The sequence below is a fragment of the Scomber scombrus genome, chromosome 4 (genome assembly GCF_963691925.1).
Source record: "Scomber scombrus chromosome 4, fScoSco1.1, whole genome shotgun sequence".
NCBI classification, from domain to species: Eukaryota; Metazoa; Chordata; class Actinopteri; order Scombriformes; family Scombridae; genus Scomber; species Scomber scombrus.
In genome coordinates this window covers 10,089,790-10,368,846 of record NC_084973.1, presented here as the reverse complement: position 1 = coordinate 10,368,846, position 279,057 = coordinate 10,089,790, and the positions used below count along the sequence as shown (strand labels likewise).

General features: G+C 40.4%; 22 protein-coding genes across 33 annotated transcripts; 10 read left to right on the top strand and 12 right to left on the bottom strand.

Moving 5' to 3' along the window:
• Positions 1 to 51,576: 51,576 nt before the first annotated feature.
• Positions 51,577 to 75,181, top strand: rorb (RAR-related orphan receptor B). The gene is made up of 10 exons (XM_062418140.1): positions 51,577 to 51,847; positions 66,887 to 66,972; positions 67,108 to 67,249; positions 67,527 to 67,958; positions 68,489 to 68,610; positions 69,053 to 69,185; positions 69,328 to 69,435; positions 69,659 to 69,769; positions 70,072 to 70,184; positions 70,386 to 75,181. Exons 1-10 carry the CDS (start codon positions 51,841 to 51,843, stop codon positions 70,548 to 70,550), a joined length of 1,419 nt encoding a protein of 472 aa, XP_062274124.1. The 5' UTR covers positions 51,577 to 51,840; the 3' UTR covers positions 70,551 to 75,181.
• A 489-nt stretch (positions 75,182 to 75,670) lies between these two features.
• trpm6 (transient receptor potential cation channel, subfamily M, member 6) lies at positions 75,671 to 94,730 on the bottom strand. Its single transcript, XM_062418139.1, has 40 exons — positions 94,521 to 94,730; positions 94,322 to 94,401; positions 94,042 to 94,080; positions 93,093 to 93,282; positions 92,712 to 92,925; positions 91,808 to 91,932; positions 91,495 to 91,666; positions 91,182 to 91,356; positions 90,923 to 91,046; positions 90,768 to 90,840; positions 90,465 to 90,565; positions 90,216 to 90,350; positions 89,429 to 89,482; positions 89,102 to 89,236; positions 88,863 to 88,988; positions 88,397 to 88,668; positions 87,877 to 88,105; positions 87,363 to 87,515; positions 87,077 to 87,232; positions 86,733 to 86,861; positions 85,859 to 86,110; positions 85,602 to 85,776; positions 84,644 to 84,758; positions 84,350 to 84,546; positions 84,112 to 84,244; positions 82,179 to 82,617; positions 81,295 to 81,952; positions 80,942 to 81,039; positions 80,666 to 80,768; positions 80,415 to 80,461; positions 80,255 to 80,319; positions 80,131 to 80,156; positions 79,964 to 80,014; positions 79,703 to 79,768; positions 79,269 to 79,567; positions 78,456 to 78,538; positions 78,167 to 78,372; positions 77,148 to 77,199; positions 76,517 to 76,626; positions 75,671 to 75,804 (listed from the first exon to the last, which is right to left on the bottom strand). Exons 1-40 carry the CDS (start codon positions 94,536 to 94,538, stop codon positions 75,722 to 75,724), a joined length of 5,958 nt encoding a protein of 1,985 aa, XP_062274123.1. The 5' UTR covers positions 94,539 to 94,730; the 3' UTR covers positions 75,671 to 75,721.
• A 5,304-nt stretch (positions 94,731 to 100,034) lies between these two features.
• On the bottom strand, positions 100,035 to 101,685 carry wu:fa19b12 (uncharacterized protein LOC560551 homolog). The gene is made up of 3 exons (XM_062418138.1): positions 101,632 to 101,685; positions 101,147 to 101,492; positions 100,035 to 100,899 (listed from the first exon to the last, which is right to left on the bottom strand). The coding sequence occupies exons 2-3, from the start codon at positions 101,462 to 101,464 to the stop codon at positions 100,735 to 100,737; spliced, it is 483 nt and encodes a 160-aa protein (XP_062274122.1). The 5' UTR covers positions 101,465 to 101,492; positions 101,632 to 101,685; the 3' UTR covers positions 100,035 to 100,734.
• Positions 101,686 to 102,348: 663 nt separating this feature from the next.
• carnmt1 (carnosine N-methyltransferase 1) lies at positions 102,349 to 106,506 on the bottom strand. Of its 2 annotated transcripts, none has more exons than XM_062418136.1 (8): positions 106,228 to 106,506; positions 105,558 to 105,753; positions 105,281 to 105,447; positions 104,913 to 105,053; positions 104,465 to 104,643; positions 104,056 to 104,169; positions 103,378 to 103,481; positions 102,349 to 103,278 (listed from the first exon to the last, which is right to left on the bottom strand). In XM_062418136.1, exons 1-8 carry the CDS (start codon positions 106,494 to 106,496, stop codon positions 103,084 to 103,086), a joined length of 1,365 nt encoding a protein of 454 aa, XP_062274120.1. In that variant the 5' UTR covers positions 106,497 to 106,506; the 3' UTR covers positions 102,349 to 103,083. The 2 variants fall into 2 exon arrangements, with proteins under 2 accessions (XP_062274120.1, XP_062274121.1); XM_062418137.1 differs by having other exon boundaries at positions 104,465 to 104,592.
• A 1,818-nt stretch (positions 106,507 to 108,324) lies between these two features.
• LOC133979588 (alpha-1-antitrypsin-like protein GS55-MS) lies at positions 108,325 to 110,079 on the bottom strand. The gene is given in 5 exon segments (XM_062418135.1): positions 108,325 to 108,583; positions 108,672 to 108,819; positions 108,944 to 109,137; positions 109,248 to 109,318; positions 109,447 to 110,079. Coding segments are annotated over 5 exon segments (1,236 nt in total). The 5' UTR covers positions 110,075 to 110,079; the 3' UTR covers positions 108,325 to 108,388.
• A 6,974-nt stretch (positions 110,080 to 117,053) lies between these two features.
• LOC133978498 (serpin A3-5-like) lies at positions 117,054 to 120,013 on the bottom strand. Its single transcript, XM_062416752.1, has 6 exons — positions 119,862 to 120,013; positions 118,193 to 118,844; positions 117,994 to 118,064; positions 117,666 to 117,859; positions 117,401 to 117,548; positions 117,054 to 117,312 (listed from the first exon to the last, which is right to left on the bottom strand). Exons 1-6 carry the CDS (start codon positions 119,868 to 119,870, stop codon positions 117,118 to 117,120), a joined length of 1,269 nt encoding a protein of 422 aa, XP_062272736.1. The 5' UTR covers positions 119,871 to 120,013; the 3' UTR covers positions 117,054 to 117,117.
• Positions 120,014 to 120,386: 373 nt separating this feature from the next.
• LOC133978500 (dual specificity protein phosphatase 26-like) lies at positions 120,387 to 122,258 on the bottom strand. The gene is made up of 3 exons (XM_062416753.1): positions 121,636 to 122,258; positions 120,940 to 121,151; positions 120,387 to 120,776 (listed from the first exon to the last, which is right to left on the bottom strand). Exons 1-3 carry the CDS (start codon positions 121,812 to 121,814, stop codon positions 120,580 to 120,582), a joined length of 588 nt encoding a protein of 195 aa, XP_062272737.1. The 5' UTR covers positions 121,815 to 122,258; the 3' UTR covers positions 120,387 to 120,579.
• A 317-nt stretch (positions 122,259 to 122,575) lies between these two features.
• bag4 (BCL2 associated athanogene 4) lies at positions 122,576 to 128,113 on the bottom strand. 2 transcript variants are annotated; one of them, XM_062416751.1, is made up of 7 exons: positions 127,869 to 128,113; positions 127,054 to 127,173; positions 126,622 to 126,852; positions 126,197 to 126,469; positions 125,214 to 125,845; positions 123,920 to 124,051; positions 122,576 to 122,732 (listed from the first exon to the last, which is right to left on the bottom strand). In XM_062416751.1, exons 1-5 carry the CDS (start codon positions 127,959 to 127,961, stop codon positions 125,387 to 125,389), a joined length of 1,176 nt encoding a protein of 391 aa, XP_062272735.1. In that variant the 5' UTR covers positions 127,962 to 128,113; the 3' UTR covers positions 122,576 to 122,732; positions 123,920 to 124,051; positions 125,214 to 125,386. The 2 variants fall into 2 exon arrangements, with proteins under 2 accessions (XP_062272735.1, XP_062272734.1); XM_062416750.1 differs by having other exon boundaries at positions 123,920 to 125,845.
• Positions 128,114 to 128,645: 532 nt separating this feature from the next.
• On the top strand, positions 128,646 to 132,661 carry lsm1 (LSM1, U6 small nuclear RNA associated). Its single transcript, XM_062417679.1, has 4 exons — positions 128,646 to 128,798; positions 128,936 to 129,004; positions 130,083 to 130,198; positions 131,282 to 132,661. Exons 1-4 carry the CDS (start codon positions 128,753 to 128,755, stop codon positions 131,450 to 131,452), a joined length of 402 nt encoding a protein of 133 aa, XP_062273663.1. The 5' UTR covers positions 128,646 to 128,752; the 3' UTR covers positions 131,453 to 132,661.
• A 1,228-nt stretch (positions 132,662 to 133,889) lies between these two features.
• grk5l (G protein-coupled receptor kinase 5 like) lies at positions 133,890 to 158,048 on the top strand. 2 transcript variants are annotated; one of them, XM_062417237.1, is made up of 17 exons: positions 133,890 to 134,342; positions 148,244 to 148,339; positions 148,476 to 148,588; positions 151,119 to 151,160; positions 151,489 to 151,566; positions 151,970 to 152,067; positions 152,234 to 152,326; positions 153,597 to 153,660; positions 153,755 to 153,895; positions 153,982 to 154,172; positions 154,341 to 154,378; positions 154,581 to 154,670; positions 154,777 to 154,985; positions 155,075 to 155,212; positions 155,439 to 155,576; positions 155,728 to 155,859; positions 155,955 to 158,048. In XM_062417237.1, the coding sequence occupies exons 1-17, from the start codon at positions 134,291 to 134,293 to the stop codon at positions 156,036 to 156,038; spliced, it is 1,797 nt and encodes a 598-aa protein (XP_062273221.1). In that variant the 5' UTR covers positions 133,890 to 134,290; the 3' UTR covers positions 156,039 to 158,048. The 2 variants fall into 2 exon arrangements, with proteins under 2 accessions (XP_062273221.1, XP_062273222.1); XM_062417238.1 differs by lacking the exon at positions 151,119 to 151,160.
• A 3,383-nt stretch (positions 158,049 to 161,431) lies between these two features.
• On the top strand, positions 161,432 to 163,274 carry star (steroidogenic acute regulatory protein). The gene is made up of 7 exons (XM_062417483.1): positions 161,432 to 161,495; positions 161,694 to 161,801; positions 162,014 to 162,144; positions 162,277 to 162,435; positions 162,581 to 162,765; positions 162,897 to 162,990; positions 163,155 to 163,274. The coding sequence occupies exons 1-7, from the start codon at positions 161,432 to 161,434 to the stop codon at positions 163,272 to 163,274; spliced, it is 861 nt and encodes a 286-aa protein (XP_062273467.1).
• A 2,003-nt stretch (positions 163,275 to 165,277) lies between these two features.
• elmod3 (ELMO/CED-12 domain containing 3) lies at positions 165,278 to 174,802 on the top strand. Its single transcript, XM_062416832.1, has 13 exons — positions 165,278 to 165,349; positions 166,413 to 167,219; positions 168,720 to 168,791; positions 168,912 to 168,986; positions 169,079 to 169,148; positions 169,501 to 169,563; positions 169,682 to 169,770; positions 170,466 to 170,589; positions 170,707 to 170,829; positions 171,081 to 171,211; positions 171,640 to 171,716; positions 171,825 to 171,952; positions 172,107 to 174,802. Exons 2-13 carry the CDS (start codon positions 167,184 to 167,186, stop codon positions 172,355 to 172,357), a joined length of 1,239 nt encoding a protein of 412 aa, XP_062272816.1. The 5' UTR covers positions 165,278 to 165,349; positions 166,413 to 167,183; the 3' UTR covers positions 172,358 to 174,802.
• A 7,959-nt stretch (positions 174,803 to 182,761) lies between these two features.
• aebp1b (AE binding protein 1b) lies at positions 182,762 to 194,105 on the top strand. 2 transcript variants are annotated; one of them, XM_062416830.1, is made up of 22 exons: positions 182,762 to 183,186; positions 184,039 to 184,212; positions 184,307 to 184,369; positions 185,095 to 185,451; positions 186,153 to 186,227; positions 186,769 to 186,834; positions 187,198 to 187,281; positions 188,448 to 188,519; positions 188,627 to 188,736; positions 188,956 to 189,095; positions 189,177 to 189,261; positions 189,388 to 189,532; positions 189,616 to 189,704; positions 190,075 to 190,198; positions 190,513 to 190,709; positions 190,852 to 191,028; positions 191,242 to 191,399; positions 191,531 to 192,024; positions 192,149 to 192,288; positions 192,950 to 193,049; positions 193,136 to 193,302; positions 193,392 to 194,105. In XM_062416830.1, the coding sequence occupies exons 1-22, from the start codon at positions 182,934 to 182,936 to the stop codon at positions 193,746 to 193,748; spliced, it is 3,627 nt and encodes a 1,208-aa protein (XP_062272814.1). In that variant the 5' UTR covers positions 182,762 to 182,933; the 3' UTR covers positions 193,749 to 194,105. The 2 variants fall into 2 exon arrangements, with proteins under 2 accessions (XP_062272814.1, XP_062272813.1); XM_062416829.1 differs by having other exon boundaries at positions 184,033 to 184,212.
• Positions 194,049 to 197,468, bottom strand: pold2 (polymerase (DNA directed), delta 2, regulatory subunit). The gene is made up of 11 exons (XM_062416831.1): positions 197,348 to 197,468; positions 196,990 to 197,219; positions 196,767 to 196,888; positions 196,485 to 196,608; positions 196,262 to 196,376; positions 195,991 to 196,189; positions 195,775 to 195,855; positions 195,209 to 195,366; positions 194,995 to 195,122; positions 194,798 to 194,899; positions 194,049 to 194,694 (listed from the first exon to the last, which is right to left on the bottom strand). The coding sequence occupies exons 2-11, from the start codon at positions 197,210 to 197,212 to the stop codon at positions 194,534 to 194,536; spliced, it is 1,413 nt and encodes a 470-aa protein (XP_062272815.1). The 5' UTR covers positions 197,213 to 197,219; positions 197,348 to 197,468; the 3' UTR covers positions 194,049 to 194,533.
• A 1,426-nt stretch (positions 197,469 to 198,894) lies between these two features.
• Positions 198,895 to 200,791, top strand: nono (non-POU domain containing, octamer-binding). The gene has a single exon (XM_062417535.1). It carries the CDS (start codon positions 198,997 to 198,999, stop codon positions 200,329 to 200,331), a length of 1,335 nt encoding a protein of 444 aa, XP_062273519.1. The 5' UTR covers positions 198,895 to 198,996; the 3' UTR covers positions 200,332 to 200,791.
• Positions 200,792 to 205,380: 4,589 nt separating this feature from the next.
• Positions 205,381 to 216,910, top strand: npc1l1 (NPC1-like 1). Its single transcript, XM_062417631.1, has 21 exons — positions 205,381 to 205,559; positions 207,225 to 207,386; positions 207,563 to 208,471; positions 208,787 to 209,080; positions 209,177 to 209,400; positions 209,524 to 209,624; positions 209,713 to 209,885; positions 210,257 to 210,385; positions 211,146 to 211,328; positions 211,428 to 211,542; positions 211,702 to 211,967; positions 212,112 to 212,201; positions 212,315 to 212,505; positions 213,595 to 213,722; positions 213,839 to 213,968; positions 214,061 to 214,116; positions 214,334 to 214,484; positions 214,652 to 214,883; positions 215,587 to 215,700; positions 215,831 to 215,993; positions 216,102 to 216,910. Exons 1-21 carry the CDS (start codon positions 205,518 to 205,520, stop codon positions 216,338 to 216,340), a joined length of 4,092 nt encoding a protein of 1,363 aa, XP_062273615.1. The 5' UTR covers positions 205,381 to 205,517; the 3' UTR covers positions 216,341 to 216,910.
• A 584-nt stretch (positions 216,911 to 217,494) lies between these two features.
• LOC133979163 (rapamycin-insensitive companion of mTOR-like) lies at positions 217,495 to 237,407 on the bottom strand. 2 transcript variants are annotated; one of them, XM_062417629.1, is made up of 37 exons: positions 237,359 to 237,407; positions 237,197 to 237,244; positions 235,625 to 235,722; positions 232,795 to 232,859; positions 232,311 to 232,442; positions 232,076 to 232,139; positions 231,372 to 231,498; positions 231,027 to 231,196; positions 230,564 to 230,631; positions 230,012 to 230,079; positions 229,798 to 229,880; positions 229,208 to 229,295; positions 228,865 to 228,955; positions 228,663 to 228,729; positions 228,358 to 228,438; positions 227,980 to 228,080; positions 227,649 to 227,814; positions 226,839 to 226,940; positions 226,677 to 226,723; positions 226,450 to 226,585; positions 226,140 to 226,339; positions 225,907 to 226,033; positions 225,579 to 225,743; positions 225,263 to 225,339; positions 225,050 to 225,128; positions 224,854 to 224,963; positions 224,676 to 224,763; positions 224,441 to 224,533; positions 224,239 to 224,345; positions 223,522 to 223,751; positions 222,290 to 223,394; positions 220,767 to 221,074; positions 220,418 to 220,624; positions 220,151 to 220,303; positions 219,624 to 219,747; positions 219,390 to 219,528; positions 217,495 to 219,296 (listed from the first exon to the last, which is right to left on the bottom strand). In XM_062417629.1, the coding sequence occupies exons 1-37, from the start codon at positions 237,405 to 237,407 to the stop codon at positions 219,216 to 219,218; spliced, it is 5,244 nt and encodes a 1,747-aa protein (XP_062273613.1). In that variant the 3' UTR covers positions 217,495 to 219,215. The 2 variants fall into 2 exon arrangements, with proteins under 2 accessions (XP_062273613.1, XP_062273614.1); XM_062417630.1 differs by having other exon boundaries at positions 220,767 to 221,026.
• Positions 237,408 to 243,680: 6,273 nt separating this feature from the next.
• Positions 243,681 to 247,411, bottom strand: c4h5orf34 (chromosome 4 C5orf34 homolog). The gene is made up of 11 exons (XM_062417184.1): positions 247,178 to 247,411; positions 246,407 to 246,496; positions 245,987 to 246,319; positions 245,656 to 245,915; positions 245,457 to 245,555; positions 244,661 to 244,781; positions 244,465 to 244,556; positions 244,313 to 244,382; positions 244,147 to 244,223; positions 243,994 to 244,040; positions 243,681 to 243,862 (listed from the first exon to the last, which is right to left on the bottom strand). The coding sequence occupies exons 1-11, from the start codon at positions 247,379 to 247,381 to the stop codon at positions 243,681 to 243,683; spliced, it is 1,575 nt and encodes a 524-aa protein (XP_062273168.1). The 5' UTR covers positions 247,382 to 247,411.
• Positions 247,412 to 248,697: 1,286 nt separating this feature from the next.
• On the top strand, positions 248,698 to 255,360 carry rnf34a (ring finger protein 34a). 2 transcript variants are annotated; one of them, XM_062417636.1, is made up of 8 exons: positions 248,698 to 248,853; positions 249,425 to 249,643; positions 250,461 to 250,847; positions 251,606 to 251,668; positions 251,972 to 252,173; positions 252,365 to 252,394; positions 252,624 to 252,665; positions 253,335 to 255,360. In XM_062417636.1, the coding sequence occupies exons 1-8, from the start codon at positions 248,848 to 248,850 to the stop codon at positions 253,520 to 253,522; spliced, it is 1,137 nt and encodes a 378-aa protein (XP_062273620.1). In that variant the 5' UTR covers positions 248,698 to 248,847; the 3' UTR covers positions 253,523 to 255,360. The 2 variants fall into 2 exon arrangements, with proteins under 2 accessions (XP_062273620.1, XP_062273621.1); XM_062417637.1 differs by lacking the exon at positions 252,624 to 252,665.
• Positions 255,361 to 256,189: 829 nt separating this feature from the next.
• On the bottom strand, positions 256,190 to 267,110 carry kdm2ba (lysine (K)-specific demethylase 2Ba). 4 transcript variants are annotated; one of them, XM_062417635.1, is made up of 10 exons: positions 267,000 to 267,110; positions 263,177 to 263,401; positions 262,944 to 263,087; positions 262,045 to 262,131; positions 261,361 to 261,648; positions 260,406 to 261,223; positions 260,121 to 260,284; positions 259,846 to 260,007; positions 259,267 to 259,541; positions 256,190 to 257,556 (listed from the first exon to the last, which is right to left on the bottom strand). In XM_062417635.1, exons 1-10 carry the CDS (start codon positions 267,051 to 267,053, stop codon positions 257,467 to 257,469), a joined length of 2,307 nt encoding a protein of 768 aa, XP_062273619.1. In that variant the 5' UTR covers positions 267,054 to 267,110; the 3' UTR covers positions 256,190 to 257,466. The 4 variants fall into 4 exon arrangements, with proteins under 4 accessions (XP_062273619.1, XP_062273616.1, XP_062273618.1 ...); XM_062417632.1 differs by having other exon boundaries at positions 259,323 to 259,541; XM_062417634.1 differs by having other exon boundaries at positions 259,323 to 259,541; positions 261,361 to 261,639.
• A 2,309-nt stretch (positions 267,111 to 269,419) lies between these two features.
• LOC133979169 (calcium release-activated calcium channel protein 1-like) lies at positions 269,420 to 276,330 on the top strand. 3 transcript variants are annotated; one of them, XR_009925050.1, is made up of 3 exons: positions 269,609 to 269,788; positions 272,584 to 273,558; positions 273,678 to 276,330. XR_009925050.1 is itself a non-coding variant. In XM_062417639.1 (2 exons), exon 2 carries the CDS (start codon positions 272,590 to 272,592, stop codon positions 273,127 to 273,129), a length of 540 nt encoding a protein of 179 aa, XP_062273623.1. In that variant the 5' UTR covers positions 269,420 to 269,436; positions 272,584 to 272,589; the 3' UTR covers positions 273,130 to 276,330. The 3 variants fall into 3 exon arrangements, 2 of the variants coding, with proteins under 2 accessions (XP_062273623.1, XP_062273622.1); XM_062417639.1 differs by lacking the exon at positions 269,609 to 269,788 and adding an exon at positions 269,420 to 269,436 and having other exon boundaries at positions 272,584 to 276,330; XM_062417638.1 differs by having other exon boundaries at positions 272,584 to 276,330.
• A 216-nt stretch (positions 276,331 to 276,546) lies between these two features.
• LOC133979521 (rho-related GTP-binding protein RhoF-like) lies at positions 276,547 to 277,991 on the bottom strand. The gene is made up of 5 exons (XM_062418054.1): positions 277,857 to 277,991; positions 277,596 to 277,683; positions 277,187 to 277,296; positions 276,944 to 277,078; positions 276,547 to 276,717 (listed from the first exon to the last, which is right to left on the bottom strand). The coding sequence occupies exons 1-5, from the start codon at positions 277,989 to 277,991 to the stop codon at positions 276,547 to 276,549; spliced, it is 639 nt and encodes a 212-aa protein (XP_062274038.1).
• Between the last annotated feature and the right edge of the window lie 1,066 nt (positions 277,992 to 279,057).

Genomic DNA, 279,057 nt, shown 5'->3' with positions numbered 1-279,057 from the left:
AGACATTTTAAGCAACAGAATTTCCTATAAAAATATCTGGTATATATTTGATCATCATCGTGATACTTTCAAAGTATTACTCAGGATCAACTACAGTTCCCAAAGCACGCCATGAGTGTTTTTTAAATTTTTTTTGCTCTTGACTTCACTCAGAGAGCTTGGCTCCAGCTCACATACAACTGTGATGCCAAAAAATGGCACCAGAACCCACAATCTCCCACCCCCTCCCATGCGCTCCGCCCAGACCTCCCAGTCGCCCTCCCCTGGATCGGGCATCCGCGGAGGGTTAGGCCAGGTCGACTATGTGGTGATGAAAGAACCACGAGACACAAGTTCAACGACCGTATTGAAGAGGGGGGGGGGGGGGGGGGGGGGGGGGTGATGGAAGAGATGAAGAGGAGGAGGAGATAGAGGGGGGAAATGGAGGAAGGGACTTCAAAAACAACAACAACGGCAAGAAAACAAACAACAGGGAAAAAAACAAGTGAGAGAAAAGAGAGGGGAGCAGAAGAAGCTCAGAGGCACCCAAGGTCCTCGAACTAATTAAGATGATTTGCATTTATTTATGAGGTTTAATGAGCAGCTTTTCAATAGTTTGTTTTCCCCTAATATGAATATTTCCTTTTCATTATGTTACATAGATGGAGAATCTCATTCTTTCCAATAATCACATCCTGGCTTTTCTGTTTCTGCAGATACTGTAGATGTTAATGGGTGTGTTTTCCAGTTTGTTTGTTTGTTCGCTGCAGATGAACTTCCACTAGGTTACATGTTTCCGTACAGAGCAACAATTTCTACATTCTCCTTTGAAACATTTTCATCAAGCCTTACAAAGCGAACAAAACTTACGAGGTGTCATCAAACCAACCAACAAACTAACTAACCAAAGACTGGCCTAGAAAAGGACAAGACAGCAGCGTGACGGTCAAACAGACATTTTTCTCCTCGAGTGAAGTATGATGTGTGTAACAGTAGATAACCTATTAAATTAGACTGATCTAAGCAAAGTGTGAGGCAACTAAAAAGTATCATCCCAAAGGAGAGAGAGGAGATTTTTAAAAATTTTTAAAAAATGGAACAAATTCATTTAGTGTACGAAGTGTACAGTTTGGAAGGTGGAGTGAGGAACTTTGAGGACAAATGATCACTGATCAGAAATCAGCAATATATTTAAAGGATAATATCATTGATTGTGTGTGTCTATTTAATGCAAATCAAGATTCCTTACATGACATTTCTGCTGACTATGTTGCTAACATTACTGCAAACTTTTGAATGCATTTCTTCTACCTTACAAGCAGCCCTGCATTTCTGTTCAGTGTGAGTGTTGAACAAGTGAATGTGATCACTTACTTTAATTATTTCTAACTAACAACTCCAAAACCTTCAAACCCACACGTCACATCTGTGTGATTTTACATTTGAAGTCAACAGCTAGCTAGTTAGCTTAACGTTAGCACACAGAGCTACTGCTGCGTTCATATCATATCAGAGTCACCTTAATTATGAGTTCCCAACTTACAAATACCATTTTCAAATTGAGGAAAAGGTATTTGAGGTAATGCAGTGCAGCCATTTCGAATCAATCTGGATGTTATGTAATTTGTATTAATATGTAAAAAAAATAATGAAAATCCATAAAAAATGCAGACTTGGAGTTTTTGGAGCTTATTACACAACTCAAGAAAGAGTTTGAAGAGTCTGCTAGATGGGGCCTTCAACAAATAGCTATAGACCTTTTTTACAGCAGAGATATTGAGCAGGAAAAGCACAGTTGTTATTAATAACATTAATGATGGCTCTGCTCCATTTAAGTGTCCCAGTAAAACATGTCAGTGAGTCAGCATGCACAACACGAGGGCCCTCAAACCACGATTTGATATTGCTTGCACCTGTGTTTTTCCTGCTATGACATGTTAAAATGTCTCCTGTGAAAACTAATGGGTGCTTGAAAAGTACTGATAAGTACTTGCAAAAACGTGAATTTTTCTTGGAACAACTTGTGCGCTGCTGAGAATCATGTACCTCCCCTAAATCCTTTTTTTTCTACAGTTTTTTGGTTCACATGTGGAAAATAAGGTCCACATATCTGTCTGACTCTTTACGTCAGCACAGGACAGATTGATTGTTTCCAGCAACATTATAATCACCACAAAAAGAGGAGACAAAATCAATGAGTAATTCCCAACAGATGTTAATCAGAATCCTGTTTACCTCCTGCTGTATGGAGGAACAGTTTTCTGATCGTCATTAACAAAGGCCATATTATCCCGCCATACTGGTCTGCACGCCGGATTTCACTGGGAGGCCCTGTGGCTGCACACAGGAATATGAATCAATGAATGAGAGGATGAATCCACAGCAACACTATTGAATGTTTATTCTGCAGCATGTGTATGTGTGTGTGCGTGCGTGTTTTCCTGTGAGCTGAACCCTGTCGGCCTGGCCAACAGTCCCCATGGCCATATGGTTGAGTGTAATTATACATAATGTACTTCTCTGTCAGGTTAGGATTCGTTCATGTACTGTTTGTTAGTAAGTGTGTGCTCATGCTGTGTGTATCTTTGTCTGTCAGCGTGTATGGTCATTTATATCTGTGTACTCGTGTTTTTCTCCTATGTATATACAGTGTGTTTGTGTGGGCATGTGCTTAATGCAGCCAGATGGAGATTCAAGTGGTAACAGAATAACAGAACATCATATAAAATCATATGTGTGTTTGACTCATTTGCTTTATTAGTATTTATTTAAAAAGATAGTAAAGTTTGATTTTTTTGCAGGGTCTGTCATGGTCAATCAAATATTGTGTTGCTTTAAAACTAAATAACAATTACTGTGACCAGAACTCACAGTAACTGGATAATGGTAAAATATACTGTTGGAGCAGCACAGAAGAATCATCAAATCAGTGAGCTCAGACCATAAGATACTGGTCATATCAGACCAAGTAATACATTGGAATAGAATAGTCTTTATTGTCATTATACAATGTATAACGAAATTTACGAATGTATCTCTGCAGTACATTTAAAAAAAGGAAAGAATAAAAGAATAAATAGCATATAAAAGAATGAAGACTAAATAAATAACAGCAATTCAATGGAAAACAAACCAGTGCAATGAGGTAGTCCCGGAGCGTCGACGATACAGAGGCTGCAGCGGCAAAATTCCTTGAGTGTGTTGAATTGAGCAAGGGTGAGTTTTCTTATTTATGAATTCAGCTTTTAATGTGTTGGGAAGTGGGAAGAATGTGTTATTTCATTTTTCAAAATGTGCACAGTCTTGCTTTAACTGTTGTAATTAACATGTTTTGAGAAGTAAGAGTATATTTAGATATTCAGAGCCTGGTTAAGAAGCTGGCATCAGAAGACCTGAGGAAAGCTTTATAGAAAGAAGACATTTTCGCCTGTCAAAGCAGGAAAAGCACAGGTGGAATTAATAACATTAATGATGGCTTCATTCCAAATAGGTGAGCCAGCTCTCTGGCTGGGGTATTGTGCTCACTCACTGACATAAATAACTGGGACAATTAATAGAACAGAGCCATTGTTAATGTTATCGTTTACACCTGTGCTTTTCCTGCTTGGACAAGTCAAAATGTCTGCTGAGAAAATGGTCTATTTAAAGGCATTAGTTCATTTGCTTCCATTAACTTGTCAGGTTCAAAATGGTATTATTAGCTGTAATATTTTGAGGAGGGTTTTCATTGCTCAGCTCAGTGCAAACATCAGTCTGTAAAAGGGTGTTTTAATAAGACTTTTTGTCACATTTTAACATGTCATAGCAGGAAAAAAAAACATGAATCATGGCTTCAGGGCCCTTGTGAAGTGCATGTTTGCTCATTGACTGGACTGTGACACTTAAAATGGAACAAAGTCATTGTTAATGTTCATAATAGCTCTGTTTTTCCTCCAATGACACGTCAAAATGTCTGGTGTGTTTTCAGTTAGTTGTCATGTGTCTTCACTTGATATCACAGGCTTCTTTCTTCTTCTTGAAAATAATTAAATCACAGGAAGGAAAAACACTATTACAGTAATTTTCACAATGAACATCTAGTAAATACAAGAATTAATGTAGACATTGATTGATTTTATTTACATATTTTGGGCCATAATTCCTGTCAGCTCTGCTATGGAAGATGTTTCACTTCCAGCTAATTTTATTTGTTTACAACCTCGTCTGAAAGTCTGACTGCTTATTGGGCTCCTAGCGATGTTCCCACATCCCCAGAGCTTAGCAATTACTGTAAATCTGTGAGAAAAATGTTTATTTGGAGGTAAACCCAATATGTTGGTAGTAATCCCTCATTGCAAAGGAAAAATAAATGAGTGTTGACACACATACAGTCTGTCACCAGTCCTCATCCTTCAGGATTCACCTGGGCTGGACATCGGCTACCTGATATGAGAGGATGGACACAGCGTATAAATGGAAAAGAACAGAGGAGCAAGAGGCTGATGAGGGTGAAGAGGACAACTGGATGGTGAAAATTAATATGATAACCACTCTGCCTCCTGAAACACACCCTACACCCCACCTCACACCGGCTCCCCTGTGTGTTTTATCATCATATTTGTGTGTCTGTGTTATGTATGAGTGCATATATTTTATACGACTGAGTGTGCGTGTGTCCATAATGTGTCTTTGATGTGATTTATTCTGTAGCCTTTTCTGTCTTTCTGTGTATGTATGTGTGCGTGTGTGTGAGGGTGATGAGTTGTGACAGGTGTTGTGGCCGCTAGTGCTGTAGGAGAAGGCGGAGGAGGAAGAGGGGAGGAAGAGGGGAGGGAGTAAATGAGAGCAACACAGATGATTATTTAATTACTGTCTAATACTGTGTAACCCCTCTACCCTCCTCCCTGTTTCTCTTTCTCTCTCACTCTCTTTGCCCCCTGCGCGCACACACACACACACACACACACACACACAAAACCTCCACCTCTCTCCCCCGTTTTCATCCTTTCTTTATTAATGAACAATCCGGGCTTTCTACAAATCCGCCAGGGCTTACTGTAACCCCCAGATACTATGTGTGTGTGTGTGTGTGTGTGTGTGTGTGTGTGTGTGTGTGTGTGTGTGTGTGTGTGTGTGAGAGAAGGGGGGGTCTAGTTGGCTTCTCCCTTAGGAGGACCCCCCAAACACACACACACACACATGCATATACACATTTCCAGACTAATCAGTGCACTCAGTCTTTCTGTCTTACTCTTTCTGTCTTATATTTATGTATGTGTGTGTGTGTGTGTGTGTGTGTGTGTGTGTGTGTGTGTGTGTGTGTGTGTGTGAGTGTGTGTGTGTGTGTGTGTGTATGTTTGTGTTTTTTGTTTGAAATTTCATTTCATGAATACATTTACCTGCATGTATAGTACGGTTGTGTGCATACATCTGCACATATAAATTCATACACCTCTGCTTGTTACGAGACACACTGCAGGTGTGTGTGTGTGTGTGTGTGTGTGTGTGTGTGTGTGTGTGTGTGTGTGTGTGTGTGTGTGTGTGTGTGTGTGTGTGCGTGTGTGTGTTCTGTGTGTGTGCTGTACATACTCAGGTAACTGTCTCTGTGTAATGATGTCGCTGACACTGACGGTGTGTTGCGTCACTCTAACCCAGTTCTACCCTTATCACAGCACTTAGCAGAAGAGTACAATAGTCTGGTAAGTGTGTGACGTGATTCTGCCAGTTTACCACAATGACAATTGAGATGTGATCACTCTGATACTGTACAGTGAAAGGTAGTTGGAAAGTGAAGAGACATGTATCATCTTTCAGCACTGTAGATGATGTACACTCTACTGCAATATAGAGAAGAGCTGATCATGGTCAATCATGTTAACTTGCCTACTGACAATTCTTACTGAGGATAATTTGAATGTTCTTTTATTTGTATCAAAATCTCTCTGGAAAGTAATATTTTGTTGTAACTTTTGACATAAACAAACGCTTCTGAGCAATGCTGCCTTTTTGTCCCACTGATTGCATGAAACATGTTTCCATTCTTTACATCACTGGTTTCTGGAAATCTGAGCTACACTACTGCTGCTTTTCACTAAACTACACTTACTTCTATGCATCATGAACAACTTATTCTAACACACAGGATAACTGACAAACAGATCAAGTGGCTGTAACACTTTATTTGAACTCTCACCACCTCACTAAGCAGAAATAAGGACATTTAAGTGTTTGTAAGTAAGAACTAATAAACATCTTTAGCTGGTGTATAAGGAGTTAATGACTGGCATTTTATGTCATTACAATACAAACTGTATGATTTTAATATGAATGATGAATTCACTCATTTAACAATTTATCAAGGGAATGCTTATTTATTTTATGTAAACATATTTACATATACTTTTTCTTCAGTCTCCAGGACAACCTAGCAAAGTGTACACACTGAAGAAGGCCATGAAATACTAAAAGCTTGAGGAAATCTATCAAGTGGACCTTGAGCAGCTACAATTTCTGAGGCCAGAGATAAATGTACAACACCAATATGTCCTCATTTACATTTATAAAGGGTTTTAAACTCGACTATGAATGATGTGTATGAACCGTTAAAACATACAAAAACATGCAGTAACATATGGTCACATAGATAATATAATATCTGTTATCAATCTATGGATGCTTCATAGTAGTTCAAGTTATAATTGTGGAGAAATAATAATACAAACTTGAATATCATTTTAGTGCTGCAAACAACTTAAGTACTTATATACTGTTTATAAAGTACAGTGTTATCCGAGTGCTGAAATTACCTGAATGATTATTTGAGTGTTATAAAGGCAGTTACAAACACACATTCTCACACTAATACACACGCACACTGATTTCATTCATGTTTTGAGAATCGATGATATTTTTAAAACATTTTCTAAATGTCTGTTTTCTTTTTAATTTTTATCAGCTGTGGCAAACTATTTAAGCCAGAGCTGTCCTTTCTAATAAAGCAAAGCTATAGAAACACAACAGCAGTGACTGATTATTACCAACTAAAGCTTTAAGGGTTTGTATTACGGTAGAAACTACTGTGAACCTCCTCACTGGCCAGTTTTCTTCATTTGCCTCCTCTCACCCCCTCCATTTCTCTCCCACCCCACCTCGCTCTTCTCACCTACTTTTTCTGACCCTCTTATTCCTCACCTCTCCACCACATCTCCACACCTCTCCTCCTCACTGCTGCACTCCAAGCTCCCCTCTCACTTCTCCTCCCCCTCCTGCACCTCCTCTCACCCCTCATCCCCTTCCTCCACTCCTCTCTATCTTTCCATCGCCTTCTTCCTCCCTTATCTCTCTTGTTAATAATTCAACAGCAGTGCACACATGAGTGGTCATCGCAGAGCTTCACATGGGGGATCTGGAGGACAAATGAACCATAAGGGTGGAGGAATTAAAAACTTCCCCACGGCTCCACTACAGGGCCAGAGGAATCTGCCTGGCTGAAGCCCGTCTGTGCGTCCTTTCCCTCTCTTTCCCCGCCGCTAAATGTTAGCACGACTTTTTTCAGGGTGGTGGGCTTAGGAGAGGGGGGGCTTTAAATGCTAAGTATGCCCTGAGTGGGGAGGTGGCTGAGTGGAGACCGCCTGGTGACATTTTGTCTCTTCACACAGCTTGTTCTCCCATTAGAGAGCTGCAGAGACACTCTTTGTGTCAGGACGCACTCGTTCGTGGATCTCAAAAGACAATGGGACACAAACACAAAATGTTAATTAAAGATACTAATACATTCCACGACATTTACTCCTGTGAATACAGCAGCTAATGAATAAAGCCTCCATTAAAATGAACTGGCTGTACACACGATATATCCATTCTGTCTTCACCTTAAAATCCACAGTGAACTTCTGAATTAATGATTACATTTCTAGTTATTTCTAGTTTGGGTATTATTTTTAATTTATCTTTACTGTTATTAATATATTTTGAATATAAGTGCATTTTTTGGGAGCATCAAATCAGTGTACGGGTGCCTCTTCTACAATTACAACATATAATCAAATAATTGATCATACATAATAGTGAATAATGTAATGATAAATATAACGTTCAAAATTGAACTTCCAACATACATGACAACTGTGCAGCCTCCACCTGCTGATGAAGATCATGTTTTATACTAAAAAGTTCCAGACCAGCCTCTGAATGGACCTTGAGGTGAAACCGTTTTGTCAACTGCTATTTCCAAGAGTAAAGTAGAATATAGTAGTATAAAATGAAATGAAATAAATCTCAGGATGAAGTGAATGATTTTTTGCTCAACTGTGACACTATTTTGAATCATTTCAAATATATTTTTCTTATTATTATTTTAAAAACATAATTTGACTGGATACCTTTAAAACAATCTTACATTTTGTTCATCATCTGCTGCAGGGCTTGTACTTCTATGATATGAAAATGTTCAGTCACTGATGACAAATATTTTGCCTTTATCAGCTGCAGCATAGATGTGTATCTGACCATGTGAGCTCTTTATCTATGCAGATAAAACAACATTTAGACCCTGAAACCAAAGGTCAAAGAAACATGCTATTCTTCACTTTACTTGTATCCAAACAATTTCTCTCCAAGCTTCTATACACAAACAGTCTTGACCGAAGTAATTTTTTAATACTGGAAGCCCACAAACACCTTCAGTGAAGCTTTATGACACTTATACAACAGTTTACTTTCTGGTTCAGTTCAACATTCTCAGCCAGTGAATGTTGAATGTTTATGTGTAGGAGTCACAGACTGGACACCAAAGATACCAAGCACAGACATGCCCATCACAGCTCCGCTGGATGAATCGATGCTCTCATCTCCAAGGTTACAGCAACTGCAGCAGGTTCACATCATGTCCTGAGAAGCATTTTCTTCAGAAATATGTATCTATTACCAACATCTATCAATATCTAATAGATGTCTACATAATACATTTCACAGAGTTCAGCTGGTTGGATTGCACACTGTTGTCTGTTAAGCAGAAACAAGTTTGTTTTGTTGTTTCTTGAAGAGAAGAAACTGACTCAACTGTGAACACTTTCTGGGATGAATGGAGACTGCTCTGGTGTTGTTTAATTACGGAGGTCTGACTCTAGTTTGGCACACAACAACATCCCCTCCTGATCACTTGGGGAGGGGTGGGGGGGGTCTGCAGCTTGCAGTCAGTGGTGAACACATGCACTCAAACAAATAGACATGTATGTTTGTGGAGGAGAAGGAAAAGTAATAAAAGGCATTCACTACTTCTTGTTTTCTCCTTCACCTGAAATCTATTTATTATTATCTGCTGTTGGGAGTCCATCACGCAGGGGATCATCATTTATTTGACTAAAGCTTATTGCACATAAACAGAAAAAGGAGGAAGAGATGAGCGACAGGCAGGCAGACTGTCACTCATAGGAAGGAAGAGGAAGAGGTGCGATTTGTTCCAACATCCTTTGGATTTCACCACGGCAACGGCCCTGTCAGTCAGGGAGCCAAGTAGAGGGCATATGTCACTGAATAGTCACTATGGCAATGACAAGCACACTGATGACTCAATGTGACACAAGGAAATACAACAAACAGACTCCCGGCCTACACACAGACACACACATACACACACAGACACACACACACAAACGACTGAGTGGATGAGGCACTGTGTGTGACACTGCGAGACAAGATCACATTGGACAACACAAACAAAAACAACACTGTGACATATGCACAATAACAGGCACACACACACACACACACACACACACACACACACACACACACACACACACACACACACACACACACACACACACAGGCACACAACATCACAGTATGCACCAAGGCAGGTATGTTGGACACACAAACAATAACAACAACAACACATAGTAACAAATAATCTAAAGGTCAGTGATGGTTTCAGCTGATGAGGGGAATAGTCCGTACAGATCACAGAACAAACTGAGCCTCAAACTGGGGACATCACAGGGGCGGAGAGAGCCAATGACTTCATACTGTAGTCCATCGAATAATTCATAACTTAATTTAACACCTGGAGCAAACACACAACTGCACCTGCACCTTTATACAAACTTAGACACGCACACATGCTCTAAAAGCATTTTCGATCCATACAACTGTGTCGCTCTGTCTGAAATAATGACAGTAGTAATTAACAATGTAATTTATTAAACACAGTGTATCAGATACACTTCAGTGTATTAACAATCTGCAATGAACGAGCCTGAGGAAGCAACAATGCAAAACGTGTTGTCACAGATATGTGATCACGTACGACTAAACTAATAAATGAACACAATCCAGACATCCCATCCATGACTGTTTTTTCTGCTCTAGTTCAACACCCTTGTAAATGAACGAACAAATAGCTAATTTTAAACTTTTTTTTAATGTGACATCATGCTTTGAGTTGCCTAAACATATCCATAAAAGCATTAGAAATAATCTGGGGAAATATGCTTAGTCATTTTCTAGCCGGACCACAATTGTAACTACTTGCTAAGTATGAAGCTACATCCGTGAAACAGTTTGATTAAAGGCTAGTTTTGTGGGGGTTTTTGTGTAAATATATACATTTTTGTGACATCATGCTTTGAGTTGCCTCAGTCACAAAACTGTCATCTGTTTGAACCGAAAGCGTGCAACAACAAATCATTGCAATGTCTGTTCTGGTAGAGCAGCCAATCACAATTGATTTTGTGGTTGAGCAACTAAGCTACTGAGCATGAGTGGAGCAAGACTGTCAGACATCGTTGTCCATTGGAGCATCCCCCAACCCCACCCATAACAACCCTGCCCAAGTCCAGCACATAACAACATGACACTAGCACCAGAAGAAAGGAGGACCAAGAGGGTCCATCCTGTAAGACCTGAGGGTTACCACTGCTTCAGCCCTGAATGGTTTGGGCCAATTGCGAGCCCTGCAAATTTCTGCTCCTCAAAACTGGTATTTAATGTAACAGAGCGGAACTTAACCTGGAACGACAGGGGAAGGGGGAGAAATATGGTGCTGCACATAACAAGACACATGCAGGCTATGACTGTATTACAGGCAGTGAAGTTACTGTTTACAATGAGTAGAGCGGGCTCCAGTGTTTCAGGCTTTCATCCACATTTCAGCACAGAGACTGGTCCATAATCAAAACTGCAGATAACACAAATACCTAAAACTGTGTGGCTTCAATTAACAGAGAGACACACACAGAGCTCTCCACAATCAAACCAACAATGAGCTTTGCTTCCTTTACTTCTGTAGTATTTCACTATCTATCTATAACATAATCTACTGAAATGTCTGTCAGAATAGGCTACAGCTAATAATGGGATTCAGGCAGTTGATTCAGTTAGATTAATGTCTGAATTTTACATTAATATTATTCAGGTTTCACTGAATGTAATCAATGGTGCAGAAACATCAGTACTGATGTTCTACTTGTTGCCCACACCTGGATGTGTGTCAGATTCTTCCCTTTGACTTTATAAAATAATCTGAAGCATCGGACATAAGCAGAAATGATAAGTGTATTTAAATTGAGAGTGTGATGTGTGTATTTACACGTGTGGCACAGCAGCAGTAACTACATTAACACCAGGTCAGGTCAGGGTCTGATAGTAATTAATGCTCTGTATTCTGCTACACATCTACACCATTGACTGAATAGGTCAGCTGTTACACAAAGATTTCAGGTTTATAAGTGGGAGGACTTTTTTGTTTTAAATAGTTAAAAGTCAAAAATAAGCCTAAAACACCATACCAGGTTTCCCTGCACCCTGTAAAACCACAGCCTTTGGACAGCCAGGTCAACTGTTTCCTGCTTCTAATCTTCATGCTAAGCTAAGCTAACAGCTGGCTGTAGCAGTTACCATACAGCCATGGGACTGGTATTAACCAACTCATTTAACTATCTGCAAGAAAGCTATTGAGTGATTTTACAGAATTTACTACTACTAACTACCCATCGTGTTTCCAACAAAGTGTTTTTGCTAATTATTTGTATATAAACATAATTTTTCATGGTTGAACAGTGATCACAGAGTGTTTCTCAATAGGAAATATGAACACAAGTCTGATAGAGGTCCTCTTTGTCCCCATGAATACATTGGACCAGATGCAAGAATATGTTCGTATTTTTCTTCTTAAATCTGTCGTACTTTTTTCGTGAGGTGGAATTTACGAGTGAGCCACGTCGGATTCACCAAACACTCGTATCACCAGGAAACAGTCGTAAATGACCTTCGTAAACATGATGAATCCCACCTGTTCTAAATGAACGCGCATTCCCGAGAATAGTAAATTAACATGAATGACGCCCCCAAAATACCATATATGGTCAGACGACCGGCAGGTTGTGGAGAAGCTCCATTCATGAAAATGGCACTAAAGACTAAGAATAAGAACTTTACGAGCTCTCAGACTGAGGTCCCGCTCTCAGAAATAGATCAACAGAAACACATATTATTATTTAGTGTGTAAGTGTTGGAATTAAAGGTCCTGAGAAAGACAAAGAATGAGGAAAAATGAGCCGTGCTGTGAACGCTGTATCAGCTGTTGCGCGCAGCATCACAGAAATAAAAACAAAAGTGACTGAACATGAATTATGCCAGAGGATGTCATCAGCCAGGGAGTTAAACTATTACTTCGATAAGCAATATTTCAATTAAATGAATAACAGTTATTAATAAATAGTCAGTTTATATTGTGGAAAAGAAGCTGTGGACAAGTCGCGTTGTAGTTTCTGCCGCTAGTATTTATATTGTACGCTTGCATTATATCATAGTTTCAATTGTCAATTTAAATGACTGATATATCTACCTAAATTGTTAAATAAACTACTTCTTAATACTAAATAGCCTAATTATTTTACAAACAGAGTAATATCATCATGATTATGGATTCAGAAGTGCAATTTAATGAACGGGACATAGTATATACTTGCTCATTGCCTACATCCCCTGTAGTTCACACCCATTACTCAGGGGTCTCTAAAATACTGACAGTATATACGCTCAGCCTGCGGATCGACATTATTCATTTCTCTGTTAAGTGGTAGTCAGCATACAGTGATGTTAAAAAGAAAATCCAAGTCAGTTGACTCTGAAGCTCAACTGCTGATGTTACACGTGCTGCCGGACTGCTGTCAGCACAGACCTTCTAACACCCGGGATGACAACGCAGGGCAAGAGGGCAGAAGAAGTTGGAGATGAGGGTAACAGTTCAGCAGCTCGACCTCTCTGTGTGTTTGTGCTGATAAACTACAGTAGGTTACATCACTCTGTAGAGTATAGAGTATAGCTACCGTATCGTGCTTGGCTAGATTGTATTATACAGTGTTGTTTGGTCTTGATACCCGTGTGGAGGTGTTATGTGTTTATCATAAGTGATTATCATATCTTGCTTATAGTATATGAAATCATCACCCCCCCCCCCCCCCCCCCCCCGGAGAAATTTGAGTTCCCCCAAAAGACATGATATCGTTGGCACGCTGCCATTAGACAATTAGACAGTAACAGTCATGTTTTATTGCTTCGGAGGACTGCAGGTTGGTTGTGCGTGACAGGTACGACAGGTCTGCACCACTCATAAATTTTGTTCATACCTAAGAGAAAATCCATAATACGAGGAAATTGGTGAATGCGGCAAATCCTCGTAAATCACTCGTACGCATGGTTTAAGAACGAATCTGTGCGTACGAGTGGTTCTTGCATCTGGCCCAATGTGTCTAACTGCTATGCCAGTGTAGCTGAAAGTGTATGGATACACTTTTTTCTCTATTGGCATCAGCAGCAGCAGGTTCGACATTAATCTCAGGGGTAATCTAAGACAAGACACCTGCCCTATTGTGTCTGAGGTGTTGAAGAGCAAAATCACTTCTACTTCCCACCACTTCCAAAAACCTGCCAGAGTGGAAGTATACAAGAAAAGGCACTTTATTGTCCATTTGGATGGAAAACAACGCCTTTGTAATCTTTTCCCAGAAAGAAAAGATACCAACCACACAAACAAGTCAGCCAAGAATAAGCATTGAAGAGTTTTTAGCATTGGGTGCCGAGCAGCTGTTTTTAGAGTTTGATTCAAATATATACTTAGTTTTTGCATCCAGCAGTTTCTGTGTGTGTGTGTGTGTGTGTGTGTGTGTGTGTGTGTGTGTGTGTGTGTGTGTGTGTGTGTGTGTGTGGTCTGTCTGGCAAAGAAGCCCAGCTGTAGAGAAGCTAGACACTATTTAAGCGTTGCCTTCAGCCCCGAGGCTACAGAGCGCAGTCTAAAATGAGCAGCCAGACTAAAGGAGAAGAGAAGGATAAACGACGAAGGGAGAGGAAGGAGGAAACAACAATCAATAAAATATATCATATACATCTTTTCAAATGAACAAATTCAGATTGTATTTCACCATAATTTTCACATTGAGCAGAAATACTTCCTGTGGTTTCAAGAGAGGCCTCATTCAAATTTTATGATATCTAAGTACAGTAGGACCTACTGTACGGTTTGGAGAGAGAGGTGGGGGAGAAGTGAGTGAATGACTAAGAGCATACGAATGAGCTTCACATGTAGGTTTGTCTAGACACTCAGATGGAGCACTTTACAAGAAAGACCCATCTTCAAGTCTCTTCCTGCTATAGTATATCTGCCTCTAAAACCCCACTTCTTTCCTTCCCTCACTCTCCATCCACACACGCACACACACACACATGCACACACACATTTCTCTTACCAAAACACAGATCTTCATCACCATGATCTCTCTGTTTTGGATTGTCTCCTCAGGGAACAGGGGGAGGGGAGGCAGAAGAAACAGCTGCAGCAAACATTCCTTTACTAAGATGCTTCTTAGTGGCTCTTCAGCTTTAACATAATTTGTTTGTCATTCCCGACGTCAGACATAAACTGTGTCAGTAGTAGTTGATGTGACCTTCATTTACGGTTGCTGTTATTTAAGTTTGGTTCAAATATCCACACTCTCAGTATTGCTGTGGATGAACTCAAGTATGGTAAATTCTCAAATAATGGCCTGTGTCCATGCATACATTTGTGAACTCAAATGGATCCGAGTTTTCAGATTTAAAAAAAAAAAAAAAAAAAATGTTCATGTGAGAAGGAGAGCTGTAAACTGTTAAGTGCAGGAAAAATGACAAGCATTGCTACTCTACTCTACAGTGAGTGCTCATGATTCGGTGGCGCCATAGTTAGCCATGGGCCACATTTTATATCTGGTGGCATTATTTTAGGTCTTCTTGGGGTCAGACTAATTATCTTTAGGTCTTTCTGTCTTTATTATATCGGCATTAGTAGATAGCTGACCAGAATTGAGCAAGTAAAGAGATGAGGAATGAGGTCCCCAGCCAGATAGGAACCAGGGACATTGCGGTTCATTGTCAATGCCTGAAATGAGACCAATTTTGCTTTTCTTTATTTTCAGTCATATATATAATGTTGTTGGATGTTCATATTAAATGTGGCCAAAGTGTCAAATAATAAAGTAAATGTATTTAGAAGTCATTCCTATGAGCAAAAAGTGCAGGCTTTAGACTACTCTGAATGCTCAGTTACCAACGTTTTTTTCGACTTCCAACCCGAGCCGATGTCAGCTTGTGACAGATTTCTTTGAATGGTCACCTGCCCCAAGCACACGTGAATTCACTGCTCTGCTCCACTAACATTATGGTGTTTTTCTATTGTTTTGGAGGTAGTCACACCAGGCTAGAGTTCGAGTCGTCTGTAGCTCTTCATCAAACGTCATCATCAGTGTGGCTGTTTCTGCTTGTACTAAGTATGTTCCATCAACCTGCCCAGGGACTACGGGTGGAAAATTGCAACTTGCTAAAACCCAATGCTATGCATCTCTCCTTGTTTTACACAGGGTTAATGTTTTATTGCGCACTGTCCCTGTTCAAATAAAAATAAAAAATGAAAAATTAAATGAAGATACTATTCCTCCCTGCATTAATTCTAACTGATCAGCTGAACAAAGTGCTTCAAATATCTCCATATGATGTCCATATGTTTCATTTCCTGCAAACTCTTCACAAGAAAGTTCACCCATTATTTAGTTATTTAAAAGCGTTTAATATGAAGCAGTAAAACAGGAAATGTTGGCTACCCCTCGGCTGACTTCTGGAAAGCTGGCCAGTCAGAACAGAGTGGGCTCATCAGGATGGAGGCCTTAAAAGAGACAAAAGCTAGAAATACCTGTTAGAGACAGAGACTGAACTGAGGGGCTGCATGAAGGGCGAACTGTGAATCATGCAAACTTACTCTAGTGGAGTCCCAGAATAAAATCATAGAGTGGAAATGAGCATAACAAGGCCCCTTAACCCCTGGGCTAACAGTGTTTTATTTATTCATATTGGGTTCAGGTAGGTTTTCCACAACTCTGTTTCGGAGTGCAGCAGATTGAAACGTGAGGCATGACTGTTGTTGCTTTGATGAAAATGTACATTATCCTGAACATATCAAGTGAATCATTACAGCACAAGTAACTGATTGAGACTGTCCTCTCAAGAAAACTGGTAGCATCAGTTGTTTCAGCAAATTATGACTAGTCCATTGGGAGCAAATGAAATAATAACGTTACATTGTGATAGAGCGACAAAGCCTGCAAAGGCAGGAGGTTGAGGTGGGGGGATAGGTCAGCATAACATTGGACTTTGACCAGGAAGTCTCTGGTTCATGTCCTGTTTTCTACTTTGACAGTCTAACCTTACCATAACCAAGTATTTATTATTTTCATTATGATGACCTTAACAAAGTAGTAATTTAAACCCAAACCTTTATGTTTTCCTACCCTTAAACAAGTTGTTTTAGTGTATAAATAGCTAGTTTTAACCATACTGTAGCTGTGTCACATTAGAAAATGGTTTTATTTTTTACAGCTGTGATTTGGAAAACACTGTCAAATTATCTCGTCCTGCCAAAAGGAGCAACAGATTAGAAAACACTTAAACATGTCTTTCTGGATGGCAGTTATGAATCATTTATTTTGTCATTTACTTTTGAGGACTTCAATGTTTTTATTGGTGACAAACCTTTATTTGTTCCTGTTTGACAAGAACGGCTATTACTGTAATTTGAGATTGTGCCATTATTTGTGTATCTTCCCTTATTTAAGAATTTATAGCACTTCAGGCTGCAGAGCTCAATTAGTACATTTAAAAAGAATAATCCATTTTTATAAATATTTTCTCACTTAGCAACCAAAGGAGGTGAATCACGGTGTGCTGATATGTTTTACGTTGGGGGGGAAGACTGATTTAACTGCAGGTTTAAATTACAGATTGTGTCATAATTGTTTGTGCATGTTGGGGTGTGCTCATGAATGCCTGTGTGTTTGTGCGTGTGCGCTTGCAGTGCTATGATTGGAGTTATCCATTATTGATGATGTCCTGATGAGATCAATCAAGCCGGATTTTTCTCGTCTTTTGGCTGCTGAAGCTGATAATGCCGTTATGACATACTAATCGTCATGTCATGAATATTTAAATCACAAGGAATACACATTCCATATTCATGACCTCTGTGTTTTTGTTTTGATTTTTTTTTTTTTTTTTGGTCTCCTGTCTGGAGTCACCCCCCATCATGCTTTTGTCACTTTACTTCTTCATTTTAGGCTGTATTTATAACATAGTTACTGTCTCTATCTCAATCTAAGCTCCACTACTTGAAATCCTATATACAGAATACAAAAGATCCGTATTTTCACGCCTGCGCTCTCCCCCTCAGCTGTGACCAGGAGTCCACAGAGAACCAAACAACATCTCAGTTGCATCTCCATCTCTTCTGTTCTGCTGCTCCATTATTGTTTTATTTACCTCAGAGACAAACACCATATTTATTCATGACTCCACACAAAGTGCTGGTAAAATAAACATTTGTTTCCTCCTAATGAAAGCATGTTTCTGAAATGAGTTGTTTTGTTACATGCTCGACCCCAAACAACTCGCTCTCAATAAAACAACTATATATGAAAATAAAAGGGCAATAATGCGATTGGTTACAGTGTAAATGCATTTGTTCCAGCAACTATTCTGTGGAGGCAGGAGGATCAGTAATAATTCATAAACAAAAGAGCTAACTGTGTTCATAATTCATAAGAAGAGAAACATATACACTCAGTCATTGTTGTGGTCTACTGGGCCAGCATGCAGCAGAACAGAAGACGCAAGGACACTGTGCTAAATGAAGGTTTGAAGAGCAGCATCGACATTTTTCAAAATCAAGTCCACATAAACCTGATTTCAAAACAGATGTATTAGTGGCAAAAAATCTTCTCTGAATCTCTTTGGTGAAAAAAAAAAAAAAAAAAAAAAAGGTTGGACGAAATGTAGTCATTGTGCAGGTTTTTAGCCATCAATATTTCTACCAATCATAGTGCACAGGTGTGTATGTGCATGTGTGTGTCTCAGTCTGTGCTGGCTGGCATGAATGTTTCAGTGCTTAAATGGAGGCAGACATATTGAATCTTTACTTCTCCTTGGGAGAGGCCTGTGGCACACACCACACACACACACACACACACACACACACACACACACACACACACACACACACACACACACACACACACACACACACACACACACACACACACACACACACACACCAAGGCTAGGAAATGCTGTGTGGGAATATTCACACAGCATTAAAAAATAATGGATTGAGAAATTCCAAATATGGCATATGTGCACGAATGTGTGCATCTCTCCCTTTTTTGAAATAAAGCACTAAATATAAGTTCTCACCTCAGTATGGTAAAGGACAACCAAGTTCATGATATAATTAACTTTTGAAAGATAAGTTATCTACTTTTAAATGTTTTGTGCTTGTTTGACTACCCTTTCTTGTTTAGCTTTTCATATTGAAATATAATGAATAGTTTTATACTCATCCACAGAATGCACTGTATGACTACTGAAACAGGGTTCAAACATCCAGGATTAGGGCCTACATAATATTTAGTATGAATATATGAATTGTTTTATCTTTATTTTACTGCAACATATTTGTTTATTCTACATGGATTATATTGTAATGGAAACAAAAAAGCATGTTTCTCTTTTAAGCTCTCACAGTAAGAAGGCACTTTGTTGCCAAAACATCATCTCATGGAACAAAGTATATCTGCTTCCTTTTCAAGTGATTATACTTGTGGTTCAACCTCTGACTCTGTAGCAAACTAGTGCCAGAGCAGCAAAAACAATCACCTAGCAGCCAAGCAATCAGCAGACATGAGCCATATTACTTCCTGTCTGTTTTGTTCCTGGTTCAGTGTGCAGGCTGCATCTACAGTAGCAAAGCATGGCTGCACTCCTTTGTTTAAATGTGTTTTGTATGAGCACTGACAGTAAGTGTGTGTCTAAAAGTGAAGTATAGGTTCCTCTCTGAGGCGGCGGGTGGGGGTAGGTTGGGGATCTAAAAGTGGCGTTCTCTTAGCGGTACTGTCTAGACCTCTTGGGATCTCGCAGAACATTACAAGTGGCTTTTATTCAGACATACACGTTAACGCAGAGACACACACTCTCGTTCTCTGGCTTTAATACCCATGCTGTGTTTGTGTAAGATGTAGAAGTTGCCTCAGGCACCGAGGCTTTATGCTGGATCCCACAGACAGAGAGTTTGGATGGAAGGATTGTTGGATGGATGGATGGATAGATGGATGGATGGATGGATGGATGGATGGATGGATGGATGGAGGGATGGAGAAGCATTACATTACTTGCTGACTGACCTCAGAGGTGGAGATGGAAGCCTCAGGCCCAAAAGCTGTCTCTCTCTCTGTCCGACTCTCTGTGTCCATTTTCTCACATATTCCAACCCCCCCACTTCTTTTTTTTCATTTTGATAAACTATTTTCCTTTTTTCGCTCTTGCTCATTTGAATGCCTTCAGTATTTGATGAGTTTTCTCTGTTTCGTCTTTCCTTCTGCCAACAGTTCCTTTCTTACTTACAGCTCTGGTTCTGCAGCATCTCTGTCTCACAACGACCACCATCTCACACACACACACACACACACACACACACACACACACACACACACACACACACACACACACACACACACACACACGCACACACGCAGACACATTCACACACACATACACTCACACACATACACATACACGTACACACACACACACACACACACCCACTCTCCCTCTCTCTCCCTCACACCATCACCCCCTACTCTTGATAGGCCAGAGGGGGTTCCATTAGCCCCTACCACCTGCTGCACACACACACTTACATACGTACACACTTACATACATACACACATACACACTTACATACATACATACACTACACACACACATACACTACACTACGACACACATACATACACACACTACACTACACACACTAGCAAAACATACTGCCCTTACTGACTCACTGTTACTGTGTTTCTTATGTACCTGTTCAGTGTATCTGAACAATGATTTTGTTGTTGAGGGTTGAAGATATATTTTATTTGCTCCTGGTCAGACTACTGCACATATTTATGGGTAATTTAAACTCTAACGATAAATTGTACTTTAAGATTATTGAGTGCTGTGCATGAAAAATACCTTGTTTTGCAACAAAAACAAAAAAATCTGAATCACATTATTTTTACTTTACTTTTTGATCTCTAACAATTATAACCATATATCCCTCTCTTTCATCATTCTTCCCTCTTTCTCCCTCCCTCTCCATTTCATCTTCCCTCATTCCACTTCTTCCTCATCCCCCTTTGTATCCCACCCCTCCCGCTTTCTCTCTCTCTCTCCCATGCCCCTCCTCAGCTCAGTAGCCGTGGCGAAGACGGGGTGATGCGCTGCAATTACCCTAATTGGTTCTGACTTCTTCATTTACATGACAAGTGCGCGGCAGTCCTGGGAACCAACGGCCTGCTTTCTGCACCCTGCTGCAGCTCTGCTCTGGTCAGCCCAGGCCTGTGGTCCTGTGAGTTTGAGGGGGCGATGGGTGCACTGTAAGGAAGCAGTGGAGGGAGACAAAGAGGGTCTGGCATCGGATGGTTCGAGGGTCCCCTGTGGGTTTAGGGGTCTGGAGGTCCCAGACCATGGGAGTGGGTGGCAATAGAGGGGAGTTGCATGGTGATTGGAAGGAGGAGTTTCAGATGAAGCATTACGAGAGGTGGGGTGGAGCACAGAGCAGTGATGGAGTTCATAAAAGTCATGGAGCCACAGGACAGAGCTGACAGTTGCACAAAAAATGTTCAGAGTTTAAATTAGTTTAAAAAAATAATAATAATACAGAGATCCTGCTGTGTCTAACTGATGAGACCTTGGGAGATTTTTTTGTGTGGGGAGTGACATCTTCTGGGGGTGAAGGGTGGTGGGAGTGTCGGATGGACGCTACAGAACAATATTGTCTGCTTCTCGGCATTCCTCCTGTTCATGACGCTGCCTCCGTGGCTGACACCCCTAACAGGGCAGCAATCTCAAACAGTGAAACTACTCATTAGCGTGGCTGTTGTGTGTGCGTGCATATGTGTGTGTGTGTGTGTGTGTGTGTGTGTGTGTGTGTGTGTGTGTGTGTTCTGCACTGTTAGTTTAAGCATTATGAGTGTACTCAGCTGAGCCATTCTTATGGTAATTCAGGAGTTAGGTATTCATTCGGGTGGGCGGCTCTAATGTTTGCTTTGCAGATAAAAAGGGGTTTTTATTACCAGCTGAAGTTCACTTGTCAAGACTAATCTCATTTAAACAGCCATTCTCCAAGGCGCAGGAGGCAAGAGGCAGCGGACACATACTCCACATTATTCAACCAGCTAGTGGTATGGAGATATGGTACTGTGTGTATACAGTATATGGAGCACGGGATTATTGCCTTACATGTAGAAAGAAACATCTCTCTGCCAAGAATATGAAGATATGTGAGGACTTGTTTGAGAACATGAAACTGCCAAAGCTGTGAAATAATTCAATAAATTACCTAAGATTTACATTTACATTTAGCAGTGGGCAGGTGCTTTTATCCAAAGCGACTTACAAGCAAGGCAAGACAATCAAGCATTAGAAGACAGTGACTCAGAAAAGTTAAAGTAAGAAACAACTGGAAGAAGACAAATGCAAAAGAAATACTCATGTCTCTCCAAATACATTTTTGTTTTCCTGCTCTATATCATCAATTGATAATACTGTATATAATGCAGACAACACATCCAATGAAAGTTAAATCATTTTATTGTTGAAGTGCAGGCGAGGCAAAAGAAGCTTAAATAAATGTATAAACCTTGTACAACCATAACAGCACTCCCTATTTTTTCTACCACTGAAAACTGCAGGAAATTAAAGTATCCACCCAAATGCTTTACGTAGATGTAACCAAACTTGCTAGTGCACAGTTGAGCAAGCAAAAGTCACTATCTAATAAATGGTGTAAGTATTGAGAAAATGTATAAGGAGATTCACTTGTAAAAAGAGGAGGTGAGTCTCACTCCCACTCATGATTTTCATTAATTAAGGCTTCAACTTCAAAATAAGCTTTAAAATCCACCGTTGATGCAGCTGCTGAGACAGCTGACATGATTACTTTCCAATGCACTGCTGTTTTCCAGCAGCAGCACCACTTCCACTCATGCACCAAGTGTCAAATATTGCATTAGCATTGCGCTTCTTTCCATAAAGAACAACCATCAATTATGTAAAAGACACGTATATGTGAATGACAAAAGGCTACTGCTTTAACAGATAAATAATGTAATGTTGTGTTGCATTTATAAGTTATCAGTTCAGTAGTTTGGATACTCTACATTTGTGTTAAACCCCACATGTTTTCTCCAATCTGATGATTGGCAGTGAGGCTGACCTGACGTAAGGTCAATGATGTCAGTCTTGACCTCAGTGAACCCTGTGATGACCCTTGACCACTGACAGTTCAACCATGAAAACTTTCAATTGGGGGTCAAAAAGAAGAGAACAAATGCTGGATTTCCCTTCTTTTTTTTTTTTTAAACCACTGTGGTTAGCAAGTGATCCAGTGTGTTTTCAGACATCACCACTCAGTTTACTGTTAAGGTTACGAAGATAGGGAGGGAGGGGGGCAGGGAGACACGAAATTAGTGATTTTTTTTTCTGCAGAGAAGAAGGAAAAGAGAAAGAGGTGGTGATGGGGTGAGGAGGGTGAAGGAATGTTACCTGCATGAAAGAAAGCGCTCTTTAGCATGTGATCACATCGTACCTCCCTGTGTGATGAATATCTAATTAGACTTTTTTCAATATACATCTTGAAATCCAATTAGTCCACACAAAAACGGAACATTACTCTCCCAAGGTGACAATAGATTAAAATAGATTGGCAATTTCAACTGATCCTTTAAAAGATGCTTCATCTTACTTTTTCTCATTACTCTATCGCTGTCAAATCAAGCACTCTAATTCCAGGCGTAAAAAAAAAAAAAACCCACTATCACCACCATCAATACTACTCCAAATTAACCACTTCCTGCTTTGTTAGGAGGGAAACTCTGAGTTTTCCACCAAAATACAACCAAGGCCCAAACTGAACAGAAAATCGAAAAAAAATGTCAACACAACTACGGTCCTGTGTATTTGTTATATCTGTAGTCAACAAGAAGAAACAATTAACTGATGTATCACAACGCTGACTGTACAAGTATGCTGCACAAGGAATTTTGAAGTAGAACTCCTTTCATGACTTTGTGTTTGAAAATCAAAAAAACTTGCATTTCAACTAACAGTATTTATTAAAGGACAAGGCTGGTGATTTTCTATATTTTTCTTCTTTTCAACAACCTCATGTGCAGAGACAAACCAACAATGAATTATATATGTACCTCTGTTATTGACCAGAAGCTATCAAAAACATATCAATGAGCCACATTGTTGCATCGGGTGAAAGGTTCCTTGACCTAGAAGAGTTTGGGTGCGTTAGTTTGTTCTGTTTGGTAGCCAATTGAAACCAGACAGTGATGGATGTGCAGAAAACAAGCTTGAAGACTGCAGTGTAAGACTGGATTAGCAGCTCCTGAGGCAGGTTGTACTTCCTGAGCTGGTGAACACAGTGCCACAGCCAACACAGTGCTATTGAAGATGATGGTGACGGAGGACAGTAATGAGGGGCTATTCCTGAAGTCCACTGTCATCTCCACAGTTTTTAGCACATTCAGCTCCAGGCTGTTGTGACCACACCACAGGCACAGCTGTTTGACCTCCTGTCTGTATGCAGAGTAATCTCTGTCTCAAATACAGCAATGACTGTTGTGTTGTCTGCAAATTTCAGGAGTTGAACATGCAGGTCTTCTGAGGTGCAGTCATTGGTGTAGAGGGAGAAGAGCAGCAAGGAGAACATACACCCATATGGGGCGCCAGTCCTGACTGTTTAAGTGCTGGATGTGATTTTTCCCAGCCTCACCTGCTGTTTACTGTCCGTCAAACAGTTTGTGATCCACTGACATAGTGGCATAGTGAACCGGGTGAGTTTTAGTGAGGAGTGACTTCTGGGATGACGGTGTTGAACGCTGGGCCTATGTCTACGAACAGGATCCTTATGTATGACCCTGGGGCACTGATGTTTTGCTGGATGTTGTGCACTATAATGTCAAGAGGTTGTGATATGTAGAAAATAAAGCTAGCAAAGCACTGTCAACAGAACCATGTTCCAACGCATGCTCAGTGTTGTCTGTCCTACACAGAGCTACTCTTCTCAGAATGAAAATGTAATCACTGTTATACGTCTTTGTAGTCATTTCTAAACAAACTGTGCCCATAATCTTTTTAATGAAGGGTTACCCAGGGCAACAGTGTTTTGGACATCAGAGGTCAATGGCACAGAAGAATATGACATAAAAGGCTCTGGATACACATAGAATACTTGTAATTTGGATGAGTTCATTGTTGGTTTGGTTCTATACATGAGATTTGTTACCAGCCTTATCCTTTAACTTGAGTCTTGTTGGTTTGTGCTTGTGGATGACATAATATGATGAGTACAGTACAAGTACATACAGTTTTATCATTTTACTGTTGTTGTCAGAGTGAGAATCATCTTTATTGGCCAATAATCTCTACACATACAGGGAATTTAATGTTTTTCTTTAATTTTAGTGGCAGTAAGTGCATTATGAATTTAGTTTGCAATCAATTAAGTGGAATAAAAAACTCATGGATGCAAAAGGCTTTAGGACTTGCTATCACTTAGTGCCAATATAGGATGCTTGTTAGAGAAAATGATGGACAAAACATATATGCCAAGTAGGGATGCAACTAACGATTATTTTCATTATCAGTTTGGTTGTGGATTATTTTCTCCATTAGTCCTTTACTTTGTGAAATTTTGGAAAAGAATGAAAAAAAAATCCTATAACCCAAGTGACTTATTCACATAAAAAACAGCAAATCTCTCTCCAAAAGTCAGCAGGATTTATTGTCTGGAAACTGTAGATGTGTGTACACAATTTTGTGCCAATTTATGGAGTAAATATTGAGACATTTCAGTCTGGACCAAAGACTGACATTGCCATCCTTACAGCCACTGTCATGGCTAAAATGTTAATAGAATAATCTGTTGTGTTAATTGTAGAAAGTTTGTCTGATTTAGATTATTTTTGGTGTTTTGTTCATTATCATAATTTAAATTCTTTGATATGAGTGTCATAAGCTGCAAGAAAACACTTCTAATCCATCTGGTCAGTCCATGCCTGTTTGTACATGCACTGTAGCAACTTCAATGCGGTAATCAGCAGAGGTTTCATGGCCCAGATCACCTTTGTTGGTTGTTATCTGCGTGTGACTGTGACCTGCTTACAAGGAGTTTGGAGCAGCAGAGTTGCTTTGAGGTTGCATCACTCAGACCTGCAACTGTGTTTGCCTGGCTTCCTCACTTTGAGCTAATGCAAAGATGCACGCCTGAGAAACACGCTTGTGAGCTCGTTTGTGAATTCAATCAAACAGTCGGTCGAGCACGCCTTCAATCTTATCTGTAGAGATAGTATGCTAGGTGTGATCTCTGAGAAAATTGTGTGTGTGTGTGTGTGTGTGTGTGTGTGTGTGTGTGTGTATGTGTGAGCTTTCTCAGTGATGCTTTTGTTGTTGACTGTGTGAAATAGACACTTTTAAAATTTCCTTTTGAAGTTGCAGATCCTCAGAGAGTGAAAAGCAGTGAGAGAGAGAGAGAGAACTCAGAGATTGTGACAAAGCAAAAGGTATGGGGTTTGTAACAGGACAGGACACACAGACATGTGATCACTGACGCACACACACACACACACACACACACACACACACACACACACACACACACACACACATACACACAAAATCACACACACGCTCACAGCAGGCTGCCAGATTCCCTGCTGAACAAGCCAAGGATGAAACCCAAAGCTAACGTGTGTGTTGTCTCCCTGACCACAGCTGCTCCACTCTCACGCTCCCTGAGGTGTGTCTCTCGCACACGCACGCACGCACACACACTCACGCGCACACACACACACACACTAATGTTATTATATATGACTAAAACTTTAAACTAAAACTAGGTGTAAAAAAACAAACACTTTAGTTAACTGAAATAAAGTAATCAGACAGAAACGTAAACAAAAAAAGGAAAACTAACTGAAACCATATTGTGTACTTTTAAAACTAACTAAAAGAAAATAAATATATACAGAAAATGTCTTCAGTTTTAGTCTTTGTCAGTTTGGTTAAATATGTCAACACAACAAGCATGAGGTTTATTGAGACTGGGATGTCAAAATGACTGTGAGTCAGTTGTTGTAATACCTGTTATGAATTTCTTAAATCTCGGCCCTGACACACGGCCCCATATTATAATGGAAAAAAAAAACTGAACTAAAACTTAACCTTAACCTAAGTGAAACTAACTGAATTTGAATTTAACAAATAAAATAAAATAATTAATAAAATTAATAAAAATAAACTAAAAACGAAATGAAATCTACAAAACTATCTCTGACACACACACACACACACACACACACACACACACACACACACACACACACACACACACACACACACACACACACACACACACAAATACTACAGGGACAAGAAAATGACTAAAGATACAGAAACAATCAGAAATTCATAAACGGAGGGATATATAGATTTTTTTTTCTTCTGTCCTTCTGCCCGTCTTGTCTCCACTCTCAACATCGCATCACTCAGAGCCAGGTCATGACCAAAGAGGCATGAGCGATGAACTCCCAGAGATGCTCCAGAGGAAGAGAGAGAAAAAAAGGGGGAGAGGTCATGACCACAGTGGCACAGAAATGAACCCTTGACTGCCACCGGGAGATTGAGCGAGTGAGAGAGAGAGAGAGAGAGAGAGAGAGAGAGAGAGAGAGAGAGAGAGAGAGAGAGAGAGAGAGAGAGAGAGAGAGAGAGAGAGAGAGAGAGAGAGAGAGCGGTGTAGGACGGTATATTGCTAACAAATTAGTTTTGGCTCGTCTTTAGAGATTGGCCATTTTGATTGGCTCCCCAGGTCTCCTTGGCACACAGCAATTAGGAACCACACAACCCCTGCTCTCCACAGAGACAAAAGCTGGAGACGCCGCCCTTGCTCTGGCATGCTGACTGAACCCTGGCTGGCTTCTGGCGGGAGGATATTCAAAGGAATGAGGATGGAGAGAAAGTCAAGTAAATATACATTCTCATCGTTTGTAGCTAGAAACAAATGGAGGGAATGTAAGGATCTTTTTGTTATTTTGGGCCTGTTGGTTATATTGTATGTTAAATGATCGTTAATTCAAAAACAAAATCATCCATGTGGCCCTGGTATTCCGTGTCCTCCAGTGAACCTTTGCAAACACTTTCTTACATCCACAAAAAGCCAGCTACATCTAAGAATGCAGTGAAAACTATGTCCATGTGTTTTCAGGTTATTACAAGAATATCTTTGTCCACACTAGAATGCCTAAACAATATGAAAACACCAATATCTCTTTATGTTCCTCCTCCTTTTATGAGCAGAAACCAAAACTGTGCATTGCAGCCAGTATCTAGTCAGCAGTGCTTCACACAAATCATAATTTGTATTTGGTTTGGTTGTTGGAAAAAGAAAAGAAATGCAACCTGTTACCTGCTCCCTTCTGTGCCATTAAGTGAAACATCAGTCACAAAACTGTTAAAAGATTGCAAGTCGTCTGACAAAAACAGCATGAAGGTATGTTAATGATGGCCGCTATTGGCTATATTGATACTTGATGTTTGATCACGGTGAAGTACAGGCAACAAAATGTTATCCCTGACTATACCTTATCATTGGTCAACAAAAAAAGTTCTTCTCATCCACACTAAACACGAGGCAGGCATTTTCCAATTCATCAGCCCTTGTGGTTGTTTTTGGTTTAGACAAACATTGGCTTTTTAATTACTTCTACCTGCTTCCTTAGTTTAACCTGATTATGTGATTATTATTACCCACACTGTCAGACAGTGTAAGTTTAGGACAGGGCCCCATTTTAACCGTAAGATCACAAAGACCACCACTGAGTATCAAGTGCCACTGCAGGTTATGACTATGGTACCACTGTACCATTGAACCAAAGTAGAGACAGTCATGATTTTGACTCAATTGTTCATTTAAAAAATCAAAAATGCAATGCCATTTTAGCCAAACTGGTTGAAAAAAAAGACAATACCACACAATGCCCTCTCGTCTCAGCCATGTCTCCTCCCACTTGTACAAACGCTACACCAGAACACAAAATTACCACGTTCATATCCCAACAGTATCAGCCTAAACAACTCTAAATCACTTACACTTTTCCCTGCTTCATTGCTTCACTGTTGGAAAGGCGTAGATCTGTCTGTGTATATTTCCTAAATATATATGTACAAATTATTTAATATTTGTGGAATGCGGAAATATTTGGGTTAGATAAGAGGAGCTGATGATACTTTTTTTTTTTTTTTAATTATTGCTTTTAGTATAACCACAGTCCTGTGGAGGAAAGAAAGGTAATCTGAAAGACAAACATAGATTTAAAAAAGGAAAGGTCAAACAAAGACCAAGTTAAAGTAGCCTACTAATACAAATCATTTTTTAAAGTGTTGCAGATAATAGCGAGCAGATACACTGAACTGAGACTTAAGGCATCTTAAACTAAATGTTGGCTGGTGTGAGCTCTTTGTTTTCTTTTTTTTCCCTCCAATGTGAAACATATGCTGTGCTGTTTTGAAGGTGACTGCATTCTATACAGGCGTCTTTGTGTGTGTGTGTGTTTGTGTGTGTGTGCGTGCGTGTGCGTGCGCACTCTTGCTCATTTCCAGTCAGAGCACCCGTAGGGCATCACTGTGTGGTCACTGTAGGGTGTCCTCCTGTCCTCCCCTCACTTCAACCACAACCACTCTAATCCAATATGACATATTCACTGTCCAGCTCTCATGGATATAATGTAATGTGTACGGTGTGTGTGTGTGTGTGTGTGTGTGTGTGTGTGGGGGGGGGGTTGTGATTACCATTTTTCATAATTTTTCTCGCATTTTGTAGGCCATACAATTAGCTGATAAACAATAAAATAATCTATAATATTTTAAAAATTGAATTAAAATAATCATTACATTCTCTGTTTAACTGTAGTTTAAATGTGACTATTTTCTCCACAAGTGCTAAAGTTAACATCATTAAACCTGCTGTCAGTAACACAAGCAGTTTCCCGCTTTTTTCTTTTTTTTTTTACCATAATGTGATTTGAATACTGAGCTCATTTGAAACTTTGATCAAACTTTAGTTTTTGCCCTGAAGAGAAAGAAAGAGTGAAAGAGGGATAGTTCCTCAATATGCTGCTGTCTGAAGAGGTTTCAAGGTTGCACACACACACACACACACACACACACACACACACACACACACATACACAAACATAGAGCTCATTTCAAAGTAAATAAAAATAACCGGACGCTGACCGATATGGATTGGAAACAATTTATTTTAATTAACTTAGCCTGAGAATCATAATTTTTCATGATAGCATCATTTCAGTCTCTTTACGCCGAATTCTCCTCTCTGCTTCCTCTCGCTGCTCTCTTCCTCTCCACACACACAAGGAAAGTTACAGAGGAAGTTCGCTCAACTCCTGTGGCTTGGGTGGCTTTTTAAGTGTTCTTTATTCATGTGTTATTTGTTTATGTGGATTAATTATTAAAAATTTGGTGCATTTTACAAAGGTTCAAGTCTGCAGATAATGATTCCTCTCCATTCTCTCCCAGTGGGTTGTGTTTGTAATTTTCTTGAATATAAAAGTTGCATAATTCATGTGTATCGTCGGGCCACATCTATTAATTATGTCAGTCTTTTAGGTGTTCGCGTCTTTATCACGTCTTCTTTTCCCTTTATTCTCTCTCTCACTCTCTCTCTCTCTTTTCTTTCATGAATCACAGCAAAAATAAAGACTTCCTCTGCAGCTTTTCTCCTCTCTGTTCATCTGTCTTATTACTCAGTTCATGAGGGTCAAATGGACCGTGTCCAAGTTTAAACTAGAAAAAGATGAAAGGAAACAGTGGAGAAAAGGAAAAAGTTTGCAGTGGTGCTGTGATGTAAATGCCCTTATTTAGTAATTTATAGAAGAGGGAATTGAGCGCAACTCTGTGGAGATTCATAAACTATTGATGTGTCTAATCTTTCAGATCCTGCCAACATGATGATCATGATCTGTGTTAGCATGAGATGCTTCAAACCCCCCCCCCCCCTTTTTCTTCCTCTCCTCTCCTCCCCCACAACTCTTGTTTCTGTCACTTTCCCCCCTGTTCTCTCTCCACCATCACTTTCACTCAAATTTCAACACTTTGCTTCTTCATCATGAAAATCTTGATCAGTCCGTAATGTCTTATCGCATTCTTTGCTACTTTGCTACTTTACCCCAGTGTGAAATTTTGGCTGGAGTTAATATGAGAAGGTCTTGCGGTCGTATCAGTCGAGGCTGCCAATAGAAACATATGTTTAGGGTTTTTTTCTATCCAATGAAATAAGGGATTAAAATCAGTCACTTATTATGCTGCACATGCTGTTCAAAGAGTGAGGCAAGAAAAAAAAAACATCCTCTGCACTAAATACAGCAAATAAATGAAAAAGCACTTTTCCTGTTAAAAGCAACTTAATCGTGCTGCTTTTTAATCATCTCCCTGTCCTCTTCTGACCTCTCACCTCACAGATCTGAGAATCTGTGACCAGTAAACAGTAGACCTCGCTTTTTCTTTGTGCAAAAGACAGGAAAAAAATGAAAGAGAGGAAGGAACCTTTTCTGTGCGAATGTTTAAAAGATAGTGATACTGTAATGTGTGTTTCTTCCTTGAATGGGCTCGCTGACCTCTGATATTCAATTCAACACCTGCAGCCTTATCTCACCCTAAATTCAGCTCAAACTCATTCTGCTAATTTACAAAAAAACTAAATCATTGCTACAGGAGAAATAAATACTTTGAGACATACCTTATCCAGATGCTCACCTTGAATATTTGTTTTATTCTGCATGTTAACAAAACACTAAACTGGAAAAAAAAGTAACTCAGCCTCATGAATTTAGTTTAATAGTTTTGAACTTGATGAAAATGTTCTCCATGTCAATCCAATTCAGAGTATGTGATAAATGAAATGATGAAATAAACATATTGCAGGCTATCTAAAAACCTCAAATCTAAACGTACAGCACAAGTTTTCAGAATATTTTATGTTGTACAAAAATCTACAAAAAGCAAACACAGAGGAGTCGAACAACAAAAAGAACGTTGTTTTTTTTTTACATGTGTGTGCATCTCAATAAACTTCACTCCTTGCATAATAAACTCTCTTCTACCCATCAGTGGAAATAATGCACGGCATAATCAGAAACAGCAACAGAAGCAACAGCAGGAATAGGGAAGGAAATCTATGCACATCTAAATAAAACAACCATCAGTATATGCCAAATCTCCGAGGCTACAATCTCCCCCCTAAGGGTGCATGCCTGGAGCTGATTTGTATACAAAACAAATCTAATGTATGCTTTCAACACATATTTAACATATGCCACTCACTGATAAATTATTCAGGAAAAAGGGGTTTAAATTTTTAATCGTCAGTGTTTCTACTTCCCTATAAGTAATGAGGAAATGGGAAGACAATGGGTCCGAGGAGAGAAGTGAAAATATTTTGTTGACGTTAATTGAATGTAATAATGACGTTAACCTAATGTAATGTGCGCAGAGCAGAGCTTCACTGTATTTTTCCTCTGTCTCTGGGCCTAATGAATCGCGACAGCTTTACTTATTACTCTACGTTCTGACCCTTTTTCTGTTTCTCTCTTTGCAATCCTGATGTTGCAGAAAATTAACAAAGTATAGTAAACATGTAGATACTTGAGAGAAAGAGTCACAGCAACTAATTCTACTTCTCTTATTTACAGTACATACAGTGGATATTGTAACACCCCTCCCCCCTACACAAACACACGAGTGGGGGTCAGTCTGAGTCAGTAGCCCACATCCATGCATTGACTAACACATGAACTCACCCAGAAGTTGAACCATGAAGGTTAGATGTGTTCACGAGGTGATTTGTAACACACATGTGAGTCATAATGCAGCCATGCAAACTGTTGTTCAACATAATAAGTATTCGGATGCATGGCAGAAAATAAACATAGGCGGGCAGACTTGGAACCAATAGGACTCACAGATATGTGTATTTAAATTTCTATGCATACAGAGTACACACACAAACAACATTAACCCATACACACGTGTGGAAACACACCTGCACCCTCTCTGCAAGTCTTTCGTTCATATATTAACTGTGTGATTTTCTCAATGCTCTTTTCTTTGCCATTCTTTTACTCACACATACACACTCAATAAAACGTTCACACACAAATGAGCACAGAAATGTCATATGCACACTGATGGACACACACATGTATATCCTTGTGTGTCTTCGCCCGGAGCATGTTTGGCATTTTTTGTGCTATTGATGGGATTAAGGACAAAAGGTGATCATGCCTGACATTATGCCTGTCACAAGAACAAGGATCACTGATAATTTATCTCAAACTATCAAAAAGATTCATCCTCAATAAATCTGAATAAAGCACTCTGTTGTGTGGAGTGTTGGGGAAGTAACAGCCTGCTCCTGAATGTGGTCAAGACAAAGGGAATGGTGTGGATTTCAGAAGGAAGAGGTTAACAACAAACTCCCATATCCATTCTGGAGAGGAGGTGGAGGTATTGAAGGGAAATCTCAGAGTTCAACTGAACAACAGGCTGGAACTGAACACACTGGAAGTCTAACACTGAGGCTGTCTGTGGGAAGGGACAGAGCCAATGACACTAACAAACTTAACGCACTGATCAGGAGGGCAGGCTGTGTGCTGGAGACTTTGGAGTTGGTTGTGGAGAGAAAGTGCACCGCTAGCATTGCATTGCAGGGTAGCTGCAGCACATTAAACAGCATGTAAACATATTGCACTTCAGTCCACTTAAACACTCATGCTTACTCTTCAGTGCCACTGCTAATAACATGACATACTGCAAGTTTGTTTATTTTGTTAATGTATCTGCATCGTGCGCCATCACTTAGCCTGCCAGCTGCTGTCAATCAAACACAGACACCTTCACACTCCTTCAGCTGAGTGAGCCAAAAGGGAGCATGTATTTCATTCTGTCATTTAATATTATAAAACTAATACATTCAAAAAAACAAAAAAACACCTTCTCTATCTGTCTTGCATTTGTTAGCATGCTTACACACTAAATTTAGACCGTTACCATGCTAAATGTTGTACCTGCTTAGCATCAGCACGTTAGCATCGTCACTGTAAGCAAGTTAGCATGTTGACATCACTGTGAATCCTCACAGCTGCTAGCATGGCTGTAGACCTTTGCTCTTTTAAACCGTGACCATAATCTTTCCCTAATCTTAAAGTTAAAGATAGTTTAGTTAGTTAGTTTTGGTTGCCTAAACTTAAAGGAATGGTTTGACAGTTTGAGAAATACATTGATTCACCTTTTAATCGATTCAAATCTTTATGCTAAGCTAACCTAATTGCCTCGTGGCTGCAGCTTCATGCTTATTAGACTGACAAGAGACGGAAAGAAAACGAATCTGAATTTTCGAAAATGTCACATTTTTACCAAACCTTTAGAGGCTGATCATGATAAATATTTTTTGTATAACATATGTTTTTAAAGAGCTTGGAAGGCACTGACAAAAGGGTTGAGGGTTAAGGTTGGAGGACTTTTTGGGTTATGAACAACACATTCATGGCCCAAATGCCCCAGAGCCAACAAGTCACAAAAGTCAGAGAGAGATCTGTTGTTGACACATTGCAGCAGGAGCAGATCAACATGACACAAAAAGTAAGCACAGAGTAGGTAGGACAAAAGGAGGAATAATGACCCTTTCTTCACTGTAACCTTTCCTCCTGCCTTTGTTCTTATTACCCTTACTCCCTCCATCCCTTCCTAATTTTCTCTTTTACTAAATGTTTGTCAGGGCTCTCAATCCTTCCCTTGCTTTTCTTTCCCTCTCTGTTACTCTCTTTGTCTCTCTCCCTCCTCTCTCTGGGTAAGAATAAGGAGCAGTGCTATTCAGACTAGTAATTATATTTCTGTCCTTTGCTGAAGCGGAGTGTTATTTTCCATTAATGGTTGGACATATTATATAAGAGAGTCTTTATGGGAGTGATAATGGTTGGGGACAGAGGAGATGGCGAGCTGGAGAGTGTATCAGTGTTGCTCTTTTTCACAGAGGGGGCACAGTGGAGCTTTCATTAATCCTTAAAGAGTACACACCTAACCCTGCTGACACTGAACACACACGCATACAGCTAGACAAAAGAGGAAAACCACACACACAGGCCACAGATACACTCACACGTATACATATATGATTACCCCCCACACATGCATGGTTCACATTCACATCAGCCCCACTCACCATTCAGAAAAGCAGAGAAATAGGCCACGGTGATATGCTGATGCAGAGGTTATGCCCACTTTCATGGTATAATTTATTCATCTGTTGTTTGCAAAATGCTGTATGAAATATAGATGGTCTGAGTTTGGCTTTAATGTTTCATATGACCATGGCTGTGGGAGCAGGAAGACTGGGAAACATGGCCTCTGCCACGCATTAAATCACACTGGATAGATGGATGGATGGATGGAAAGATGAAAGTCAAGTTGACTAAAAAAGTTAAAGATTACATGTCATGCACATATCCAGGTCTATATTTATATTCTTGGGCTCTACTGGAATATCTTTGCATGATATATAGTTTAAAAAACTGTATACAGGTGCATCTCAATAAATTACAATATTGTGGAAAAGTTAATTGATTTCAGTAAATCAATTTAAAAAGTGAAACTCATATATTATATAAATTCATTACACAAAGTGAAATATTTCAAGCCTTTATTTGTTTTAATCTTGATGATTATAGCTTACAGCTAATAACAACCCAAAATTCAGTATCTCAGAAAATTAGAATATTTTGAAAAAGTTCAATAATGTAGACTCACAGTGTCAGACTCTATTCAGCTAATTAGCTCGAAACACCTGCAAAGGTTTCCTGAGCCTTTAAATGGTCTCTCAGTCTGGTTCTGTTGGCTTCACAATCATGGGGAAGACTGCTGACTTGACAGTTGTCCAGAAGACAGTCACTGGCAACCTCCACAAGGAGGGTAAGCCTCAAAAAGTCATTGCTAAAGAAGATGGATGTTCACAGAGTGCTGTATCCAAGCATATTCATAGAAAGTTGGGTGGAAGGAAAAAGTGTGGTAGGAAAAGGTGCACAAGCAACAGGGATAACCGCAGTCTTGAGAGGATTGTCAAGCAAAGGCCATTCAAATTGGGGGAGCTTCACAAGGAGTGGACTGAGGCTGGAGTCAGTGCATCAAGAGCCACCACATACAGACGTATCCAGGACATGGGCTACAACTGTCGCATTCCTCGTGTCAAGCCACTCCTGAACCAGAGACAACGTCCGAAGCATCTTACCTGGGCTAAGGAGAAAAAGAACTGGTCTGTTGCTCAGTGGTACAACGTCCTCTTTTCAGATTAAAATAAATGTTGCATTTCATTTGGAAATCAAGGTCCCAGAGTCTCGAGGAAGACAGAAGAGGCACAGAATCCAAGTTGCTTAAAGTCCAGTGTGAAGTTTCCACAGTCAGTGATTATTTGGGGAGCCATGTCATCTGCTGGTGTTGGTCCATTTTGTTTTATCAAGTCCAAAGTCAACGCAGCCGTCTACCAGTAAATTTTAGAGCACATCAATGTTCCTTCTGCTGAGAAGCTTTCTGGGGATGCTGATTTCATTTTCCAGCAGGATTTGGCACCTGCCCACACTACCAAAAGTACCAATTCCTGGTTTAATGAACATGGAATTACTATGCTTGATTGGTCAGCAAACTCATCTGACTTGTGTCAAGAGGAGGATGAAAAACACAAGAGCAAACAATGCAGACGAGCTGAAGGCCACTATTGAAGCAACTTGGGCTTCAATAACACCTCAGCAGTGCCACAGGCTGATAGCCTCCATGCCACGCCGCATTGATGCAGTAATTCTTGCAAAAGGAGCCCCAACCAAGTACTGATGCCATATACTGTACATGAACATACTTTTCAGAAGGGGGACATTTCTGTATTCTCGATTCCATCCAACTACTGGCCAATAACCTGCGTCTGCACAACATGGAGGCTCCTGTCAGGCATCATAGCAGCTAAGATGAATAGGCACATGAGCTGGGCCCAGAAAGGAATTGGTAGCATTACCAGGGGAGCCAAGCAGGTATAGGAGTCAGTGCGGCATATACCAAGGTGATGCACTTACCCCACTGCTGTTTTGCATAGGCCTGAACCCCCTCAGCCAGATCATCACAAAGAGTGGCTAAGGATACTGGTCCTGAAGTGGAGCAATCATCAGCCACCTACTTTACATGGATGACATCAAGCTGTATGCCAGTAATGAGCGAGACATGGACTAAATGATCCACCTCACCAGGAACTACAGCAACGACATCGGAATGTCATTTGGACTAGACAAGTGTGGTCAGATGGTATCAAAGAGAGGGAAGATGATCAGAACTGAGGGGGTTGAACTACCAGAAGGCAGCATTGCAGATGTACAGGACAGCTACAAATACCTTGGGATCCCGCAGGCAAATGGGAACCACAGAGCCACATGATCTGGCATAGTGTACAGGAACATCTGCAATGAGTATGGGCTGGAAGTCCTGAGGTCAGAATGGAAGACACCTCCTAAGGTGGCTGAAAAGAACCGAGCTAAGATCCTGTGGGACTTCCCGATCCACACTGGCAAACTGGTGATGGCTAACCAACCGGACATCCTGTTGATGGACAAACAACAGAAGAAGGCAGTGGTGATAGACGTAGTGATCCCGAGTGACAACAGCATCAGGAAGAAGGAACAAGAGAAGCTCGGAAAATACCAAGGGCTGAAAGAGGAGCTAGAGAAGATGTGGGGAGTAGAGGTAACTGTGGTGCCAGAGGTAATTGGAGCACTGGGAGCTGTGACCCACAAACAGGGAGAGTGGCTCCAGCAGATTCAAGGTACATCTGAGGTCTCTGTCTAGAAAAGCGCAGTCATAGGAACAGCTAAGATACTGCACAGAACCCTCAAACTCCTAGCCCTTTGGTAGAGGACCTGAGTTTGAGGAAGACACCATGGGGTGAGAGGGGGATTATGTATGTATGTATGTATGTATGTATGTATGTATGTATGTATGTATGTATGTATGTATGTATGTATGTATGTATGTATGTATGCATATATGTATGTATAAGTTGTATATGTTACAGTATGTGTGTGTTTCTTAAATTTTTGTTTCAACATGCATTAAAGTACAAAGTCTTTCCTGTGATTACTTGGTGTGTGTTTGCATTTACGTAGTTTGATGGATGATGGGAGACCAGATACAAAGGTGATTTTAGCATTTTATTTCAGTTCGATGCACAGTATGTGTATTCTTCTGTAATGGATATGAATATAGTTGAATAATTTGGTGGACTGATGAGAGAAATCACTGATTTGCGGTTTTTGCTTCAATGGTATTCTCAGTATATCTGCTCTGCTGAATGGATGAATAGCTGGGATGTATGGTTGGCTTGTAAATTGACCATCTCTTCAGCATGTCTGCAGCTGTGGTTCTCCCACGAGGACTGTACATGAAGAGATCAATGTGCTTTGGTAAAAGGTAAAACGTAGAGCTGCCACTGTATTCTGTGATGTGGATTACACACAGACCAGTTCACAATATCATTTGGTTATTACATGATGACGAGAAAAAAAAGTAATGTAAAAAAGCAATGCTTTTAAATGATGATAATGTACTCTGCCAGAGACACTTTACAATAAAGTGCAAAATAGAATTCAAAATAAACAATGATAATGAAAGACTCGCAGCCTTGTCCAGGCAGGACAAACGTACACAGCAATGCACTACACTTTTGTTGCTTGAGCAAGGCATGATGGGAAGTGACATTGGTGCCTGGGGCAACATGGGAGACAGAGATGGAAAAGGGGAAGGGAAGTGGAGGATGGGGTGAGCTGTACTGTTACATCAGTGTATGTACTGTAGCAGTATATACACATATAAGTTCATCTTACTACGGTGAATGAGGTTTGAAGGGTAGCGGATCAATTTGCTGGATCCTCTGTTCTGATTTGAGTTAGAGATGAAGATGGAGCGGTGAAAAACATTGGGAAAGATCACACAGGTGGTTTTGTTGGTTTTAGCTCACTAACTACAACTGTGGGCCAACAGTTTCAGTTCATTCCGTAATACCTTGTAGGGTAGAGAAGCCTTACAACTCTGTTGAGGTAGTTAATATGTACTGAAAGCATTATGTTTTCACTCTTTTTTATGTTTTTTATGCAGAAACATTTTCTGTACAACTATTCTTATTGAAGCATTCAAGAAAACTTGGGCTTCTAAGACTTGATGGTGCCCAACAGCAAGAAATCAAACAGTCAAAAAATCTACCAAATTCTCATTTTCCTTTTCATATTGACTCAGTTTGTTGTTTTTTCATTTAGATTGAATGTCCTAACAGCATGGCTCATGAATGCAGTGCACATTTCTTGAATTTTTAAGTTTCTGCAAATCAGTTTTAATACTCACAAAAACTGAAACCCGTGACTGTCTGGCCTGTAGGAATTCAATCCAACACTTCGTTCTTCTCTAAATTGTCAGCAGGGCTACAACTAATGTTTATCTTCATTGTCAATCAATCTGTGCTCTAGTAAAGAAATAGATGGATATATACACAACAACAATCTAAAACGGTTGAGGGATGATATACTGGAAAATGTGCATGACTTCCTGGAGTGTCCACTTCAAACTTGGCAACTTCACAATGATGATGAGGAGGAGTCAGGAGTCAAAGCTTTCGAACACATGACTTCCTGTAAAAGTAAAATTTCTTCACATTCTAGTTCTTATGTTTTTTGTGTATGGCTTAAACAATAAAGATACTTAATTAGTAAGATTTTAAAATGCTTGTAGGAGTATTTTTTTCAACTTTGGACAGCTATTTCCCCTTGTTTCCAGTCTTTGTGCTAGACTAAGACTAAACTAATCATTTCTTATGGCATCATATTCTTGTTGCTTCATATTAAGCATACACATATGAGAGTGGTATCAGTCTTCTAACTAATCTAAGTTCATATTTAATTCTTACCTAACAAAAAATAAATATGAGGATTTTCCAAAATGTTAAACTATTCATTTAACTGATCAACCACAGCCCAAGATTACATTTTCAAATTGGTAATTTCATCCCAACAACAGTCCACTAGGATAAATTTACAAGGATAAAAACAGAAAAGCAGTGAATTATAACATTTGATAAATTGAAACGAGCAAATGTTTGGTATAGTAGCCTAATAAGCCATAAGTGATTTCCTGTCAATTGACTATTCAATTAAATGATTTGTTTCAGTCTTATTCTAAAATACATAATTTGTTGTGAGTGGAGTAAAATACGCAACACATGTTCCTGTAAGACTTAACAGCTCAGGTACAAACAACACACACTCCTCATAAATCAGTGACCTTCCAGCCTGGGCTCTTATTACACACATTAACACTTCAGTACAAACAAAAATAACAGCTGCATATTATACTGTGAAAGTCAAGTTGTCTGTTCTTGTATCAAGAGGATGCATGTGATTGATTACAACTAACACAGTGTCCTTCAGCTCCATCATATTACATGTGCCAGCAAAGGTAACATTGCAGAGTAATCATAACAACATCTCTGCCTCATAATGCCCTGTAATGAGATTTTGGGCAACACATCCATTCATTTCAGCCTATCTGTACCCTCTCAAACAGAAAGAGACTGAAATTGGTTCTAGCACCAAGAGGTACTCAAAAAGAGTCAAAGATGACGCATCCAGGTAGGCCACTGGTTAAGATGCATACCACACAACTGCAATGTCTGCAGTTCGAATCTGACTGCATGCCATTCCCTGTCTCTCTCCCCCCCTTGTATCTTGTCATCTCTCAACTTTCACTATCCAACAAAGGCATAAAATGCCCGCCCCCCCAAAAAAAGAGTTAAAGACAGGGACAAGAGAATGAAAGCAAAGATGGACAGCTGTTGTTCTGAAGACGGTGTTTTTAAGGTGATGAAGGATCATTGCAGGATGGTAGAACGAGGTCTGTTTGAGGTGTATGTGTGTGTTTCCCAAACCATTTTTAACATTTGCATATGCATGGAGGACAAATGCATAGCCAGCCATGCATGTGTGTATGACTGTGCATGCATGCAGGTGTTTACACTGTGTGACAAAGTGTGTAAATCCATAGTTGAATGATTTCATATTCTTTGAGAGAGGATGTTAATCTGCATGATCCAAAGACCTATAATTAGGTGTACTTTGTTAAATACAATGAATTACTGTTAAAACGGCTCTGATGACAGAAACCAATTTGTACGTGATGTGGGTATACGTGTGTGTGTGTGTGTGTGTGTGTATATATGTGTTCCTGTATACATGCATGTCTCCCTGTATTTGTCATGTTAGGCGAGAGTTGAAGTTGCCAGCAGGTTTTCTCATTAGTGAAAAAAGAAAGCTCTTTCATGCTTTTAACCCACGAGACTCTAAAGATAAAGGGAGAAAGACAGGATGACAGACAGCGGCTGGGAGGGGGATTATAGAGAAAGAGACTGTGATTGAATCACTGGGTGACTTAAGTTTTCAGTGTATATGAGAGAAAGAAGGAAAACTGGAGTAAACGCAGAAGGAAAAAAAAAAAGCAACAAAGCTAGAGAGGTCGAGGCAGATGAGGGCAGACAGTAGACATAATATTATTTATGGGCTGGGAGCAAGGTAACATGAAGCTACCTCACAGATTGGATTTGTCCTGTAAAAAGCCATGCAAAGACTCACTTTTCTCCAACTCCATCTCTCTTACACACTTACACACACATGCAGTAGTAGCGCACTTACGCACCTCTAATCCCATTCATCTATCAATATTTCAGCAGAGTGGGGATGCCACTGTTACTGGGCAGACAAAGAAACAATGATTTACTAATCATAATCATCATTAACAAATGATATGAAGGGTTGAAAAAGGAGTAATGCGTGTGTTGAACAGGACGCGCACACACACTATTCGGAACTGAAGCTAACAGCCGGTGATTCATTGGTTGGGTCATGATTATTTCTAGATAGATGGATAGATAGATAGATAGATAGATAGATAGATAGATAGATAGATAGATAGATAGATAGATAGATAGATAGATAGATAGATAGATAGATCATGTACACTAAATGCAGGTCATTGCTACTACTGCAATATTTAGAGGTACAGTATGTGGTTATTTGAGGCTCTGTATGCTACATCTAACTAACATGCACCATCCACATGTTCCCCCTGCACCCATCACCTCATTGGTCTGGCTGGGGAGACAGGGGGCTGGCAGGCTGGGTGGAGGGACTGAATCAGTATCCAGGGAGAAAGAGGGGGGATCACATCTGGACCACAGACTGAGCGAGAGGGAGAATAGGGGGGAGGAGGAGGGGTGGAAAATAGACTCACTTGAATGAATCATTGCCCTAACACACATACATACATACACACACACACACGCACATACACACCGTCACCCCATCTACCCTTCCCCACAGCATGTTGCACCCTGCAGCACCCACTGCCATACAGCTGCCAACCCCCCCCCTCCCACTTTTAAAGCACTCCAACGCAGACGTAGTTACAGTGCGTTCAATTCACACAGACAGCCACACACGTTGTATCCAATTTAATTTCCATTTTATATCCAAGTCAACAATGGAAACTTGAGGCCACATTAACGCTCCTTCCATTAGAACTGAATTTGCATTTGTGCATGCATGAAAATTCCAGATCAATCTAAAGGAGCACCCTGCAGTCATGTTTGTCCTGTTGTAAATATCAACTCCCAACTCATGGCATTTACGCTGACATTTCTACCACTCTGTTTTTCATCACAGATGGCGTTAATGTTTTTGGTAATGCCCGGCATTCTGCGAAACCTCCTTAGAAGAACTTTGCCCCTCAGCTTTTTTTGTTTCAGTGCGCCTTTGTGTGTGTTCTACCCTACAGACACGGACACACGCACACACACACGCAGACACAGCAGTCAATGGAGCGCCAGTGTGGTACGGTGATTGTGCTGGTCAATGTGCTCCGCTGTGTGACTGCATGCCCCCAAGACTGAGGCTGAGTCTAGACACGAGTCAGCCAAGCCGCCCTGCTGACCTATATCCTACAGTTACACTAAGTGAGAGACATAGAGAAACAGGGAGAGAGAGGGAGAGAGAGGAGAGAGGGGAAGAGCAAGGGAATAGGGATAGAGGGATGGGATGGGATGGGGGGGGGGGGGGGGGGGGGGGTGGCAGCAGCGGCAGAGACACGAAGAGTGGATGCAGAGAGTGAAAGGCTGCCGTAAAGTAAGAGAGTAAATTGAGAGAAGGGGAAGAGACGGAACAAGAGAGACCGAGCGAACACGCAGACAGGAAAGATGGGGGGATGGAGGGGAAAAAGAGGGAACGCGAGGAAGCAATGCTGCTATGGATAATTCAGAGTGAGTTAAAAGGGGGAAGGGATAGCAGGAGAGGAGAGATTGGAAGTGGCAGCCACTAAAGCAAAGAGAGAGCGATGGTCGAGTACAGTATGTAATGTAAAAAAAAAAAAGAATAGAGGAGAGAGTAGTGAAAAAATCCCAGGAGGATGATGGCAGGAATGTTACATTATCACTATAATATAACAGACTGGCACTGAGAGGATGCATCTAAATCTCAGGATACTATCATCCAACCCTCTTTCATATGATTGTCTTTGCCGTAAGATATTTATAGTACTTTTTAAGTAAATGACACTTTGGAAGTTGTGATTCAATTTTAAGTTGATTTCCATCGCTAGTAAGGAGGGCAGTCATCAATAAAGCATATATGAACTTTCAAACTCTGCAGCTTGTGTGCAAAAGCTGCTTTTCTATTGTTTACCAGTCATTAAATTGTGCATAAATTGACATACTAATAATCTATTGTTGCTGAACTTTTGTTAATTTGCAGAACTCGTCATGACCATTAACAGTTTGGTTTTAATTCAGACACAGCAGATACAGTATGTGACACAAAATGCTGTATGTAAAAAGAAATTGTAGTTGTCAGGAAAACACAAATGTAACATTAAAATTAATACCATACTGACAAAAAATGATCTGCATCAATTACTCGATGAATCAGTCAGTCAATCGACAGAAAATTCTTCTGCAATTAGGTTGAGCGGTTCGTTTATTGTCATTCAAAACATGCTTTCACATGAACAGAACAAAATTTGCACTCAGGTCCCAGCAGCATAATAAAGTGACAGTGATAAATAAAAATAACAATAGTCATAATAATACATAGTCATGATTGATTCATAATTTTGACTGATTTTTTTTATAAGAAAAAATGCCAAAAAGCTCTGGTTCCAGCTTCTTAAAATTGAATATTTTCAGGTTTCTTTCATCTTGTATGATAGAAAACTGAATATCTTGGAGTTGTAGACTGTTAGTTGGGACAAAAAAGACATTTGAGGCTTCATGTTGGGCTTTGGGAAACAGTGATTGACTTTTTTTTAACCATTTGATAGACCAAACAACTAATCAATGAATCAAGAAATCAATCAATAGATTAATCAATAATGATAACTGTACATCTGTCTTTTAACATTTGAAACTCGCTGTCATCCTTTACTGCAGTGTGAAAAACGTATATTCCTCAGCATTGAAATCAGTTACGTTTCTTACCAAAGTTTGCAAGTTTTACTATGTCTGGTGGCATCGTCACTTAGAAAATACATGATCAGCGATTTGGTGAATACACAATCCTGTTATTTTAGACACATTAGCCATCCTTTTGTTAAGATTCACACACAACCAGGAAAACCACTCTGAGGTAACTTAGTGTTGACCACCTCAACCATAAACCTCAATGGACAAATCATCATCTATGTCTTTCCAATTTTTTCTTTCTCTTTTCCCCATTACTCTTCCTCCCATCTATGGGAGAATGAATAGACCCAGACAGAAGAGGACAAAGACTTAACATGTTTTTCTCTCTTTTCTTCTGTGCATTGAGAGGATGAGCTGGACTGTACTAATAGTCTTTGTGTGTGTGAATGGGACAGAGGGCTTTTTGTGTGTGTGTTCCAGACAGCAGCGCATAAGGCAGGACTTAAGTAGATGTTCGCCAAAGCGTATGTAATGCCAGGGAAATATCAACTAATCCCTACACTCTTCTACCCAATACCCCTCCCTCACCATCCATTCTTTCCTCCTCCTACACATCATCAGCACCATCAGCATCTTCACCACCACCACCACCATGAGCATCCTACCATGTTGTTGGAGTAAACCCTCAATGTAATATTTCTCAATAGCTCTCTTAATTTGACAGTTAATGTGAAGTTAAGGGAGTGAGTCAAAATCAAAATTCAGAGATGCACACTCACATTTTGACAGTATGGCATATGCACTCTCTCTCTCTCTCTCTCTCTCTCTCTCTCTCTCTCTCTCTCTCTCTCTCTCTCTCTCTCTCTCTCTCTCTCTCTCACACACACACACACACACAAACACAAACTCACACACTCCATGGGGGATTGTTGTTGTTTCTTAATCCTGGTGGATTAACAGACTAACAGACTCATTCTACCTCAGCCCAAACAAAGAGAGATGTCAAATCATCAACCCAATGCTAAAGGTGATGATCGCATTAACATGATGAGGCTGTATGTGAATGTGTGTATGTCTGTGGGGGGCAGGGAATGGCATTGGGGAGTTATCTGGCACCCACTCCATGAAAAAAAGGAAAAGGCTGATATTCATAGCACCTGTTGTGAAAGACACGCATAATATCAGTCGGACATACACTCTCTCCTCTGCGCTAAAACACCCAGCAGAATGTGTTCATACATTCATATAAAGTTTCAGACCTCACTATCGCCAGCGCTCTGATTGCATAGGATGTCATTAACCAATGTGCTAACTCCAATATTCTCACAGAGCTGTGAATGTAAACTGCTTAAAGACGTAATCTTATATGCACTGTAGGAAACACAGCGTTTTGTCAAACAGTGGTGCTGCAGAGTGTCCACTAATCCACATGCTAGACTCCAGATTAACGAGAGGGGATGGGGATGTGGGCAAGGGAGGGGTTAAAAACATGCCGCCCAAACCCACCCCTACACCATCATCATCATCATCACACACACACATGCACACACAATTCCTCCCCCTCCCTTCAGATTATGGTGCTTAGTGCTGCCCCTGTGCGACAGACAGTAAGAGGATCTCTGGGTGGCGTCCCCCAGGGCTCCGTTATTGGTCTTCTAGAAAAGCCCCCCCCCCCGATCCAACACCTACAGATAGGGTAGGGGTCAGAGGTCAAGGGTTAAGGGTAAGAGGGGTAAGAGATGAGGTGGTTATAAAAAATACATCTGTTTGTTTTGATGGGAGGGATTACTGCAAAACAACACAGTGGTGCCTCAAGAGAATAAGGTAGAAAATGGCTTAAAATCCACTAAAGCGTAACATTTTACGGGGAAAGGAGATTCAAATCTGATTATAACTACATATTACAGTCCAGGATGTGACATAACCGAAACCCAAAATGTGTATGAAATCACAAAATGATTTCTAATTATTCTTAAAAAGGCTAAGGATGCTCGCTAAAAATCAGACACATGCACTGGCCCTGTTCAATAACGACTAATGTCAAGAAGTGTTTCTCCTCAGGGCGACCCGTCTTTCACAAACCATCAGTGAATATTAAATGAAGACGCTGATTTGCAGAGCTGTTGCTGTATTCTCCGTTGGTTTATATCATTACGAACCGCTTCAGTAAAATCAACATAACTATCAAGTAGCCCTGAACATGAAAGCCTCACACAGTCCCAGTTTGCAATTTCCTCCCCATTTCAACGTCAACGTTTATTAAGCTCTCCCAAAGAAATCAACGAAGACTAAATTATTTTGAGAGGGAGCCTCGGGCTACAGAGGCATACCGAAAAAGGGGAGAAAAAAAAGAATATATATATATATTCATATATTAAAAGGAACAAGGAGAGAGGAGAGAAGGGGAAAATGACTGACTCAAAGTAAAACTAGATTTAATATCTTAATGGCTTTGTGTGAAAAAAAAAACAGATAATAGAGAAATCCAATTAAAATCTGATGATTGGCACTGTGAGGTAGAGACATGAAACTGTTTGTCTGAACCACTGGCTCTATATAAAGCTTTGATTAGATGATGCTAGTAATAGTAGCAGCCAGACTAATAGGTTGTATATTTTTAACTCTGATATACCACGGGCTCTAAGCACTTAACACAGATGTATAACAGTGTAGCATCGAAAAAAGGGTTCTGACAAAGTGTCTGAATACAAATAATAAAGTGACTCATTACAGGAGGAACATAGATTTGCATGAATGCATAAAATGGTACTGAGCCATATTCAGAGTGTATGTGTGTTTCTACAGATGTGTGTGTGTGTGTGTGTGTGTGTGTGTGTGTGTGTGTGTGTGTATGTGTGTGTGTGTGTGTGTGTGTGTGTGTGTGTGTGTGTGTGTGTGTGTGTGTGTGTGTGTGTGTGTGTGTGTGGTGGGTAAGCGTTTCCCCTAATGCCTCTCAAGGTGACTTGGCCTTCCTCCTTCAGGGCTTTCCTTTCAATTCTTTTTGGGATTGAAATTATGATGAAGTAATTTTTCTACAGAAATTGCCTATGTCACTTGTGGTATCTCTCGGAAAATTTCTCAAGTGTATTTTCAATCTCTCCCCCCCCTCTCTCTCCCTCTCCTCTCTCTCTCTCTCTCTCTCTCTCTCTCTCTCTCTCTCTCTCTCTCTCTCTCTCTCACATATCTCCGTCTTTGGCTTTCTTTCTCTTTCCTCTGAGCTCTCACTTGACATGTCAATGTGTCAATGTCATATTACACGGAGGTAATATACATGAAACAATTTGGCACATAATAGAAAAAAAAACAGCAAGCTCTTTATTTGACACCAGCAAAACAGCCTGTCTTTTGAAATGCGAGCTACACGGTCACACTCGCATGTAAGAATGCATAAAAAGACACGTGCGCAGACACATAAACACACCGACAAAGTCACAAACTCAAGTAGTCGCACTCGCACACACACACACACACACACACATACACACACACACACTCACATAGTTTCACAGTGAAAAATCACCTGCTTGTTTCAGGGGAAAATAAGAGGCAGTGTGGAACATGTCGTCAGATTGGAGAGGGAGATTCCTCAGAGACCTGTGGCCTAATTTCTTATTTTCAAGAGGAAACTTATCTAATTATATATAAGTTAACTTCCTAGTGGTCGATTCAAGGGCAGCACTGACTGGTATGAATGAGCAGCCTTAAAAGAAAGAGGGCTACCACATTCAGCTCTCTTCAAGCTTGTTGTTTTCACTCTCATCTTACAAAACACAATCATATCTCTACACTGGTGTCCTCTTCACACACAATAGTAGCTTGGCCATCGTGTTTTGTGTGTGTATGTGTGTGTGTGTGTGTGTGTGTGTGTGTGTGTGTGTGAGAGAGAGAGAGCGAGGGAGAGGGTATACTTGGAAGCTCCCAATCAGAAGACATTATTGTGGTTTGGGCCCTTTATGCACTGTGCACATTACATCCAAACTCAAAGATGAACAAAACAAAATTCTCTGGGATGCAATCATTTTTCGTGGAATATAACATTTAATTTTCAAAATACACTAAGAAGTACTACATTTATCCTTGTAACATGCAGATTAATCCAGCAAGGTGATTTAAAGCTCAATCACATGGTCCACTCTGTAGGGGGTAACTAGTAGTGGAAGTATGAATCACTGTAATACCATTTAGCTGAAGTTGGTAGGATGAAAACAACATATTTTGGAGCACACTTGGCTATAAAAGTTAAGGGCTCACCAAAGTAAATCGATTTATGCTGAGCGGAACATGAATTTATGTAATTCCATGGTAATTCATCCAATAGTTATTGAGATATTTCACAACAAAACACAAAGATGGCACCAAAGGAACGGTCAGGGGATCACCAAAGTCAGTAGGTTTCATCCCCTGGCGACTATTAATATCTGTTTAAAATTTCATGGCAATCCATTCAACTGACCGACTGACCGACCAGTAGCTAGCTAGCATGGCTTAAACAGAGGGAAGACGGAAAAAAGTAACTGCATGCATGCATAAAAACAATAACGACAGACATGATGGACAGACAATCAGCCAAGCATTTAGTATAGACTTGATGACCTTAATGGCAAGAGGACTGTGATCCAGCCAGGTAGACAGAAAATCAGACAGACAGAGACGCAGGCAGCCAGTAGAAACAGACAGTGGAACATAAAGGCAGAAGGACCTGAGATCCCATCTCTGTGCAGAGTGCCGCTCTCTCCCTCTCCAAGTTCAGCCCTTAGGCATGGCCCGGTCTGCTTCTCCTGCTCCCATCCTCCCTCTTACCACCATATGGACAGAGCTTCCTACAGTGCAGTATATCTCATCAAATACAACACACAAATCAAATTCCCATCCACACTGCACATATTTGGTCATGTTTAAAGTCATTTCTCTGCTATCTCTGTGGCTTTGGGAGAACAGTGAATAGTTGGCAATGATGGGTAATCCTTCTTAATGGAGTCCCCAGCCCTCAGATGGATTGAGGTCCACGCAGCCCACAGATCATACAAGGACACAATTTATTGCTTTGACAAAATGGGAAAGAACCTTTATTGTATTTTGAAGAGCTAACTACCCCCCCCCCCCTCCCCCCCCCATCATCTCACCCCCTCCCTGTCTGTCTTTCACTGTCTCTTCTTTTCTATTTCTCTTTCTTCTGTCTGCCTGTCTTCAAGAGAGTTTCATCCTAACCAGTCTGGGATTTTATCACGCTTGCTTTGGTCATTACATCACAATTATGGAGCTGTTGGTACAGGAGATATAAAAGATGAAAAAAAAGGAAGAGTGGAAAAAAGCGACAGATAAAATGTAGGTCAGTGGAGATGTGCTCGGGGCAGTTTCTCTCTCTGTTTCTCTGTGTGTGTGTCTCTCTCTCCCTCCTTGGGCCAAAGCTAAAGAGGCTAAGAGACCCGGGATGAAAGTGCCTCTCACACACACCTGCCTCTCTCCTACCTCGCGCAGACTGACAGAAGCTACGACAGTGTTATCTCTTAGAAAAGCACTCTAATGACAGACGCTGAATGCTGGCCGTGATGCTAACCATGTGTGACAGGAATGTCTCTTTTCAGCACCGAGAGGACAGACATTCATTTCTGCGCATTCATGACATGATCAGTTTTTACATTTTGTTAAGATTTCACTGAGCGTATTACTATAGGTCGCCAGGAGTCGGTCCGAGGTCAAGGAAGACCTGGTGGGGTTTCCTGTTTGGATCAGTCAGTCGGGGTTCACCCATGTAGTCGCCACGGCATGCAGAAATCTAAAATCTGCTGGTTCAATTTAATGATAAAATTAAAAAATGAAATGTTTGAAGGGTTGAAGATTCTTACAAAAAAGGCAAAAACAACACAACGTTAGTCCATAAAACACTTTTGGTTCATGCACTGCACACCAAACGACACCACACCAAACAAACACAGCCAAATTTGAAGATATGGTCAAATAAAATACACTTTTAAAATTCATTTAAAAAATCAATTCATGATTTGAACTTAAGTACAGTATAGGTTGAAGTTTGCATTTTGATAACCTGCAGCCTACATTGGGTCATTCATTGTACATACATTGTCTAACATGGACATGCTTTTTCATTTTCCAGGTCAGTATTTTAGTGTTTCTCAGAGGACGGAGAGGGACCCCACCCTGAAAGTCATCCTAAGGACACCTGAGACAAGTCATGTCACCTGAGCCGCTCTTCTTTCTGTGACATCAGATCTATTAACCTATAACCTATAAGCTCTACAGGACAAATGTTGAGTTTTTATGACGTTTTATCTTCTATACATCTTGTTGATGTAAAGAGGATAATCAAGTATTGTGATGGCAAAGTATTCAGTTTTATTGCAATAATTCAGGCATATATTTACTGCATGTCTCACTGTTTTCATGTTAAAAATTACTATGTGACAACCCAGGCATGCCGTACTTATATGCTGCAAAGTGTTACACCAAGTAAATATCACTTTTTTTTAGTATTTTAATGACATTTTGACAAGGACTAAATATATACACCTTGAGTGATCTAATAAATATAATTTACTATCTATTTTTTTTCAATTTTACTATTTTGTACTTGTATTATAGGGTCTGCGATGCTCGATACTGACTTTTCGTACTTTCACCTCCAGTGCTATATAACTGTCAGTATCACTCTGAAGTCTTTGCAGTCAGTAGTTCAGCTCTTTTATCAACATTTTTATAATTTATCATCTTTTTTTTGTTTAAATGAAGCATTAGAACCACCCTTTGCACACACCACCTAAAATCACCTGAACTTAGAAAAACAAATGCAGCCCTGTTTTAAAAGCTTGTCTTCTCTCTGTCTCTTATCTATTTCATTGTTGTTTGGTTTACAGTGTTGATTCAAGTTTCATTTTCTCATTGGTGAACTGATCATTTTTGTCCTTTTATAAAAAAATATATATATTTCCAAATTTTTTTAGAAATTGTCTTTAAAATATTGGGATAAGGAGGAATGGATAATCTCTTCCCACTGTAAGCAGACTGTTACATTTGAATAGTTTCCTGGATATGAGAGCTCAATAAAGTTCAAATTTCTCTTGTGCATGCATGGAAATAATCGAAATTGCAAGGGCTTGATTAAATGTGGAAGGTGACAGTAAAAACTTTGCGCTGTCTGTGTACTGTAGCGGCAGAGCGCGCTCAGGCTGTGTGTATGTGTATGTGTGTGTGTGTGTGCAGGCTCCAGGCTGGAGGCTGAGCAGGAGAGAGTGGGAGGAGCGGAAAGTGCTCCAGTCCAATCCGGGCCGCCGGGTAAAGCCTCTCCTATACGCTCTTCCCTCCCTCAGCCCCGCAGAAAACAGTGAAACCCTCCCATTGAGGTGAGAGCGCAGATGTCATGAGAAAAGCGACCACACGACCAGAGCGCAACGACCGACTCACCGACCGACCTCAGCCCGCCTCCATGCGCCCAGGTCTGGGATGCTTTTAGCGCAGAGACGACTCCACTCAGGGCAGCCAGTGGACGTCGACGCAGATCATCAACACTCTTTGCGTTGTTATTTTTAACCGAGGATCTTGCCCCAACGACGCCCCCCCCCTTTTTTTAAGTGTTTATGTTTGTTTCTTCATGACTGCTGCTTTGGGAAGCGAGCCTCAGCACCAGCTCCAGCAACGCCAACACCATGCGAGGTAAGACCATCCCACTGCTCCAAACACCACCGCACTTTCCCCAAGCTCCATCCCGCTAAACACACACACACACACACACACACACACACACACACACACACACACACACACACACACACACATAACACGTCAGATTTTTATCCCAGATTTGGCCTTGCAAATTTATTCTGGGAGATTTCTTATTAGCTGCAAAGCTGTTTTTGTCACTTTATCACCGCCAGCCTGAGGGTTTATGGTTGGATTATTCGCTGCCTTATTTGCCACCTTATACTATAGGCTTAAATGTATGAAAAGTTTATTTTGATCTCTCAATGTGTGTGTGTGTGTGTGTGTGTGTGTGTGTGTGTGTGTGTGTGTGTGTGTGTGTGTGTGTGCGTGTGTGTGTGTGTGTGTGTGTGTGTGTGTGTGTTTTGAGTCTGAGTGTGCGTTTGTGTGTGTGGAATAGGCCCTACAGTAATCTACAGTTCTGCAAATTCATGCGTAAAGCCAGTGGAGTCAGTGAAATTAAAAGTGGCGCATGATATTTTCTAATTAAGATTTTAACCATTTGAGCGTCACTCCACACACCAACTTAAATTGTAGATAGGCTGTCAGCAGATGGGATGATGTGCAAAAATCAAACTTTATCAATATTGTTTTGGGTTTTGGGAGATAAAACTTTATTGAATGTTTCAGAGCTACTTTTCACGTGCTCTACTAACCCATTTCCTCCACGCTCTGCACCGCGCCGGGGATGTTGAAATTCAACGTCAATGTCGTCCTGAACACACACACACACACACACACACACACACACACACACACAGGTTAACACAGCTCATTCCACTCTCACTAAGCCTGTCCTTGTAGTTTTGTGTAAATTCAATTAAAGTCTAATTTAGGCTATGCGTTTTTTTTCGTTTGTCTTTAGTATTTGCAGTTTATAAGTGGAACATTAATATTTTCATATGTGCACTCTGATCGTTGGCAGTTGTGTTTTGGGATTTGTTTTATTTACCGTTCTTGACGTTGTGCAATTACCGCTGACGCAAAGTTGCAACATGGATGATCTTGAACTTATTTATAAATTAATCTGTTTTTAACCGAGTGAACCTCTGCTGTCCCGGTTTGACACAAGAAAGGGTCAACCTAATTCACAGAGATGTCTAAATGTCAGTTAGTTGCAAGTTGGAAGAAAAAGAAAGAAGAGACTGTAGAAAAATGTTGTCCCACATGTAATATCCAGACAAAACTTCACATAAACAATTGAAATGCGCAGCACTATAAATGTGTGGAAAATTAATATTTTTAAAATCAAGATGCAGCTTGCATTTAAAATTAAATTAATAAAACACACGTTTACTGACTTATTAAACCGGACTTTGGCCATATTGTAATCAAATGCATAGTTTTATAGAAGTAATACTGAGTTCAGATTGTGTGTAAACATAAATGATGGGTCATTATTATTATTTAGAAAACGTTGTTATTAACCTGATTATTAATTATAATGATATATAATTATAATGATATCCAGAAATTCTGTTTTGATGGGTTAGTGACTTAATTTTCATTAAATTATCTGTTTTCTGTAATGTTTTTTGTGTTTGAATGTCATATAAAGCTTTCTGCTACCTCAGCTTCAGGCCACCAAACCTTGGGCAAGAAAAACCATGAGAAGGCCAAACTCCCCCTACCTCTCTCTCTCTTGCTCTATGTTATACCATAGAAAACTCTTCTGTCATGCACCTTGTATTTTATCCACATTTTAATGGGCCTCGCGACCACTCTCGTGCATGGGAGGCTTTGGGGGGTATCCAGAAAGCTCCAGCTTCCACTTTATAGCCGCTGTTGGCAGAAGAGGCCCCTGAAGCGTCTCTCTCACCCCTCTTTCTCCATGTCTCTCTCTCTCTCTTTCTCCCTCTCTCCATCTTCCTCTCTCCCTTTGCACGCCCCAAAGGGTTTTGTCAGATAGAATTAAATCAGTGTGGGCCGCACGGCCCCCACTCTCAACCTGTGTGTGTGTGTGTGTGTGTGTGTGTGGAGTCTCGGCTGCCCTTACAGAGAAATGTGCTCACAACCACAAGGTTATAAAAAATAGAGGCCCCTCATGAGCTGTGGTAATTATCATTTAACAATAGCCACAACTCCTGAAGCCCTGACCGAAGATGATGTCACCCCATCAGCCGGCGAGGACAAGCCAGAGAAATCACAGATAGAATAATATCATCAGGTCCTTTTCTGCAACTCAGAAAATGGAGCATTGTGTTGTTGTTTTTCCCCTAATATGGCTGTGTAGGATGTTCTAAACATGATAATTATTTCTGTATTTTCAACAGCGACATGAGCAGGATTATGAATGAGTGTTCTTCAATAAATCGAACAAAAAAGTTGCATAATAAAATAAATCTTTATCGCGGTAGAGCGTTTTAGCGTTGGCGAAGTTTTACTGTCACTAAATAGCCCCTCAAAATAAACAGCTCAGCAAAAGGGAACCAAAATATTACAAAATGACAACATGATATGAATCTAGTTTAGTCATATTATCAACAATATTAATCACAGTAACTGAATATCATAAATGAGCCCTAATAAAATATACTACAATGCAAACAAAGAATGAAGCTTAGACCATCCAAAACATTATCTCCCTCCTAGCAAATGTTGCATTTAGTGCTAATCAATATGAGTTCAGTGCCTCTACTGAGATGATGACAACCAAATGTGTTGACACACAAACAAACACATGCATCCATTATAACACAAATATAAGGCAGCTATGTATTTTTTATGTCAGTAGTTTCCTATTTTCAGAGGGATGCTTATACTCATTCCCATTAGCCTGTATGATTTGTATTACTAGTAAGCCGAATGGATGCAGCCAGCTCAGACAGGTCAAAGAGTTCAGAGATGGAGGGAGGAACGGAGGAGGAGGGGGCTCAGAGCGCCATTTGATCCTCTGTTAGCGATATATGTCAATCACATTCCCCCACACTCTTTCACCATGGGAAAAGATAGGGTGAAAGAAAGAGAGAGCAATAAACTAGTGAGGTGATGACAAGCTGTGTCAAAAGAGCCATAAACCAAACAGTCCATGAAACTGTGGTGATGGTGACAACCACTAGTGTCAAAAACTTTATTCACCTACAGTTGTTCGTATGCTCGCTCTCCTGTGCTCACATAGAAACGCTGAGAGCTTTACTGACAACGCACACACTCACACACGCACACGCGCACACACACACACACACACACACATACACACACACACACACACACACACACACACACACACACACACACACACACACACACAGAAACAGCTCCAATACTACGCATGACGGCCTCATGCCAATAGAATTAGTCCCATCCTGCTTTGCTTTGGAGGCTTGTGTGAGCATTGATTTGTCTGATCCTAAAGCATCCCGGGATCAATTTTTAGTCAAAGCCAGCGGAAGCAGTCTGTTTACATAGCTAAATCTATGGCACATAACTCGGATGGCGTTACTTTACCTATAATGCTAAATGTCAGTCACCTTTCAGAAAGAGCTCTAAAGGCAGACATTTTACATGTTTTCAAGTTAATGTACTATAAGCATGTTTTGCTGATGTAATACATGCTCCAAAATGTTCCTGTTTTCTTTCTTTTCTTTTTTTTGGATTATTTTTATATTAAAAGTGCAAAAAGCATTACAATTTTGTCCAGATAGATGGAGAAAAACATGAAAAGGAAGTCTGTACAGTATATTGCATAACCAAAAGCTGGCTGAAAGCACCCAACAATGAACAACTACACCAGAGTATGAAGTGATATATTTCATACTGATTAATAAAGGAGCCTAACTGGGGGCCAGCAGCACCTTCTGACAGTCAGAAACAGCAGGTTAGTGCTCAGCTTTTGTCACCAAATCACTCTTCTCCATCGTAACCATAGCATTATTTTTTGCTCACAATAGCGGGCACCTGGACCCAGTGCATCTGTGGTTTGCAGCGTTATCATGGCATGTGTTGGAGCCTTGGTGTTGTTGATTGTGTTGTTTATTGTGTGTTTGTGCTGACTAATGGCCCAGTGTTATGTAAGAAGAGAGGAGAGATTACCCCAAGCCTATGCAGGCCACACTGTTAATCCCTCAACACAGCCCTACTGACTGAGGTACCGCTAGAGTGGTGTTGCAACAGACACACACACACACACACACACACACACACACACACACACACATTCAGGACTCACTTCCCACTGTCTGTACACCTGTCTGACAGATACCCGCAGTTTCCTCCTCACCTCGTTTGTCTGCCTGACCTTTTTTTAAGGCGTCTACAAAAAACATCCCGCCATGCTGTGTGTGTTCATGTGTGTGTGTGTGTGGCCCGCATGGCAGTCCTGTGGTCGCACTGAGCTGCTATCATAGCCCATGTTTGTTTAGCATGTGCTCAGCGTGCACTCCATGTTGGTTTTATCCCTCTGCGGCTGTCTGGGGGAGTCGAGGCGAACACATTTTTTTTTTCTTCAGTCAATTCTCTCCCTCTCTTTCTCTTTTTTAATCTTTATACACACAAAGCGTGGGCTATACGGCACGCTTTGGTTTGTGTCTCCACTTTATCTTAGCCGGGAGGGATTTCAGCCTGAACCACTCCTAAATTCTAAATCTGCCTTGAAGTCATAGAGTCCTCTGACAGCTCCTTCTGTTTTGTCAGTTTTACTCATCCATGAAGGCAGCATGTCTCAATGGAGGTACAATGATATTCAATATTCACATTTTCCTCCGATTTACATTGAAGTAAAAGCCGGGGGAAGAGGCTGACTGCGCTCATTAAACGCAGAAACTAACATATGAACAGAGATAGCACGCTCATATCCTGACCCACAGATGCTTCGCATGCACAGGCACAGATGCGGAATTTTGTAGAGAGAGATATATAAAGTGCACTGTTTGATAGAGATCATGTTCACCTGCTCCTCTCAACTCTGGTTTCAACTAAGTACTGGCCAAGTAGAAGAGTTGCTATGGAACTAATGCAGGAGATACAGTAATAACACGTTGGACAGTTAATCCGATTCTTTCAGAAGCAAAACAAAACAAAAAGGTGATGTGACATTTATTTGTATTAGGTTCTTTCTTTCAAAGAATATTGTTTTCTCCTTCATTTCAGTCGCCTCGGGAGTGAAATCATCTCCTTTTCCTTTTTCTGGACTTTCTTTTGTATCTACTTGGGGGTGGAGAACTGATTTGAGAATCTGTGAGGTGAATAAATCACAAATGCAAGTTAAAGAGCAGGAGATAAACAGAAAAAGGGTAGAAGGGAGAATGGGAGTGAATGAATGAAGGAAGAGAGAGAGAGAGACTTAAGAGTTATATAATAGTGCAATTGTGCATGTGTGAACGTGTTTGAGCAGAGAGTGTGTGTGTTTGTGCAAAAGGAAGAGGCCAGAAAAGAGGATAAAACAGTAAATTGCAGTGACATATCTGTACACTCACCCAAACAATAGATGATCATACAACTATCCTGTCTTCCGATTACATTTGCATACTGTAGCTGCCCTTAGCAATGAATAACGCCGGTGTCTGTTACAGTAGTATCCAAAGTCCATACTTGCAAACCACCAAGTAGACTTTAGCTAACACTCAAAGCAGATTAGTCCATATAATGTTAGTGTGTGTCAGTGTACCATTCTTGCCTTTACTTTATACATATACATAGTGAAAATCCCTCATCTGCAAATTTGAATTATCTAAAAAAAAAGAAGAAAAAAGTCACATATAACTAGGTTGCATGAGTCAGCAGCATTTGTCTTCCCATAGCTAAAATACATGTGCAAAACAGGCACTTCATTTATATTAGCTACCTTATTCTAAGAGCATGTTGCTAAATGCTTTTTCTCTGTGAAGGTGTTCGGTGTTGGCAAGTGCGTAGCACGTACTAGTAACAATAAGCCTATAATATGCCTTAGCCTTCTGCATCTTTTCTTAATGACAAAGATTAGCCTGTTTTAGTACTTGTAATCCCATTGAAGAGACTCTTATTAGGTCTGTTTCTTTCTCTCCACACTCCTCTCTCTCTCTCTCTCTTTCACTCTGCGTCCAAACCTGAGTTACCTCTTTAAACCCGTGAGTGTGTGCGTGTGCTGACGTGTGTGTGCTGACGTGTGTATGTGTGTGTGTGTGTCCTAAAGCCGCGGCTGTTGACATGAGGTCTCCTGTCACTCACAAAGAGAATGCAATTATGAAACCAAGGTGGCTGCTGCTTTTGCTCTCTCGACTCAGATTTAATGTTCATAACGCATTCTGTTAAATCATCCCACTAGAGAGGCGGAGAGAGAGGGGGAGAGAGAGAGAGAGAGAGAGAGAGAGAGAGAGAGAGAGAGAGAGAGAGAGAGAGAGCAGGTGAAGAGCAGAGCTGGCTGGGCCGAGCCGAGCTGTGTGGTAGTCTTTGTGATCAATTTGCCTCTGTGAGAGATGCCCCTGGGGCCACTTTGGGGAGAACCTTGTTAGGCTGAGTTAAATTGTTGCCCGAGGCGAGCTATTAGCTGCCATCCCTGGGAGAGGACACACATACACTCGCACACATGCATGCATGCTCACACACTCGCTTAATCAGACAGACACAAATACATTCGAACCGTTTAAAACACACATCGACTCGGAAACGGGAACGCATTCATGTGCTCGCGTTCACTCTCAAGCAGATAGCCTCTTTCTCTCAAAGTAATGTATAAACCCACAAACCAGTGGTGGAAGAACTCAAGTAGCAGTATTACCACAGTGTAAAAATACTACATTATAATTAAAGGATAGATGTATCACTATAACATCTACTTCTGAAAGAATAGGAAATTAGTATTATACTTTTTTGTAGGCTTAAATGGCTGGCAGTAAGGTGAGGCGTAAGCAGTTATTTGCCATAACATGCATAATTATCAATGAAAGTAAGTAAGTAAAGTGCATAGGTATTATCAGCAAAATGTAATTCAGGTTAAATATAAAAGCACTCATTATGCGGACGCCCCCGTCAAACATATATTATATTATTAGAAATACATGACCATTGATGCCAATAAGACCATACATGAATGTGCGGTCCAAGTGGTACCAATTTTAACTGCTTTATAGTAGTTTAATCTTTTGTTTTGTGTGTACAATATCTGCAAAGTAACCTTAATTGTACTATAGCTTTCATATAAATGTAGTGGAGTCAATAAAACATAATAATAAATAGTAATAAAGTACAATATTTGACTGAAATGTAGTAGAGTAGAAATATAAAGTAGTGCAAAATGGAAATATTTTAGTAAAGAGCCTCAAAATTGTGCATAAGTAGAGGACTTGATTAAATGTACTCAGTCACTTTTTATCACTCCCCAAAACTGCATTTTCATGCAGGCACACACAAATCTGTACATCAGACTCAAAGGCAATTCGTTTTTGTTTTTTTTGTTAGCGTTTGAAACAAGCATTCACACAGACACTGTTTCCATCCCTCTCTCAGTGATTTAATTGTCAGCTATTCACACTAAGTGCTGCTCTCTTCATTAATGCTTTAAAGTCCACTCAGCCTCACTTATGTTGATGCTCCTGTTTCCTGATTTTATCTGACTGCCCACCGACAGTCACTATCAATGATGTGACTCTTAACAAAACCGAGGGCACATTTCTCCACACCTTATGTAAGAACTGAAAGCAGTTTTCAGTCTCTTCATGGATGTCTCTCTCTTTCTATTTCTCTCTCTACACTCTGTATGCCTCGCTGGGATAGCCACCTTTCCTCTCCCTTCCCCCTCAAAGACGCACACACACACACAAACACACACACACACTGTCATCTACAATTAGGCTCAAGTGAAACACCATAGGAGGAGGAGCGTACGGTTAAGGGAGGATGTGGACATAGCCAACGCCAACAAAACGTTATTTTCTCACCTCGGGAAGGAAACGACAGGATCTCTGTGTGTGTGTGTGTGTGTGTGTGTAAACATATTCTTATGTGCACTGATTCCCTTCACACAAACAAAATATGAATGTCATAGTGTTTATTTTAACAGCTCAGTGTGCACACATGCATCTCTGCTAACATGAGATTAAAGGTGTGAGAGTGGGAATGAGACATTTAAGAGGGAGCTGTGTGTGTGTGTGTGTGTGTGTGTGTGTGTGTGTGTGTGTGTGTGTGTGTGTGTGTGTGTGTGTAAGTATGTGTGTGTATGTGTGGGTGCTTGCTTTCTCATGGCTGATTTCAGGACGGTAATGACCAGATGCAGACCTCTCACACTTGGACTCTTTCCTTCCACTCTGATGAACTCTCTCAGTCCTTAAAGAAAGGTCAAAGGCCGCCAGGGTCCTACAGGTCACCCAGGGGGTTGGAGCGTGAGTGTACGCCTATGTGTACGTGTGTGTGTGTGTACAGTGACCATGAGAGGCAGATCTGAGGAGGCAGATGGGCAGACTGTGTGTGTGTGTGTGTGTTCACGTAGGGGTTGGGTTTACCCTGTGGATTTTTTCCCACGCCTCCTTCTTCTCTTATCCATCTGAGGACACATGCTGCACTGGGTGGGAGACTGTGTGTGTATATGTGTGTGTGTGCTTTTGTGTGTCAGGGGATAAGGGGGCAAGCATAGAAATCATACTGTTAAGTCTGCTTTTTCAAAAAGCAGTTTGCAGTAATGTATGCATTCAGGCATGTCTGAACGTGTCGCATATGTGTGCGTATGTGTGTGTGTGTGTGTGTGTGCGCCTGTGCATGTGAATCGATGCACTGGATGACAGCCAGCGGCCCCCTTCTGTTCCCTCTCCGTGGTGTCCAATCATGCCGCAGCACAATATTCGAAGAGCAAACCGCAGCTGATCCCAGACCTGCTATCTGAGCAATTACCCAGAATGCTTTGGGGCCGCATGGCAAGCTGGACAAGCTCATGCCCTCTGACATACAGCATGGGGGGAGGGCAAAAGAGACTGTTTTTCTGACTGTTTGTATGTATGTGTGTGTGGCGTGAGGAAGAGAGGACAGTAGCGTTGGTAAAGTGTGGGAGGGGGGTCGATGATGATGGACTGATGGGAAAAGTGGAGGTTGGGGGTAGTAACATGTATGCTTATGCAGCAACAGTGTGACTATCTATATTACAGAGTGGACAAAGACATGCTTGGCGGCGAGGGATGGAGATGGGGGAGGGGAGATGGGCCAGTTGCATGGCATTATGATTATTATTATTACACACAGCACAGCACACTGTACAAACAAACAAAGACAGAATCACTACAGGACTGTGTCACGTTATATTACAGAAGAGGGGTCTTATTAGTATGTCAGTGTCAGTGTTATTAAGAAAGTCAGACCTGGATGTTTTAGTCAGGGATGATGACTGCTGGCTTTCAGTTCACTGCTGTTTAAACTGATACTAAATACACAGCAGAAGAGAAACTGATTGAACAGCAGTGACGTTATCAATCAAAACATGTCAAACAAAGTATCACGTTTATGCATAAGAATTTATAAGAAGCAAATCCAATGTACTGCACATTCATATAGGGCCTGGTATCAAATGTTAATATTGTTTGGTAGTGTCAGGTTCCGAAAGTTGGCATTGAATGCAATGAGTACTTGCCATATATTTATATATACATATATATATATATATATATATACATAATTACCAAATTTGGTGTTGGCTCGAGAATTAAAAATGTGCGAAACTTATACAGTTATAGATGCATAGCCGTCAATTGTATTGATGATAATGTAATCTATGGTAAATATTGAGACGTATGAATCACAAAGAGAAGTGAAGAAGACGTACAGTATGGAAAGCAGATGAAAGTGAATGAAGTGCTCTTTATTTATTTTAAGGAGAGCAGATAGTCCACCAGTCTTCAAAGTTTTTTATAGATGTTTCAGACAGTAAAAACAGATAGGAAATACAGAAAAGTAAGACAGCACATAGCACAAGTCCGTTTGAATCCATATGCAGTGGCAGCGCTTCATTGATTTTAATGGGACAGTATGATGTGAAAACATGACAGGAGACACAGGGGAGATAACCCAAGCAGCACCGCTGTACGCTATTCCCAGCTGTGTGTGTTAATCCACTCAGCGATCACACCACTAAAAGTTTTCTCAGTGTTTTTCATCATTGGCAGGGGGAAGAAAAAAAAAAAAAGACTTGTTTCTCCTCTAAGCTCTATGAGACAAGGAAGACAGAGGTACGCTGAGAGATGGAAATAGATCATGAAATACAGAAACTGAAATGATTTCCGAGTCACACAGCCACTTACAGCGCGGAGGAACACTCAGAGACAAATGAAAAAAAAGTCTGAAGTGGAGTGAATGGCGAACAGTGATAGCATAATTCACAGTGTATAGACATCTAAGACCGGTGCCAGCGTTGTTCAAATTTAACAAGGAGGGTGGGGGGTAAAGTGCTGATCTCCTTCATTTTCCCAGAAGATATCTAGTTAACTGGGAAGAAGCTGTGCATATTTTTAATGAAGCGGAGAAACCACCCACATCCATCCCCAACAAATCAACCCATGGGAATACAGTAGGAGCCGTGTTTGCATTTCTGAAGTGCCTTACATTGGCAAAAGTTATGATAGAAAGTGATTTCAAATGTTCCATAAGCTGTGACTCCACAGCACCACCCTCTACTGTACACAGAAAATGTTATTCTTACTGCATGACATTTTTATGTGTATATGTGTGTGTAGTGTGTGCGTGTGTTGCTTTGGGTCTTTTTTTCTCTTGCAGCCCCATCCCGCAGGCTGAATAAATGAAACATGCATGTCCAGTCTGCCCCTTTTGGAAAGATACATGCATAGGCTACACACACACACAGAGAGAGAGAGAGAGAGAGAGAGAGAGAGAGAGAGAGAGAGAGAGAGAGAGAGAGAGAGAGAGAGAGAGAGAGAGAGAGAGAGAGAGAGAGAGAGAGAGAGAGAGAAACTAATAATGTATAGCAACACCTAGTGGAGTTAATTTGCTGCTACATTACCAGTATAAGGAAAATGCCCTTTTAAATGGTCATGTCGATCTGTGAGTGTGTGTGTGTATGCATGTATGTTCATAACTCTTAACCCTGAGTATGAGCTACTTATGTGCTTTAGACAAAGTATTGCTAAGATATCGGTGCTAGGCTGCTGCTTTTTTTCTGCAGTGCAATGTAGATAATTAGGACTCTATTTAGAGAGAAGGCCAGCCCAGGAAATACACAGGAGATCCTCACTTCATTAAAAATCAATTATCATAACACACGTGCCAGCGCAATACAGCCCTCATGGCCACAATCAGCCACACACACGTGCACATGTGCAAATGTTCACTGTAGAGTGCACTACAACAGCTATCTTCGCCTTGTTCTTCCTGAGATCCCTTTCTAGTTCTCTTTATCTATCTTTTTCTCTCTCTCAAGAGATTGTGTACGGGCCTGATCCTCCTCTTAGCTGAGGAATCGCCAGCGTTGCACTCCCGCTCTTACATAACAACCTCAGGATAACACTCACGCTCCCGCTGGCTGAGGACGCTGTCAGTCACTCAGCTCGGACTGGGTCACATCAGGTTGGAGAGAAGTCCCGCCCACCTCTGTGAAAGGCATGTAGCTGGAAGCAAAGTACTCTCCCAATAAAACAGAAATGGCTGGCTTTTTTTTTTTTTTAAATGGATGCCTATGAAGAGAATATCTGCATTTGCTCTGCAGTTTTACTCTATCTTAGACATTCACTTTCACTGCAACTTTGAGACTATAAGTTTTCTTTTGCAATTTGAAACCATGAAATGAAATACCCAAAGTGCATTATAATACATCCTGACTTTGAAAATAATAAGAACACAGACTCCTCTATACATCCAACACATAAAACGTCATAATTCTACCATAATCCACCACTGCTGCTAAAATGTAACAAGGCAGCAGCAAGCATGTATTGTTGACTGGATGTGGAAGTGGGAGTCCTTTGGTGAACAATTCACAAAGCCTCCGCTGGTGAGAGAGCACGACAGGACAAACAGCAATGATACACCGATGACATCACTTCCCTTAAGAGTGTGACAGCCTAGCACATCATCGCTGTGACAGCCAGACGAGTACAGAGAGTGGGTGGTCACCCTGGCAACGGCAATGCTGTCATGACCGTCTCCCTATATCCTACCTGACAGTCCCCGCTGGCTATGAGCGCAAACGCACACACGCACACTCAACAATGCACACACCCACATTCACAAACACACATAGACATGTACACATCCATAAATTTCTTTATTTGTGAAACACTCGCTCAAACCCTCTCTGCAACACAAACACACACTGAAACAATGCACATGCCCACACGCCCATGCTCCTTTGGGCATAATTATGCGATACAAAGAAGAGTACAATCTCCCATGGGGTATAAAAGAAATGCTGAGAAGATACACTGTAATCACTGGAGAGAAACAGTAAACACTCAATCCTCTGAGGTAGAAAAACTGCAAAGAACCTTTTCTAAAAATCTACAAAAATAATAAGTATGTATATCCACATTGCAGAGGCAAGTGTGGGCTGAACACAAAGTATGTGATAAACAGTAACAACAGCAAAAAGTAAGAGGATTGTTAAGAGCAAAGAATGAAGCAGATAAGACTCATTGCTGATGCACTGTTGTCCTGTCTTCTGTTTACTGCTCAAATGTGGTCTGTTGATAACAGCCGCGTCCCGGCCGCAACTGACCTGTTTTATAGACTATAAATAGCATGTTTTGGGCCACGTTCATTGACAGCTCTGTGTACTGTATGTGTCGTCTGTGTGTGTCGTCCCAGTCCAGTGCTCTGCTCTGACCCAGTTTGGAGCCAGTTGGGTGGGAATGAGTGGAAATGGGTCAGCATCTTGAGCCATCTTGAACCAAAACTCACAGCGAGAGCTATTCTACCTTTAGCACGCAGTCAAACGGTGTGTGTCACAACGGCACCCCACCCATAGGTCACTCATTCACAGACAATCAACTGTGACGGGACACAATGATCTATTGTTGGGTTTGAGGGACTGTATGTAAATTATCACATGACAAGAGACAAATAAAGGGACTGTTCACATTGACTGACAACCATAAAGATAACATTGCATTAAATCATAGGCATGGTCACACAGTACATAGTCCAGCAGTATGGACTGGTAGTCTGTGACATTTTGATGCCTCCTGTTGGCCACTAGGGGGCAGATAGCCAAGTGAATGAATGGAAGGAAGAACAAATCAATGGCTATGTGAGGGAGTTATTTCATGGCTCTATAATATCCATTGTTTTTTATAACCATTTCATCATTATTTCTATATTCCCCCTTCCCCTCCTCAGTATAGACAACCTGTGCTGTCCAACAGTGTCCATGTAATGAGAATACAGCACAGTACATTCATGTGAATCAGTTAGTGTGAATCAGCTTCAGAGACCAGTATCTGTGTGTGCTTTAGCAGATATTTAAACATATTTTAAGCATGAAGCAGTTTAAGCCCCTAAGGTGCAGGTGGAGTATACAGTGTATTGACAACAGTCACTGGCTGTACCTGCTCAGTCGCTTACACAGACAGAACTGTCTCCATTGATCCTCATATAGGATTATCCAATTATACATACTGCACACTCATTCCTCCACAGACATTTACTTTATGAACATATATATGTATATTTACAATGTATATATATGTATATTTACAATTCATATGCACACCCACATATAACTATCTAACTATTGTCTGCACATGCATACATACAGTTGCACAAATGCACAAAAAAACTCCACAGTCAAATACACTTCAGTGTGCACACACATACACACAAGAAATATTCAGACATGCATACAGGAACACACGCAAACACAATTTAGGCATAATTACTCTCTGCAAATACAAACAATGAAGAACAACCTGCAGTTGCGCAGTGCAAGTTCTATGTAAGTTCTTTATGGGGATCGATGCAAATGTGCAATATGCAACTGAAAAACTTGTATTATCTGGCTGTTTACTTTGTCTATTTAAGAACTTATTTGAAAGTTAATAAAACTTGCAGAACTTCCTAATGGCGGGACCATGCAAGAAGATTAATGTTGAATGGCTATTTCAGCTGTGGCTAAGCCACTGCTCAGCAGAACCAGCTCGTCGGGAAATAATTTAGGATTAGATGGGCTGTCTAATCTCTTTATGGAGTGTGCCATCTCAGCAGACATACCTGCCTACCTCTACATCGATCCCATATCTCTTATCAGGAACTGCGGCTTTCTCTTTCAATATACTATAGATAATATGTTCAAAGAAACCAGCGACAGGTGCTTCTGTGCGTTACATTGAGTTAGTTTCTGTTTCTCATATTTCGTGCCTTTGGTTGTGACTGTTCATGGAGCTGCCTATACACAGTGAGTAACATTTTAAAGTAAATGAAAAGTAGTTAAATTAGTAAATTTGTGGATTAACAAAAAACTAAATAGTGAAAGCACCACTAGAAAGGTTGTGTGTGTGTGTGTGTGTGTGTGAGTGAGAGAGAGAGAGAGAGAGAGAGAGAGAGAGAGAGAGAGAGAGAGAGAGAGAGAGAGAGAGAGAGAGAGAGAGAGAGAGAGAAAGATAGTCAAAGGGCATGTGTGGTCCTTCAGTGATGTAACCTCTTTTCTCATTATGGGGAACCTTTCAAACCTGCAGGGGTCTCTCCTTCAGAAACACACAAACACAATTAATGCTGTCCTGTCACCTATGTGTGTATGTGTGTGCACGTATGCAGTCCTCGACGTCCCAGTCATTAGAAAAACTCCTAAAAAAGACATACAGAAAGTCCAGATGTCACGGTGCCCTTGTGAAGTTGTTCTCTGAGATTTCACACATACTTTGCCTGCACACAGATACACACACTGTAACCTGAATCAGATGCTGCAGCCAACCAGGTTATGTGTTTTTTTAACCTCAAATTAGCCCACCAACTGAGGTCTAAAAATTGGTAAGGTGAGGTAACTGAATCAGCTTTTCAACCCTAGGAAACAAAACTCAGTGTCCTGTCAAATGTGTTTTTCTTCACCTCACTTTTCTAACACACATCTTTTCTTTCTTCTATTTTTGCTTGCAGCCCAAATCGAAGTTATACCATGCAAAATCTGCGGAGACAAATCATCAGGTATCCACTATGGAGTCATAACATGTGAGGGATGTAAGGTGAGACTTCGTAAACTGTTTGATCTTAATATAATATAAAAGCCTGTTTGGTTTGTTTTGCTCAGAAATTGTGCACTCGTGCACATTCTGATACCTGTAAGTCTGTATTCACCCTCTCTTTTGACATGTAACCAGGGTTTCTTCAGACGGAGTCAGCAGAACAATGCAGCCTACTCCTGCCCCCGCCAGAGGAACTGCCTCATCGACAGAACAAATCGCAACCGCTGCCAACACTGCCGCCTGCAGAAATGTCTTGCCCTAGGAATGTCCAGAGATGGTGAGGCACAGAATATTGATACCTACTGTATTTCTATATCGGTAAAGAAAAAATAATCATCATTCACATGTTTTATCAAGTGTGGTGCATGAGTGTACACATAAGTACATGCAGATCCTATAAGTATGCATACATATGGGAGAACTATAGTATCACATTCACTGTTTGTCTGACTTGAACATGCTGATTTTTATACTAAAGCCTTGTTGAATATTCTCCAAAAAGAAAGGATAGTTTGATGTTGTTTTAAAAATGTTGTCTCCCATTATTTTCCCAGCGGTAAAATTTGGCCGCATGTCCAAGAAGCAACGTGACAGTCTGTACGCAGAGGTCCAGAAGCACCAGGCACGACTGCAGGAGCAGCGGCAGCAGCAGACAGGTGAAGCAGAAGCTCTGGCACGTGTTTACTCATCCAGCTTGACCAACGGACTGTCCACCCTTAACCATGAGATTGGGGGCACCTACGCCAATGGGCATGTCATTGAGCTACCAAAGGGTGGCCATGGCAATGGAGCTGGAGTCCCAGGAGGATATTATGGGATGGATTCCACCCAGCCGTCTCCAGACCAGTCGGGTTTGGACATGTCAGGCATGAAGCACATTAAGCAGGAGCCGGTGTATGACCTGACGCCAGTTCCCAACCTGTTCAGCTACGGAGGCTACCAGGACAGTCAACTGGGACCCAATAACGTCAGCATGGGAGAGCTCGGTAAAGGCTGCATGATATTTTGCTCCATTTGAAAGAACACTGGTTCATCATTCAAAGTCTGCATGAAACACGTACATAGAAAATGAACGGTTACCCACAAAGTTATCCTGGTAGAGACCGTGAGTCAGAGTGCTAATCTCAGTGCAGAAGAGGTCAGACAGGCTTACACAGCTAGCTGATGAGGTGTCATATTACTGTATGTACAGCTCAGGCACAAGTTACAATTAAGAACTTAGCACAAATCCGAGGATATGCCAACTTAAGCGTTAGATGCATAGCAAAGAATAAATGCTTGAAGGTGCTCTTTTTCTCCTTTTAAATATACTTTTGAATGCATAGGGTCCATAGTATCTACAGTATAATGTGCAGATTACATGTACATTTTTGGTTGGTATGCTGCTGCAGCCCTGCTTGCCCTACATTTATACGTACCATACACCACTGTATCAAATGTATAAATGAAGTGAGAAATGTATGAACACACTGTATGATAAGGAATAAATAAATAAAGAAACAATTCCTTCTTCCAGACCGTATTGCTCAGAATATCATCAAGTCCCACCTGGAGACATGTCAGTACACGACAGAGGAGCTGCAGCAGCTAGCCTGGCAGACACACTCCTATGAAGAGGTCAAGATGTACCAGAGCAAGGTGAGGTTTTATGTTGTGACACCATCCCCATGTGTGGGATGTGAAAACATTGGATGTTTACAATGTCCTGTGTAGTTTTCAGTGGTATTCATTGTTACTCACAGTATACTTCTGTTTAATATATTATTGGCCATTAATGTGCAATGCTATGAGGTGATTTTTCATCACAGCTTGCACAATTACAAATGATGGAACAGACAAACACCATTTGTGAACATACTTAGGAAAATGGCTTTCTCACCAGTGGAAATTGCAATCCAATTCAACTTATCTCTTCCCTCCTTTCTTTAACACAGGTAGTTGGAGTCATAGCAATAACAATTGTAAAATACATTTGTTAAAAAAGGACGTCAAGATATTTAATTTAATTTATGTACACGAATATAAGTATGTGTGCATATGTAAGTGCATATAACTATAAACTGAATGTATTTGGTTTCAGCCCCGGGACGTGCTGTGGCAGCAGTGTGCCATTCAGATCACCCATGCAATCCAGTACGTGGTGGAGTTCGCCAAGCGCATCTCAGGGTTCATGGAACTGTGCCAGAATGACCAGATCCTCCTGCTCAAGTCAGGTGAGTCAACTGGACTGTCCAGGATGAAAATGTAGTTCAGAGAGAAAACAGTCATGTGGTTTCATATTCTACTATTTGCCTGTTTTTCAATATATCAAAATCACTGTCAAGCTCAAACAGTCTCTCTTTCCGGTTCTTCCAGGTTGTTTGGAGGTAGTCTTGGTAAGGATGTGTAGGGCTTTCAACCCTCTCAACAACACTGTGCTCTTTGAAGGAAAATACGGAGGCATGCAGATGTTCAAAGCTCTAGGTAAGACATTACTACCTCTGCATTTCATCTTGGTATAATTTAGGAAGAAAGGCCAATCGAAATTGAAAAATATGGGGGGAAAATGCAAAAACTGAAATGAAAAAAATCCTCTACCCTTTGAGGTGTTTTTGCTTCTCTGCACATACATGACCAGAATAAGTATAATGAAAATCTCTTTTTTGTCTGCCCTTCCCTGTCTTCTCTTCTTCTATTTCCCTCCAAGGTTGTGATGACTTAGTGAGTGCAGTGTTTGACTTTGCCAAGAGTTTGTGTTCACTGCAGCTGACAGAAGAGGAGATCGCTCTGTTCTCCGCAGCTGTACTAATTTCCACAGGTCAGTGAACATCACCTAATTTTCCTATAATAAAAAAAGCAATGTATGTACTTAGTTGCTAGCAAAACAAGATAGTCACTCTGTTTACATTTGTCTGTAATACGTAGCCTCATTATCTTCATCTTCATCTCATCATCTTAATTTAGCTCTGCCAATATCAAAATCAACACAGTCCAACTTATTAAGTCTATACAAACCAGAAATCTAACCAGCCTCTGAGCCAAAGCTCCAAACAACATGTGTCAACTCAAAATTTTTAACATTAAAAAATAAACACTTCTCTTTGATTATTTCCTTCCCAGATCGGCCATGGCTAATGGAGCCCCGGAAAGTCCAGAAGCTCCAGGAGAAGATCTACTTTGCTCTGCAGCACATTATGCAGAAGAACCACATGGACGAAGATGCATTGGCTAAGGTAGGCCGAGGCTTTGTAGTGAGATAAGTCACACCAAGACCACCTCTGAGGCACTTTCTTCTTACATGAATCCTTAGACAAGTCAGATGCAGATGGCAGCCTCTGGTTTCAAGGAGATGTGGAGAAATGAAACATCACAAGCTCAGCCCTTCAATAAACGTATCTAATCTTTTCCTTTTGTCTTTTCCTCTTGTCTGGCAGTTGATCAGCCGTATCCCAACTTTGTCAGCCCTGTGTACGCTCCACACCGAGGAGCTCCAGGCCTTCCAGCAGCTCCACCCAGAAACAGTCAACGTCCTCTTCCCTCCACTCTACAAAGAACTCTTCAATCCCGACCCCAACTCTGCCATGGCCATGCCCAAGTGACTGCCTGTGGTCCCACTGCAACAAACAGAGTCAGTGGAAGACCAAGAAAATAAGACAACCGCGGCGTCTGACAGGACGACAGCGGTGGTGTCGACTATGTCATGGCAACCACATACTCCAGACCTACCCCAGTCTCATTTCAGGCTGGGGGGTGAGGAGTCATCTGCCAGAAACTTACAGTTACCGCCAACAATACTAGGAATGTCCAGCACTTATCCCATCCTGTTCACCGATACAGTCTGAAGAATGTATATATAAATGAAACGCGCCCCAAGCCACAACCTGAGCGGGGCTTCCTCCTGTCTCCTGAACTGAACTAACTGACCAGAAATGTACAGACTTTAAAAAAAAAACCTAGAAACAATTTTAAGCCGTCAATCTTTAAAAAACAAAAATGGGTAAGTTAATTTGTTTTAACTTTGAAAAAAATCTTTTTTTTTTTTCTTTTTTTTTCACATGATGAAGTTGTGAAGTTGAAGAGGCTGGATGGGGGAGGGAACTGTGGATTTAGCGAAGCTATTGTAGAAATTCTTCTAGTGCAGAGCGGATTCCAGTATTACTTCTTGTTCTGTTAAAATAAGTTAGTCCTAATTTAAATATACATCAGTCCACTGCGGCTGACTATACCTTGTCTATGTGTTTTTATTTTATTTGATAGTTTCTTGTGTACAGAATTTGTAAAGTTGAGACTTGTAAAAGACTATTGGGTAAAAACGGGAGTCGATTCGGGTTTGTTGATAATATAGAAGCCTTGTCTGGATTTTGTTCATATGTAAAGAAGGTACTGCATCCTTCTGATGAGAACTTATAGAAATGTAAAGAGAGCATATGAAGGATTTTAAAAGAAAATAATGGCTACTACTTTTCAAGGTGAAGATGTATACATAAATATTCTATTTTGCAAGAAAAAGAATTGGGCAGATTTTCCGTCCTATTAATCTTTTTTTTGTCGCTGCAATAATGATGTCCAATAAAAGCTGGACCGCTTTTGAACAATCAACCAGAAACAACAATCAGAAACTAGGACCTCACAATAAACCTAACCCCTTCCCAAATTCCCCTCACCTTGCCCCTTATCTCCTTATGTACTTGGGCCTTGAGATTTTGGCAGACATAAGTGAATAGAAATTCCACTAAAAAGATCAAATCAAAAAATTGAAAACAAACTTGAATTTAACTTACAACTTTCCAACTTGACCTGTATGAGTGCTCTATGCCCTCATCCCTCCCATCACTATTTGCACAATCCAGTCCATGGATGTCAATCACTCCAGGCTGTGAATATGAAGGACCCTTTTTCTCTAGAGAGCAATAACTTTCATACTGCCTTTCCGATCTTAATCCTCTCCTTTCCTATTTTTCAGCTGTTCAAAACAGGGTAGCAATTTTAACTAGAATGCACTAATTGAATAATCTCTGCTAATCATCTCTACAGATGGCACTCATTCCGTGTTTCTTATATGACACGATATGATCTGGGGTTAGGACATACACAGAGCACTGAAAAAAACCATAGATTAGCCTCTGATGATCTATAACAACATGTAAAAACTGCAATATTACATTAACAATTCATACAGGAAAACTGTGATAGACAATCAATTTTTTTGTTTTTTGTTAGTCATTTCATATTTATTAGCACTTACAGAGAGAATTTGAAATGTTTTTTCTACCTTTATGTTACACTGATTAGCATTTGGCCACTGTGTAAAATCATACCGCTTCTACTGGGCATTTATTTCATCAATTTATGTCACAATCTGCATTATTTTTGTAAAGAGTTCTATGATTTGAGTTTTAGGTTTTTAAGTCTTAAAGTACAACTGAAGAGCTTCCTTTAAAAATGAGCTATTTACCAAAATAACACCTTACACACTAGGAAAAAACACAACATTAATCAGGCTGTTACCTTATTTCTTGACAAAAATTATAATTTTACTGAGTGGATTTGGTTTAAGCCTAACATCACGCATTAACACACACAACATTAAATATATGTGAGCATGTGTGATCTTATAGTTTACTGCAGAGGGACAGCACTTACTTTTACCTCAGATTTAACTATTATGATTATATTGGTGAACTTCAGTTTTATTTATGCACAAAAACTGAAGACATTACACGGTGGCCAAATCTTCAACTTGCCATATGCATAGACACAGACTACTTATGCATTTATTAACATTAAAAACACTTTTCAGTTTACACTTTCATCTTAACGTACATGTTTTCTCCATGTGGTGAACAAAACTATGTTGATAGCACAGGAATGAGCATCAGATCTATCAAATTAGTGCTCTGCTCTACATCCAAGTCTGTTCACTGCTACCTCTCAGTGATCAACTCACAGGTTCCTCCAAAGCCCGGGATCCTTGTTTCAACCCCTGATCCTACCCCAGATCGGAGGCCAGTGACTCTTTAAGACAATCACTTGCTCATTAAGGCTTGATGCACTACACAGCATCTCTCAGGGAGCAGCTCTTTTTCTGACTTTGCATTTAATATTTTTGCAAATTTACAAAAATGTAATTATAAAAGAATTACTTTTTGAGATAAAAAAAATGGCATACGCTGCCAACGTATGCTGGCAATGGAATCTGCCCAGACAAGGCTTTGATAAGTGTGTGTCTGTGTGTATGTATGTGTGTATAGAGCATGAATTCACTGTCCAAATCTCTTTAGTGCCCAGACTATATGACAAGCATTATTACGTAGCACAAGAAGAAACAAAAAACTAAAAAAAAAATATATTCTCTATATCAGTGTGCTCTTGTCACCACTGTACACTCATGTTTACGACTTATTTTGCTGCTTTCGGGACAGTGTGGGAAGTCCACTAGTAAGCTGTGAATCAAGCGCCATCACAACACCCCTGGGACAGTGAATTCCAACTCTGAAAATGAAGTTTTTGTGTGTGATGTTTTTATTTTCCCTTGTTAGACTGTGAAACAGAGGGGAGGGATGGGGTTGTGAGAGGGGATGTGCTGGCAAGAGCGAGTGGCAACGCAACACTGTAAGTAAGATACTGTAGCAATAAGAACTGGAGGCATTTACTACTGTCATGTTTGCATTGTAAGATTATTTTTTATTTTATTACTATTTACTATTATTATTGTTCTTATTATGACTACTATTCTTCTATTACTATTAGCCTATTGTTGTTCTGTTCTATTTGCATGACGTTTCATTGCAATGAAACATTTGGGGCTTATTTGTGTTTTCTCTTCTCATGATATTGTGGGTTTCGCGGGTGGGATTATTGGCAGGGTGGACGATGGGGTTAGGGCAAATTCCACATCAATTCAGTCAATTCAAAGCTAATTTTTTTCACAATCTGAAAGACTTTTTAAATAAAATGTTCTTATTTATACACAATCAATTTATATAGTCAAATATGTTGATCAAATTGAAATTCTGTCAGATTTTTTGCTTTGAATGTGTGAATTGGTTAAACCAGTCAGTGAACGGCCCTTTCTGAACTGGCCTTATTGAACCGGATCAGAGACCCTTAACCTGCAGCGGGAGGGAGGGAACGATGTGGGGAGGGTAATCTATTCTGAATGTTATGGAGTAGCCTGTTCAGTGTGAGGGGCTGAACGCATCATGCGCCTTTACCACTCCATCAACACAGACTGACACCGCAGCGCGCACAATAAAAAGCAGTCGTCATTCTATGTGACGGCTCTGACAAATCTGCGCATACATTTTTAATACACTTGGTTTGAAATGCATTTCCTACACTTAGTCAGATACACTCCACCCCAAACCTCCTTCTCCCTTTCCTGAGAAAACCTGTACGAGCATGTGTGTGTGTGTGTGTGTGTGTGTGTGTGTGTGTGAGAGGGAGAGAGACAGAGAAACAATGAGAGTGAGATGATGTTTGCTCTACCAATGCTTTGTAAACTTTCTTGATGCATTACACATGCGTGCAATTGAAGTAGTGTTGACAATTGTTAATTTATTGTTTAGAATGTCTTTGCGTCCCAGCAAGAGCAAATAAAACAAAATGTAGCAATCTGTAACCGAAAATCTAAAAGGTACTCGGGCTACAGAACCTCTTTTACACAGGACTAACAAAACAAAAAAAATACAAGAAAAAAAAAAGAAAAAGATGGAAACTTTTTTTTGTTTTCAAAGTGCCATAGCTAGTGAGGAGAGGAAGGATTGGCAGAGTGGGGCGTAGATGCTTTACTGTGTGAGTTTACTTGAGAAACCAATCAAAAAGGGGAACTCCAAGGAACATGTGTATTTGATTACACTGACAAACCGTTTTTACATTTTATGCTTTTTTCATTTTGGTGAGAGGGGACTCTGCCGGACTCTGAACTCTGACTCTACTATCATTTCATGAGCCGTACTATGCGAACGGTTTTCATTTTCACATGAGAATGAAAGTGTGTGGGTCTGTGTGCATGCTTGCATTTGCACTGAAGAAAGCCACAAACACCCACATGTGATGGATCAGAATGGGTTGAAGTTCAGAGCTATGCAGGGCCTTTACCGAGTCCTCCTTTGAGATGTATATACCATGTGAAGGTCTGAAGTGATTTTTGTTAAATTCTATATTTTATCGCTTTTGTAGACATTTTGTTGTGGGAAGAAAACAAAATAAAAGACATTTTATGGGTGCATTTCTTGCCTCGTTTGTCTGTCTCACACATACACAGTGATAGATTTGAATGTTTTTTTTATTTTAGCCAAACATGGAACAATTTTATCCTTGGTAAATGAAATCATAATGTTAACCTATATTATCACAGTAATTGTCACACTGTCAATATAAAAATGTTTACAAATAGCCATTTACATGTTAAGTCTGAAAAAGAAATATGTTATTATTTTCCATTATTATTCATAAAATACAGTATTATATTTGCTTAGTATATTGAAAGAATACGTTAGCATCTCTGAATGATGTTAAAGTAAATCTCTGGTGTCCAGTCACAAACAGTCTCACTGTTTCCACAGCAAAGCATAGTATCAGGGCTGGGCAGGACACCAAGACAGTATTTTGTGAGAACATACTGTATGTGTGTGTGTGTGTGTGTGTGTGTGTGTGTGTGTGTGTGTGTGTGTGTGTGTGTTAAGGCAGACAAGTTTCAATATATATGCTGGTAAAGGTGTATGTGTCTATTTTCCCTACTTCCTGGGTCAAAGGTTACATCCTGGTTTCAATCGTCCTCTTGTTCTTCTTCCCCTGATGTCTGCTCGGCCTCACCGCTGTTCTCGCAGCTGTCCGGGCGCCTCCTTAAATCTGAACAACAGAAACATCAGTAAGCGACATGTCGCTCCAATAACACAGTCATTAACACAAGAAAGAGAATACTGACAGGCCTGGGAGGAAGTCCACGCATCTAGCATGAATAATTTGGTTTGATTTGTTGGAAAAATCTTGGAGAGGACACAAGAAGAGGAAGAGGAAACACAACGCACCTTTGAAATATCAAAACAACTGTGTCTGAATGTTTGTGTTTGTGTTTGTTTGCCGGGCTTGTTTGTTTTTGAGCACAGTTTCTTTCCGAGCAGTTATCCTCTAGATGCCGGTATCGTGTCTACCAAGAGATGTTAATTAATAGCTAATCAAAGCTAATGTCTCAGCAGCACATCGCCAGCACAAAGACATGATTAATACGTAATCAAAGGCCGTGCAGCACAACGCACAAAGCAGGGCCCACCCCCATGCCTCAAACACTACTGTTGTTATAGAAATAAACGAACACTCGCGGCTTAATTAGTTGGCTGTTGGTGTGTGTTGTTTTCATTTGAAGTTGTCGGGGATTTATCTCAGAGCCAACGTTGGCCTCCTGAGTGACGACACAGAGGTGACATACGAATACATGCATATACACGCTGACAAAAAGTCCTTTACACTAACGTACAAAAATACAGTATTCTCCAGTATTATAATGCTAACATGCATACTTTCTCTTCCTCTCTAACACACACTGATAACGTAGTTTTCTGACCTGCTAGGCCCAGTCTGCGGCAGCAGGCACTGCATGTGTGTTTTTGCAGGAAACCATTAATGGCAGTCACTCCCAGGTTATCAGGACCAAAAAGCATCTCATTCCTGCTGCTACTGCACAAGGTGAGAGAGAGCATTAGAGTCAAGATTGAAAAATGTGTCTCATCTTTTGTTTTAACAAAGACATAATGTGTGAAAATCCCATAACATGTTTTTAGGTCAACAACAATTTAAAAGAAGGAAAAAAGCAGAGTGTCCACACTGGATTGTGGCTCCCAAAGTGTTAGTCTTTATATATTCTTTGCTCTTTGTCTTAAGACCTGATGATGTTGAAATACTTCCTTTTTCAGTCAGTAATAAAAAGACTTGGGGCTATATTTTTGGAGGCACAATGACCAGCACAAGTAGCACTCCAACAGTTTGGTATTTTTCTGACCTTAAAACTTGCTTTGTCCGTCTGTGTGGTATTTTGGTGACCAGCGCAGAGTGGACAGGTGGGAGGAGAGGCACAGACAGCTGGGAGGTTCAAACTTTGCTTTTTTCCCATATCTTTTTATAACATTACATAAGTGAAAGATTACTCAAACTAGATATCATTAATAACCTTGATGTTGATCCAACAGTTACTTTACCTTTCGACATCTGCCATGATGACAGTTGGATCAGTCAGCTGCTCGCCTACACCTGGTGGAAACAGAAGAAATATATAAAGAAATAAATAGTATATATTTGTATAGTGAACAAATAGACAGATTAGACAGTGACAGATTAGCAAATCACATGTGACAGTGGATGAGAACATGCCATTTGTCACCATTTTCACCATTAATGCCATAGCTTATTGTTGTTAATTGTTTAGCCCCAGGTCAATTAATAATCTGTGACTTGCACACAGATTCAAACCCAGGTTTGTTAGTGGTTTGCATTATGTTTGATTAAGACACCACATACCACATTCACATACCAGCAACCTTTTTGGTTAAATTAAAACCCAAACAAGTATTAAGTTTAGTTGTTTATTAGTTTAGTTCTGTGTTCAGTAAATTAAATACTTTTCTTCCTGTGCAATTTAGCATACCTGTCTGTGTTCCACAGACAAAAGGAGGAGGCACTCAACCACATCCAAGTATGGGGGGATTTTTTTTTACTCAGTTAAATGTTTGGTTTAGTATCTATATGATTTATACTTGTTTTGGTTTGTGATGAGGATTATGTTATGGATGATGTGTGTTGTAAATAATGTTGACTAACAGAAGTAGCATTGTTATATTCAAGTGGGTAAAAGGGAAAGGAAATCCCTGCAATAAATGTGGTTCTGCCTAGTGGATTGGAGGGTCTATTCAAGAGGAGAGATGGAGGAGAGAGGAGTTTAGGGGGGAGAAAAATTAGAGGATGACAGTGTAGCTGTATGCACATGATCATGCCTTTGTCTTCTTTATCCTGAGTTAAGCCAGTTCAATTTGATTGTTTGTATTCATTTCATTTTTTCTGTTTTGTTAGACTGGACTGAATACATTTTTTTTTTTACTAATTCAACAATGGTCTGGGTCTGCCTCCCACGACCTTCCTAGCCATTATGGTCAGGCTTCCTCACAACATATGCATACATAAACAGGCATGTCGCAATCACACATACGTTAATGGGACTCACCTTGTATATCGAGCACAAGCAGCTCTCTGTTAGAGTACTCATAGGTCCAATGGGAGAATGCCAGGAGCATTTCTTCCAGAGAACAGAGGGGGGTGATCTCTTCTCCTGTGTTGTTGTTGTACTTCCTGAAGTGACCAGACATGTTCCTCTCAATAGTCAGCCACTGGCCATTCGAATGCCAGAGGACCAGGGACACATCTAGAAATCTGGTGGAGAGAAAAAAACAATTACTAAATGCACTGAAGACACTGTCAGAAATATAAGAGAAAAAACACACACATACACACACCTTGGTGAGTGGTGCATGTCACCAGGTTTGACCCGATTGAACACCTGCATCATCTTCTGGGCTGCTCTCTGCTGCTGGATCTCCTTTGGGAATGTCCGACAGATGATCATAAAGTTAAAGCTATGGGACTGTGGAGTGCTTTGATAGCTGAGTGGTTACCTTGCATTGCACGTAATCGCAACATCCCTGGTTCAACTCTGACAAGGGACTTTTGTTGCTTGTCAATCCCCCCCTCTCACTCTCTCTCTCCCTCTCTCTCTCTTGCCGTCTCCATGTTTCCTGTCAGCCTCTATGCCATCTACTCTAAAATAAAGGCAAAAATGCCCCAAAACATAATTTTTAAAAAATCCATGAAACTGTAAAGCGACAGGAAATTTAAATGTGTGAATTTGTAATCAAACAGGTGCAGTTGTGTTGATTGGTATTATTAATATCATTAACAACAAGTCAGTTTTTCACTGCTGTTTCTGGTTTAAATGCTCAGTTGAAAATAGTACTTCTCTTGGGCACTACTTTTTATAGTGTGACTGACATTAATTAGCAAGAAAATTACTTACATCAATTAATTAGGCTGGTTATTTAGTTAATCTGGCTAATTAATTAGTCTTATTATTGAACGAAAAACATATTGCGTTGTCTACGACAGACTAGCGGCATGTATGTTAATCATTAATAATAAAATCAAAAATATTGATAAATGGCATCTGTGTAACAAGCCAAACTGGATTTCCACCCACTTTCAAAACAACCAGCTGGTGGTTGCAGTTAAAAACTTTAAAATCTCTGCACTTTACAAATGTTTGGTGAAGTTACCCTCAAACAAAGCTGCAGTGCTGTGCTCCCATGGAAGCACTTCTGCCAGGCACGAACCACCTCCGGCCTGAAGGCTTTAACCACGTATACCAGACCAGGTCTCAGCACGTCCCCCTCTGCCCAGGTACACAGCACCCTGCAACCCCGCCGAAGACCCCCATCCAGAGAGCCCTCTTCACTGGCAAGGCGCTGCAGCATAGCAGACAGGCCTCTTGACGACCAGGAGGACACTGTGTTGGATTCAGGGTCAGCATCAGAGTGTGCTTCCTCCAAAGAGTAAATGCTCACCTGTTCACCTCCTGCAGAGAATTAGGAAAAACAGAGTCAATGAGTTGCATGGAAAGAAAAGCAGGAGTTTATATTTTATTTTTTGTAAAGTAAAATAATGAATTAACAAGAACTGAGTTGATGGTGATACCAAACAATAAAAGTACCCAGAATGGAAACAGGAGTGAAGGGGATGGTTTGAGCCAGTCTCATCAGATTGTTTCTCTCCATGGCTGTTAACACACAAACACAACACAATCTAAAACTACAATCGGGAACGGTACACAGGTATAATAACTCATGGAATAACAAACAATGCGTGTGCACAGCAGATGAAACCAGATGAGACAAAAAGCATTTGGGGTGTATTCCATCAGAAATGATGACAGCTGAGTTAATCAATTATATTCTTGATAATATGTTAATACCTGAATAATGTGGATACAGATTATCAGTGGACTGGAAAGAGGCGCTCTTGGCTGCAACAAACATAATCCAGAAAAATAAATTACAAAAATAGTAAATTTGTTAATAATGAATAAAAAATCTATATAAAAATATTTCACACTAAAATGATCTGTATGTTCGGAAATACCTTCAGAGGCAATGCCACTCTGTAAACTGCAGAAAGGACAAATAAGAAAATTCGATATAATTAATGCAACCCTTAAATATTTTTGAGATTTATGCACATTCATGCAAAAGAAAGGCAGACTTACGAAGACCTGCGGCTCATAGGTCTGGCCCAGCTGTTCCATGTTGAATGAGTGGGGCTCCACACATCCTGAAGGCCAATGCAAAGATAATTAGAAAAATATTTTATAAATCTTTCAAGTGTTCACAGAATTACTACACTGACACAATTTACCACAGATTTACCTGGTGTGAAAACACTTGCTTCTGCAACAAATCCATGGGTTCAAAGTCTGAAACAATATTGATATGACCAATATTAGAATCATTAAAACATTAAAATGTAAAAACAAATCTATTGATTTTTTTGTATTACAAATTTGTTATCATCTCATTCTCTACCCTTGTGATGATGTATGCATAGATGCAAAGGAATAACACATGCTCAGCTCTAATTACTGATATATACTGAATCTAAAAGGGCTGTAGGTCCTTACTGAGCTGACTGAGGCTGGTTGAAGCTGACCAACATGTAGGTTCTCCTTTCAACCATCGGCGCCTTCTCCAGCAGGCATCAGACAAATGAGAATGCATGGTTTCCTATTTTCCATTAGAAATAACAAGATGGAAGGAAATTTAGGTGAAAAGAAACAGGCTAATTGTTTTGTAAAACGAAAACTGACGTGTCGATTTTTAATTGTATAATCAGTTGATTATTGAGCCATCATGGAGAAATATAAAATTTCAATAATGCTCCGGAGAACACATCTTACAGTGTCTGGGTTGCTCTCTTGTATCTTGACTGTCTTCCTGTTCTGACAGCTTCTTTTGCTGTCTTGGTCTTGAGTGAAGTCCGAGGACTTTGACCACTCTGTAGAAACAAAGACACACATGATCTGTGGCTGCACAGACAAGTCAAGTCCAGCCAGGAGCTGTCAAAGTACGGCAGAACTGCACTCCAGAACAGATTAGTCATATTAATACACATGTAGATTAATTGTAGTACACTCAAATACAACAGGAAGACACAACATAAATAGAAAAATATACACACATAGAGACCTAAAGAAGACATTTTGATTATAAACCATAAAATTCTATGACAAAAATTCTACTACGACAGTACCTCTGCTCCTGCTGCATTGTAGTGATGTCTCATCCCTAAAGGTCTGGCCACCTTTGTTTACTGGGTCATTAAGGGAAGGAAAAGATCCCCTCACTGGACTGCGGGGTACCCCAGGGAAAGTCATATTCTCCATGCTGGATGACAGAGACCTGCAGTAGCCATAGGGGCGGTCCCTTGACAGGAACGCCCCCCTGGGGTATTTCACTTGTTTTCCACATGTGTTTGAACTTTGTTGGCAATCATCTTCACAAAAGGCAGGATTTACTAAACCCTCAGAGAAGTCTTGAGGGTGAGAAAGAAGGACGACATTGCTTGAGGTTCTGGATATTTGTGCCATCTCCTCCTTTTGCTTTGCCTCTTCTTTGCCTTCTTCTCCTTCTTCCTCCTCTTCCATGGAGGTCTCCTCCTGGCTGGGGTACAGGTGCGGGTCACAGGACCAGAGTTTATAATGTGATGACTCCAGTCCTCTGTCAACAAACCTGGAAGAAAGAGGAGACCCACAGCGGGAAGGTCCACAGGACTCAAAGGGGGTCTGATCCCTGAAACCACTGAGATGAACTCCACCTCCATGAAGGTGCGAAAAGGAAGCATGGGATGCAGATCGAGAGACTCCAAGCCACATGTCACTGGGATGGTGAACACCAGCAACCTGTGCCTCCTGCATAGAAGAAAGATCACATGTAAAAATGTTTTCTTACATTACAAAATGACGTAGTTGTTAATTTTTATAAAGCTGAGACGCAATTGCTAGGCACCAAAATATGTGATACGTGATATAAGGTTCTAGCCAGCTTTTAAACATCCCTCATTTTCTTTAACTTCCTACAGCTATTATTAACAATTCATGCCATTAAAAGAACCTAAAATATCTTTGAACACTATACCTCCTTTGCTCCTTCCTCTCCCTCCTCTCTGTGTCCTTGTCTTCCTCCCCTGCTCCCCTTGACTCCCACATGGCATTCCTGTGATGCCAGTCTACTCCCTATCAGAGTATAGCCCTTCAGCAATGAAGGCGGAGTACTTTTACACGGTTTGGCCATCAGTCGCCGCATATTAAGCACATCACAGTCTGCTCCACCTCTGTGCGGGAGGGTCCAGCTGTGGGGGAGGACATGCTGGGACACTGTGATGGGTCGGCATTGAGCCAGGCGAGCCTCTTCCTGATGTAAGCTGTCAGAAGCAGACAGCAGCGTTAGGGTGTCCACAGCAAGCGCCGACAGGTCCTGGAGTTGACCCAGCTGACAGTCCAACTCCGACAGGCTGTCCTGAATGAAGTTGACCTTCTCTGAGACCTCTCCCATCATCATGAACATCTCCTCGGCTCTAGTGGGACACAAATTTTAAAAAGATACTTGGATTTCCTCAGTTTTTATGATGATGATTGATTATATTACATGTTTGCTTTTCTGGAAGTATGCTCATAAAAACAGTCACAGTGTTACAATGTGTTGGACTCAGATGACCACATTTTTAAAGCCATTTTACTTACAATGTAAAATAAGTGACTATGTAGCAAACATGCAGAGTAGAATAAAGACTGTGACAGAAAAAGAGGAATGCATTGGTCGACCGATACCGATTTTAAATGGCCGATACCGATTTTTTTGATGGCCGATATGTGCTGCCGATTTTTTTGAGCCGATATTGCTTTCTCTCCCTCCAGACGAGAGAGAGAGACAAACACTCACACCGCTGTGATGGCTGCTCCGTCCCACTCTCAGTCAGAGTGAGAGAAAGAGAGACAGACACACACACACACTGATGTGATGCTGCTCCGTCCCGCTCTCAGTCGGAGTGAGAGAGAGAGACAAACAAACACACACACACACCGCTGTGACGCTGCTCCGTCCCGCTCTCAGTCAGAGTGAAAACTTACCGTTCTCTCTCTGCCGTGAAAATCGCGTCAATGCACGAGTTGAACATTTTGAACCTTTGCAGCTACATCGCGTGACACCGTGCCGCGACAGCCTATCAGCGTTGAGATTCTCCCGATGTCACTGACGTCACTGACGTATAGCCCCTGTTAGCATAGCTGAAATTTTGAAGAAGAAAAAAATAGCTGGCTATCCCGGCATAAAGTTACTGGTTTACTAGATTCAACTGTTAATTTACGTGTGTTTTTGTCAGTTGATGTGTGTCGCAGGAAATGGAAGAGCCTCAGGGACACATATGAGAGAAAAGAGTGAGTGATCTCAGTCATGGTTGATGATTGAAGAAGCAATGTTGTTGTTATCTAGTGAAAATGGGCGGGCTCACTAGACGCGCGATGACGCAAATTTTACATTATGGTCACAAAATGGTCACGCGTCGAAACTTGAGCGATAGCGCGACAGATTCTCGTTTTGTCGCGTGACAAATTCACGTTCATCACGTTTGCTCTGAACGCCCCTATCTTAGGCCAGAACATTTTTTTACATACATATATATATATATAAAAATTTCTGTATATTTTTTCTATATATATATATATATATATATATATATATATATATATATATAAATATCGGCCCGATATACCGGCCGGCCAATGTATCGGTCTACCCTTAGAATGCATACTACCTAAATTGTGGAACATCTAAATCAAATCTATTTCTGCTTACCAATCATTGGAGAAGACATTTGCAGTGAGACAATTTCCTTTAAAAAAAATCACTTTACTGGACACAGATGTTTTACCCTCCTTCAACTGGCATGGGACAACAGAGCACACATATGGATTCAGTTTTTAAGATACTCTTCTTTGCAACATCATATGGAGTCAGTATTTCATGCTTATAACGACTAGTTCATACACATCAGTAACAACATCAATCCAACCTTTTAGCTGTGGTTCTGATCCTATTAACCTGACTGCTGTGGAGACCTTCACTCTTCTCGTGGAAGTAAACCTGTACACATTTCTCTTCAAACTCGTGGAGCTTCTTTCGATCTTCATGGCCCAAGAAGAGCTCTGATGAAGAGAGGAAAGACGAGACGTGACAGACTAGTTAGACATGTATAGATAACTGCTGAGCAAGTTTTGTATCCACACACACACATACATTACGGTACTCACTAAGTCCAGAGCATCTCTCTTCCTGCTCAGTATCTCCGCTAAATGTCCTGTAGATGGCTCTCAAGCCTTGGGCCATGTGACTAAAAATGATAAGGGGCGGAGGGAGCCATGGTCTCTCCTGGTAAGTCATTATGTAGCGATAGCGGTTATACTTCCACAGCTTATTGGATGTTGATGCCATGTCAAAGTAGATATTGCTGTTAATGTAAAGACATGATTCAGTTAAGTGATCTTTACTCTGATGATTCATTGCCAAAGCTAAAATTGAAAATGTCTTTTTAGAAAGGTCCTTACTTAAAAAATGCAATGAGAATGTTCACCATGATGATATACTGGAAGAACAAATAGACAGCCTGCAGGAACGGTGTGATAAAGGAAGCAGGAGGACATGACTGACCATCATCACATGCTGTTAACACACACAAACAAGCACACATGTTACATTGGTGGCATACAATAACTTCAGTAAGAGTGTAAGTTCATTGTGAAATGTCAAGGGTCTTTACCATTGTGTAAATTCTAATATATGAGTGAGTGTTTCTTCAAGGGTAAACCAAAAGAAGGATCCTCATGGAATAGCTTTAGTTGTGTATACCAAAAGTCTTACTTTACAGTCCCTTGGCATCTACAGTACATATTTCATTGTTACTATAGTCCTGAAACAATGTAGATACCCACCCTTTCACCTTCAGCCAGCAATTAGTAATGGGGCGTTCAGACCAAAAGCGTCTGACGCGAATTGAGCAGCAAGTCTACATAGAAAATCAATGTGAATGGCGCGATAACACGCAATTTCATATAAGGAGGCGCCAATGAAGCATCTGAAGCGAATGAATGAATGAATCAAGCGGCGCGAATAAAGTTGGAAAAATTGAACTTTTCAGGCGGCATTGCGCCGCAACATCCAATCAGCGGCGAGTTTCTCCCGACGTCACAAGCGCGTATGAAGCGAATGAAGCGATGATCCAAAAAATGATATTTATGATAAGAAGCGATTCAAGCGATTTTTTCGTGTCAGACGCTTTTGGTCTGAACGCCCCTTAACACATACTGCAATATGAAGGTGAATCAAACACGTATCCCTTGACATGGTACGAGACTGATTCAGATCACCTGATTTATATGTTTGTCTTTTTATGTAGCAAAGTGACTTTGAGACAATTGGATGCTAAGCAACTCAAGGCGTTACCAGAGTCATCAAAGTTCAATTCTACTGTTAATTTACTCTAAAGTACTACTTTTAAGTACTAACGGTTTATCTCAGATGCATAGACTTCTCCATAGATCATCCAGTAGGGCTGGAAGACTACGTCTCGAGCTAGGCTCCAAGACGGCTCTTCGTTTGGCGACAAGATGGCCTTCCTGGACACCCCAAAACTAAGCAGAACGATTGCCATCATCACCACAATGAAGAACATGTTACTGGTCTGGGAAGTAACAGAAACAAAGGAAGAAGATGAGTAATTACAAAAAAACTTTTCCAAAAAGTGGTGCGCAGTCCTCACATACCATCTTGGTGATCATAGTGAGGTAAGGGCCAGCATGCTGATTGACAGCCAGCAGATCCATCACCCTGACAAACCAGAAGATGATGTCCAGGCAGTAGCAGATGCGCCCGGCCGTTCGGTACGGGTCCTCATGCCAACGCATCACCAATCCAGCCAGGAATAGGAGGATGGCAATGAAGTCAGATATGTTCCAGTACTCTGAGAACCAAATCTTCAGCTTCTGCTTCAGCTTTCTCGGCTCTGACATTAGAACCTAATTAGGAGGTCATTTTTTGATAGGGAGAATAAAAGCTCATGTATTATTTACTTGTAACTTTTACTGTCTCTTCAATACCACACCTTTATTGTTAAAAATATATATTTTACTGAATTAGTTCAAGAACACTGTTAAAGATAAAAAGCCAGTACAATGAATAGTAACCTGAATATTATATGCAGTCCTGTCGAGAAGGATTTTGTGACGCAATGATCTCCTGTGCAAATATATTTATATGTTTATGTCTGTAACCTCTAGTGTACTGTTCTTGTGTTGTGTTTTTGTTGTCTGTATTTGGTCTTATGTTGTATTCATAAAATGCAAATGAACCGAATAAAAAATATTTTATTGTATGGCATTGTTTCCTGTGGAAAACGTATCACCAATGCACATAAACTGTTAAATAATGACAATGTACAGAAAAGAAATAAAGAAGAAAATGAGACAGAATAAAGGAGAGTATTTTGACTCTCCATGAGTAAGGTTTGAATTGCCTATGAATTTAAACTGGATACATTTTTACTTATAATAGGCCTATTGATCAAGCATTACTCTGTTTACATTGTTTTTCTCTTCAAACCAACAACAATTTCCCTCCTAACCCTGCAGGCCCTCTCACCTCTCTGGTTTTCTCCACTGCAGTGGACAAGATGTACGCTATGACCAGCCACTCCTGAACACTTGGCTGATCACCCATCTTCACTAAGATGGTGTAGGAGAATAACATCAGAAAGGCTAAGTAGGACATCTACAGTGGAGGCAGAGATGTAGAGATAGAGGAAGAAAGGCAAGATGAAGTTTTCTCAAACAAAAATATACTTTAATATACATTAAATACTTTATATGCTGCAGGAAAGACAAGGAAGGTATCTATACTCTTACTGTAGTCAATCCATTGAACGCATTTTCAGAAACACAAATATTTTACAATTTATTACATATAACAACAAGGACATCACGTACTGTGTGGAACCAAAACTTGACAACAGGAGCTGTGTAAAATTCGTAGAGTTTTCTGATCCAAGACAGACACTGCACGCTCATAGAGGAAACCGTTTCTGACACTGGACCGAGACATATGTCTTGGAACGACCGACCACGCTCAGCATCCTGACTGCCCTATGAGAAGAGAGGAGAGGAGAAGAGAGTCATAATATTAAGGCTATTAAGATTCCAGATTGCAATGAATCATCATAATAATGATCATCAATCATAATAATGATGTGTACGTGTACTACTGGCACTTTACCACCGGATCCACTTTCTCATGGGTTGCTTCAGACTTCATGGAGTCACGTCCAAACAGCATTGCCTCATGAGACTGTGGTACATGGCACATTTCAGCTTTGCTTTTAAACTCCAGAAGAAAGATGGCAGGCGGCAGAAGAAGGCTCAGAATGATCTGACAGAAAGGGATGACAAGCTAAGGACCAAAACACTTTTGTCCAACTATCCAGAAACCAAACCTTGAAACATGAATTTAATTAAGCAGTATTTTTTAAGTTAACATTCAATTAAATAGATTGATGACATATCACTTCTGTGTTTAGTTTGTTTTGAATTTATTTATATTCTGAGCTCTTCCTGTCTGACAGCAGTCAAAACATCACTTAAATAGTTTTTTCTCTTTATAGCGATACAAATACATCATATACTAAAACAAGATTATTAATACACTTCCAATCAGAGATGACTTTGCACCTGTAAATATGTAAAGCCTGGAAACTCTGGAAACTTTTTACCAACTTTTTGACAAATTGTACCTTCAGAAAGGAGTTTTTTCTCATGTTAAGTGGACCAGTCCAGAGATCGGTGAGGAGGGTCTGTGTGCAGGAATGTGACACGAATGGTCTGTGACAAGAGGAGACAGCCATTTGCAGGCAGGTGAAGTGGCTCCACGCCTCCATCTCAGAAGTCAGCAGCTTCATGGCCATCTGCTCATTCTGACGAAATGCACAGTCTAATGCATCCACTGCCAGCTGACCAAACTCACTGAGACACAAAGACAGGACAGACACACAAACATGTGCAGGTACGCACCCACCACACCACCACAAACAATTAAAAACACAGAACTTAAAACCACTGCTACACCCAAACTGATTAAAGGATATTTTAATGTACAGAGTTGCATTAGACATAAATAGACTAGATTGTAATTCCAATTAACAAAAATTACTGATAGGGCCTTTTATAATGTTAGTATAAATCTATCATTAGAGTGCAACTGTCCTTCAATTTGAGCTACTGACAACACATACACACTGGTACATGTACACTCACAGTGAATACGCTTTGAATCGTTCCGAGATGTTATCATCAATGTTGCTTTGCCGTGCTTCAGTTGCCATGGAGCGATAAAGCTTACAGGCCACCGTGGCACGTGCAAGTGCTTCTTCACCATGGTGCCACAGGAACAGTGCCATCTGCTGCCGCTGCTGAAGGACGGCCCACACAAACAGGTCGTTGAAGTTGAAGGGAACCAGTAACGGAGCATCATCACAGCCAGGGCTCAACACTATCTCTCGACTTGTCGCAGGTGACACTTTTTGGTCCTAGATTTAAAGATATGGACAGAGGGAAGGACGTGGATAAAGACATTTTTAAAAAGGGAGAGGCCACAAAGAAAAAACGGAGGTAAAAGGGTAACAAAGGGGAACCGGCAAGTATTGTGAGATACCACAAAAAGGAAAAAGGGAAAGGGAAAATCTGTTTCCAGTCCTTTCAAGAGAGATTTAAAAAATCCCACCTTGCGTTTGTAGGGCTGTGCAGTCCTAAAGAAATGCAGGTCTTGGGAACTCCTGACCCTCAAAGAGTTTGGTATCAATCCCCGTCTCTGTTTTGACAAGGAGGAAGAACTGTTGCGTCTGCCCTCCTATACACACCATAACAAGAATGAGGGGGGTGCATTATATATGAGTAAACACCAAAGTGAAAATAACAAAACAAAGCGGGCTAAAAAAATACTAACTAACTAATAATGCTCACCTTGTCCTGCAAGCGGCTGTAGGCAGCTCGGAAGTGTTTTCGTGTGTAGATGCTGCGGTACGCTCCTCCTATGAGGTACTCTATCACAAGGCCCACATCAATGAGAGAAATGCGGTAACCTAGGGGCAGAGAGGTCTACTCACACAAACACACACATATAAAGTAAATACACATTATATATTTGACTATTATGTACACAAATGCAGCTCAACATAGTATCCAGTGTAAGTGCCAATAATATCTTATTAAACAGGGATGTGATGAGTATCTGTAGTGTGACTAACTGTGTACAGTACATTATTATCCTCATCCTGTTACTGTACTTACTTGTTTTACATCTTCAATGAGGTGATGGAGAAAACGGTCAGTCTGCCCCTGTGGCTGAGGAGAGAAATTATATTATTATGCATATAAACAAGTAAACACATAAACACATAATACCAACTTCATAATCACTGAGAAAAAAACTGGTTACTTTTGAGAGGCAGAGAGAGAGAGAGAGAGAGAGAGAGAGAGAGAGAGAGAGAGAGAGAGAGAGAGAGAGAGAGAGAGAGAGAGAGAGAGAGAGAGAGAGAGAGAGAGAGAGAGAGAGAGAGAGAGAGAGGCAAAAAAGACAAATTTGTAAAAGACAAAACAATCACACTTACAGTAGCAGCTCTGGCTCTAGCATGTTTCTTAGGGGGCTTATTATCCCAGAGTAATGAATAAGTAAACAGGCTTTAATAAACAAAAAAATAAAGACAGCGTGGAGAAAGCCAAACATGAGTGTAAAGATGACAAAGACTTCTGTGATCTCAAAAAGAACAACTGGGAAAATACTGTGAAAGCAATTGACCAGGAGACGCAGAGAAACTCAATGCAAAACACTTACTGTGCATTATTGTGATTTCAGTCAAACCATAGTTTTGTCATTTGTGCTTCAAGAACCACAAACAAAAGAATTGAATTTCTTCTGTTTGTATAGCAAAGTGAGAGCCAAGGGGGAAACAAAAGAGGAAATAGCATAGTGAGCCAAACAAAAGCACTGAGGGGTGAAAGTATTCTCTGAAAAAAAGAGTGCGACAGATGGTGTGTCACAACAATACAAGTGGATCGTTTAATATATAATAATAACCGTGTTATAGAGCTCCTCCAGGCGATCCACAGTGAGGAAGCGACTCATAGTCATGCCGTTGTCAATCAGCAGTTTGACAAAACTGACACGGTCCATCACCAGAGCATCCAGCATGGCTTGCTCCAGGGAACCCACCTACATAACAGCACACAAAAGATTTACAATCATGAATATTTTAAGAATGTACAACATTCTTCATCAGAAACAATAGCACATAATTACACTGTAGCCTGTAGTAGTAAGTATCACCTGCCAGTGTTGTCCATACACCAGGATGTGTTTCTGTGCAATGTCAGCTCTGTCCCAGGCTAGGGCCATGCTCAACTGCTCTGCAGGACTGGCCTTCGTGCCTGATCATCATACAGAACAAAAACAAACAACATAGTATATATCTCTGCATTGGTAGTGAGCAGTATGTCATAGCGGGAAAGGCAAAGTGTAAAATGTACGATTGTTCAGCTATTATCAATATTCTAAACTATGCTACAATATGTCAAAATGTCTGCAGTGAAAAAGGCCTATTATCACAACCAAGAAGAAGCAGATAAGTACCCTTAAGTGTAGTGGTCAAAATGGCTGCATCTGGTGCCATCTGGTCCTCTGATTCTGAGTCAAAGATGCTTATCTGTTGTTTAAACACACATGATGTAAGAAGTCTGTGTGTCCAATCATAACACAGATACATTCATAAATGCTATTTCACCTACAGACTGTCTGTGATCCATACACTGCAGGAGGAGAGTGTAGAGGCTAGAGGCTTCTGGCCTCTCGACTCCAAACACATCTCCAATCATGACAAGGAAGTCCTCTTTAATGTCTGCATCCAACTGCCTACAAGACCAACACATACTGTAAATTGTCTTTGGGACAGGTGTGTTCATTTTACATGTGATGCACAAAATACTGAGCCAATATTCCACCAAAATATATACTAAAATAAGTGTAAGTAAAAATAGGTAGACATACCTGTCACCAGCTGTCTGCTTGTGTAAGAAGGCAAGCAGGTCAGCAGCCCTGCCCGATCCTTCAAACACAAACACCGGCACAGGGGGCACATTGCTAACGTAGTCCAACACTGTGGACACAATGGCAGGGCCTCCCTCCACCACCACACACACCACAGGCACTCCTTGGTTCAGTCCTTCAAAGAAAGGATAAGAGGGACAGTGACATACATGTCAGTGACATCATTCCCCTGTGCTTTTCTCATTTCCTATATGTGTCTCACAAAACACACACACACACACACACACACACACACACACACACACTGACTCACGAGGGTGTATCTTTTGCATTTGGATGTGTTTCTCCATTTTCCTCCTAAGGCCTTGCTGACAGCCATGTTTTCCCAGCGTTCCATCATCCACCAGCAGAAAGTGGGAGTGGAAACCATTAAGACAGGCTCTCTTACTCAGAGGGTTTCCCAGTGGCTGGTAAGGCCTGAACACCTGAATCATGTTGAGCAGAAGGCACATGGAGAGCCAAGAGTCAAAATATGCTCAATGAAATGAAAACTTTCATTGTAGTCAGTGTCCAATTGGTGAGACGGTGTGATCTCATTCAACAATAATCAAAATCTCAGCACTTACATCTCTGCCTATAAGGTCCGTAAGGTTGTCAATCACTCCCCATGGTGTGATCCCAACAGTGTTTCTCTTCCTCAAGTCGTGGCCCCCAAATGTTTTCACTGCTTCGCCTACATACTTAGACACACCTAGAGTAGATGTAGAGGGCAGGTGAATGCACAGCAAACACACTATTCAACTGTACAAACTGACCTGAAATCAAACACAATTCTGCTTTGTGCAACTGCAAATAAATCTGCAAAAACACAGGTGTGGCTGGACAAATAACATCATGTTTAAATGACAAGTGATGCCGAATCAAAGCCCCCGGAGGCAAATTTGTGATTTGTGATACTGAGGTATACAAATACAATGTACTTAACTTGACTTGATCCCTTTATAATGTATACAGTGTATACACCTGTAGAGTTTAATTTAACCACATTAAAATTATGCAATAGAATTCTATCTAAGATCAATGTAAATCAAAGTAGTGTTTTAGAGTACAGCTGCAACTAACAATTATTTGTATTATTTAATATTAATCAATGAATCTTTTGGTCTTTAAAATGTCCGAAAATGGTGAAAAATGTTGACCGAACACTGTTCCTCAAATGTCTTCTTTTGTCCAAAAACAGCAATCCATAACTCAAAGATATTTAGTTTACAATCATAGATGACTAAATAAACCAGAAAATATTCCCATTAGAGGAGCTGGAATCAGAGAATTTGGACTTTTTTTAATGATTCGATACAATTAATCAATTATCAAAATAGTTGCCTGGCTTGACTCTGTCCAAAGTTAACAAAATCCACTAACTAGCAACTCTAAAGCTCACTAATTAACATGTTATATCTTGTTTGTTTAATCTGGACAACACCTGTAAGTGTAAAGTTGTGGTTATGAGTTATTTCATCTAACATGTACCAGTATTAATGCCATCAGTGAGTATCCATGCCCCTGTGCTGCGGGCAGCAGTCATCAGTCCTTTGCTGAAGGCCTGTTGGACTTTAGGAGGAAGGGTGAAGTTCTCTGAGCCTCCCTGGACTGTCAGTAGAAGCTTGGGTCTCTCCATCTGCCACTCCCTCAGCATCAGTTGGAGTAAAATCTCTGGCTTTGAGTCCACAGCCACGCGAACATACTGGAGGGAAAACAGAATGTATTTGTGACAGAGTCTCTTTGTGCTTTTCTTACTTTAAATTTTTGAGCAATCCCTCATATAGAATTGGATTATCTAAATTTGGTATGCTAATTTGGTATGCTAATTTTGCCTAGAAACACAAGTGTACATTTGGTAGACACACAGACCTTGGCCCGACAGGAGCGTGTCGCACTGTCCTGAAAATCTATGGTCCCATAGGCGTTGGTGGGACTGGCTTTGGTGTGGAGCTGCATGGACCACTCCTCTTCCACATCCTGTCCTGGACCAGGATAGAGGGATATGGGGGGAAGTGAATCTTGCCATGAGTGCTCCACCATCAGACGGCCACAACAGCACCTGACCAATGACAAGATCATGAAACTGAGCACAGCAAGTGGTGACAGTCTTATGTCTACAAAGGAAAATTAATTAATTAACTTATCACTTGTGTAGAGTGATAGTGAAACACATTTATTGCGATCAAATCAGTTAAAAATGTGTTTAGCAGAGAAAAAAGAATGGACTGCAAACATATCTTAAGCATTGCACATGATTAATTTAGCATCATGTATTTATTAAAAATGGTCCTCATCACACACAATGTGTGAAATTTCTACTCTGTTTTTTTATTCTCTATGGGGATGACTTGTTATATTCATATAAAACCACTTCAAAAGTTGAGTATAATTCACAAGCACATGGCCTATTTAAGCCCAGCTGCTATGATTCCTCCTTTCTTCCTCACTTCCTGTCTCCCTGCCTCCCTCTTTGGTTGTGTTTGTCAGTTTCCAGCCCACAAAATTAAAACACACATGCATCTCTTATTCTATCCTGTGTTTTATATAGGAAACTAACAAAGTTGAGCTAGTTTGTGGAACATTAAGCTATTAGGTTTTTTACAAACGCAATGGCAATAAAACTGACATGATTTGAGAGAAACAGAAAGTAAAAAGGGGACATAGTGAAATAAAGGGTGAAGAGAGAAGAGACACACAAAAAGTCCACAAGGGTCTCATGGGAATAGTGGGGGGTGGGTTGGGTATGCGTGGGATGCTCGAGGACGGTGTAATCACAAACACATACACAAACAACTCATATTGTTAATCATAATTATACCTGATCAAGTTTTGGCATACTTGACATACGGGAATACATCTGTAAAAAAAAAACAGGAAATAACACATTATCAAAGAATCCACATGATCGCTATTCCTGGAAGGAAGGGCTGAGTGCCAAATAGTTCTGCCCTCAGAAAAATGTAGTTTACAAATAATGCTGTTAATGTTATACTATGTTCTAACTAAACAAATCAGCTTGTATTTCTACTGAGAATCATAAAATCCTGTATTAAAACCATTTTCTGGCAAATCATCAATACAATCAGATTTCTGTTTACCTGTGTAGGTCTCGAGAGGAAGGGATAAACTTTACACATTCTCTCTTGAAGAAAGTTTCCTCAATCCAAGACTTTCGTGACTGAAATAAGAAAAGAAAATTTTAACTTTACACAAATGCAAATACAGGAACAGCTCAGAACTGCATTCTTGAGTTTCGTTGTCAAACTCATCCTCCACAGACAAAAAAAAAAACCTGACCTTCTCAGTGAAGCTCATGGCAGTGCCGTCAGCAGTCTACATGCTAGACTCACAGGTAACGTTAGGTCCCTCCCTGTCATAGAAACCTGAACTGCTCACTTAAAAACACTGACCGGATGTCTGATATGACAGCCAACCTCACATTCAACTTCACAGCAGTCTTTTCTTTGTGCTTCCCCAAGTTTTTCAAGGTCTGTCCTGCTCCTGCGCTCCGTTTCTCAGCCAGATTTAACAATGGCCTCAGTGAGTAGAGTATTGTTGGTAGGAAACATGCACACATCCCCTTCCTGAGATTAGTACACATAGTTTGGAGTCGGTGTGCTCCCTCCCTGGGTCAGATTGTGTAAACACTAAACAGAGCTCTGCAGTTAAGTTACTCTCAGTGTTTTTATTATAAATATCTCTTTATAGACAGTAAACCTCACTAATTTATCATGTCCTGCTGTGGCAATTTTGGTAGCACAACATTGTAAAACAATGAACAATGAAACATCAATCAAATAAAGCACCCCCTTCAAGATCCTCGGCTCTATATATATATAAAGTTTCACAAAATGTAAATACACAATATGAGAGGATTGACCCAGAGCAACAGACATGATAGGACAGATATTCAACTGCGTACACTGCACATCTGTATCTACAGCAGTTAAAGGCATATGGATTTAAATATTACATTTCCTGTCCAAATATTTTTGCAGTTGTTCAATATTTTTTAGGCTATTATTCTGTCAGGGTAATTTATGGTGCTTTTCCATTACACAGTTCCAGCACGACTCGACTCGACTTGGCTAGACTCGACTCGACTCAACTCAGTTTTTTTTGCGTTTCCACTAGGGATAGTACCTGGTACCTGGTACTTTGTTACTACCTGCTCTGGTGAGGTTCCAAGCGAGCCGAGCCGATACTAAATGTGACGTCAACAGACTGTCGGCCACTGATTGGTCAGAGAGTCACTGCACTGGAAGAGTCATGAGCCGTCCCACACTAGAATCAAACCCGGCATTTTTAAATACAGGCAACAGCGTGGAAACCAGACTTTGGTATTAACTCAAGAAATCCACACATATAAAGAAATCAACATATTAAAGTCTATAAATAAAATTATGTGTAATAAAGTGGAATGACACAGGAAAAAAGTATTGAACACGCTAACTGAAAAGTAGTAAATACTTAGTGGAGAATCCTTTGTTTGTAATGATAGCTTCAAGATGCTATAATGGGATGCTCCCAGTATTTCATAGGCTTGTCCAAATGTTGCTTTAACCCTTACATACTGTTCATGGTCAAGTTTGACCTATTTGACCAATTTTGAAATACATCTGTAACCAGTTCAATTGAAATGTTTCGCAACAGCCAGGTTGCGATTGCGAAGGTCTTGGGGAAACCCTCTGTTTTTACCCACCATGAGATGTTTCAACTTGGTAACAAAACGCCTTTTTGTAGCTCATCAATATGTACTAACCCAGCTGATATTAACTTGCACAGATTGAGGTAGAATTACTGTCTAATTACTTACAGATTTCAGCTGGTTCCTTGCCTTCCTTGCCTTGGTGTACTGCTTTTTCTTCTAAATACTTTTTTCCTGTGTCATTCCACTTTGTTAAACATAACTTTATTTGTGGACTTTAATGTTTTGATTTCTCTATATGTGTGTATATCTTGAGTTAATACCAAAGTCTGGTGAAAATTTCATGTGAGTATCCTCACTGGAAATATATTTACTGAAAATGTTTTTGTCGCATTCAATACTTATGTCGCCCACTGTATATATATATTTAAATACTATACATGAGTATATATAGTAAATCATTTATTTCAGGTCAGTTTCATGGCTTAGCAGCAACTCAGGCTAAGCCTGACAATTAGCCTGGTCCAGACCAGGTTAGTTTGCCAGCATAAATTGCCGTGGTAACAGCTTGAATTATGCTGAGCTTGCTTTATGGAACCGGATCTGCTGGAAAACGAGCCAGACTAACAAAATAAGCCTGGTTTATTTGGTAATCCTGCTTTATAGAGCAGGGCCCTGGAATACACAGGTTAAATTTCACTGATATAAGCTAGCTGTCAGCACATTATACCATAGGTCTTCTATGAACATATACATATATTTTGCATTTATTGCCCTTTGCCTTGTTGGACTGTTTGGATTGCATGTGAGCGAGATAGCACCTTTGCTTTTCCGCTACACTATTTACATCTGTAAAAGTGTATTGTAGTGTAAATACAAAATCGTCACAACAATAATATTAAAACTTTGCAAATAAGGAAATAAGCTCAGTAATATCACTGCATTACATTACATACCTACAGGATGCATGGTAATCTAACTAAAAATGTGGCCCATGCTCACAAGCTACGTCACTGAATGACATGAATATTAGCTGAGCTATGTTATCCCTATTCCTCACATGTCACAACCTGTTACTCTGGAAAAGTAACAGTGTTGACAGTAACGGAGTTGAGCATTTCAAGCTAATTTGCTCATTGCTAGCTAAAAGGTCAAAGTGACAAAAACACACACTATGTACTTTGAAAAATCATTACTTGTAGATATTGATTTTATTAAGATAGATACATGATAAATGATTGTTTGGATTCATGTGTTAAAAAATGGTAACAGTATTGGCATTGTATGCTTGTCCGCCTGGTCACACCTCATATCAGAGACATAAAACATCAAAGATGAAAGAAACTTACTTACTGCTGACCTCCTAGTTCAGAGATACTGAATCTTCCTGTAAATTATGTCACTTCTGCCATATAGGCTACCATTATTTTAGAAGGGTTTTTTGGTGACGTAACGTGAAATCATGGGATACCAATAAATTGATGTAGATTTTTAAAAATGGATATATATTGACACCAACAATGATGATCTTATTTAACAATAAGATAATACTTAAAACAATATGTAACTGTGAGAGTTTTACCATTTTGTCTGCATTTTACAAATAAAACTGCTGAAGTAGAATATTCATGACCATGGACAGGCAAAAAACCTCATCTCATCACTATAATCAATATACTAATGAACTTTAATTTGATGCTGTATTGATGAGAGGAGACATAGTAATGTTATATTGTCAAATTACATTTGTTGTTTACATTTATTTGTTGTTATAGTGATTTTATGGGGAATGCAAAAGGCACTGATTCTACAGAATGGCCAAATTAATTCAGTTTAAAAATAAGGTGCCATTGTTTAATTTTTACTTTATTAATTATATTATTTATTCTTGTTGCAAGTAACTATCTGGTTGCATGTGTAGCCTCCACTTGGAAAATGAAACTTTAAAAACAAATTGGTTAGCCAGTTAAGGCCTTTTTACTATATATACATGTAAAAGTACACTGTAGAAAGAATATATCATTAAGTGAATATTAGAGACAGTGTTGAAAGTCATATACACTGGTTTTACTGACAGTTACCATTGGCAGCTGATAAGCAAATTAATAGCGGCAGGTTTTCAAACAGTCATAAATACCTAACCTAGTTTTACACTCACTGGAAACAAAGCTGGCCATTGCTGTGCATAAAAGTATTAGTTACACACTACTTACCATGGCTGGAGGGAAACTTCGGTTTAAAACTTGTGTTACACATATGAGTCTAATCCCACCACTTCATCATTACACTCCTGACAAGAACCGAGTGGCCCTTTATCAACCGCTGGTCCAAAGGGCAGGGAGAGCCGTTCCAAGAAGCCTTGAGGAGTTCATGATCCCCCCCCCTCCAAACACACTTTGCTCACAATGGTAGGAGTGTGATTATAAGTCCCCCATCCCGGTCCTGGGAAAATGTAGTGATAGTATCTGGTAGGTAAGATAGATAATAAGGAACAGTAACCCACTGAAAAGAATCAACTGATGTCTGTTACTCAGCCCCCTCCCACGCACACACACACACACCCACACACACACACAAAAACAATTAAATGGTCAGAGCACTTGCTAACACATGAAGATTCCTTCTTCATGTGTTTTATTTCATAAAAGCGTACATCAAACAATCCTATATTTATTCATTTATAATTTTATTTTAACTATGACAGGCTAATATGTGTTTTACTCAGGGGTTAAATTGGGTTTATGTGGGGGGCTCTGTGTTTTCAGGATTGCCATGTGTGCACATATGTGTATAGACTACAAAATCTGACTAATATCATTTGATAAACTGTAAATAAAAAGTAACAAAGTGAGTCAACCCTCTGCTCTGAACCCTACAGTGCTACAAGTCACTGTAGATACTGTTGTCAGTGCACAAAACTACAACTGATGACAATAACATCTTTCTGTAGGGGCAATCTCCTGTGTTGTTACCCCTAATTTAAAAGAGAAAATGATAATACAAAGTAATATCACTATCACAATATTTTTAATAGTTAAATGAAACTATCCGCAAGCTAGTTCCTTTTCATTAATTATTGTACAGTAATAGCTAGGAAAAGGTCAAATTAGCCTGCATATATATGCCTAACTATGGCGTATTTTGATATGTTGCTCAAACTGTCCTAACAATGCTGAGATTTCAATACGTGCCAACTGTTAGCTTAGCTTAGCTTGTCAGTCAAACTCTAGACTGTATATAAGAAAGGTCAAACCACAGCTTCCAGCTAGTTTCATGAAACAGTTAGCTAACAAAGATTGGAGAACACCTGCCGCAAACTATCTTGTGTTTAATATATATCAATTTCTAAAATCCAAACATTATTTAAACATAATATCAGAGACATTTACATTATGTTAAACAGTCTCTTTCTCAACTATTGTCTCCCTATCTTCCCATCCACCTCACTCTGCCATCTGTCTCCAAGGTGATCGCTCATCTGCCAGGTAGCTCTTAAGGAAACTCTTTGAAAGTTGTTATATCACCTCATTCAGGCCTATGATCTCTACAGCTACGAAGAAAACTTGTTTTAGTCATTTTTTGAATAGTTAAGCATCCCCTGATGACAGGTCTGTGTGCCAGGCTGAGCCCAGTTTTACCTGGCTTTACTGGCCCATGCTTTTACTTGTGTGCTGTTACTGTCCTGTGACCACGTTTTTTTCCCTGTCTGCTTTAACTTATTTGGCTTCATGAAGCAAAAAATATTTAAAGATACCCCAGACATGTTTTAAGCCTATAACAATACACTACTTGGAATAATAAGACCATATCAGAAACGTGTTAAACTAAACTTAGATCTCTTCCCTCTCCCTCTTGTAAAAATCCAGAGCCTACAAAAATATTGTTAATTTCAGAAGTTTAACAGCTGGACACAAGAGTCAAGTTTCCACATCAAAATGGTGTAAGTTTCCTACTTGAAAAAAGTCTTATGGTTGTATCTCAATATTTATGACATTCGGCACAGTGAAGGTCACAAAACACATTTTTGAGTGGAGTGGGACTGCAGTCTCCTTTTTTTCAAAATTTTGAAATGACACTGCTCCTGAAGAGTACTTTTATAAAAACAAATGAATAAGCCTAAGTGCATTTTAAAGTAAACTAAAATAAAAAAAGTAAAGAGCATATAAAGTTTAAGAAACTTTTATTGCCAAAAAAAACAAGTGACTGCAACAAGGTGCATCAGTTACATGTAATAAGAGAACATACACTGAACAAGGTGTATTTAAAACATGTCTTACCTCCCACAACATCTGCAACGCAGTCACAAAATCTGAAATGAGTAACACCAAACTAGCTTGGAAAAATATTGTTATTGTTCTAAATGTAATGTGTAGACCCAGCTCATACCTCATCTCAGTAGTAGCATTACACAAGTTTATTTTTTGTATATTGGGTTTACACGGTAGAGCTTATGCACAAAACAAAAGCCAGTCAAACACAAGACGTATGAAATACTGTTCACATAAAGACATTTTCAATGTGGATATTATTTTAAATAGAAAACTTGGATTAATAAACTACAACTTGGAAATGGATGGATGGATTTCCATGATTTCACAAAATACAGAAAAAAGAAAATCAACATATTTTGGTCACCACTGTAACAACTGTATTACTGCAGGGCAGATATTGTTAGTTCACCTACTGTGAGTGAATGCACCAACACAGACCTGTCTCACTATCCATCTGACAGGGCTACCTTGGCCTGAATTAATTTTGTGCAACCTCAAGTGTTGCTAATGTGCTTCTGATGTGTTCATCTTCTGAAAAGCATAACAACATTTGCCAGCTGAAGTCGTGACAAACTTGCTGCACCTTTCACTTTCAGGTCTCCATGACATCTGAGGAGTTTTTGACCTTTGACTTGTCTTTTGTTTTGGACTGGGCATTGGCATCGTCTAGCAGTGAGAGATCAAGTTCAGGCAGAGGGACCCTCCAGAACTGGAATGTGTTGTATTTGCAGTCTTCAGTAGTGCTCTCTGCACCAGCCTGAAAGTGATGAGAGAGAAAAATGTAAAAAGTAGCTAAAGCAGTAACGTTATAGTCTGCTTGTAACTGCAGAGATAGAACCAAACCTGATCAAATCTGCCTTACTTACTTGGGACGAAAGAAAGCTACACAATGTTTGGTAAAGGGTGACATCTAGTGGACATTTACTGCCATTGCATTTTCTCTGAGCAGCTCCACTATCATTAGTGCAGACTTGCTGCAGAATACTTTATTATCAATAACTTACATAATCCTTTGCTTTGGAAGCAGTCTCAGAACCCACGGAGTCTTCTCTGAGTCGTTTCTTGGAGTTTGTGTATTTAATGGGGCTGCGACGGTCCTGGAAACTTCCAGAAGTCGACACAGGGAAAACATCAGCAGCATGCTTCCTTGTGTCGCAGCAGTTTAAGGTCTTGCAATAAATAGGGGCTTCTTCTTCTTGTTGTTGTTGTTGCTGCTGCTGCTCTGGGTCTTCAAAGTAATACGGCCGCTTTCTGCAGCGGGTGCCCAACAAAGCCAGCAGGGATGGCGGGCTCTTAGGAGCCACCACGCTTTCCAACTGCATGTCGATACCGCAGAGTGAGTGGTAAGACCTTTTAGAGGGAGAGTGGTGCAATAAAGTGTCATCTGCGCGTCTCTTTGCCATGTAAACCAGCTTGTCAGTGTACTATTAAGACAGGCAGTAAACCAAAGCACGTTTTATTATAAACACTGGCAGCTGCGTATGCTCACCTGTGTTTAGCGGGGAAGGTGTGTACAGTCGACCAAACACGGTTAGTCTTGGATTCACGCAGTCGGAGGAAGCATCTCGCGAGATCTTAACCCCATCGCGAGAGTTTATACCCCTGCCTCATTGTTGTGTTGATGGAGTGCTGCCTCAAAGCTTTACACGAAAATCTCCTATAGGTGTTCCGTTAGGTTAAGATGGATACATGCGAAGGCCATGGCATATGATTAACATCATTTTCATACTCATCAAGCTATCCAGTGACCCCTCCTATTCAACTGGATCACGTTCATAAGCTTGACGGTTATGTTATAGAAGCTTTCTTTATCTTTTTCGTTGCACATGTACCAATTTAGGTTATAAACCATGTCACTTATTAATATATAATTACATGGTGTACCATTTATAAAACCACATTTCTGTGAAAAGTTACATTTGTCACTACAGTGAAGTTTCCATGCAAATATTCATTTATGTAATTCATTTGTTAATGTATTTTTTGAAACTTTGAATCATTTAACACAGGTGTAATCAACAAAATGAATGACTAATTTAGTTCTGTTATACTTAGTACAAATATATTTTTAACTGTGATTGCACTTGTGATTTGGTTGCTGTGTATACAATGAAACAGATCAAACATTACCTTATTGCTTTTTCAGTACCAGCATAAACACGAAATTAAATAAAACAAATTGAATAATATAGTACAACTCTGGAGATTAATATTTTTCAAATGTCTGGCTTTATTGCAAAGTGTGATTAGAAACAACCAAAAGTTGACAACAGTAATTTCCAACTTTAAAACACCTATTCCTCAAAAGCTGAAACAAGTTTTGATTACATTTTCAGTGTAGATCAATAAAAATGGAGTAGATGTAGTTATTGGCACCATATCTGAAAAAATAAATACATTTCAAACATAAATGTACATGTCACCCTCTTCACTCACACAATCTCAGGCAGGTAGTCAATGGGCATGAGAATGAGTAAAACTCCAGGCCTTAATAATTGAAGGAAGAGACTCTTCATGGCTTACAGCTGATACACAAACCGCCACAAAAACAATACAGCAGCCAGAGCGATCTCACTCAACTCAAACCCAGCGATCAGAGGATGTCGAGTATTTAGGATCACAATGTTTCTCTGCAGAGTATACCACTGCAGCATATGATGACGCACATTTCCAGGTCTGACAGATCACCTGGTGCTGCAAAAGTTCCTATTCCACATTCAGGTACTTGGTGTGTCTCCCTCCTGAAAACAAGTTTCTGGAGTTGAGCACATTTCTCCACAAGACACATTATTAAAAAAATAAGTCACAAAAAAGAAAATGTATGTCCACTGATTTTTTTTCCTTTTGTGTCAGTTTTCTTTTTTTATCTTCTCAGAGCAATCCTCTCTCTGCCAATGGTTGTGCTCCTTGACGCTTATTGTTCTAGTCAAAGTATTTGCTGTCACGTCAGGCAGTCTGTTCCCTCTCGTCGTGGTGACTTTGCAGCCGGTGGTGAATTCTGTTGTTGGTCGTCTTCTTGACAGTTAAAATACAAATCTCCAGGCTTCCGTGCCACAAAGAAGACACAGTCATACACGTACCTCAACATGGAGCGATCATTTTCTGTGTAGGTGGTCTGCACAGACTCTTTCTCCACCTGCAAGAGAAATGTGAACGTTGTTTTACAACGAGAACAGGATTTCTGAAGAGAAACACAAAGTTAAGTCATGAATGTGCACATAAGTCCTCCGTTTACCTCAATGCGGAAGCCGAATTTAACCATCACTGTCCTAATGTCTTCGTAGCTAAGTTCAACTGAGAGTTCATTGGCCATGTTCTCAAAGTGATACAGCAGTGGACCTGAAGAAACGAGATATGTGCACTGAGATCCAAAAACACCACTTTTAAAAGTTTGTCTATGTCTATCTACCTGCTCATAAGACTGTGACAAACAATTGTACATTCTATTAAATAAGAAATATTCATCCCAAATTTCTTTTGATTGATGTACAACCTGTTCAGTGACCAATTTGTTGTGTGTTTTCCCAGTATGGAATAACATTAAATTTTACAGATTCTCGACAGCTTTTTTTTTGTAATTTGGTCAACCATTTTCAGTAGACATTTTTCTGCCTAGAACAATAACTATAGTATCAAGTATCACATTCACTGTAACTGAAGCATTGCTAAGTTAGTTGAAAAATCAAAAAATGACAACCATGAATAGCAAAATAATGGCTATGTTAAGAGTATGTTAGAGTGAAATGTGTTTTTACATAATTGCTGTGACAGAGAGCATATTTTGGCATATTTCTATAGTCTACAAGTTTATGGTGGTGTGTTTGTCCTTTTTAAACTTCACCATTTGCTACAACATCTACCAAAATAATACATAGAGTTCAAGGGTGAATCTTGTTTCCACAAACTCACTCACCCAGGTTGATCCAAACTCCACCAGGTTTAAGAATCTTCCAGATAGTCTCCACATACTGTATGACGTTATGAGCTGTGTCGATAAAGAAGCAGGTAGCCACGCAGTCCCAGGAATCTGAGAGAAACAGATGCTTGACATGTGAACACTTTTATAAATGAATATTGATAAGAAGCACAGTTTTGAAATAATACATTTTACTTTGTAAAATTGTATTTTATTGTGTGCTCCGTAAAGAAAACGTATTGATCTGAATTGTTTACCTGATGGAGCAATTTAACCTTAACAAAATACAGATTAGTGGAATCTGAAAACAATCTATAATCTTTAAACCCATTCCTGAAGCCTTAAATTAACTATTTTGCACTAGGTTTATACAAAAGGTAAAAGATCCACACAAATTTGTACTGACCTGGTTCTGTGTAGATCTCCAGGAAGTCTCCTGCTACCATGGAGAAGTCCGAATCCAGTGGTAAGCTTTGAGGGTTGACATCAGGGAATCTGATAGGTCGTGTCTGGTCTGAGGATTTCTTGTTGTTGCTAAACTGGTGGATCCAGGGGTACAGGGTCAGAGAGTTCACCTTTTCACACCTGAATGGAGCCGTCCATATAAATGACCACAGGTGGATCGAAGTGACATTCCACAGAGTATGAAGTTAGATGTGTACCGCCAAACAGCTTAATTTGAACAATGTGTTTGGATTTTTTTTAATGATCACTGACATACGAATTAACTGTGATTAATAGATAATTCCACCTCAAGCAAGCAAAGTTATCCTGCATGAATGCATGAATAGGAAGATGATAGTCCCTATGTGTTGTGAGAAGCAGCAGTGTTAATGTCTGTGTATGTGCTGTACCTATTGAGAACAAAGTTTGAAGAGAACAGCATGAAGAAGCTCCATTCGTTGCCCTGGCAGATGTAACCCAGCCGAGCAATCTCCCAAGCTAGACGGCCAAGACCAGCACCCGGGACCAGCACGCTCACCTTAGACACATCACTGACATAATAAAATGCATAAAATGCACATATCATATGGAAAACACAAGAAGGTTTGATACCATAGCACATAGACAAGTTGTTTGTTTTTATCATTATAAAACAACAATGTACTTATTTCTGTCTGTTCTAAATATGCAGCACCATATGAGTTTTACTGTCTTTGTCTTGGCATGCATGTCTGTCTTTGTGTGTTATTTTGTGTGAGCGAGGATGTGTGTTTCCTACTATTGGTCACTTGGGAAGAGTCTTTGGATCTCTTGGATGATGGGCTGGTAGCAGGTGTCCCTTTCACCCCGGCCCGTCTCACTCCAGTCTCTGACAAACTGCTTTAAGGTGGACTTCAGCTTGTCCATGTCAAATGTAGAGGATGGGCGTGCTTTCCTTGGATCCTCCTGAGGAATTCATACAGACACAACATGCTGCATCTAACTGGATTTCTGGGGTACATAAAAAAAACTATGCAGTGGAAATTCAAACTCCAACTAACTAACTCAAGCCTTACCCTCTCGCCATACTCAATGTTCTCAAACATGTGGATGCTGTTGTGAATGATGCCCTGCAGCACCTCCTGGTTGTGGTCTGCACACTTGCTGAGGCGGGCCAGGTTGGACTGAACAGCTGGCAGCAAATTCTGGTGGCGCTGGGGTAAGCTTTGAAACTGACGCTCAGCACGTTTGACCTGCTCCTGGATATGGACCCTGACAGGAGGAAATGCAGGTTAGAGCAGGTGTCCACAAAGGGATGGCAGGAGGACTTTGGGATACGGCCTGATTTGATGCTGCTGTTTAGAGACAGACAGTGGGTATGACTCTCCAGATTAAGTGTTTTTTCTACATCCTTTACTTTTGTCTCCAGGCTAATATTCCTTAAACCGATCTGATTCAATTTGCGAGCAGTGTGAGAAGGGAAAAACGGAACAGAGGTAATGCCAAGACAGTCGAGCTAAAGTAAGAAAATTAGCTAATAAATGCCACAGGAACCCGTTTGAAATATACGTTTGGTTAACTTTGGTGAGTTCACTGACCAGTACTTGAATAAAGATGAACTATCTGGCGAGGTTTCCCTCCAAAACCGTCTGTCATTTGCTATCTTTCTTTGCTAACACCACCGTTCGTTTGAAACAAACCGCCACTGGCCGTGTCTACTACTTGGTTTAACGTATTTTATTATACCTGTAAAATCTAAAAGCATCGATTATTCTCCAGAAATGTTGCCTTTCCAGCCTAGCCTCCTCATCGGGGCTGCATTTTGTTCTTTCTTTGTTAAAATACGGTCCTCCTGGATCCCCTTCCCCTGGTGTTTCAGCCATGTCTGAAACAAACTTTACAGCCATCCAATCAAAATTGCGACAAGCGTCTTCTTCTTGGAATTTGTAATTTCCTGCAGACCAGAATCCGCGGGGCGCACTGCTGCCACCTACCGACAGTATATCAAACTGCATTATTTGCGCTGGCATTCACAGGTTTTACACTATATTTTGTGAACCATATACATTATGTGGTCTGTTTGAAGAAGTACTCAAAAGTATCAATACCACAGTGTAAAATTACTTAATGACAAGTATAGAAGTGTTACCAGCTCAATTTACTAATGTACTAAAAAAAAGGCTGTGACTGATATATTAAATAAATCTAACAAAGTACATTATTAATACTGATGAGTCAGTGCATAAGTAGCGTATTACTATTCCAGCTGTTCGAGGTGGAGCTAATTTGAACAGCTTTGTTAGGGTCACAAGAAACATCGGAGGGATATTCAGATGATCAATTGGTTGGGAGGGAAGACAAAACATAGCTGGTCTACATAAATATAGATTAACTTTTCAGAAGGTTTGTGTAATCTTGACATTTCTGTGAAATATTATAGTTTCACCCTTTGTGGGCCTGAAAGTTATTTATTTGAAATCATGTCAGGGGAAATGTTTATTGTCAATACTGATAATAATGCAGTATCATATATAGTCATTCTGATATTTTATGCAAAAATTTAACCTTAAAAGTAACTGCCATCAAATGAATGTAGTATAGTAAAAAGTACAATATACAACTCTGAACTGTAGTGGAGAATATTTATTAAGTGGCATAAAATATACTTATTGAAGTACAGTACCTAAATAAATGTAAGTAAATGTTCTTAGTAACATTCCTCCACTGGTGATCTCTAGCTTTTACCAAACATGGTGTCACTGCCATCATAGTACTTACAGTCACACGTGTTTTAATTGATATTCACAAAGTTGCTCATAAACAGTTAACTGTCAGGTCAAGATGAGCAACCTTACATAATGAAATACAATAATCAATCTAGTTTCCTCCCTGCAGTGGATTTAATGGAAACCAGTTGTCCCTTGGAAAGTCAATTTGCAATACACTATTAGTATTATAGTAGTAAATACTGTTTAAAACACAATATTTGCAGTGAATGGGCCAACACATTTAAAATCAATCTATGACCTTTGAACTCGTTCTTCTTTTGATTGGTTCCCCCTTGTTACAACAAAGTCCCATCTTGTTTACACATTAACAGTCAAAACTGTTTGCACTGTGTAGCTGGACTTTAATCTACACAATTTAGACAATTTAGCCTGCTTCGTTTTAAAACTAATTAATAACAATTTCTATTCCTAATTTGGTGAAAGATGATCCAGTGGCTGTTTGACTCAAGTTATTATATTATTATATAATGATATAATATATTAGTATATATATATTAGTCCTTTTTTCCCTTTTAAAAATGCAAATAATGAACATAAATCAAGTTTTATTTCCTCATCCCCGCTTTCTCATCACAGTTCATTTAAGCATCCAAATTCTATGATTTCATTTAATTTTTTAAACAGCAACAGAAGTTTCACATTTGTATCATAATAACAGACAAAAGGTTTTGGGTGCAAGTGGATTATTTTATATCTACTGAGAGCAACACAGGGGTGATTTTCCACATATGGAATATGTTTATTTTCCATCCAAGGGATTTCATGAAATGACCCAGTGCACAGTCAAATACTAGAGAAGAGACTAAATAAAATATACTGTAGTTTTAGGAAAAATTTAAACATACTGCATTGCTCTTGAAACCATTGTGTATTTCTTTATGGCAGTACTTCTGTTTCAAGGTCTAACAAATGCAGTCAAATCCAAATGTTGTGATATTTGTATTTGTATCTGACATTGTATTACTTTACCTTCAAAAACTAACAGACAAACACTCAAACAATAAGACAGTTATCTACACACTCAGTTATACAGCAATAGACCATAGAGCAAATGTTTTTTGTGAGTATTTAATTTGTGATGCCACAGCAGTGCATAAGTGAACACAAATATTACTCCATCAGATGTTTGGGTTGATAATCTTGACCATAAAGAGGATGTTTTCTGTGTTGCGCTCAGTGATCAGGACCATAAATGGCCGATCAAACCTCAAGACAGGGACGTAGTAGAAGGACATAGGGGTGTAGCCAGTGCCTGTAGCTGCTGCAGCAGTGGCTCCGGCCTCATCAATATCCAGAGTGGCTTGCCGCACAATCTGGGGGTAAAATAGAGGCAGAGCAAGATCAAGGTTAGATAGAATAGACAGAAAGAAATATGTGTTAACAAATAGTCTCCATTCATACCTCTGAGACAGTCATTTTTTGTCCCTCTGAAATGCCGCTCAAATCTGCCTGATAATCAAACATGTCTGTCATTCCCATTTCAGTCAACACATCCTTCAGGGAGTAAGAAGTCTTGATGGAGAACTTCGGAAGATACAAGTCAAATGTGCTAAACTTTAAAATATACAAACATACAGTGATTGATCTGACAGCAGCTAACAAAGCTGGTGCTTTGAGTCAAACCTTCCATATTAGAAACCAAAAATTAAAGCATGATTTCAGATTCTTCCAACCTGCACGTCATCCACTTAAGTCATTTGGTGATGTGGTTTGGAGAAATGGCATTCTCCAGTATCGCCATATCATCAGGCAACAACAACAGCATGGAGTAGGTACTGTTAAAGGGAAGATGGAGCACCGATGTGTTAATCGCCTGGTTGTAACAGCTATCAACATCCTCCTCCATATTCATCATCTGGACAGGAACCTGGAGGAATTTGAACATCAAGTGTCAGCTGGGAAACAAAGTATCAATCAAATGTGGCTGAGTTATAGTCTAATCATTGTAATTTAAGTATAAATAGTGCCATTCTAAACCTTGGTGTTCTCGTCAATTGTGAACGTGTCCTCCTTGGCGAGCTTAAGATCAAATGGAGTTTGCCACTTTCCTGTTAGACAGTGATGAGCAGAGATAAAACACAAGTGATGGCTCATGTTTAAAATTCAAAACAACTATCTGAAATGCAGAAGAGACCTTAAAAGAATGAGTGTACAAAGTGGATCTCATCTCATGTACCTTTGAAGTATATGTAGCTGATGAGATACATGACTGTGCTTGGGTCCAGGTCTTCCACCAGCTTATCGATCTTTCCATTGGTCTTCTCCTCCACATACTTATTGATAGTATTGGTGCTGTCTGTGGTTTTGGTGAAGTCAACTTGGAACCCATCTGCAAAGTAAGACTTTTTTAAGACGTCCAGGAACTCAGGCTTTGGCTTGAAGCTGTTATCCACAAACACAGCAGTCCCTTCACTGGTGTCTTCCTTAGATGTATTGTTAGCCCGTTCGAGGAGTGTACGGAAGGCCTGATCCACAACTGTCTGCGTCAGTAGGGAATTGTTGAAACCCAGACCACTGAAGATCTGCCGGTGGGTCTCCGCCCGTGCTCCAACAGACAAGGCAGCCAAGGCAACAGACACACTAACTGGTGAGAAAAATATATTCTTGCCTTGCGAGTCAGCATGAGCTGCTAACTTCCTGTACAGATGGTAGGCGAACTCTTTGTTTGCTGAAGCCACCAGTGAGATGCTCTCAGTGTCTTGGCCTGCCCGATGTTTGACCTTGATGGGTCCTTTATGTTGATGGCCTCTGCCCACGTAGGCCACTGCTGATAAGATCCAGATACTCAGGACTGCACGCATCATGGTGAACTGAGACAAAAGGTCAAAAGTATATAATTGGGTTGCACTCTATTTGCTGCAGCAAATACATAAGTGACACAAATGTGTTGTTTAAAAAAAAAAGGCCCTGAAAACATTTCTCAATCAGTTGTTGTTTTTTACTGCAAGTAATGGGGTCCTACAGAAACACCATTTTCTGCCAAAGATACAACAGTTTATTATTTTTCAGAATTTTGCAACATGTGAGTCTTGACTGCTAAACCTTTACTGAATAATACCTAAAAAGAAAAACACTTTTATTTTTACTGTGGCATATTCAGTCATTAATATTTAACATGAGAATACCCAAGATGTATTGCCTCTTTAATAATGAATCATTGTACTTCCAAAAAGGAGGACATAATGACTGAAATAACTTATTTTAAATCCAACCAAGTGTGTTTTGCTTATTGCTATTTCACTTGGATGTTTGAGCTACACTGTGCAGACACACTGTACCACACATATTTTCCTGTGTGCATCTCTAACTAAAGATATAAAACAATCTGATTGTTGGCAGAGGACTTGTCTTGCTGAAACAATTCATGTTAGAAATGTAAATATTTTGAACTACTTAACTTCTTCCTCAACCTCAGACAGCAAGGCACAGACTGGACAGAGAGAGATGTGATTACTGTCTGACTGTAGCATCAAACTGAGATTGCAAAATCAACTCCACTTGCACCAAATGTTCTGAAACCAAAAAACGCTCTTATCCAGGTGTGCTGAATGATGAATCCCAAGAGATCTTAAATTGGAGGCACCTGGCAGATAGTTTGTTATTAGTGTAGGTAACGCCCACTAAACAGTATATAAGGGCAGGTGTGGTGCTGTGTGCAATGCTCTGGCACATGTCCAGGAATCAGAGATATGCCAACAAAAAAAAAAGGCTGCAAGTAGATCAACTTTAGCAGTAATGAAATCGATGTAATGTTAAATAAACTTAAACTTATTAGTCTTTATTAAGCTCAATTGACCAATAGTATTTCTTAAGGCCACAAATGTAATAATCCAATTGTTATGTCATAACTTATGTTTCCTTGCATTGGACAAACAATTTGTGAAAACAAGAATCCAGAGAGTACATCTAAATACAAAAAAAGAGTATTGGAAGTTCAATGCAGATCTTCTGAGAAATGACAGATATGTTAAAACTGTTAGAGGCTTAATACGAAAAATTACGGACATTAGGACTATAAGTAGTAGTAGTAGCAGTAGAAGTATTAGTATTAGTAGATGGGAATATTTCAAATTTAAAGTGAGAGAATTCACAATGCAATTTAGTAAATCCAAAAATAAACAACAGAGAGGGTTTGTGTTCAAATTGGTGCAGGATATGAGTAATTCCTGTAATAAGACTCTGATATTAATAAAAGCAATTCTAGTTTGATATTTTTAAATTAAAAAAGCACAAGGTGCTTATATAAGATCTTGAGCTAAATGGATAGGGAGAAAAACACATTTTATTTCAACCAATGACTCTTACCATCAAATTAAAATGGTTACAAACTTTTATTAGAAAATGTGAAAGCTTCTGATTTGATTATCCGTTTAAAATCTTCAGAAATTTTGGTGGTGTTGATTTCCTAAACTAGCAGTTAAGCTGTCAGCTTTTCATCAACAAGTCCTACATTATTGGAAACTGATATACAAGCATAACTTTTCCCCACACACAGTCCCAATACGGAATAATAGATGAATATTAATAAAGAGAAAATCTTTCTTTTGTAAAGAATGGATGGAAAAAGTTATCTGGTCCACTGTATATTTATTAGATAATTATGGTCATTTCTTAACATACAATGTTTTCATTGAAAAATGGAAATTTTACTTGCACTACTAGACAATATAACACAGCACTGAAGGCAATCCCGCAAGAAATTATTCATCTTGTCAAATTATTCATCTTGTCAAATTATTATTAAAGACTTCTCTCACTTAAATTTATTTTCCAGCACAATTGAAAAGGAAACATGTTACAGGAATACATCAGTAATGACAGAGTTAAGATAAGAACAAGTTATCTCTCCTTTCCAGTTCCACCTAAGACTAAAGAAGTTCATTTTAAAATGATGAATGAGATTTACCCGTGTAATGACTTCTTACACAAAAGTTTTTATTTAGATTTAAATATCTGTGCTTTTTGCAACTCAGACTAAAACTATAGAACATATTTTTTTCTTTTGTACATGAACCAGGACCTTTTGGGACGCTTTTCAATATTGGATAACCTACTGTATAATGGTCAAAAGTGATTTGCTTTCAGCATATGAAAGTATAAAACTTAGTCTCTTGTTGGAGGACAAGAAAATAGAATTTTGTGAATAATCATCGAATAATTTTGGTTAACACATTTCGAACACAAATGTATTTAAAAAAAAAAAAAACTATTCCTATATTTAATGCATATCTAAATGACATAACATTTCATTAAAAAAGTATGTAAAATGTTGTAAAATGAAAAAAGCCTTAACCTCCATGAATATGTCTGTACCGTGACTCCTGAGTGACCATTTGTGTTTTGTTTCCTTTTCGATATTTGCTCCTCAGTTTTTCTTTTTCTTTTGTTGAAAAGTGCAGTCCTCTGAATATAACATTTGCATTTCTCATTGTGCAATAAAAAAAAAACAAAAAAACAATGTACTTCCTATATTTTCCTAGTGTTCCCATCTACCCAGGTGGATTACTTTAAATGTATGGTAAACCCAAGCCCCCTGCTGTCCAAAGTGAACATCTACAACAATATAACAACAATAGCTCAATCAGGAGAGACCAGAGAATGAAGTAAAAAGAGTTGTTTATTGTACATATGATATTGATGATTAGGTATTGTCAAAAGTCTTTGACGCATGGACTCTGTAGGGAGATTTTTAATCGAAGGATGTCAGTCCTGAGCAGCAATAACATATATCCCCCATGGAGTCCAGACACTGGTGGTGGTGGTGGCTGATGACTAGAGCTAATCAATCAATCAGTCTTTGTTTATACAGCACCAAATCACAACAAAAGTCACCTCAAGGAATTTTATACATAGAGCAGGTCTAGGCAGTGCTCTTTAATTTAATTTAAAGAGACCCAACATTGCCCCATGAGCAGTCACTTGGCGACAGCAACAAGGAAACCTCCTCTTTGACGGGAAGAAAACTCAGGCAGTACCAGGCTCTAGGAGGGCGGCCATCTGCCTTGACCGGTTGGGGTTGACTAAGGGAGAGAGAGAGAGAGAGGGAATGGCATAGAATGAGAAAAGAGAGAAATAAAAAGGAGAGTGAGAAGAGGGAGAGAGGAGAGAGGCACAGTGACAGTCAACTTCAATCTAACTACTGATCGAGCTGATGAGGTTGATGAAATAATGCACTGATGAATCTGAAGACTGGGAGGTGATGGGTCACGCAAAACAGCATCAAGAAAGCACTAAAGCAGAGAGGGAGAAAACATTTTAAAAGACAGCTGCAATATGATAGGCTGACAAAGAAGGTGTGTCACTGTGCTATTGGTTAGATGTGACCAGGTGATGTGAACAATTGACGTTGTAATTGATGCCCTAGAAATGACAGCAAGAAAATTACGAGCTGTGAAAAGGATCAGAATGACCAAGGGATGAGAAGTAAAACTAGACATGTGAGCATGCAAAAAGATGGTCTCCCTGTCTGAACTTTTGCCTGCTTCATAGAACTTCTTCAACGTGCATTTTTACTTTATGTAATATTGTTTAATATAGATTAATTTTTCAAAGGATTTCTTTTAGCGATGGGAATTCCGGCTCTTTTGAGTAAGCCAGATCATGCGGCTCAGTTCAACAAGAAGAACCAGCGCTTTCGGCTCCCAAACGGCTCTTCATTAATTACTACTTCTGGCATTTATAATTTAGAAATTAAAAAAAAAATGTAACCTATGATTGGTATGTGTACAGGCATATCACATAAGTTATTCAGTGTAATTATTCTTGATTTAATAATTTCCAGATTACCATTATTTTACATTATGTTTAGTATAAAAATATTAATGTAAACACCAGACACTATATTACAAGTGTATTTAACAATGTATTTATATTAAATGTTGTACTTTTTTTTAACTATCCAAAATGTATACCATTCCAAACAAATCACACTCATTAATTATTAATTATTTATGAACACACTTGTTAATATATAATTTTCACTCAAATAATAGTGAGGCAAAGAGATAGACTTTCTCTTTGTATTTGTTGCTTTCAGCACTTTAATGTTAGGCAGGACCAGCTGTCTGAGTCTATTGGCAACAGATATTAGTTCCGCCCCATAGCCTACTTTATGCCTTTCTCCTTTGATTTTAGGGAAAGTGAATTGTTAGGATAAAAAAAAAGAAAGAAGAAAGCTCTCAGATGGGAGCTAGCTCCCATCGTTCACACAAAGGAGCCGGTTCATATAGTCAACGCGGTCAAGACCGACACATCACTAGTTTCTTTAATCTTTACATTTTTGTGAAATATAGAGTTTCACCTCTGTGGGCGCCAAACAGTTAATTATTTAAAACCATGTCAGGGGAAATGTCTCTTTGGTGGAACTGCCAACAATTCAAGATTGGACAGTGTCATTTATAAGCTTGCCATTCTGTTATTTTTATGCAAAGACTTTATCTTAAAAGTAACAGCCATCAGATAAATGTAGTGGAGTGAAAAGTACAATAATCACCTCTGAACAGTGGTAAAGTATATTTATTAAGTAGCATAAAATATACTGTATTGAAGTACAGATCCTAAATAGAAACATAGCTAAAGTGCAACCGTTCATAAATCAAAAAGATGCAGGAAAAACTGATTCATGCCTTTATCTCAAGCCCGACTTGATTACTGTAATGCAGTTTTTACTGGCCTCCTGAAAACAAACACTTAGAGGCCTCAGCTCATTCCAAACTCTGCAGCTCAGCTATTAAACAGAACCAAGAGTAGAGAACACATTAGTCCAGTTTTAGCTGCTCTGCACTGGCTTCCAGTAAGTTTCAGAATTGACTTTAAGGCCCTCCTCCACATACAAAGCCCTTAATGCACTAGGACCAAGCTACACAGCTAACTCCCTTGTAAACTATTTGCCTTTAACCCTTACATACTGTTTAGGATCAAATTTGACCCATTTTTACATTTGAGAGCTGTAAAAACACTGTATTTCCGTCATGCCAAGATACCTAGCTGCACTTTCACTACAATAACTGTTTTTTTCAGATCTGTGTTTTACCTGGTAAGTACAATTAATCACTTCAGCCATTGAGTACAAAAAGGTTGTTTTAAAAAAAAAATTCAGGGTGTCATCCTTCATTCTGCAACAGTTTTCCATGCCTTCATATCGAAGCCTCATACCATTTTCCTGATTTCCTTGGACTCTTTTAACCGCTTCTGTGTATGACATTTTGTTCTCAACTTTTATTGTAATTGTGCTGCTTTTTTCCTCACTTCACATTCTTTGTAGGCAACACTATATGTTCTCCTCAACAATTTGAACATTTCATATTGACCACACTTGCCATATTCATGCTCACCTCCACATCTTCCATATATCTGCTTCCCCTGACAGTAAGCTGCAATGTGACCATATTTCTCATATTTATAACATCTTAGAAGTGGGGGAACGTATAATCTCATATTATAGGCTATTTTCTGTAATGATATTGACTTGGGAAGTGTCTCATCTTCAAGTAACTCAAGCATCAAAGACAAACCTTTTCACCCTGTCTCCATGTTTTCAGTCCTCTCAGACTTGACATCTTTCCTGACATCTGACATTATCCTTTATTTTTTACAGGTCCTCAGCAATAGGAATTCCATATATCACTGCCTGACTCCAGTGGGTCCATTCTCCAACTTTTTTCCTGAGCTGATTTCCTTTTTGCATGTGCTCTTTAGCTTTAGAACGTTTACTCTCTGCTCCTTACATACATGTAATCAGAACACTCTCATTATTATGCACTTTTGCCTTCTCAATCTCTCCAATGCTTGAATGTAGATAACTAGATATAGCTACCGGTCCAGCTTTTTTGATATCATGTCCTTTCTTAAATCTTATCAAAACCTTCAAACCGTCTTCATCTATTTTCCTGTGCACAACCATCTCATTGTCATTCCTGTCATCTGAACCACTATCTTAACTCTTTTCACTTGGGCTTTCCCTTTATCACACTTTCCCTTTTATCATCTCAATCCAGTTTTGATTTGTATCTTCCATACTTTCCTCACTCCAGAATCCCTCAGACCTGGTCATCTGCAAATCATTCACAGACCCTCTTTAGGCTTATGTTTTTCGACATTGTACAACTCACGACTCTCTTATGTTGGTGTTTCAAGACTTTACACTCGACTCAACAGCCTATCCACCTGGTAGACTGAAGTTATAATATTATTATTTAATGATATATAATATATTAGTCCTGTTTTTCCCCCCTTTTTTAAATGCCAATAATGAACAGAAGTCAAGTGTTTTTCCCTCATCCCCAATTTCTCATTTCAGTTCATTTAAGCATTCTCTCATTTCAGTCAATTTGTAACAATCATTCCATGATTTCATATTCTTCAAAAGAGCAACAGAAGTTTCACATTTGTAACATAATAACAGAAAAAGGGTTTGGGGACGAGTGGAATATCTTATGTATAGTAAGAGCAACATACTGTATGTGTATTTTTTCCAATACGTGATATACATTTTCGATCCTAGGGATTTCATAAAATCACAGAGTGCAGTCAAATACTGGAGAGGAGACTGGGGAATTATTATAGGAGAAATATAAATATATTGCACAGGTCCTGAAACCATTGTGTTTTTTTATGGCAGTACTTCTGTTTCAAGACCTAGCAATTGCAGTCAAATCCAAAATTTGCAATATTTGTTCCTGTATTTGACATTGTAATATTTACCTTCAAAAACTAATATAAAAACACTCAAACAATAAGACTGTTATCTACACACTCAGTTAGCAAGACACCATAGAGCAAAGGTATTTGGTGAGTATTTAATTTGGGATGCCACAGCAGTGCTTAAGTGAACACAAAGTGTATTCCATCAGATGTTTGGGTTGATAATCTTGCCCATAAAGAGGATGTTTTCTGTGTTGCGCTCAGTGATAAGGACCATAAATGGCCGATCAAACTTCAAGACAGGTACGATGCGTAAGGACATAAGCGTGATGCCGATGCCTGTAGCTGCTGCAGCAGTGGCTCCGGCCTCATCAACATCCAGAGTGGCTTGGTGGACAACCTGGGGGTAAAATAGAGGCAGAGTGAGATGAAGGTTAGATAGACCATACAGAAGGAAATATGTGTTAACAAATAGTCTCCATTCATACCTCTGAGACAGCCAATTTTTGTCCCTCTGAAATGCCGGTCAAATCTGCCTGATCACCAAACATGTCTGTCATTCCCATTTCAGTCAACACATCCTTCAGGGAGTAAGAAGTCTTGATGGAGAACTTTGGAAGATACACTTCATATGTCCTAAAATAGACAGACATACAGTGATTGATATGACAGCAGATAACAAAGCAGGTGCTTTGAGTCAAACCTTCCATATTAGAAACCAAAAATTAAAGCATGATTTCAGATTCTTCCAACCTGGACTTCATCCACTTAAGCCATTTGGTGATGTGGTTTGGACAAATGGCATTCTCCAGTGTCGCCATATCATCAGGCAACAACAACAGCATGGAGTAGGTGCTGTTGAAGGGAAGATGGAGCACCGATGTGTTAATTGCCTGGTCGTAATAGCTATCAACATCCTCCTCCATATTCATCATCTGGACAGGAACCTGGATAAATTTGAACACTTAGTCTCTCAGTTGGGAAACATAAAGTATCAAGGATGCACACAATCAACTGTGGCTGAGTTATAGTCTAATCATTGTAATTTTAGTATGTAAGTATAAATAGTGCCATTCTAAACCTTGGTGTTCTCGTCAACTGTGAATGTGTCCTCCTTGGTGTCCTTAGGATCAAATGGAGTTTGCCACTTTCCTGTTAGACAGTGATGAGCAGAGATAAAACACAAGTGATGGTTCATGTGTAAAATTCAAAACAACTATCTGAAATGCAGAAGAGACCTTAAAAGAATGAGTGTACAAAGTGGATCTCATCTCATGTACCTTTGAAGTATATGTAGCTGATGAGATACATGACTGTGCTTGGGTCCAGGTCTTCCACCAGCTTATCGATCTTTCCATTGGTCTTCTCCTCCACATACTTATTGATAGTATTGGCGCTGTCTGTGGTTTTGGTGAAGTCAACTTCGAACCCATCTGCAAAGTAAGACTTCTTTAAGACGTCCAGGAACTCAGGCTTTGGCTTGAAGCTGTTATCCACAAACACAGCAGTCCCTTCACTGGTGTCTTCCTTAGATGTATTGTTAGCCCGTTCGAGGAGTGTACGGAAGGCCTGATCCACAACTGTCTGCGTTAGTAGGGAATTGGTGAAGCCCAGACCACTGAAGATCTGCCGGTGGGTCTCCGCCCGTGCTCCAACAGACAAGGCAGCCAAGGCAACAGACACACTAACTGGTGAGAAGAAGATATTCTTGCCTTGCGAGTCAGCATGAGCTGCTAACTTCCTGTACAGATGGTAGGCGAACTCTTTGTTTGCTGAAGACACCAGTGAGATGCTGTCAGCACTGCTGTCCAGTGCAGTGTCTTGGCCTGCCTGATCTTCGACCTCGATGTGACCTTCATGGTGATGGCCTCTGCCCACACAGACCACTGCTGATAAGATCCAGATACTCAGGACTGCACGCATCATGGTGAACTGAGACAAAGGGTTAAAAGTGTATCATTGGGTTGCACAATATTTGCTGCAGCAAATACACAAGTGACACAATAAATGTGCTGTTTTTAAGGCCCTGGAAACATATATCTCAATCATTTTTTTTACTGCAAGTAATGGGGTCCTACAGAAACACCATTTTCGGCCAAAGATACAGTTTTTTATTTTTGTTTTACCTTTGTGCACCAATCAGGATTTCTAACATTTGAGTTTTGACTGCTAAACCTTTACTGAATAATGCCTAAAACCATTTTATTTTGACTGTTACCTATTCAGTCATTAATATTTAATGTCAGAGAAATACTTAAGATGTATTGCTGCTTTAACAATGAATTCCTGAAATAAGAACAATACAATCATTGTACCTCTAAAAAGGAGGACAACTTGATTTAACTAAATGTGCGTTTCGCTTATTGATACTTCACTTGGATGTTTGAGCTACACTGCAGAATGATATATGTGTAGAGTGTAAACACAAGAAGATAATTTCTTAATATGCTGAAGGGGGAAAGTTCCTGTGCCTATCTTGAATTCAAACTTAAGACTTAAGAGAAGATTGTGTGAGGTCATAGTAGGTGGCGGTGGTTTACTGGAGGGCATTGTATTGAAAAGTGTTATAATATTTTATCTCCTTAATGTATGTTAATGAATAAACAAAATATTAGGAACAACGCTCAATATAATGCACTCCAGTACACTACCACCACCTCAATAATAAACATAAATCATTATCATCACCTTTCTGACAATGTCAACAAAAATTAAGACATTTTATGGCAGAGCTGTTGTATTAGATTGCACAGTTGCTCCCAATAAAGTGGACGGTGCCCGCAGAGGATCTTTAAAGAATTTACATTAGAAATCCCAACACATATTTTCCAGTGTGCATTTCTAACCAAAGATATCAAACACTATCTGCTCGCTGGCAGAATAGTTGCACATAAAAATACGTTGCTGAAATCATTCGTGTTAGAAATCTAAATATTACGAACTACTTACCTTCTTCATCAACCACAGACACCAAGGCACAGACTGAACAGAGGGAGATGTCTCAGTTATAAGATCGATCAGAGCAGCTGAACTTTGGCTGTGTTTATTCTCTATCCCACTCTGTTATTTGCTTGGCTACTGTATTTGTTCTGTGTAATGATTACTGTCTAACTGTAGCATCAAACAGGAATTGCAAAGTTAACTCCAGATGCAGTTAACGTTTTTAACCACCCAAATCTGCTCTTATCCAGGTGTGCTGAATGATGAATACCACCTGACAAAAATAAGGTCAAATTTGTTCGTCTATGGTTTCTTGCATGAGGCCTATTGTTTGCTTGAGCAGCATTTACAAAAAGCTCCTTGTAATGATCACAGTCTCTAGCCCATCATATGATGCACCATAGAAACCCTTTCACTGATTTTATTTGGAGTAGAGCTGAATGCAAATTAATAGTATCATTCACTAAAAGCTGTACCAGATATATGTTTATAATATAAAACAACACAACACATTAAATTGCGAACAAATTGCACTTCAGAGAAATCACCTTAAGTTTATGGCAATTAAAACATGATCCAAGTATAAGATACTGTAAAAGGATATACTATATGTACCATCAGTCAGGATCAGTGTATCTCACATTTTCAACACTACTGAGAATTACTGAGCTATAACATATTTTATCTTTTGTTCCAGTCTGATGAGAGCTGAGCAGTATTTCAGGCTTCAGTGATGTTTGCCAAAGAGTTGTCTGTCCAGTCGGATGAGCTGTCGGAGGAAACCTCTGTTAGGGATAACGCCCCGGTTTTCTTTAACAGCACAAATAGCCTCCACGAGAGTCAGGTTCTGCTTCAGCATCAAGTAAGCCAGGACTAGGGTGGCGGAGCGGCTCACTCCTACATGGCAATGCACCAGCACTTTGCCTGGAAGTCAGGAAGAGACTGCATCAGAGATATGAAACACTGTCACTGCAAAATGTTATAGAAACCTTACAAGGTTTTCACCTTTAATTTTTTATAGCTTTACAAAATTGTGTAGTTTAAATTGCCTTTAAACTACAGTTATATTTTTCTTTACTCTTCTCACCTCCTCTGCTGAGAGCCCTGTGAATAAAGTCTGCTGCTGCCTGGAAGTTGACACTCATGTCAAAATTACAGGAATCATGAGCCTCTATGCCCATGTAGGTTATCTCCATGCCGGTATAGATATCTGGCTGTCCTCGACGTTTACTATGAGCTGCATTCAGGATGTGAGTGATTCGATGAATGACTAGATCAGCCTGGTTCTCTGCGCTGTGTCTGTAAAAAAACACAAAGCTTTGCATTCACTGACACTAATAGTTGGTGGAATATAGATTTGCACGTTTCCTGATGAAGCATTTGCATGCGTCGTATTTCAAAGTGATGGGTTGAAATTTAGAAGAGCGCTTCAGACATTTGAGTTTCATTTATCAGAGATGTGAGACATGCTCTCAATGCCAGGCTATCAGTGGAAACTCTCACATAGCACAGCAGGAGTTTATGTAAGTTCCTAATGTGGAATGCAACTTGAGCGATCTAGAGTTACACTCAGTATTTAAATCTGATTTATGACCAGTTACTCTTTCACATAGGTGGAGTGAATCCAAGTCTACACTTGGTTATATTTGTAACTGGGGCTTAGACGAACTCCTCTGTCACAGCACAAGAACAATACTTGACAAATAACATGCAGAGCAAAATGTTAAAAACCATTCGATTCTGCAGGGTTTCACCAGGAAGAAATACAAGTCGAGTTACTTACTGGTCACCAATGTAAAGCCTTGGCCACACTTCATCTGCATGGCTTATGATGGCTTTACCAGTAAACAAGAGTCTTTCCAAATCAAACACTGCTAATCCAGGTGAACTCAGGTCAATTTCCACTTTCCGGGTAGGTGGTGTATCATTCCAGGAGGCGGGAAGTTTGGATGTATATGGCATTGTTTTGTCTATATAGGGTTCAGGCAGTCCTCTGGGGCAACACACTAGATTTCCACCAAAAAGAGACAACTTTTACTCTATTAAAAATATAGAGGTAAAAAAGTCAAAAACAAAATAGTTTGCAGCTACTTCTTCTCCCCCTATAATTGTTAGTCTTACATGTGGCCTTACTCTTTGAGGGAAGCTGTAAAAGGATTATTTCCTAGCAAGTTCTCTGTGTTCACGAAGACGAACATAGCAGAATGAAACACACAAGTGATTTTAGTCTCAGGCTCCTTCGCCTCAGATTTACTCACCACAGGGCGTCCTAAGTGTTGTCAGGCCATTTAACCCTCGAATCATATACGGCCCCCCCCTAAGGCGTGAGGTGCCTGTGTGTGTTATGCTTTTGCATGAAAATAGATGTCTATTTAAAGATCTGAATGCTAGCAGGCAGATCCAGGGTGTGAGGAACCATGCTGCAGTTTCCACCCAACGTGAGGAACAAGGGATTTATCTTTCTTTGATCTTCATAAGGAGTTTCTTCTACGTATGCACATTTATTTTATTCATATGCAACTAAATATTTCATCTTATATAAATATCTATGACTCTCTTAACTACAGTATTTGCAGTGGTGTCCAAAAGTCTGAATCCACATTGAAAGTCTCTAATAATTTCATGTAAACCTGGAAATAATCATAAAGTCTGAGGATTCAGAAACATTTAAATACAAGATGTTACATATGTAATGAAGACGAAATATTTAAGATTCAGCACTATTTCTATGTCAGCAAACAAATTTAAGCAAAATTGTGGCATTGACCAACTTAACTCCTTTGTACAAAAGGTCCTTGAGTTGTATCCTTTCCATTGAAGCATGCTTTCAGATGACATTCAGGTGGATCTGATCTACTCAGGGACTCGGCCTGTCTTCATCTGTTATAAATATGGCAGAGCCTCATGTTTTCAGCAGATCATTGCTTACTAATTACCATTGTGATTGTAGGAAATATGGCATCAGAAATAAGTGAAAGTTTCAGAAGGTAATTGTTATTCTAAGCAAAGAGGGGCTTTCTCAGTGTCACATCATGGCTAGACTAAAAGGTTACCAGGGGGGCAGTGCATGGAGCTCTAACACACTGTGCAGAAACTAGATCAGTTGGATCCAAAAGGATAAAAAGATACCACACCATCAGAGGATCAATATATCAAGCTTAGTTCGCTGAGAGATATAAAAACACCTTAATCACAGTCACCGAATTTGTTAAATAAAGAACACAAGACTCCAACTAGCAAAAGTACTGTCAAAAGATAGCCGTCTTGTGCTGGTCTCATGGGACAAGTATCAGTTTGTAAACCACTTCTCAGCTTGGACTGGGCTAAGAAACACCAGCATTTCACAGTGGATGACTGGGGGAGGGGGGAGAAGTCCCATTTACTGATTGATCTATGTTTGAGATTTAAGGCAGTAACAGACGGGTGTGTGAGGAGATGAACAGGAGAGAGAACGAGCCAGCAGTGTATCAAACCCACAGTGAAACATGGTTGTGGGAATTTTCATGTCTAAGGGTCTTTTGCGTGCTCTGGAGTTGGGACACTGACTAAACACTGACCAAGGAGAAGTACCAACCCATTCTTCAGTAACATACTATACCCTCTGGTTTGCATCTTGATGAAAGATTCATATTGCAGCAGGATGATGACTCTAAACGCACCTCAAAGCTTTGCAAGAACTGCTTGAAGACCAAAGGGTCCTGACTGTCATGGACTTTGCTCCACAGTCACCTGACCTCAACACTACTGTACATTTATGGGGGCATTGGACGACTGTTTTCCGTGACGTCTCAATAAGCTTTTTGAAACATTGTCATATCATGCTTGGTTAACAAGGGTCATCAAGTTTTGCACAAACTTGTGGAGTCCATGCTGTTATTCTTGAGATTTTTCAAAGGCTCAACTTTTCACTACAATTGTTAAGCTGCTATTATTATTTGTAATGGGGAAAAAAAGAAAAAAGTATTACATTAGTATTGTACAGTGACCCCCCTGAATATGTAAATGTAATTTAACATAGTGAGTTAAAAATAACATTCATTTGCTCACAGGTTAAAAAATATACTCACATTTAATTATTTCTGGGGGAGTTTTCTCATTTGTTATAATTTCACTATTTGTCAGGCAGAAGATTCCCATCTTGTGTTGGAAACATGCATTACATCTGGAAACTGTACAGTTGTGGTCCATCTAAACAGAAACTTAACAGCACAGGAAAATGAACACATATGACAGATGATGTTTTTTCATGCAAAGCTTGTAATCTTATTTTTATTATTTTTCTAATTATATAAAACCATCCCTTGAAATATGGCACGCTTTTTTTCCTATATCAATACATCACAAATGCTTAAAGAAAAACTTGCTCTACTTAAGCGTGAATAACCTGTGATCATGGTGCAATCAGGATTTGACAGAACAAGAATTTTAGTGCAAGAGAAAAAAACAAGGTCTGAAATTTGAGTGCTGTGACCAGCATTATCGTCAAGCACAAAACATTGCTGAAAAGTACATATTTTCCTTTACAGCAACTGATTGAACAATTATGAAAATACAATTCAATTGCTTTATCATATATATTCAAAAAAAGGGAAGAAGAAAAAAGGACATCATTGAACAGCTTTTCAAGTCATTCCTAACCTTGTACTATATCTGCAATAACAGCAGTTCCTATAGTGAAATACATGGCATTCATATGTAGGTCTGATTCACAGGTCTGCACTTACGAAGCAATTTCATCTGAAAGATGGATTTAATGGGGATAGCAATCTTTAGGGGGTTTTCACTAATCTGCTACGACTCCAGGCCCAATTATAAGCTCTGAGATGTCACGACTGTATTCAGTTCAACTGTGCTCGTCTGATATAAAGACAGTGCATGCGGGGCTGGGAGCACAATGGGAAAAAAGGAAAGCATTGCACCAATTCCTGCAGAGGCATGGTAAAGTAATTGACTATGGGTAACTAAGCGTATTGACTTCATCAGTGGTGAGGACAACATTATGATCATGCAAATTGACTGTGAAATACAATAATGGACAGCTAAGGAAGTGCACGCGTTGTTAAATGTAGGATCCGATTCAAACTGACCCATGATCCTGAAGGACAGCATGACAATAATCTGATTCTGTATCACAGGTTGGAAAACACTAACGGTTGCAATGTGGCACTAAATAAATCCACCTTCCAGCATCTCTGCCCTGCATTATGCTGGGAAACACAGTTAAGACTCAGTCACTCACTGAGGCTGAAAGTCACCTATGATATGTACAACCATCAGTTTGCAGATCTAACACCACAATATCAGTTATACCAGCCCAATTAGCCTTCTAAGGTTGATTTTATGTACCAGTGATCGTTCTACCTTGTTCTCGGCTCCTCGTCACTTGCTTCAAGCCTTTTATATCATGGTGACAGGGGGAAAAAAACAGAAACATAACTCCGAGAACAAGTCTAGACCTTCCTTGTGTCCATGGAAGATCTGGAGGAGGAAAACAGCAAGACTTAGTGATCCACAAACCAATGAATGAGTCCAGTTCAGAAAGCTTTCTTCTCCAGCCTGTCCAGAAGGGCCTGGATCCTCTGTACAGCCTCCTTGCGGGCTTGCCGGACATTATCCTGTCCCTGAGTCTCCACAGAGTCCAGCTCCAGTAACTCTTTGGTCAGCAGCTCCTCCAGATACCGGTAACTCTTGTCTGTTTTTTTGCCAACAAACTCATCAACATCTTCCTGATGCATGAGCACTCTAGCCATGACCTGCTGGACCTTAGCTAGGCCGGGGTTATCGCTCAGGGGCTGAGGTCCAGCAAAGCCGGGAGCTGGAGCAGGGGCAGAGGGTGGAGGCTCACCTCGTGAAGGATTGGGCTCACCTCTCCCTATTTTGTTGTACATTTGGGGAGGGGAACTGATTTCTGTGGGTTTTCCGTTGGAGGGATTTTGGGGTAGGGTTGGCCTGGGCTTAGGTCCCACTTGTGGGGCACGTTGGTGCTGTTGGTCCTGGAGTGACACAAAACAGAAGATTATGTTTATGATATTTTGATTTACACTCTTAAATCTCCTTTGATCTTTTTACTATTATTACTGCTTCTAAAGAATTTAAAATTCAGATTCCCAAATATAAAGCCAATACTATTTCCCCCTGATATTTCTAGATGAGAAAATTCAAATCAAAAGAAGAGTAACTGCATCTAAGTTATGAAGGTCATATATATATTTTAAAATGCATCACCATATAAAGTCGTAATACTTTTCTATCTTATATCAGACCCTTTCATTTATCAAAATTGACAATATAAAAAAATCTATTGAATAAACGGACACCCCACAGAAATAGCTGCAGATTCACACCTTGGGTTGATAAGGTGGTGGAGCACCAGTTCCAGTCCCTGGCCATGCTGGTGGATGTGCTGGACGGACAGGATGATTTCCATAATGGTTCTGTGGAGGCTGCTGGCCGGGCTGCCATTGCTGCTGTGAGGGTGCATATGCACCAGAGTGCGCCCAAGCCTCAGCCTGGGGACTAGGGTGGAGAGACCCGCCAGTGGGGTATGGGGGATTTGGAGGCATTGCATGACCACCTTCACTGTAGTGAGGGTATGCTCCAGGAGGATATCCAGGACCCTAAGAGTAGAAAAATCACAAATGAATATAGCAAAAAAGAAAAAACAGTTTCTTTTGGGTGTGAAGGTAATGAAATAACCTAAATCTAAAATCATTCGGGGATTTGTTGTAACAACTACTCTTTTCCACAGCATATGTTTGGATGATCTTACCCCTTGACAGTGAGGTCCAGGATAGTGGTGATGTTGGTGCTGAGAATGTGGCTGCCCAGATGGGCCACTGCTCTGCTCAGCTGGACAGCCCTGGCTGGGATAAGGACCTGGAGCTGGTCTCTGAGGGTCAGCACAGTAGAAAGGGTTGGATGGGTGGAAACCACTTGTTGAATACTGACTCTGAGGTTGGCTGTAGACACCATGGCCATTTGGATAACCTCCAGGCATCACCTACACGGGACACAAAATATGTATGAGAAACATATACGCATGTAAATATGCCACATAGCTATGACTGCTGTTTTCAGTACAGAAGCTGACTGTTAGACAATGTAAGGCGGAGGTAAAAGCACTTAAAGAGACTTAGGATAATAAGTAGATTTACTCCCACACCCTCGGATTTAGAGTGCCAGGTTGCATCATGTGCCATACCTGTGGACTGTACTGTGGCTGAACATCTGATCCAGAGGGATAGGTTGTTGTGTAGTGTCCTGTCGAGTGTGACTGAGGATACCAGTAGTGTGAGGGGTAGCCTGGATACTGAGGAGCATCCTGTGAACACACACACACACACACACACACACACACACACACACACACACACACACACACACACACACACACACACACACACACACACACACACACACACACACACACACACACACACACACACACACACACACACACCGAGGAGGAGTCAATACAGAAGTACAGGTACCACTACTGCTACTATCATCTGAGGTCTGCTGTGTTTGGCACCAGCAAACACAAAAGTAAACTGTGAAGTACATGCTCTCAAAAATCACTCCCCATCCTAGAAAATAACTAAATAAACTGAGGTTGTGATTCTTTTTGTTACTTGCTGGTCCAGTTTCCCCTAAAGCAGGTAAACAAAGTATGCTGTTAGCCAAACCAAAACAGGCCATGAGGAATTATTTGGGAGGGAAATATTATGTTGGTGTCTCTTTGTGTGTTTTGACACAACTGTAGCACCATCGTTAGCAGCGTTGTCACGTCAGGATAAACGTGACTAGAGTGTAAAGCCGGGCAACAGCTGAACTATCGTTAGCAGTTAGCGGGCAACTATTACATAATGCCAGCTAGCTCCGATAGCGGCTAAACGGAAGCTAGCTGGGTTTGAATGCTTATTGTGTACAAACTCAACACGCTTTTTAGTGTTGAAAAAAACTCAGACACAACAGACACACGCTGGGTATTTGTCTAAGTTGTGTTCAGCCACTTACCATACTGTTATTGCAGTTCACGTTATTATTTCCCGAGTTGCAAGTGGAGGGCCAGCCAGGTTTCAGGTCTGACTGCATTTGGTGGTGATGCATCAGCTAAGCGCTTTTTTCCATTTCATGAAAAAAAAAAACCTTTAACAAACCTAACACTACTTATCTGACTTGTCAGCTGGCGTAAACTGTTACCACCGTTTTCCCCCCCAAAGAAAAAGAGATCGCTTGATCGGTAATCAGGAACCGATTGAATGACACCGAACTCGCATAATGTTGTCCTTCCCCTTTAACGAGGAGATCGAGTAAAACTAAAGAGCGCTCACTCTGATCATTTTTTCGGGCACCTTGTACGGCGCGCCAGGATGTACTTAACTTTAACTGTGATTACACTGACGAAAAATAGAAAAAAAATGCGTGATTATTTATGACTGTATGTGTTTGTATTTAAAAAAAAGAATTATATGGACAATATTTTAGCCACACCAGCACAAATGTGGAGTCATTCTACATTTGTACACAAGTAATTTTTCCTTCTAAATATTGGATCTCTGGTGTCGCAAGTGCGTCAGTAGAAGCTTTCAACCAATAGGATAAACATCATATAAATATAATGTTTTTTTGCCATTAATATTCGATATTTCTGTCTTTAAAAACTATTTTACGCTGGCGTTACGTGTATTTAAAGATCTATATTTAAATGACGATAAATTAATCCCGTTTATAGAAACTACGTTGTAGTGCAGCGCCCAAAGGGTTAAACGCGTACAGGAAGTTTATCCCAGGCGTGTATAAAGACGCTTCCTGTCGTCTTCTTGAAAGAAACATATTTTGAAACATTCATGGCTTGACGTTACATCAAGATACACGAAGCAAATAAACAGCAGCCCAAGATGAACTACGTACCAGGGACGGCAAGTCTCATAGACGACATCGACAGTAAGTTGGAGGTCGGAGGGAGGAGGGTTTAGTGGACGAGTCGCCTCAAGATGCGGCATCGTGTCTGAGACCAACTGGATCATGTGTAACCGTTTCATACTGTTATTTAACATGCCTGTGTCGTTTGCGTCCTGCAGAGAAACACCTGGTCCTGCTCCGGGATGGCAGGACATTGATCGGTTACCTCAGGAGCATTGATCAATTTGGTACACATCATTTACTTATTTCCTACTTATTAACTCACATAAGGTGCAAAACATTAGCCAGTGTTTCCAGCTAGCTCATTTCAAGTGTACTTAAAGATCCCCTCCAGACATGTTTTAAGATGTATAGAACACACTCTACTTTAAAGTTGTCTATTGTGGGTTTTCCAGCCAAAGCAGTTAAATGATCTTCTTATCTTGTTGTCCTTAAAATTATACTCCTTCTCCCACATTAGGCATTTCAGACTTTATAAATATGCAAATATACAATCACTGGCCTCTTTATTAGGTACACCTGTGCAATCTAATTCAATCTAATACAACTCTTCCATAAATTTTACTATTTTTTAAGTTAATACATTTTCAGTTTTTGTTGACATTGTCAAGAAGGTGATGATTCTACTTTGTTTATTATTGAGGTCGTAGTGGGTGATGGTGATGTGTTAGGGTATATTATATTGAATGGTGTTTCTAATATTTTACCCCCCTCATGTATGTTAATGGAGTGGACAAAATATTACAACATAAAGTAGAATGATCACCTACCTGACAATGTCAACAAAAACTGAAAAATAATAAACTTCATAAATGTAGAATTTAAAGCAGAACTGTTGAATTGGATTGCATTATATTGCACAGGTGTACCTACTGAAGAGGCCTGTGACTGTATATAACAGCTGGACACAAGATATCTTCTACATCACTGTAAAGTTAATTCTCAATGTCTGTGCACTGGAGGCTTCAAGTTTCCACATCATACTTGTGAATTGTTTATTGGACCAGGATTGGCTCCAAACTACTTGTGGTGCCACACATGCTGCACATAAGTCGACCCTTTGAAAATTGGATTTTCAGTGAGCACAGAGAAACATTCCACTTTCAGTTGCTGAAAATGAAAATAAACTCTGCACATACATCATTCTGCACAGTGATGCTCAAACATCCAACTTGTAGGTTCAAGAAGGAGTAACACATTTTTGAGTGGAGGGGACGTTAAGAGTCCCACCATCTGTTGTATCTATGTTTTTTAAGTCTTCTGTGTAAAGCAGCACCGCTCTCACATGTTTTTCTTTTCCCCCAGCCAATTTAGTTTTTCATCAGACAGTTGAGCGCATCCACGTGGGGAAGAAATTCGGTGACATCCCCAGAGGAATATTCATTGTGAGAGGAGAAAATGTGGTCCTTCTTGGAGAGATAGTAAGTGGACATGTCCTAGTTTTATACTTGATTTTTTGTTGTTGTGTGTTTGGAATAATATAAGTCGCTCAACTTTTACAAATTCGGGTTAAACAGCAGTAATTAATAAGAATAATTGTCATCAATCAAACTCCCTTCATTCACTTATTAGTATATAACATTTATAGCATTACATCCTGGAGAATAGATTCACACAAGCAAGTGGCCATGGCTGCATAAAGAATGGGATTAATACTTATCATGAATTTTTAAATTATTCCTAGGATGGTTTAGGAGTGCATAATGCATAGAAACCAAAAATATCCACTACATTTGACATTTTTATGGCGGCAAGTAGGGCACAAATTAAGTGGTGGAAGAACACAACAGCTGTGCTGCTCTCAATCTTCTCCACTCCTCTTTCTGTTTGACTGTCAGTGGGAATTACTTATGATGTCATCACTTCTTTTGCAAACCTTTGCATGATTTTGTTTTTTACTCACAAGGTTTGATCATGTCCCTGCAGGGACGCTTTGCTTATCGTGGTTCTTTGACATTACAATGAGGATATAGGGGCATGCAGGCATACACACACTGCAATTAAACATAAGTCACGAACTCTGCGCTTTCAGTCACAAATCTGCATTTTCGACAACAATGCATCCTAGCATGTGATAATATAACAAATTTAAATTTTTAGCAGAGACCCAATTTATCTTTTGTGGTTGGACTGGTTTGTGGTATCCTTGTTATTAGGCTGATTTTCACTTTATCTTCATTTTTAATCAATTATTCATTGTCAAACTGAGATGTTGGAAGTGATTCAGTCTGCAACCATGCTCGGTTTGTGGTTGTTGTGTAGTGTAGTTCAGCTGTGTGTTGTACACTTGAGTCATTTGAAATACCATTAGTGTCATAATTGATCAACTCAACTGAAATACAGGAAATTGACCATTATTGTAACTTCAATAATCCAGTTTTGGTAAAACAGGAAATAGCTCATACTGTTTCATGAGGTTTACCGCACACATTCAAGTTTGTTGGAACTGTTTACATTATGTGTTGAATTTGTGGCAAATGTAATGTCTTTGTCTATCTGTGCAGGATGTGGATAAACCCTGTGACACAGTCCTGCAGCAAGTGTCCATCGAAGAGATTCTGGAGGAGCAACGGTTGAAGCAGCAAGCCAAACAGGAGACGGAGAAAGTCAAGATGCAGGTCCTGAAGGACCGAGGCCTTTCCGTCCCCAAAGCCGATAACTTGGATGAATACTAACACCGCCTTGATTCCATGAGCCTCTCTTTCAGTTTGTACTGGACTGACAAGTTTTATGTTGAGTTTGTGAAAGCACGAGTGTGTTTTTTTGTTTGTTTGTTGTTGTTTTTTAATGAGTGCAAGGCAGCATCATGCTGGGCATCTATACTGTAGTGTACCGAATTTCTTTTGAATTATGTTAAGAAAAAAAAAAAGATACAGCAGCTGCTCTCAGTTTTGCAGATCATGGTGGGAAAAACTAAACTTTATCTATTTGTGTAAGATCACTATTATGGCAATTATTTGACAGCAGCACTTTCTATCTTGTCACTAACACGGCAAGTGTTTTTTATTTGGAGATATATAAGCCTGCTATTGACAAAAACTACTGGCTATGCTCCATTAAAGTGTTTAGTTTTTCATTAGAGGAAGACCTGCTCAGAAACATTTGTGTCCTCACATTGTCTCTTTCTGTTAATTCTCTTGTATGTAATGCATCAGTAAGGCATGAAAGGTGGAAATATTTGGGTGAAAGTGGGCCTGTGAGCCAGGGCTCTTTTGGTCCCAGGTGATGGCGCCACAATCTCAACAAGCAGTTAAGGTTACGATGCAATGTGACATCAAACGTGAGGCGCTTGCTGTTGTTATCCCATCCAGGCATGTGAGGAAATAACATCATTAATTTGGTTAATTGAGTGTAGGCAGGCGCGCGCACCATCATCAGACAGCCTCGTGTCCTGTTTATTAAGATACGAGAAATGTATCGATCCTATCTGCCTCCATCGGTCAATAACAACCCTGATCATCGTTTGGACGGACACAGTGAGGTGATATGAAGCAGCCGCTCAGGAGGCACAATGTGGCTGCTTTACTACACTGGCACTAACACAATAAACAACTTATTATGGTACCACGTGAATAAGTCTTTAGCCGAGATTCATTGTATGCATATTTTTCTTTTCTTTTTCTTTTTTTACTGTGAACTCTACAGCAGCCCGCATGCAAAAAAGAAAAAAAAACTTTTCCACAGAGAGAAACGTCAAGCTATGCAGCTATAAAAGCATGAATTCCGGTCGAATTTCAAAATAAGACCCCTGAGAAGAAGTCCAGGAGCCTTGAAGGAATGAAAGGGGGTCTATACGATAGCGACTTTAGGAAGTAAGCATTGGGGCCTAAAATAATTTTCTTTCTTAACTGTCTGATTTAATAAAAATGTAACCTGTTTCTCCAGTTATGACAATTAATATTTATCCTGACTGTGTCAGATATGCAATATTAGTATCAGCCCCATAAAGGCTTATAAACATCTATAGAGGTATATATATGTCATATATGTCATAATGTAGTGTTTCGAATGTAACTTATCAGCTTTTTTTCTGTTGACTACTATTGCCAACAACATCGCGGTATAAACAGTGTACATCCAGTGCAGATTAAGTGTTGTCAGGCCTGGACACACTTGCCTAATAGCTACTGCCTGCCTATTACGCGCACTTAAGGGCTCAAGATTGTAAGTGTGGGTATATACAGTCTATGGTATGGGGACGCACCCATTGTGACTCGTCATTGCAGGGAAACCACAGGTGTTCCATCATAATTAACGATGGATGTGTTTTTTTTCAAGCACCCTAGTAACCCATGACACAGCGACATGAACCCGAAGCACCCACATGGTCAGCTATTGTTATTTTATATTATTTTAATTTAAACCTGTGTGGCAAATGGCCTATCATACACACACGCTTCCATCGCATTGTTCGTATGTGGACATAATGAGGTCTTCAAGTCAGTTCTGTTAGCCTGTGGAATAATTCTACCACCAGAGGGCGACTCTATTTTTCCACTCCATATTGACTGCAACAGAGAGCAACTTTAACCTTATTTGTGTCATTGCACTAGAAGCAATATGAACTTAGTAGAGAATGTCCACTGGCATCTGACTTTACTATGAGGACGTCCTATCTTTCTATTAATAGGCCAATACAGTGTGACGGTTAAGGACACCCACATAGGTGTTTTCAATTATTGCGGTTGATTAGGCCTTTGCTCAGGTGGAAGGTGAATGTAACTCTGCAGGCAGTTTGGGGACGTTACCAAATCACAGATGCAACAACGAACCCGGCGAGAGGGAAGGAAATGTCGAAACTGGAAAGGTTTGCCCCCCATCAACCTACCCAGTCTGAGAGTGGTTGACATCAAACACCTGAACGTAGAATGACTGATTTGGGGTCAGCTTCAGTGAGAGGACAAAAAGTTAATTTTAATGTCTACGCTTATAGGAAGGCATATAAAAAAGCATAGAGGTACTGTGCTTTTATTGTAATGACAGGTTGTCTTAACTTCTGGTGGAGTTGTGTCTGCCTGTGGCTTGACGCAGCTGGGGACAGACAAGCCCAGCCCATTTTGATTACGCACCAAACAGAGGTGGGGGCGCGCTGATGTCCTCTCTGGTGCACTCAGCCAACCCCTGCTGTTGAAATGTAAAGCTGGTAGTATCCTGGTGTACCGCTAGAAAGAATATGCTGAAAGGACCCGGTTTGCTTACATCGGCACCTCCAACTTGATCCTTTTCTGCATTTGGGGAGATTCCGCAGCCAAATTACGCATGGAATGGTTTTGGGGGGATTGGAGTAGAAATGCAGCGCCGCACTTCCAGCCCACAACAAGAACCATTCCCAATTTACATTGCAAGCAAATCTATGACATCCTGTTTTTATCCCTTACGACTTTGATATGAGTGATTTTTGCTCGGATACCGACGAGGAGTGAAGACAGTGTACACACCATCCACGCCGAAGGACGCTGGTCTTGCTGCAGACGCCTGTGTAACGAAAACCTCTGCATTTAGGATTTTTTTTGATGGAGCTGGAGAACATAGTAGCCAACACTGTACTGCTAAAAGCAAGAGAGGGTAAGTTGATATATAATAGTGCAAATAGCAAGTAGGCATGGCAATGTCACATTTTGCGCTTAATATGCAGAAAAGGTGGGAATAATCGTACTGATGACGGCACTAGGTAGCCCTGCGGACTGTACGGCTCATTATAGCAGGTAAATCCTCCAGATGCAACAGACGTCTTATGCAACGTGAACATGTCATTGAACATTGAATACCTGGTGATCAAATTTAACCTGAGCGCAGGCTGATGGATTATTTTATCCTAATCGATTTTGACAGATCATATTCCCCCCCCCCCCCCCCCCCCATATATGTAAGGAGAGGAGAGAAAAAAAAATCTGCCTCCCACATCCGCTTTCGCTGTCTGTGCAAATGAATGCGCTCTTTCGCAACATTATACATGCTGAGGCACACATTGGAGCAGGGAATAACTCCTTTCTATGGAGGGAAAGAGTGTAGGCTGGCTGGCATTTGAACGGTGATCTGATGACGTGACTGGCGTTGAAATCTATGTACGGGGCCTGCACAGAGTGTCTGGTGTAGGCAGACGGTCAGATGTCTGTGAGAAAAGATGCCGTTTGACTATTTAATCTGAAATATAATTAACAGTAAAGGGTCTTTAATATCTCTCTTTTTTCTTTTTTTTTTGAGGAAGTCAGGGTCGCGCCGAGGGCAGGGGGGAGGCAAGCAGGTAAACATCATGCAGTCTGACTCCATGATTGTTTCTCATCAATGGGAATAAGTCAATGACAGGAGTCTGGAGTGTAAATGCAGTTTTAGCTGAGCTTTACATTGTCACTGGTTTGATTGTACAGTCTAAAATGAAATAAAACAATCATATTTTAATGCACCATGCCCCAAATCACAGGCTTTGGTCCCAGGATGCTATATAAGGGAATATTTTGTTTTTGTTGGTGACTTTATATTTAATAAAATAACTGTAAATTTTATCTATAGGAAAAATTATTATAGTTTTAAAAATTGAAATAATTCCCAGTGACTTAAACCATAGTGGAATTTGTCCTTACTGGAACTTCCTTAAAGTCCTCTGGAGGGCCACAAACCTGTTATGGGATCCACACACACACAAAAAAAAAAGCTCTAGCATCATACTTCCCTGGAACTCTTTGCTGCATACTTGCATGTTTTTTTCAGAATTCGTTTTAATATGAAGCACTACTCAGAATTGTTAGGCACTCAGTTATGAGGCCTGTCATACATGCAAAGTCTCTCACAAGTGCAAACACAAGTTTTGTCGCAGCATGTGGTTTCATGTGGCAAGAGCCTCTGTGGATTTGAGGGGTGACGCAGGAGAAGACTTGTGCGCCTCTGGCAGCTCCTAACCGTTTATCTCACAGTGATGACATACTTTGGGGGGAAAAAAGGGCAGTCTGCAGAGAAGGCTGAAGCAGTTTCATGGGAATTAATGGAATAAAAAAGTGGAACAGGAAGCTGAAATGCTGTCAAAGCCCATACAAAGGATGCGTACGCCTCCAGGTCAGACTGGACGTTTGTTTTATGGGAGCAGAGCGCGACTGGGCTGGGGGAATTAAGCTTCATGAATTAATAAGAGCAGTTAATGACCCATGAGAGACCTCGCTTGTCCCAGCTGCTCCATTGGTGCTCATCCAGTCCTTGCCCTGACTGTGTGTGGGAGAGAAAAAGGCCTTTTACACTTTCACATTAAAGGATGAGACGGTTCTTTGAGTTAATAGCTGAAGCACGACTTTCTCAGCGGCTTGATCAATGGCCTCTGTCCCACAGATGCAGCCTTGTGAGAGTGGATCAACAGTTGAGTTGAAATGTGTTGCACTGCGCACACTGAAACATGTCACAGGTTGTTATGAGTGTGTTATTGGTTGTGTCCTTTTTAAGCGTCTGAATCATTAGAGGTTTTATCTTACAGGGCCCAGTGCCAAAGGCTGTGCAACTCTCCCACTGTTCGCTTATATGTATGGCAGAGTACAGGATATACAGAGGCACAGTTTAGGTCACATACCAGCAACAGTGGGAGAATGTGAATGGAGCAAATAAAGAGTGTTTATTCCTGTTTGTTTATACAAGTGCTTCTTCCAAGCCAGAGCTGAACCGGGAGACATGCATCCTCTGTCCAAACGCACTCAGGGATGCGCAACAGGAAGGCCCAGTTTACACTGCAATCTCTGCCTGTTTATGCCAGCGTCCTCACACCTCCCAAATCAGTAAAACAGGGCGAGTGGCAGCGAGGCGTAGAAATAAAAAGCTATTGATATCTCCAGGCCAGGAGTGGGCAAAACAGGCCGTGTGCCAGCCTTGCATCGCTCTTTGGCTCTTGTGTGTTGGCCATGACTGATCTGACGGCACTGGTCTGGGTTTTACAGCCAAGATCGTGTGAACACTAGTCATTGATTATAGGGGATGGGGCAGCTCCCCTCGTGGATTAAGACCAGCTGGGACACGGCTAAAACTTTTTTAAATCGAAGAGGATTTATGATCAATATGCTTTTTCATGTTAATCATAAAGTGGAACACGTAGCACATTTTGATTTCCACTGGACCAGATTGAACCATCTCGCTAAGTAGTCTTGACCGCTATCTTACATAAAGCCATATGCGCTATCAGTTAGATGCAGCCCATAAGCTATTTAATCAAATTGATCGTTACATAACAAACTGAGTGGGCTCCTGCCATCCGAGCTCCATCTTCCTGTGGAGCCGTTCTCCGGTCTCTACGGAAGATACTTTATGGATGATGAGTATGCGGCGAAATGATATACCCCGATCTCCTGCGTGGTCATCTGAGTATATTCTGACAGCCACTGTTAACCATGTCAGAGCAGCAGGAAATGCTGATGTGCTGATCTGATGAGCTCTAGTGTCTGTATGTTCTGTGTCAGCTGAGGGAATTGGAGGAGGGGGTGTCACAGAACTCAGGCCTGACGTGGCTGTTTGTTACACTGTTTATGAGAAGACTGAGTAAGCAGGTTTGATACAAGGGTGTACTGTACATTTGTGTATGATATTAGATGGAGTGTGTGTGGATGTGAATTCCTTTGTTTAAATGTAACTTGAACTCGGCCACTCTGACGAGAACAACATCAGTGCAGTAGACCCCGAGCTTATTGTGTGTGTGTGTGTGTGTGTGTGTGTGTGTGTGTGTGTGTGTGTGTGTGTGTGTTCCTCCTGCCTGCCTCCCCATTCACAACTCTTTCTGGCAGCAGTCGTAGATTCCAAACCAGGCGAGCGAACGTCATCGGCTGTCCAAGTGAATGAGAGTAAGGGGGGAAAACTGCATTGCTGCATCCAGCTGCCTTTCTTTGAATTGCGGTAACTGAGCCGGGGTATTTAGTTTGGGCTACTAGACTGAATTCCACTCCGTTACAGCCGCTGCCTGCCGGCTTTCTCATTGGTGCTGTTGTGTTTTGAATGTTGTAGCCGTACAAGTAAAAACCATCTTGTGCTGCACAGCAATATAGACATACAGTACATATTTCCTTGTGTTATGGGCGTGTTGGTAAAATGACCTGAGTAGTGAAGGATAAACTCAGATTAGAAAGTCTCTGTTTACTTCCAGGTAACTAAGGTGAAACATCATGATAACAGGAACATGGCAGCTACCCTCTCTGTTTGCTTTACCCTTTATTTCACCCTTCTGCATTTTCTCCAACAAAAGCTATAAAGCCCCCCTCCTCTCAACAGTGTGTTTTCCTTCTTGTTCCTTCAGCTGGTTGTTTGACTTTCACTGTGTAGAATGATGTATGTGCAGCTTGATTCAGTTTGGAGCCAATCGTGGTCCAGTTTTCAACTAACACAAGTGTGATGTGGAAGCTTGAAAGCCTCCAGTGCACAAACACAAAGAATGAACTTTACAATAAAGTAGACATCTTGTATCCAGCAGTTTAAAAGTATTCTGGCATCTTTAATGAGGGGGAAATGAGTAAATGTTTTTAATGAGAGAATTCAACTTTTTTTGTGGAAAAACCATATTGGAGACAAATTATTATTGGAAGTAGAGTATGTTATATAGATCATAAAACATGTCTGGATCTTTAAATACTTAAATTAGATCGAGAGGCAAACATGGAGACTTGAACTGCGATCTTCTACAATACTACTGATTCTTTTGTTCGTTTTCAGCATGAAGAGACAAAGAGGAATCTCTGTTGATGTAATGAATGATCTTGTTTGATCTTTGACGGCCTGTATGATTTAGATAAGAATCACTGTGTAATTGCATGTCTCAAACAGAAATAGTTTGATGGGTTTACGGGTTGTCAAAATAAAAATGTAATAACAGCCTGCATTTAAGTGACATCAGCGCAGATTTATGGCTTGTTTGTGTGCAAAAGGGAAAACCTAACATGATCGGTATCTAAATATGGTGTGATCCCATCATTTCAGATCCTCTAAAGCACAACAGGATTGGAGTCCTAGATTCACATTGCAACAAGACCTAATTGGATTGTGTTGTGTTTGAAATCAATCCTGCCATGTTTTGTTTGTTTTGCCCCATTGCACTCTCAAGAGGATATTTTGATTGGAAAGAACGTCACCATCTGATCTGTGACTACAAGAAGCTACAATTGATTGAAGATAACAAAAGATAATAAGCATGAGGTATTTGTCATTTAAAGCGATTTGTGCGGGCTCTGAACGTGCACTGTCCTCGAGCTCTTGCTGCAGACGGGGTGGAGGGGAGGGGCGGGTGGCGGGTAGGGGGTTGGCGTTGCTTCATCATGTGATGCCACAGCAAGTCTCAGCAAGCAAGGGGAACTGCTGTCAGTGGGCCTATGCCGAATTCTCGTGAAAAGGAGCCGGGCAACCTGTTCAAACCTCTCAACTGTCAACACACACAACACAAGGTCTTTGTGTCCCATCTGATCGTCTACCTGTCAGCTAATGGTAATGTCAGTATGAATAATATACAGTAGTCTCTTTGTCTTTTTGTAACACACACACACACACACAAACACACACACACACACACACACACGCACACACACACACACACACACACACACACACACACACTTGTGCTCCTCTCTCAGGACCCCTCTGAGAGGATGGAGCCATGACATAATGCTGTTGACTTTTATTGGGCAGACAACTGGAGAGCATTAATGGAGGGGAGAGTAAAATACACAAGAGGGAAACAAGACTCTTGTTTCCTCGACAGGTAATGCTGATGGGAAAGGCAAGGGATGTGAAAAGAAAAAAAAAACACAGGGGAAGAAAGTCTCTCAAGTAGCTGCAGGGCTGCTTGTGACTAACCTAACCATATTTATCTCTCTGCAGTCATTCACTTTGATTATTAAAGAGATAGATTTTACGTGTTCTCTTTTAGTCACCCTGCAGATTAGATCCCCAAAATGTTTCCTGACAATACTGGTAATAGTTAAAGTGTTGCAGAATAAACATTTTATTATGCGAGAATCTCCTACAGTAAAACATTTAGGTTTAAAATTTAGTAAACAAAAAACAACATTTATTTAGGAAACAATCTGTTTTTCAACACCATTGCATGCCTAATGCACTACAGATGTAATTGGTTGATTAATTGATTATTCGATTGACAGAAAGTGGACTATTTTGATAATCCATTACTTATTTCTGTCACTTCTCATGCAGAAATGCCAAAATGTGAGGATTTGATGCTTGTTTTGTTATATATGTTAGTAAACTGCACATATTTGAGTTTTATATTGTTGGATGGATAACAAGCAATTTGAATACGTCATCTTGGGTCCTGGGAAATATTTTTTTGTACTACTACTGTAGTTATTGAGTTGCAGCTCTAATATTCATGCAGGTAACGGTACAGAGCAGCTTTTTAAAATTCCAGTGCAGCTTCAGTTGAGATTAACATTGTTTTCTTCAGTATCAACTGTATAAGTCAAATTTTTGATGCCAGTCCTTCAGAATGAAAAGGCAAAGGGATTCTCCCTTGACTCGCTATCTTCTACAAGCATTTATACATGAAGAAATAAACTAAAGAAGCAGCAGAGATACCCATTCCTCCATCGACAACACGCTACAAGGCTCGCTGTGTTTTGAGTAGGAGTGTGACTCATTTTTTCTTGAGGGGAAAAATTCAGCTCTCTGGCTCTTACTATCTCTATTGTTATTGCTGCCTCTACCCACACATACAGTATACGTAACTCAGCTGGATGCAACAAGTTCACGCCTGTTCTCCGGGGGTTGTCGAGTGGAATTCTGGGAAATACAGGAGATAATTATCAAAAGTAGAAGTAGCTTAGGGAGTGTGGATGCAGAAAAAAATGGGAATTTGAACAGCTTGTCACCAAAGTACTCCAGGAATGCACTGAGCAGCCAAACTGATGATATCTAGCTCTGCGTTTCCACCATTTCAAACATACAGGTGAATATTTATACAGCATTTTACTGTGTCTTTATGTTCTTCCTGGGTTCTACAGTGTGCCATATTTCTTTAATGGAACATCTAGTGAATATTTGATGTGCTCTAATCAGAGAATAATCAATCCTGTCTATCTTTTGAAGCTTCCTCCTTTATGTCTCCTGCTGTATTGGGAGCCAAATGCAAAGCTGTGCACTTTTACAACGCATTCATGCAAACTTGCAGTCACACCACAGTCAGACATGACTGTGTTGTTAGAAAACACTAGCGAAATAAAAACTAGATCATCTTAGTTTTTTTTAAATGTGAATGAATAGTCGTGTGCATGTGACTGCTATCCCACATGAGCCACTATAGGTTATCTAAGATAATCTATGGCCTGAGGTTTCTTAACGGTGCACTCAGAGAGAAAAATGGAGCAGATTATAACGTCTATTAATGTAAAAACCCAATAATTCTCAACAGTGTAGCAGAGAGGGGAAAACACCACCTCGTCTTCCTTAAGGCCTACTGTGAGTTTTCAACAATATAGGAAAGAAGACAAACAAAACTGCCCCTGAATAAGACCAAAATACCCCAGAATATCAGATAAATGTGGAAAAAGCTTAAACAGCTGCTTTCTCTCAGCAGTTCAGCTCAGTTAAGTCCACAACAGTCTCTTTTCTTTCTAGAGATGTTGCCATAACAGGGACAAAAGAACATGGAATGTCAACATACTGTAGGAGCAAGACGTGGAACAAACATCTTCAAGAGGAGTGTGTGTGTGTCTTCGAGGGGGGAAAAGAAATGGAGAAATGGCCAGCCTGAGAAGGGCAATGTAATCACTTTAACCCTATTTCCGGGATGGGTATTTGTGCTATACGAACACGCGCGCACACACACACCCACGTTCAATAATATCTGTCCGTGCACAGTGCACCATGTGTTCCATCAGTTTTATAAGTTGGGTCTCTTGTTTTCACTGGAGGCACTTTCCTCAGCGCTCTCTCGCTTGTGATGTAACTGCAGAGTTTTGCTCTGAGCGAAAATAAATAAAATCATCTCTCATACAGATGTAGGTTTGCATAGCCATAATATTCTCCCTATCAAAACATTTATGGAGGTGAACAAACACACTAACAGCTAGTCAGTGCGGAAGGGCGTCCTATTATGGTGAGCTTCATGTGGACTATGCTCTGTCCTCCTGGATCTTTATGGTTGAGCAAACAGCATGTATTACCCGGCGTGCCCTGAGATGTGTGTGTGTGTGGTGCTCTGATCGGACAGGCTGGTGGATTATATAATATCAGACTATTGAATGTGCAAGCTAGGATACATGTGTGTAATCCCCCCCCCTTCACATTCCATATTTCATATATTTATAGGACAGGAAACTTGTGGCACCTGACTCTTCCCTGACAGGAAATGTACTCTGCTTTCTGCTGCTGTTGTGAGATTTCTGTCCTTGCAAACAAGTTTTCACACTCGACGGTTGTTCACTTATGAACACACACACACAGCACAGTTAGTGACAACTGTCACAGCTCGCCAGCTCTGAGGTCATGGACCGGTTTGACCACCTCAGTTTGTATTAACACATTGCTCCTGCCCTTGGGCTGGTTGCTATTTATAGCAGTAATGTTTACAAGGACATAAAGACAGGAAAATAGTCACGCTTGTGCCCTTTTTCTTAAAGCTCTGTGCAAATGTAGTTGTGGGCAACATGTTCCACACAGACTTTATGTCTAAACCCATCTTTAACATGTAAACGTTTAGCTTTCATGCTAAATACAGCTGCATTGTTAGGGTTGAGGTCAAGTTAGATTTAGATGTTATTGTCAGCGCAGCACACTTTGTGTGTTGGGACAGGGCTGTACAGTCACATCGATACTGCTGATAAGATCTCTCTTTTATTGTCTGACTAATTTTTTGAGTTTATGACCCCTCATTAAGTGGTTTCACATGTGACCCTGCAGCAGCTAAAAGAATAGTCCAGCGTTGCCAGGGTAAAAGTGGACGTCACAGATGTTTGCTCTGAGCGTGTTGGCAGATGTTACAGCAGAATCATTCCGTTATTATTGCGATAATGAGGAATACGTGGACGGAGGGGCTCGTTGAGGATGGTAATAAGGCTGCTGGACAGAGGGGCCGACATGACATCATGGTGGAACAGGGCAACAAAGAGCGTCTTCCTGCTATAGTCCTCCCCTCCTGCTCAGGTCTGGGCAGCGTTTCCCTCGGCTTCCTGTGGCACACAGACCACACATACAAACACACACATGCTACACTTAAAATTAACCCTAAACTGTCCTCCTTTCAATAACAAACCTAAACGTCACAAAGACAGGATTAATTCTAAGTGTCGGATTGCATAGATTTATTTATCAGTTTAGTGTACATTAGAATTAAGTTTATTATCACCAACTGTAAAATACATATTTTCTGTGCAATTTAGCTCTACATCCCCGTTCATACTGTATGCTGTACATAATAATGTGCACTTTCACACATGACTTGCTGCACAACACACAAAAAGCACCATCTGAAAAGGTGTGATTTATTTTCAAGCAACTCCTCTTCTGTCTTGAGATGTTTATCAGTGCTATGTCTCCTAGATTTTGGTTTTTTTTATATGTAAAGGAAGCTGTTAAGAGGCAACATGTAGGGCCTTGAGAAGCAGGAAGAGGATGTTTTACAGAGTGCCCATGCAAACGTTCTTATTTGTTTGATCGTCCCCTTGTTGTGTTATTTACGTCTCAGATTTTGCATGTATAAGAACACCAGCCCTTACCTGCAGTCCTAATGCAAATAAACTCCAACCATTGGAACAGTTGGACAATGTGGGAGAGAAGGAAGAGGGAGACTTTTAGAGAACAAAGGCGTTTGTATCATAGTCTGGTGCTGGTTTGCATCACTGTGTTTGGTACCTTGCTGACCACCAACTGTATGACTCAACCGCGAGGCCAACACTTTAACAGTTCAGACAAAGGAGAAGATGTGAGAATGAGCCAGAGTTTGATGATCTGTAAGGGATCATTGGTTGTTTGTTAACCAGTATAAACATTTTAGATCAATGAAGAGATACCTTAAGCGTGAAATCTTTCTCACATTTTGCACACTCGCTACCAGCACACTTTGCTGCAGTTGCTGCTGTTACATATATGCCAGATGCATAGCACGAGTTTCAGGATGTGGTTTCGACTCGTTGTCCACAATACATCAGACTGCACGTCTGGTGTGACAGTGTAACTGGAGGTGTTTTTGAAACCTCAGAGACCATGTGTGTGGGAGCTACAAACTGGTTAATGGCTTGGATTCTTTTGCGTGTCAACACTTTATGAATATAACCTCACAGCTAAACAGGGACATTTTTGAATGTGTGGATGGATGGGAGCCTGCAGGACTGCCCGACTTGGATAAATTGAGCATGAGGACATTACTAGAGAGAGGTCACAGTAGAACTCTGTGCGCACACACAGATGTTTGGGATGCCGGTAACCCCCTGGTGTCGCGCCAGACGGATGTCATTCCCTCTATGACCTTATTTTTGCTTCACTTGACAAGCCTTGATGATGTCAGAGCTGCTAAGCAGAAACATAAATAAAGGGCGGTGACCACACTGCCCGCATGGAACAAATTAGACTGACAAGTTCCTGTGTGCAGTGTACCCACAACGCAGTGCATATTTCTGCTCATGTGTAAGTGACAGAGCATGAGAGAGTGAGAACTGTTTAATAGAAAAAGAAATAAATGGGGGAGCGAGGACAAGAGGGTTTATAGAAGACATTTACATGCATAGTCTTTTAATAGACCCGTTTTATTAAACAAGGACCCAGATTTACTGATTTGGATCTAAAATACAGCACATATACATAAGTGAAATGTTTGTTCCTGTAGTTTCAAATCTCAGTGTTGATATTTGCTATCCTTTTCAAACTTCTTTTACTTCTTCTAGACCTTTTTTTTTCTTTTTCTTTTTTTTACATCTTTCCAGAATATTTCTCCTTCAGGGTGCAGACATACAACAGCTGATGGCCATAAGATGTGTAGCACAGAATTTATTTGAACTTGTCTGATTTAGGGTTGAATTTAGTTTTAAGCCAAAACATCAGAGACATCTAAAGACACTGAGACCAGACAGACTATAATTTATGTCCAGATGGATGAGTCTGTTGTGTGGACATAAAAAATGCATTATATTTTAACGTTTGTGAGTAAGGGGTAGGAGTGTCTGCATATGGGTGTCCAGGCCTTTGCACCCAACAGGATAGAAACAAAATAAGGTAGTTTGTTATAGCTGGATAAATGAAATATGCTGACAGAGTACTGGTAGCTAAGCAGCTTGGGTGCATGTTTTCATCTCCACTAACTTTCTCACGCCCTGTAACTCTGTTTCTTCTTCTCACCTAGCGAAGGACAAAGTTTTAGGTTTTATTGACTGTGTAGAAGAGCTGTGGCCCCCAACTTGGGGGAAGGGTATATCAAGGGGTCACAAGAGAACTTGGATGATAAACAGGAGAGGGGGAAAATGTATTATGTCTATCTATTATTACAAGATTTGTCTCTAATCTTTGATTTTTCTTGTGAATTTCTGGATTATTTTAACCTCTCAGGCTTCTAACAATGATTCTAATCAATCTAAGAGGGAAAAATGACTAATGGCTAACTCGTAAACCTATGCAGGCTGCCGCCTCATTTTTAGGGGTCATAAGCCAAAAGGTCAGGGAACAACTGGTCTATAGGATAGTTCTGTTTAATTTGCTCATAAAGCTGTTAACTTCAGACCTTATGTGACCCTTAAACAGACAATTGTTGGGCCTAAAGCTGGAAATGAGGTCAGTCATTGGCTGGCAGCAACTTTGCAGTGGTGATCTGGATTTGGTGTTGACAGAACATCCTTAACAGAGTCTGATAGTTAAAGAGATGCAGGGTGACGGGAAACCGAGAAAGGGAGGAAGGTGATGGCAGGAGAGACAAGTCACTAAAAGCCGGAAGAGATGAGGGGAGAGAAAATGAAAAATAAATAGGCTTGGAGAGCGCTGAGAAGGAAAGAAAACAGGATACAGAGAGGAAAAGGAGGAACTACATTATTTGTGGTTGTCTCAGCATTGTGTAGAAGTTGAATGCTTGGGTGGAGGACCCATGTTTGGTACAATTATTTGACATGGCGTTGACCCTTCACAGGAAATCTATGCCATTTGGTTGATGCTTTTATCCAAAAACGCCTTACAGTAGCACAAGTGCTTTCATTTTTAGATTAGTGGCCCCAGTGGGGGATGACCTTCTCCGCTCACTGTACTGTTGTGCTTTTTGGCGGACGTCTTGTTTTTATTAAAAGCGATTATAATATTGGACCACACAGCTAGAGCGCGCTGACATTTTGTTGTGGAGCATAACTTTACATTAACTGTTTTCAGAGAACAACTGGTGCTTAAATAAGGAAGTGGGCCTGTTTATAGCTTGTTTGGTCTACAGTAATGTTGATGAGGAGCAGGTGCTGGGAGTTAATGATTCTCTCAGGGGATATTTTGACTTGAGTTATTAATACATTCATGCTTCATGTTTGTCTAAGGTGATACGGCTACCACTCTCAGCTGCTGTGACGTTGAATCCTCTATGTAAAAACCCAAACTACGTCAAGTTAGAATCATCTCATGTGGATTTTGTGTATACAAAGTGTACGGAATGGATTATAGTGTGTTTTTCTGCTCTAACATGAGCTGCAGTCGTTAGTTTGACTGGCTTACAAGCTTACTAGTAACCTATCATTACTTCTGCAACCAAGGAGCACATAATAAGCTGTGTTCACTACAATATTTTGTATTTTTATATTGTAAAAAGTTCAGCTTTCCCGTTCAGGACAGCTACATCCACTTTGGCATGTGGTACATAGCCCTGGATGATAACATATCATAGTGTTGGCTAATGTTAGCTGCTCTTTATTGGATTTGGGGAAGTTTACGCTTCATTAACTCATTACATCAGAGAGTGTTAGGTTTACAGACTCATCAGTACTCATCCTCAAAGCTTTTTGATGCCCCAGCATTATAGAGAAAACATCTAACCTTTTGTGTGGCTTAATTGTCCAAGTATGTATTTACTTGTCTTCCAAATAGGAGATCAGCTGATAAGAACTTGACTTTTTGCCTGATCTTTAACTTGATATCATGTATGTCGCCATCATGTGCATATTAAGACCTTTTATACATTATTTTAAAAAGTGTCAGCTGGAAACAATAAAAATCCAGCTTGCTAAATACCACAAATATAAAGTGGTAAATTTGCCACAGTTATTGTAAACTGTTTATTCCTCCTGGTATGTGTGGAAAGCTTGATAAAGATTTGACCAAAAATTGTATCTAAACTCAGTGCTGACATTGGCAGTGTGCTGGAATTCATTGTTTTCTTTAGTATACACAGTATAAAATATATGATGATGAGGTATAACGATGTGCATGTACAGGTGACTGACTATACTGATGCATTAAATAATGAAACAACCAAATTTGCTCTTGTTTAATCAAAATATAGCACTTAAATTATCAGTACTCCTGATTCATACAAAAACATGCCAGTATTAGTTTTTAATCTTCGTGGTGTTGAGTGTTATTGAAATTTCCTTGAATTCAAATCATTGAGAGTGTCAAATAATACATCAAAGGCGTGACAGTGTTTGAGATTAATAGATATATTCAAACAGCAGAGGAGGATGAGGCTGTAATCCAAGAGGATTGATGGGAAAACTGCTAAAGACTTCACTCAGGGGCTCCAGCATGACGTAGTGCCTCTCACATTCCTGGGTTATTACTTAAAGATGTCTGCTTGTCATTACCTCTCCTGCTCTCATGCTCTCAGTGTTGCCTCTCACATTGGGCGAGCTGCTCGCAGCCAATTTCCACAGCACCGAGCAGTTAAAGGAAATCCCAGTTAGTTCATTATAACAGTCTTCGCATATTAAGAAAAAAATAAAACTGAGATGAACATGACGTAGGGCTCAGCAGCTGGAATGGATGAAAAACGGTGAAATGAGCCCTCACAATTGCTGTTTTATCCCAATCTTTGGCTTGTATAAGATGGAAAGGCAGAGGTGTGGTGGTCAAATATGAAAGGCAAGTTTAAGGCAAGAGAAAGAAAGTTTCCCTTTAAAAATCTAATGTGGATGTAAATGATTCGAGTTCGCGATGCTGCAGGAAGCTGATGCCCGATTATTCAGAGCAGTGGAATTCAGTCTGGCAAAGTCCCGGGCTCTGATGGGAACTGAGCCGGTCAGAATAGGCTTTCTGTCTGTGTGGACACAAACACACACATTAAACACACACTGTTCCACTTCCAGAAAAGCTACTGACTGAGACAGAAAGACAGTACAGAGACGAGAGATTTAGGGCGGAAGTGAGACACATATTACATATTAATGACATATTACATTACATATACATGCTGAGATTATGATGTCATTCAAGGGAGAATCTGCACACAACTTCCTCTCTGCTTTTAGCTATCAAGCCTTCATCTGCTCCTGAAAATAAACGTTGATAACAGTGAAACTTTTTCTTCTCCTGTTGTTTTGCTTTTGCTGCAGGTGGAGGAGGAAAGCGGAAAGGGAGGAGCAAAAAATGGAAGGAGATCCTTCGCTTCCCCCATATAAGCCAGTGCACTGAGCTGGGAAACAGCATCGGTAATATTCTGCATTTGCACTCATGTGTGTGCTCACTTGCCTTTGATGAAAGTGTGTTTGTCTGTGTGGACATGGCTGTGTTTTAAATTGTGTGTGTGTGTGTGTGTGTGTGGGTTTGTTTTGTGTCTTTCTGCAGAGAGGGACTATGTCAACTTCTGTGAGAAACAGCCTATCGGACGGCTTCTCTTTCGTCTTTACTGTGAGACCAGACCCAAACTGCAACGATGCATCCAGCTACTGGACGCAATGGTACACACACACACACACACACACACACACACACACACACACACACACACACACACACACACACATACACACACACAGATATAAACACAGAGTGGAAGGCTACCATTAATCCAAAAATAGCCACAGGGAAGGTCAATGGTCAACTTTCTATTTCAAATTAATGATTATAATTAAAGTGACCGTGAGCAAAGAATTTCAAGGACTAGTTTGACAATTTATTGGCTTTCTCGCTGAGAGTTAGATGAGCAGATATCATTCTTATGCTTCTTATGGGACACAGCAAGTCTGGCTCTGTACAAAGGCTGAGTATATCTCGTTTGTTTAATGCATACAAAAACGACACGTTGAGGTTTTATCAGGGGTTATGTGTCGGACTATTTGCCGGGCACTGGGAGTTCCTGGCCCATGCAAGCAGCAGAGACAGAAGTCACTGTGCCTGGTCAAGAAATAGTCTTCCATAAAATGTTTTTAAGTGTTAGGAAATGTCAAACTATTACTTTAACATCCGATTTCTCCAGTGGAGCTCCCAGGTGTGAACATGTAGAGCAGAGCTGGAAAAACAGCACTCTTTGCTGGATGAATGCACGTCTACAAAACACACGCCTGTCCACCTTTTCAGTGTACTCACTTTGATTACAGCGTAGCCAGTGCTGGGTCAAGCAGCGCAGAGGAGACAATTAAACTGAGTAGTGATTATTCAACCAGCCAGATCTCCCCCATCAAGCCGACTTGCCCCTCTCCCCTCCAATCTCTCTCTCTCTCTATGCGTCTAGACGGAATACCTCCCACATGACACATTTAAGTCTTTATCTATGCCCAGAATATCTTTGCGGGCATGCAGCAGGACAGAAAGGACAGCATTGTTTCCCACAGCACCCCATCCAATCCCAACACACTCCCATCCCAGCCCCCTCCCTCTTTCCCCCTAAAAGTGACCGTCACTCTCAGCGAGGGGGAAACCACTTTACATGCACTCATCCCAAACACTTGTTGGAGCTAATTCTGCAAACCATGTGACCAACTAAGAGACTGCGCTCAGTGTTGAGCATTGTACTCACCACTTTACTGACAATAAAGCAGGCACAAGGGTGATTACAACTAGGCAGGTGTTTCTAGTGATTAAATGACATGTGAGTCCTGTGCAAGTTTGGAAGTTTAACTATAAAACAGTTTTATGATGTTATCTAGGCTGCATACTTTATTCAAAGTGAGTAATGTACAAAATGAAAAAACAGGCAGTGTAGTAGTTTGCTGATCAAATCTGATCAGTGGAATTAATGAGATGTGTAGAAGTTTTTGTTTCTTTCCATTGAGTGTGTGAACAGGCATAAAGACAACTGTTTTGAGGGGAGAGGGATTGTGTGTGTATTTCAGTGTGTGGAACAGAGGAAGGAATGCGCTCAGGCGTTCCAGTGGTTCCTCTTACATCATGAGGTGTGTGCATACAAATGTGTGTGTGTGTGTGTGTGTGTGTGTGTGTGTGTGTGTGTGGGTGTGTTGGACCCCCTCTGCTTCCAAAAGGCTAAAGGGGCATCTTCTATTCCCTTTGGCTGAACCCCCGCTGACAAGGGTGAGAGTCAGACAGCTCATTTACTGTGTGTGTGTGTGTGTGTGTGTGCATGTCTGCCTATGTGTGTTTCTCTAGTGGCTCTGATAACAAAGCCTTAGTTAATCAACACTTCTTGCTCTTTCCCCATTTCTCTCTACCTTATATTCACACTCATATATTTACATTTGTATAATACACTATGTATTTATTACTGGACTTCTCGTGGCTTTGGTCTGAAGTGTCAGTGACGCTGTGGCTTTTTAAAGCCTGTTGTTCCTAAAGCTCCAGGCTTATGTGTGTATGTACTGTATATATATATGTGACTGTATGTGTGTGTATGTGTGTGTATGTGTGTGTGTGTGTTTTGTAGTGGAAAGCCGGTGACGCTGGTGTGACACACTGTGACACTCCAGGACCTCAAGGAATCCCGCAGTGTTTACTGTGTGGTTGCCAGGCAACACAGGACCATGTTGGAAAAAAGCCACTGATAGAAAAAGTCGGGCCAGCGTGCAGCACGGGCGCCATGTTACCCCCGCCCCTCTTCCTTTTTCAAAAGTTAAAAGCGCTGGCTACGAAATGCGTCACAGCGCTTTTCATGTCGATGCCTCTGTGAAATGTCCAATATGTCCAGTGTGTAACAGCCAAACCTGTTTGTGTCAACAGCTACGTATGTTCACACACAGAGTCAAGAGCGCCATATGTTTATGTGAGAGTGACAGCAGCACACAGAGATACAGAGAGTGAGAGGTGTGTGTCTGCAAAATGGCCTTTTTAACACCAAACAGCAACTCAACAACAAATCAGTAGTTTTTTCACAGTTGGGAAGCAGAGGAAAAACTTGGCCTTCCTCTGGCTCAAGACCGGATCCTAAATCATGACCAATTTATGATGATTTGGGAGGATATATTTTTTGTATTGTTTATGTCCTTTATTACTGCTGATTGTATCTTTGATAATTATTAAAGATTTGTTGTGTTTTAGGGAGCCTCACCATGGCCTGAGAGAAGAGACAATGTGTTTTATGTAAGAAGCTAGTCTTTTTATAACAAAATAATGTCATTGCTGCAAAGTTGTACAAAGCTACAAAATATCTACAAAAAAATGAAAAAGAGTAATATATATTAAACAATAATATAAAATATCTAAAACAGCCCGCCAGTTTCCAAGGTGATGTCTTCTTATGTCTTGCACTGTCTGAACATTTCAAAAGCAAACAAAAAAACCACAAAAATTATAAAAGAATTATAAAAATGTTTAATTTTTGTTTTCTAATTGTCTCTGTTCTACGTTGACAATAACTTTGGATAATGCACACAATGTTATTAATGATGCAAGTTATTTTGTGTTTTAGGAAGACTACGAGGTGACACCTGATGAAAAAAGGAAGAGCAGAGGAGATCAGATCATCAAGACTTTTCTCTCAAAACAAGTACGTTTCTTTATCTGATACATTTATCAACCGTTTTTTATTTACATTTAGCTGTAAAAGTGAATTTAGTAACTTTTTACAGTGACTGATTCTCAAACTGTGGAAAATAACTGAAAGCAGACAATAATGTTGAGTTACATCTGAATGAAAGCCTCCCGAACACTAACAAAGGTACTTACCAGGGTGTCGTAATTCAGTTTACACATTAAATGCAGAAAAACAACAATGTAATGTTTGTACAAAGTGTAAATGTACATAATGTACTGATACTGTTATAGCGATTCGCTCTAAGAAAAGTTAAGTGTGTTAACCCCCAGTTTGATGTAGAGTGTGTAATAAAAAGTAATTTATTTGTGTATGTGTGCGCATATGTCACTGTGTGTGTTTACATGTGTTGATGTAGTCACCTCAGCGTGTAGACATAGCAGAGGTCTTTGCCGACCAGTGCAGAGAGAACCTCGAGCTCAGTCCATGTAAGGAGATCTTCAGCAACTGCCGCAAGTGAGTGGCCTCTGTCTTTATAACCTCTCACCTGTCTGCCGGAGTGGCTTTACCTCGTGATCATGTATATAACAGTGAAGATGTTGTGAGATAAATTTTAATATATGCAATATATTCTCAGTTGTATCTGTGTTGACTATGGCTGCTTTGTTGTGTGTTGGATCAGGGCTGTCCACGACTACCTGAGCGGCGCTCCATTCTCTGACTACCAGAACAGCATGTACTTTGACCGCTTCCTGCAGTGGAAGGTGCTGGAGAGGTTGGCTGGAAAAATCTTTTTTTTATATTAAGCACTCATTTAATGGCCATGTAATCAAGCCCTAAATTCTTAATTCATTTACATTTACAAGTTTTTAAGTGGAAAGTTTAATCCTTAGCCTGTTGGACAAACTTAACCTAGGCCTGTAGTTCAAAATTACATTTTTACGCCGAAACTCAAATCGTGTGATCTGTTCTAATTTTAGTCACCAGCCCTAAAAGTTGACAATGATTAACATCAATAATCATTTATGTTTTACAAAAGCACACATCATACAACTGAGGTTCCTTTGTTATGTATTTCCTTATTAGAGAGGAAGACTATGATGATGTTTTAAGTAGGTTAAAGGTTAGCTATAGTCCGTTCTTCTTCTCAGCATAATTGCAAAGATTTATCTGTTATTGGATGAGCGATTACATGTCTAGTCAAGTCAGCAAAAGTGTCAAAACCGTCATGTTTTTTGTGTAAGTTTCACTATTTTAAGCCATGAGGAGGAGATAAAGGTGGATCAACCAAGCAAAAAAGTGATTTTGAATTCGGACGATAACATTTCAGCATTTTAAATGCAATTAACCAAAAAGCCTAACTTAGATTAAAAACCTCTTTTTTTGTCAAGAGTGTCCTGGCCAGCATAGATGATACTAACGATGCGTTACAGAACAAACAACTTACAAATAACACAAACTCAGAAATTCAGAATGTTCATAATTTTTCAAACATTTTATCCTGGAAACAACTTGAATGGCACCTTAAAACAACCAATGAACTGTCTAAAACATAAAAATAAGACTAATCCAAAACAATAACTCTGTGTCTATGCAAAGCACAGACAACTCAACATCTTTCACCCAACATGGTTAATAAAATATATACTAACACATGCAATTCGTGTCTGTCATATAATGAAACTTGTGACTTCCTGCCCAGTTTTGGGAACAAAATGGAGTGAGAAAAAGTGAAAGTGAAGGAAATGGACTCTGATAAAATTGCACTTGACTTGAGGGATTCTTCGGAGGAACAAGATGACTCCAGGCAGGAAAATATTTCATGCAGAGTGCTTTATCAAAGGCAGTTAGAAGTAAACAGCAGGCTTTCAGAGCAATCCTTGATTGTATCCATGTCTGGAAAGTGAAATAGCATACAAGAAGCCCCACCCTCTGCACAGGAAACAGACTAAGGATGGTATCGAGTTCCGCAGATAATATCTCTGTTCTAATCAATACTATACGAGTGTCTATTAATGGATTTTGCTGTGTCTGTGTTCTGTCAGGCAACCAATCACTAAAGACACATTCAGACAGTACCGAGTGCTGGGGAAGGGGGGATTCGGAGAGGTAAGAAATGCAGTTCATGATGATAGTGATAAATGTTGCATACAATATTTATATATTGTGATTTAAATGACTCTATACATGCTGTTTTTCTCAGGTGTGTGCCTGCCAGGTTAGAGCTACGGGGAAGATGTACGCCTGTAAGAAGCTGGAGAAGAAGAGGATCAAGAAGAGGAAAGGAGAGTCCATGGCACTCAACGAGAAGCAGATTTTAGAGAAAGTCAACAGTAGATTTGTTGTGAGTACCTGCTCAATCTTATCTTGTCCCTTTTCCTTTGTCCAAGCACTTTTTAACCTTTTTAATGTGTTCTTCTCTTCTTCTAGGTGAGCCTAGCATATGCATATGAGACCAAAGACGCTCTGTGTCTGGTGCTGACCATCATGAACGGCGGAGACCTGAAGTTTCACACCTACAACATGGGCACGCCAGGCTTCGAGAAAGACAGGGTCCAGTTTTACGCCGCTCAAATCTGCTGCGGACTGGAGCATCTGCACAGAGAATGGATCGTCTACAGGTAGTGCTGTGAACACTTTGAAATGCATTTTTAGATGTAGTTAAGCTCAGTTCAATTTTCAAAAGAGAGTTTTAACGCTACGTTGAATCAGGTTTTTGAAAGATAATCAGTTGTGAATAAATGATATTGTTCTTTGACCACACACTGAATGTGCTGTGTTATTTGCAGGGATTTGAAACCTGAGAATATCCTATTAGATGACAATGGTGAGTTTTGAAGTTTCATCAGATCAAATTTCTGGTGACACCTTTGTTTACGGCATTTTTTATTGTTTTGTTGCTGATGCACAATGTCAAACCAAAATCACACATCGTAATCCATTGGTCGTGTAAAATAAGTTCAACGCATTTGTGTAAAAGCATGCAGTTTATGTGATTAGATAAGCCTGTCATCTACATTTGGCTGCAGGACACATCCGTATTTCTGACCTGGGGCTGGCCATCAAAGTGCCTGAAGGAGAACTCATCAGAGGGAGAGTTGGGACAGTCGGCTATATGGGTAAGACACAATCAAATCGATGTTTGCCAGAGTACGTTAAGTAGAGTAGATTCACCCAAGTATTTACCAGTTTTCAACCAACAACCCAATGCTCTTTTCTCCTCAGCTCCCGAGGTTATAAACAACGAAAAGTACGGCATGAGTCCTGATTGGTGGGGGCTGGGCTGTCTCATTTACGAGATGACCGCCGGACGATCCCCCTTCCGTGCCCGCAAGGAGCGTGTGAAGCGGGAGGAGGTAGAGAGAAGGGTGCAGGAGGAGGAAGAGGAGTACAACGACAAGTTTACAGAGGACACCAAGGCCATCTGTAGAATGGTGAGGGTTTGATGGAGAGTTGTTCGCACAGAGAGATGGATGAATAATGAATAATGTAATGAATCATCTCTGCATCTGCTCACACCCAGCTGCTGACCAAAGACCCTAAGCAGAGGCTGGGGTGCCAGGCGGACACAGGAGTGGGCATCAAGGCCCACTCGTTCTTCAAAAACATCAACTTCAAGAGGATGGAGGCTGGAATAGTGGAGCCTCCATTTGTGCCTGATGTGAGTAGTTTGTAATATTGTACACACTTTGAAACACACCTATTGTGAAACTCTGCCTTTACTGCACTTAGTAAGGGTTTTAATCTACGAGCTAACTAAAATGGCCACCGCAGGAAACATGTTCTTTTAACTAAAATTCCATGATTATAAAACATCTATTAAGATAAACGCGTCTCCTGTTTTTCCTCTCCAACTCTTCTTTTCCGTGGTCATTGCCCTCTCCCAGCCTCGGGCAGTGTACTGTAAGGATGTGTTGGACATAGAGCAGTTCTCCACAGTCAAGGGAGTAAATTTGGACCAAACTGACAATGACTTCTACTCCAAATTTGCTACAGGCTGCGTTTCCATCCCATGGCAGAATGAGGTAAGTGTGTGCACTTAGTTTGACATTTTTAAATGCTCAGTGCAGTTTGTACAACTGCTGGAAGAACTTGCCTAATAAAGTTCACTGAACTTCCCCATCTCTTCTCTTCTCTTCTTTTCTCTTCTCTTCTCTTCTCTTCTCTCATTTCTAGATGATAGAAACTGAGTGTTTCAGAGATTTGAATGTGTTCGGGCCTCAAGGGACAAGACCTCCGGATCTTGACTGGAATCAACCACCAGAGCCGCCCAGACGCAGCCTGCTGGACAGGATCTTCAGGAGACATGTAAGTGAAATCACACACACACACACACACACACCCATAAAACTCATTATAATTTCAAACAAACTAACTCACACAAAACTCTGTCTCTGCTTTAGCACCCAGAGGTGTCTATTTCCCACAGCCGCATGCAGTCTTCCAGCGTAAACTCAGTGGACTCCATGTCCAACTCTGCCCCCTAGTGGCACAGTGACAGTGTGGGAGCCACACACACAAAGGGAAGGAGCTCCGAGGGGCTTCCCCGCTGCTGATTGGTCCACAGCCGGGGCCTGAGCAGCAGCCGGAGACAGCCTGTCTAGAGCCTAAATGGTCAGCCCATTGGGGGGAGGGGGGGGGCTGACCAGGCCCTGAGACCCCGGGCATTTGTTATGGGATATTGCAGAGACGTTTGGAAATATTCGGACAAACCTTACTTACCCTCAGGATTGTTGGACTATAGAACAGAGCCACTGATGTTGATGATAAAGGATAGAAAACAAGCTAATATTCAGGGGATCCACTGTATAATAAAGACCACCACAGGGAATAGAAGATGGGGTCTTGGTGAATTTTTTTTCCAGAAAAGGACTTTCTTTTTCACTCATTGTGAGTCTATAACTTGTACCAATATCTCTCTATAGTGTCACCATCTGTACAACTCTGACTATAACTCATTCTTTCTCTGTATTTTTCCACCTCTCGTACCTCAAATCACTCCTAAACATTCAGAACACATCACCTCGACAACCTCAACACATAATGTACATTGCCTTGCATACACTCAGGCCAAAGATTACAGTTAAGTTTTTGTGATACTGTTGTCATGTTGATTTATTGGTTTTTGAAGGTTTTTAGCCGTCACTTAGAACCACGGGGGGTCAGAACGTGGGTTGCCTGATCCATTTTATACACATTCTCTAAATATGAGCCTGCAGACATATCATATAGCTTAAAGCACACACACATACATACACAATCAGACAGATTCACACAGACAGAATTGTGAGAATTGTGTTGTGTATTCATTGCATGGACAAGTGTAAGTATGGACAGCTGTATCCCTTTTGCTTCTGCATACCTCATTCCACTGATGTTACCATTGTATACCATACAGCACAGACGTCTCCCTCGGTTTACAGTGTCACTTTATATTTGACATGATGTGGAGTTTGAAAAACAAAGTAATATGCTGTACAGAAACAGAAATTGTCTCTTTTTTTCTTCTTTTTTTTTTGCTCAATTTTCTGCACAGTCCCCATGGAGTGGAGAGGAACACATGCACTCAGCCTGACTTCCAAGTTGCACAATTTTAAAATAATGTCATGCTGTTTCTTCATCAAAATGAAAATGTTTTACCTCTGATCATCAAGGCACATTATTGTATTGATATTGCCACACACTGCTTGTTTTCTATAGTTTAATCTTGCTCCCCTTATGCCTTTTCCATCTATAAGATATTGCTGCGTAGCCGTTGTTGTCACATGTACAGGTTTTTATATTTTGCCCCGTTAACATTTACATGTTCTTCAAAACGCCTCACCAATCTAAAGGGTCTTCCTCTTGTTTTATTTCCAGCTGTAATCAAAGACACAGGGTATATGACATATTATCTGATCATATTATCTGTTTTATTTATCCTATTCATCCGGTGAATTTTATTGTCATATGAAGATGGAAGAAGATGCCGGAGGAACCCGCAACACCACACAAAGAAGTGGCCTTCTCTCAGCAGCACAGCCAATTAAAAGGGAGGAAGAGCTCAGTCTCTTCTGCGTGTTTCAAGAATGTGGTATTTTCCTATTTGAGGTAGTGAAAGCCGGTTCATGCAGTAATATAATCGTCCTTATTGATCTCACGCAAAGCCTGTTTTCTCTCTCTCTTTCTCTCTCTCTGTCTCTCTCTATATATATATATATATATATGTACTTGATATGACAAAAAAAAAATCTGAATCAGACTGAAGTGCCTCCTTGTTCGCATGATCTCCCAGACAATGCCCACACAGACATCAGCACTTTGTTTGTCCTCTGACTGTCATGCTCTGTTTCGCTGGGGAACACGTCGACACAAATACACGAGACTCACACAGTTTTTTGGATGGGAAGGGAAGGAGGAGAGGAGGGAAGTGGTGAGGGAATTCTGTTTTCCTTCTTAATGTGATGTACAGCAAAGTGCTGAGTGCATGTGAAAGCCAAACCCACTGTGTCCTTCAAGTCCCAATAAACTCTGTGCTATAGTTTGAGTACTCCACAGTACACCTGCCTCTTTATTTCCCTGTCTCCTCTGTCCTTGTGACTGCAGCTCATTTCCTTGTTCATATTCAAATTCAACTTAAGGAAGTTGTTTTCTTGCACGCAATGTTATATATTAAACCTTAATGTACAGGCAGCAGCAGACAGCAAAGCTCTTTTTTTAAATATTAATGCCACAACTGTCTACAATGCTGTAATACCATTTTACATTTTCACCAGTCTTGAGTTTAACATAATTAAAAAACATACTGAACCAGGAATATAATGCAGTCTGCATGAATCTGACAGTTATACAGTTGTATCATCAGTTAAGAGCATGAAGTCTCACAGAGGATACCTGTGAGGGAATAACTTAGTCAAAGACCCCATTGGTAAATTAAAAAGTTTAAGAAAGACAAAAAAAACATAACTTACATAGTTGACAACATTGTTGATTTCTTCCACCACAACAGTGTTCTCCCACAGGCAATCATAAAGGGGCAACTGCATGAATTTTATTATTCAAGATAAGCTAACTCATCATGACCCTTCAGCCTATGAAAATAGTTGTACTTTATAATGTCTTCAGTGGCTCTGGACGTCTAGAAACTAATATTTAGAATGAATCCTGTATTACAAAGATGCTGCATTACAAACTTGGAGCATGAAGTTAGCATTATGCAAAGTGTAGTTTGTAGTTTAACCCATAGAGATTAAAAATCGAGAGTAGTTGTTGCATTGATTTTTAGCATCTGTTTCCCAACTTAATGGAAGAGCAATGCGAAATCTCTAGAGTATAATCGAAGTGCGCTGTTAATCTATGACTGCAATCTTATTCAATGTTGAAAAAAAATTAAAATTTCAGCCAGGCAACGATTATGTTGAGATATTTTGTTTCAAACTGATATGCATCCACTTGAGGATTTAGCGCACCTGTTACAGAAGTCACTGTTGCTAGGTGAATTTATAAACTGAACAACAAACATCCAGTGCTAGAAGATTATATTACTTCATCCATTTGATCACACCAAAAAAGGTAGCATCTGTTTTCCTCTCAGATTTTATCATTATAAAGTCACAAATATATGAGATGGCTGTTTTATAGCTCCATCATATTGCAACAAATATCAGATGGAATCATGGGAAAATAAGCAGATGTGTGTACTGAGAAACCTGTAAATATCAGACCATTGAAACCAGTGCATGCAATATTTGCAAAGGATGAATACAAACCTTTATTTTTCCTGAAGCTATTTAGGTACCTTACAAACTGTTATTTAAGCACACTCTATAACAGAAATCCAAGAAAAATCCAAAAAGTTTATGATACACATTATCATTCAGTAATGATTGTCTTCACTATATATACAAATATAAAGTTTAGTGGCTTTCAGATATACTTTTCTACAGGAGACTTGGATCTACATTTGAGAAAAATGATTTTTGCCCCAGGACTGAAGCTCATTAAAACATAATGCTGCTCGTCAAATAGGCCGCCCTTAGAAATAGGAATATGACCCACTTTAGCTCCTAATTCATTATCTCAGAAAAATGAGCTTTACAGTACAAGAGACATGGGCGTCTGGTCTGTCCACTGTGTCTTAGTAATGGGTCACATAGTACTAGGCCTGTGCGTTCCCATTTTAAATGAAGTGACCCACCCTGCAGAAGGCCAGAGGGAATGATGGGTAATTCCTGCCATCCAAACAGAGGGACACAAGGTTGCAGGTTAAGGTGACTTCAGTCTTTCTTTGGGATTTATGAATCTGTTCCTGTTTTTTCTGTGCCCATTTCTGTTCACTTATCAGATAGCCTGCTACTCTTGACAGGTTTCCATTCCTGTGGTCATGAACACTGTTGACTCTGACTGTGTGTCTGACGCGCAACTCCCTGAGGCAATATTGCTGTTAGATAATTTGGATTTTGCTTGGACGGACTGAGGAAGGTTGTCAAAACATGTGAGTTGCTTGACAAAACATGTTATTAACAGATCTTGGTGTGTTGTTTGATGATGAAGCAAGATTTTTCCAGACTGTGATTCAATCTTAGTGACAGGAAAGGCTGAAGCACAATCGTGAAGTTGCTGTTTAGATGTTGGCATTATGAAATATGATGTGTTTGACAAGTCTGACCGCCATGGAAACCATGACAGAGCTGCTTTTGGACAATAATAAACCCTCACTGAGTAGTTTCATTTAACATTTATGTATCCAGGATAGATTGGCTACGTATGCTGTACATGCTTGATGACTGCAATGCTCTGTTTACAGTATCATTGTCTTATAAATACATTGTTACAATGATACAGTATGTAACAAAAATGTATCTAACTATAATTTCCGCCAGTAGTAGTAGTGTTAACTTTGTTTCTTATTACTGTTACATAGTTTTTGGATTCACCTTTAACCCTTATGTTTTGTTGACACTGGCTTTACTTCCCCTTTGTTCAGAGTCGCACAGATTGTACTGTAAATACTTATTAACCCTTATTATAAGCCAATATTTAGAACAATATTAAAGTGTCAACCCTTATGTTTGCCATAAACTGGGCATGTAAATTAAGTAAAGGTGGCAATTACATGGACATTACCATATATCATATCATACATCATGTTGTGGCACTGAATAAAGAAATATTTCATGTTTTATTTGATGTTTGATCTCTTTCATTTGTCAATTTCAGTAGCATTTCAGAAACATGTCAGCAGCTCAAACTCCTATTTATAAGCAATTCTTTCAAAAAGTCATTAGATAAAGATGATGAAAGAATGCAAAGTATGGGCACTTGAGATATACTTCTAGCTCAAAACAAGATATCAATCATAGTTGAGGGGAAGAAGCGAGCCAAACTCAATGGAAATTTTTTGCCCTCAAATTCCTGTGTGAGTGTTTAAGCTGTTATGGACCATGAAGGGATGGATGAGTCACTCAGGGTCTCTCACACTGACCTCTCTTTTGGCACTGTCATCACTGAAGAGAGGCCGTGTTTTTATGTGTATGTGTGTCAGTGTGAGCAATACAGTGTCCTGGGCACTGGACGTTATCTGACACAGTGTTTGTGAGAGTCTGAGACATGCTCGTCGTATCCGGGAGGCAACCTTGGCGGCATGGCCATTGGAACAGTGAAGTGATGTGTGTGTGTTTATCTACGTGGTGATAGCACGGCGGCCTTGTGTTCAGAGCTCTTATATATACCGACACGTTCAATCGTCTACAGACAGAAATCCTCTCAGAAGTCTTCTCTGCACTCTCATCCACTTGTCCTCTTCTCTCTCAGGTTTACAACTAAGCCAGATTTTTGAATCTCATTTGCTTTTCAAGTTTTCTAGTTCTCTCAAAGCTGCAAGAATCTCCTGTGACAGAAAATGCTGCCTGCAACCTTCAAACTGTGTGCTGGCATCTCCTACCGGCACACGAGGAACATGACAGGTGAGTGAGAGACATTAAGATATTCTTGCCTTGACCTGCTTTTCTCTCTGTTTTACATTAGGTTTAAAAATGCACATTTTGTCAGTGGAGTTCTGCATGGAGCCCAGAGCCAGAATGGCTGAATGAATCAAACAAGAAAGATCTAATCAGTGGATTTAACATTGTAGTAACTGTGGGCTGTTTGTCTCTGTATCCTAGGTTTGAGAAAGAATGCAATGGTGGCCATTCACCATGAGCTGAACAGACTGGCAGGTCCGGGCCCCAGTAAGTGGATCAGTCAAGTCTGCCGACGAAGCTCCTTTCTCAGTGAGTTATTACACGTGGTTGCTTGAGTCAGTGTATGGATTCAAACAGTGTTGCCATGGAGTAACAGACTTTATGTTAGATCTTAAACTTTATAAAAAAATTTTGGTTGATAGGTTAACAGATAAGTCAGTGTTATTATAAATGCTCCTTCTCCACTATGAGTTTATTGAAGTTTACTGTGAGTTTTTAGTTCCTTGCTGTTTTGTTTTAAGGCTCACGGATTGAGGAGGAGCAAGGGTACAACGAGGAGGAGATGTCTTATGTGAAGCAAGGTGAGGATGCACTGCAGAAAGCCATCAGCATCCTCGGTGAACAGGAGGGCTGGACCGTTGAAACTGTGGCTGTGAGTATCAAAACAGGACTCAGAAAGCAAAATAATCATTCACCTTGTAAGAAATATATCCAACATATATTGTTTCAAATTTGAGAGATTACTGTATGAATTCTTCTGTACTTGGTTACACCATTCTTTTAGGCAAATGGAGACAAAGTCCTGAGTAAAATGTTGCCTGACATTGGGAAGGTGTTCAAGCTGGAGGTGATGTTGGAGCAGCACCAAGACAGTCTTTACGAAGAGCTGGTGGGAAACATGGAGCAAATGGGGGAGTGGAACCCAAATGTCAAAGAAGTTAAGGTGAGACATAGGCAGCTGGTGTCTGCATGTGAATTGATACTGCTACTTGAAATTCACTGTTACATACCATAAATAATAAAACATGTACAAATACAAAGATATCAATGCAAAAAGGTTGCTAAAATGTCACATTGGGATTCATCAGATCCTTCAAAAGATTGGCCAGGACACCATGATAACCCATGAGGTCGCTGCAGAGACACCTGGTAACGTTGTGGGGCCAAGGGACTTTGTCAGCGTTCGTTGTGCCAAGCGTCGAGGCTCCACCTGCTTCCTGGCTGGAATGTCAACTCAGCACCCGAAAATGCCCGAGCAGAGGGGTGTGGTGAGGTGAGTCACAGAATCATTAACTTGTTATCTACAAGCACACATTTACGTATGTAAGGAGTAAATGAATCTGAGTGAATCATATGGATATGTGGTTTAAACTGATGCTGAACACTGATCATTACATTTTTCAGAGCGGAGAACGGGCCCACCTGTATAGTTATGAAGCCCTGCCCTGAAGACCCAAATAAGACCAAGTTCACCTGGTTACTAAATATAGATCTCAAGGTATATAAAAGCAGTCTCAGCATTCTTTACACTTACCACACTGAATTGCACTGAAATACATTCAGCTATATTAAATAATTAAACATAAAACATATGTGACAATACTGCAATACTAAACACCATGCTATTCAGTCTAACACTGGCTTTGTCTTGGTCGTCTGCAGGGCTGGATCCCAAAGACAATCATAAACAAAGTGCTCTCTCAGACACAGGTGGACTTCGCCAACCACCTCAGGCAAAGGATGGCTAATAATGTTTCTATGGAGATGGCTCATGCCTGCTAACACAAGATGCCTCTTGAGCTTTGGCACAGCAGTGCACTCGACAGCGGCAGAGGAGCAACCCCATCTCATTTAAAAATAATGTAAATGTGCTTTATCTGCTTAAGTGAACGAGACAATCGTGAGGAAATGAAGGAGATCAGATGAAAATTATGCTTGTCTAAAATTTTAGGAAAATCTGAGCACAGATCTTGGTTTGAATTGGAATATGTGTCTTTTTCTTGGCCCTTTTAATAGAATCTGTCATAACATTTTGATCCAACGACACCAGTCTCACAGTGCGTGCTTTGATTGTTTCTGATCTACTCCACCTTGGCAGACACACTGAGCCATAAAACATGTCATAAACTGCCCATTGTTTCTGTCTGATAACACCCCAGTTACTGTCCATCCCGCTGCTGTAAAATTGCACTTTTATTTCATTGTTTTATTTATTGATATTGCACAATTGCATTGCATTACTACAACAACAACTGCCAAGTGAATAAACAATTGCAATGTCATTGATATATATATATGGTTTTATGATTTTTATTACACTTTCGGCAAAGAAGAAAAGCAGTGAGGAGAATGATTACTCAACCCCAATAAAACTTCATAAAACATTTCATTTTGACTTCGTCAAATTGTGAAGATAAAGACACACTAACTCACTCATACAGAGGAGAAAATACACAAGCAAAAAACTGAATAGAAAACCTTCTTGGAAACTGTAGTGTTATTAGCAGGGAGAAGATGGATGAATTTAAACGTTCTTTTTTAAATTATGAATAATAAAGCTCGTCAAAAATGTCTTCCTGTTCCTTGATGGGTTTTCGGACTGACAGTTTGCCAGAGAGAGCAGGTGTTTGGCCATTCAGATGTGTGAGGAGCCCAGCAGCGAGCAGTTCGGTGTGAGCCAGCAGCACATTCCCTGAGATCAAGTATCAGTGGATTTCATCCCAAACAGGAAATCTGTTCATTGCCAGTTGTGTAACATTTTTCCTATTTTATTTAGACTTAATTGTTCCAAAATGTTTTGCAACAGCTCTTTTTATTGGATGTAGTGCAGACTACAGGGGCCAGGATTACCTAAATTGAGGAGTGTAGGTCTCAATCTCTGTCGCACATGATTAAGTTGGCTGCAAGATAGTCAGCAGCATTACTTCAGAATTATGTAATTATGTCATACCACTGAGGCCTGAGGGAAGTTTCTGAGTTGAAATAGGAAGTGCACTGAACAGTGGTAGCCGTTTATCACTTTTTTAAGAATTCCCTTTTTGGTTTAGCCTGACTCCAGCGTACTCTAAAAAACACAAACTTCAGCAAAATAACTCCAAGTGCTGGCTTGACTAATGCAAAACAAACTTTCTTTTTCTCTGAAAGAATGTTCCAGAGGGTAATAATTGACATCTGCTTGAAATCCCTCAAATCTGAACATAAGCAGATGTGAGGAGAGTTGTAGACGCTCTGAAATCTTGTTCCATTATTTGTGTAATAGAAGGAACGCAGAAATTCTGGGGTAGGAAAAGGAAAATTGTCCGGTGCAGATAAGTTGTGTAATAGGACCAGGAAGACAAAACAAGCTATCTGGCAGTCATATTGAATCCCTGGCACTGATGACAGCCTTGATTAAATCTTTCTCTCTCTTTTTTTGCAACCAATATCCATCTGTGCGTCCTTGACTGAAATTCAACTCAAACATCAACTTTTTTTCTGTGTAAGAGGGAAATGTTGGAAAATTCTTGCACTTTATGGGGAACACAAGAATTGTCAAAACTTTGCCAGGGAATTCAGACAAAATCAAAAATCCCATAACCTATTTTAGAGATTTTCACAATGTCATAATTATCTGTTAAAAAACAAACAGGGAAATTAAGTTTTTACTGTATTTTTTGCAAAGACGTATTCCTGAGCTGCTATTATCTGTAGACTGAAAAAGAGGTCACAGCCTCCCTGCTCTGTGCCGGAGAGCGATGACGTAATGAGCCCAGAGTCCGACAGGAAACCACAATTCCCAAGATGCACTTGAAATTACCGTGGCCACTGGACGGGGGAAGGGAAGCTGAGATTGGAGGGAGAAACAATCAGAAACTGAGGTACTTTTAAATGCTTCAAATCACATATTATGCTCAGACATGCCGCGGCACAAGTCGTTTAGTGGCGTTTTTAATATATCTTAAAGAGAAAAGCAGATTTCTCCGCATTTTGCTGTCGCATTTGTGCACAGACTCCATCTCCGTTGCAGTTCAATAGAGCTACAGCTAGCCCGTTAGTTAGCCGGACAGCTGGCTTTTCTTGTGTTAGCAGGCAGGTCCCAGCTACTTAACCGCACTTAATTTTCATGACATGAATCATTTAACTGTGAAGCACTAAAATGAGGCCCGCTGACATGTAGTGTGTGCAGGCGTTGCAGTCTCGGTTAGAAATGAAGCTGTAGCTGCGTCTTTTTGCCTGCGGGGTTGCTAGCTTGTTGGCTGCTACAGATAATGTTATCCAGGCGACGTCAGGCTGCTGCTGTAGATGTTTGACAACTGTCACTCTGTCAAACGTGAACTTATTCTGCATACTTTGTAATATTGTCACGACACACTGCTTGTAATATGCACTGCTTTAATGCACACAATAGACATTAACATGAAAGTGTGTCTTAAAACCTCCTTATTGGAAGAATACTCCTGAATTGAATATACTGTGCAAGTGAGAATACACATGTATTATCAGCCAAATTCAACATTTTATCAAATTGAATTATAGAGTAGATAATGCATCATACTTCATGAGCTTATTATACGGGTTGTGTTTCAAACTTAACTATACAGTAACTATAGTGAATAATAGAAGGATAAACTAGTATGACTCAACATACAAGTACCTCAAATTTGAATTTAACCACACTAAGTAATATTAATTAATTTGCTGTCCTGCAGTGAATTTAGGTTGCTCTGCTAATTTAGTCGCATATAAATACGATACCAGAAGAAATATTATTGCACTGTAATGTAAGTTCATAACAGTATTTTTGTCAATCATGAGATAGTTCAACACATATGTAGCTCTGTGCTGTTTTTTCTGCATAGTCACACATGTTAATTTGGATTTGTGTGTTGCTCATTGACATGTTTGTTAATTTTGTGTAGTTTAATACATTTCTTGTTCTAGTTTTCAGATATTGTGTACATATGACTGCCCCTCCTCAGGACTCTGACCATACAAGGACCCCATCCATGACCCACATCTCACCAAACACCTGCAGTTTTTACTCCGGACACGTGTTGCTGTTTTATGTGAGACTGAAGACATAACACAGATGCAAGTATTAAATTGAACTATACTGGTAGCTCTGAGTACTCATCGGATCTGTCTTGAGTGCCAAAGGGATGAAGTGTCTCGGACAGGGAGAGCCCAGCCCTGAAAAATGTCATCATCCAGCTTTTGTGCACCTCTAATGGGGCTGAGAAGTAAACCCACTGGCCAAGCAGATCTGTGGAGGAGAGGAAGGAGGGAGGTTTCCAGGAAATGTGTGTATTGATGGATAGCCTACAGTCAGCTCTTGTAGACTGATACCTGCACATTCCTCTTCGCGCACACACTCAAGGTTAGACTTTTGGAGTAGCCAACAAAACCAGGCTGCTGTCAAAACCACACAGTCATCGCTGTCACATAGAAAAAGAGAATATGATGTGTGCAACATGGGTTTCTATTGCCAGTGACAGTTTTGTGAAATCCCACTGGTGACTGTGGACCGAGATTCTCTGTGTATATGAGGAAAAAAAGAGTAAACAAATAGAAAGTCGCAGTCACTACACATGTGCACTACAGAAACCATGGTGGTCCTTGCAGCAGCTCATCAGCCCATCTCAGTCCGTGATTTCAGAAGCCTTTAGAGGCCAGGATCAGGAACGCGCCTGCCAGCCAACACACTCATATGCAATGGAAGAAGACATTGATGTCACATCCCACCCTGAGGTATTGCTATTCTTTCACAGTTGAACTTAAAGTTATAAACAGTTCATCTCATTCAAGTGTTTGGGTTTACATTAATGTAACACAATTAAAGCAGGAACCTGCACCTGCTGTGTAAGTGGAGAAATGAGGAGTAGACTCTTTTTACTACTGTTGGCATATTGATGTTGTCACCACCATAGAGAAATGCTTCCTGTGCTGCACTGTTGTTTAATGTTAAACAATTAAGAGCTCATCTGTTGAATCAGTTCTGTCACATGTGTTTAGAGCAACAGTTCCCTCTCTGCGTTATCTGTAATCTCTGGTCTGGTGTGCTTGGCACGTTGCCATGGCGGCAGCTATCCTCAACTTGGTTTTCTAGCCATAACATTACCTCTTAGTCCCTGGCCTGTATCCTTGTATATTGCTTCTTTTTTTTGGTAAACATTTGGATGAGTAGTCTGTGTCTCAGGGCTCATTGGATACGTTTACAGGCACACTAATATTCAACTATTATTCCAAATATGACAATATTTATAAATTGGATGCAGGTCATGTGAACAGCATATTCTGAATTAAGTATTTTCCAATTAAGACATGGGGGATGTGCCAACCAGTTATTTAGACTGGTATACAGTGCATCCAGAATATGCGTCTAAGTAAGGTTTTTTTTACCAAAGTTTACAACTCACAGCCTCTTGACTATTTACCTCTGCTCAAGCAAAATGACATATGCTAGAGCAGGAAGGCAGACAGAGGAGAGGAATGAGAGGACAGTGGAGAGCTGTTCAGGGCGGGTTGGAAAAACAGAGCGCGCCGCCTTCATGAAGTGGATTTGTTATTATCCTGACATGCAGCCATGGACTGACGGTGACAACTTGATGTGATGCACCAAAAACATTCAGTGTAGTAAACATCATGGGACAACCCAGGCACTGAATAGGCCTGTAATTATATATTTATAATATCAGTCATATCACTTATAAGTATCAGGCAGCAGCTCACTAATGTTTTTCACCTCGCTAGGGAAACCCTGAAAGCACTCTGCATGTAGTCAGGAATATTAGTGGAAAATTAATTTTCATCAGGTATGTTAACAGCTTTGTAGGAATGTTGTCTTCCTCAGAATAAGTGCAAAAACTGGAATATTTTGTGCATGTAAACATAGTCATTGAATGCTGTGTAACTGGGAGGATACAGGGTACACACTTTTTTAAAAAATGGTTAAACATTTTTTGATTTCCTAATTTTCAATGCTTAAATTTAGGAAGCACACTAGTAAAACAGAAGTGTTTGCAAATGCACAACTTCTGACACTTCTGTGGGAGTTTTTTTGGTTTGTTTTGTTTAGTATTTTTCAGTTTTCCAAGTTGATATTAGGAATTTTAGGACTTTAAAAAAATGGGATAATAATGAGAGAATCAGTGATCATGAATGGCCTGTCTTAGAGCAGTGAGGGCTGCACTATTTTTATATTGGGTGCATGTCGTAATCAGCTGCTCTGTGTTGCTGCCCTCTTCTTAGGGCCTGAATGGTTTGTCCCATGAATGTAAACCATTAGAGGAGATCACCAATGGACACTCCAACCATAAACCTGTGAGTACAGTAAAACAGGCCACTTCTCATTGATGGGACCTTTGTCTCACTTTCATTCAATGTGATTTTCTTTCCCAGAAAAACCTTTAAAACAGTTTAAACTTTTTTTTTTCTTTTCAGGTCATGAATGGACTGATTATCGGTCATAATGTCAAAGACAACACTAATGGCAGCGCATCATTCAGATCCCTGCCGGTAGTTACAATTCATGTGTAGTATCTCACTTTAACAACCATCGTCTGGTCCCCTTTGTGTGTAAGGTAATCCTTTGTTTGGTAATTGTGCAGATTTCAGCACTGAAGCAGAATGGTCTTCTGCAGACACTGGCAGCTGGAGGAGACCAGCCAAAGCCTGCAGGTGACACACACATACTATCACACAACCTCTCCTTTGTCTCGCATCCTCTTCCCACAGGAATTTGTGAGTGTATCCTAGATACCAGGCAACTATTGCAGGTAAAACCTCCCTCAGGAGTGCAGGTTGCCTGCGTGGAGGTAGAGTGGGGTCTCAGTGGTGCTCTGGATGATGCAGATCTGTTAGATAGGAAGCATTTATGACAGGGCATAAACTGGATGGGTGTCAGCAATTGCACCACAGCCCCTTGGCAGAGTAGACACTGTTTGAGGCTTGCAGGTTGTGAGGTTTGTGCATTACATTATCAACTGAATTAGTTTTTTCTTACCTCACCTTTGTGATTCTTTCTCTACAGAGGAAAATGCAGAGTTGGAAAAGGCCAGACAGGAGTGGGAGGCTCTGGAGAACATCCAACCAGGTCAGATACATCTGGTAGTTTCACCTGTTGTACAAGATAATCATGACTTAGTGATTTTGAATGTGTTATCTGTAATTTGTTGCTAAAAAAAATATATTTTTTGGAAAAAATCCTGCAGCTCTCACAGAGGACTCAAACCCAACCCCGCTCATCTCCTTTAATGAAGCCCTGCAGTACTTCCAGACCACAGACCTCGGAGATTTGCTAGTAAGGAACCCTTGCATACCATAAATTCTTAAATAAAAGCTGTTATCTAAATGATGGCGCAAATCAAGGCTAGTCCCTGATTAAGGGTGCAGTTTCTTTTTTGAAAAGAGATTTTGTTCTTGCTCTGAATCACTTAAATGTAAATTCAACTTGGTCCTTCTTTCTCAAGGTTAAGCCACTTTCAGTGAATCTCAGTGCTTCCTTCAGATGGTTCACAGTAAAAGCTGTGTATCTTGGGAGGGGAAGGGAACTGGTGGCAGCATTTTAACATGAAACAGATGGAGGAAGTGTTGACTTAGCATTAACAGCGAACACCAACAACAGCAAAGCACCATCCCAGCAAGAGACTGGGATGGTGCTTGGTTAAGTATAAAATGATAAAAATGTGCCTATAGAGTAGAGGAAATTATAAATAAAGGTCTGTAATACAGGCCTTGATCGCCGCTCATTGAGATAAAGAATCAACAGATTGTGGCTGAGAGAGGGAAAGACTTACATCTAGTGTTGCCTTTATCTGCAGTCGCCTCCCAAAGCTGGAAAACTAGAGCCATAAAATGTGAAAGAGAATTGAAAAAAGCATCTGGTCCTGTTGCTCAGTCCAGCCATAAATAAGAGTAATTGGATTGAAACTGAGGCGTAGTTATCACAACTTTTATTCTAAAGTATTCTATTTTCATCTCCACCCCCACCTGCAGAAGAACATCCAGCCAACCATTCGCAGGACAGGTCTCGCCGCAATCACACACTTCCTCTTCGGACCGCCACGACTGCACAGGGAACTCCTGGAGGAACGGGATCTGGTCTTTGCCATCGCACAGTGTGAGTGTGTGTTGGCCAGGCCTGGTAGTGAAATAATCCACCGGGTGTAACTCGTGGGTGTTTCCATTAAACCACTGATTTTTTAACTTTTGCATTTATGTGTCTTGTTGTTTGTAGGCCACGTGGACAACAGCCAGACAGTCCACATGCGTGTCCTACAGACCATTTATAAGAGGCTGCTTGGCTGCAGGCTGGACTGTCCTCGCTTTGGGTCGCACTGGGAAAACATCGGCTTTCAGGGTAAAACACCTTTTACACTGCTCCTTAATTTCATGATGTGAAAGGTTTTAGTTCATTAGCAAACTTCAATGCAGTACAAGTTTCTAGAGTATTAAATGTTGATGTAAAGAAATGAAGTAAATTAAAAGAAGGCTTTTGTGTGCTAGAGTGATGCTGTATTTATTTTAGAAAAAAGATCTGTATCCACAGTTATTGACACCAAAGAGGGAAATGCTGACTGAATTCATTTGGGTTGTTTTTTTGTGCTGTAGGTACAGACCCAGCTACTGACCTCCGTGGTACTGGTTTCCTGGGACTGATGCATACTCTCTACTTTGTTATGGATCCAGAGACTCTACCATTGGCTAGAGACATCTACAAGTTATCACAACACCCTACACAGGTACCACCAGTTCATAATCAACACATGAATGCACACTTGTCTTGAGATATCAAATTATTGTTTTAGTCCTTTTTTAAAGCAAATGTGCCAAAAATGAGCTGGTTTCAGCTTCTCATATGTGATGTTTAAATGGCTTTACCTGTGATTGAAGACATTCACCTCAACATAAACATAGCCTTTTACTCTGCAGTCATTTTCACTATTTTCTGACATTTTACAGACGAAACCATTTATCTGTTAATCGATAATGAAAATGATTGTTTTATCTTTGTGTTAATGTTGAATGACTCATTCAGTGATTAGATTGAGGCAGAAGGAACTAAATCGAATAAGAGAATTTCCCCTCAGGGATTAAATAAAGGCCAGCGTTTTTCAGCACCTACCCTTGGAGCCTCTCTAAGTTTCCTTGTGGTTGTATTCTGGTCTAGAACTTTCCATTCAGTGTGATGTCAATCAACATGACCCGCATCGCCTTGCAAGTACTTCGAGAGGAAGCCTTGTCCAAGTGAGTCACTAGTCGTCTGATTTTGTTTTATGGCATCCTGACCTTCTGCTGTAGCGTCAGACAGTATCACTTCACACTAACTCTCCTCTCTGCCTTTGGTCTTAACAGGGAGTGCAATCGTCGTCAGCAAGTGGTCGGTGTGTTGAATGAGTTCTACGTTGCCACGTACCTGCACCTGTACCAACTGTGGAAGACTCAACAGAAGACCATTGCTGACTCTGGCTTTGTACTAAAAGGTAAAGAAAAATATTTTCATGCATCTGCACTGGTGATTTTTGCAACGCCTTGAGAGAATTTCCTCAAATTTGGCTCAGTCTTCGCATGTATTGGAGTCACAGGACTGTTACGGATTGTCGTTTCAACGTGAGTCCCTCTTCTTTAACCCTTCAGAAGTGGAGCTGTTTGCCAAAAAGAACCCCAAGCAGATGCTGCGCCGACTAGAGGTCTTCCTGAAAGAGAGGAGGGCAGGTGGAATCCCCCGTGGGACATCGCCAGACCCTCAGGCCCAACAGCACTCTCCCAGCCTGGGGGATCGAAGGGCCAGAACCGGGGCAGGACAGGGAAGCAAGGGAAAGGAGATGCACTTCACAGGAGTGTGTGATCTACCGCCAGACATGGAAGGAGAGGCCAGACTCATCTAAGCTAGACTCTGTCTGTGTGTGTGCGTATGTGTGTGCATGTGTGCGTGAGTGCTCTTGGGTGTGTGTGAGCAGTCTTGTTTGTGAGTGGCTTACTTTCAGAGAGCTAGAAGAAGAACCCACCAGACCCTGATCTAGGACCTGCTATCTGTACTTCAAACACTTCCGCTCCTTCCACTGATGCTGGGGTGCTGCACTTTGATCAGATGAAGCTTCGGGGGGTCTTTCAGAGTTATATGATGTTTATTTTTCTTTTGGGGGGCGGGGGGCTGTAATTAATTTATTTTTTTTAACAAAGAACAGTCAAATTTAAAGAGCTGATGCAGGTCAGCAACACAAGATGTCATAAAACAACAAGAAAGTCAATGTGTGCACTTTGCTGTGTGCATTTAGTAGCCAAATCAATAGCTGCCATGTTCTTGTGATTCTACCTGCATAGAAGTCTACAATGTACACATTTGTGTCTCTCAGCCAGGGTGTGTCAGCACTGCAGAGGCAGGAGCGTGGCATGGAGCGACTTATTTAAAAGGCTCGGCGTTCACTCTCGCTCCAAGAAACTGCTCCATCACACGAGCATGCTAATAGCCTGTAATGCAGCGGAAGAGCGTCATAGTCAGGCATATTATCAAACACTAGGGTGGTTAGAAAAAAATTAACCGGTTTCAAACCCTGTCATGGAGCAAACAAGAGCAGGTTTTCTCTGAGCATGAGTGGAGAGCAGCAGATATAATACCCGGAGAAGTTACAGAATCTTTTGAGCGGAGAGCAGAAATCAGCAGGAGACGCTGTTCTCTCTTACAGAGCAGGCTTCAAAGGCAGCTGGCTTTGAAGGTCTGATCACTTTGCATTCTCTATTAGAGTGTGAATTAAGTATACGTCATGAAAGATGTGAAAAATGTGCAAGAAAGGGCCCTCCAGTCCAGGTGTACGGTGGCATAGCCAGTTGTCGGTGTCAGCTGAAAGTGGTCTGATAGACTAGGTCCAGAGCTCCCTCTTACCACGGGGGGATATATTTTAAATAATTTAAAAAAAATAACTATTTTAGTCCTTTCTGTAGGGACAGCTGTCATAACTTCATAGTTATGCATAAAAGCACTTCAGAACTTTGTTATTAAACTTATGGCTGAGTGACCGTGAGAAGGATTTTTAACACTGTCCACCAGAACATCTGAAAATCTTCAGACTCGTGAACACTCGCAGCTTTTCGCGGTTAAAGCCAAGGAGATACTTTATAACGGAGTCTGTGTGCTTTGAGTGGTCCCGGCTAAAGTCGAAGGTCTGGTATGAGCTTTCTCTACATTCCGTTATAAAGCATGTGATTGTAATTTCTTTTTTCTTTTTTTTCTTCTTTTTTTTTGGAAAAGTTGAAAATGTATTCCAGTAAGTGTGTGTGTGCGTGCGTGCAGGCTTGTGTGTGGTGAAATGAATGAGCTGATATTGATGAAGGGTGCCTCTCTTAGGAGATGTATGGTACAGTATGCAATCCCAGCTCTAACTCAATGATAATCAAAACGATAGTGCTGTGTGACGATAGAAATCGTTTCTAACTTCAGGGTGTGTGTGTGTGTGTGTGTGTGTGTGTGTGTGTGTGTGTGTGTGTGTGTGTGTGTGTGTGTGTGTGTGTGTGTGTGTGTGTGTGTGTGTGTGTGTGTGTGTGTGTGTGTGTGTGTGTGTGTGTGTGTGTGTGTGTGTGTGTGTGTGTCGTATGACAGAAACTGACTACAGATGGGGTGCTTTCCTCTGCACACAATAAGCCAGCTTTACTAAGTACTTGATCCATCAAGCTGCAAAGACGGTACTTTAGTCATTTCAAAACGGTACATAAAATTTCAGAGGGCAAGATTTCTCCTAAAACAAACAACACATCTTTTTGTTTGCCTTTTTAAAAACAGGTTCTGGATACATCTGGTTTCAGCGACTCTGTGGCCTAGAATGGGTAGAGCTCCTCAGCAAAGCTGGTTCCTGCTTTGTGCTAATGTGAAACCGTCTCCCATCGTTGTAGTCTCAATCTGTAGCATGTTCAGGTAGCACTAGTACTGTAGCATCCTATAGCCTCCTCCTCTTCGTAAAGCTTGTTGATGTCACGTCTCAGTTACAGTCTGTAGTGTCGACGAGTGCGCAAACTGTTACTACTATAGCACATTCATTTCATCTTTGCATTAAAGCCTCCGTCAGTAGACACGCGTTTAGGTGGCGCAGCTGTTGGACATATGTCTTGGAGAGATGTGGGATGACGTGTTATTGAGCTCAACCTTGTCTTCTAAGAAGGTAACAGTAAAAACGGTGCCTACATTCAGTGGAGCCATGTGGAGTGGAGTGCTCACTTCCTGTTTTTTTTTTTTTTTCTTATTCTTTCATTTGAGCCACCGTGCCACAGTAGACTTCCTCCATTCATATAAGGCATTAAACAGAGTTGATGTGACCCCTAAAAAACACGCAGGCCTAATGGATGCATATTACTAAACTATATATATATATATATATATATATATATATATATATATACATATACATATACATATATACATATATATATATATATATATATATATATATACATGTAAACTTTCAATGTCAACATCTACTCAGATAGTTGTTCCCACGCCATCTCCATCGTATAACTTTGAGAAAAATGAGCTGATGTAGTTTTGCCAATTGTTTGCAAGAGTTTTGATCGATCAGCAAAATTTGCACTGTTGTAGATATTTGATAGTATGTGTGACGTATGCAAGAGGAAACAGGCCATCTTCAATAGCCATAAACGTTCAGTATCACCCACCATTAAAACAGGTTTTGTGAAGTCAGACTCCCCTCCTCGCTCTTAATGATTGCACCACAGATACGATCTCACATTTAGTTTTTATTCAATTTTAAACTGAGGAGCAGTACAGTGTATGTAAATCAGGAAGTTTGTATATAGAGAATTAATGATTGTAACTGTATGATTGTCTGTAGGGCATTATACTGAAACACATTGCTTACCTCAAGACTTGAGACAAATCTCTCCTTTCTCTCTCTCTCTCCTGATGTTTTTGGCCTCTCAGTCAGACTCTTACCTTTTTACGTTTCCTTGTACTTAGGCCTTCTCTCATACAAATTGGATATGTTATATAATGTGTATATTCAACACCTGAAGCACTATGTAATAGCAAACTAACACAAAAAGCTGGTCAATGTTATGTGTATACTATTTAAAGACACATTTATAGACACTATTATAGGCCCACACATGCTCTGATGCACATCTGCAGATAAAGAAATCCTTTTAAAAATCAATCTATAATTGGCTGATGTTACCATGTTGAAATGAGCTGGTTTTCTTGTGGCTTCAGTGATAGTACAGTATACTTTTGCTGTGTTTTAAGTGTTTGATGTCAGGAAAACACTCAAACAATCAAGTCTTTACAGCTACGGTCACAAACAAACAGTTCAATATATGATTGTAAAGATATAGGCTTGATTAGCAGCCATTATACTGTGTATGCTTTGACCTTGGTATATATTAAGTATCCAAACCAGGCCTGATTTATCCTCTCATATTACCAAAAGTTATATTTTCAGCAGTTGTAATAGATCATATCCTTTGATCTGTTGATCATCAATTATTTTTTTTGTATCTCCTCAGTTGTGAAACCAGAACCAAGAGAGTAAAAAAAAGAAAAATAGAAAAGAAAAACGGGTTCTTGCAGGATGTCGGATGCTCTGAGAGGTGTGGTCTGAAGTTCTGCTTCCCACAGCAGCAGCTCGGCAAATACAATCACTTCTCTCAATAGCCTGCGCTTTATATGAAGGTGTTTTACTGTTGCCGTCGTCGTCATGTCCCTCAGAGCATTTTATGACTGTACCTTGATTGTAGAAGCCCTATTTTATATTGAGAGTTATTTCAGAATACAGTATGTGCTGTTGTACATTAAATGTATTGTATGGAGAAAGCTAAATAAATGCTGTTTAAAAATGACTGCTTCTTTGTTGTATTGTTGTATAATTGTACTGGTGTGTGCAATGTCCCTGTTCCATACTGCATACTAACATTATACACTTAGTTTAAGTATAATGTTTCCAAATTAGTGTACCAGAGTTCAGTTAAGTCGGCTTTTTTTAAATTAATCTATACTTTGATCAGTCGTTCAATCTAAATGTCAGAAAATACTGAAAAATGCAATTATACAGAGCTCAAGGTGTAATTTTCAAAAACAATTGACTTTCTATTTACTTGGATGTAAAACTGAAAAGAAGTAGAAGAAGCTCTTCAACCAAAAAATATTTGGTATTTTTTTGTCGATAATATAATAATAATTCCAACAAAATCTAAAAAGTTGATTAATTTTCTGTAAGATTACTAATGCGTTAATCTAATCATTTCAAATTTATTTCACTTTTGTCAATTAAATTGAACAGACTGCAAAATGTTTTCTGAGATTTATTACATATTTTTCCTAAGATCTTACCATCTTCTCTCCACGATTACAAATTATTTTTGTGATTTGTATTCTGCCTTTTTTATTTTTGCAAAGCATTGTTGAACAATATTGTGCATCAATAGCACACCCAAAACTCAAGTATCTCAGTTTGCATGCTGATTTGTTCTGAGTAATTTTATTTGATCACTTTTCCCGTATGAACAAACCACATATTCATTGTCTGCTTATGTAACCTGGAGTTGGGAAACAGATGTGGTTTGTTGTGGGTCTCTGACACAGCTGTTCTGCAGTTTAGCCACTAGAGTGCACACTTTGATAGATCCACAACTAATAAAACCAAAGCTGTGAGCTGACATCTTACAGATTACAGGTGTTGCATAATTCACAGGTTCGTTTATATAGTAGTTTAGCAACTGCTGTAAAATGCATAAATGTATACAGAACACTTTGATAGAAGCTTCAGTTTTATATGAGACAATATACTTAAAACTCCAGTGAAATTTAAACCTAATAATGATTTATTCTCTCTGTGGCTGTTTAGTTTAAGTGACCCTCGTATGTTCCTCTGGTGCAACATAATTAGGGCGGAGCACTAATATTGGCTTGCTGTGCAGACACTGTTTAAAGTCTCAGGCCTCTCTGTCTGTGCTTCATTTTTCAACAGGGAAACAAATTACTTCAAATCACTAAGGCACAATCGTCCATAATTTGTTATAAGTGGGCTTGCACTATGTTTCCGTGGTCCACTCCAGTGTTGAAATACTTGCAGTTTATCAGAGAAAGGGGGATTATGTTGCTGGGTCAATGATATTGGGAATCTTCCAAAGGAATCTTGGTGCTGTGTGCTTCGACATCTGTGCTTAATCAAACTCATGGCTCCCGTCCCACAGTGCCAGATGACTGGGCTGTGGTGGACCTGCTGAATCACAGCACACACAGGATGGAAAAAATAGTTCAGCTAATCTTTTATCACCAATCCAAGTCAACATCATAGTTCCATGAGCTATATTTCATATCTGCTAATAGTGTGCTGGGCTGTCTGTAATAGTTTTATTAGCATTCCTCAGTATGCACATGGTCTCGGTAGCGAGCAAATACATGATACATCTTTCGTTATATCACAGAGGAGTCTCATAAATGATTAATAATCTAATACACAGACATCAGTCATGTGTCAGGTATCCTGCAGGAGTGTTCCAGTAACCATGTGCCTAGTGAGAATGAACAGAATAGTGCAGGATGGGGTTTTATAAATCTGTTTCCATTTGTACCTAGTGAGCCTGCTGGAATACAGCATTTTTCTCTCACTCTTACTCTCGCCTTCCCTCCCCCAACTCTCTTCCTCTCTTTTCCTCTCTCCCTGATGTCATTGTTTCCTGCCCAGTCAATGCTGACGCTCAGCTCAAGGCTGCATCCACAGACACTGCCTGCTGCTCTGCTTAATGTTGACCCATAGGAATTTACAGACACTAATAAAAGTGATGTCAAAACCACAAAAACTGACTCTGTAAACTGTTTTCTCTGCCTCAATTAAAACTTCTGTAAGTGTAAGTGTGAAGTGTGGCTGTTGTGAACAGTTCAACTTAATTTGAGGCCTCTTGTGCTCATGGTCACCATCCATCTTCTCTTTGTGATTATCATCCATGGTGTCTTCTTCTAGGTTGCTGACAGCAAAAACATCCTGCTCAATCTTGGAAGAGAGTCACCACCACTGACTTTGATATACTGTCTGAGCAGTAATCACTATGTGAAATGAAAGGAATTTTTTTAAATCCACATGTAGGATTGTAATTAGATGTTCACACTGTCATTCTTGTGTACAATGGTAGGAGATGTATTTATCCTTTAATGATAAACAGCAGTGCCAAGCTGTAAAAATATTGTTTTACGGTTTTACTTAAAAATGTGTTTTTCTACAGTTGGATGTTTGAGCTTCTCTATGCAGAATGATGTATGTGCAGAGTTTGACACTAGAAGGTTGTTTTCACATTCATATGCTGAATGTGGAAAGTGTCTCTGTACTCAATGAAAATTTTATTTAAGGCTGATAACTACGGGCATGATTTGTGACATCACAACTATTATGGAGCCAATCATGGTCCAATATTCAACTTGCACCAGTGTGATGTGGAAACTTGAAACCTCCAGTGCACCAACACTAAGAAAGAACTTTTCAGTGAAGAAGGAGACATCTTGTGTTCAGCTGTTAAACTTTTAAAACAAACAATATTTGCATATTCATATATTCTGGAGTTTTTAATGGAGAAGGAAGAGATGTAATTTTAAAGATTTTAAAAGATATATTTTTTTGTGCAAAACTATATTACACACGATTTATTATTCACGAATGATTATTTAGTAGAATATATCAATACATTTTAAAGGACCAGTGTGTAGGAATTAGTGGCATCTAGTGGTGAAGTTACAGATTGCAACAACTGAATAACCTTCCTGCTACCCTTCCAAACATGTAGGAAAACTGATAGTGGCTGTAAAACTTACAAAACGTGAAATGCCCTCACCAGAGTCTGTTTGGTTTGTCCGTTCTGGGCTACTGTAGAAACATGGTGGTGTAACATGGCAGGCTCCATAGAAGAGTACAAGTAGGCCTATCTGCAGACTCACAGTGTCTACACCATTTAGGCATGAGGAGGGGGAGGGGGAGGGTTAGGATCAGCAAGTGTGTCACGTAGTAAACTGGGTGTGTTATGTAAGTCTGCAAGAGTGTATGTGGACCCTTCTCTGAGAGGACCCACCCTCTATGTAGATATAAATGGCTCATTCTGTGATAATAAAAACACAATTACTCTTATTTTCAGGTGATTATCAGACGTGCTGAATGTTTTTTGCTTTTAAAGTGATAGAAAATATTCATTTGAGATAAGAAAGATTGTTTTCAGTGAATTACAGCTCAGCCACATTGTTCTGGGAATGAAAACAAGTTTTTTTCCCACTGATATCAAAACACTTATCTCTTCCTGTCTTTGCTCATATTGCTCTGTTAGCTACTATGACTCACAGATAATGACGTGCGGTTTTGTATGCCAAGTATGGCCAGCTACTTACACAAAGTCACGTTTTAATTTCACCAGGGTTTAACATCTTGAGTTTTACAAGCAGTATCTTTGTTGGTGGAAAATCTGAGGAAGTGTCATCGGAATTCTGTGGGCGCAGATTCTGTGTGGACCTGGTGATTATACACTAATTAAAACATGTAATGGATATTCCATTTCTGCCAAGTCCGTTCTGCTGGATGCTACTAAATTCTACACACTGCACCTTTAAGTTTATGATTACTGAGGCATTAAGTCAAAACCATGACTTTTGAAATATTAACACATTTTTCATCACTAATAAAACATTTAGCTTTCAAGCAAATTCAGTAATGTTTGGTCTGGTATGATCAGGGGCATGGTGATAATGCTATTTTAAGTTATCTAACATTATCTAATTTAAGATAGATATTAATCTGTAATTACCATTACTGAGTCAGTTTGCTGAATATCTGGAATACTGTTAAATTAGGTTGTAGCATTTACCATGATCGTGTAATTTATCATATACTTGTTGGTACAAGTGGCAGTGAACTACTGTTTCATGTGTCTCAGTGAGTAGTGTAATAACAGGACCTTAAAATTGAAGCAGCTCCATTACATTTTGTTATTACAATACTTTGCTCACTGTGGGGTGTCACAGTGTCTTATGTGTCTGTGTAAAAGGCCCACCTCTAAAATAACAACTGTCAAATAAATGCAGTGGAGAGTGGAAAGATGTTCTACTCTCAAGTAAAGTAGTATCTCAAAATTGTACTTGAGCATAGCAGCCTAGTTGAGAAAGATAGTTAGTTATGCTCCTCTACTGTTTGTATATAATGTCAGACTCCCTTCATTACTAGATAAGAGACATTCCTTATCTTCTTAGGAACTGGCTCTTCTGGTGTTCTGTTAATCTCATGAGTCTTATGAGTAAATAATTGAAGTGATTCACATGAAGTTTTCCAGTGCTCTCTTTATTTTTTTTATGACTAAGGTATTACTTGTACAGTTTTCTTCTTTATTGTGAAATAGCTTTGGTGGGGGGAAATAAGAAAAATCATTTTCCAGCTTGCTCCCCTGTGTGTGTGTGGGTGTGTGTGTGTGTGTGTGTGTGTGTGTGTGTGTGTGTGTGTGTGTGTGTGTGTGTGTGTGTGTGTGCTTTATCCTTGCCAGTTGGAAAGGCCTCTGCCTGACCTTACTGTAGTCTGAATTATCTGGTGCATTCTTCACAGTCCAAACTGTATTGCAACATCCCCCACAGATATGACTGCATGTTGCAATACAGTTTTATTAAAAATCCAATCTTTTACGGCTTCATGTGACACTGCTCAACTGTCCTCACTATCTGTGATAGTATTTTAGCAGGTTTGTGTTTGCGTGCACTTGGGCGTTTGTGCCTAAATCTGTCTGTCTTGTCTAAAAACTTGCTCAGATTGAAACCTATTCAGAGGAAATCCTACTTATAACACTGCATTAAAGAGTATGCAGACTCAGTAGCTCTTCACTGGGCTGTGCAGTGTTTTGATTTCACCACTTAAATCTAAGATCAGGCATTTCTGGGTAATAAACATCCTCTCATCATGGAACAGTGCAGGTGACGATGGAGTTTTAAGGAAAACTGGGCCTAAACCTCAGGATGACGTCATTGTATTTTGTAGGATGACCTTTTCCTCAGACATGATTTTGCACTGCAGGATAACTTTCTTCTTCATTACTTTTGTTGTAATTTTAGAAACAGGTTTCTAAAAAAAGTCGTAATTTCTCTTTAGTGGGCATACATTTTAGGCCCATGTCGGATATTCCTCCCTGAGTATAAACAGCTCTGGATGACATTAGAAGGTGTACTCTGACTAGGCTGACTGTAAAATATACTGCTGTACATTCAGCAACTGACACACTCTCCAAACTGTGGACAGAGGCGGAGCTGGAGGAGGATGGTAGGGGGAGGCAAAGAAAACACCAACTCTTTAAAAGGTTATAATTCTGTCATCTGCTCAAACAATTCTTCCAATCTGTGTGAGCTCCTCTGTGGCCCCCTTGCCTGCCGTAACTTCTTCTCCAGAAAAGAGAGAGCGAGCTGAGCAACACACCGAGGAAAGAATGACAGAGGCGAGATGGAAAGCAAAGATTCATTCCCAATCAAAACAAGTCCTGGACAAAAAAAGAATTTATGTTCAGCTCCTGCTTGTTTTCATTTTGTTTGAATTCCTCTCTCTCTAATGATTAGTGATGTTTGGTTTTGTTGACACACACACACACATACACACACACACACACACACACACACACACACACACACACACACACACACACACACACACACACACACACACACACACACACACACACACATATACATACACATACATACACAATCCCTATCCTCCTCCCTTTTTGCCCCTTCTTCGTCCTCCTCCTTCTCCTCCTCCTCTTCTGGAATTCAATGTCCTCGGAGTCACTCCTCTCTCCTGCTGTTCCGCTCTGTTGTGAGTCTGAAGGGTGAACGTTCTCCGCTGAGGAATTCGGTAGGGGCTGCAGATAAAAAGGAGCTGTCTCCGGCTTCGTTTTTCTAAACCAAGAGGTGCAAGTGTTGCAGTCTGAGGCCTCACCTGCTATCCCTCCTCCTCCTCCTCCTCCTCCTCCTCCCCCATCTCCTGTCTGAGCCCTGCACCTGTTCTAACTCGTCAGCCAGGTGAAGGGGATCCTCTGGCCACACTGTTTTTTCAGCTGACCGTAGCTGCAGGGCAATTAGGCACCCAGTCTTTTCATTTGACTAGATTGCTGCTTTGCTGTGTATCTCTCTCTGTTGCTCTCTAACCCACCCCCCTTCCCTCCCCGTCTATCCCTACCCCCCTCCCACCCCATCTCTGTCTAGCCCAGTCAGAGACTGGTTGACACTGTGGCTGCGGGTGTGTGTGGAGCTGCAGAAATTTCCTCTGCTGGAGTAAAAGTGTGGATCACATGGACAGGACACAGGGGAAGAAAGGGTGAAACATAATTCTTCTGGTGGATAAACGCCACACGACGAAATTGGATTGAGCACTGGACAGGGTGTGATAAAAACTCCAGAGAGAAAAAACCCAGAGCAAACTAAAGGATTCTGCTGTTGGAAGAACAGCAGATATGAAAAGTCAGACTGTGGTTATGTCTGTGGCTCTGCTGGCCCTGTGCTGCCTGCTGCTGATCCCCAGAGGAGGGGAGAGTGCTGGGGGGATCGTTTCTCTCCGGCAGAGTGAAGGGGAGAGACAGGCGGGGGATCTGCTAGGAGATGAGTCCCTGGATAACCCAGAAAGTGAGCAGGGACTTGTAGTGGACCCACACCCACTGGAAAACAGCAGCAAGGCCAAAAGAGACACAGAGGAGGCTGCACGGGCAGGTGAGTGGAGACATATGTCCTGTTACAATGTGTACAGAGCATCATTTTAACTTAAATGTAGAAATATGTCACACGGATGAGATCAAAGCTCGCCTGTGTGCTCAAGTATGGTCCAAGTTACGTCATGACATGGGTGAGCAAACACAGACACAAACACAAACCTATTTAGTCTCTGAGAAGTGTCAAGGGACATGAGTCACTCCAGGTGCTCACCTGTCCACTACACTGCGTCTTCACTGCAGGGAATACACAGGACAGATGGATTTGTTTAGCTTGCACTAGACAGGAGAAGACGATGCTAACTTGAGCATCTTGCAGCCAGATTTTTATGACACTGACCTTTTTCCACCGCCTCTGCTGCTGTAAACTTGCATGATTAATACTGATTGTGGTGTACATTCATGATGGAAGAATGGAATATGAAGGGTGATACACATTTGGGATACAGCTTTTTTCTGGAGCTTCAACAAAGCCTCAGATGTGATAAACACAACAGAGTAGCTCTTTAATGAATCACATGTTTATGTCTTAGTGGTAAGATGTTGCCCAGGCAATAGTGATATATTTATTTAGAGACTGGATGGACTTTGTATCATTAAAAACTGAATTGTGGTTAATGGAGCACAACTAATGGAAAGAGGGAAGTGTTTTCCATAAAAGCGCCTCAGGACTTCAGACAGCCTCAGAAGGAAATAGTAATGGACCTCAACCAACCACTTAAAAGTACATCTGGCTGTCTGGATTTTCCCCCGGCAGAGATGCATTTTGACACTGAAGAAAAGAAAAAAATGTGTAATTTCATTCTCATAAATGAACAAACAAAGATGATAATTTCTCTATTGATAGTTTCAGGTATTTCAGGCAGAGTGAGGAGAGCACCAGATGAAGGTAAAAAGAAGAAGAAGGACAAGAAGAAGAACAAAGAGCCTAAAGACCCCAATGCCACCAAAAAGCCCAAAACTGACAAAAAAGGGAAGAAGAAGGACAAGAAGACAACAACCACCACCCTCCCACCCACCACAACAGGTGAGGACAGGATGGAGCAGTGAGCCAAGTTTGTACTTGAATGTCTCGGACTTGAATGAATGTTGTTGACTTTGTTTCTGTCTGCTGCTTCTAGCTATCCCAACTGAACCACCCACAGAACCTGAGGTGTACACAGACTACCCCTACCCTGACGTTGGTGAGTGACACACACTTTGGGACTGTATAAAAATTACAAGACACTCCTCAGTATTAATCTCTCAAAATACAGTACATGCTTGGTACAACTCATTCCATCATACACAACTAATGACAGCAAAGCATAACAAATTTAAGATGGTGTAATTTAATTGTATGTAAACCTTGTGTAATAAAAATGGTCAAAAATGCCAACAACATGCAAATTAGAAGTGGAATTAGCCTTTTCCGAAGTTATGTAAAGCATGAAAAAAGGCTGACCATCAAATATAATACAGGATAACATTATATTACACATTTCACTTTTCTTTTCTCTTTTTATTTATAATTTGTTTACAGTCCCATTGGATTTTACACACTGTACATGTAACTCTGCCAGTTCCCTCCTGTGCACACACCACCATTAATCCATCTACAAGAAACATCTACCATTAAAATTATAATTAAATGATTGAATATGGGAGTTACTACTCAGCTGTCATAGTCATACTTTCCTGTCTTGAAAGGCAGTTTTGTTTCAACATTGCACAGGAAAACACAACCAACGTTCATCCCTGCTGGCTTCACTGTGTGTCCTTCATATTTCCAAGAAGTGTTATTTATTCATAATTCTGTGTATTTCAGTCACATCCAGCTTAAAAACCAAAGCACTGTATAATCAAAGTATCTATTCTTTCCACCTGAGAACCATACAAAAATGTTTTAGTCCATCTGTTTCTCTGCCAGATGAGGATTACTGGAAACGGGATGATGATTACTGGGATGCTGATCCCACACCATCCAGGCCTCAGTCTGAGACTGAGACCACAGATATCCCGTATGACTATTGGAAGCCGGAGGAGGAAGACCCTGCTGCTCCTGTAACAGATGTGTACGATGACTACTGGAAACCAGAGGAGCAAGAGCCAACCGCTCCAGTGACTGATATCTATGACGACTACTGGAAACCAGAGGAGAAAGAGCCATACGCCCCCGTGACCGATAACTATGACAGCTACTGGAAAGAGGAGGACCCAACGCCCCCTACCCCCGAGGTCGATGGGAAGGTTGGGACAGATGACAAGGATTACTGGGATGCCACATGTATGTATGAGTCGTAGTTTATTCTGGCTTTTTTAAAATTGAGGATGGTTTGTGGGGTGTGAGTTACCAACATGAACAGGATCATGAAACAGTAATGATCCTTGTGGGGAAATCACTGGGGGTCAGTGATGCTGCAAAGAAAAAGTTTTAATACTATGTCCTGAAAAGGTGCAAATCCTATGAAACTAAGTATTAAGACTAAGTTATACTAAAACAAGGAGGATAATACAATTTTATTGCAAATTCTATGAGTAACACTTGTTTACGTCCACTAGCTGTTATTAATACAAGAGTGTCCAAATTCAGCCCCCTATGCTGGAAAACTGACAACTCAGTGGAATAATGAATCTCAAGTGTATTTATCCTGTAGAATATAATTTGCAGACTTCAAACTTTTACAGTCATCCCTATCTCTTCCAGCCTCCATCCACCTGATTGAGTGACTGAACTAGTTTTTCCACAGTATCAGATGTTGGAAACAGCGTGTCGTGTGGTGCTGTGACACTGGTCTGGAATGGACTGACATGTTCTCATTACTCTGAGTTTCCAGCATACTGTACCATATCCGCTGATTCCCTCACACTGGTCCATTGTTACAGCCTTTTTTTCTACAATACTCTCAGTCAGCTACTGACACTTCTATAAACCGTCTGGTTGATCTTTTACATTTCTAATTATGTTTTATTTTTTCACTCCTGCAGTTGAGGAGCCAGATAACCTTCCATTCCCTGATGGTAAAGAAGTCAGCCCTGAAATAAAAGTAGAAACTATACCAGGTAACTTCTGCCACCCAAAGCATGACAGAAATTCATCTAGCAATCAAAATGTCACGTTTTCAATTAGGCAGTTAACTTGACTTGCGATGCAGATGAAATGTCCATTCCATCTGTGCTTTTAGGCTGGGAGCAGATGAGTAATTCAGCACATGGGAATAACATTATAGTGAGTCTGTGAGTTAACCTGCCCTACTTTTCAAACAGGAGTGGGCGGGCTTGCTTGATTCCACAGTCAACAAAAGTTTCCATATAGTTTTGTTGGGGAGCACAAAAAGCCCTGTCATCACATCACCACTCTGTTATGATTCTTGTAAATGTAAATTAAAGATTTAACAACTTTAATTACATGGCGGGCGTCGCAGTGGCATCCAAAGAGAGCAGTTGTTGTGGTTGGACAAAACAGGGCTGCGCTAACCTGTAAAACTTTGCAGATTAAACCATGTAATCTCATAAAATCTCACTTGTAATGTCATGGTGCCACTGACTGAGTGATTGAATGAGTTGTCTGACTCTTTGTTTGGTTGGGTTTTTTTTAACACAGAGGAGCCAACAGTCACTTCTCCCTATGAGGGGACATGGTATGATGATTACGACGAATATGGAATGAGTATGTACACACACACACACACACACACACACACACACACACACACACACACACACACACACACACACACACACACACACACATATAGATATCAATACCCAAATGTTTTATATTAGATCCATTAGTTAAGCCACAGTAAGACTTGCTGCCAACAAAGAAAAGACCAAAGCAAAGGTTTAAAGGATAACTTTCCTGATTTATGAATGATCCCCACTATAAATGGGTGGGAACTCTTTGCTGTTTATGGTTCCTAATGGCTTGCAAAAAACCCAGAAATACTTGTAATACACTGCTGCACCATGGGGCTGGTTTATTTATAGATAAATCTATAAAGTTTTCCTGGTATTGTCTTATTTTCTGCAGGGAGGAAAGAGGACGAGACAGATGACAAATGGATGGAGAAAGAGAGAGAGAGAGCAGCGAAAGAGAGAGAGAGGGAGGAGAAAGGTAAGAAAACCCAGATGTGGACTTCTTTTTCTTGCATAACACCAAACTGCACAATCATGTCAGACTACAAACGATACTGCAGTTGCCAAAGCAGAGAACATGGCCTGTGACCTAAGTGCAAAAGTTCCAGCAGATAACAGCATTGTGCTCTAAGGCGCCCATTCTCTTGGAACGCATTTCTATCGTAAGAGAGTGCAGATGTGATTTCCCACCATGCAAATGTCAGTGGGCCTTTGGTGCAAATGTGCTTGCTTTAACTTGCACGGCATGGACAAAAGTTCATCCTCCCAAAAACAAAATGGAGATTAGCTTTAAAAATATATTGTGAGCTGGATTGAAGCAAAGACAGGGAGAGTGGGAGGTCAGCTGAGAATGATACGACAAGAAGGATGCTGTTATAGTGAAAAACGCAGATATTCACATTACGTTCAACTCTCTTTTGTTTGCCACGTGTCTGCTGTGTGTAGTGAGGTTAGATGGTGGTTAAGGGGAGCCTGGAGCCAAAGATATATAACCCTGTCAGGTCTGGTGTCGGAGGGCACTTCCTGTGTTCAAGGTTCACAGCCAACTGTGTTCAAGGTGAAAAGCATTTTCAGCTCACTCTGAGCACAAGTTCAAAAGTCACTGAAGCATTTATCTCTCAGCAGGACTCAAAAACAGATGTGTGTCTGCACCTCCACATATCAGTATGTGTGGATGGGTTCATGTTCATGTCCACTTCTGCATATGTGAATGGTCGGGTGAGGGAGCATATAGCATGTTTTACATTCACAGTGTCAGTAAAACGTCTGGCAGCCATACTAACAGCAATAAAGTACTGTATGCTAATGTACCACATGGTCCAGTGTGTCAGAATGTAAACTGTGGCAATGCTAGATGGGATTCAGCGGCATTCGTCTTCAATAGTAAAATCTCTGGGTCAGGATGATCTGATTTTGATTAGTGGACACTTGGAGTAGAAGGGAAGTCACAACATCTGTTTTGTTTTGTTGTTTCACCATGGTCCAGCCCTCCAGGTCCTCATGGGGATTTTTGGCATGTAAAATTTGCAAAATAATAGTGAGTTCCTAGATCATTTCTGGGCAGAAAGCTTGTGCGAGTGTAAATATTCACCAAATGTTCTGTAATTTATTCTGTATTAAGACTGTTTTTCTGACCTCTGATAGAGAGAGCGCAGAAACTGAAGGAGGCAGAGGATCGGGCCAGGAACAGACCGCGTGTCTTCAAAGAGCCAAAGAGTGAGTCAATCTCTTTCTAAATCTGGAAAAACACAGCATAAGGTTTACTGATACAATTTACATATCATGTGATTTCTCTCTGTTGTGTGTGCTTGTATACGTGGCAGAATGTCCACCCTTGGGGATGGAGTCCCATAAGATCCAGCCGGACCAGCTTTCTGCCTCCTCTATGTCTCAGTATTATTTTGCACCTCAGAGAGCACGCCTCAACATGCAGGTATACATCAATCAGTGCAGGATGGCTGTGGTCTGAACATGTACATATACAACAGCCGTCACTTACATACTGCCATGTCTTGAAATAAACATGAGCTTGTTTAGCAACCACAAGTTATGCATACCAGTGCATGGTTACATTATATCTGCTTTGAATTCACACACAAGCACTTATACAGTACAGTACAGTAAAAACTGTCCTGGTCTCTGTGGTTCCCAGGGCTCTGATGAAGAGGATGACTTGAGAGGGGGAGCGTGGTGTGCTAATTCAGAGGACAGAATTCACTGGTTTGAGATAGATGCACGCAGGGCGACAGAGTTTACTGGGGTCATTACCCAGGGGCGAGACTCCAAGAATGCGTAAGACACAAACAGTCATGAATACAAAGTATCTACATGTGTATTTTCCTAAACTCACGGGCCTATCTTGACTAATTTCAGGAGTGACTACGTCACATCCTACTTCCTGGCTTTCAGCAACGACAGCAGAGAGTGGACCACCATCCATGATGGATACGCTGACTGGGTGAGTTCATTAAAAAAATGATATTTAAAGCAGAGTGAAGCCACTTCCTTGGGTGCCTCATATGATACCTCCTTCCTTTTCTCTCTCATTTTTTTCCTCCTCCCTCCCTCTTTTATGTCTGTCCAGTTGTTCTTTGGAAACAGTGATACGGACACTCCAGTGATGAACCAGCTGGCAGCGCCTGTGGTGGCCCGCTACTTCCGAATCATCCCTCAGAGCTGGAACGGCACACTGTGTATGAGGCTGGAGGTGCTCGGCTGCCCCCTGCCTGGTGAGCCTCACACACTTAAATATATATGGACAAACACATTAAAAAAAGAAATCTATAAATTCTTGTTCCTTTTTCTCTCATAGATCCAGCTGATGCTCTGTACAGGCAAAATGAAGTGACTCCAGTGGATTACTTGCAGTTCAAACATCACAGCTACTCAGAAATGGTTGCAGTGAGTATCTCTGCATTAAGCCTCATGCACATCTGCTGGCTGATTTCATTCCACAGGAAATCAGTTATTAAAGCCAAAAACAAAATAATTTCCTAGGAAATAATACAAATTTGAATCAGAAGCTCTGCTTTCATCCACTGTGACACAAACTCATATTAAAACCCCTGCAAAGTTCATTCCTGTCTCACGGAGTTTTGATTTCAGCCACCAGAGGGCAACACACTAATACAATGAAATCATGAATAGCTCCCACTATTTTCACTACTTTTCAGAGCACCATTGACTGTTTCATGAAGTTTCATTACAACATATACAAATATAAAAATATACAATACTTTGCACACTGATCATGCCATATCTTTATGTTCAGCTAATGAAGTCAGTGAATGACGAGTGTCCCAACATCACCAGCATCTACAGCCTGGGCCGCAGCTCCAAGGGACTGGACATCATAGCCATGGTCATCTCTGGTAACCCGACAGAGCACGAAATAGGTGGGAATGTGTTCACATGACAGTTTGATGCAACTGTTTTATTATCTGCATGGAAATTCATTGTACCATGCACTATTAATACCATAATCAAAATCAGAGAATGCTTTCATTTAAAGCAAATGTCAAACCAGCTGTTTTCTCACAGACTCTTCAACAAACTGAGCTGATGATTGGTTGAAATTAAAACCCGCAGAAGACTGAGCCTCAGTGGCACCACTGATGTCTCCTGTTAATCCTAATAAACACCAGGTGAAGTGTGCAGATTATGGCTAACAGACAAGCAACTGTACACTGTTGCGTGACTGTCTCCGCAGGTGAGCCGGAATTCCGCTTCACGGCAGGTCTCCACGGAAATGAGGCGGTGGGCCGGGAGATGATCCTGCTTCTTATGCAGTACCTGTGCAAAGAGTACAAAGACAGAAACCCCAGAGCCCAGCGTGTGGTGGAACAAATACGCATCCACCTGGTGCCCTCGCTAAACCCTGATGGACATGAAGAAGCTTTTGAAGCGGTCAGTGAAGGGGGAAAAAATCCCATCTCTATTTTTCAGGGCAGAAAAACAAAACAGGAAATTCCAATTAATCATGTTGTAATATGTTAGTGGTTAAAGGATTTTTTTCTAATGTGTCCCTCATCCATTTTCTGTCCTGCAGGGATCAGAGCTGAGTGGATGGACCACCGGCCACTTCACAGACGACGGCATTGATATTTTCCAGAACTTCCCCGACCTGAACAGCATCCTTTGGGACGCAGAAGAAAAGGGCATGGTGCCCAAACTAACCCCAAACCACCATGTACCCATACCAGAGAACTTCGAGACCAACAGCTTAGTAAGCAGGAGGGAGTTTGTGTCCATCTGGTAGTTTTCCCTTAACAGATAATTTCCTTCTGAGTGGTTTATTTAGGCTCACTCCTACAATATTGTACTGTGGATGTGAAAGATTATTGTTTTATAAAGGTAGTTGTGGTTTACTATGAAAACAAAAAATGTGGGTTTATGTTCCACTTCATCTGCAATTCTGATCCTCCTGCTTTGGCTCCAGGTTGCTGTGGAAACCAAGGCCATAATCTCATGGATGAAAAGCCATCCATTTGTGTTGGGTGCAAACTTCCAGGGCGGTGAGAGAGTTGTGGCCTACCCTTATGACAGCTTACGTCCAAACAAGCCAGCCCAGAAACCCCACAGCCGCAAGAAGAGACAGTACGACTTGCTCTGTCCACCTCTCTGTGTTCTGTTATTGTTTCACAATTTTATATCCCAAAATCTTCCTCCTCATTCCCCTGAAAAGCTCTCCATGAACTGTTAAAGCTTACACAAATCATTTCTCACAGGTATGAAGAAGAGGGTTTTGATGTGACAGAGTGGGGAAGGGGCTACCAGGAGGAGCCAGAGGAAGACTGGAGAAGTAGAGGGTATGCAGAGCCTGAGGAGGAGTGGAGGGGCCACGGCCACGGCCACGACCACGGCTACGACCGAGGATACGACCACGACCGCGACCGCGGATACGACCATGGCTATGATCGTGGCTATGATCGTGGCTATGACCAGAATTACGATCACGGCCGCGAGCAGGGTTACGAGCACGGTTATGGCCACAGAGAGGAGGAGGAGGATGACAGAGGAAGAGGCGCCGGCTACCAATACGGTGAGCCTGAGGATGAGCCACGGGTGATTGCGGATGAGTCCCTCTTCAGGTGGCTGGCTGTCTCCTATGCCTCCACACACTTGACCATGACACACAACTACCAGGGCTCATGCCAAGGGGACAATGCAGCAGGTGGACAAGGCATCGTCAACCGTGCCAAGTGGAAGCCCATCACAGGAAGTAAGTAGAAACCAGCAGGTTTGAATGGATGTTGAATGAGACTTTAAGCATCTGTGTGTATTTATAACACACTCTGGTGGACAACATGTGCAGCGCAGGCTCTGAAGCTCGTGTGTCTCCTCAGGTATGAATGATTTCAGCTACCTGCACACCAACTGTTTTGAGTTGTCCATATTCCTGGGCTGTGATAAATTCCCTCATCAGAGCGACCTGGCATACGAGTGGGAGAAGAACAGAGAAGCAATGCTCACCTTTATGGAGCAGGTCAGTCACACACACACAGCATTGAATGAGTGCTTGCTCATCAAATAATTAAAAATAGCTTTTAATTTCAAAAAAATACAAAAGTTGCTCCTTCAAATACTTTTCTTAGTAACAAATGGGACTTTATATTTGGCCACTATGAAACTTGTCCCTCCCCAATTCAATTATCCTGGTGAGGACATTAAATTGCAATAACCTCCCATATCAGCATTACTGTGTTTTTCTGTAATTCCAAAAAGTAGTTGAGCTGAATGTTTCACCAAAAGTTGCTCATTGATTGTGGCATGTCCTAAAATAAACATCAAAATGCTAGCAACTAATTACAAGTAAAGGGAATTTGTGATTAGATATGTGTCACCCCGTCACTAACTAGCTGGTCATCTGGCATTGTAAGTGCTCCCTACAGACAAAAGTCAATCTAATGAATCCAACATATATGACTTATAACTTTTAGTTGCTGCAGTTTTGGAACCATTTTAATTTTGTTTTTATTGTTTAACTTTTCTGGGTGATTTCACCTATTTTCTTATCTTTATAGTTGGCCTGTTTTTTCATAATTTTCTTGTTTTATTGATGAATGTGATTTTTAATTGCTGTTTGACTGTTGACCACCTTTTGAAAGATTAAGGTGATCCAATGAATAAAGCTCTTCTCTGTCTAGGTACATCGTGGCATCAGAGGCATTGTGAAGGATCAGCAGGGGAACCCCATTGCCAACGCCACTGTGTCGGTAGAGGGCATAAACCATGATGTCACCACAGGTCAGATTCACTGTATGTTTTAACTAAGGAAACAAGACGTTGCACCGATGGTTTTAAACAAAATGTCTGTTCCGTCTTTGCTGTAGCTTCAACTGGGGACTACTGGCGTCTGCTGAACCCAGGGGAGTACCGTGTGACAGCGCGGGCTGAGGGCTTCTCAGCTGTGACCAAGCTCTGCGTGGTGGGTTACCAGTCAGGAGCAACAGCCTGCAGCTTCAACCTGGCTAAATCCAACTGGGACCGTATTAAACAGGTAAGGTGACACCATCCTGCACTGAGCACACCTTAAAAACCTGTTCCAGATGATGAGATGGTTAAGATCGTTTGTTCATTTCTCTGCAGATCATGGCCCTCCACGGCAACAAACCAATTCGCCTGGTTGGCCATGGCAACACCAGAGTGCAATACCCCGTAGTTATTAACAGCAACAGGCATGCGGTTGCTGGCAACAATGGGGTTTCAGATCAGCAAAGGAGGCTCAGAATAGCTCGTCTCCGCCGCCTTCGGCAACAGAGATTAATGAGGTTAAGATCGACGACGACGTTACCCCCGACAACCACCACGATTCCCACAACACCAGAGACCACTACATCCTGGTACGACTCATGGCCCATAGAGGAGGGACAGTCCTCGACGCCCGGCGGGTTCACAGACTCCATCCTGGATTATAACTATGAGTACAAAATTGATGACTATTAAATCGAACACACACGGTCTGTTTCTGTAAGCACACACTCATCCTGTCCTTATTGTAGATCTCATTGCTATGATTTCCTTTGAGCAGGTTGAACAAGAATCAAAAGAGGAATCCTGTCTTTGTATGAGACATAAGCAGTGGGAAAGTTCAGAGTCAGCTCCTAAACTTTAACTATATTAACTATATAGTGTATCTGTTTCTTAACAACTTGAAAAAACACCTCTTCACAGACCCTTTTAATTAATGGTTTCATTTCAGTTCAAGGGTTCACACACTGCATTTTTCTGACTCGTTATTCAGTCTTTTTTTTTTTTTTTTAAAGAGATGTTTATTGTGGATACACATTAAAAAAACAAAAACACGACTCTTCTTCTCTTTACTTCGCCAGAGTTGAATTATTTACACTGTCTTCATCAATGACAGAAATATTTTTTACAGTATGAACAGTCATGAAAGGTTTAAAGGAGCATTTGTTCAAAGCTGGTAACAGAGTCAGGAGGAAAGGAAAGTCTTCTGTCATGTTTCCTCAGACACAGCTGGGGTACAAGAGTTATTTTTCAAATAAAGGCTTGTTAATACATAACACGTGCTTTCTCCTTTTTTCTTTTATCGACTTCGACAACATGGATTTATGTTGCTAGAAAACATTTCCCAGTGACTTGAGTACTCTGTGGTCAAAGGAAATGAGTCTGAATATATGTGAATAGTTTCCGAGAAGTATCAGCATGTTGTGTGCGTGCGTGTGTGTGTGTGTGTGTGCGTGTGTCTGTGTGTATGTGTGTGACCCTCAGTGGCTGATGTTCATCTCACTCTCCTCGTCGTCTTCGGCAGAGAAGGCCGAGAAGCTGACCGGCTCACATTCAAGAGTGCGTAAATTGACCAGGCAGGCCGTTTGGGTGCTGCTGAACTTTGGAACGGCAACCAAAAGCACTTCCTGGCCATCAGGACCTGGCAAGAAGAGAGGAGGAAGGGAAATGCTTAACATATTTAAGAAAGGGAGTACACAGTGTAAAGATTATGTATATATATATATATGACATCACACACTGACCTTTGATGAGCTTGGACTCAAACGAAGGGGCGTTTCCGCTGAAGTAAACGTGAGGACACTCTTCCAAGATGAATGGGTCTTTTTGGTAAAATGGGTAACAACCTGATTCAAAATGCAAAGAAAACAGTGTAAATAATTTGCAGACTCGTATATTTAGTCCAGAGGGTTTGTGTTTTATTCTGCATGCAAAGTCTAACCAAGGGTATCAGGCGCTGTAGGAGCTAGGTGTCTAAGTCGTAGCGTCTCCTCCAGTATTTCCAGGTGACTGCTCATGCTGCTGTATCTCTCGATGTCACAGACGTTCTGGCCTGATGTGCCCAGGAACCTTTATGAAAACAGACACACAGCCTTAAAAGTATGTTAAATACAAGACGCTAAATGCAAGATGTACATGTGTGTGACGTTACTCACCTGACTCCGTTTATCTCAGCCTGGTATGGGTTGGAGGCCAGCTGTAGTGTGGGGTACACCGAGGACAAAGGGAACATACAGCGGTGGAGAGGCTGCTGTGGGAGGGTGAAATTGGTGGGGTCATACTGGCCGGGCATTACATCCACCGGGACAGAGGCCTAGAAAACAGGAGGCAGCGGCACATTTATAGTATTACCTCACACTTTAGTGACTGACACTGGAGCCCTAACTCCTACTCTTGAATTAAGTTTTCAGCCATCACACTTTCCAAGACCCTAAGCCTGTTTCTCATCTTCAGTCTCATGAGATCCTCACGTTTGAGAACGAGAAATGATTTTTTCTTGATAAATGATAGATTTCTTTCTGTTGATGCAGCAGATACATACTCTAATAGGAGTGGGCCATATGGATGAATACAGACAACAGACAATCAGAGGTATACTGAAGACAATCCTCTGATGATAAACATACTTCATTATATGTCGCAGCATATATCATTACACTGCACAATCACAGTAAATAAAAAGAAAATGTTTATTCATACAAAGATGTAAATGCAGACTCACCACGAGCTGAAGCAGCAGCTCATCCAGCAAACGCATGGCATCCACGGTGCCAGCCTGAGTCTTCTTGGTGAGGTACTTGGCCTTAACAAACAGAGAGGTTAAAATGAGTTATTTTAATATTTTTAAGTGAGTCATTTCATGTGCGACTTGTCTGGAACAGTAAAACTTTTAAATTATATTAATAAATGACGTCATGGTTAAACTGGTTCAAGTTACCTTTGTTGATGCATCCTTGTCCAGGGTGCTTTGACTTAAGAGGTTTCCAGCCAATAAGACCCTTGATATCGTCGCTGCCCCGTTTTGCTCCCCCTGGTCACCCAGCTGACCGGTTACCATGTCAACCAGCAGCTGTAGCCCCAGCATACTGTCGGCATGACTACTGCCGAGGCCGAGTCCCGAAGACAGGAGCACGAACCTGCAGAAAAAAAATGCGACCATTAGAATTTATCAGCAAACTGAAGATTCAAACTAAGTTATGTGTGCTTACTTATCAGAGCCGAGCGTGGGTCTCGTTGTCTGCACAGGGAGATCAGCTGTGCAAAAGTCCTCAACTGTAAACTTTCCGTCATTCCTCTCAGCTCCGTATATTGCGATAACACTACCTGAGGGGAAAAAGAATGAGATGCCATGACATACAGGAGACGATGTACTATTATGGTCTTTAATGTTGTGACAGTGACATCCATCAAAGTGTTGTGAAAAATCCGGACCTGTGACACACTTTTCTTTGTCAATTTTGCCCTCCAGTTTGATCCTCTGGAGCTCATCCTCCAGAATCAGCTCATCTGTTTCACTTATGAATTTGGTTCGTGTAGGCTGAGGCAGCAGATTGTGCTGAAGGAGGGACAGAAAACGAGAGTCAAGACGTATTTGTTTCCAGCAGCTGATTTCATTTTGTCTGATATGTGTAAATGTATGTGTATGTGTGTGTGTGTGTGTGTGTGTGTGTGTGTGTGTGTGTGTGTGTGTGTGTGTGTGTCAAGCTGACCGACCTCCTCACTGATCTCTTTCAGGATAGACGGCTGCAGCTCCATGCGCTTGAATAAGGTTCCAACAATACAACACTGCTCTCCTGTCTGAAGATCACACAGCTTCCTGACCGTCACTTCTGATCCTGCAAGAGGACATGAAAAGACTCATTTAGAAGTAAATAATGGAGAGAAAAAAATATTTCACTCACCTCTCACATGACTGATGTGGAGGTTAAAAACTCACCCCACTTCTGATGAGCTCTCTCTGTGAGCAGGGGTCTCATCTCCATCAGTCGCGCTGCGTAAATATGAGCATACTGGCGACTGAAACTCCTGTCTCCCAATTTGTAGCGCTCGGAGCAGGGGCTGTAGGCCGGGGACACTCTGTCAAACACCGGCCCCTGCTCCTCTCCGGCCGGGCGGCTGAGCAGAGAGGAGTCTTTCTGGGCACTCAGGTCGGAGAACATGACGGACCTGAAGATGAAGAGGTTAGTAGATATTTACATACTGTGTCACACACAAACGTATAATACAACTAGTCCAGGGTTTAATGCTGTTTGTGTCCGACCTTTTAAAGCGTGAAGCAGACTTAACGATCTTACCTTAGCAGACGGAAGATCAAGCTCGTATCAGTCCTACGTCAAGTATTAAATTAGGTTTTGATTTAACACAGATGCTGTCACTCCTCAGCAACGAAAAGATGCAACAGTTCCCGCGAAATAACTCGCTTTTCTTCTTTTTCTTTGGTTGCACCGGAACACCACACATCAATATTAAAGGAGCCTGCCGCCACCTACTGTACCGGAGTGTGTAACATGATGACTTTATACAACAAGAAAACTCATCAAGTTAAACTTTATGAAGAAGTTATACTCTGGATATTATACCCTGCCTACATAGAGCGTCTCAGTCTGTTGGATTTAATGTAATGTAATGTAATGTGATAATAGATATATAAACGATGTCATCATTTCATTTGTGTGGTTTGGAGTAATAGTGCCATCCGTATATATTTTGGTCGTTCGATTTTCTTCTCAGGAACGAGTATTGAAAAACCAAAAACGAGTGGTTATTTGATTTTACTTTTAAAATACAAAAGATTAAATTCAAATATCAGCTGTTTTTCTTAGTCCTGGTCAAAAAATGGATTGGCAGAAATTTAAAAATGGTTTGATTTTCTTTTCATATTTAGAATAATAAAAAATAAAATCACTGGCAAACAGAAACAAAAAAATGACCCGATCTGAGACCAGATGTCATCATCAAGGCAAGACCGCAATACAGATCACACACACACACACACACACACACACACACACACACACACACACACACACACACACACACACACACACACACACACACACACACACACACACACACACACACACACACACAACATCCTGTCAGTGTCAGCGAAGAGTAGTTTTAACACTAAACTGCTCCACTTTTCTGCTATCTCTATGTTTCATAGGCTCTCAACTACATGTATGTATATAATAAGTTTTAACTTCGAATAACCACTCATTTTTTGTTTTTGAAAATAAATATGAATGACCAAAACATATACTGACCCAAGCGTTACCTTTTTTCACCTTATTTATTTATTTATTTATTTGATTCTATTCTACTTTATTAACATTTTACTGTTTTACTATATCTATTGGTACTTCAAAATGTTTTGTTATTCTATTGCTTGTTTTAGCTTTCATTATGTATATTTTTATTATCTTAATTAACACATTTTTTGTTTTTTAATTGTTTTGGTGTGTTTTAGTCTCTAAACAAGTTATAATTATTCATTGACTTTTATTAATTTCTGTAGGCTACTTTGTATCTTTTTTTTTTACATTTGTAGAATCTTATTTCTGCTTGTTTTTGTGATTAGTTTATTTTATTTTTTCTATACTTCTCCCTATGCTGTTTTTTATATTGTAATATTACTGTGTTGTTAATAAAGTAAACTGTTTTGTATTTTGTTTATGTGATTAGTTTATTTTATTTTCCTTTCCTATAATACTGTCTGTCCTGTTTTCTGTATTAAAATAAAGTTTAAAAAAAGCTTTTTTATGTTTTCCTGTCGCATAGCATTTACGTCACAGATTTATATACTGTAGTCGCATGGGAGTGAGGTCACAATAGCGCCGCGGCTGCCTCGCCATTTTCGCAGGTCTTTGTGCGCCACGATCCGCTGCTTGCTCCTCTTTATCGGGCCATTTCTTGACTCGGGTCTTATTCCTGGTGCAGAAAGATGCAGGGTAACAGAGGCCCCCAGCAGAACCACGGCCCAAACCGGCAGCCCGGGCCCGGGGAACAGAGGAAGCCCGGAGGGACCAACACGAACGGGCAGCAGCCGGAGCACAGCGAGCACAGGAGCCCGAATGAGGCCTTAACTCTGGACCTGCAGAGCTTCAGAAAGCCCGGGGAGAAAACCTTCACCCAGCGCAGCAGGCTGTTTGTAGGTAACCTCCCCACCGGGGTCACCGAGGAGGACCTGGAGAAGCTGTTCGCCAAGTACGGCCAAGCCAATGAGATCTTCGTCAACAAGGAGAGAGGCTTCGGCTTCATCCGGCTGGAGACCAGGATCATCGCAGAGATCGCCAGAGCTGAGCTGGATGATACTCTATTCAGAGGCAGACCCATACGGGTGAGGTTTGCTACACACGGAGCTGCTTTAACTGTGAAGAACCTGCCTGAGTTTGTGTCCAATGAGCTGCTGGAGGAGGCCTTCGCTGCCTTCGGGCAGATAGAGAGGGCTGTGATCATAGTCGATGACAGAGGCAGGCCAACAGGGAGGGGGATAGTGGAGTACACATCAAAACCAGCAGCAAGAAAGGCTTTAGATAAATGCAGCGATGGTGCCTATCTGCTCACAGCCTTCCCTCGGCCTATCACGGTGGAGCCCATGGAGCAGTGTGATGAAGAGGAGGGACTGTCAGAAAAGCTCATAAACAAAAACCAGCAGTATCACAAAGAACGAGAGCAGCCACCACGGTTTGCTCAGCCGGGCACCTTCGAGTACGAGTACGCCATGCGCTGGAAGGCCCTGATGGAGATGGAGAAGCAACAGTACGAGATGGTGGACCGCAACATGAAGGAGGCTCAGGAGAAGCTGGAGGCTGAGATGGAGGCGGCCAGGCACGAGCACCAGGTGATGCTGATGAGACAGGACCTGCTGAGGCGTCAGGAGGAGCTGCGGAGGATGGAGGAGCTCCACAGTCAGGAGGTGCAGAAGAGGAAACAGGCAGAGATCCGGCAGGAGGAGGAACGCCGGAGAAGAGAGGATGAGATGAGGATGCGCAATGAAGAGATGATGAAGAGGCAGCAGGAGGGCTTCAGAGGCAACTTCCCTGAAAACAGAGAGCAAGAAATGAGAATGCACATGGGCGGCCATGGGATGCCCATGAACAGAAACTCACTGGGTGGGAATTCTGGTCCCGCAGGCACTCCCGGGATGGCTGCTGAAAATGCTCCCCTGATGCCGGGGCCTGGAAATGCCAACATGCCCGGAGGAGGCCAGGGTGGCTTTCCCAGAGGCCTGCCGGGGCCCGGAGACTATGGACCTAACAAACAACGCAGATTTTGAATCAAGTGTCAGTTTTTTCCCCATTTCATATTCACTGTATTTTCTAAGTTCAGGAAGGGAGGATTACTTTCGAACTCTGAAAAAATGTTGCATGTTTTTTTTACTAGTGCTTTTGAATTATGTTTTAGTACTAAACATGTCTCCAAACTTTCCAAATAAGCCATGTGTTTTACTTTAATTTCTACCTTTAATGTACTTTTCATAGGGATAGAAAATGTTTTTGTCCTGAATTTATTGAATTTTGTGGAATAAATTCACCGTTCCCTAAGAAGTTTGTTTTATTCAGAGTAGAAAACACTCAAGATTTCTAAATGTCTTTCACAACAATATGAAACCAGATGTGTCACCACCCTCATGTTATTCACAAAATATACAGAATCAAGACACTTTGTAATGAGAGATATAGGACATTTTTTGTATTACAACAGGTTATTCAGGGACTGCAAGTGAACAATAAATATACATATCATGCAAGAAGAGAAAATGTTTATTCCATAAAAAAAACAAGTCAAAGAGCTCAATATAAGAAAAAACCTTAGCATACACCATAAATATAATAAAATGTAAACATAAGGTAACATACTGTATACATTAGACAAGTGTGCAAAGTTTTAAACATGCAATAAGGTAGAGTATAAAGATGCAAAATTCACCATGAGCAAAGTTATTGAAGGAGTGAAACAGTTGTTGCTTTGGGCAGGAAAGATTTCTTGTATCAGTCTTTATGATGGCAAAGTGACTCTCTTCTAACAGACAGCTGAACCACTGTTAGAGAAAGTGCTCTGTTGTCTGTCCAGCAGGTGGCAGAGTGGGTGGTCAGGATAATAGTTGGTTTTATGGTAATCCATGAAGAGGTGTCTGACTGGTTCTGGTTCAGCATTGAATCACTGTCGTCAATTGGATTTCATGCATGAATGGAGTATTGATTAAATTAACACTGAGGTGTTGATGAAACACATTTCCAGGGCAGCATATCATGGCACATCAATAACATAACATGTCTGGTGTTTAAGGCAAAAGATGGTTCAAAAATGTGTAAAATGTAAGGGGAAAAAAAACTGCAAATTAAACCATTATTGTCAGTTCCTGATTACAGCCTTATTTAAAATTAATGGTATTTGCTGCAGCTGACTGTCACAGAGCATCATATGTTACTTTGACACGTCGGCAGGAAGAGCACAGGGTTTATTTACATTAAGTAATGATGGTTGCTATCCATTTAGGTGTGCCCCGGCTATGGTTCACTGATACAGTGGAACGGAGCCATCAGTGTTTATGCATTTGTCTGTGCTTTTCCTCCTATGACGAGTCAGGCTTTCTGTTGTAAAAAGGGCCTATGAGTTTTACTGTTTTGTATTGACTTCTGACTCACTGAGGAGTGTATTTCCTACTGAACTAGACAGACGTTTTGTCTCTCACCTAACATCTACTCACCTGGTTTCCAAATGCCGAAGAGAAATGTGAGAGAGTTTCCTGAATGAGAAATGAAGAAAGCAAACAATCATGCCTACACAGCCCAAAGTGACACAGAGGGTAATGACACCTGCATACCTGCAGTGTCCTACAACTCACTAGTGGGCTGTTGAGACTGAAACCCAAATAGAGACCCCATGCCAAGATAGTCTGACTTACACAATAGCTCAGGGCCCATGCATGTGCCAGACATAGTGCTGTGTTTATTCTGGAAAGAGCTGAGTTATATCATCATAGTTTGTGTTGTTGCAGAGGAAGAAAAAAGCAGTCTCATGTGAATGTTTTTGTTGGACACCTGCTGAGTAGAAACCAAACTTCTATGCAAAAAGGTTAGAGAAAGAATATAAGAATTAAATCAACTATCTTATTGAGGTTCCTTTAAAACATCTTGAATATCTTTAATTGCAGTTATTTGAAGATCATCCAACAGTATCTCCATCACGCAAAGGTTTTATATCCTCCTAAAGTTAAACTGATAGCCAAGACCTCCGTGAGGGAACTGCCCTTGACCTGTATCCTAGTACGAGATAATCATCTTGCTCCACCAGCAAGCACAACGAGAGCTCCATAAATAATGACTGATAAAGACTAAGTCATAAAGAGGGGAAAGTGTCTTATCTGAGTGTGAAATCAGCAACGTCTTGGAGCAAAATGGTGTAGATATGTCCTTTTAAATTCCTATGTACTTTGGAGGATAGACGCCAAGAGATTTTCTGCATCCTTCTCTGTGTCTCTGATGCGTTTGAGCCCCAACCCTAGAAAAGCTTAGATTAGATTCAGATTCAGATTCAGCTTTATGTAAGTATGTTGTTATGATTTCATGTTACAGTAGATAACACATGCATAGCCTGCAGCATTCTATAAACTATGACATATATTTGTTAAACTTTTGTTTGTTTGAAACATACCAGGATCTTGTTGATTCATTTTTCACCAGAGGAGGAGGGACTAGTTACACACATAATTCTTTCTTTATGCAATTTGACAAGAAATCAGTGCGTGTAATAGTTTTTTAGCAAATGTTTCAGTGTTTCAGTAATTACTTACAAACCCAGCTTTGCAGTACATTAAAAGTAAAGTGAGTGTTTTTCATATAGAAGTATATGGAGTATATATGAAATACTAATGAAGTTATTATGAAAAGTCTCAAAATAAATAAGAAATAAAGAAACACTTATATGTCCTTTAATGTTGCAACTCATCTAGTAGTATGTCATTTATACAAACAATTGTATCATGTTTTACAAATCTATTAAAAGCTTAACATTTAAAATGTTAGTCTGTAAAATAACAAATCATTTTTTCTGTCAAATATAGTATAGTATATTCGAAAATGGAAATACTCAATAAAACTCTTGAGTAAATGTAACTTTCAGTGTCTTTCATCTGTTATCTGTGAATTGAGGCTCATAGGAAATGTTCTGCTACTTTTCAGGGATTGAACGTTTTAAATTAGCAAAATGAGTTTAAGTTATGAAATTATATTAATTTGTTTGATGGTATATTTCAGTACAGTTTGGAAACAATCAGAACTCCAATATAAGACTATAAAATCAGATATTGCACTAAAAATGAATTTAAAAAAGTGGCCATTATCATAAATATTGACTTCTCTGATAGTCTCAACAAAAAAGTTACATTTTAACAGTAAACATGACAAAGTATATATATAATACTACCTTTGTAAAAGGGTGGTTGTAGACAGATTCAGATCAAATTATATCAGGTTTTTCCTGCTGTTGTGTGACAAACCCTGTATTCCCTTAAATAATTCGGGTGAGCAAATGATATTGTGACAAATGATATTATTAGTTTGTGTGTTGTCTCAGAGGAAAACTGGGTTAGTTTCAGTCTTCATTTGAATGATGTTTTTTTCACCATAAAGAAAAATGTACAACCAGCATATTTTGTATATTGTAAGCTTAACTTACTTAAAAATATTATGCATTTAATACAATTTTTTGTTGATGGAAGTAAAGTGTTGTTGTGACTGTCAAAATGTTATTACTGGGAATTGTTCAAATACTATATAATTATTATATTTTTTACAAACTGTTTATGGACAAAAAAAACAGCAGTGGACGGCTCCTCTCTCTCCATTGCAGGACGGAGAGATTTAAAAGATCCTTCGCTCCTACAGCCATCAGGCTGTCTAATTCTTCAATAATTTACAGAAGAGCTAACAGACAAATTGAATTTTCCCTCGGGGATAAATAAAGTAATTTTGAATTTGAATTTTGAATTTTGAATTATAGTCCAAATTGTAGTAGCAACCAATTTGCCACCTGGCCTGCACCTGTAAATATTTCAGAGGATTTTCTTTCAGTGTTGTGTATGTGGAGATAGACACTCATTAAGAATAAGTGACACTCTGCATGGCTCAAAGTTATATAGAGATAATAAAACAGAGCAGAAATATAATAAATAATTGAAATGAATTTAAAGACAGAAGAGCAGGGTACAATACAGTTGAGGAAGTAAAGATATTTTGCAGATATGGTCTCAGTGCTGCACAGCCACTTTTGGGGTACTTACTTACACTGATAAGCAGCAGATAAATTGATATTTATGCTGAAAAATCAAATAATTTTACCCTTTATTCAACAGTGTTCAATGCAGTGTGGAACATTTTTTGTTATGCTGGCCAAGTTACAAAATGTTGTATCACGCCATGACTTATCAGCATAATGGCAGAACAAAGAACATCTTCATATCTGCCTCATTTCTTCTTGTCCTTGTTACCATCTCTGTTTATCACAAATTTAAATGTTCATGCACTTTCGCCCTGATAGCTCTGAGGCCCTGTGGCATGACTGTGGAACCTTGGTTGTCTGTTTTATCTTGCCCATGACCTTGGCATGCAATAACAACATTCATTGCAAAGTTAATCTTAGACTGTAGGATGTGATACAGGAAGTGATTAGTCATGTTGTCTTGGCATGTCTGCCTACTACCATCTTCAGGCTATTGCTGGGTTTCATGAAAGGCCTTTATGAAAAAAAGTCGAGAAAAAAATGAAACAGGGACATCAGCTGATACAGACCTCTCTGAACCTTATAGACAGGATAGCCTTCACATATAAGGTCTAAAGGTCATGTTCGTGCCTGCTCCAGCTTACTGTACTTTGCATGTGAGTGTCTTACACTACACACTGAACCTATGTCTGTAAGTTTATCTGTCTTCAATAGAAACACCAAAAGTCAAATATGACCAAAAACAAAGTATGACTCAAGTGGAGAGAAGTGCACTTTGATTTTAACCATAAATGAAAGGTTTGGTACAAAGTAAATGTAGTATTAATCTTATTATTATATAAGAAAAGATCTGGGTGTGGTTGTTATTATGGACTCTCATCTCTCATTTAGTTTCTCCCATTTGCTTTGCATCTCCACAGAAACCCTATCAAAATTGCTCCCATGTTAATTATCAGACAGATGAATTGATCATCCATAGCTGTGATTGGCCACCCTCACATCAGACCAGATAAGAAAAGGTGTGACATCACAGGAGTGGTGACGTTGGACATGTCATGATGTTTCCCTGTCCCAACCCTAACACTGTTAGACGGCCAGAGAAGCGACGGGAGAGAGAGGACAACTAAGACTCAACGTAGCACCTCTCACTGTCTTACTTTGGGCAGCAGTGAATATACACTCCACTTTACTGTACCTGAGGACCCTGACTCATCTGTTGCTGAAAGACTCTCAGGAATCATGGTCCACCTCACAGCCCTGGTCACTTTTCTGACTTGTATGGTGAGTTGGTTCGGCAGTTTTTCTTTGTTAGAAAAGTAGTGCCGGATGATGTTGTAATGGTGTACTCTAATATAAAAATAATATATAAACATAATCTAATATGTAAACTAAATAGTATTTAATATTCAAATACTCATACTTAATTATTTTCCTGCAGTATTACAAACTTTATAGTACATAACCAGGAAGTAGAAGACCATATGTACGTTTTTGTAATTACAATACTACACACATATTCACTACAGATATTTGGAAAAGGTTGTAGTTAAATTGTAATTATTTACCAAAATGTTGGTTATTACAAAAGGGTTACATTAACATTTGTTTCAGCAGTAAAGCAGCATACATGTAAATAACTTTATTTGTATAGCACTTTTCATTTTTTTAAAAATGCAGCTCAAAGTGCTTTACAGCAATAGAAATTGCATGCACCAAGTGCTTTACATTTACAAAGACATACAATTAACATTAAAACATGTAAATGTACATATGATGGAAAATAAAACCCATTTGATAATGTTCATAAACATAGGATGCAATAAAGTGCATCAGAATGCGTGCGTCAGTGGTGGTAATAAACAAAAATATGTCAAGTAATTCTCCATGTGTATACAAACTGTAAATCGGAACCTCTCCCCTTTTCAGACATTGACTCACCACTGGTCTTGATTAACTGAAATAAGCCTATTTGAACTTACACCAGAACGTCTTCAAAACAAAAAACAAAAAAAAGACACCACAACACAAATAAATGAGGGCACTGATGACACCATGGTAATTTGAGACTTAATAAGTGAGGGAAATTTTGCCATGTGTACACAATTTATAAATTGGTGGCTAGGTCTCTAAAGCCATAAAGAAAAAAAAGGTTTTTGCTGTTAAGTAGGTGATCTGGGATTAACAAAAGATGACATTTCAAAGTAACCCTCTCAAACATTTAATCTTTCATTCTTAACTGGAAATGACATTAAAGTTTATAGTTACATGGTCAAGTAAGGTTTTTTTTGTGTTTTTGGTTAATATTAAAGTGTAAAAATGAAAGACAAAATAAGTCTGACCCAAATGAATCAATGCAATCTATCATAATTTATCATACATTTGACATTCTTTAGTAAAAATGTTGAAATTGTGTTTAGCTAATGATTTTTCCCATCACCTTTAAGTTATAGCTGACCAAAGAGCTTTTACATGGAAGTAAAATATAAATGATATGAGAGATATTTATCATTTATGGATATCTTATTATGTGGTTGTTATCGACCTTGAACATGTTCAACATATTTGGACTTGAACATACTTTAACAATTCTCTATTTTATTGTTCCTGCAAAGTGGCATTAAGTAGCTGATATGACAGGGCACAGTACAAAGCTAATGTCATGATGACCCTGTAAAGACATTTATGGGTTAAAACTGTAATGTCTTAAAAAATAAAATAGTACCGATGTACATGATAAACCTAGTCAAACTGTGTTACTAGCTGCAAGGTGTTGGAAATATCATTCAGAATTTTAATTTCTATTACCAATAATATGCTAATTGTGCGAGACAGATGCAAGGTATTGCCAACAATTATGGCTCTTTGTGGTTTGAGTATTCCAGGGTTGTATGTGTGCCTTGTTCTTCACTTATCTCCAACATTGTGATTTTTTACAACTCCATTCAGGTTTTGTCTGAGACCCAACATGAACCCGGCTACTGCTCTTTTTATGAGGAATGTGGCCGAAACCCGTCAGTGGGGGTTGCCCTTATTCCTCCTATCGTCCCCTGTCTCGATTACAGCCCTGCCCGACCTCTCAAAGGAGAACACTACAAGAAACTAGCAAAGGTCTGTATGTAGATCCTGCTCAGGCTGAATCAAGCATAGTAAAGTAGCAGATGTCTGTTCTTAAGTCTACTTAGTCTACTACTTAGCCTACTCTTAAGAAATGATTTTAGGAGTCTTCCTTTGACATCAAATGAGCTTGTGTTTGTCCACTCATATGGCACCTGTTCTTGTGGCAGGTGTGTCCCATTCTGGATCGTGGAGAGAACAACACATACGCCTGCTGCTCCGTCAAACAGCTGTCATCCCTGGAAACGAGTTTGTCCTTGTCCAAGGCTGTGCTGGTCCGCTGCCCTTCCTGCGCTGAAAACTTTGCCCACCTGCACTGCATCAACACTTGCAGCCCCAACCAGAGCCAGACAATAAAAGTCACAAAAGTCATGAACATCACTACTGCGGGCAAGACAAGAGAGGCTGTGGTGGGCTACCAGGCATTCTTAACCAGCAAGTTTGCAAACGCTGCCTTTGATTCTTGTAAAAATGTCAGGATCCCTGCAACAGGAGGCTTTGCCATCGCCACCATGTGTGGTCAGTATGGTGCCAAGCTGTGCAACGCCCAGCGTTGGTATGACTTCCAGGGGGACTCCAGTAATGGCCTGGCTCCACTGGACATCGACTTCAGGCTGATTAAAGAGGGAGATACTGCGGGACTACCAGAGGGTGTCATTCCCTACAATGGACGAGCTTTAATGTGTAACGAGACCACACCATCTGGAGGTGGGGTCTGCTCCTGCAAGGACTGCCAAGAGTCGTGCCCGAATGTGTCTATTCCACAGCCACCCGCACCCTTCACACTGCTGGGAGAAGATGGCTACCTTGTGATTTCTATCATCATGTTCGTCCTCCTGATATGTTCCTTCCTGCTCTTCCTAGTTGTCTCTTGCTTGGTGAGGTCTCTAAAAAGAAAGGATGAAGAGACTGGAAAGAGAAAGGGAAAAGGCAAAGACCAGAACAGTAATGATGTGACTCAGCAGGTCATAGATCCATCAGAAGTTACGTGCGCCGACAGGAATAGCCTGGCTGCTCAAGCTTTCCTAACCAGTGTGTTTCAGGAATGGGGAACCCTCATGGCCAAGTATCCTCTCGCGGTTAGTTTCAGCAAACATTTTTTTTACCAGAAAAAGTAGAGTGCACAATGTGCAGGTTTATTGTTTTATTTGACATGTTAAATCCACAACTTCTGACATTCATACCACACTGTGATCTGATCAGGGGACACTGATAAATAGATATAAATAATTACATTTTGTAAATGTTTTTGCAAATAAAAACCATCATGATAGTTTATAAGACTTGTGACAATTGCATAAAAACTCTACTCATAGTGGCTATAAGTAGGAAGCTGGTTGTAAACCAGATGAATAAGATATGTCTCAGTTGTTAATATTTCATTCTCATTCAAGGTGCTCCTGGTGTCGGCTGTAGTTGTGGCTGCTCTTGCTGCTGGTCTCATGTCCGTTGAACTCACCACTGACCCAGTCGAGCTGTGGTCTGCTCCTAACAGCCGAGCCCGTGAGGAGAAGGATTTCCATGACAAGCACTTTGACCCCTTCTTCAGGACCAACCAGCTGATCTTGACTGCACCAGGAAGAAAAGGTCACATGTACGACTCTTTGCTGTTTGGGCAGCAAAACTTTAGTGGCCTTGTATCCAAAGATCTCATTATTGAGCTGCTGGAGCTCCAGAAACGAATACAGGTAAAGACCACAGGAACAAAGTTATGTGTTGACAGTATCTGCACAAATTCACTGCATAATTTTAACACACTGATGCCTCTTCTATGGCATTTCTAGAACATCAAGTTCTGGTCAGACGATCTGAACGGCACAGCAACTCTGAAGGATGTGTGTTATGCACCACTGAACCCATCCAATCCCTCCCTGACCGACTGTGCAGTAAACAGCTTGCCACAGTACTTCCAGAACAGTGTGGAAAACATTAATGCGAAGGTGAACATGACAGAGCTGGGAGTGACCAAAGAGGTGGACTGGAGAGACCATCTAATCTACTGCCTCAAGTAAGGACTCTTAAAATGGAATTTCAAATTAAACAGCAAAAAAGGCAATAATGCTTTTGCTCATGCTCGGTAATAAAAATAATAATAATTTAAAAAAATTCTCTTCTTCTATCTCCTCTCAAGTTCTCCCCTGTCCTTCAAAGACATTACTGATTTAGGTATGAGCTGCATGGCCGACTACGGAGGTCCAGTCTTTTCCTTTCTGGCTGTTGGAGGCTATAACAGTGAGTTATATTTAGCATCATCATTTGCACATGTCTGTACTACATAAAATGTACACCATCTCACTTGTATATGCCTTTCTTTTCCCAGATGATGACTATACCAACGCTGAGGCTTTCGTCCTGACCTTCTCCCTCAACAACTATCCTCGTACCGACATCAAGTTCAAAGTGGCTATGCAGTGGGAGACGGAGTTTCTCAAAATTGTCCAAGAATACCAGAGAAGCCCTGCTACCAACTTCACCTTTGCATACATGGCAGAGGTACAGTAAACAATAGAATCTCACAAAAAATAATTAGATATATCTGTCACATATAAAAAAAGTCACAAATGCTAATTTTCCAATGGTGGATTTTGGGATAGTGGAAATAGCTGTTTGCAATAAACATTGTATTATATATCACCTTGTTATCTTAAATAACCAGTGTATAAGTTTTAGGGGATCTATTGGCAGAAATATTAGCAGAATTTTGTTACCCTAAAATAACCTTCATATCTACATAGGGAGTGGATCCTCTTCCACAGAGGTCACCATGTTGAACTGCCACCACTTAATGCCACTAAATCTTACATACTGGTCCTTTAACTCCTAAACTCATATTTCTTTACATATCTATGCCCCCATGTCCACAGAGGTCTCTCGAGGATGAAATTAATCGGACAACAGCAGAGGATATCCCCATCTTCATGATCAGCTATGCTGTAATCTTTGTTTACATTGCTGTTGCACTCGGGGAGTACTCTTCATGGAAACGCATATTGGTAAGACTTCACAATGTCCAACTTCATTATAATGCATTATTTCACAATACTCAGCGACCGGCACATTCGTGGTCCCCAGAGAATGGGTGAACTTTGGTGATCTTCTGAATTTTTCTCTAGTGCCACTGACTATACATGAGAGTGACATTTGTTGACCTTATCTCAGCAACTACTGGATGAATTACCATTGGCATTTGGCATTCATGTTCCCCTCAGAACTAATATTGTACTCACTTTTTAATAACTTTTAATCTAGCGCCATCATCAGGTCATCATTTTTTTCTGTCCATTACTTTGGACAGAATACCCCTTAAAAACCCATTAGCTTCAAATGAACATTGAACTCTTTCACGTGGCATTGTCACTGGGAGTGTTTTAGGATGCTGATGTTAGCATTTAGCTCAAAACAGACTCACAGAGCAGCTATCATGGCTGTAAACTCTTAGTCTTGTTAAGCTGTTGCTACTTAGGTTGTTTAAGGAGACATATGATAGAGGTATATCACATGTGCCTGGTATATGATAAGCCTCCACAAGAAATGTAAGTTGTTGAAACAGTACTTATCACTTATATGATAAGGAGAGACTATAGTACTGTGGGTATGCCAGCTGTAAAGAATTTATCACTGAGGTGAAGCATATAGGTTTATTGGCCATGCAGTTATACAATACATAAGATTTGATAAAGTAAACGATATGGAAAAAAGAGAGGATTTACTGAGTCATATGAATATCTTGAATCTTTCTTCTGTGTCCTGCAGGTGGACTCTAAGTTTCTGGTGGGTCTGGGTGGGATCCTGGTGGTTGGCTGTTCTGTCCTGGCCTCCATGGGTTTCTACTCCTGGGTCGGCATCCCCTCCTCGCTTGTCATCCTGCAGGTCGTGCCCTTCTTGGTGCTTGCTGTCGGAGCTGACAACGTCTTCATCTTTGTTCTGGAGCACCAGGTGTTTATTTGTGTGCACAACAAATGTACAATGTGGCTGTTTTTCTAAGATATGTGTATCATTTTTTCTCAACGTTACCTTGCCGTTCTTTCCTTGTAGAGAGATGTACGGAGGCCCAGAGAAACGAGAGAAGAGCAGATTGGTCGAGTCCTTGGAAATGTAGCTCCCAGCATGCTCCTGTGCAGTCTCTCAGAATCTGTCTGCTTCTTTCTAGGTAATATGTGTGGCATATGTGTTTGTCTTTGAAACGAATCTGCATGAACAAAGTGTCATATCTAATACAGACTTGGGAAAAGAACAACACAAGTCTGTGCACATACAGTGTGTAAGTACAATATGTGACCCTAATTGTGTCTCTGTTGTGCTACCCAAGGGGCCCTGTCCACTATGCCAGCAGTGAGGTCCTTTGCGCTCTACGCTGCTCTGGCTGTGCTAATGGACTTTATCCTCCAGATGACAGCCTTTGTAGCGCTGCTGTCCCTGGACGCTCGGCGGCAAGACAAGAACCGCTGTGAACTGCTCTGCTGTGTTACAGTGTCTACCCAGCGCCCCAATAAGCCCAACGAAGGTTTCCTGCTGCCCTTCATGAGGAAATACTACGCCCCCTTCCTGCTGAACGGTTTCACCAGGATCATAGTGGTATAACCCTTCAGCTATAACATAAAACAGATTATTTTTCTCAACCTGTGACCTCTTGTGTGCTAATTATGTTATGAAAGTAAAATCAATGTATTGTTGAAGTCGATGATGTGTTGAATACACTCTCCTATGTGTCCCCTCCAGATGCTGGTTTTCATCGTCATGTTCTCTGGTTCCTTACTCCTCATGTTCAATGTGACTGTGGGTCTGGATCAGGAGCTAGCTATGCCTCAGGTCAGTTAAGAACTGCTTTCTTCAAATGGCTGATGGATTTACTTAACTATACAGTATATTCATGTTCCTCTTTCTATGTAACCTCACAAATCTTCTTTTTCTTTTTGGTGCAGGGGTCTTACATGCTGACTTATTTCGAGTATCTGTACAAATACTTTGAAGTTGGAGTCCCTGTTTATTTTGTTACAAAAAAGGGCTTCAACTTCTCCACTGAGACGGGCATGAATGCAGTCTGCTCCAGCGTGGGCTGCGATCAATTCTCCCTAACCCAGAAGATCCAGTACGCCACCGACAACCCTCATTTGTAAGTCAGTGAGTTAGCTGCATCAATGGTGTCCTTCACATCATCATCATTTTTCTTCATCCTTGAACCTGCTGATATAGCAGCAACCTCTTACATACTAGCCAATCTGATAAGTTAATGATAAACTCAGTTAAACAGCTTTGAGCAGATAAAGTCCACCTCTAACTGATCATGCCAGACATGGAGAAATATCCTCCACTAGTACAGTGTGCATGTATAAATGGAAACATGTATGTAGACAAGGCTAATTGATAAGTGTAATGTAACTTCTTGGTGCATTTTTGCCTGTAAAGTAAAGTATAGTATCCTTTCAAAGCAAACATGATTTATGGTGCTTACAGTAGAGAAATATTACCCCTTTTAATTATGAAATTTAGTATCGCTATGGATTATACTTTACAACACACTATTGTTTCCTGGAGATAAGGAGCTAACTTATCACAGGCATTATGAGTTGCTTACTGGTAAACAACAATGCTGTTTTCATGGAGGGGAATTCGCTAGAAGTATAATATCACATGAAAGTGAAAGACGTTAGATAAAAAGCAGCATAAAAAGTACTACAATAATGTGAATATTGCTGCAAAAAGTTAAATAGTTTGACATTAATGACAAATAGGCTTATCTTAGACCTACAGCCAGAAACCAGTTAGCAAAATATATAATGTTAACTAGTAAGCTTTAGAGGTGCCTGAAGGTGGATTTTGTTACCTTTGGACAGAGCCAGGCTAGCTTTGTAATAACCAGCAGAATATAGTACACAATATACAGTATTTACCTCCATCTGAGTAACATAAAATAAAAACTATGTGTCCAGATGTTTTAGGAAAGTACAGAGCCTCTAAGTTTTATATTTGTGACCCACATTTTTGACTCATAAATTGGCATCTTCAGTCAGTCATGATTAATTAGCTTGCCGCCATAGACAGGGTAGGGTAGTCTGAAAGTACTGAGAAACAGACTTGTTATTTTTTCCCTGATTTCTTTTCATATGATTTGTTGACAATAAGATAAAGAATACCACCTTATTCTTACAATGGACATTTGTATTCATGCGTTGCTTTAACTCATTGATCATGTGATCTGTAGATCCTACATCGCTATTCCTGCTAACTCCTGGGTGGATGATTTCGTTGACTGGCTGAACCCTGCATCCAGTTGTTGTCGTCTGTATACCCTCGGCCCAAATGCTGGGCAGTTCTGTCCTGCAGACAAAAGTAAGAATCCGTGCTGAGAAAACAGCACAGTAACACACACTTTCAACTGTGAACGTCCTTGTATGAGAAATTACCCCTCCTCTATTAACACCTGCTCTGCTCTCATGTCTCAATAGATGCTTTTCTTTGTGGACGGAAGTGTATGGGTATTCCTACAGATGGTATCCTCAGACCTAGTGTGGATCAATTCAACCGCTTCCTCCCTGATTTCCTGGGTAACAGACCTGACCTGAAGTGCCCCAAAGGGTGTGTATCATAACCGTCTGTGTGGACAAGTACACACAAAAACATCACATGATCAAGACAACATTCTCACTGCTTGTTGTCTCATTCAACAGTGGTCTAGGAGCCTATGACACGGCTGTGGTGATAGATGACAGTGGAGAAATTATAGGTAAGACATTTATGAAGTAATCTCAAAGTCAAATTTTATATTTATATGTTTTATTCTCTTTTTATATGGCAACAGAGGAGGACTGCACCTTTTCAATTTCGTTGCATTTCTTCTTGCAATGACAATTAAGACATTCTGATTCTGATTCTGAAATTGGTGGCTTTTTTTTTACAAAGATGTGATGCAAGTATCTGAATCTGTTACCTTGTGCTCACAGCTTCTCGGTTCATGGCTTACCACACGCCTCTGACCAACTCTCAGGAGTTCACTGCAGCATTGCTGAAGGCCAGAGAGCTGGCACACAACATCACCATGGGCATGAGGCAAATACCTGGCACCTCACCAGACTTTGAAGTCTTTCCCTACACGTACGTACTTTTATTCCCTTAACTCCTTCATGTCATCTTCCCATCTCTAAAAAAATATATGTTTTAGCTTCTACGGTGTGAAAGGGCAGTTTCTTTTAATTACTAATCAATTTAATCTATGCAGTCTGTAGTTCCTGATCATTATTTTGCCTCTGTCCTTCTTCCAGGGTGACTTATGTATTTTATGAGCAGTACCTGACCATTGTGCCAGAGGGACTCTTCAACATCTCCCTGTGTCTGCTGCCGACCTTTGTGGTGTGCTGTCTGCTGTTGGGTTTGGACCTGCGCTCTGGTCTGCTCAACCTTATTACCATAATCATGATTGTTGTGGATACTGTTGGTGTCATGACTCTCTGGGGCATCGACTACAATGCAGTAGCCCTTATCAACCTGGTCACGGTAAGAGCACGCCTTGTGGTGGGGATTATAGGGGCACTCCACCGATTGTACACATAAAGTACTCCTCACCTTGTGAAAACAGTTGTATGTCCTTCCAAAGTCTCAAAAAAAATAACCCAGGTGATGTCGTAGTGATGTCATCATGGTTATTTTAGACGTACAGACTTAGATACAACACATTTAATAACAGAAAGTCCATGTTACAATCTGGAGGGGATGTCAGTGTTCACCAGGCAGGAGGGTCTCATGAAATATGCCATACAAATATATATATGTTTCAGGTGCATTATGGGTAATGTAGGATCCAGTATTTTTGATGTTTGACCCATACCAGGAACTAAAAGTCAGGATATAATGGCCTCTGCTGCTTATTTTTTAAAATCTTTGGTCTCCTTTGAGTCCTCCAACTTTATCCAAGTGCAGTACTAATTTGCTGGAATACCCCTTTAACATTTCCCTGTCTTGTAGCCTAGACGGATGTGATGGTATACTTTTGACATTTTCACTTTTTAGATACTGGACAATGAATTGTTACTTTTGCGTAGTACTTTGCTTACAGATTTATATAACTTGTGCTCACCTGAGATATGCACAAGTAAAATTCTAGTCTTAACTGACAGTGTTAATTATACTTCATGAAAATATAATCACGGTATAACAAATGTTAACAGCTGGCTCATTGATTCAATCTTTATTTTTGCAGGCGGTGGGTATCTCTGTGGAGTTTGTGTCCCACTTGACGAGATCCTTTGCACTCAGCACTAAACCCACACATGTGGAAAGAGCAAAGGAGGCTACAGCAAACATGGGCAGCGCTGTAAGTAAACCATAAGGCAATCTGGAGCAGATATGTGTGAATCACAGACAAAGTTAAAGCAACTGTACGAGTATTCACTTTACACCACAAAGTAACAGCTGACTGAGTGTGTTTACTTTGTTCCCTGAAGGTGTTTGCTGGTGTTGCTATGACCAACCTACCTGGCATCCTTGTGCTGGCACTTGCCAAAGCACAGCTCATCCAGATCTTCTTCTTCCGGTTAAACCTCGTCATTACACTCTTGGGGATGGCTCATGGACTCATATTCCTCCCTGTACTGCTCAGCTACTTTGGTATGTACTTTGTTTTCTGCATATTTTTGGGTGTAACCGAAGGCACTAAAGAATAAAACAGAACAGATTTTTCCCTGATCTTCCTGATTTTTGTGTTTTTTTTCTCAGGTCCTGGTGTGAATAAAGCAGTGCTGCTGCAGCTCCAGCAGGCCAAAGCAAAGGCCGCCCAGGAGCTGGAGATGAGGAACAACATGAGACAAATGTACGATAACTTGAGCTACGAAGACAACGAGACAAAAGAGGAACCAGATTCAAACTCCACAAAGGGTCATGCAGATGACAGAAGACCATCACAAACTATGGAAAGCAGAAAGGAGGAGCAGGAGGTGAAAATTGATCGTTTCTGAGCACCACCAACTAGACAAACTGAACTGTTTTAATGCTCTGCCGAGAAAATACCTCTCCAAAAAACTGAACAAGGATGGACAAAGACTAAGACGGAGATAGCAAACGAGTGGTCATGTACAGTATTTGGCTCAATATGGAAATCATTAACCTAACTATGTACCTCAATCAGAAATGGAGCAGTGGGACTGAACAATATTTCTGAGCAATGCAAGAGTTGACTATTCACTGAGAGTCAATCTTCCTGTCTGAACATACAGTTATGGATGTACATGTCTCTCTTTGTGAGCTCTGCAGCATGGCATGATTGTTTTTCGTTCAATTGTGGAATTATTTGACATGACAGGAAGTAGACAAATGCTCTTGTCTTTTTTGGGTTTTTTTTTTTATTGAATGTAATAATTTTGTATGTATGAATACTTCACATTAGCCATGTTTCAAGTGGTATAAAGGGACACGCACTCCAACTTTTCATATTATGGTTTCTTCGATTGTAGTGTGATGCCATTGTTGTAAAAATGTGCAATCGCTGAAAAAATATTAAATGTGTTTATTATGTTTAAATTATATTATTACCGTGGCATTATAGTTTTTCATGTAAGTCATAAAACTACCTTCTTTGCAAATTAAAAAAAAAAGTAATTATAATACGTGTTTTAGAGTTTTGTCCTCCTTGACTGGTCTGGACATGAGAAATATTGTGTCAAACACCCATATTTAGTGTAGGTTGTCCAAAGAAGAACTCGAATTGATGCCAGGTCGGTGTTTACTGGACCATTCACTGTCTTAGAATCACACAGAATCTAGTGTTAAAATGGTCAGAAAACAATTGGCAGTTCTCTTCTTGATGTGGAGGAGTTTTGACTGGAAAGTTCTGTTAAAGTTTCATGAAAGCAGAAAACTAATTTAATGACAATTTTAAGGAAATAACTTGCAATGCAGAAGTAAAATAGTAATTCCAATAGTAATTCATCTATTCATTGATACAGCTATCCTAACAGTTGATCAACATTATGACCCCAATCTACGACACGAGAACACTGCTGAAGCAGACACTGACATTGTGGTATGCCTGTTTTAAGTAAATTAAGAGAGAAGTAACGACTTCAAAAATGAAAAATCTGATGAAAATAGAGGTCCAATATCTTGGGTATTTCAATTTTGTTTTTATTAACAATGCATCCCTTTGATAGGATTGTATGTTTCTTTAGGTCATCAATGCCCCCAAAACATACTGTACACATTATACAAGGGAAACCACGATTCAGGCAAAAGAAGAAAAAAAAACAAACAAACAAAAAAACAAATCTTTTTAAATTATAATACAGTCTTGAGGAAAAAATATAAATAACTTTTTTCTTCTCTGGTTGAGCTCACTCTATGGTACAGACATATAATAAATAGATCGGATCTGACATCACTCAGCTGATCTATGAATCATCTCTCTATGAGTCCATTTGTGTAGCAGCATTATAGCAAAAACAAGCCAATGGAAACAGAGATTCCCCCGTTTCCCTGGAAACCTTTTACAAATCCTTTAGTCATCGCACTCCCCCCCTCCTTCTCCTCCTTCTCCTCACTCCTCCTCCTCTTCCTCCCCTCCTCCGTCTCAGCCAATGACAGACAGTGATATTGCATTGTGGAAACAGATTCAGGGGTAATTATATTCCTACAATGTAATGGCAGCATGTAATGGCAACTTATCTTCAAAAACGTTCTACAAGCGAGAAAACACGTTAAGGTGACAAACAGGTTACAGCTTCGCCATGCTTGTTGCACATGCAGTGGAAGTGAAGCACAGAGGTAAGTAGGCGTAGAGTCGGGGGACTGCTGGGCTTACGCTGGGTTTCAGAAATAACTGGGAAAGAGCGGAGTCTGGTACTAAATCTGTAATGAGTTTAGATAACTTATACAACAGAGCACCTTTCCAAAGACTTAAAGGTCCTAAGCAGGTAAAGGATGGCATAAACTAGCATAAAATTACATGCTATTCTCCTTATGTAGGGTGTAAGGGTGACATATATAGTGCTTAGGAAAGTACAATACTAGTGATGTTTGATTGTCTGAGATACAAGAAATAGAAAAGTAATTGGCTGTCTGTGTCGACAAGAGGCTACAGGTTGTAGGAAGTGATGAGGCAAGAGAAGCAAAAGCACATTATCTGGCTAGAGCGGATCGCAGGTCGGGTCGGGAAGTGAACCAGGAAGGCTCCAGATAATAATAATAAAAACAAAAAAAAACAGCAGGACCCTCTTTAGTGTTTTGTTTCATAAGGGGGGAAAAAGAACAAGGGCTCTGAGGAATCACTGGGTAGACACAACAACATGCCTTTTTCATTTCTTTACAGAAAACACCACCTCTGGAAAGAGAGAAAATGTGGATAGACTTTTTTCTTCTTTTTTTGTTTTATTTTTAACACAGCGTGAGTCTTTGTCTTAATGATCCAGCTTGTCCTTAAGCATTATGTTGATGTATTATTATTATTATCATTATTATTATTATCATTGTTATTATTATTATTATTGAGTGTTGCTCAAGATTGCCACCCCATCTGAAAACAGTATTTGGTTAAACTGCTCCCCCTTTTTCCTGTTTAAAAAAAAAAAAAAGTCTGAAACAGCATTAGGCCTGTTAGGTTAAACTTTGTTTACAGATACTGACGTCCTTTGTTTCCAGCTCTTATTTTGCTAGAAGAGAAGTTGAGTGATGACCACCTCCTCATTTTCCTTGGCTGTGGTGATCTGTTTAGAGCAACAGAAACATGCCAAATGCCTCCCTGTCCTTACAGCCGTATGTCTTTCATTCTTGAGTTCTTTCCATGTTTGTAGGGTGGCAGGATTGGGGGCTGTGCAGGGAAAACAAGGGGGGTGAAGATGATCAGGATTCTACAGGAGGGTCAATGTCCTCTTCAACAGGTTTTGGTAGCTTTGTCAGGATCGCCTCTGCTTCCTCAAACATCTGGAGAAAGAGCAAAGAGGATTGTCATAAATGTGATAGAAAGCACAGAGACATTTAAAGGAAAAAAAGGGAAAGGGTGGAATTTTCACTTACTGGCATGAATTGCACATCCTGGAAGAGTTCCTGTATGAAGCGTCTTGAGGTCAGGCGAAACATACAGTGGGCTAAGAGGTGAGAAACCTCGGAGTACAGGCAGATGTCGTCAAACGCATAGGGAAATTTTTCCTTTATCCTGAAGGGAAGGCAGAGATTTAACAGATCTTTAAAAACATGGACAACATGCAGCTCAAAATAAGGAAGTATAGAGAGGAGGAGAAAGAGCTTTACGTCAGTAGTCCTGTTTCGTGGCCTTTGGTTCCTACAGAGGAGCTGAGGTTGATGATGAGGCGGAGCACCTCCTTCCTCAGTAAGACTCGGGAGGCAGGGCCGTCCTCTGATATCGACTTGGCACCTAAGGGACACATCAAAGATATAATAAATATTCATGCCAATACATTTAAAAAAAAAAAAATTCTATGAGTGAAATGTACTGTGTACTGTTCAACCAAACTGAAGCTGCCAATTATTTATTTTATTCTGCAATAAAATATTAAGGACAGATTTTTTTAAAATCTGAAAATCATTGTCACTGCTGCCTACCTCAGCTGAAACAGGCTTAAAAAATAAATAAATAAAATTACATAAATAAAAATAAATCACACTGAAGCCAAATCTTCTGGTTGTGACTGTAAAATGTAATATGATGAAAATATAAATTCAGTGTTATTTGTTGAGGAACTCAAAGTAATATTGAAACATTATTTTGGTGCAAAAACAAAACAGTCTTAACAGTTTGTGGTTATTCACAGTCTCACCTATGACAATGTCACCAGGTGTGAGCGTGCCACAGATTGAACCTTGTGACACAGCAGCATCGCTGCAGCCTGACACCCCAGAGAACTTGGATTGAGGCATCACCTCCAGACGATGGCCGCTCTGGCCTCCCCATTGTGGGAAGTCGACGAAGTCTGGCAGAGGAAAAAAAAAAAGAGAGAGAGAGCGTTACATTCTGGATCAATGCTGAGTTTACGGACTGACCGTGTGATGACTGTGTGTGTGTGTGTGTGTGTGTGCGCACTCACCTGTCCGTGGGTGCGTGCTGTTGATCTGTGGCTGTGTGGGGTATCCGAGGACGCTGGATCCTACACAGTAGAGGCAGTTTTCTTCAGTGTGTTCCTGCAGCCCTGTCTCGTCTAAACCCACCGTGTGGTTCTGGCTATCGCCTCGGGACACGATCAGCTCAGAAATACTGAACTGTGTCTTCAGTAAGGGGAGAGGGGGGCGATCACCTATAGAGGGAACAACCACAGTAAGCATGTAGTCTTACCTCACAAAAACTGCTCTTCTCCCTACATCTACAGCTTCATTTTGTTTTAAAATATCTTCTTTCAAACATTTTTGTCTTTTATTCAGACATCAAGTTATTTTTACCATCTCCGTCACCAAAGAGGAAGCGCTTTCTCTCTTCTGAAGGTGGGCTGATCCTCTGCTGAAAGTAGGCCGAGTCTCTGATGTGGAACATGTCATTGATGTCCATTGGCAGTGCTAGGCCAACGTAGTCATCGTTGCAACCGAAGGTGGCGCTAGAGACCATAGAGCGCACCGAAGAGCAGCGATGCAGAGTGCTTTGATTGATGGGGCTGAGTAGTTCCTCTTTATCAAGAGAGGCGAAGCTCAGAGCCTTCAGAAACCTAGGGAGGGCAAGAGGAGAGGCATGTGAGAGGACCCGGGGGGAGAGACTGGGACAGAAAGGGAATGCGGGGAGTAAGTGGGAAAAAAAAAGAAAGGTGGATAAGAGCACAGAGATGGAGAGTTTGTGAGCAGTGAGTGAGAAGGATGTTGGGAACACAACGGACTCTAAAGCCTTTCATACAGTAGAAAGCTAGCAGGGCAGAAACTACAGGTCACACACTCGCAGCAGTTGTATGTTGACGACTGCCTTAATGCAATGTCACTTTAAAAATACTAACAACAAAAAACTGTTGTCTATAGCTTCACATGGAGAAAAACACCTCATACAAATTTAAATAAAGGCAGGTGAGATTCATCAGAAGTATAAATCTGTCATTTTTCTCCTAGGGAAGATGGGGTTAGAGCAGCGCAGTTAACCTAATATTTCAATCACTGTATGTTTTTAATAGTGGACAGTAAAAAAATACATCAGTGTAATTTTCCATTCATCATTCAGGAGAATTTTGAGTAAAACAAATGCAAAACTTTGGAGCAATTATCTATTTTTTAAGTTTAAAGTAATCAGTTATCTATAACAACGTGTACAGTGATTGTGAAGGAAGTTAAGATGTTAATAAACTACTTGTGTCAGTTAACATACAGTGAAGCAAACAGTAAAGCCACATCCAGAAAGTGGTGCCTTACTGTACATGTGTGTTGATTTTGACTTTATAAAGGCTTACAGCTCTAAGTACAACTAACAGCTGACCAGACTACAGGGGGAGTGTTTACTCACACTGAAGAGTTACAGGAGTCAAAGCAATGGCAACGCAACACTGGTGTAGAGCTATAGTTGTTACTAAAGTAAAAGCAGCGGGGACACGTTTGGATCACATCTGCGCTAGAAGCTACATCTCTACTAACGAGGACTCTTGAGTTGGTCCACCCACCGCGGGACAATTGTGGACAGCCTGCGGTACGGACTTAAGATGTTGGGATCTGGACAGGTATCCCTCCTATCTGATATCCTGACAGACACAGAAGAACGTTCGCAAAATACAAACATACAAAACTGTGATTGCTGATAGACAGAAACCAAAACCTTTCACTTCACACAATATCTGCTGAACCCTCACATAACAAACAATGGAGATGATGGAGATTTGACACATCATTTTAAAACAGTAACACAAGCATTCATGAAGACAAAAGTAAAAAATAAATACTTCCAAGTTGTAACAGTGTCAGTTTTCTGCCTTATTTTCCCTGTAGCATGGTCTTACCTGCGAGGTGTTAGCCTGGAGTCCAAGCTGCCGGTCTTCATAGTAATGGTGTCTGTGAACAGCACATCTTTAGCGGGTGAAGCCAGCGCTTCGCTGTGAGACAGAGACGGGTGTATCCTCTGCTGCTGCAGTCTCTTCAGTGTAGCATAACCCAGTGCGTCCCTTGGGCTGGTGTACATGAAGCTACAGTCAGCCAGGCTCTTGATGGTGGTTACTGACGGGGACTTGAGAGACTGAGCTCGTCGAGGGAGGGTGTGCGAGGAGCCGGGCGGTACCAGAGAGACAGTGGAGGACTTAGACGTGGACATGTGGTTGGTCTGAGACTGGGGGGTGAGGGAGGAGAGCGTTTTGACAGTCTTCGCCGACACGACCGTGTTAAGACTCACACAGTCGGAAGAGTCTGGTTCAGGTTCGGGCTGCTCGGGGTTTCCAACGGTCTCCCTGGACGGGCTGGAGCTCATGGAGCTGATGCCGCTGGTTGTGGTGTCCGTGTTAAAGCTCTGACTGCGGCTTTTGAATTGAGTACCTCCGCCGCCTCCTCCACCCCCTCCCAAGTTGCCTCCACTAGACGATGAGCCGCCGTCTCCTCCTGCAAGGCGCTCACGGCTGCTCTGCTCCCTCTCCCGGCTGGGATGCTCCGCGTGCCCTACCAGACCGCTCAGTCCAAGGCCTGATCCTCCTCCTCCTCTGGCCAACCTGCCTTCCACAAGCTGCTCCTCGGAGCCCCCTCTGGTCCCAACGAACGACGTCTCCAGGCTCACTGTGGGACTCTTCGGCATTCCTCTGCCGTTGTACACAGGGGTGAAGACGTCCCCCTGGTTTGGGGTGTAGACGGAGGGCTCAGTCACTGTCCTGTTTCGCCTCATGCTCCCCGTCTTGAGTTCAGTAGGGGTGCGAGAGCCCGATGGGGTCTTAGGGTCACTGGTGGAGCGCAGCTTCTTGCTGGGGAGGGACAGGGAGTTGAGGAAGCGTGTGCGAACAAAGCGCGTGGAGGCCAGGATTGTGAAGGGGCTGCGGTCCTTGACTGGTTTGGAGTGTAGATAGAAAGAGGGCTCGTCTGACTGGTCCAGAACCTCATACTTGTCATCATCCATAATGTACATGTCTGAGAGAGCACAAGGAATGAATTAGAAACACAAGAACAAAAATATATATTCCAGGATAGATACAAATATTATAAACACAACTAGGTACATTTCAGAAATAGAAGGTTTTTTTGGAGTCCTACATACTTGGTTGAGACTCGCTCTCGCTGTTGTGGCGGGAGCTGGTGGATTCAGAGTTCAGACTGAGCGTGCTCGGTACTGAGGAGAGTTCAGAGGTCAGCTGTGTGTCAACCTCATCTGGAGTGACAGGCCACAGCGTCCTGCGACTGTGTCTGACTGCATCCCAGCCGTACTGCTTCAGCACCTCGCAACCCTGTCTGGTCTTGGAGATCACACCCAGCACATAAACACACGTCCTGTGGATATGAAAGAATGGTTAGTAAACATGATAAACATAAGACTTACTAATGACTGCACATTAGAAATTATCATTATTATTTATAGAGCAGATTTGATTGTGGAAAATCAAAAACAAAACAAAACAACAACAACAAAAAAAATGAAAAGAAAATTTTTCTTCAAATTTTTCAAAAACTGTATTATGAAAATGAAATGTTAAAAGAATCCTGGAGAATTGTTTTAATAACTTTGATGTCTGAATGATCTCAGCATGCTAAGAACCTAATTTTCCCCAGTTTTTCTCTTCACTTTCTATTAATAGAACAATGAACTGCCCTTACCAGTTTACTGTGAACTGTAATGAACATTGTCTTATTTCAGAAGAAAACAGAACTTTTAGATACTTGAGACATGAAATCTTGAGTAGCACACATTGTGAGTATTTTAAAAATGAAAGATGAGCTTTATAGTTGTGAGTGTCCATTTGTGTCAAAAATGACATACCCTCGTACTGATAGCACCTCACAGTGCTGCGCCAACGCGAGGATGTCAGGAATGACATTCTCCTCCTGCAGGAGATTCAGACCCCAATTTGAAGAGCCAATGTTGCCCTGCACAGAAAACAACAAACATTATGACCATTATTATTTTAGTGACAGAGTAACTGCAGAAACACAGACATGAACTAATATCAAGTGTTACTAACCAAAGCCCATAGAGCAGACTTCAGCTGTTTAATGCCCTCCCAGGTGTCCAGCATCGGGGAGCGAACCGTGTAGCTGAGGTCAGGAACCACACTCTGGAGACCGACAGAAAAAGACGAGCATTAGGAGGAAGGGCTGCCAAATCTGCACAACCCCCTAATCCCCAGGGCAACGGAAAGTAGAACATTAAACGGAGAAAGAACCCGGTGTGCTACTAAACTAAGCTGAAGTAGTTACCTGAGCCTCCAATAGATGGCAGCCTGTCTTATCATGGACCAGCTGGCCATACAAGTGCACGGGGAGATAGACATTTGGTCTTTGTAACCTGGAGACAAAAATCAGAGACATTATAAACAACCAGGGGGCTCGGCAGGTTGACTAACAACAATTCACATCTTCGAGTGCAGCTTCTCACCTTTGGTTGCTGCGTCTGACGTAGTTGTCTCCGTCAACAGGTTTGCGGTAGGTTGTTAGTGCTTCGTTGAGCTGCTCCTCTATCAGGTCCACGTACTTCAGGTTGTATTCCTGCAATCCAAAATACATTCAGGTCTCAGTGTTAAACTAAAACGTCTATTAAACTCTTTATTTTACTGTCTGCAAATATGCTCTACCTTCTGCCATTTATCCAGCTGTTTGCTGACGTAGCCCCTCTCATTGAGGTAGGAAAAACCTTTAGGAATGGACAGGAACCTGCACAGTAGAGACAAGATATACTGTGTTTGAGAAGGCACGCAAACACTGATGGACAGTTTGGCATTACATAAAGTGACAAAACATATTATCTGTGATATTCGGTAAATAGTGCCGTTGTGGTGAACACCCACCTGAGGAGCAGCAGGAGGCCTTTGTCTCCCAGGTGGGACAGAGCTGGTTTCAGCTGGATTAGAGCGTGGAGGTTGGCCTGTCAAACAGCACGACACAAAGAGTGAGACAACGGAGGGGCTTGACACACAACAACCACAACCCTCACAAGATGAAAAAACTCTTTTAACATCTATTAAGGGTTAGGGTATTCCACTGTAATTTCAATACACTAGCTTTAAAGACAAATATTATCAATTTCTTTAGACTAACACGAGTATTCATGCCCTTTCAAGCCCTGTCTGATGCTTGCATTTTAACCCATTTTTGAGCAGTCACCTTGTCCTCGCAGGCCTCGTCCAGTATGTCCAGAGCCTCCATGGACACAGTCTTGCTATGGTCGTGAAGCTGTGTGACCAGCAGCTCCATGCCCCAGCTACTGAAGAACTCCACTCCCGCTCGTAGCAGCACGCGGAGGTGCTTGGTGGCATACAGCCTGCACGTCTGCTCAGAGGCATTGTGGGAGAAAGAGGGGACATTATTGATTCCGCCAGTCGTTATATAGAGACCATAAAAGCTGTGCTGTGCGACATGAGGAGTTTTAAACAATCCTAAACAACTGATACCAGCTTCTTAGGTGTTGTTTTTGTTTGTGTGGCTTCCTTACATCAGTAGCAGCAGTGAGGATCTTGGAGAGGATCACTCTGGCCAGACCGTCTCTGCTGTAGTCCAGTGTGGATACAGCAAGTTTCAGCACAGCGTCCTGGTTCTTCACAGAGCACAGATTCAGCAGGCTGCAAAAACAAAACAAAAAAACAAGCACAGACAGTATATTGAGTTTTTTTTTTACAGGGAGCTTGATAAAGTGTGTCCATCACCTGTGCGTTTCTGTACACTCACCACTGAAACAGGCCACATTTCTCCAGCAGTTTGACCCCCTGTGGGTGTGCAGAGAGCGTCCCCAGGAAGAGGAAGTAGTGTTGGCTGAGTGTGGTGAGCAGGCCGTTAGTCTGCAGGCAGCGCTCGGGCTTCAGCCCTGAGGATGAGGACAGCCATGACACCATGTCCTTCACCAGTTCCTCCAGGTAACCCTGACCATCCTGGAGAGAGAAAGGACAAACACGACAGGCAGGTTAGAGAAGTACAAAAAAATAACAAGGACCTTAAAAATAGGAACCTGTGTATGTGTTTGTGGAGACTCTCTTCTAACCTCGTCTGAGTCCATGAGGAACTCGACAAACTGACAGCCGACCACAGTGAGTTGTCTGGCCTTTGGGTGATCCAATGCCAGGCCTGCATACAATTTACTGCTGGGTTTATAAAAGTACAGCAGTCTCCTCACAAACCTGCAAAAAACAAGTATTCAATAATTATCCGAAAAGCACTCAGACTGCTTCACGTGTTTTTATCCGTTTTAATGGCGTGACTGGGTCGTACTTGTGCATCTGTTCATCTTTGTTGTTCCTGAGGTTTACATTTGGCCACTGGAAGAGAAAAACAACATTTAAACATGAGACACAATCCAAAAATGGCAATGGCACATGTGTGTGTGTGTGTGAGTGATAGGCAGTCTGTGGTGCTACATGAGAACAGCCTGACCTTAAGGATGGTGGCAATGAGCAACCAGTTCCACTCCAGGTTCTGCTTGTGGTTGAGAATGTGACTTTCTCTCAGATTCAACATCAGTGCTTCTTCTGTGTCCTGAACGCAGAAACACAGAAAACAGGAAATACTGATTTGACAATGTAAGAAAACAGGAATACAAAGATTTGAATGTAGAAAGTTGTTGCAACTATTTTATTTGACTAATGACCAAGAATTATGCTGCTTAGCAGAAATCAGATATCAGTATTATCTTTGATTTATTAAGGCAATAATCCACTCCAGCCTGTGATTTAGGTGTGAACACAGCTTCTTGAGTTTGAGCATCATCTGCTTTACGTTGTGCCAAACAGCACATCTGTCCTAAAACTGCAATAAACTACATGCGTCTAACCAGTTTTTAGCACAAACACTGAAAGTAAAAGGAAACAGCTTGACCAGCTTTGTTTGAGGTGCTGTCTAATAACTTCAAAGCTGTCTTGTTCACACATTGTTTCTTGAGTATTTAACAGAATGAGACGTTGCGGTTTAAGAAGAAGAAGAATACACATTGGAGCCATTTGCTAATCAACAACAGCTGGCAAACAGCTGTCTTAGCACATTTTCCAAACCCTGAACTAGACCCACTAGTCACTCTTGGATAAGTTGGTGTCTAGCTTGCAACAAAATAACGACAATTTTGGAGTGTGCTAAAACATATTGAGAATTCCTTTAAACCATCTTTATATGTTGGGTTAGGGTTAGGGGTTAGGGGTTAGGGTTAGGTGCTAAAAATGTAAAATATTTAGCAGCATGGTTTATTCTTACCTTAATGACATAGATGTCCCGGTGGGAACGTGAGTGTGACTCTCTGCGGTTATGTGTAGGCACAGACTTGCGGATAATGTGGTCCAGATAAAGACTGTTTGGTTTCGTTCCTCTCTTCTTCTTCTCATGGAACCTCTTCAGGTTGTTGACAGCCGCACTTGCTCGACTGAAACACGCAAAGTTTAAGATATATTTATAATGTTATTTTAAATGATTCACTTCTAGAAATGGTATGTGAGAGCTTTTATGAGGAAGAGAGAAAAATGCAATGTACTGTGCAAGAATGTATAGTCCTGCTAAAAAACGTGTGTTTGTACAGAAGTGCACTCACAGTCGCTTCTCCTGTGCGATGTCAAAAGAGGCTGCCATGTTGATGAGGGTAGGAAGGCAGTGCAGGTGGTGACTGTGGGAATGAGGAAGGATCGTGTTTGCCTAAACAAGAGAGAGAGGATGGTGGAAGAAAAAGCAAAGATTGATACATTTAGTATTATAACAGCGCCGTCATGGCAGCTGTTATAATTATAAGCTGGCAGTATATTATAGAAATATACACACTTTTTTTGTGCGGTGACAAACAAGCCTAAACATTAACAGCCAAGGATTTCTTTAGTGTGCTGGGTGTCATCAGTGGGCAAAAAAAAACCGAACACATTTCCATCTTTTCAAAATATGCCGAGTGTCACAGATACTGCCCCTATTTTTATATTACCATGTGTAGAAGTTCTCCCAAGAGGATGGTGGCTCTGACAGCGAGCTGATCATCACTGCTGGTCACCACTTCAACAAGACCCTGCAGTGACAGACGGAGGAGGGGAAAGTAGGACGTGGCTTAATCGGAGCATCCAAAACTCACAAAACCGCTGCGTGTAAATGAGATGACGCAAAATACTCAGAGGAGTTCAGTCCTAAATGATGTAATTGTATTATTATTTTGCCGTACTAGCTTAATAACATGAAAAAAAAGGAATGAAAGAAAGATTAGGTCGCAGTATACACAGACTTGCATCGGCTCACCTCTAGCAGCCCACTGGTGAAGAAGGCAGACAGAACGAACGCAAGGTAGTTGTCCATCAGATCCGGCCTGTTGTACCAAACAGAGGAAATTTAATCTATTTCAAATTTCACGGTTCATGTAAAGACTGAGCTGACAGATAGCGGGTTACGCTTCACAAAAGTTCAACCTATTCTATTTCTCTGTTCATGTGTCATCTCTCACCTGGAGCGAGCTCGATGGGGTAGGATGACTTTGGCCTCAGCAGCAACAAACCCATCAGACAGTCTCCAGGTGTCCTGGAACCTGGCGGCATCTGAGGTAGACCACAGCAAAGAAAATCTTATACGATCTGTGCACAATACGGACTTATTCTATGTTATAAGATGACCAAAGTATTTTAGTGTAAAACTCTGGAGTACGTTTTTACAATGCAAAGCCAAGCAGCCTTATTAAACTTACACTTAATAGAGCTGTGTATAAAAACACTCAAACTACTGAGTACCAAGATACAGTAGGATGAAGTATAAAAATTAACTCTTAAGAAAAGAAAAGATGTTTTTCTTACCAACACTTAGAAGACCTTCTGTGAAGTCTTGAGTAACAATGGGCACAGGGAGCCTGAATATCTCGTATAACACCTCCAACAAGCCTTTCTGCAGGGCAAATTACATTAAAGCTATGAGATCCGCACACGTGTTAGATATTGCACTAAGTACATTTACCAGCACTCCAAAGAGCACTTCCAAAATCTTAATTGTACCGCTGTGGAACATTATGCGCCAAAAGGCTTGAGGGAGCTCTAGTTTCTCTATGAATCCACAGTAACAGTGATAACATCTATGAGGACTTGATCTGTTGTGGTTATTTGATCCGTCTGTGCCATGACTCCAAATATAAAAAAAACACACATGACCAGAATCTTTCCCAAAGAAGGTGAAAGCCTGGAAAAACTCAGGTCAGTATGGCTAACGTCAATGCAAGTGCTATGTGTGGTGAATGAGAACAGATTGGTGACCATAGAAATGAGTGGTAACACTAAAGCTGGTGGGAAGAATACTTGACAGTCGAGATATTTATCAGTGATTTCTTGGTCGCTTTCGTGGCATTTTCTGAGACATTTTTGCATATTTGCTATGCAGTTGTTTCAATACTCACCCTAACTTCCATATTTGGTATGCAAAGTAGGCCAATTAAAGACTGGATGCCAGAATTTCCAGCCTTGCATAGGTTGATAATCCCTAAGTACAAAAAAAAAGGACAATGACAGAGACATTCAACTGTAAGACACAATACATTTAAAAAAAATTCATATAAATGTCTCACTTAAATAACAACATTTATTTACTATGTTTATTATCTGAGCACTTACCAGACCAGGAGCGGAAAGCTGCAACTATGGCCATTCTACTAGACAAGAAACGCGACTCTCTGTCCTCCCTGTAACCATGAAAACACAAACATTAAAAAAAAAACAGGACACCATGTTCCATGCACACATCATTATTATGATCTCGGTATGGCACTTTTCACACAGCATTATGAAGCTTTTTCATGAAAGGAGCAGGACTGCACCACAAATGTAAGCAGAGCAAAACATGAAAGTCAAGGAGAATCAATAAAAAGGTCTTTTATTTAAAAAGCCCGTCTTTTCAGAGTGACTTAGCGGATTATCATGACTTTACCCTGCTCCACTTTACCCTCGGGTGAGTCAATGTGGAGTCAAGTAGCTCTGATAATAAGGGTCACATCACAAAAACACTATACAAACCCTCAACTCTCTCAACGCATGATGTTACCAATATAGGAACACAGAAAACAGTAAACAGATGGAAATGTCAGAACACTATCTTTTTGTTTCTACTGTAACACTAACACTCTTCATACCCCACATACACACACACGCACATACACACACACTCACTTGAGTTGCCCTTCAGCCATATCTGCGTTGTGACGGTAGTGAAAATCTGTAAAAGGCGCGAGGATTTGCTGGAGAACAGAACAAACACACACACACACACACACATGTAATGCACATATAAAAAAACATTCAACTTATTATTTGTTCTTTTACAAAAATAAATGAAAAATCTTTTAAACATTTCCATAAAACCTCTTGCAGAAATAATTAACCTGTCTCATATAACATCTATTGGGCTATTATGAGTGCGGTGAGGAGATGTTTCTTTCCCAGGTGTCTGTTTACAGACAATGAAGCTTTAGAGGAACGTTGTAACTGATTACTCTAAGCTCCATGGGAAAGAGACGGGCAGCCTACAGCTGCTAATCCTGACTGGAATGACTCCCAGGCTCATTTATAAACAGCCACTTCCTCTCAATTCATATCTGTGTGTGTGTGTTTGTGAGTGTCTCTGTGTGTGTACCTCCAGCTCGACGTCGACGCGCACGTACTGCCGGGTACGTGGGTGGTTGAGTAGATGGAGGATGGTGGTGATCAGAGCTTCATTGATGCGGCTCAGCTGACAGTCAATCACACTCTTGAGGATGGTGCTGAGGCCTCCTCGTTTGGCCACCACCTCTGGGTTCTTTAGGGCTACAGTCAACAACAAAGAAATATTAGAGAGGCTTTTTGTATTAATTCAAAGCAAAATACGTATTTTTCAAGGTTTTTTCTACCCAGCTCAACATGAAAGTGCCCACAAAAAGATGGGAGAGTTATAGCTTCCTTTTACATCTGTGTTGTGTACCTCCATCTCAACAGGACTCACCTAGCTCACAGACGATGGCGATGGCTGCGCGGACCATGCGGTCTCGCTCTTGTAGTCCATCAGTTCCCACAGCGATTAGAGAGTTTGCAATAGAAGTGGGGAAAAGCATCGCATTGACAGTGATAATCTGCAGAGGGAGGGCGAGGGAAAAAAACAAACAAACATGAGTCATCAAATACGTCTGGACAAACAGAGACAAAAAAATAACCTGAACTTTTTTTCGGAGAATGCTCAGAGACAGAAACAGAAGAGAGAGCAGAGAGAACAGATGAGACAAAGGTAAAATGTGATAACATAAACGTACATTTGTGATCAGGCTTTATGTCATGAACACAAGGGTTGTATTACTGCTTGTATGATTAGGGGTCTTCCTGAAACCAGAGCCTGCCTCGGTGTGTGTGTGTGTGTGTGTGTGTGTGTGTGTGTGTGTGTGAGAGTGAGTGCGAGTGTGGGTGTGATGAAGGTTTACAGTAAACTACAGAAGAAGCTATAAATATCCTCGGCTGCAGACTCGTGCAAACCGTCCACACACTGACACTGCTGCTAACCCAATGATCTTTGCAGTGGCATTATGCTGGCACAAGCCTGAGCAGTGAGAGCAGTAGGCACATTCCTCCAGCGAAGTGACAGCGACTCTACAGATCAATTAAAGAACCTCTGAGGATAAAAAGGAACAAAACACATATATACATATATAATCTCACCTTTCGAACTAGTCTCAGAGCCTGAGTCCTCTCCCCCTCATTGCTCTGCTGGATGTCGATGCATCTACACAAAACACACAGGCATAATTAGTTATGTCCTTTAAGTAGGAGAAAATAAGTGTGATTGAAGTGTTGCATTTCAAAAGAATCTGGCACGTACACTTCTACCCTATATTAAAAGTCAGTCTGACAACATCTATCCACCTGGCTCTTATGGACACAGCACAACTCTCACCTGGCTATCAAATAGTCCACTTGTAGTCTGAGGACCTTCTGCAGCACGATGGTGTCCCTAATGAGGTAGCGGAGTGCCCGCAACCCTGCAGCACGCACTTCCTTAGCCTCATTGAGTAGAGCTAACCGTAGACTGTGGATTAAAAAAAATAAAATAAAATAAAATAAAAAAATCACACACTTGAGTGAGTCGAAAATGCCAAAATAGACAACGTACACATTTAACAACCTTCTTTTATAAATTCCAGCTGCTCCTCAATGAAAAACTTGTGTTTAAAATTCAAAATACAGACAAACACAGACAAAAAAGGCAGGCAATAATCAACCCAATAGGTCATCAATGTAATGGGTTGATAATGCTTGCCTTTTTTTTAGCAATTTCATTTGCTACACAAACTACAAAGCGATGATTCTGACACAGAGCTCATTTTGAGAAACGAACATGGTGTACTATCACTCAATTACTACTTTCAAACAACACTTACCAAACGATGATTTCTTCGTATGTAAACCCAAAGTTTTCCTCATGGTGGCCAATGCTGCATAACAACTATCACACACACAGACACACAAGAAATACATGATTTGATTCATACAGTGATGGTGATTGGCTCAAAAATAAACATATAGCTGGTTATTGGGCATCATGATAGCAAAAGGACACCTCAAACTGTTTATATCCAAACTAACCAACAACACAACACTTTCCTACAGGGTGCTGCAGCAGCCGTGCAGGCGTGTCTGTTACATGCTGACTTATTTGGAGGAACCAAATCGTGAATGGATGAATGTTTTTGCTTTCGCTGGTGGTCGATGGAGGTTATAATTATGAAAGCGTCAAGGCAACACATTCACAAGTCCAGTCCTCGGTGGAGGCTTATGTCACCTCTTGCGTTTCTTGATTGAATGTGCTTGATGATGTCGGAAATGTATGTCGCCACAACAGAAAGAAAGTGAGTGTTTGACTAGTTCTGTAATATTCTTCCTCTCACATCCAAACTGTACGTCCCATTTTCTGCCTCATTCCCAGACGGGCCACGAAAATCAACCCTGTTTTCAGCATGAATTGCCACTTTAAGCAGTTCCCCTCGCAACAGATCCTCCATCATTAACGGAGGGCCCACACACAGCTGGCGTATACAAGTTTCACATTTTATGTACACAAAGGCAGTTCGTTATAAAAACAACGAGTCTTTGTCTGTTTCAACTGCTCAGCAAAATCCAGCAATTACACAGACTAAAAAACAATGAGCGGAGAGCAGAGAGCTTCTTGGGGAAAATTATGCTGCAATTTTGGAGCTGCCACCTTTCTTAGAGGCGCTCCAGCAGTACCAACAAGTCAGAGCCGCTCTGTCACAGCAGCTCAGTGTAAACTCGCTATCATGACGCAGCACAATCAGGAAAGTCGACGAGTGAATTAGACAGGTAGTTTTCTGTGACTTTTTTCCCTCAGTGATGCATGCTCCCCTCTTCTCCGACATAAACCGCAGAGGAAAGCTAGAGAGGGATGGGGTGGGATGGGGTGGTATGGGATGGGGGTGGGGGGTGGGGGTGTTGTTGCTGGAGTAGGGGGTTGTTTTGAACCAGCTGTGATGTCACAGCCCAAGCAGGCAGGAGGAAGGGAAAGAAGATGGGGGAGAGGGACATGTGACACTCTCCAGGGGGATTAGGTCACCCTCCCTGTCCTGGAACCCTTATAAGGAATCAGAGGCAACAGACGTACACACACACGCACACACACGCACACACACACACACACAGACACACACGTCATGGATATTACCCTGCTGTCTTGTTGTAAACAAGAGAGTTAGGTGCACCAATGACAGACTCACACTCAAGCCTTCAGCCTGCTTCGGTGCCAGCTGCCAAGTTTTCTGAAGGCCGATGCTCACTGTCTGCAGGGCACTGGCGATCAATCCAAACGTGGTTTAAGGCAGCAGGTCGATCAGCAGAAACCAGCAAATATTTTGACAGGGATCTATGCCCTGGAGGAGGTGAGCTGGCCCATTGTGCAAATGCTTTCAACATTTTTCAGTGAGATATAATGGTGAGCAAAAATATTGTGCTCAAAGTACAAGAAGCTGCGATCTTCCCCTTATACTTTCTTTTCTTCTGCAAATTATTTGATAATCTTCTATATCCTGTTTTTCCTGTTCAGAATAACAGAAAGGTTTTTGAGTGTGTCCCTGTATGTGTTAGATGGAAGTCCATCACAGTGAGAAAAACACCTCTAAAATCTAAAAACACTGCTTACAAGTGACAACTTCCACACACACTACCCTTTTCAAAAAGTTCTCCATCCGCACTAAAACAATAGGAAAACAACTGAATCTCTTCTTCTTCCTCCTCTGCTTTTTTGCAAACAATAAATCTGTGCAACACATCATCAAACACAGTGAGACAAACAGAGTAGGGCAGGGCGATATATTGATAGCCTGAATTAAGACTAAATATGGAGTAAGTGTTGCCTATTCCTGGTTTTAAAGGCTGCATTACAGTGATGTGAACTTACCAGATTGTTTTGGCTGTTCTAATATTTGCTTAGTCATTATATCCACATTACTGATGATTAGTTATCAAAAAATCTTATTGTGTAAATAGTTTGTGAAAGCACCAACAGCACCTGCAATATTGTGGCGAAATCAATAGGCATTGGGTTAAAAATATTGTGATTTTTGCTTTTGTCCATATCGCCCAGCCCTAAGACAGAGCCTGAATACTTGGCCTCTGTGATCTAAAGCAGTTCTGTCACCTCCTACAATCTCTAATCTCTGATGTTATGTTTCTTTTGAGCTGAACACACATTAAGTTGCTCTCTAACATTTCTTCATTAGTACCATTGACATTACAACAAAAACCAACACAAGACCGATCATAATACATCACTTGCCCTGTTCGTAAATGTATCATTCATATACATAACTGTGAATGTTTCAAACATTCGAAATCTCAGGTTTCAAAGTCAAAGTGCTGCTGTTGGTGCACATTAGGAGTGCTTTCCCATCCCTAGAGCTCCTGTTACATTCACTGTCAGCATCACAATGACAGGCACAGCTAGGCCTGCTGGCAGCAACACCAGAGAGGAGAGGATCAAGGAGAGGTCAGTGGTGACACCACAGAGGAAGAGGGGCACAGACAGTCATCTTTACAGACACCTAAACAGCCGCCATGAAACGTCACATGTCTGAATTAACGGGGCTCTCCGATTGGTCTTTCGGAGATAATTTAAAGCAATTTTGGCACTTTCACTATTTCTCAGTGTTTAACTGATGAAAAACTGGCATAAAAAGCATCACAAATCGACAGTGTTACCTTTGTAAAGTTGTTCAGGTGGCCCAGTTTTCGCATGTTACTGACTCCATGCGGTTTGGCCACATTTTGAAGGATTTCACGGAAGTTTTCTGATGGTTCTGCGGGACAAAGAAAAGAAAATACAATGTAACCAAGACAAGCATTAAGCATTATTGCCATAATATTAGTCTGTGAACCGTAATTGATATGTGTCAGGAAGGAAGTTGTTTTTAATTTAGTGTGTGCACTAAAAACAAGGTCTAGACAGCAAAAGCCAGACCAGAGCGGGGAAGTGTTTTGTGTTTTCAGTTCCTTTCAACTATTCAGTGCATACTTTAATGCTAAATGTGCTTGACACGAAACAAGCTATTCTTAGGGAGGATTGTTATTTTAGCAAGAATCAGTGTCTGAACGTGTTCAGCAGCTCCAGACGCTGTATTTCAACTGAAAGGTAAATGCTGCAGAAACTAATAAAGCATCAGTTTAAAGAGATGCATACAATACTTAACCTAACAGTGACCATCTACCGTGATTTACAGTCTGCATAAACAGGTCTCGATCATTGACAGCTAAAACCTGAACTTGACTGATCCTCCTGAAGTTCCTCGAAACACAAGGAAAGAGGGTGCCCACCTTATGACCCCAGTGAAACGTTTACCCTAGGAATGATTGCTGATTATAATACGGGACTGTAAAACCAAGTCCTATGAGCTCACCTGTCAAATAGTAGAACAGTAATATTATGTAATTAAGAATATACATTTTCTTCAAAAATGCTAATTAAAACACATAAGAAAAACAATTACTACAGCAATCTCCTGAGGACAGGATTTACAAACATAAATGTTTAAAAAGATAATCTGTCTATCATCTATAATGGATGGATTAATTTTTTTATCCACATCCATGACGAAACAGCTGACAGATAAAGTGTCACTTACGGCTTATGTTTAGGGGGGGGGGGGGGGGTTACCATCATGTAATGGACACAAAGATACAGTTGGTTTTATAAAACAGCCCTAATTTATGTATTTAGACAGTTAGAATAAAACCAGCAGAGATGTGGGTGCTAAAGACTGAAACAGTCATGTAAACAAACTGTTGTGCAGTGTTGCTGCTGGATGAGTAAAAAATGTGAACAGGCTGTGCAGCTGTGCATCAGTTAGAAGAAAAGGGAAAAAACACTCTGCGCACTCTGTGTGCTTTTTAAATGCTACTCAGATGTCTCTCACACAGCCAGCGATGACCAACATATGACTGTAGCACGTATGGCTGGCTGGCTGGATAAATAACAGGCTATGTTGCTCACTCACAGACCACAACAACACAGCGTCGTCATGGCTGCTGGTTAGCTGGTGGCTGCTAAATTAACGTTAGCTCGCCACCGCCACTTATGAAGACATTGCTCGCAGTGTTATAAGACGAACTGCAACAAGGGGGACCCCGGAGAAATGGTAATAACAACGGCAGGACACTGTGTAAGTGTTTTTTCGCTTCACAGGGCTAGTGTTGATGGCTGCTCATCCATTTTGAGATGAGATGAAGCCTCTCTCTCTCTCTCTTTCTCTCTCTCTCTCGCTCTCTCTCTCTCACCTCTGCTCAGATCCAGCGGTACGTTCTCCTCCCCGCTGTCATTCCGACCTGTTCAAAAACACACACCACGGACACGCCGGGGTCATCACATGCATCACAACATCTACTTTCACAATATCCCCTCAACACAGACACCACTGAGCCGAGTTTGTTCATGCTTACCTCGCATCCGAACACTCCGGATAGGACGGCCGCGGAAGCTGGCCGCCATGTTTCCAGGAACATACACACACGCAACACCGGAAAGTTCGTGGCTTCTCGCGAGAAAAAGATTAAAAAAAATACAACGACATAGGCAGCCAGCAGCAGGGCAGACCTCCCATTGAGCACAGATCAGCACACTAAAACTATGAGTACTTAAGCAGAAAGAGTAGATCACTATATTTACAACACTGGATTAACAGGAATATTATTTCTCTTGCAGACAAAAGGATGAAGCTCAGTTGTGAGGAATCTGATCTAAAAATCTTTCCTGTCACTTATTTGAAAAAAGGATATCATATGGTAATAAATGCTTCTCCTTCAGCTGAAGAGGTGCCACTCTGAGAGTCAAGAGCTACAGGAATTGGAAACTACCTTCTATGTTAGTGGAGCAAATATTGTTATTAGTCACAAATGAACTCATAAACATGTAAGAAATTATTTCTGCAGGAAAAGGACAATTATTCCATGTAGGAAATGTATGTGGGCTCACATTTTTCTCATATATATATCTCATATACATTTGTTGTCCCCATCAAACTTTAATAGATATCTTACCAACAAATTAATCACAAGATTTGAGGATATTGATAACAGACACAACTAAATATCTGTTTTATGAATGTCAGTATACAGTGTCAAATCATTTGACACTATTATTATTATTATTATTACATACTATGTTATGAGAAAAAAACCCGAAAGTTCAGCAGACTGTCAATGTATTAATTTTACTGGGAACATTTCACATCACTCCGTTTGAACTTTTCATGATGGAATTTTTTTGGAAGGTATTTTGAGTCTATCCAACTTAAAAACAATAAGAAATGTGCACATAGTTACTTTGCTCCAAAACTAAAAAAAAAATCCAATTTTATTGCCGACCTTTACTGTTAAAATATTTTTCAATTTATTCTTTAATTTTTTAAAATTATTTTTATCCTTTGCCCTGTTACCCTGTGGACTGTATCAACAAATTGAAAATGAGGTCAGGTCCTTTATGTTATCTTTATTTCATTATGATTCATAATTGATTGGTTTCCAAACTGTTTGTGGTGTCACAAATCATGCTCGTAGGCCCACTCATTAAATATTGCATTTTCAACAAGCACAGAGAAACTACCCATTTTCAGTAGATGAATGTAAAAACAAACTGAGAACTGTGAAGCTCAAACATCCAACTGTAGGAACAAGATATGTAGCCTGTTACACATAGACTCATCTTTAAATGTATATTAGTGTTCATACTTCTATTTATATTCTGCTTTTTTGTACACAGTGTTTTATCATGTCGATATGCATACACATTGTACACCCCACTACACAGAAATGTAAGTGACTGTCTCTCCCTTTCTTACATGTCTATGTTTATGTTTATGGTTTAATGTTCATGTTTATTTTTTAAATTACAACAGGTTGCAACATTACATTTATCACAGTCATGTATTGATCATAAATCATATAATAAATCATGTATCAATTGATTATGTATTGATGATCAAGAAAATGTACAATACTCTAAATGATACAAACAAGTAATTTATCAGCAATATACAAACACTGTATACTGTGGGATGTTGAAATCTGTAGTATCCAGTAATCTGATCTGTGCTCATCAATATTGTAGATCAGCTGAGTTCATAGACAGTCTGTAGGAAAAAGGAAACATTTCTTCTTAATATTAGCTTTTTGTTTGTTTGTTGTTACATTGAATCCTAATAACATAACATCCATAACAAGTGAAAGTCCTGCATTCAACATTTTGGTTGAGCATAAGTATAGAATTATCATTTGTTAAATGTACTTGCAATATCAACAGTAGAAGTACTAATTATGCATATCAACTGATCGTGTTTTATAAACTGATTGTATGTTTTCTATGCAAAATCGTAATCTGCAAATTGACTCGTAAGTATAGCTGTCATATAAAAAGTAGTAAAATAAGATATTTGTGTTACATACCTTCTCCGATGTCATCATAAATATCACACCTGTGTAAATAATAATCAGAGAGTTAAATAAACATTTCTCTCACTCATTCTTAACCAAAATTCCATATTATGAGCTTTAAAAGGTAGTATTGGATTAAATTAGTTTATACAAGTGTTCAAGAATGTATTTCAACTGTAAAACCAACATGGCAACAGGTTATAATGGTTGCAATAATCATATTAACCACTAAGTGTCACCAACACATAAGAAACATAAATTCACTTCTTCAGGATTTGAATTGACTTCAAGTGACACTCGCCTTTGTAAGCAGTATTTCTTTTGAGCCTGACTGAGGAACATATCAATTCAACCTAACACTTGATTCTGTCAAAGAAAGTGACTTTAGTGTTTTTGGTTAAACACTGACCCCTAGTGTCTCCTATACTGTGGGCATACTTTAAATGCACCCTCTGTGCTTTCTACTGTAATAAATGACCAAATCTGACCCATCCATTCAAAGGAAATATAAAAAAAGGACTACCTTGTCTCCAGATCATCTATATCATCATAAATATCATCCTCCTTAACCACTGGAAAAAAGGAAAATGAACAGTTATGATTAAATAGAGGCCTTATTGTCATACTTTCATATTGTAACACATTCAAATGACTTACAAAAAATCCAAGCTACTTACAATTTTGTGCCTCAAGCCCACTAAAAAGGAGAGAAAGCATAAAATCAGCAAGGGATAAAATGTGCGACTGAAAAGTTGCATGCATTTTTATCTCTAGATGTAGGTATCATGTTTTGTACCTATCAACTAGTGTTCCGATGTCATCATAATCCTCAGACTCTTCTTTAGACTGAGCCCCGTCATACTGCTTTAAATCACTATGGCTTGTATCAACACGCTCATTCTGCACATAGTCATCTGAAAGAGCACAACACGAGTCATAGACCTGTGCAGTTACTGCTAGGATATTATCAATACTGAGCACAAGGAGTTTGTTAGTAACTTGAGACAATTAATGGTAGCCTTCCATATTCCTGGCCAGCACTTTTTCCTCTGGGTTACCTGCATTGTGGGTGATCTCCTTTCCTCTCCCTTTCCCCTTCTCAGTCTCATGAACAGGTTTTTTAATCTGTTTGAGGACAAGGAGACAGTCAGTCATCAGTTTTTTGACATATGTTTGTTCAAAACAATTTATGCGGGGTCTCTGTTGTTCATGTGTTTGTAATTTGCTCTGCACAATGCATGAAATTATAACATGAAATTACTGATATATTTGTGTCACAGTGTATCTAAATGTGTTTGTATATTAATTAAAACAATTAATTAAAAAAAAAATCCAGAAAGCAGGCTTGTGCATTTACCTGAAACTTCTTTGCTTCTCGTTCCTTCTTTTCTTTGACTTTCTGCTGTTTTTTCAGTTTTGTTTTCTCCCTTTTCTTTGCTTTTATGTCTTTCCCTTTCATTTCCTCTGAGCCAGTGGTTCCTTTTGGCTCCTAATTATCATTATCATTCCATCAAATTTTAATTAAAAACACCATTTTGGTACAAACGTTATAATGAAAACATTTACTGGAGCCACTTACTGCCTGTTTCTTCTCTGCGGCTTTGTTTGTGTCCTCTTTTCCACTATTACTTTCTTGATGGGTTTTAGATTCCTCTGCTTGTTTTGTCCTGTGGAAAGATTAAAAATAGTCATGTTTTCACTCTTAGACAGTAGAGCTTGACATGAGGGAACATGTTGCCTAAACATCCTTGATGCCTCAAGGAAAATGATTGCTTTTGAGAGGGGTAATGCAAATAAATTAAAATATATAGTACACATAATTATGTCACACATTTCCTCACCATATTTTTGCAAGTTCATCTTTCATTTTTTTTCTCTGGTCAGTCTGTAGAGAAAATAAGGTTCAAAATGATGACGAATAACAGATGATATAATTGCTACAGTATTTGAACTAACCACTGTTGTTTTCCAAAAGTAATCTAACAAAAGCAGTTATTACCTCTGTCCTATTTGAAGACTGTCCTGTGGAGACAATGGAACAAGTCATTCAGTGACCTTTAATTGATTTAATTTGCTTTTGTGCATACAATGTTGCATATAACATTTTAGATACCCCTGAACACCTGACTGATTGAAATAATAGAGGTTATATATAGTGTTTTTTTTAAAAGGGAAGTGGTGGAGGAACCTTTAGGGGGAACTGGTGGAGGGTTCGTGATGCAATCATCGTAGATCTCCTCATCGACCAACTGTTGGCACCTTGATTATGAAGAGAGATTGTGTTACATTTTTTAGACAGATTGGAGCAGATAGTGCATTCACAATTTTCTATCTAACAGTATCTCAACTCTGCAATATCACCACTTACAAAGCAGCTGCTTGGTTTGATGACGGGCATGAATGTAAAGGTGGTCGTGGAATCTTCATCCCTTGTCCTATCACATGAAAATGCCATCATAGTTTAACACATTGAACATTAAGATGCAGTTTACATATTTGAAAGAGCAATAACTTATAATAGTCTAACAGCATTTATCACTGTATCTCACCATCATTCAGAGATGTTCTGTTTCTTCCAAACCGATCAATGTTAACAACTGGAGGTCTGTCAGGCTTTGAAGGAGGACTTCCCAGATTAAGTATATCAGGAAGGCTTCTCCTCATTGGAACAGATGGGTCAGTGCTCTCCAGTTGAAATTTATTTTGACTTCCAAATGTTGTTGTATTGTTCAGTTTCTGAGATTTCATCAATGCATTTTTGGAAAGACTGGGCTTGAAGGAAGTGTCAGTGTGTCTGAGTGATGATGATCCCAAATTCACTATTAGGGGGGTAGCTGCGAATATACTCCTAAATTCAGGCTTAGGAGTGTGAGAGCTGCTGGCTGTATATGCATCACACGATAGATTCTGCTTCAGAGTAGATACTATGCCCCGCACAGATGATACATCGCAGTCCTTTTGTTGGACAGCCAGTTTACTAGAAGCATCTTGCATAGACTTGCCTGTTTCGTTGAATTGAGTCATTAGACCGATATATGCTGTATGACTTTCCTGTATACAGAGCGAAATGAAATAATTCGTGTTCAGTCTAAAAAGTATGATACTTTTTTAAAATAAGTGACATTTTTCTACTTTTAGGAAAGGAAAAAAAGGAAAATCCCCAATTGTTAATAGATGTTATATCAGATATCATAAATTGAAAAAATATTACATGCACACTTTAGGGGTAAAAAGATAAGAGAAAAACTGATAAAGGAGTTTGTTTGTTTTTTAAAGGCAGAATTGCAGGAACATATTTTGATTAAAAAAATGAGTCAGTAACTGACACTCACCTGATCACTGGTTTGCATACAAGTGCTGTTTGTATGTCAGTGTGGCCAGACTGGGTGTGATATAGTGGTTCTCTAAAAATGTTCCACCTGCATAGGAAGTTACTCTTCTATCGAGTAAGAAAAGACAACTGCTCTCAGTTTGGTATGACTGTAACACCCACCAACCCAGATGATGAGTAGGGCATAAACTAAAAATGTGTTCAAGACATATGACATTTGAGAGAACATTTTGAAATGTAAAAACCTTTGGATAACTATAACCTTATGTCTTGTTTGCAATATAAAAAGCAGATGCAAAGCAAGCAGTTACTGCCTCAACAGGTTTTGGTGTTGAGAGATTGAGTCTTTCTCCTGAGAGGAAGAATTTGAACAAAAGATTGGCTATGTGGAAATCTTATAAAGACTTAATTTGGTTTGTGGCAGCGAAGTGCCAACATTTCTCAAAGATATAGATTCAGGTGCTTTTTCTTTTGAGCTGTACTTCAAGTTGAAAATTGATAATCACAATTTAGCATGTAATGTTTGTTATACTAATATACTTTGTGCACCTGGGCTATATGGTTGAGCTCGTTTAAGCTGTGACCTAATTAAACACTCATCCACTCAAGTTTATAACCCAGTAAAAGTGAAAACTGTACCTCATACCAAGGCGTCTATTTATGAGTCACACTCTTTAACTACAATGTGGTAAGGAGGAAACATCAAGGTGTTAAAGCCACAGCATCATTGCAAGGTCCTATACGTTGAAGAAGAGACTGTGTAGTAACATTATCGACTGGGAAAACGTTTTCTGTGAGTACATTTTCAGCCATGGATATATATTCATGCCAGCGTTTGAACATTTGGCCATCAGTAATCCAACGATTCATAATTCATAAATCCAAATCAAATTAAAAACCACCATCAACATAAAGATCTTTATTTGAGTCTCTACACGTAGCAAAAAAATGGCTTAATATCTTTGAAGTCAAGCTCAGACTTTTCTTCTGAGAAGGACTCTTTCAAGTCAGTGTAGCAGCAGATATGAGAGCATCGATGTCCTGTATGGCTTTGGATGTCCTCTGAAGAGCCTCGGCTATGCAGCTCTCATTCACCTGCTCAACAGTCACCTGCTCTACACGACTATCTTCCAGTCGTGCACTTCTTTTCTCACTTCCCAGCAGGTAGTTATTCTCCAGCAGGACTGGGCACAGGATGTTAAAGAGCACAAACATTCCTTCATTCCTGCACATGTAACCTGATTACCACCTAATGCAATTACAATAAACATGCTTCATTTGTTCAATTTCACACCAAAAAACTGTTGAAGGATACAGTTGAATCGTTTTATCTTCTCCAGTTCTGCAGCTACAAGATCTGACCTGAAGTGAGCAGAAAGTAGTATGGACATTATAAACAAGCTGGTAATACAGAAATGAACATATAATATGTAAATATAATAAGAATGATCAGAAAAATATAACTCACCGACTTTCTACCGTTTCAACAGTTGTAGGATTGGTCAGGTTTACTTCAAGTATTTCTGGTTTAGAAAAATGTCTATCCTATAATCCAGATAACAGTCAATTAAGAAAACTGAATACTGTGTAAATAGATATTAATAGTAGTAGTCACAAAAGATCTGTTCTTTCACCTCTTGTAAGCAGCTGGGTGTGACTGGGAGCTTCAGCGATTGCTTGGCTTGGTCGTAGCAAGCGAGGATCCTGGAAAACAGTAACTTGATGGTCGGAGAGTTGAAGGAAATAAGGTCACCAAATTCATGAGAGTGATGAAGCAGCAGCTTACCTGCTCGCACGATTCACAACAGAGCATATAGAGTACACCTGTCCAGGCACATCAGGTGGAAGATTGTTCAGGTGGTACGTTACCTCTTTCACCTGTGACACAATCCGTGATTTAGACTTCCATGTGCAGCTTTCAAAGGATAACATGCTATTGCAATACAGCACAATAGATATTAAGATGAGAGTCTTACATTTACCCTCCCTGACTGGAGCTCAGGCTTGTGATGGGTGAAATAAGTGTTAAGGACACCGTTAGACCGGATGACTGATCCATCTCCTAGAGAAACCTCAATGACTGGCACAGCCCCGCTCAGTATCCTACACAGAGGACATACAGGCACGAACAAAGTGAAGCTGCAAGCATCATGTATCACTACAAACACATTTGTGTGTTTGAAGGGTTCCTACTCAAGAAATGATGAGCTGAAACAGAATCATATAGTTGGAGAACACAGTTGAACGTTTAGCAGCTGAAGAGCCAGATGTTTCCCTCAGATATTAATGGCTAAAATGAATGAATATTGGACTTCAAGTGAATATTCATGTTGCTTCTTATCTGCTAAATGAGTAAAAGAGCAACTGTTTGCTAACAATGAGATGATATGTATTTTTGTGTGTAAAGCTGTATTCTGCCCCCAAGTGGTCAAATAAATTACTTACTGGAGTTTTAGAAGTTGTTTTGTGATATATCTCTATTTTTTATTTTCTGCCTTTACCAAACAAATAATGCTTGAACTTAGCTTTTAATCATAAGCTTGTACACAATGAAAACCACTTCAAAGGCAACATTTGATGAAATATAATATAAGGCCTCAGATTGGCATGTTTTGTCACAGTTTAAAGATAGAATTCAGAGAGGACTCAAGTTTACTCGTGATCTTGAAACGTCTTGAAATAATTCACTCTGAAAATGCAGCTTGATCAAATATTAAAAAAAGAGAAGACACATTTCATAGATATTCAAAGCTCTTGTTAACTTTCAAATCTGCATACCTGTAGATCACTCCTTGACACCACATCACTTTTACAGGATCTGTTGCAAAGTTTTGATCTGATTGTTCGTTTGTGGCCAGGGGGTCTTTAATTTTCCACCTTAAAACACATAAGCAAAGAAACAACAAATCAGTCAGTGAACAGTGTTAAAGAGAGTGGTATATATCTGTTATGTACTAAAGCCAGCTGATCAATGAACCTGTGCCAATGAGGTGATGAACATGTGAGAGGCAATGACTGAGGAAGGCCAGATTTGATCTCTCCAATATTTAATGTGTGTATTCCGCTGTCTGCCTGGTTTGAATGCCTGGTTCCCTCTGCTTCAACATCTTCAGGAGGTTCAGAGAGACGAGCTGTCCAGTGGTGGCGAGCCAGGGAGAGAGGGTAGTGCCAAGTGTGGGCAACGGCAAAGCAGGAGTGATGCTGGACCACTGTGGTGCACTGGTACATCTCCTCTGGCTGAAAAGGAAGAGAAGTTAAATCCTCCATCAAAGCTGAGATGTAAGCACTGAAAAATCAAGAAGAATTACCTTTGGCTGGGCAGCGCTGTGGGTGATGATCCCAGGAGAACATCTGGATTTGAGTGACTGATCCCTTCTGTTTTCCTCTTTGGTCTCATCATCCCCCTGAAAGGTCAGACTGCTAACGTGGTCTCCACTCAATTGCTGCATGCTGTGCTGCTGTCTGTGAGTCTGGCTGAGGCTGCATGTGAACTCAACGGAGAATTCTTCGCCCGAGGGAGACAGCATCAGAGCGGCTCGTCCCTCCTCCGACCTGATGACGGTCTCACCTCCTGGTCCGAGCTCCGCATCACAGGAGGACCAGGCGGGCCAGTGCACATCTGAGTCGATACTGAAAAAAGGCTGCAGGGTAGGAAGATATGCAATCAATAATATCATAGCCCACTTTTTAAGAGGGACATACTGGACAATCAGAATCACTCTTTGTACCTTTTTGTGGGCAGCAGGGATGAGCTCCTCTGGTAAATACGGTCGACTAGCATATTTATTCCTAAATGTCAACGCAGCTTCCATCAGGTCCTGTGAAATAACAGCGGATTGAAGAAAATGTGGCAAGCAAACAAGAATATATGACATATAACTATCTTCATACTTCAAAAAAGAACCAAACCCACTCAGTAAAAAGCACTAAAATTTAAAGATTTTGATGACTTCAAAACAGTTCAAATCATATTTAGCAAAATAACTATTATTACTCAATAGTCATTGAAATATCATTACAGTCGTTCAGTTATGGAACAACTGGGTTGAGGAAGTGAAAACATGTAGAGCATTTAATAAGTTTAAACAAGTGTTTAAAAATAACATTGAATGGAAATGAGATGGATGATCCGAGAGGGAAACTGGCATAGTAAGACAGGGAACAGGAAGTATAGGTTGTTGTTTTGTTTGTTTAGTTCTGACAGTTTTGATAGTTTTATTTTTTTGATTGAGTTGTGTAATCAATCAAAAACATTGGGGGCAAAAAAGTTGGAATATTTATGTTTAACATCAAGTTTATTGATAAAATATAAAAAAGGGTCTTCATTAGTAGGCCCATTCAAACATAAATGTTTAATTATGGTTATTTTATTTTTACATATATTTTGATTTCGTTTTTAGCATGGTCAAAATAAAAATCTAATCTAACTATAAGCAAACTGTGCACTTATCCCTGCATAAAGCCGTTTGTTACTTAGTTATGGTCCCTGATGTCAGTACCTTGTAGGTGCTGATGGTGAACCTGGTCCTCTGTCGGAGCCTCTCAGGGGGCTGCAGAGGATGACCACAGGGGTCTTTGGCTTTCACCAGAATGAACTCACAGCCACATGGAGACAGCTGCAGCTGGACTCCGTCTCCACGGCGAACATCGACCGACTCATCTTCATACATGACCATCAAACTGACGCTGGAGTGGGTTTCCATCGTTTAAACTTCATAGAGACAAACGGGACCCTGCTACACCTCTGAATCACGAAGGCGCTGAAACTCAAAACATTGAAGCGTCACTCAACGTCAACAGGAAGCCCCCTTTTTTCCTAGGATGGCGAAGTCATCACCCACCCTATTCTGCCTCTGATTCGCTAGTAATCGTTGCCTTCGTTGGTTCGATTGGTCAGGTTCAGGCAGGAGGAATGTGATTGGTTAGTGTTACAGTAAGCGTGTCATTACTTCGACGTCCTAGGAAAGAAAATCGCCAACAATAGGGGCGAATTGACAGGAAGTGCCCTTTTTCCCCCTCCTTTTTCAAAACTTGATTAATTAAAGTAACATTAGGCACATTATTGTGAACAATCATGGGAAAGAGGGGTTGTCACAAACAGCACATTAGAAATAGAAAAACAATTAAATACAATAAAAGAAGAAAAATAAATTATACATCAAATAAATAAAACAACAGAATACATTAAACTGACATTCTAACCGTTTTTACAGCCTTCTTATAAGTGCAAGAAACTTAAAATAACGACTAGATTGATGATGAAAACTGGTTTCTCAGTCTTTCTGTTGTAACCGTAAAAAAACCCAAACAGAACCTGTTTATAGAATAAAGCAAAATCAACCATGAATGTAACATTAATAAAACTAGACAACTCTTGCCAGTGTCGTTCAGTGTAGTAACAATGCCAAAATAAATGAAGTTAATTTGATATATTATTATACTTGTATTACATTTATACAGAGAGGACAAACAATACCAATACAAAAATAAATAACACAGTATTGAGCAAAAGTGTCATAAAAATTAAAACTAAGCTACAACAAAATCTGTAAATAAAAGCATCGTTTTCATTACCTTCAAAATATCATTTGTGTTTATTTTTAAAACTAGAAATAGGTCCACAGTTATTAAATAGGTAAAACATATGATTATTCCGGTTGAACATTTACACAGTGAGATTTTATTTTGAAGGAGTAAAACGGAAGTGAGTGTATGTGGAAGTGCAGATATTGATGTGTGATCAAAAAAGTGAAAAGGTAATAAATGTGTGGCCGTCCTGTTCATGCAGCGGAGCACCCCCTCCTCCAGGTCAGTATTTTTTATTTATTTATTTATTTTTTTTAACACATATGGCCCTAATACGCTGTCGTAGAGCATCCAGAGTTGCTGCACTCATTTGCAGACAGAGTGTCAGTAGCTGTTGCTGGTCCAGTCTGATGGCTGGGAAGGTACGATCCCATCTTCATGTGACCTGTAGAGGGCAGCAGAAACAACATCACTATTAAACTCCAGGAAGAAGAAGAAGAAGCAGTAGGATCGGGCTCGGTCGTTGCTGTCATCAGATCACATCAAGACGCATCCAGGCAGTTCAGCTAAAATAAGTGACTCTCCTTATTGCAATGATTACACCGTCAACCTGTGGTTTCGCAGTAGACACGCCGCAGCTGCAATGAAGGTGCAGTGTTGTTTACACAGCCCGTGTTGCCAGTTGTAGCTCCTGACTGTCGCTAGCAGCAGCTAATGTAAAGGCAGCTTCTTGTATCGGGGAGCTGACGCTGTAGTTAGCCTCGACTAGCCTGTGCCAGCTAATTATCAAAACCGTCGTTTACACATCGACTCTAGAGTCATTTTAGTCATGAAATTAATGAAGTAAACGTCTCTTGTTATTGGAGGTTGGGTTAGTTATTCTTCAACGCTAATGTCAGCTGTTTAAAAAAAAATACCTGAACTACTTGGCTAATTGCCTGCTTGTGTTTTGACAGTGAAAGCTGCCTGCACGGCTTCGTTGTGTTACACTTGCACCGGTGTTTAACTGCATAGTTTAGCCACCTCATCTATAGTTAGCACCTATATGATATGTGATCTCTATACACAGAGTTGTTTCCGTGGTAACCAGGTGTATAAATGCTGGTAGAGATGCAGTATGTTTAAGATGCTGTCAGCATACAACGAGACCCGTGTGAGGAGGACAGAGAAGACTGAAGTGAGGGTGTGTGTGTGTGTGTTTGTATGTGTGTGAATGACAGGCAGGGGCCTCATCCATGTGGGCTTCATGCTGTGGTCTGCTGAATGAAGTCATGGGTACAGGGGCCGTCAGAGGCCAGCAGCCAGGGTTTGGGGCCGGCGCTGGACCCTTCAGATTTGCACCCAGTGCGGGATACTCTACATACCCGCCCACCAGCTCAGGGAGTCCCAGTCTTGTATGCAAGGCCTGTGGCCAGGCCTTCTCAGTCTTCAGGAGGAAGGTAAGGATGCTCTGTGTGATGCCACTCTATGTGAATTACCCTGTTTACTGGGTGAGTGCATGTGTAGAAACATAGGGGGGATATCAGATTAATATTTAAGACAGAATTACTAATTATTTGCAGTACTGTAAATGATTCATATTTTAGAATATCACTTAATCTTAAAAAGAGAATATTAAAAGGATAAATCTCTTGTATATAGCAGAGTGTAACTGACCACTGGTTTGTAAAGAGTTGAAACTATATGGGAAAAAATGAGCTAAAGTTAATTTAATTTTCACCCAAAGGATACAGTTTCTTAGTGGAAACGCAGTGCAGTTCTAGCTGATGCAGAAACAGATGGACAACATACTGGTTCTGTGATATCATCTTCACAGGGGTTCATGTTCATGTATGGCTCTGGGTCTTATTCTGTCTGAACCCTGTGCTTCACTTGCTCACCGTGCCAGTCTAATCCCATGTCTTGCATTTATTACTGTTTGATGTTTGTCACTTAAAAGAAATGAGCAGCCTCCTGTCACTGTGCCTGGAGAGGGAGAGCAGATGTGGATGATTGAAAAATGCAGGAAATGTTTTCTGGCATTGATATGCTTCCCAGGGACTTGTTAAATATTGTCTCTTTGCCGTCTGTTTTTTGTCATAATTTAATATTAAAATTTTAAAATAAGTGGCAATTATAAACATTTGGCCACATCTTATGTCAAATGTGGTATTCTGTTACGTGGGATTTTTGGCATTAACTAATGGTAGAAGGTGTGCATAAATGATGGCAGATATTTTCATCATCTTGTTTTTCTTCACTCTGTTTCTTCCCCAGTATATTTGCTGCGACTGCAAAAAGAGCTTCTGCTCTCTGTGCTCCGTGCTTCAGGAGAATCTGCGCATTTGTTCCACATGCCATTTGCTAAAGGCAACAGCTTTTCAGCGGCCGCGGCTCATGCGTCTAAGGGTCAAGGACCTGCGTCAATACCTGCTGCTCCGTAACATCCCCACCGATACCTGCAGGGAAAAAGAGGACCTGGTGGACCTGGTGCTCTGTCACCAAGGCATTGAAGAGGAGGAGGACCTCGAAACAGGCAGCCTTCCCTCACGATCCCTGTATACGACGACCCCTTCTACCACGCAGTCTGCCTCAGAGCTATCAGCTTTCGCCGCCTCTCAGGAGGAACCGCTCAGCAGGAGTGATAGCTCTGATACCAACCAGGTCAGTTTAAAACACCACACATCAGCTAACTCCTTAAAATGATCTGTGGAGGCATAGGGATAAGTTTCTTAGCCTACATATATATAATATTGTAAGTAGTCATCACTTCACCTTTTTGCTCATTCTGGAAACTTAGCGGTCTGATAAAATACTGAACATGGCTAGTGAAAATTTGGATTTTCAGTGATGATGTTACATTTGTGAACAGTCCACATTAGTGTTATTTGTGGCAGTGGCAGACCTAAATGGGCATGGGTGAAACAAGAAAGTGTGGTTGAATACCAAACTTTTGGCATTCTTAGTGCCTTATGTCATCAATTGAGGGAGAGTATTTGTTGAGCTGCCACGAATGAGTATATGGGAACCACTTGACATGTTACCATAGACAAATATACAAAAACAAAGTGTTGAATTGAGGTTTGTTTCGCATCCTGACTTTACTGCAATTTGTAATCCAGGAACCGATCGGGATTCTGAAATGCAGGAAGGCGAAAAGTAAAAGGGAAGAATTAGCACACACAAACTGGCAGTGAAAAGGGAGCTCAGCTCCAGGCAGACAGGATCCACTATAAATAATTGTACTTGGCCTGCTTAGAGGAGCAGTAAGCTTTTCTATGAATGGAAGGTAAGAGGTATTGTTGTTCCCAGGGTTTTAGTGACCTGTCTGAAGAAAGTCTAATCCAAATCCTCTGTGTACTGACTTGTTCCTCGCATGTAGACTACACTTACAGTCTGTGGTCGCTATTATTGTATTGCAGGATATAGGTGATGCCACATCGGTTTCTCTCCTCAACTTGGACCCCAGTGAACACACTCCTGAGGTGATCTTTGTCTGATTGTCATATTTCTTACTACTCTTTATGAAAACATTCAGGTATAGAGTATTGTCTAATGCATTTCAGTTTTTGGCTGAATGTTAATAGAAATATTTGGTGACAAAGCATTATATAATTATAATTATAATATAATTACTATATCATATTCAAAGAATATAATTTTGTATTGCAACACTTGAGGAGTAAGGAAAACAATTTGACGGTTAAAAATGAAATACGATTGCAATTGAGACTGCATCAATACCAAGTTAATTAAACCTGCATCATTTTCAATCTTGACTGTTTCAGGTGAGTCCTCAGACGCGACGTCGGGCCAGAGCTTCTCTCTCAGACATCTCCAGCTTGAGGGACATTGAGGGCCTGTCTGTCCGGCAGTTGAAGGAGATCCTGGCCAGGAACTTTGTCAACTATTCAGGTTGCTGCGAGAAGTGGGAGCTGGTGGAGCGAGTCAGCAGACTCTATAGAGAGTCAGAGGAGAACAGGAAATCCTGTGGGTATATTTTTGTCACTCTTGAGTAAATACTGCGTGCTGTTGTTTATTAGGAAACGATACAATATGTCACAATTTACTGTACTGTGTATCTAATCAACACAAGCATGAGCTGTAGTTTAATATCGTTTGTAAGCCTGTCACTGTGCTATATATGCACGTAGTAATTGAGTCAAATTTCTCTTTTGCAGTGGAAAATGTGAGCAGTACGATAACCACAGGTAAGCTGTCACCCATCTGTGTGCGCAATGTCCTCGATACCGCTACTGGATACCACATCCTGTTTTTAACTTCATAGATTCCAAATACTTCTACAATATTTCTTGAGCTGTACTAATAATTTGCAATATCTGCAGCCAATCATACCTGAACACAAGCAGTCATTCAAAAGAGTGTCCTCATTCAGAATTATGATTATTTGTCTCTTACTTTACTCCTCCCACACTTAAGTGGTGGCCTTCCCCCCTCCTATCTGCAACGGTGCCATTGGAGGTAAGGATTCGAGTTTCCTCGCCACCGTTGCCGTTGTAACACATGCCATCTGTGACTTCGCCCCTCCATCATACGAACAGTGTCACCTCTGCTTATGATCACACCACCTCTGTATTCGCCGTGAAGCCATTCTCATGCATTCTCATGCCTCCCTATATGTGGTCCTTCCCTGCAAATGTAATGTAATGTACTGCAAGGGTCTCTTGCGGCTTGGTGCAAGATGAAAATTAATGTTAATTTATTCCACTTAAGAAGATGGTTTAAATATTTCAGTTTCCCTTTCATTTATCATGCTCCAGCAACATTAATCCACCATGAAATCTATCATCCTTCATGTGTTCACCATGTGAAGCTAATTATACTGTGAACTGCAGTATGTTAGCCGTTTATGTTCAGTCCCTCAGCAGCACGCTGCCAGTGATATAAAGACTGCGGTTGTCATAGAAACATCTTGACACATAGCTATAATCAGGCGTTGACATTTTTCAAGAGTTGGTGAGGCTGACCTTACCAAGATGAGGCTCACTGGATAGGATGAGGTGTTTTACTGATCTGCTGAGTACTGCGCCCACCCCCTCACCCTCCTCACTGCATGGTAAAGTCAATCTGTTAAATGTAGTTTTCGAACATTTCCACTCCCCTTTCTGTGTCTTTGATTTTCTCTCACAGATGGGGAGAAAGGTCCGCTGACGATCCATGATGACAACCTGTGCAGGATCTGCATGGATGCTACGATCGACTGCGTTCTCCTGGAGTGCGGCCACATGGTGACCTGCACCAAGTGCGGCAAGAGGATGAGCGAGTGCCCGATCTGCAGACAGTATGTCGTGAGGGCCGTGCACGTCTTCAAGTCCTAATGCAACACTGCAGCAGCACAACAGCACCTGCTTCAGAGCAGTAGCAGCTCAGACTGAGACTGTACCTTAAATCAACCACGCAGCTCATTACCTTTGAATCCCCAAAATACTTTTTTTTGTGGATGTTCCATGTTTTTATTCCCCAAATTCTCACTTTATTTGCACATTAAAAAACTATGGAAAACATGTTTTTCTTAAGAATCGAACTCTTCAGTTTCGCCAGTGAGCATGAGTCGTTTCCTCCAGTAAACATATCTCTCATTCCTAAGGGTTTGTTTTGCTTTCTAACGGATTTTCAATGCAAAGAATGTGTGGCACTCGGCCACGTGCAGGCTTGTTATACACAACTCATCACCCTCAGATCTGCCTATAAATTGTAGCCGGCACTCAGCACCTCTCTCTACAACTGCTGCAAGTGACTACACATCTTAGTAACAGCGAGGATGACACACACCAAACCTCCCCACAGAAGAGAGGGGGTGAGAGAACTAGGTGCCAAATAATGGGTTATGCCCTCATGCTTCTCACCCATTTTTTCCCTCTACTGTGTGTGGGCCAGTGTGTGATTCTTCAGCAGAAAGCACTTTGTTCACACTGTTAATGCACCACTGCTCACAATCCACTGCAAACTATAACTCAGTAAAGGTGGCTGAGGTAGGATGTGTCCTAATTCTTGAATACTTGTTCAAACTAGAGCTTGAGTGATTTTGTTTTTTTAAAGACCACTAACTTTGTAAATGTCAGCTAGGGAAGCTGATCAGAAAATCATTGAGCTCATGTTGTTTTTTAAAAATTAGAGAGCAGAGATACTCGAGTGTTACTCAGCCCACAAATGAACAGGCGCTCTGCCCTTGTGATTCAAGAATATTGGTGATTGATGATTGTGATTCATGTTTTGTTCACTTATTTTATTATAGAAGCGCTTATCGTAATGCTTCGCACAATTAAAAATGATCATACAAAGTCTGTCATTACAGCAATAGCTAATCTCCGCTGTCACCTCAGTCCTGTCTCTGCACTTTAGCGGAGACAAAACAACAAAAAAACGGTGCTAATTCATCCGACCATCTTCCCTGTTTTCCAGCTGAACTGTGGATGTGAAACTGAATGTTTTTATTTTATTTTTCATTGTCGTCGTATATTGTTGGGAGTGGAATGAAGTGTCTTAATGCTTTCAGTTGATTTTCTCTTATGTAGGAGTAATGTAATGAACTAACTATTCAAAGATATAGCTACAAGTTTACTGATACCTGTGATATATAAAGTATATAGAAATAAATACTTGCTAATGTACATTTGCATATATTGATCCATATGAGATGTATATATCTATATTTTTTTTCCATTTGATTTGAATTGTGTAATATCAGATTATTGAAATGTCCCTGGGATTGGGTTAGTTTATAATTACAGAGTTAGGTTTTTCTTGTCAAGTGATTTGAAATGTGTTAATCTGCATAGGTTTGCTTGAAATATCTTTCTCTATTGTACCGGAGCATGACAACAGCCTGTGTGACACTGATTATGTTCCCCCCCCCCCTATCATTCCCATCCTTCCTACCTTATACAACTCTGGTCCCCCCCTTTCCCCCTCCGCTCCTGCCCATTTAGAAATATCCAGCTCTGTACTGTACCCACACAAAGTCAACACTGCTGCTATTACAGTAAAGATGTCCCCTGCCATTATTAACAGTAGCGGAGCTGGTTGCACTTTTCCTTTAGAGAGGGTGTAATTGTGTGCAAGGTTTGGTCTTTGTATTTGGGAATGTTGAACTTTTTATTTTGGTAATTAAAGATTTTAATTAAAAGTCTGTTTTTGTATACAGATGCATCATAAACCGTGTCCCTGTACTGTTTTTTGGTGACATAAACTGTATCAACAAGTTAGATATTTAATTTTAGTCAAGAATGTCAAACAGGCCATATTCTTAGTTTGTCAAATGTGAGGATAGGTACAAAATAGACTCACTGCATTTATTTTGGTTGTTGTAGATGATAGTCCTGCCCCGATTTACATTTTCCACATGGTCAGAATCAAAGCACACAATCCGTGGTTCCCAACCTGGAGATTAGGACTCCGAGGGGTTAACACGATTAAATAGAGAGGATGCCCAAAAGACATTTCTCTAATTTTTGCATTCTATTGTCACCACGTCATACCTTCTGCCATAAGTAGGGAAAATCAAAAATCAAACCAGATGAAAACACATGCAAGTCAATGGAGGAACATTGTTAAGAGGAGAGGACAAATGTGTATTTCCAAAAGTTTTATAGAAGCACACCTATCACTAAGAAAAACGAAAACACTCATTTGGTGCCCCCTCCCTTATTTGGCAACCACCTATGTGGCCTATGCCGTGGGCCGCCCCCCCTGACCAAAAAAACCAAGTCAGAATCACTGATTCATATTCTGCGGACCCTGAATGTCCAACATTTCATAGCAACCCATCTAATACTGTTGAAATATATTAGTGTGGACCACCTGACTGTTGGCAGAACACTGTCAGAGCCTCCTCTTCTTCTTCCTCGAGGGTCAGATTGACACATTACTTCATTTAAAGAGATCATAAAACAGAAAGGCAGACCTCTACTTCCAACAACAAATGAGCCTGATATCTTTTCAGCACTTTCAAACACCGCATGGCAAAGAAAAATCAAAAGACTCACTGATGGTACAAATGAAATTCTTTTAATGCATATTAGCACTTAGTTTTTGGATTTACAAATATAAACATTATCACATTCACCTGAGGCGATAGCAGATCAATTACAGCACAACACATCCCAAAGTACACACAACACCGACTGTATGGAGTTATCATTTCAACATTATGCAAATGAGTTATTTGCAAAGGTCTTTTAGTTGGTTGTTTATTTAAACCTGTACGGAGAACCAGGTGTGTGGGGCTGACTGCAGTATATTAAGTCAGTGCAGGTTAAACTGTAGGTCACACCTGCCTACTGTGACAGTCAACATCCTGGTACTGGCTCTGAATGTTACATCCCACTAACTGGGTCCTGCAATAAGCTCGAACAACCTCGATAAATTATTGGCAAGAATTATTCGACCCAGCTCTGTGAGACACCTATGTCAAAGTACAAGTTGCTAAATACATGAATAAATACAAACTGTAATAAAAAAATAATAAATTAATGTCGAAATGTTGGAGAAAACCCCCCATCAAACACAGCACTCAACTGTTCATAAAAGTGTTAACTGAAGACGAATGAGGTGTAACATGATATGAAATTTGTTTACTTAAATTTATAACTGTTCAAATACATTCTATATATATTTTCAGAGTGTTTATCATAGTTAAGTCAGATATTATTCCTGTACATGATCATTGTTTTTGTCTGATACTGAAGTTATTTGTGTCAAAAACTGATTTTGGCTCACAGGAGACACTGTCATATGAAAGAAAAAGTGAAGAATGGCACAATATTGGAGTTCACATCTTGTGTAGTCTCGCTGTGATATTCAGCTCCTGAGCAGGTGCGAAAGATGCTGTAAACTCATGAAATGTTGCTCGTATAAAAATACTGTGCTTTTCAAATATTCAAAGAATAAAAATAAACAACCCAACAGTCAGTTACAAGCACGTCTTATAAAAAGTAAAATCTCAACACAAATACATGCATGCTATTTCCTCTTTTCTCTGTCCAGTGATCGTTTATCAGCCTCTTACATTTGAAGAGTCCATTTGAGATCTCTATCCAGAAATCTCTGTCTCTCCTTTCAGTTTATTTTGACACTGAGTGAGAGACTTATCACAGGACCAGTTTGAAAAGAAAAAAATATTTGTTCCATTAAGTGCAAAGACCTTTCAGTCTGTTTTGTCCCGTTAGGAACTAGCTCGTCTTCTGCAGCAGTTTGTCCTCTTTCAGTCTAAATGGCACGCTCACAGACATCTCTGCTATGAACCTTTCGCAGGCCGTCTTGGTCACCTGCTTGCAGAAGCGGAGGTCAATTTGACAGATGCTTCCACAACGCTTGAAGAAGTTAAGGGAATGGTCTGTGACCCGGTTGCAAACTACAAAAAGAGGAACAGAGAGAATAACGATCAGTCACAAGCTTGATATTTAAAAAGGTGATGCATGCAGAGAATAATTTGGAAATCATTTAATTATCTTTTCTTCTTGATGCGTAACATGTTTTTTGATTTTGCTGGACGATCAAGTCCAAAATCTTAAAGTGCACGCTCTGTTGCTAGCACCAAACTGTTACATGCCAGAAAGACTCAAGGTATTACTTTGTCTTTGCAAAAGTTTGTTTGCAATTGACTTCCCTTAAGTGTTAAACCACACAGTTTGTGTCTAATTAATCTTCTGAAGATCGTGTGAACGTGTTCAGACCGTGCTTGGCTGATATCTCTCTGACCCCCTGTTAGTTTTGTTGCACGTGTTATGTTGGGAGAGTTGCACATTTACCAGTCTTCTTGGTTTATGTAGTTTGAGGATCTCATGTCTACCTGAACAAAGGTCTCATCAACCAGAGGGGTATTTATGTTACAGTATTTTATATTCACTCATCTTTCTGCAGTTTATGGTTTTTATTATTATCCACTGCTGTTTTGTGTTAATCTCAGTATGTTTCTCCCACACATAATGAGTATGGTAATGTAATAACGTATTAAGTACAGCCCACAACAGCCAATTATTCTCTGATTAATATCAGCTATGATGCAATTTGGTTGTTGCATGAAAAGGGTCATATTTTCTCCAGTTAACATAGCATGAACATATGAGAATGCAAAGATTTAAATGAATGTTAGCAGAAAACTCTGCTTACATGGACCTTTTTCACAGCATGGACCTATTTTGTCACTTCAGCAAAAGCGCAGGTGTTACTAATGACATTAGCGACGGTGCTGTTGTCATGACATAACAGTGCAACAGTGAGCCAGCATGCAAACTGCTGGGACCTTGAAACAACTACTGTCACACCACATGTCCTCCATTAAAAAGCCCTAAAAGGGCTAATTAAATATCTGCCACAGGTAATTAATTATTGTAGGCACCTGGACAGGCAGGAAGATGAGGTACAAGGCTGCATTAATTTACCCATGCTGGGTGCTCAGGACTGGCGTACATCATATGCCTTTTTCACACAAAACCAGTTTCTTGTTAGTTGGCATTATGTCATTACCCACCTGCGCACACACACAGCTGATTTAACACGTTTGGTGCTTAGTGCTTTTCTTAGGAGTGTGTGCGAGTGTGCAGACTGTGTTGATTGACCACGTTCATCCCTAACCCTAACCCCCGTTAGCTTTGTTGCATCTGACAGGGTCACACATATTCAACTCGTCCTCCAAATTAATGACAATATACAGTACATTGTACATTGAACCACACATAAAAGCATTTCTGATCTGCAATGACTACTGGCAGGAAATTGTTTGTCTGTGCTTTCCAAAAACATTAAAAATATACATATGCATTAAAAAGAAAAGTTTTGTGTGATATATCAACACTATGGTTGGTTAGGTTTATGTACAAAAAATGACTTAATTAGGTTTAGGGAATGATCACAGTTTGAGTTCAAATACATTTTTGTCAAGGTTTGGTAACCAATTATCCATTGTAGACTTCTGGAATTACTTAGAATGTAATGCCAACTGCCCGTTCTATTTAAAAATAACTCAACATGGTGATTGGTCTCCAGCAAGGCCACAACAAGAAACTGTGAAACCCCTGAAATGCTGATTTGGGCGGTCTCCTAGTAGAACCATCTAACTTACTACAATCCTGAATTTGTATATTCCTGCGCTGACGTTCCTCAGGTCCCTGTCCTCACCTGACAGGTTGATATTTGTGAGGGAGTCTCTGGTCGTGGTCCCTGCCGCCGTCAGCAGGTTGACTGACTGGTCGTTGATATGGTTGCAGTAGCTCAGGTCCAGCCTGGACAGCAAAGGCATCTGTCGACTGATGAGGCGCAGAGACGTGTCGGTGATGTCCAGCCCCGCCAGCAGCAGGTCCTCCACGTTCCGCAACTTGCAGCGGTTATCCAGCTGACCTGTCAGTCGATCACAAAGAACAAATTCAGCTCTACTTGTCAACCAGTTTGAACAGTTAGCATGAGCCTCCATGACTGAGCAAAAGGATCAGCTACAGAAAACGGATTACTTCAACTGAGTTTTAAAATAAAGTAAATAAATTTAAATTTAGTAAAGTGACATTACTTCAATAAGACTCTCAGCAGGTTATGTAATATTCTGCATCAATTGGACAATTAAAGAGGCTGTATTCAAGCATTTTAGCAAGCAAGACATTGGTAATCAAACCCCTATCCGTGGCTGTATTTAAACCAATGAGCTGACCTGGTCTGTTGTCTGTGGGAGGTGAAAGGAGGTCCCTCATTTGGGCATCTTTCAGTCCCTCCACCCACTGCACATCCAGGGTGCGTAGGAGAGGGCAGCTGGAGGTGCACAGGGCAGATACGGCCGCCCAAGAACACCCTGATAACTTTAACTCTCGCAGACCTGAAAGACACAGCGACAGAAATACTGACTAAAATACTGAAGCAGAAACCAAGCCACAAAAAAATGTATAGTATTCGTTCTCTATAGATGAAGAATTGATCATTGCTGGGTACCTGGCAATCTGTTAATAAGCCAGCTTAATTGTTTCTTGGAAATGTTGGTCCAACTGAGGTCCAGGGTCCCAGGCTGACGGCGGATAATCCCGCTCAGCATGAGTGGAGTGATGGAGGTGCATCGGTTCAGATCGATCTTTTTCCACAGTCTCTTATCGCAGCACCTAACCGTCAAAAAGAAACATGATCAGTCTTCATGTTACACCAGTACTCTCACAGCGGAGCAGAACACTCAATGAACGTAAAAAATGTAAACATGCTGTTTTAGCTGAGCTGTGTATTTACCATCTGTTCCATGTCTTGCAAACTCTCATGCAGACACACAGCTCCTGGTGTGTGAGATAGCCAAAGATCTTCATCCAGACCTCGCGCTGTATGACGTGGGTTTTCCCGTCTTTCAGTGGCAGTCTGTCGGGAGGTGGGCTTATCGGAGGAGGCCGGATGACATGCCGCTCCATTTGGACACACTTGGGCGGAGAGCGTGGAGGCACTGGCCGGTTGGTCGGCGTGCTCCTGTTGAAGCCCAGGGGAGTGATCTGACTGGGGTAGAAGTGGCGCAGTTCCCAGGGGGTCCCGTTCATCTCTTTGGTCTTGAGGTGGGGCCTCTGATCCCCCAGCTCGCTGCCGTTGCGGAACAGCCTCTTGGGTTCCTCGTTTTCGAACTCCGGCTCGATCTTGAGGGGCTGCCGGTTCTCGTTGGCCAAGCAGTCCTCCGTCTTCTGGATTTCCTGGTTCAGTGCTTTGCTCAGCTCCCTGCTCAGTTCCCTGTTCGGTAAACGGCGCTTACGGCGAGCCTTCGGACGCGGACCTTTCTCCTGGGTCTCGCTTCCGCCCTCGCTGCTGGGGCCGGCCTGCGGAGAGCTGCAGAGAGACTGGTCGCTGTCTGCAATGGGCGTTTTGAGGGACGGAATCAAAAGTTCGTTCTTGGAGTCTTTGTCGTCTACTTCGTCCTCAGTGGCTCCCAAACGCCTGTTCCTCTCCGCACTGCTCCGGAAGAGAGGCTCCTTTCCTTCTTCATCATCCTCCTCATATGCATCTTCGTCCTCCTCTTCTGTCTTGATTGGGTGCAGAAGTTTGGAATAATAAGGATCGTCTGACTTTTCCTGCAGGAGAAGACAGCATGAAAATGACTCACGTTACTCTGGTAGAAGTGGAATTAACTCTAAACACCGCATCTGAACCTTCTTATGTTACAGAATTAGAAGTCAGTGGCTCTGTGAAAGACATTTCTGACACGTACCTTCTTCCTCACGCTGAGGTCCTCTTCCTCATCATCATCAAAAAGCTTCCTCTTTTTTCTCAGCTTGTCCTCAGGCCTCGGCCGGGGCAGGTTGCTGGGGGAGAGTAGCGGTGGCTGTCGATGGAGATCTGTCTCAGGTCTGTACCGGGGTGTCTCCTCTCTTTCAGGTCTCCTCTTGGCTGCAGTAGAAATGTCCCCCTCCTCCTTCACAGGCTTCTGTTCCCTCAGCAGAGAGCCAGGGAGGTTGGAGGCATACTTGAACCCTGGACCCCTTTTTTGCTTCAATGCCAAGGGGGACAAAATTTGCAAGACAACTTTATACCTTTAGCCTATAGTGACGAGCAAACTCAGCTGTGCTACAGGCATATTTTAAAAAGTTGAATAAAGTCATCACTCGACAACAATGACGCATAGTATGTCAGTGGATTCCTGCTTCTGAAACAGTAACATGTGACAAACTTTCACAAACTAGACAGTATAAACAGGAAGTGGCAAGCTGATCTATGTACATAAACTGAAATGCAAAAGCAACTATTACCTATGAGTAATACACACACAAACACACTCAAAAAAAATCCTGTTGTTATAGTAACTGTACCATTTTCAGAGTTAAAAAACAGAAAACACACACTAGCAACCTGTTACCTAATATAGATCTTCTGACTCACACATATTTGTACTCACTTTTCCACTTTTCCCAGCATGGTTGCACTTGGGACACTCCCAGCAGTTAGGAAGCTCATCATTCACCACTCCTGATGCGTCGCTGACCTGATGAATAGAAGAGAAAATGATTTAAACAACGACGACGTGCTTCAATCGACTCCTGTGTACAGTTTGTTTAACGCAAACAAGACAAGGGAAGTGAAAGTGACTGTTTGGCAGGTCAGAATTTAACCTCAGCCATGCTGAACATGCAGACTCTTGCTTCACACATTAAGCAAAAAAGAGAAGTTAAAGACTCCTCCTTGAGCAATGTGCACTTCTAAATCGCTGTAATCTCTAAATTGTTGCATCTTATCTATAAGACTGAAGAAGGGGGGGGGGAAAACCTAACACTTTAACACCTAAGTTGTTGCATGCTGCAAAACAACTAGACAGTGCATGTCTGAAAAACTGGTTTGTCCAAGCCTGTGCTAGCAATGCCCTGTTGTGTTTTTAATAGAACAGTTACAAACAGGGTGTGTACAGCTTTACATTTTGTTTTGCTTTTATAACAAAAGGACTTCAGTGCTGCCACTAGTCAAGTTAATAATGACACTTCCTTTTAAAGGGAGTACACTCCATTGTTGGTAAGTCAGTCAAGTTCCTGATCATTTGTGGCTTTGTCAAATCGTCAAACATGATACTGTCATGTTTGAGTCATAAGACTTCTGACTCATATGATAAGTATGTTGAATGTTATATAAGCAACACAATCTTCATCCATTTACCTTCTGTGACAACATTACAACCATCTGAGTCACTCACATTATGTTACCATGTTCCCAGGATTCTTGGCACACCACTTTAACACACATGAGTCAACAAATGAATAACTTGGAAGAGGAGCGGTTCTCTGTTCCCAGGACGGCTCTTTGTACCTTGAGGCAGTTGGGATGGACGATCTCATTGCAGATGGAACACTCCATGAGCATGAAATTAAACTTGTCCTCCTCTTCTTCCAGTGTGTCCTCCTTCCCAGCCTCCTTACACACCACGCACACCGCCGTGTGGGGCAGAACCGGCTGCACAGATGAAAACACAAAGACAGTTTTACACCTTGTGCCTTGCAAACTTTATATCTAATATTCAAAAGAGTGCACCGCTGACTCACCGCGATGCACTGTCTCATAATGCAGGACTGCTTCATGCGCCCCGGCCCTCCGAACTTCTTCATGTCCTTGCAGAAGTGACACTCTCCACACTCGGTCCGGAGGCACGCCTCGCACTTTCGGCAGCGTGTCCTCCTGCGTCTGGCTCCGGACGAGCTGCGGTTGGACGGCAGCTTAACAGCCGAAGATGTCCCCATCTTGGGCTTCGGCCGGTTGGCTGCCCGCTGCTGTGAAGACACAAAGTTAGAGTGGTTAGATACAACAATGCAATGTGTGTCAGTGGGGGGAGACGACAAACAGTCTGTCAGTTATTACCAGCAAGGTAGTGTGTGGGTGTGCAACATACTGCATATTAGGCAGCTTACCTGTATTGAGCTAAGGGAAACGTGTGTACCAGGACTAACATTAAAATGATGCTTGGAATGTTACTCTAATATCATTAATGGATGAATCATATGTTACTTAACAAGTGTATGCATGTGTGATATTCATTTATTTGTCATAGAAGGTCATTCATGTTGCGTCATGAAGCAACAGGCAGTGATCAGTCAATTTTGAATGTCTAATTGTGACTGATGGATTTACTTAAGTGTCATGCACCACGTGATGCCAAGCCTTTGGATTTACAGTACAGCAAGAACCGAGATTATATTATAATAATAATAATAATAATAATAATAATAATAATAATAATAATCCATAATCCACAAAGTTAAAAATATATTTTTTATTTATTTATTATGAAGTATACAGGGAACTCTGCTTTAACTGCCATGTATTTTTCTATAAATGACATCAAAACAGAAACCTTTAATAAAAAGCTAATTAAAAACATATTACCTATATTATTTTTTTTACCTATGTATTTCTTTAACTGTGATGATTTTAACTGTAGGAAAGACTTCAATGATCCACTTGCCATTTAAAAAACAAACAAACACCTGTCTTGTTAATATGCATCACTCATGGGGATAAATGAAGAAAAGGTAAATGGAGATTAAAAGACTTGACACACACGCCACTCCAATTTAAAATCATCACCACAAATTCACGTAATTGTCTTTTTTTTAACATTTATTTTTAGTCTCTTCGCTGTTGCCATGGAAATGCAGTAAAGCACTATGAAAATAAGACAAATCATAGGCCATTACGGTGATTCTTGTTCTAGCAGGAGAGGTTACCTTGGCAACACATTTGCCTTGCTGGTGGCGAGTGTGTGCGCACAGTGGAGTGCAAAAGATGGATAAAAATAAGCACACAGAGGAGGTTATGTTCTTCTGTCAGGCTGTGAGCATTTTTGTCTGATGTCACATATTGTCACTGATTACTACACACAACAGCTCGCACTGTAATGATGAAGGTAGCTCCTTGAGCAACAAAAATACCGTGCATTTCATTCAATTCATATCTATCAAAACAAAAAAATTGAATTAGTTTAATAGTATTCATGTGCATGGCGATTTGGTTTTGTAGGACATTGGAGTGTTGTGGACAGGAAACACAGAGTGGACACATGAAAGACTGGAGCTGCATTTGCTGAGCTATAAAAAAACACCCCAGCTCTTTATTAATCGTCACTTTTTTAAATCTGATCTTCTGAAGTTAACCTGCAGCATCGGTTTCCATGGTGATCCTTTTTAAAAAGAGGAGCCAGATTGTGATTGTGAAAGTTAAGACAAAAGATACCCAGCTAACCCACTGATCTGGCTTTGTGGGTACAGGCCTCAGGTAAAACCTGATGGAAACAGAACAAGATATTCCAGGTGAACGACAATCTAGCTTAATGCTCTGTGAATGACAGTACTTGGAAAGAGAGAGAAACCAGTCCCGACTCTGTTGACTGTGACATATCAGTGGATTGCTAATGTAACTTCATAACAACATGTTCCTTCACGCTTACCAGAAACCCATCTTCTGTATTTGCCTTCAGGAAGATTTGGGAAAAATATAACCTTTAGTTCAAATGAATTTCTCTTGACTTGTTTTGTTATTCCTACACTGAAGGTTGTACTTATCCTGCTGCTGCTGTTGCTGCTGATGGAGCGTTTAGTCAAAATAGGACAAGATCCATCGGACAGCTTTCCATAAATTCATTTGATTACTGTTGAAAAATGGGAGGGAAACATAAAAAGCAAGGGCTGCTGTGACCGTCAAGTGAACATCCCACAATGTTTTACTTCATTCTCCCCACCTGCTCTGACACAAGTGTTTTCCCTAATATCCAATGAAATATCAGGTTCGCAGAGCCTTTAAATAAGAGTAACAGGTCGATTTGGATTTAAAAACCCATGCTCAATTTTATACACAAATTATGCATTTCATAAATCATGCACCCCCCCCCCTATTTCCTGGGCCACTTAAACCTGCACTGCCACAGTAACAGATCATTTAATGTGCTGCTTTATAAAATAAACAGTATTTTAAAAATGGCTGCAAACAGAGCAGAACACTATCAGCTGAGCCATCTTTACTGTAACTCTTGAGTAATATGTCAGGAATTTGGGATCAGTTTGCTGAGGCCGACGAACAAAAACATGGCCTATATTTTCAGTGCAGTCTTTTGACTCAGCTTCAGCATAGATTTCAGTGGGAAGTCACACGGCTCATCATCTGCTGCTCACAGGGTGCAAACATTTTTACTGTTTTATACACCGGTTAATGAATGATTTAATTTTCACCACTCAATAAATTAACATGGTTTTTGTCTGTCAGTGAGTGAAATAAATCTATCAGTTACTCGCATTATTTTACCAACAGTTGGCTGGTTTTAATTTTGTGCCACGGCTGCTCGTGCACAGTGTCCCTTAATGCACTCATAACAATGTGTCAAAAACACTGTTTAATGCACTGTGGGATGATTTGTTGGTTGTATAAACATTGCGTAAGGCGCAAAAACTAAGTCGTGTCAGCACTTTAACACATTACATTCATAGGTCAAGTGTCTTAAACTGACATGTGGAATATGGACCCCACTTTATAACAGATTAAAAACTTTGCTCTCATGGTGCCATCATTAGAGTCCATATTCCTCTTCCTGGTGACAAGCAAGAGGACAAAGTCATGAAATCAAACCAATCCCAATTTTGCCAGGGGGAGACTCGAGGGGTCACTGTGGACCCCAGTTTGGGAACCCACCAAGCAACAGAAGTAGAGCCACTTCATTGTTCCCTCTCCCCCATCCCCCCTCCTCCTCAGCCCTTTGCTTCAACAACATTTTGCTTAAAAATCCTCCTTAAGGGCACAGAGTGGTAGAGCAAGTTCAGGAAGTGTGAGGAAATTCATCACCATTTTCTAAAAAGGAGAAGTGGGAGGTCATTGAGAGCAACGTGTGTAAAATCACAGCTTGTGCCAGTGTGAAATTAGATGTTCTCACAGCAAGTGGAGGTCCTTAATGTGTTTGTTCAAGTCACAGCACAATAAAAGCTCAATCTGTAACGTTACTGGCTGAAACTGACTGTTTTCAGAGGTGGTCAGTACAAAATGGGTCAGTGTTGGATGGTGTCCGAGAAGGAGAGGATATCAATAAGCAGCCCGTGTCCCTTTTTACTCTATGTACACACAATTTGGTCAACTTTACCCCTCTAAACACAAGTAAGTCGTAGGAGAAGGTTTAAAAGGACACATTTTTCCTTTTCGATAAAAAGCAGAGCTAGCTTAAGACGCAGAGAAGAAGAGCGGGTGAAACCTTTAACGTTAACCGAAGACAACCGGGAGAAAAACACCACACGGCTTCTCGTGTTAACGCTACACTTTGATATATAAATATATCTATTTAAAAAAACAAACACGCAGAGAGGACATATATGAATTATGGGGAGCTCTGACCTGCTCAGACTCTGAATCATATTCCTCATCGTCTCCGCTCAATGACAAGGCCATGGCTCCTCTCTCTCATCGTTTGTGAACAGCAGAGAAAACTAACATGGCTGAATAAACTCCTCCAGCTCGGATCACCCCCCCCCCCCCTCCTTCATACAGGCCGCTGGTAGCTGTGTCCACTAGGTTGTGTTCAAGACACAAGGAAATATCAACCTCCAGCTTTCTAAATCCATTTCAATTCAATTAAATTGTGTTCAAATCACACTAAAAACAGTCGCGAAGGCAGATAACAAGAATGAGACATGCATTGTTAATAAACAGGGGTATGTAAGATATACAGGCAACAAAAAAAGTAAAGTAAACTGCATGGCATCGCAGGGACGATGTCGAACGTTTTAACAGTTTTTAACGTGTTACTTGAATGCAGCATCTGTGTGACAGGAAATAATGATAAGCAGGTAACAACGAGAGGGTTCACTCCCACATACATCCGCCTTCGCTTCGCTTCTTGCTTGTTTTTGTAGACTGGTTGAGTCAGAATGGTTGTGAATTTGATTTAACATCTTAATCCTTAAGGGGTTTGTGATTCAGGCACAGTCTGACCTCGACACCACCCTCCCCCCAAAATAAGTAACATAAACAAGTGCTCATAAAAAATAAGATGAAGATGGCTATTATAAAAGGTTAACAACCATGTCCACACTGTGCATCTAATGTAGATGTAAACACTCTCAAATTGATTAAAAAAATAAATAAGTAAGAGTCAGTACTTTAACGTTATAGGCATTAGTTCATTTTGAGATCCAGTGTACTTTAGAGCCAACACAACAAGAAGTGTGTCATGGGCTACTCACAACAACCAAACTATGATATAATAACAATGATATAATAGTGAATCATATAACACAATGTCGCAATATGTGTTATATTGAAAATGTTTTGCTTTGGCGCCACCCAGTGATAATGTTAAGGATGAGCATGTGGCAGACACCCTGTGCTGTATTCTTAGTTTTTGAATATAATTTAATTGTTCGATGACGAGTTGATATAAACATAAAAAATAGCCACTATTGGTAACAACATTCATATCATCTATTATCATATGAAATGTATAATTTCAGACTGTGCAGGGACAGATTCATTAATGTGTACTTGCATGTGATTGATGTTTTGGTCCCACGTGAGAAATGTCACTAAATTTGAGGCTGCAGTAAGTCGTAAGTCTTCTTTTACTTTACTCAAAATCTGGATTTTACTTTGTAGTATAAAATAGTTGTCTCTTGATGTGTTGATGAAAAAGAAGGAAATCACCGCTGACACGTCTCATTTGTATATTCAAAAGATTTTATTACAAAAGAGAACAGTGTTAAACATCCAATCTTGAGAGAGTCCCTGGTGCGGATCTGAGTCTCTCTCTCTACTCCAGTTTTGGCAACACTATATATAGTTCTGAACAATTGATCAGTCAAGAAAAAACAGCCTCTGGCCTGACTTTTAACCTTTAACCTAAGAAAAACATGTGTTCGAATGTCACAGGACAATGGCAGAGCAGATGTGATAGTATACAGCATCTATTTTTAAAAGGTACATTGTTACAAACTGTACCACTACTCTTTGCAGATGCTGCTCATGGTGAGGATAGTAGGCGTAACTATATGAAGCCCATTCCCCTCACTGACCTCGGCTAACTACAGCTGACCCCTCATACCGTCTAGTATTGCCAGTTATGTTTGATGGGGTCAAACCCAAGTCTCTGTAGCTGAGTGTTCTTTTCTTCTGTGCTTTTTAACCTTATTTCACAGTCAACTGGTACACATCTGTACCCCAAACCATGAGAAACTACAAGTGGGCTTTCATGAGTAAGCGTGATGTGTCTGTTGTTACTTAAGTGAGGAATGTACCAAAGTATGAAAGTGTACTTTTCATGTTCCTGCATTTCCCCGCTCTTCCTTAAACTATGTTCCCCTCAGATGTTGTGTGCTGCTCTGCCCTCATGTGGTGAAAAGCTATGATTTCCATTGACTGACTGTCTGCTATCTCACAAAACATATAGAGATGGTTCACAAACATTAAAGTGTGCATGTGTTTGTGCTACTGACTGATGGGAACTGAGTGGTTTGTTCATTGCCTTGAAAGGACTCGAAAGGTGTTATTTTGTCTCCATTCAGCCTTTATCATATGCCATCAAAGCACAGCTGGCTATATAATATATAATGGGCTGCCTACAATACTATAATAAAAAAGAATAATCAAATAAGTGAAGATTTAAAAAAAAATAGATAATAATAATAATATAATATTGCCACTAATTTGTAGGCGGAGTGTATGAAGAAAAGTTGAAGAGTTTGTGAAGGGACCAATCAGCTCCATGATCATATCTATATCTGGCTCAGAGGAGATCTGCTGCTGCTGCTGCTGCTGCTGTCTTGCAGAGCATTGGATTGTGGGTATCTTATGTTTCCTGATAGACTGACAGTCAGCTGTTGCAGGAAAGTTTGCTCTCACTTTGATAGCCCTCTATTGACTTATCTCTCGTTTATTACAAGTTCCACCGAGAAGGGAGCTCATTTCCTGTGCGCGCTGTTTACTCTTTTTTTCTGTCTCATCGGGTACAGTCCTCCTGACTATCAATCCGGTCGGAAATTGTATCGATAGAAGAATAACTTCGAGCAACTTTCGCGATGAGTTTGAACGAGCACTCAATGCAGGCTTTGTCCTGGAGAAAACTGTACTTGAGTCGAGCCAAACTAAAAGCCACTAGCCGCACTTCAGCTCTTCTGTCGGGATTCGCAATGGTGAGATAGCCTTACTGGCTTTACTGCTTCCTGTTTCAGTAATCATGACATTTACAGCATGAATGCCCACTGAAGTCAGGCCATTGGTATGAGCCGCAGATACATATGTGACGCAGATTATTGTTACCAAGGGCTGTGAAGGTCCCGACACTTTGCGGGCCTAATAATGATATTTACCATTATTGACTGGAGTTGAAAACAAATAGGTCACACAAACTGTAACTTAGCTGTTTAGTTTTACGACTGTTTCCCAAAGTGTCAAAGTGCAATAATAACTGACTAAAACATTTTTTTTTAAATAACATTTGAAGTTAATTTAAGACGACTTTCCTGTAGATTTATCTTCCGCCAAACAAAGTAGACCGCTCAACTACTTTGCTAGCATCCCCAGCAATATAATATGCTTGAATAGGCTTCAAATATTCAGGAAAAAGCTTGTGGCATAACCACTTTTTTGCCTTAAAAGGTAGTATGGAAGTTAATGAATAAAACCGTGCATCATATTAGCCTATAAGAATATAAGAAGATAACTATTGCATAGTTTGTGCCAATTGTAGCATTCATAGTACTTCATCAATACAGTAACAACAACAATTACATACATATTCATATTGATATGCATATACACACATTGATAACCCTTAATGTAGGGCCACAATCTACAATGTGGCTGATTGTGATTTCACCTTTCCATTGCTGGAGCAAATTTAAAGCTTCAGTTGCCTTAGCTGTCATATCCATACTCTAATTACTTCTAAAGAAAGAACATTTTAAAACAATGATAGCCAGTGTTGTTTATTTAGATCATGCAGATATTGGCACTGTTATTCCTCAGAAGAATGCCTTTTTTATGGCTTGATAAAGCAAGAGAAGCCTCATCATTCAAGATAACATTCAGCAGGCCTGGTATAATTACATCCATTATATCTGATAAGGCTCTTGCTACTTGTATGCAGAAGATATTAACCCCCTGAAATTTCCCTAATGTGTATTTATGTTCCCATTTCATTTTGTGAACACAGTAAACATAGTCATTGGAGTTAGTTTAAGTTGGCAACACTTTGTTGGAGATAAATAAAACCTATGAATAACTATAATTTAGCATCTGTTGGTTATAATTGCATGACGTGAGTGGAATAATATTCCAAACTTTCCTCCAATCTATGTTCTGTTTATAGCTTTTAAGGTCTATGTTCCCTTTGTTACACCACATATTTTATAAATTATTTATTCTGAAAGAACAAATAGGAAACACAAGTTGGCAGCTCCTCAGTGGCATTATTGGTTCAGGTGATAATGTCCAGCTGAACTTAGCTGGAACAATACAAATGACAATGTGAAACAATAACTATATTATATAAAAATCTCAATATTTCAAAGTATGCTAATAATAATCCATACACTTGATAATTCCATTTAACATCAAAAGGCTAATAGGATGACAATAAACATAAGATAGGCTGTTATAACAGTAGGCTATTAAAAATGATCAGTTCTATATAAGGGTTTATTGAAAGTAATCATTCAATATCCTATTATCTGCAATTCTTACCATTTCCAGTATGAATGATTATCTTATCCCCATATATCTTCAGGCACACAACAATTACATTAATTATATAATCTCTCTCATTTATCCTCTTTGTTTACAAATGATGTATTTAATCCTGTGAGCTGCCTGGTTGTCTTGGAAACAGGAAACTATAGTGCTGCAGGCTCTGGCTTTAACCATCAACATTTTATCAACTGTTAGGAGAAAACAAAGAAAATATAAACTACAAACCCCCAACATTACATCCTACGCATGCATATGTATCAGTGGACCCCCGTAGACATTTTTTGACAGATGTAATTTAACGACACCAACCACTTATTTCTACAAGAGGATGAATAGATATTGACTGAGTCCATGAAACCCCATATGTGCGCTTGGCAGTGCATAACTGTATAAAAAAAGAAAGATGACCCAAGACAATTAAAAGTAGCTCTCAAGTCTTCGAATGACGTTAGTCCATCGTTGTTGTAGACATCTGACTTTTTTGTATTATTTTATTATTGAATAGTGATGTATCCCATTAGCTTAGCTTTCAAAAATGTTGTCACGTATACATTGAATGGCCTATAATTGGTCCAAATCGGGTACTACAATTTTCTGTGATAAACCTGAAAAAGATATATGATGATACAATATGTACATTTTTCTAATTGGACCTAAGGTGTCTTTAACTCCTCTTGAAACTATTTGGTCAATGGACAGAAGATAAAAAATAAACAATACAGAACAACATTTGGGACATTTAAATCTCCTGATCTATTATCAGGCTGGAATATTGTATCTTATCCTTGTTTTATGTCCTTTCTATAAAAAGATAAGATTCTTCAGTCTATTCCAATAACCTGCTGAGGGAGGCACTTGCAATATACAACTATAAAAAATAACCCTTGGGAGTAAGGCGGCTAATGATATTGTTATCTTTGACCATCTGTCTAAATCCTCTGATTTAGAAAGTTCTTTATAATTCTTGTTGCAATTTTGTCCAAAGAACAATAAATGTTGAGTCCCAAGTATCTAAAATGTGAAACTACTTATACCTGAATAAGGATTTGTGATAGTAGTATTCATTACACATTTAGTGAAAGTAGACAAATTGATCAACTGTTCACAATTATTCAAAACATTTTTACTTAAAAAAATCAAAATGTAAAACTCATATTCCAAACCCTCTTTTCCTTTCTCAACACATGCTTAAACCATGTTGTAAACATCACTATTTCCTCCTGCCATTTTTTCCCAGGTTGCCATGGTGGAGGTGCAGCTGGAGCCAGATCATCAGTATCCTCCAGGGCTGCTGATAGCCTTCAGCGCCTGCACCACGGTCCTGGTTGCAGTGCACCTCTTTGCCCTCATGATCAGCACCTGCATCCTCCCTAACCTCGAGGCTGTCAGCAATGTTCACAACCTCAACTCTGTCAACGAATCTCCTCATGAGCGCATGCACCGCCACATTGAGCTGGCCTGGGCTTTTTCTACAGTTATTGGCACCCTTCTCTTCCTCACAGAGGTGATGCTCTTGTGCTGGGTGAAGTTTTTACCCGTCAAAAACGACAAGGATATCAATGGAACCATAACCTCCGGTGAGGCCGCAGCCATCGCTTCCACCTGCATCATGGTGCCATTTGGAATCGTTTTTATTATGTTCGCCGTCCACTTCTACCGCACGCTCGTCAGTCACAAAACGGACCGACAGATCAAAGAGCTGGAGCAGGTCATTCGGCTCCAGACCCAGCTGGACCAAAGGCCTGAGAATGATGACCTGAAGGCTGCTGTCCTTATTGCTTAATTATGACCAGTTAGCATACAACAGCAGCGGACATTCAGCGGTGCTTTTATTGTAAAATGTATGTTTAAGAACTGTGCGCAGATGCTTTTAATGTTATCGCAAGTTTCAACTGTTCGGCGTTGCAGGTTTTGACTCAGTCCAGAGTGCATGGTCACAGTCTTCTGTACATTATATATTACTGTAGGAAAATAGTTTTGCCTTCAGCATTCAGGTAAATACTTTGTTCTCAGGCTGCAACCTTTTAGTGGCTTTTATGACAGCACATTATATGTAACACTACATATTTTAGGGCCACTAAAGGGCTTTACATGTGTACTAGTGTGCACTGTTCTAAAAATTGGAGCATTGTTCTGCTTTTTTATGAAGAAAATAGCCTGCTACTTATTTAATATGCCAAAAAATGCACTGCTCAGAACTGAATACTACGCTGTAGTTTAGTTGTAAACAACAGTAGAAAGTAGGGCTTTATATCACCCACACTAGGAAATATAAGACAAAACGTTTAACAAAGGTGAGAGTAAATAGTAGTTACCTGGATGTGACCACAGTTCTATGAGTTCCTTTGTGAGCTGGTCCCCATTGCTACTGTTGCGGCTGTAAAACCGTGGATAAATTGTTATGAGTGTCACAGAACCCCCACGAAATGACTCATTTCATCAGAATTTGTTTCGTTTGGTTCATTAACATTTAGGAGGTCTAATAGAGCCTCACGATTAAATTATTTCCCTCAAGTTAGTAGAAGGCTAATGGGAATTTAGCTGACTCGGCCAGCAGAAGTCTCTGGTGCACGTGCTCTGTGTTTTTTTCCTCAGTTGTCTAAACGATACAAATAAATTATAAAGATTTGATTTAAACAAATATATAGGTAATTATACAAATAAGCAAATAAAAGGACAAGCAATAAAATATAATAGAATAAAACATGCCAGGGGTCAACATAAATGAATAGAAAGTAAAGTGAAACATGAAATTGAGAGTTTACTTTAGCAAATTTACAATTATGAATGTAAAACTGCAACAAATATAATGAGATTGGTTAGAAAGTAATATTTTTATATATTGTGTTGATCCCTAAAAAAAAAAAAAAAATGTTTTTATAGTAGAAGCTCAAAGTTACAGATAATATCATCCAGTCTCATTTATAGCAAACATGTAACGTCATTGACCAAAAACAACTTTTGTTAAAGAGTCCAAAGTTTTTTTTCCAGCATAAATTTCTTACATGACAATTCCAAAAAGCTAATCCAGGTGAAACAGAAATAGAAATAGAGCACAGATCTTATGGTTGTTACAGTCAGATAGGTCAAAGCACATTTTTCCAACTGGTGAGTCAGCTAGCTCAGTAGAAAATCATCATAAGCCTAGACAAGCTTTAGCAAACCACAATTGCTGGGAGGGCAGGAATGTCATACCAAACACCAGGTTTAAAAACACTAGATTTAAGATCTCCATATACTGTGATATACAGAGATTTACCTAGCAGTGATAGGCTTAATTAGCATTGTGTGAACTCGTTTGTCAAGGGCTGTAATGTCATGGACCATAATTTACATGTAAAAGTCCCGCACTATAGCTTTAAAGGTGGATTTCCATGTTTGAATATGACTCAGCATAGCCAGAACCTTCTTTCAATATTCATTTAAATGAAGTGAAGCCTTTTTTTTAAGGTCAGGCAGATAACTTGAGTGGAGCTGTGCTGTCTGCTGTTTTTCTCCATAATGATTAAGATAACAATCTCACAGTTTATTTATTCAGTATTTCTCCTGTTCATTTTTAAGATGTGGATTATCCAACTGAAATATCAGTTCAATTTGAATAGTATATTCATCTGCATGTTTTCAAAGTTTTACAACCAAAAAGACTCCTGTTACCAAAGTTATGTAACAAAATACTTCCATTTTAGACATTTACACTTACATACTTGCGTTGCATAGGTCATTAAGAAAACAAATGGCCAACAGTATTTGTGTACAGTCTGAGACAACATCTTAAAATGAAACCTAGCTAGGGAATGCTTTTAATGCTGTGCACATATTTTTATTGTGAGGTGAAGACTTAGGGTGGAGTCTGTGTTTTAAAGAGTCATCCTTTTGTAAAAATCAGTTTCATGCAAGTAATCTGCTTAGTTTCACTTTTCTTTTGCAATTCCTTATATACGGTTACAGCTTTTAATGAAAGAAATATTGTTGAATGTATTACAAAGCATGCATTTTGTGGAAATGTGTTAAAGTTGTTGTTTTTTTAACTTAACTTGTCCTAGTTTACAAGCTTGCGCATGTTCACACGCTCTATGTATAGATTAAGTGTGAAATATACGCCGTTATTTTTGTCCTGTGGCTCAGTTTTACATTGTTTTACTTTGTTTTGTCTGTATTCTTTATGTTTGTACAAAAACTCTGTTCAAGCTCAATAAGGATAATTGACAATGACAAACATTTCATATCAATATGTAATTTCCAATCCAAAACATTCATCCCTAAACATGCTGAATAAGATAAAAATCACAATATGAAATTGTAAATATTTGAGAAAAATACATACAGTATATACCAGCACTGTAATGAACATGAGTTTGCATTTTCGTCATGGGGTTTTGAACACTTAAATGAATATTGCAACATACTGTATTTATATCATGGTAATACTGTGGTAAATATTGCAATATTTTTTTCTGCATCACCCATCCCAACACATACTGTCTTTATTTATTGCAAAGTAGTTTCGGTCGACCAAAGGCTTCCCAAATTTGCATTCAAATTGTCCTGTCGATAATATCTCTGTGACAGTCAGCAGAGAACAATCAGCCATACGGTGTTAGTAACTTTTAGATTATTCAGTAAAACTGTTCTTACTTCTCTCCAAAGCATTTTGTGTGTGTGAACTTTCGCAGGAATTTAGTGAAGATTATTCAGGTTGACACCTCTGTTAAGCCTGCCACATGTGCCTTCTTTAAAAACTGATTGTTGCAAATGTCATAATGTTCCTTACGGTTTCTTTTTTGTGGTTTATTTATTTAATTCAGTGTATGTTACTGTATATACAGAAGTGCCACTGCTTGTGCCAAAGCACAACTTTAAAGTGAATATTGAGTAAATGTGTTTTTAGTTCTGCTTTTGTTTGGTAGCAGCTTATGATGCTGCTGCTTTGTAACCTGGTGAGATTCACCTGGACTTTTTGTTGCCGGTTTGAAAATAAAACACATTTCAGAACACTTGTGAGTTTTATAACTATTTATTTTTGCATATGCATATGCATATTTCAACAATTACATGTGCAAAAAATGCAAGAAAAGCACACAAACAATATAATCTAAAACAAAAGATATGTCAAACTATGAAGTTAAGAGGAAAACCACACAGGAAATGTGTCCGGACATGCAGTGTGGCCTACTATCAAAGTCAGAGTAGTGAGCATGCATCACAACAAAGTACACACACCCCCTCCTCTCTGTCTCACTTTTTGTGGTGTTGACGTTGCCATTAGTGCTTGTTTTGTTGCTTCCCTGAATAAGTCCTTCACATTTTCCTTGTATTTGGCAGAGCACTCCAAGTACAGTACAGCATTGATTTTCCTCCTGGCTTCTTCACCCTATCAGAGCAGTTTTAACACATTAGACGGTTAAGTCTCATGAATCAACAGTGAATCAGTCTGTCAGTGATTTCAAACCAGTCATCACACATTAACAGTATGATCCCATATTGCTTGGTTAAATTTACAGTTTTAACTGGGCATAGCTAATCTGGAAACTGCCATCCTGCCAGTAACAATTATTATGTTTCCTTTGGACACAGAGGAATTTGGTTTGGTTGCATACCTGAATATATGTGACGGCATTCTGGCCCGATGACCACATTTTCCTGATCAGGTCTTTGTCCTCACGTAGGTCTGCTTTGCACCCGACAAGGATGATGGGCACTCCATCACAAAAATGCTGCACCTCAGGGTACCACTAAAAGATGTTGAACATCTTTACAATGTGATCTTTATTGAGAACTACATAACTGAAAATGATAAAGTAAAATCTATGTTACAAACAGTAACGACATAAAAGAAATACCTTAATGATGACATTATCAAAGCTTGAAGGACTCATGATATCATAGCAGATCAGCACAGCGTTGACATTCTGGTAGGAGAGAGGCCGCAAGCGATCATACTCCTCTTGACCTGATATGAAAATTTGTCAGTCCACCACTGTTAATACCGGCACCATTAGTACCAATGTGAGATAACATTTAAAATCCATTGCCTCATAATAATATAAAAAAACAAGTTACTACATCACACTAACTTTAAAGTTAAAACCTCTCAGCTGATTCACAAAATGTCAATCAAGCAAATGCAGATCACCAGCACATTACATTACACACCAATTGTTTTATTCTGATCCGGTTTAGGAATGACAGGACACACCTTTACTCAGACTTGGCCTACCAGTTTAACAAGGTGTGATAATGACACCTTACCTGCAGTGTCATAGAGATGTAGCCGAAACTGCTGCCCTCTGTACCTTGTGTTGACCACACTCTTATCAAACACAGATGGGACATATTCCTGAGTGGAAAAACATGTTTGTCTCTCAGTACTGTTGATATTTTTTTGAGTTATGAATATTTAATTGTTTTATACATTAAAATAGCTTGACAATGTTTGAAAATACTGTAAATAGGCAACTTCAAATGCAGTGACAACAGCCAAGTGTATTGAAGATTCACTGTGTCTCTTACCTCTGGAAAGACTCCTTTTGTGTAAACTGTGATTAGTGAGGTTTTCCCGCAACCCTCGTCTCCAACAATAACAACCTTAAATTCCTCTTGCTGGATGGTGTGTCCTCTCTTTGCCCCTGATCCATTCTGGCTCATGTTTTGTGGAAAGACAGATGAGAAAGGATGCTTCAGTGACTGCTGGTCCGGGTAGTGTATATACTGTCGAGATAATCCAGAGATAAACAGAAACTGAGAGTGCTGTAGGAACTCTGTAAAACTGTAGGGAGGTTTAAATTAGTTTCTTGTCATTTTGGAGGCGGCTGCATGAATAGACTGTTTAGAAAGTCTCTCTGGGAAATTCACACCTTGAACCACACCTCCTCATAGCCCCACCCTTTCTTAATGGGCTGCCAAACTTTTGTCTGGTTATCTCAAATATTTAAATAACCTCAGATATAAACATGACCAATATATACCCTAGATATATTGTTTATATTATATATGCATTTTTCCCCAAAATTATTCTTGGTTAAAACAAACACACAAATATAGGTTATCTACTTTGCCACTTGGATATCTATATCAATACATTTCCAGTCTATTTCTTGTGCTGCAGTAAAACTAATTTCCCTCCTGAGATCTTGAACTTGTAAAAGATCATTTACAGAACTTTTTTATTTCAAAATGCTGAGATGAGCCCATTTACAATGATCTATTTTGTCCTATTTATTTGCTTTTTTCTATTTGTAAGGGACCATGTTCAATATTAAACATGAATGTAGCTGCTTAATGTGTAGGCCTATCAGAGCCTAAACATTAAAGAGCCTACCTGATGACGTGATAATTACACACGTTTTTCTACGGTGCATAGAGACACCTGTAAGTGCACCTGTCACCTATTAACCACCTGTCCTAGTGTTAGTGTTCCTCCGCCTTACCGGAGGATCTATAGTCACTCCAGCGGATGGATCCATAAACCAACCTGGACGACGAACGGTCAAAACAGCGAAAATCGCAAAAGGCTAGTCCACAATGTTGGCCCATGAAAGGATGAAACTTTGGTACAGGTAAGCGAGATGAATCTATTTAGTCAAACTTCACTTTTGTTGTTTGGGTTTGCTTCATTTTACAAGCTGTAATTTTGTAGGGAAGGATAACGTTACAGGTGATGCTCTCCATCACCTGTCGGGGCGTGTTAACCTCCAGCGGAGGACAAGCTCAC

Coding starts and splice junctions, on each gene's coding strand:
- grk5l (XM_062417237.1), top strand. CDS start 134,291: ATGGAGCTGGAGAACATAGTAGCCAACACTGTACTGCTAAAAGCAAGA. Junction 148,589..151,118: donor TCCAGCTACTGGACGCAATG/GTACACACACAC, acceptor GTTGTGTTTTAG/GGAGCCTCACCATGGCCTGA. Junction 154,671..154,776: donor TGGGACAGTCGGCTATATGG/GTAAGACACAAT, acceptor TTTTCTCCTCAG/CTCCCGAGGTTATAAACAAC.
- bag4 (XM_062416750.1), bottom strand. CDS start 127,961: ATGCATCACCACCAAATGCAGTCAGACCTGAAACCTGGCTGGCCCTCC. Junction 127,174..127,868: donor TGAACTGCAATAACAGTATG/GTAAGTGGCTGA, acceptor GTGTGTTCACAG/GATGCTCCTCAGTATCCAGG. Junction 126,470..126,621: donor CTGGACCTCACTGTCAAGGG/GTAAGATCATCC, acceptor TTCTACTCTTAG/GGTCCTGGATATCCTCCTGG.
- rorb (XM_062418140.1), top strand. Junction 67,250..67,526: donor CCTAGGAATGTCCAGAGATG/GTGAGGCACAGA, acceptor TTATTTTCCCAG/CGGTAAAATTTGGCCGCATG. Junction 69,436..69,658: donor GCAGATGTTCAAAGCTCTAG/GTAAGACATTAC, acceptor TTTCCCTCCAAG/GTTGTGATGACTTAGTGAGT.
- c4h5orf34 (XM_062417184.1), bottom strand. CDS start 247,381: ATGGAAACCCACTCCAGCGTCAGTTTGATGGTCATGTATGAAGATGAG. Junction 246,497..247,177: donor TCACCATCAGCACCTACAAG/GTACTGACATCA, acceptor GTTATTTCACAG/GACCTGATGGAAGCTGCGTT. Junction 244,383..244,464: donor GTTGTGAATCGTGCGAGCAG/GTAAGCTGCTGC, acceptor ACTGTTTTCCAG/GATCCTCGCTTGCTACGACC.
- star (XM_062417483.1), top strand. CDS start 161,432: ATGCTGCCTGCAACCTTCAAACTGTGTGCTGGCATCTCCTACCGGCAC. Junction 162,436..162,580: donor CAAATGTCAAAGAAGTTAAG/GTGAGACATAGG, acceptor GGGATTCATCAG/ATCCTTCAAAAGATTGGCCA. Junction 162,766..162,896: donor GAGCAGAGGGGTGTGGTGAG/GTGAGTCACAGA, acceptor TACATTTTTCAG/AGCGGAGAACGGGCCCACCT.
- LOC133979169 (XM_062417638.1), top strand. CDS start 269,675: ATGAGTTTGAACGAGCACTCAATGCAGGCTTTGTCCTGGAGAAAACTG. Junction 269,789..272,583: donor TTCTGTCGGGATTCGCAATG/GTGAGATAGCCT, acceptor ATTTTTTCCCAG/GTTGCCATGGTGGAGGTGCA.
- carnmt1 (XM_062418136.1), bottom strand. CDS start 106,496: ATGCAGTTTGATATACTGTCGGTAGGTGGCAGCAGTGCGCCCCGCGGA. Junction 105,754..106,227: donor GATGCTTTTAGATTTTACAG/GTATAATAAAAT, acceptor TCCTCCTGTCAG/GGTCCATATCCAGGAGCAGG. Junction 105,054..105,280: donor CTCTTCCCAAGTGACCAATA/GTAGGAAACACA, acceptor TTATTATGTCAG/TGATGTGTCTAAGGTGAGCG.
- kdm2ba (XM_062417632.1), bottom strand. CDS start 267,053: ATGGCCTTGTCATTGAGCGGAGACGATGAGGAATATGATTCAGAGTCT. Junction 261,649..262,044: donor ATGCTGGGAAAAGTGGAAAA/GTGAGTACAAAT, acceptor TTGTCCCCCTTG/GCATTGAAGCAAAAAAGGGG. Junction 260,285..260,405: donor TGCAAGACATGGAACAGATG/GTAAATACACAG, acceptor TTTGACGGTTAG/GTGCTGCGATAAGAGACTGT.
- pold2 (XM_062416831.1), bottom strand. CDS start 197,212: ATGTTCTCCGACCTGAGTGCCCAGAAAGACTCCTCTCTGCTCAGCCGC. Junction 195,123..195,208: donor GCTGAGATAAACGGAGTCAG/GTGAGTAACGTC, acceptor GTTTTCATAAAG/GTTCCTGGGCACATCAGGCC. Junction 194,695..194,797: donor TGAGTCCAAGCTCATCAAAG/GTCAGTGTGTGA, acceptor TCTTCTTGCCAG/GTCCTGATGGCCAGGAAGTG.
- LOC133978500 (XM_062416753.1), bottom strand. CDS start 121,814: ATGCCATATACATCCAAACTTCCCGCCTCCTGGAATGATACACCACCT. Junction 121,152..121,635: donor AGGCTTTACATTGGTGACCA/GTAAGTAACTCG, acceptor GTTTTTTTACAG/ACACAGCGCAGAGAACCAGG. Junction 120,777..120,939: donor CAGGGCTCTCAGCAGAGGAG/GTGAGAAGAGTA, acceptor CCTGACTTCCAG/GCAAAGTGCTGGTGCATTGC.
- trpm6 (XM_062418139.1), bottom strand. Junction 88,989..89,101: donor ACAGCCGCTTGCAGGACAAG/GTGAGCATTATT, acceptor TGGTGTGTATAG/GAGGGCAGACGCAACAGTTC. Junction 80,769..80,941: donor AAGAGAGCAACCCAGACACT/GTAAGATGTGTT, acceptor AATGGAAAATAG/GAAACCATGCATTCTCATTT.
- aebp1b (XM_062416829.1), top strand. CDS start 182,934: ATGAAAAGTCAGACTGTGGTTATGTCTGTGGCTCTGCTGGCCCTGTGC. Junction 192,025..192,148: donor GTGGAAGCCCATCACAGGAA/GTAAGTAGAAAC, acceptor GTGTCTCCTCAG/GTATGAATGATTTCAGCTAC. Junction 193,050..193,135: donor AAACCATGATGTCACCACAG/GTCAGATTCACT, acceptor TCTTTGCTGTAG/CTTCAACTGGGGACTACTGG.
- LOC133979521 (XM_062418054.1), bottom strand. CDS start 277,991: ATGAGCCAGAATGGATCAGGGGCAAAGAGAGGACACACCATCCAGCAA. Junction 277,297..277,595: donor ACATCTCTATGACACTGCAG/GTAAGGTGTCAT, acceptor TTTTCATATCAG/GTCAAGAGGAGTATGATCGC. Junction 276,718..276,943: donor ATGCCGTCACATATATTCAG/GTATGCAACCAA, acceptor CTGCTCTGATAG/GGTGAAGAAGCCAGGAGGAA.
- rnf34a (XM_062417636.1), top strand. Junction 249,644..250,460: donor TCTCAGTCTTCAGGAGGAAG/GTAAGGATGCTC, acceptor TTTCTTCCCCAG/TATATTTGCTGCGACTGCAA. Junction 252,395..252,623: donor GAGCAGTACGATAACCACAG/GTAAGCTGTCAC, acceptor CCCACACTTAAG/TGGTGGCCTTCCCCCCTCCT.
- wu:fa19b12 (XM_062418138.1), bottom strand. CDS start 101,464: ATGCAGTTGGAAAGCGTGGTGGCTCCTAAGAGCCCGCCATCCCTGCTG. Junction 100,900..101,146: donor CTTCCAAAGCAAAGGATTAT/GTAAGTTATTGA, acceptor CATCACTTTCAG/GCTGGTGCAGAGAGCACTAC.
- npc1l1 (XM_062417631.1), top strand. CDS start 205,518: ATGGTCCACCTCACAGCCCTGGTCACTTTTCTGACTTGTATG. Junction 210,386..211,145: donor CTTCATGGAAACGCATATTG/GTAAGACTTCAC, acceptor TGTGTCCTGCAG/GTGGACTCTAAGTTTCTGGT. Junction 211,968..212,111: donor GTTTCACCAGGATCATAGTG/GTATAACCCTTC, acceptor TGTCCCCTCCAG/ATGCTGGTTTTCATCGTCAT.
- elmod3 (XM_062416832.1), top strand. CDS start 167,184: ATGGAAGAAGACATTGATGTCACATCCCACCCTGAG. Junction 170,830..171,080: donor GGAAAACATCGGCTTTCAGG/GTAAAACACCTT, acceptor TTTGTGCTGTAG/GTACAGACCCAGCTACTGAC. Junction 171,717..171,824: donor CGAGAGGAAGCCTTGTCCAA/GTGAGTCACTAG, acceptor TGGTCTTAACAG/GGAGTGCAATCGTCGTCAGC.
- LOC133979163 (XM_062417629.1), bottom strand. CDS start 237,407: ATGGCGGCCAGCTTCCGCGGCCGTCCTATCCGGAGTGTTCGGATGCGA. Junction 227,815..227,979: donor ATCGCACAGGAGAAGCGACT/GTGAGTGCACTT, acceptor TGCGTGTTTCAG/TCGAGCAAGTGCGGCTGTCA. Junction 225,129..225,262: donor GGCCTCCTGCTGCTCCTCAG/GTGGGTGTTCAC, acceptor TCTACTGTGCAG/GTTCCTGTCCATTCCTAAAG.
- LOC133978498 (XM_062416752.1), bottom strand. Junction 117,860..117,993: donor CAGTTGACGAGAACACCAAG/GTTTAGAATGGC, acceptor AAATTTATCCAG/GTTCCTGTCCAGATGATGAA. Junction 117,313..117,400: donor AAAAATTGGCTGTCTCAGAG/GTATGAATGGAG, acceptor TTTTACCCCCAG/GTTGTCCACCAAGCCACTCT.
- lsm1 (XM_062417679.1), top strand. CDS start 128,753: ATGAACTACGTACCAGGGACGGCAAGTCTCATAGACGACATCGACA. Junction 129,005..130,082: donor CAGGAGCATTGATCAATTTG/GTACACATCATT, acceptor CTTTTCCCCCAG/CCAATTTAGTTTTTCATCAG. Junction 130,199..131,281: donor TGGTCCTTCTTGGAGAGATA/GTAAGTGGACAT, acceptor CTATCTGTGCAG/GATGTGGATAAACCCTGTGA.
- nono (XM_062417535.1), top strand. CDS start 198,997: ATGCAGGGTAACAGAGGCCCCCAGCAGAACCACGGCCCAAACCGGCAG.